This window comes from Natator depressus, chromosome 1 (genome assembly GCF_965152275.1).
Source record: "Natator depressus isolate rNatDep1 chromosome 1, rNatDep2.hap1, whole genome shotgun sequence".
NCBI lineage: Eukaryota > Metazoa > Chordata > Testudines > Cheloniidae > Natator > Natator depressus.
In genome coordinates, this window is record NC_134234.1 from 138,697,920 (window position 1) to 138,986,277 (window position 288,358).

The 288,358-nt window shown below is 41.9% G+C and overlaps 1 protein-coding gene across 3 annotated transcripts; it reads right to left on the reverse strand.

Moving 5' to 3' along the window:
• Window positions 1-3,562: 3,562 nt before the first annotated feature.
• On the reverse strand, window positions 3,563-132,595 carry RPS6KA3 (ribosomal protein S6 kinase A3). 3 transcript variants are annotated; one of them, XM_074968007.1, is made up of 22 exons: window positions 132,415-132,595; window positions 122,399-122,455; window positions 94,328-94,444; window positions 89,011-89,092; window positions 84,618-84,698; window positions 83,456-83,535; window positions 69,217-69,323; window positions 61,457-61,494; window positions 60,993-61,135; window positions 56,415-56,485; window positions 43,822-43,910; window positions 43,671-43,735; window positions 43,472-43,574; window positions 42,950-43,074; window positions 39,652-39,774; window positions 31,151-31,240; window positions 22,117-22,275; window positions 20,242-20,403; window positions 19,938-20,014; window positions 16,287-16,404; window positions 10,270-10,410; window positions 3,563-8,900 (listed from the first exon to the last, which is right to left on the reverse strand). In XM_074968007.1, the coding sequence occupies exons 1-22, from the start codon at window positions 132,484-132,486 to the stop codon at window positions 8,778-8,780; spliced, it is 2,223 nt and encodes a 740-aa protein (XP_074824108.1). In that variant the 5' UTR covers window positions 132,487-132,595; the 3' UTR covers window positions 3,563-8,777. The 3 variants fall into 3 exon arrangements, with proteins under 3 accessions (XP_074824108.1, XP_074824101.1, XP_074824116.1); XM_074968000.1 differs by having other exon boundaries at window positions 39,652-39,777; XM_074968015.1 differs by lacking the exons at window positions 122,399-122,455; window positions 132,415-132,595 and adding an exon at window positions 117,380-117,518 and having other exon boundaries at window positions 39,652-39,777.
• Between the last annotated feature and the right edge of the window lie 155,763 nt (window positions 132,596-288,358).

The window sequence follows — 288,358 nt, forward strand, 5'->3', positions numbered from 1 at the left end:
AGAAAAGGGTCGATCCCTTCTGGTTGGGCTGGAAAATGCGAGGCCAGCAATGTACCTAAAAGGCTCAAAACCCACAAGGCAAACGCAAGCCATCTACCATTGATTAGTTTGTTGCCATCTCATGATTTTTAGCTAATCTTATTTTTGGGAGGGTCCTGACATTGAGTAACCACATTTCAGGTTCCCAAAAAGAGAACACTGTTAGGGGAGCAGGATGGGGAAGGAGGAAGCTGGAGGGGTATGTGGCAGGGAGGATACAACTCCAGCTCTCAACCCCTGCATGGAGCAGCTGCGGCTCCAGCTGTAAGCCCCCCACAGAAGAAAGATCCCAGACAGCTGCTAATATTTTAAAAATTTCCCAGGTGGAGATTGGTGGACCAAAAATGAGGTTATGTCTGGGAAAACCTGGACATATGGTAACCCTAACCTGACATACTTTTTAAATGCCTGGGGTTAACCACATTGTGATCAGTAATCATGACTGCCCAGCACCAACCAACTTAAATTAATATTTCAAGTAAAATTATGTGAGCTGCAGTATCCAATGCTAAAATGGAAAGGACCCTGGGTGGCAAATGGAAAAAAGGGCAGCAGATCCATCCCATCCACCCCATGAAACACATATACTCCTAGCACTCAGCTCTAAACTGTGGCCTTCCTTTTCCCTTCTGCTTAAAATATAAATCCATGTTCCTACAAAGAATTATGTACAGGTTAACTTTTTTTCAAATGCATAATCCCCTTGATTTCTGTGAGTTAAGTTACATACAAGTTTAAGTCTTTGAAGGTTTGGGCCTAATTTATTACATTCCATTTAGGTAGTAGATTGATAGACTAGATAAATTGTAAGGGAAAGGCTCCTTTACACTGCTAATGTGGTATAAAGAGATCTTAATATAAGTGAGAATTCAGGTCATTCGGTGTAGTAAAAGGGTCATTTCATTTTCTTGGATATTGGTTTAAAAGCATCTGGTGAGAAACATTTATGGCATGTTAGAGATACCAAGACCTTATTTGTTCCTCCCTGATACAAATCATTGTGATAAATGCCCAGAAGATAAATATCTAATCAAGGACCAAGACAATTGCTTCCCCAAGATCAAATGCTTTCTGTACTATGAAGAACCTTTAAGAATTGTTTTGGATTCCCTTGCTTTTACTTTTTCTTTGACACAGCTTTGGTGTTAGAACCTTTATTAAACCCCAGGACACTTGCACAGAGAAATCTAACAACTGGGATTTAATCTGCATTTTCCCCCTGTCTTGCTTCCTCTATTTCTTGATATGTATTAGCTGTCCTAGGAATGTAATTTATCATCTTTGACAAACTGCTTCTAGGATTATCTTATCTTTGTTGGCAAAAACTATCACTAAAATCTAAAAAATCTAACTCTTTAAAGAATTACATTAAGAATATTAAAGCTGCGTGGTTACATTCAAGAATGATGTTGAATGGATACCCTTGACTCTGCCCTTTTTGCATGTGTTACTATTACATTACACTCTGTAATTAAGCAATCACTTTCTAGGTCGCAAAGAAATGTAATGTAATGGAGCTGAGTAATAAATGAATATATAAGAAGGATACAAATAAACTAAAGGCTGCTACACATGGGAATTTAAGATTGTAAACCACACTGCTTATATAATACACATGTACAATACCCTGTACTACTCTTTAATATCTGTGACCAGCTTTAGCACAGGAATCCAGGTATTTCCATTTCTTTTTATCGTTCCTACTGCATTTGTTCTACAATCTTTCTTCCCTTCCTCTTCTTGGGAATTTAAAAAAGTCAGGTGATTCACAGGTGGTCCTCATACCTGGGAAGAAAGGGCCCCATCCTCAGGGTCACAAGAGGCTGCAGGAGAACATTGACAGAGTATTTTAAAAGGCACATACAAAGAAAGTTATTAAAAGCTAAAGCAGTTTACATCACTGAAACCTTTCAGAATTACAGTTCCTTCCCTGGGCTACTCTTGGGACAGTGAAACTACACACCACTCCTTTCTCATGCTGAGAAAAGTCTCAATCTTGCCCTAAATGTAAGTCATTTTTTTGATTTATCCAGGACCTATCACAAACCTTATCTTTTTAGAAAATTACAGGATATATTAAGGTAGAATGGTAACAATGAAATAGTTAATAGTGTGACAAAGGGCATGTCAGAATTTTGTTTTTTGTCAGGAATGTTAAGCTTTTATGTTGTTTTAAAGAAATATAGAAATGGGAGAAAATTAAAGAGAATTAAAATTCAATTTATATTTTTCATGTTGGTTAGGTGCAGACTGGGTTCATATGCACACAAGATAACTTTAAGATTGCCACTTTAAAATTTTACATACAATATTCTCCTACACTCCCAAATCACTATTTTTCCCAGCTGTTGCAAAGGCAAACTGTCTTCCTGTTGATTCTGGTAGCTTGGTGAAATATCTTGATGCCCTATTCGGCTTCTCCTCTTGGTGAATTTAACAGGACTATTGAAGAATGCACTTTTGTTCGGAGATGTATCAGCCCTCATAATTGCTATTCCTGCTATTTTACATAAAATAATATATAAACTTTTCATATCTTTTGTGTTGACTAACAATTCTTGTTTTTTCTGTGTTGCAAGCCTGAAGAGGATTACGATACAATAATTTCAGAATCACAACTTGAGTTCACAATGCCTTTTCACTTGTAAAGAGTGAATTTGACTGGATCAGTGGAATGTTTCCTATTCATTTCTCATTAATTTGTACATTTTAATTTGCAAAACTTCTGTCTTGCTTTCCGAATTTCAAAAGGCTCATTGCAAATAAATAAGACTCAATATTTGTTTATCAAACGTGTATCTAATTTCAATGTGTGGCAAAATAGAGGTTTTTTTTTTTAAACTTATGCAGCAATCCTAATTATTCGTTTACATAAAGAGTCACACAGACGTATGACACTTTATGGCAGACAAAAAGACCAGGTCTCTGCCCTTTGGAGTCTACAATTTATGACTCCTATCCTTCAGCTGCTTGTGTACAGATGGATAACTTCATCTGCACAGAGCCCCATTGAGTTCAGTGGAGCTCTATACATTTGCAGCAGTTTGTCCACATGCAAGAAGTTGCAGGATTAGAGACTAAGTGACACCAAATTTTAGAATTATTAGCATCTTTTGGTCTGGTCACGTCACAAATACATAGAGTTTTTAATAGAGTTAAATGTGATTGAGACCTTCTACTAGGTCTAATTTTTTTCATCAGGTCTCTGTTGACTATACTAATAAAAGTCAAGATGATTAAACATGCAAAAAGTAATGGCATAAAGCTTTAATGTCTGAGTGAGAAAACAACACCTGCATATTAAGCTCAGAAAAAACAAACTCAGTTTAGAAATTAATTTAATAAGTCATTTCTGGCTGGGAATGCATGTTTTATATGGAGCAAAGTTAATTACACTTGAGGTAGAAACCACATTCCGGGGGGTGGGGTGGGGTGTGTGTGTGAGAAAAATCCAACCCAATAAAACAGACATTTGTTTTCATATGTTTGAAAATTTATTCACTGTATAAATTTCAATTTCCTTTAAAGACTACAAAACCTGCCACTTGACAGGGATGCAAGCAATGATACCTTTCCAGGACTGTTCATGGTTACATCTGGAACAGTTTAGATTACATTAATTAATAGTATGATTAGAAAATTTCCTAGATCATACTCTGAATAAAACAATCATTTAAGTATTCAGTACTATTTAACCTTTTTACTAGCATTTCAATTCTATGACAGCAGTGCCAAGCATCTGAAAGATGCTATTTTAATTGTCTGCCAAAAGGTACAATACAGTTGAATTCCTGCTACTGTACCTTAGACTCACTTACATGCCATGCAGAGGAAACTAGTATAAAGTATGATTGTATAGAATTGTAGAAAAATATTATCTGTGATTTCATCATTTTTAAAAATTGTTTTAAGTAGATTCCCCCCCACCCCCACTAGATTGCAAAATAATTACATCCCTTATGAGTACACCTTCCCTTTGATTAGGTCAAGAGTATCAAGATAAAGCTAATCATTTACATTATTTTCATGAGTGAAAACTCATCCATTAACCATTGATGCTTACCAAGAAATGACATACCTAGAAGCCTCTTTCCAATAATAGAAAAGCAGAGCTTTAGTTGGTATACTACATTTACAAAAACAAAGCAAACAAAAAACAAAACAAACAATTCTATTTCCTTATGCCTTTTTCTCTTCAAAAATCAGTTTTAAATACTTCATTTGAAAAATTCAGTATAAGTTTTGTTCAGTACTAATAGTGATTAGTACTTCACTGTTGCTATAGAGCTAATCCGAGTAGTGTAGCTACTTCCTCCCTCTGTTCTCACATACTCACACACAACTGGCAATTTTGCTTTGAAAAGTAGGCTATTCACCTGTATCTGCACTTCTCCATTTTTCCTCTTCCATGAATCTGTATTCTAGAGTCACTGGCTATGCTTTGCAGACAAAGGAGTGGTAGTGAAAATTTACACAGTGGGTCATACACCGTTCAAGCTTGTGTGGTAAGGAGTTGAGACTGCAACTATGCAGCAGTATGTTAATTTCCCATCCTTCGTTCCTAAGTAACTGCAGTTACAAAAACATGGCGAAGATGAACGCGGAGAAAAATGTGTGTGGACCCCAGAAAGAGACATGTATAAAACTAACTTAATTTTCCTGTAAAATTTATTTGCTCCACAGAAACAGTTGTCTAAACTAGGATTTAAAGCTATATTCGATCTAGACTTTAGATTTGAACAGGTTAGGATGTGTTAAAATACAATCACTTTGTCTTGACTAGTCTTTATGGTGTTAATTAGGTTGTTTTATACAACCTCATCTAACAACACACCTTCAAAACTTACTTTAGATCAAGCCTGAGAGATGGGCTATTTAAGAAATTAAAAGCTCAGTATAGTTTGCTTGCTTGTGCATATACACAATGTGGGAGCAGTATCTGTGTAAAGGAAACATACTGATCACATTCACATTTCCCAATAGTCTCTGCTTGGATATACTGATTACAAAGACCAGTAAGCACAGGGGAACAAAGGTGACTTAGTAGCGTTAAAAATATTTAAGCATCTGTTACCTGAAAGCAACCCAGTTTGTGCTTTCATTAATATGCCTTCACAGAGTCCCACTTTCAGACAGAACCAGGTAGAGGAGTATTTCTAGCTTAAACAGACTGCCATACAAAACGTAACCTCTGAAATTAGACAATTGTTAAAAATGTACATGCATTGACAAAAGACTAACACATTTCTGCCACAGTCATTTGTCTTGATATTGCCATAACTTTGGTGGATTAGGCACACAGATACTCTCACAAGACAGTGATACATCCCCTTGCAAGGCAAGGAGAGTACAGTGAAACTGATGGATTGAGGTTAGTTTCTGACACTGTCTGGGGTGATGATGAAGGTTGTGTGTTTGCAGCCCATTATGGAAATGTATATGATGCATGCCGAGTATGAGGTTTCTGATCTATAGGTTGAGTTTGGGAGGGAACAGAGACAGAATAAATGAAGCAACTGTAAAATTAAAGACTTCAGGAACACAGAAATTACCATATTTGAGTATCTACTGTCCTTCTGCTCTGTTATACTGACTATAACACCAGATGTTTCAGAGGAAGGCATAAAACCCCATAGCACTCCTATTTATTAAGTATATATGGGATATTCCTTCCTGAATTCAGTTGCTGATCATCTTATGACTTGAAGCAAAAGAACTGAAAGACCATGTAATTATTCCAGCAATACTGTTCTAAAACGATATCAGCTAGATTTGACTTAATGTTTAACCTTAATCTTCAAAAGAAATAAACAGTTTCCAGGAGACATGATTTCTTAATTTTTGTCAAGCTTGACTTAGAGAGACATGCTGAAGGGTGAGATTACCAAACAGTTGTTAGGCTAACACCATTGATGCTGCAGCCAATCTCAAAGGAAAGACTATACTGCAAATGGCTTTTCCCCACCTCAACATTAAGGATTTTTCTTGTATAAAAGGGAGAATCCTCAACAGAATGAAAGAGCCACCACTCAATTGCAGAACGTTAGGTAAGGAGCAAATGGCTAATTACTCTGAGGATAGTAGTGAAACAAATATGTTCAAGACACCTGTTCCACTTTTTGTGATCAATAAGAACCCTCCAGTTAAAAAGTTATTCTTTAATAATACAAAGCAACATTAAAAATCCTCTATTTCCTTTGGATTACCATGCCCCATCTGAGACCAAGGGTACATCTTGAGGGCCCTGCTAGAGTTATGGATCTTGCCTTGGCAAGTTCCTAACTCTTCATCATCCTTGCCAAATTTAGATCAGCACCATGGCAAGGTATTAAGAAATAAGACACATCAGGTTCCACAGAGGGCAGTAAGACAGATTGCAGGTTTAATAGAGGAACGCTTATTACTACTATTTATTTGTAAAGGGCCTTTCTTGTTCTCTAGACCCCTGGAGGGACATCAGCATAGACAGCACCAAACTACATACAAAGCCTCTAGCTTTTCAGCTCTCTCTCATTGTCCCCCCCCCCCTTTTTTTTTAAGGGAGCATGGAGTCTACATAATTCCCCCACACTCCTACTTTTCGATTAGGAGACTATTTGACAGCATGATTCTCTGTTTAGCATTTTAACACCAGTGATCAAGTTGATTCTGGAAGCTAAACAGTTTGTTCTCCAATTAAAATCCCTTCCCTTTTCCAATCCTCTATTTCTACTCCCCCTTCAGAGATCCCCACAAGATTATACAGAGACCAGAATGTCTTCCCTCCTTCAGTTTAGAGCATTAAACGGACAAGCTATGATGTTTATCCCTACTTTACAGTTAAGCAATTAGTCACTGTTTTAAGTGTGAAGTTCCAGGCAGCTTGTAAAAACCTAAGCTTTCCTGTTTCCCAAGGAATACCTAAAAGCTTCTAACAGAGTCTTCGTTCCATGTTCATATGGATCAATGAATCAGAGGGAGGAAATCTGTGGTGTCACATTAATGAAGGACTTCGCTCCCTCCACAAATTTCTTTGAAAACTTCTCACTGTAGAAAAACTAACAAATTAGTTACTGGAAAAATAACTGAACAGACTAATTAACCAAGAATCACATTACCATTTGTGATCTCTTGATTTTTAAACAGTATTGTTCATAGAAAATGTGCACTAAGCTCCATATTTAGTAGCTTTGGATATTTCTGTAAAGGGTATTTGATACAGGTAGTCAGTTGATGTACCATTTTCTTTGGCAGAATGGGGTATCAGCCAAACTTTAATGTGCTCCAGTGCACACTCAAGATCAGCCCTCTGCAGTGAATCTCACAGACTACATAAAAGCAAGCACATTTTATGATTTGTGTCCTCAGAACATAAACTAAGAGCCTTTTACACTCACATTAAAAGGAAAAGTGGGAAGAACACCGCCATCAAGGAACACGAAAAGGGTGGTTTTGTTTTACTTGACTTGGACAGTACAATTTTAAGGGTGCCTGGACTGGCGATGAATGGCCCAAGGAGACCAATTATGGTGCTAGAACCTCAGATGTCAGTTGGAAGTACTGGATGGTTCTTCTCTGACTTTGCTTTGGACTGTAAACTAAGAGCATCACAAGAATGAAAAAAATGAAATTAATCAGTCCAGTATATTCTAACCACAAGAAACAAAGTTTACATCCATTTTTGGTAAGCTTCTGTTTATCAATGGACATTGTCTTTTGCTTTAGAGTCAGCACTACATTTCTTCTCTAACTCTCTAATGCCCGCACTGGCTGAACAAAATATTTGTCAGCTCTTAACTAAAGTAATAAAATAAAAGTAAAAATATTAAATGAGTTATGAGAATAAGCAAGAAACAACTGTCTTGAAAGGGAAAACTATTTAGCAACGATTCCTGAGTCCTGTAATTGGTGGGGGAAAAACAGGGGAAAAGAGATGGGGGTGATGTGGAACAAGTTACTTTTTCTTATGGATGCATTACCTATTACATGTGTGAGAAACCCACTGTTTAAATTTTTAATACTACAACATCTCTCTGGTCTTCATAAAAGACATGCAACTTCAAAAACATGGAAATGTAGAAAAGACAGACAAGGAAAAATACACATTCATAATATTACATTCAATAGCTGTTTAACAGTCAAGGCTGTTTTAGAGCTGTCCAACAATACTGATTAATCCAGGTGAACTGTTTAACCAGAGTTAATTGTCAAAATGATTAATAAAATCTAAATAAACCAAGGCATGTATACATTAAAGAAAACAGTACAAAAAAGTACTGCTTATGAATTGTTTACAAAAACATACAAAATGTTGGATGGCACAAAGTATACAGTGCTAACATAAACAGATTGTTTAAGCTAAGTGCTTAACATAAACTGTCCATCCCAACATGTAACAAAGAATATTTTAGGGGACAAGAAATATTTCTTATAAAAATAATGCTATATGGTGCAGAGTGCTTTATTCAGTGTATTTTTATGATAGAGTTGGCATTCATAATTCTTCTAGTTTATTCAATCAGTGAACATGTTCATTTTCATTGTGTTTCCACTTTTCACTCCATCCAAAGCTCCAGAAAGGTCAGTAACTTGCCATCAACAGTTTAAAGGGAGAATAGATGAAAGCAGTAGCAACAATAGGAGCAGCAGCATTATGGGTACCAGCTGGGACAGAGTGTGCTTGCAGATATGTGCTACTTGTTGCCATGATTTGTGCTATCATCTTATACCATGGTACCAAGTATCTGGTTGAGGTCACTTCACAAAGCTGTTGAGGTAATTTTTTTTATACCTCTCCTCTGAGCAAGAGTAGAACGGCCTACTGGCTCCAAAACTGGTGACTGATTGCGGTTCAAAGCAGAATATGTGGCTGCCATGGCACCCTAAAGGGTTAGAAGGCAGAGATAAAACAAAAAAAAAAAAAAAAAACCAAACAAAAAAAAAAAACCCACACATTGTGACTTTACTACATTCTAGAGATCATAACAGTATTACATGATTTAGAGATCTTTAATAATCAAACTGTTTTCTGTAGGTTAAAAACAATGGGCTTGATTTACCAGTGTAGTATTCTAGCTATTTAAAGCACGACTACATGTTTCTTTTTTTGCAGCACAGGAAGAGCTCAACTATGTTAAAATTGTTTAAGGCAACTGACATGATTTTTAAAAATCAGCAGGTGCCATTTATATTGCAAACTTAAGTTGTGCTTTAACTACATCCCAAAAGTGCAGAGAGTAAAATCCCACCAGAGGATTGTCCTTGTTTACGGTCTAACCATTTATGTTATCACTAAAAATTGCTTTAAAAAATGTTTCATAACTAGTCTATATAAATTTGAAGCGTATACATCTAAATTAAATTTACAGATTGTTAGAAAATTCTAATCTATGGCTGGGATCTGAACTTGGTTCCTTCCTTCTAAGCCATTTACTGCTGGAAGCTCTGTCTCTTTCAGTTGACTTAGGGTCATTTGATTAACTCTTAAGATGTAAGATCCCTCTTCTGTAGGTTGGGAGGTTCACCATGACATAAGGCCTTTGAGGAACTTTGTATGTGTGGGGGGGAAATGAGTGGGAAATCTTCAATCTCACCCATCCAGGTTAAAATTAAAATAAAAAAATCAGTTGGTATCAAAAGTGGTTTGTGTTTCAGACTATCAAGTGTTGATTGTTTCATAATACACCATTCAATATAACCTTTACTATAAAGGTTTCCATTTCATTTCTTATTTTTAATGAAAATTTTGGAAAAAAATAAATTTCACCTCCAAAATATCAATTTTTACACTTATAATCCCTCCACTAAAAATCACACTAGCAGTCATAACTACAATTCCTCCATTGTAAACATCTAAATCACTTACAGTCTCAGATGAACTATTTTTTAAAATCAGAGTTCAAAATCTAGGAGACAGCAGTGTAAATCACCAGGGGAAACACTATTTATACTCATTTATCTTGTAATCTGTCTCAACACAAGAAGTAAAACAGCATGGAGACTGCAGTGTACTGCTCCTTGTGAACAGAGCAGATTTATTCTCCACAGATGGATTCACCTGAATTACTAAACATTAGGTAAATCACAAGTTCACATGGTTGAATGCACTGTGTTTACTGAACTCACAAACAATCATAAAAAGTTTGTGATTAGTACTGAGAGCAAATGCATGGTAACTGTTTTTGTTTACAATTGATACTAGCTAATCACCTAGCTGAACACACAAATTTTATTCACACAAATTTTATTTACCTTCACCAAATGTGGAGCATCCTGTCGGTTTAGCTGGTACTGAGGCAACTGGTCACAGTCAACTATCCAAGGGTGTCTAAGAACCTGGGCAGCAGTCAATCTTTGATGTGGGTCGACATGAAGCATCTTTGAAACCAGGTCCTGTCAACAATCCAGAAACAGTTAATTCAGAGGAACAGTAAAATTTAAGGCAGTAGGATTATTTTTAGAGCATTAACAATGTTAAACATGATTAAAATTCAAGATATGAAGAAATATTTTGTTGTGATCAGTAGTTTAAACAAATCTCCAGGCCATCCTCTGGAAGTGGTTGAAGTATTACTCCATACTGTGCCCACAAATGCCAAGATCTATTAGAGAGTTTGCAAAGTAACTAGTCAAGTGAAGAGCAGTATGCAAGTGAAATTATATAGATCAATTCTGAGGTATCTTAGCCCTGGTCTACACTACGAGTTTACGTCAAATTTAGCAGCGTTAGATTGATTTAACCCTGCACCTGTCCACACAACGAAGCCATTTTTGTCAACTTAATGGGCTCTTAAAATCAATGTCTGTACTTCTCCCTGACAAGGGGATTAGTGCTGAAATAGACATCGACGGGCTGAATTTGGGACATAATTGTGTTGATGCAATTCGACAGTATTGGCCTCCGCGAGCTATCCCACAGTGCTCCATTGTGACCGCTCTGGACAGCACTCTCAACTCAGATGCACTGGCCAGGTAGACAGGAAAAGCCCCGCGAACTTTTGAATTTCATTTACTGTTTGGCCAGCATGGCAAGCTGATCAGCACAGGTGACTGTGCAGATCTCATCAGCAGAGGTGACTGTGGAGTCCCAGAATTGCAAAAGAGCTCCAGCATGGACTGAACGGGAGGTACTGGATCTGATCGCTGTATGGGGAGACGAATCCGTGCTATCAGAACTCCGTTCCAAAAGACAAAATGCCAAAATATTTGAGAAAAATCTCCAAGGCCATGAAGCACAGAGGCTATAACAGGGACCCACAGCAGTGCTGCGCGAAACTTAAGGAGCTCAGGCAAGCCTACCAAAAAACCCAAGAGGCAAACACCCGTTCGGGGTCACAGCCCCAGACATGCCGCTTCTATGATGAGCTGCATGCAATTCTAAGGGGTGCCTTTACAACTACCCCACACCTGTACGTGGACTCCTGCAAGGGAGTCTCACGCAACAGGGATGAGGATTTTGGGGACGAGGAAGATGAGGAGTGGGAGGTTGAAGATAGCGCACACCAAGCAAGCGGAGAAACCGTTCTCCCCGACAGCCAGGAACGGTTTATCACCTTGGAGCCAATACCCTCCCAACCCGGGCTCCCGGATCTTGAAGGTGGAGAAGGCACCTCTGGTGAGTGTACCTTTGTAAATATAATACACAGTTTAAAAGCAAGCGTGTTTCATGATTAATTTGCCCTGAAGACTTGGGATGCATTTGTGGCCAGTACAGCTACTGGAAAAGTCTGTTAACGTGTCTGGGGATAGAGTGGAAATCCTCCATGGATCTCTCAATGAAGCTGTCCTAGAGGTACTCCCAAAGATTTTGCAAAAGGTTTCTGGGGAGGGCAGCCTTATTGTGTCTTCCATGGTAGGACACTTTACCACGGCAGGCCAGTAGCATGTAGTCTGGAATCACTGCATAAGAAAGCATGGCAGCGTATGGTCCTGGCATTTGCTGGCATTCAAGCAACATCCGTTCTTTATCTCTCTGTGTTATCCTCACGAGAGTGGTATGATTCATGGTCACCTGGTTGAAACAGGGGAATTTTATTCAGGGGAACATTCAGAGGTGGCCGTTCCTGCTGGGCTGTTTGACTGTGGCCAAAAAGAACTCATCCCTGCTGTTAGCCACACGTTGTGGGAGGGGTGAAGTGATCATCCCAGAGAATTGGGTGTGGGGTTTAGTTGGGTTTGTGCTGCACGTTAACCCGAAAACATCAGCTCCTCCTTTTAGACGGCCAATGTGTCTTTCAATTTTAATCTCCCTTTTTTTCCTCCCGCAGCTCCAAATGTTTCAACGCTGCGACTAGCATCTCCGTCCCAGAGGCTAGCGCAGATAAGAAGGCGAAAAAACCACACTCATGATGAAATGTTCTCTGAGCTCATGCAGTCCACCCAAACTGAAAAAGCCCAGCAGAATGTGTGGAGGCAGACAATGGCAGAGTCCAGGAAAGCACAGAATGAACGCGAGGACAGGAGGGATGCGTGAAAGGACAAGTGGCGGGAGCAACAGGAGAGGTGGCGGGATCAAGAGGAGAGGTGGCGGCAGCATTATGAAAGGAGGCAGGATGCAATGCTGGGGCTACTGGAGGATCAAACTGATATGCTCCAGCGTATGGTTGAGGTCCAGGAAAGATACAGACCACCACTGCAGCCCCTGTATAACCAACCATCCTCCTCCCCAAGTTCCATAGCCTCCTCACCCAGATGCCCAAGAACGCCGGGGGGGGGGGGGGGGGGGGCAAAGGGAGAGGTGCTGGTGCTTCGGGCACCCAACCGCTCCACCCCAAAGGACTGCCCAAGCAACAGAAGGCTGGCATTCAATAAGTTTTGAAGTGCAGTTTGTCCTTGTCCTTCCCTCCTCCCCCACCCCACCCGGTGCTTCCCTCCTCCACGAACCCTCCCGGGCTACCTTCGCAGTTATCCCCCTATTTGTGTGACGAATTAATAAAGCATTCATGAATTTGAAACAATGACTATTACCTCTGCAAGCGGTGATTGAAGGGGGGAGGGGAGGGCGGTTGGCTTACAGGGAAGTAGAGTGAACTAAGGGGGCGGGTTTTCATCAAGGAGAAACAAACAGAACTGTCACACCGTAGCCTGGTCAGCCATGAAACTGGTTTTCAAAGCTTCTCTGATGCGCAGCGCGCCCTACTGTGCTCTTCTAACCGCGTGTCTGGCTGTGCGTAATCAGCGGCGAGGCGATTTGCCTCAACTTCCCACCCCGCCATAAATGTCTCCTCCTTACTCACAGATACTGTGGAGCACACAACAAGCAGTAATAACAGTGGGAATATTGGTTTTGCTAAGGTCTAACCGAGTCAGTAAACCGCCAGCATGCTTTTAAACGTCCAAATGCACATTCTACCACCATTCTGTACTTGCTCAGCCTATAGTTGAACAGCTCCTGACTACTGTCCAGGCAGCCTGTGTATGGCTTCATGAGCCATGGCATTAAGGAGTAGGCTGGGTCCCCAAGGATAACTATAGGCATTTCAAGATCCCCAGTGGTTATTTTCTGGTCTGGAAAGTAAGTCGCTTGCTGCAGCTGTTCATACAGGCCAGAGTTCCTGAAGATGCGCGCGTCACGTACTTTTCCCGGCCATCCCACATTGATGTTGGTGAAATGTCCCTTGTGATCCACCAGTGCTTGCAGCACCACTGAAAAGTACCCCTTGCAGTTTATGTACTGGCTGCCTTGGTGATCCAGTCCCAAGGGGTATGCATTCTGTCTATTGCCCCACCACAGTTAGGGAATCCCATTACAGCAAAGCCATCCACTATGACCTGCACATTTCCCAGAGGCACTACCCTTGATAGCAGCAGTTCAGTGATTGCATTGGCTACTTGCATCACAGCAGCCCCCACAGTAGATTTGCCCACTCCAAATTGATTCCCGACTGACCCGTAGCTGTCTGGAGTTGCAAGCTTTCAGAGGGCGATCGCCACTCGCTTGTGAACTGTGAGGGCTGCTCTCATCTTGGTATTCTTGCACTTTAGGGCAGGGGAAAGCAAGTCACAAAGTTCCATGAAAGTGCCCTTACGCATGCAGAAGTTTTGCAGCCACTGGGAATCGTCCCAGACCTGCAACACTATGCTTTGAGAGAAGTCTGTGTCCATGTCCTCATCACTCATCACCGCGCTGCCATCGCCTCCTCGCCTGCTTTTGCAGGTTCTGGTTCTGCATATACTGCATGATAATGCACGAGGTGTTTACAATGCTCATAACTGCTGCAGTGATCCGAGCAGGCTCCATGCTTGCTGTGGTATGGCGCCTGCAGGAGAGTAGAGTGGCAGCGGAAGCGGTCGTTCAATGACAATGGTTTGCAGACCTACTGCACCGTCTGCTGCCAGGACACAATGGCTGAGCGGGCTGCACTCTAGCCATGGTATGGCGAGACAAGAGCAGCCGAGCAGAGTTGCAGCGGAAGCAGCCTTGCAAGACCACCAGGAGAGCAGAGTGGCAGTGGAAGTGGTGGATAACGATGGTCATATAGAGGACCTGCGAGGTGGATTCATAGCATCAGGAGAGCAGAGTGGCAGTGGAAGCCGTCGTTCGATGCGACCGTTTGCAGACCTACTGCACTGTCTGCTGAAAGCAGTATGGCGCTCACACAAAAAAAAGGCACGAAACGATTGTCTGCCGTTGCTTTCACGGAGGGAGGGGTGACTGATGACATGTACCCAAAACCACCCGCAACAATGTTTTTGCCCCATCAGGCATTGGGAGCTTAACCCAATATTCCAATGGGCGGCGGAGACTGCGGGAACTGTGGGATAGCTACTCACAGTGCAATGCTCTGAAAGTCAACACTAGCCTCAGTACTGTGGATGCACTCCACCAACTTAATGCGATTAAGCATTAAGCACTAGCTGGAAGCAGGGAGCCGGGACCCCAACTCTCAGTGGGGAGCAGGGGGCCAGGCACAGGGAGCCTGGGCAGCTGCCAGGATGGGAGCTCCTCCGAGCAAGGAGCCTGGGCTGAAGCCCAGCTACGTACAGGGAGTCTGGACAGCAGCCCTGCTAGGAGCTGGGACTCTGGGGCAGCCCAGCTCTGAGTGGGGAGTCCAGGCAGCAGCCCAGCTGGAAACGGGGGCCAGCCGGGCTCTAGCTGGAGCCCCCCACCTTCCCCAGCATGACAGCACAAGCTGTGAGCAACTTTCTTGTCAATTTGGAGCCATGAAATTGACAAGAATGACAACCAACAGCTGACATAAGTAACCCACAGTGTCAACACGGACACTGCGTTGCCCTAACTACACAGGCATCACCTCCCTGAGAGGCGTAAGGCTTGAGTTATGTCGTCTGTGCAGTAGGGCACTCACATTGGCTGAAGTATACACTTATATAATTAGGTCAACATAAGCTGCTTTACGTCGACCTGACTCTATACTGTAGACCAGGCCCCATATAAAGGGTAAGGAGAATACAAAACTTCTAATTCTGGGACAACTGGTTATGAGAAAAAAATGTATTTAGTAATCTTAAACTGCCTAAAAACATTCTAAAGTACTTAACAGCATGCAAACATTTTCTTATAAAACAAACTCTCTGTTGTGGAGTTTAGAATAAAGACCCTAATCAAAAGACTTCTTAAAAGTTGAATGATTTTAGACACATTCGGGACTCCCAGTATAAGTGGTTGGGATGGCACTGAACAAAGAGATAAGTGATTCTATATCTTGTCCAGGACAACAGGTAGATGTGTCAGTCAGGCTGTTTAACATAAAATGTGGGAAAATACTTGTATTTAAAAATCAAGACATATGGAAGCACAAAGCAAATTAAAGACATTAGCCAAAGAAGGGGGGGAAATGCTTAAATAATCTGAGTTCTTTGAGCATATTAGGGCTTTATTATAACTAGATAGAGGGTCATGAAGGATATCGAATGCTTTTGGACATTATATATATAGTGCCAAGTTATGGCTGCCCTTCACAGACACTTCATGGACCCACAAAAGAGGTACCCAAGAGTAGGTGGCCATAACTACTGCATCCTGATTTGGTTTTCCAATGCCCCACTGAATTAACAGTGGTGGTATTAAATGTGGTTATTTTTCTTCCTACACATGACTGACTGTTTAAACATGAAGGATTCATAATTATCAAATAAATATCTACTCATACAAAGGACTGGCTCAGTAAATTTTTAAAAACCTGCAACCTTCATTAAAATCATGTTCTCTAATGCTATAAGCAATTTTTATTGTGACAAAAAATCCTTTACAAAATCTGTTAACATCCATCTCATGCACAAAAGGACAAAATATTAAATATACTTGCCTTAGCTGTAACTGAAACTGAATTCCAGTAACCACCAGTGAGAGAGAACTTTCCACTACCTATTCGTGCCAGTATCTCCTCTGGGGTATCATCAGGACCATTTGCAAAAGGAGTGTAGCTAATTAATCAAACAAGTTCAGAGTATTAATAGCTTTTCCGTGCTGGACTCCAATCCTTATTTCAAGTCTGACCACAGTTGCCAGTGGTTTTAAAATAAATCATAATTAACACCCCCCTCTCCAAAACCACAAATTATCGTAAAACTGATGGCAAAAGCACCCAAAATAATAAATAATAGATTAACTACATCGTAGAATGGGAGTAAGGGCCTGTTTCTCTTACTATATTCCTTCTGTAAGAGAGTGTGTCTAAGTTTAGGCTAATTCTGAGTCACAGATCTAGAGACTGTCCTTATTATGGCCAAAAGTCAGTACATCCTGGTGAAATGGAAGGACTATCTGTGTATAAGAACTCTGAAAATGGAGGACTTGAGCACTCTGACCTGCAAAGAACAAATACCCAGCCTGACGCTAGCTGAGAAAGAATAAGAAAGAAGTCACTAAACCCTAGAGGATTTACCTTGTTTAACAATTCACATCCTTGCTATTGAACTAACAAAGTACACTAAACATAACGGAGAATGAGAAGAATAACTAATTTTTATACATGTGGATTTCAATGCCTTATTTAAGAGGTTAAGATGAACAGGAATACTGTAAAATTGTGGCAGTAAATAAATGATAACCAAATAGTTTTATAAGCATCTTGAGGCTAACTTGTAAGTGAGGTGTAAGAGGTTAATTGGCTGTATAAGTGGTATTTTTCAAAGCTGAGATTTGGAATTATTGCTTGATGTACTTGTACTTAATGTATTCTTTTATGCAGATCACTTGTATTGCATATATCATTCTGACTGTATTGTGAGAAGTGATCTGATTCATTCTTGTGAGTAATCAAACTTCTACTCCTGACGACATTCTGCGCCAAAAATTAAAAATTCTGCACACAATATTTTAAAATTCTGAAAAATTCTGCAAATTTTGTCAAAATACATGTGGAGGCTTCAGCATGGCATTGGGGAGCACAGGCCACTGGCTGCACAGAGGTGGGAGATCACTGTGCTGGTCCCCGCTCAGGACTCAGCGGTGAGGCTGCACCCACCCCTGACACAGTGCAAGGACCGTGCCTGCCCTAGAAACACCCCAGGGCCCTGCCCCTCCATATCAGACGCACCAGGTGTAGGCAGACAGGCTCAACAAGACAGGATCCAAGTGTGGAGGGGTTCAATATGGGGTGTCCAGGTGCGAACTCAGAGTTGTATGTGAGGCAATCTGGGTGCAGGCAGCTCAGTGGGAGATCCAGATGCACATGGGCTTATTGGGGTTTTTTGGGTGCAACAGTAATGGACTCTGCAGGGGGGTCCAGGTGAAGGTGGCTGGGGCTCAGCAAGGGGGATCTGGGTATGTAGAGAATAGAGCTCGGCATGGGAGTCTGGGTGTGGGGGGTTAGTCAGGGTCCAGATACTGGGGTTGGGGGGCTCAGTGGGGTGGGGAACCAGGTGTAGCTGGTTGAGACTCAGTAGGGGGATCCGGGTGGCTCGTCAGGGTGGTCCAGATGAAGGGCGAGTGGGGCTCATCAGGGGGTTCTGAGTGTGTGGGGGTGAGGCGCGGTAAGCTATGATTGGGTCTGGATGCACAGGGGTTGGTTGGATTAGGGAGCAGCTCCCTGTACAGGGATCCTTGCCCCTGCATCTGAGGTGCGATGAGTGCAGGAAGCGAGTGTGTGGGGGAAGCGTTTGCAGAGCTTCCTGCAGCTGGAGGAGAAATCTGCGGGTTGGTCTGACCTGGCTCCGGATGCCATGTAGGGGAAGGGGAAGAGGAAGTCCTGTCCTCCCCAGCGAAGGTGGGACTAGCAGCTGATCCTGGCACATGGTAGGAGCCACCAGCCAGGGCTTTCCCAGTCCCAGCCCCTACTCCCCAGTGATTTACCGCTTTGCTGGCTGCCCGGGGCACCCGAAACATACTGCTGTAGCGGGTCGCATGACTGCTCTTGTGGCTTCCCTGTCAGAAAGTCATTTTTCTGCGGGGAAGAAAAGAAATCTGCGGGGGACATAAATTCTGTGCATGCTTAGTGGCGCAGAATTCCCCTAAGGAGTAAACTTCAAAGCATCACTGGTGTGACGCTGTAGGGAATATGGGAGACATTTTATGATATTGTTGATATCAATATCATAAAATTGCAATGAATCATGCCAGATATGCCGTGTGAGTTACCTGCAAAAATGTTATACTTTGCCAAGTATGATGGTATTGTTCACATGTTTGTATCACTTTTGTATTATGAGTTATAGATATGTAGGGTATATCTGTATTTCCAAACTTGTGCTGTGTTTCTGGGTGACATCCCCAGACAGACTGACATCAGTGCTAGGCCTGCATGATGGCTCATCAAGGGACATCAACTGTACAATGAACCCATTGAAAGGGCCAGGGACTATACCTTATTACTCAGCCAGGCATACAGGCCTTTCAATGCCATGTGCTATCTGCTATGAGTTTGTGTCTGAAACAAAGGAAGTACCAGCATGTGGCAAAAGGACTATAAAGGGCAGCTGCATCATCTCCATTTCATCTTCAGTTTGTAGCAAAGTTTTTTCCAGTGTAAGAAGCAGGACTGAAGCTCTGAACAAAAGGCCTGAAGGACCCATCCAAGCTTTGGATGTATTCCAAAGGGACTTTCAAGCCAGCAAACTCAGCAATACTGCTAAGGACCTAAAACATGAACTTTGAACAGTTGTATGTATGTGACTGCTTTACCATTTAACAGCTCTCTTCTTGTTCTTTTTTTCTTTATAATAAACCTTTCGTTTTAGACACTAAAGGATTGGCTGGCAGTGTGGTATTTTGGGTAAGATCCAAACCTATACTGACCTGGTAACATGGCTGACCCTTTGGGGTCAGAAGAACACTTTGTATATATGTGAGCAGAGTTTTTTAAATAACCTATCACTGTATTGGACCTATGTGCTGATTGGGAGACAGAGAACTGGAATGCAATAAAGGGGGGCTGCGTGATTTCTTTTTTTGCTTCTTAAAAACCAGTGTGGGAGATCAGAAGCACAGTTTGTGACTGGTGGGGAATTCAACTTGAGTGTTACCCACCAGTCTTGGGAGTATCTGCTCTCCCTTTTGGAAATGCCAAGGTCAGGGCAGGCTGCAGTGAGGGCTGCTCTAGGAACACCGGGTCACAACTGGTAAATCTTAACCACATATCTTCTCTTCAATATGCATAGTGCTTTCTAGCTTTTTTGGTAGGAACAAGTTTCCACTTCATGTAAAGTAACAGTGTATGAGAGTCTATTCCTATTCTTAAATAATCAAAAGGCTACAAAACATACATTTGATATAATCTTTGACTGGATTTAACAACAGTTAAGCAAACTCATAAAGGGAAGTTTATTTTAGATATCAGACTCTTAAGAACTTGATCCTACCACATGCAGAGCACCTTCAACTCCCACTGAAACCAGCATCCAGAACCTCCCAGGAATATTAGCAACTTGCAGGATTGAGCACATAATCAACACTTTGTTTGAGAATAGTAAACCTATATAAACAAACAAAAAAACCCACTAAATTTCTGCAAACTCACCCAGTGAGCATAGTATAAAGCAGGACACCAAGACTCCATATATCACAAGCAGCATCATAGCCTTGCCTTTTCAAAACCTGTGAAAAGCAAATATATTAATTTCTACAGAAAACAGTATACTTTACTATGATTTTGGTGCCAAAGTTATATTACTTCAAAGATCTCAACTGTTTATTGTTTCAAAAGCTAAATTCATTGATAATTTTACAACTATGCAATAATGGAGAAACAACGTTTAAATGATGGGGGGAAAAAAAACTATTAAGATAATCTGAAGGAATGTAAACCAGAACTTGATATTTACCTCTGGAGCAACAAAATTTGCTGTGTAACATGGAGTCATCAAAAGACCATTTTCTGCTCTTAGTTGTTTTGCAAAGCCAAAATCACAAATTCGAATTGATTCTGGGTTACCAGATTCATCAACGTAAAGAATGTTGCTAGGTTTCAGATCTCTATGAACAACCTAAATAAAAACACAAATACAAAAAACAAAATATAGGATAGCGTTCTCTATTATAAGCACTTACTTCACTGCTTTTTAATTTGCAGTTAGCAATGAACTTTAAAAGAAGGTGATGTTTCTAATATCAACTCCAATACACTATAATGCATTGTTTTTGGCTACCCAGAATGTCAGAATGGTGAAATACATGAGTTAATATTAAGAACAATACAATAGGTCCAGCTTTCAAATTTGGGCACTCCGAGCATGAAAGTGATGTTTGGCATGAGTTGATGATGATGAACACTGTGACGGAGTGGACTAGGCCCTGAGGACCCCTGCTGGAGGCCTTATGGCCCTGCCACACCCCGCCTCAGAAAAGGGAAGTAGAGGGGTCCTCCAAGTTGCCTAGAGCAGCTGTGTGAGAAACAGCCAATTAGAGCCCAGCAGGTCAGCATAAGAAGAGCTGTAGGGCCAAAGCGAGTTCAGTTCTTTGCTAGAGCTGAAGGAGAATGGATGGTCCTCCAGGCTGCCTGCTGAGGCTGCACAAGGACAAGGCCCTGAGGTAAGGGTGAAGAACGTGCAGGAGCCACAGGGAAGCGGCCCAGGGAATTATAGCAGCAATGCAGTTTATTTAAAGGGACACTGCGAACAGCTGCTATCTATAGGTTCCTTGGGCTGGGAACCAGAGTAGAGGGTGGGCCTGGGTCCCCCCCACTAGCTACCGGGAAAGTGGCCTGGACTTTGAGGCACCTCAGAAAGGGGACTGAACTGTAGTGGCCCAGCTGAAGAGCTGGGGACAGAAAGGCCCTGAGAGGGTGAAGACATTGCCTCCAGGGAAAGAGTCCTGGGGCACTGCTCTATTATGAGCAGGAACAAACAGAGAGACATTACAGAGGGCACTGAGAGAGACCCCTGTTGGACTTGTACCCCGAAAGGGGTTTGTGTTGCTTTTATCTCACAGACAGACTGTGTATGACTTGGCTGGAGTCAAAGAGCCATCAAACAGTTAGAGAGAGTGCAGGCACACGCGCTTGGCTGGGGGGCGCTCGCGAGAGGTGAGTGCAACTCCCTTACAAACATCAAGTAATTTCATCTCCAAATTTCCTAGAACTATAGTGTTTGGAGAAACAAAGATCACGTAGGCTGAATTATTGACAACTGCTTCTTGAAATATACATTTAGGAATATGGACTTCAACATTTGTCACAAAGACTGTTACCGTACATAATGGGATGCCATGGCAGACAAGCAAATGAATGTATTAATGAGTTGTTAATTATAAAGCTTATTTTCCCCTTCTTTTTCTTCTCATCACAGTTTTCCTCATCGAAGCCCTCCACTTGTTTCGGTGACATCACTACCTTCTGCCTTATGGTTTCCCTGGCTCCCAATGTCACTCTCCATCTTTGTCCTTACCCATTGGGTTCCCTTCTTTTACAATACAAATATTCTTCACTCGACTCCAACTATCACCACATCAACCTTACCCACCACTAAATTACTTGTCTGTCAAAATGAGCTTTCCACTACAGAAACTATGGGGAGTTTCAGAGTTTTGGAGAAAAGGTTTGGTGCAGCATAGTTATTTTCTAGGAAACATTTGTTAAATTTTTACACAATGGAAGAATGTATCAGATGTGGATTTGTCCTTGCAATTTGGCACAGGGAAGTGTGTTTCAATATATATTAGGTAATGCACTCCTAAATGTTTTCTTCAAGTAGAAGACTTACCCCTTGTGCATGGAGGTACTCAACAGTTCTTGTTATTGTGAGCAGGACAGCACTAGCTTCTCGTTCTGAGAAAAATTTTTGCCTAAGAATTTTGTCCAGGAGTTCTCCTCCTTTCATAAGTTCTGTTACCACATATACGTACTTTCCATCATCATACACCTACAAAAATGAAATAAATTAGCATGTAAACTTCTTTATAAAAAGTTTTCTTCTATTACCCTTCTCTAAGGATGTCAGGATAGTGCAGATAACCCAAAAGGATTCTTATTATTAGAAAACCTGTGGAATTACTGCTACTCCCCAACCAACCTATTTGAACAATATTTTAAATTGCAAAATGAGCACAAAACTTTATCCACTAAACAACGTACAGTAACTGAATAACATGTAATAAATTGCTAGGCAAAACTCTGAAAACAAAACAAGTCAGTAAAATTTAGGAGTGCTCAGATTACTACTTTGATATCTAAATGAATATCAGATCTGGATGCAGTAAAGTGGAGATAATAAGGTAACACTGCTATTGTCAAGGCTGAATTAGAGCTAATTTCATAATCAAGTAACTATTCCACAAAAAAGTGCAGCAATGGCTAGAAATCAGCCATATCAGCATCAGTTTTAGGGCATTATAAAATAACTTAAGATTCATCTTACATAATAAATTGGGGACACTGCAGTTAGTGCATGAAATAATCTGTTATATTTTATTGACACAATTAGCATTGTAGCATTTGGAAATCAAAGTCAATTTATAAATTCCTATCTCATTTCTTGGCAAATTTGATATTGTGCACACACGTACTATTCTAAAAAGCTTATTGAAGTCCATTAAGACTTCATCCCGTATTTTTCACTATGAAAAATTGTTTAAGTGCTTTTGCTTATGTCCATTTAGTCTGCTTCTATTTTGGTGAGATGAGGTGAGTGAGGTAATTATCTTTAACGTCACCAACAGAAGCTGGTCCAAGAGTCAAGCTCTTGAGCTCTGTGTGGCTTTTAGCTAGTCTCTTTCACCAACAGAAGTTGGTGCAATAAAAGATATTACCGCACCCACCTTGTCCCTCTAATATCCTGGGACGGCTTGGCTACAACTACGTTCTAGTCTGCTGAAACAACTAACCAGTTATCCATCTTACCAGCTGGGGGCACTGCAGCTTATAAACTGCGTAGAAGCACCTTGAAAGCATTAATATTTGAATACCACAGTTCATTTTTATTGCACTTCTTCAGGCTTTTAACTTTAATCTCCTTCAAAATTTGGCTTCTGTTTTAAAGAAACCTTCATTAAGTGATCCTCTTATTATGCAGAAATGTAATTTTAGAGAAATCATTCCCTCATTATTCCCTCAGTGAGGGGGGAAAAACAATAACAGAAAACGTGAAAATGGCAGAGGTGCTTAATGACTTCGTTTCAGTTTTCACCAAGAAGGTTGGTGGTGACTGGACGTCTAACATAGTGAATGCCAGTGAAAATGAGGTAGGATCAGAGGCTAAATTAGGGAAAGAACAAGTTAAAAATTACTTAGACAAGTTAGATGTCTTCAAGTCACCAGCGCCTGATGAAATGCATCCTAGAATACACAAGGAGTTGACTGAGGAGATATCTGAATCATTAGTGATTATCTTTGAAAAGTCATGGAAGACTGGAAAAGGGCAAATACAGTGCCCATCTATAAAAAGGGAAATAAGGACAACCCAGGGAATTATAGACCTGTCAGCTTAACTTCTGTACCCGGAAAGATAATGGAGCAAATAATTAAGCAATCAATTTGCAAACATCTAGAAGATAATAAAGTCATAAGGAACAGTCAGCATGGATTTGTCAAGAACAAATTGTGTCAAACCAACCTGATAGCTTTCTTTGACAGAGTAACAAGCCTTGTGGATAAGGGGGATGTGGTATATCTTGACTTTAGTAAAGCTTTTGATACTGTCTTGCATGACCTTGTCAAACAAAATAAGGAAATGCAAGCTAGATGGAGCTACTATAAGGTGAGTGAATAACTGTTTGGAAAACTGTTCCCAGGGCGTAGTTATCAGTGGTTCACAGTCATGCTGGAAGGGCATAAAGAGTGGGGTCCCACAGGGATCAGTTCTGGTTTGGGTCAATATCTTCATCAATGATTTAAATAATGACAGAGTACACTTATAAAGTTTGCGGACGATACCAATCTGGGAGGGGTTGCAAGTGCTTTGGAAGATAGGATTATAATTCAAAATGATCTGGAGAAATGGTCTGAAGTAAACAGGATGAAATTCAATAAGGACAAATGCAAAGTACTCCACTTAGGAAGGAACATTCAGTTGCACACATACAAAATGGGAAATGACTACCTATGAAGGAGTACTGCAGAAAGATCTTGGGGTCATAGTGGACCACAAGCTGAATATAAGTCAGTGTAACACTCCTGCAAAAAAAGCGAACATCATTCCGGGATTTATTAGCAGGAGTGTTGTAATCAAGACATGCAATGTAATTCTTCTGCTCTACTCCATGCTGATTAGGCCTCAACTGGAGTATTGTGTCCAGCTCCGAGCACCACATTTCAGGAAAGATGTGGACAAATGGGTGAAAGTCCAGAGAAGAGCAACCAAAATTATTAAAGGCCTAGAAAACAAGACCTAGGAGGGAAGATTGAAAAAATTGTTTTGTTTTTTTTAGTCTGGAAAAGAGAAGACTGGAGGTGGGGGAGGTCATGATAATAGTTTTCAAGTACATAAAAGGTTGTTACAAGGAGAAGGGAGAAAAATTGTTCTTGTTAACCTCTGAGGATAGGACAAGAAGCAATGGCCTTAATTGCAGCAAGGGAGGTTTAGGTTGGACATTAGGAAAAGTTTCCTGTCAAGGTCGTTAACCACTGGAATAAATTGCCTACGGAGGTTGTGGAATCTCCATCACTGGACGTTTTTAAGAGCAGGTTAAACAAACACCTGTCAGGGACGGTTTCAATCAGTGGGGGGCAACCTGTGGCCTGTGGCAACTGGGAGCTGCAGGCAGCATGCCTGCCAACGGTCAGTGTAAACAAACTGTCTTGCGGCCCGCCAGTGGATTACCACTGGTTTAGAGAATACTTAGTCCTGCCATGAGCGCAGGGGACTGGACTAGATGACCTCGAAGTACCTTCCAGTCCTATGATTCAATATAAAATTTCCAAAATGTTAGCATTATCTGCCCCTATACCAGGGGTGGGCAAACTACGGCCCAGGGGCCACATCTGGCCCTCCAGATGTTTTAATTTGGCCCTCAAGCTCCCGCCGGGGTGCTGGGTCAGGGGCTTGCCCTGCTTCGTGCGGCTCCCAGAAGCAGTGGCATCTCCCTCCTCTGGCTCCTATGCATAGGGGCAACCAGGGGACTCCTCAAGCTGCCCCCGCCCCAAGCGCCACCCCTGCAGCTCCCATTGGCCAGGAAACGCAGCCAATGGGAGCTGCAGGGGTGGCGCCTGTGGACAGGGCAGCATGCAGAGCTGTCTGGCCAAGCCTCCGTAAAGGAGCCAGAGGTGGGACAAGTCACTGTTTCTGGGAGCTGCTTGAAGTAAGCGCCCCCTAGAGCATGCACCCCTGACCCCCCCACACACATGCCCCAGCCCTGATCCCCCTCATGCCCTCCGAACCCCTCGGTCCCAGCCCGGAGCACCATCCTGACCCCCAACCCCTCATCCCCAGCCCCACCCCAGAGCCTGCACCCCCAGCCAGAGCCCTCACCCCCCCTGCACCCCAACCTCCAATTTCATGAGCATTCATGGCCCGCCATACAATTTCGATACCCAGATGTGGCCCTCAGGTCAAAAAGTTTGCCCATCCCTGCCCTATAGTATCTGCCAAAAACAGCAAAATTACTTTTGTTTCGCTTTTAAATTAAAAGAGGTATCCCTTGGTGCTAGTAAAATAAAACTGTGTATTTAGCTAATGAATGAATCAGGAGGAAATCTCGTCATTTTTATTTTTCTCCTCTCAATCTCTAAAGCAATTATAGTTTACACTTTATTATTGCATAGTATAGGCTAACAAAATTAGCAAATTTTGGTTTTCAAAGTGAAGGAAGTTTAGTTACTCAAGTATTTAAAAGTGACATTTCTGTATCTTTAAATACACTACAGTATAGTTAATATCAGTTAGGTAGGGGTTTTTGTTTTTCATTTATTTGCTTTATCAATAATAACTGAGATGAGAAAACAAAATTCATATTGTAGAAAATATGCTTTTCAATAAGACTGCTTCCAAATACAGAAGAAAAAGCTATAGGAGTTAACTTAGCCATCAGTTCCCTAGTTTTTACAGGCTCATGATTTTCTGAAAACACAAATTACAAAATTTGAGTTCCTCCCAGAAAGCAAGAATTATTTAATTTTTTTCAATGTAAATTCCTGAATGAATTAATTCAAGTAACTAAAAATAAGATTAATGTTATACAAAATGTAAAAAACAGAAAATAAATAATTCTGGACACTAAAATGGTAAAATTTTACAGATCTAAAACCGATGCTGATTTCTTCCAGGGTAAGTACATACTAGTTCAGGTAAAATGGAAAAGGGGACATTTTATCATAGCATCATTACAGATCTCAAATGGTAAGAGTAATCAGTATTTCAAATCTTAGCTTGGATGTCCTCCTTCAGCTACACTGATAGTGGCTTTCAACGTCTGAAAGGCTCTTGTTTGGTGAACAGTAGAGAAGGGTAAAAGTAACCAGTGTTTCAAATATTAGTTTGGATATTCACCTTCAACATTTGGCTGTACATTATTCACAATTCTGCTTTTCTTGACATCAGTGAAAATGAATTTCACGAACAAGTGTCTGAATTTCACGAACAAGTGTCTTTTTAGTTCGGTCCATTCCCAGGAAGTAGTTTGTACTGAAAACTGCTGGAAAGGTTTTTTCCACAGTTGGGCACATATTGTGATGTAAAATGAAGAAGTGCCCCCCAAAATCTGAGGATGCTGAATTGCAAGGAAAATAGTGTCCTTACTATCCATCAGTCCAATGCAGCCACCTTTAAGGTGAAACATAACCAGGGCTGCGTGAAAATTGGAATTTCCATCCTGTGGGAAATTCCAATATTTCTACATTTGTTTTCATCCTAAATCTGAATTAAAAGTAGAAATGTGAAAAAAAAGAATTGAAAATGTTGAAACGTTTTGTTTTGGCATTCCCAAACTGATATTTTTTGTTTTAATACATTGAAACATTTCTTTTTGAGTCAATTCAATGTTAAGCTGAATGTTTCTAAGGGTCCATGATGCCTCATGGGGAGAGGTATTACTCACATTGTGCAAGTAACCAGAGTTCTTTGATATCTGAAGTGGAGCACCTACAGGGACTCTACTTGAAGAGACGTTATTGACCTTGTGCAGTAACTGGAGTTATTCAAGATATGTGTTCCTCTCGGTGCTCCTCTACCTGCCCTCCTTCCCCCCCCTTCAGAATTCCCTTTGTGGGAGAAGGAACTGAGAGCAGTTTGCTTGTGCAGCCCTGTATATCCTCCAATCAGGGAACGAAGATGTGTAGCATGCATTTGTGGGCGAACAGACTGCTATTGAAAATCTCAGATCAAAGGCGCATGGCACATGCACATCTATACCCCTGTGGGTGCTCCACTTCAGGTGATTCCTGAGTAGTATCCTCATATTGCATTGCCAATTGCAGCATCTGATCTAGAGGCATGAACCAGAACATAATAGTTGGAGGAAGTACATACAGAGATCCAAGTTGCAGTGCTGCAAATTTCAGTAACTGAAATGTCTTTGATTAATGCCATTGATGTAAACTGTGACCTTGCAGAATGAACTATTTATTACTCCAGAATGTCAACAAAGTTATAACATGCAATAATAATTCCAGAGATCCATCTTGAGTCTCTTTGGGTGGAGAATGCACATCCTTTGTACCTGTCCTCAACTGAAGAGAGAGTCTAAAAGACTTTCAGAACAGTTTGGTTTTGTCGAGTTTGAAAGCTAATGCCCTTCTGACATACAGGGTACAAAAGGCAGCTTCTTGTCTAGTCTGATGTCGTTTTTGGGGGGGAAAATGGGAGATGAACAGTCTGCTTAATATGAAATTCAGACACCTGAGGGAGAAACTTGGGATGTGGTCGGAACAATACCTTTTCCTTGAAAAACACTGTAGAAGGAGGGTCTCCCATCAAAGTCCCCAGTTCTCCAACCCTGTGGGTGGAAGTGATGGCCACCAAGAAAGCTGTCTTCATGGACAAATGAAGCAACAAACATGTAACTAATGGCTCAAAGGGGTGTTTCGTAAGGCAATTAAGAGCCAAGTACAAATCCCTTATTGGAGTAGATTCTCTAGTCTGTGGAAAAAGATTAATCAGTCCTCTGAGAAACTGGAGGCTGTGGGTTGAGCAAACACTGAAAACCTTCTGTGGACAAATGAACCTTGACAGAACTCCTAGCGAGAGCTGATGTCTTTAATTCCAACAGGTAGTCAAGGATGGTGGAAAGAGAAGAGTGAACGGGAGAGACTTGCTGATGGGTACACAAGTGGTGTTCCATGCCTATAGTCTCAGAATTTCCAGATTGGGGTGAAGCATCTGACCGGCATGCTGAGACAACAGACAGCAATGGGTTGGAAGTCTCATTGGTAGATGAGAAGTAATTTGAATGAGGTAAGGATACCAAACTAGTCTTGGTGCAATTAAAATGACCCTGGGACTTGTCTTGCTTGATTTTGTTCAGTACTTTCAAAAGTAATGGTGTTGGTGCATATGCATAAAGAAGGCCTCTTGTCTACAAGAGGAGGAAGGCATGCCCAGTGACTGAGGGTCATGCTCGAGCAAAATTTCTGACACTTTTCTGGGGATGGATAGTTGCAAAAAGGTCTACCTCTGAAATCCCCAAGTTAAGAATATGTTGTTGAAAGTTTCTGAGTCTAGATCCCATTTGTAATTTTGGGAAAATTGCCTGAGCAGGTTATTGGCCATGGTGTTTTGAACAACTAGAAGGTAAGAAGCTGAGAGACTACCTGTCTGGCTATGCACCAATTCCAGAGTTTTATTATTTCGGCACAGAGTTAAAGAAAAACATGTTCCTCCCTGACAACGGATATAAAACATGCAGGCTATATTGTCTGTCAAGATCTTGACTGACCTGGATCTGCTCAGAGAAAGGAAGTGAAAGCAAGCATTGCTAGCTGTTCTCATTTCTAGAAGGTTGACGTTGAGAAACTGTTCTTGGGATGACCACTTGCCCTGAACTAAGAGGCCCCAGCTGAAGGGAGAAGCATCTGATGTTGTCGTGATGGTAAGGGACTTCTCAATAAACTGGACTCCTGCAGAGTCTTTGGAAGGGTCCTTTCACCAGCTGAGTGACTGCAGAACCCACTTGGATAGACACTTGTTTGTTCAGACTGTGCTTGTTTGATATATAGACTATCCTGAGTCATCACCGAAGGTATTGAAGATGTAACCTGGTGTTTTGAATTACAACACCACATGCTGACACATGCCCCAATAGCCGAAGACCATTCCTTACTGAGGTTTCAGGGCTGAGCTGAAATCCCTGAGATGAGTGTCTTTTGGGTGAGAAATCTGTTGGTAGACCGGTAAGCACTGCCTGTCACCGCATCCAGAGAAGCTGCTATGAAATCTATCCGCAGCACTGGTGTCAAAGCAGACTTCTCAAGATTTAGTTGGAGGGCTAGTCTGTGGAACAACAAGATTATTCTTTCTATTGCTGACCATAGTTCTGGATAAGACTGGCCCCTGAGCAACCAAATGTTGGGGTAATAGAAGACAATTTTCTCTAAATGATGAAGGTGGGCAGCTACAACCACCATGATCTCTGAGAATACCATTGGGGCAGAGGAGAAGCCCAAAGGGAGGATGCGATATCAGTAGTGGTCGTGGCTGACTACAAAAATAAAGAAACCTCTGTGAACTGCAACATGAAAATTGGCATCTCAGTCGACAGTCACAAACCAATCCGCAGAAATGAGAGAGGGGATTATAGCTGTGAGAGTCACCATCCTGAATTTCTGCTGTTTCACAGAGTGTTCAGACATCTGAGATCTAATAGCTGTCTACATCCCACATTCTTTCGTGGATCCAGAAAGTACTTGAATAAAACCACTTTCCTCTGTGCTCAACTGGAACAAAGGCCTTACTGAAATCCAGGCAGATTAGATCTACTACATTTCTTTCATCTAAAAAATCAGTTATCTTCTCAAAGAAGGAGATCAGGTTGGTCCGGCATGATCTACCTTTTGTAAAACCATGTTGCATTTTATCCCAATTACCATTCACCTGTATACATCTCCTTGTCACCACATGGCTCTCTTATTGTAGTTCCCTCTTAAACGGGCTTACAGCAAGGTTTCTTTATCACCTGCAGCTTGTTCAGACCACAACAGCAAATCTGTTGACTGGTTTAAGGAACTGTGAAGATATTACGCCCACTCTACATTCTTTACACTGAATACCAAATATCATCTAGGGATCCCACCATGTCTTAGGTTGGCAGACAGTCATGTCTCTGTTGGACTGGGCTATGGGTGTGCAGCTATGGAAATGAGCATGGTATAAGAACCTGGATGGAATAGAACATACCTCCCCATAAATCCATATTAATTCATCTCTTCCCACTTTGAAGAATACCTAATTACTTCTACACCCCTGAAGTGTTTTTGAATGACCACTGGACCTTTATTTATTAACTTTCCCTCCTACCCCTTCCCTTCATCTTGTCTTTTTTACATAATACAGTGACATTTTTCTTTTAATTAGTAATTTCAATCAGATTGTGATTCATATTTTATTGTATATTAATAAACTGTCTACTATGTTGAGTGTCTCAAATAAAAAGGACTATTTTTAACAATTACCTATTTTAGTTTAAAATTAAATATTGGCAAAAGCATATTAAGACATTTGAAATTGTACCATTTTACTCTTTATATTAGACAAAAGAACATTTTTAGATACATCTAAAACATGCATGTTGTTCTTTGACACAGATACAAAATGAAGAGTGAAAACACTTTTATAATACTATCAAAGAATGAATCTTTTGGGGTCTACTTACATCTTTAAGGGTAATAATATTTGGATGCTGTCCATAGCGCAGTAGGATTTCAATTTCCTCTGTTGGATCTCTTTTGCTCTTGTCAATAATCTAGAAAACCAAGCAAATTTGTAAGAATAAATATTTTCTAAACACTGAAGATAGATATTTTCATTTGTACAAACACACAAAACACTCCTCACCAATGTTTACAGGGATGCTGGCTACAATCAAGATTTGGTTCCTTGAGAGGAAGAAAAAATAATCTTTTGGAAGAATGTAGAAAATTCTTCAGGTGGATGGGATGCTGGTGGATAACAATACTGTTCTTCAGGTCACAATTATTAATGTGAAGATGGCAGTAAATAATACTTTAACCATCCACTTAATAAAGCATAAAGCCCCTGATTTTGGATGTGTTACTGAATCCTGGATGGATGACACTGCTGGACTCGTTTTAGTTTGGCCGTCTCCAACTAGGCACCTGGGGCTAGATCTAAAAAGGGACTTAACTTTTAGGCCACCCAGTGGGATCCACAGCCCCAAGTTAGGTACCTACACTCCCTATACAATGCACAAGGAGAGACAGACACTTAAGAATGGGATCCACATAAGCCAGGACGTTGAGTGTGGAGCCACCTAAGTTAGTCAATAAATATGCTGAGGAGAATGGTAGGTCCTAAGCTCACCCCTCAAAGTGAGTTAGGCTACCTCCAGGCTACAGGGAGGTGCCTATCTCGGCTTGCGGGATTCTGAGCCATGTACCTTCTCCTAGTTAGGTGTCCAAGTTGTTCCTTGCAAAAAACTCCGGAGGAGGTGGTAGTACTGCCCCACATATCCCCTGATAAGTTCTAGACCTGTGGTTAAAGCATTCACCTGGGATGTGGGAGACCCAGGTTAAAATTTCTCTGCCTGATGTAGAGAAGGGATCTGAACTTGGGTTTTCCCCCTCCTACCAGAGTACTCTATCCACTGGGCTCTAGGGAATTTTGGGGTGTGGTGGTGGGGGGTGCCTCTCAGTCTCTCTATTGAAGCTTTAAGTTTCCACTGTATAAAAATAACTGAATATGCACTGGGCCAGAGAGCGAGTGGTTGTGCTATAGCTCAGTGGTTAGAGCAATCTCATGGAAAGGGAGAGACCCATGTTCACATCCCTGCTTCACCTAAGGCGGAGGTAGGATTTGTATCCATGTCTCCCACATTCCAGAGTATCATCCTAACCACTGGGCTAGAAGTTATAAGGAGGGCACCACCACAACCGCCACCACCTGTTTTTTGTGCATTTAGACCTGATCTGAGCATGCCTACTGGATTTAGGAAGAAGGGCAGCACCTAGTTTGAGGATCATACTAGGGCTTAGGTGCATGCAACCTGGCAGAAACATAGGCTTGGTTTACAGTGGTGGCACCATGTAAGGTATGTGAAGCTACATGTGATATTGAAAAGCAGGCTGTGTCCACGTTGCATTGCGCAGCTACATGCAACAATGAAAGGTTCTGACAGGGGGAAGCAGCAGGCTCACTGCTGCCGGAGCCTTTTGCTGCAGCAAGAACAGGTTCTGGCAGCTTCCCACTGCTGGAACCTTTCACCGCAGCAAAGAGACTCTGGCAGAGGGGAGGTGGCAGAGAAAACTCTAGCAGCTCCCTGCTGCCAGAGCCTTTTGCTGCAGTGGGGAAAGGCTCCAGCAGCAGGGAGCTGCCAGAGCCTTTTCCTACTGCCTTCCCATCGCCAGAGACTTTTGCTGCAACAGGGAAAAGCTCTGCCAAAGGGAAGGCAGAGGGACACTATGCTGCTTAAAAAAAACCAGTACAGAGATAGGAAGCACTGCTGGGGCATGTAGGGAGCTGTGTAGGGTATATACCCTCACGTTCTGGTGTGCCTGTACTCTCTTCACCTAAGCAGCTCCTCACCATCTACACTGCTATTTAAATACCTAGGGGGCTTTAACAATGGAAATTTGGGTACCTAGGGGTCTACAGACTTAGGCAGCAGCTGAGTGGGAGTTTTGAGGATCTCAGTGATGCCTATATCTTGGACTTAGGCACCTAAACCCTTTTATAGATCTAGCCCCAGGTGCAGCAGGAGATATAAGAGACGTGAAACCAGAAAAGGGAAACCCCCTGGGGTTTTCAGGTAAGCACTAGATGCTTATTTGAATCTATCAAAAACTATGACGTTGCCCTACACCAACCATCCCTCCTTTAACAAGCACTGTTTTCCCTTACCTTTTGTCTTCTTGGGGGGAAGCCTTATGACTTGGTAACTCACATTTGGTATAATTGAAAATGTCTGGTGGGTTCAGTTTTGCCATTTGCCACTGAAGAAAATAAGCCTGCTCTTCCTCATGATGCACTACTTTCTTTCCTCCCTTCTACCTGAGTTGTGAGGTTTTCCCTGATGTCTCCTCCCTCTTTTTATCTCTTATCCCTTTCCTGCATGAGGTTTTGAATCCATTGCTTCTAGCTGAATCCTTCTTTCCCCCTGCACACTCCACTGCCTTCCTTCCTCATGCTTTCTCTCTGCTTCTTGAAGAAGAGGAGCTCCAGCAGAGGTAGCAGGTAGTAATAGCAACAGAGAAGGAAATGAGGCAGTCTGAACAACAGTCCGAAAGGGCTTAGAGAAGGAACAGTAGTGCAAACACCGCTCTGTCCCAGCTATTCAGGACAGAGGAAGCTACCTGGGTAACCCAAGCACAAAAAGTCAGATCTACTCCTGATAGAGCAGACCAAATTCCCAGATAAGTTGATATTAATGAAAGAAAAAAGCATTTCTGGGAAAAGTTGGTAAATGTTTTCTTTCATAATTTGAATGTGCTGAATCTGAAAATGTTTACCAAGCTGAATTTTGTACTTTAAGATAAGTAAATACAAAAAAGAACATGGCTACTGTCACTTACTTAAAAAAGTAAACAAAGTACAGGAGAGATATTTAATATCTTTCCTACTAATATCACAGAAGGCACAGCAGAACCAAAATTCAATGAAGATGTCCTGGGAGATGGTTTAATGATTGCCAGTCAGATTTGACAACACTAGCACAGGATATGGCACTTTCCCTCAAACATCAATTTGAAAATGCAAAATCTGACTGGCCAAGTTTTAATGAAAAGCACAGTAACAATAACTCACCATTAACCTATTGACTTATGCTCCAATACGTCTGTTAGTCTATAAGGTGCCACAGGACTCTTTGCCGCTGTCACCATTAACTGAATACAGTTACATGCCTATCATTTGGTCCCCCGCTCATGAAGCTGATGCACTGAATACTGTGGTAAAAAGATTTGCACAAGTCACATGTTATTTTCAGGGCTGTCAAGCGATTAAAAAATTAATCACGATTGATCGCACTGTTACACAATAATAGAATGCCATTTATTTAAATATTTTTGGACATTTTAAATATATTGATTTCAATTACAACACAGAATACGAAGTGTATAGTACTCACTTTATTTGATTACAAATATTTTCACTGGAAAAACAAAAATAAATAGTATTTTTCAATTCACCTAATAAAAATACTGTAGTGAAATCTCTATCATGAAAGCTGAACTTACAAATATAGAATTATGTACAAAAAAACCTGCATTCAAAAATAAAACATTGTAAAACTTGAGTGCCTACAAGTCTAGTCGGTCCTACTTCTTGTTCAGCCAATTGCTCAGACAAACAAGTTTGTTTACATTTGCAGAAGATAATGCTGCCTGCTTCTTGTTTACATCACCTGAAAGCAAGAATAGGCATTTGCATGGCACTGTTGTAGCTAGTGTCGCAAGATATTTACATGCCAGATGCACTAAAGAGTCATATGTCCCTTCAGGTTTCAACCACCATTCCAGGAGACATGCGTCCATGTTAATGACAGGTTCTACTTGATAACCATCCAGAACAGCGTAGACTGATGCATATTCATTTTCATCATCATGAGTCAGATGCCACCAGCAGAAGGCTGATTTTCTTTTTTGGTGGTTTGGGTTCCGAGTTTCTGCATCAGAGTGTAGCTCTTTTAAGACTTCTGAAAGCATGTGCCACACCTCGTCCCTCTCAGATTCTGGACGTTGGCACTTCAGATTCTTAAACCTTAGGTCGAGTGCTGTAGCTATCTTTAGAAATTTCACACTGGTATCTTCTTTGCATTTTGTCAAATCTGCAGTGAAAGTGTTCTTAAAACAAACAACATGTGCTGGGTCATCATCCGAGACTGCTATAACATGAAATATATGGCAGAATGCAGGTAAAACACAGAGCAGGAGACATACAATTTTCCCCCAAGGAGTTCAGTCACAAATTTAATTAACGCATTATTATTTTAACAAGCGTAATTGGCGTGGAAGCACGTCCTCTGGAACGATGGCCGAAGCATGAAGAGGCATATGAATCTTAAGCGCATCTGGCACATAAATATCTTGCAACGCCAGCTTCAACAGTGTCATGTGAATGCCTGTTCTCACTTTCAGGTGACACTGTAACTAAGAAGTGGGCAGCATTATCTCCCGTAAAGGTAAACAAACTTACTTCTTTTAGAGAATGGCTGAACAAGAGGTAGGAGTGAGTGGACTTGTATGCTCTAAAGTTTTACATTGTTTTGTTTTTGAGTGCAGTTATGCAATAAAAAAAACCTACATTTGTAAGTTGCACTTTCATGATAAAGAGATTGCACTACAGTACTTGTATGAAGTAAACTGAAAAATACTATTCCTTTTATCATTTTTACAGTGCAAATATTTGTAATAAAAAATATAAAGTGAGCACTGTACACTTTGTATTCTGTGTTGTAACTGAAATAGATATATTTAAAAATGTAGAAAAACATCCAAAATATTTAATAAATTTCAGTTGGTATTCTATTAACAGTGTGATTAATCACAATTAATTTGTTTAATTGTGATTAATTTTTTTTTAGTTAATCGCGTGAGTTAATTGTGATCAGTCAACAGCCCTAATTATCTTCAACAGAAACATGTTGATCAAGCACTCTTCCCTGTTCTGATGGACCTAGAATGGACTGTACCAGAATGTAAAGATATCCTGATTACATGCTTAGGAGGTCTACATACATCAGTGAACTTCCTAAAAATGTTCGGGCAGAATACACATGATTCTGGACTGTTGAGCATGTAGACTGAAAATGGCATTTCAGGTAGATAAAATGATAAGAGCATGTAATTTCTGGTAAAAATTATGCAAAAGCCACTCATGCTTGTAAGATCACTCTACACGGCAGTGTGGCAACTCTTATTACCACAACTTCTGACCTATCTATAGCAACACAACAAAAACTCAAAGAGAAACTCCTGGATGTTGCAAAATCTGAGGCGGAAGAAGATTACAATAACCTAGTGTCTATTCTGTCATCTGCAACTTTCTGTGACAAGATGCCATCATTTGTGCTGGGCAACATGGACAACCATCTCAATTTGCAGTACTGGTGGTAGTATGTGTGTATCCTCCTCCTCTTCCCCAGAGCTCAATGAGATGGAATTTGGGAGCTTCACCTGTATGCCTTCAAAAGAATACTTCTGTTCTTTCACCAGTATGAACACACAAATTATGCTTGATGGGGATCTGTGTACTTAGCAGAAATGAACCAGCCCCCTCTGGAAGTACTTAAAGAGTTCTACAGAGGCAACTGGGTTGTGAAAGGTTCCAACCACAGATTCAAATCAGGAAGACCCAGACCATTCCCAAGCGTGGCTCAATGCCACTTGAAAGAAAGGAGGAATTAGAGGAATCACAGGAATGGCCTCAGCACTCAGCAGATGGGCTCTCTCGTATAATCTACACGCCCGAAATGCAGCCCAAACCAGAAAACCGTTCAGTCTTGGGCTTGATGACCAAATGAGTTACAATGAATCCACACCAGTACAAAAGCAACATGATTATGATGATGAAAAGAAAGTATTAATGACACTTCAAAGATTAAAATTATTCACTACCAACACACTGCAAAACATTGCAACAAAAGATTTGGCCACAGAAGCGATACAGAGAATTTTGCTGAATGCGGAAACATTTGGCTAGGAGCAACTGAATAACTTTCTTCAGGAAAGGCTCATGAAACCAGGGAAACTAAGTCCCCATACCAAATTCCGTGACCCACTGAGAAAGACAAGGGCTCTGATGTTTTCCTCCCTCCATGCAGTTGGAAAAAGAAAAACAAAGACAAGGTAGTCACAATGCAAGTTGACAGTCTCATACTACAGTGCGTAATTAATGCCTATAATGGAGGAAGGATGGTGGATCTGCATAAAATATTATGTCATGAGCTAATGCCAATTCCTCTTGATCTTGCTGAGGTAAATGGGCATCTTAAAATTGGAAATAAGTCTGTTATGTTACTCATTTTAACCAGAGATAACCCTTGTCCTCCTGAGAACACTGGATAGTACATCCTCTCTGGTGATTGATGGCCAAGCATGTGTAATGGCACAGAGAAAATCTCTTCCATGTTCAACCTTTCTATTAAAGGAATGATATGACAGAAGTGCTCTAAAGCTTCTAGGTTAACTGGAAAAAAGTTAATTGGAGAACAGATCTGTTCTAATTCCCAACAGCTGGCCAGACTTTTTGGCCCATTCCCAAAATAAGGCTGATCTGGCTTGCTTGTTCTCTGAAGAACTCCTAGCCCATGCTCTGCAAATCAAAACAATTGTCACATCTGGAGAGTGCAGAGACAACAGTATAGTTAAGTCATCAAACCCAATTTTGAATACAAGTGTGTCGCACGTCAACACAAGACACTGATGTTCTTTTTCTGTTAGTGGCACACGATGACAAAATGCCTTGCAGCAAGCTGTGGATGAAGGCTGGAATATCAAAAAAATTCAAATACATTCCTGTGCATACTATTTAAGAGAAGCTTTTGCCTGTGTTTCCTCACGCAGATATAGAAACAATATTCTCCTTCCATGCTCTGACAGGCTGTGATACTCTTTCCCATATTGCTGGCCACAGCAAGAAAACTGCTTGGACAGTATCCATGGAGAAACACGGACTTCAAATAAACTGAGAGAAGGATTATCCCCAAAATGAATCAATCGTTTCAGCAGAAAAATTGATCTGCAACATGTACAATTTACCTGATCAGGAGAGCTGCAACAAGGCATAGTGATATTGTTCTCCAAGTGTTGATCACTAGAGGCATGGACCCTAACAAGCAATGCATTGTGCTGCAACATCCAAAGAGCGCACTTTCAAGTGGAGGCAGGCAAACTGCAACAATCTCACACTACTCTCACCAGAAAATATGGGTTGGACCAAACACAATGGAGAACTGGTACCCAAGCTAACGTCACTGGAGCCAATCCCTGACAGCTGTGCAGAAATTGCTACCTGTGGATGTGTCGAAGGGTGCACATCACAATGCTGTTGCAGCAGAAATGCTGCACTGGGGCCTTTACATGCAAGGAGTGCGTTGGCAAACGTACGAACTGTTAAATTATACTTTTTTAAACAATGTGCAGGATATATAGTAGCTGTTTTTACTGGAATAAAAACCACAGAAAAATAATTTTTTCTCCAAATTTTACTTAAATGTTGAACTCTAATTTAGAAAGTGAAACATTCAACTTGGTAATCATTTATTCCAGATTCAGTGCATTCAAATTATGAAAGATAATTTGTTTACCTACTTCCCCCCAAAATGCATCTTACATCTTATTTTACAGAAAATGTATCCAGTTTATGACGAAAACCAGACTGATGGCATGTAAACAAATACCTCTGTTGGAATTCAAGGGTTCCTTGTGAGTAGCCTGTATATCAGACTATACGAGTGTGAAACCAAACTGAACAATTCTGTCCATATGTCTGTATGGTTCTATAATTCTAAAAGGTAAATTGCTTCAAAATATAACTAAGATTTTAAAAGTTTGCCAAACTCTGTTCCTGCTTTGACAGTTACACAGATTTCCCCATTGGTAAGACAAATTTTATTGCCTTTTATTCAATATTGTAACGTTTTTGAAAGCTAGATTTGATTCACTTAGAATCGCTTATTGCTTTTTAACATATTAAAAACCTTGTTAAAATATTAATGATTTAAACCAACAAAAAAGCAAGGAAATGCAGAGTTGAGGTTCCCTCTGGAAAAAAAAATGCCAATGGTGCTAAACTACACAAACAGCACAGCTAGGAACAGGGATTTATGTGATCATCTATATATCTACTTCAGAACTAAAAGAAACAATTATATTTAAGTTAATCTAATCATTGTCATTTCTGTATATAATGCTTAGTAATGCAGTCTCTTTGGTGTATATTCTCTCCCGGAAGCATGCATGTAAGAGAGTTAGATAAGCGTTTCATGGGGAACATTTAAAAAAAAATAAAATAGCAACAAAACATGAAATTTAATGAATATGTGACACATTTGCAGTCACAATTTTTTCTATTCGTTTAAGAAGAAAACAATTCACTATTTTGTTTATGGTACATAAATTTAAGCTAACATTGACCTATATGACTGTAAATTCTGAAAATATGATTGTTACCAATTAAGAGTTTTTTAACAGTGGTTACCTTAACTGCATATTCCATATTGGTAGCTTTATGTATACATCTCTTGCAGATAGAATAAGAACCAACTCCAATGTCTTCTTTTACTTCATATCCATCAGTAAACTGAATGCTGTTCCTGTGCAACTGCTACCAAAATAATATTATTAATTGACGATTACTTTAAAAATATACATCATCATCTACATTACAAATCAATTGGAACTAGAAACATTTGTTCCCTATAGTTTTTTAAATTAATAATAATCTTCTTAGCTCAAAATCTTTTCAAAATCCTTCTGTTTGAATAAGATATATTATAAATCATATAAATCCCATCCATTTATACCATATCATAGAAATTCTATGACAAGTCTACGTTTGGGATTCCTGCTCTGTTAATTTAAACAAATAATATGAAACAGAAAACAGATCAGAAGACTTCCCATTAATCTTAAGTAATACCATTTTTTCTGGTCTCATCTGCCAAAATATGAACAGTAAAATAAGGTAATTTTTTTTTTTTTTTTTGCAAGTGCAGTTCTTAGTATGAGAAATTTATAGACATATCAAATTCACTGGGAATTGCAGGCATCAGTAGGAATGGAAGTAGAAGTGTCGTCTGAGTCTGGGGATAAAAGGCAGAATGAGTGACTGTCAGCCTTTTTTGCGTGGTAAGGAAATGGTATTTTGATACAGGGAAGCAGTAGGGGAGTTTGTACAAAGGATGCCTAACTTTAGCAGGAAGCCATCTGGGTATCCTGCAGACATGCAAAGGGGAAATAAGAATGAGGAAGTGGTTGAAGGGGTACAGAGGAAAGGGAGCAGAGAAGTTTTGAGAAATGTTTACAAGAGGAGGAAGCGGTACAGAGAACTCCATCTGCAAGTTTGTGCAAAGAAAACAGCACAGCAGAAGTTGCAGAAACACTGTTGGCAGAGATTCAGGACTGAAGGGCAATAAGCAGCAAAAACTACAAGAGAATACATGGCCCCAACTCTGTTATACTCCCCACCCCACCAAGAGAGCAAACTTGTTTTAAGGTGGACTTTCAAAATAAACTTTTCTGTGAAGCTGGCTTTGCCAGAAAACATAGCTGGGCAGAACTTTCTGAAAGCCAACAGACTAAAATGGATTTGGCAAGTGGTTCAACACATCTAAAGTCAATGGCAGTTGAGGATACACAGGAGCTAGCCAATGCCAATTTGTATAGTGCCTGCTCCTATTTGCTCAGCCCCCTCTGAATTTATCCCAATTAAAAGTGATTTTAAACTTTACAAATTACATTTGCAGCTACTGAAAATAATCAGTGTTTTCTTCTCTTTCCTCCCCTCAACTCTCTTTAGTTTCCCTCTGAAGACAATCTCTTCCAATCCATATCCCACTCTCTTCAGTTTAAGTTTCTTGATACTGTACACCCTTTATGTGGGCAAATTCCACAAGTTTTTTCTGAAGCAAATTGAGGAAATGATGGTTTATGAAAAACAAGTCATTGTACACACGAGCCAACCACAAATACCAAATGTAGCTATATTTTATGTGCTGATTTTCATACCTGTATCCAAATCGCTTGAGACAGATAAATTAAAGGGACACTGTCAGTTTAAAATTCATGTTATAAACAAACCATTGTCTAAAGTGGAACAATTTACCAAGTCAGGTGGATTCTCCATCACTGACAACTTTTAAATCAAGACTGGATGTTTTTCAAAAAGGTATGCACTAGGAATTATTTGGGGAAATTCTATAACCGTACAGGTCAGACTAGATGATCTGGCCCAGCAACTCTATGAATATGATTCGATGAGTACATAAATATCCACAAATCCTCACCACTGAACACCTGAAGCATATAGTGTGTGCAAATAAACTTATTATGAGCATTCTCGATGTAGTAAAAAGGATGTAATTAGAGAACACAAGAAGTGTTCGCATTTTGGTCAATCACTTTGAAGAATTAAACACACTCAGATGGTTGCAAATTGTCTATGCAACCAGCATACAGGGTATCATTTTTTATCAGAAGTATTTGTTAACTTTCTGTACAAACAAGTGAAAAGTTTTCAGCAATTAAATATGTTTTCCGAATGTATGTGAAGAAAAAATTAACAGAAGTAGGTGGTAGAAATAAAATTTTTACTTAAAAATCCTACTTGGGCCTGTCACTTTCTTTTATACCCACTTAGTCTTCTTTTCCTAAAAAGGCATCTGCTATTTCTCCCATGCTGTTGGCCCCATAACTATTGGCCACAGGACCCCATACTGCTTCATATCCCTCCTTTTTCCACACACTCTCCAACAATGAAATACATTCCCATGCTAACCTTATAAAATCTAAATTAAAAAAAAAGAGCATGATGCATACTTCTCCCCTAACTCCAGCTTGATGTCATCCTTCCCCAGATCATGGAATGATGTCTCTAACCAGAGTTTCATTGTTCAAAAATATGCCGTAGCAACAACAGAGCATATAGAAACAGTAAGCATTTTTCAGCTAACAGGCCAAGTGAACTACTTTCAGAAGTAATAATGTCACCATCATTAATATGAGAGAGTCTGTGTTTAATCGGTTCTCCCAATTCTACTAGGAAACCAAAAGTTCCAATGCACCCTGACACAGTGGGTTAGTTATCAGACAACATGTAAAGTGTTCAAGTAGTATTTTAGACTGGCATAATTCTTTGTAATTTTTTTTTTTGAAGTGTGTGTGTAGGGAGGAAGGGCAGGGATCATCTCTATACTCATAATTTACAGGATTTAAAATAAATGGCAATCCAAACCTTCTCTACATTCCAGTTTCAAGTAATATTTTAGAGGGGTTTTGCTGCATAGTATGAACCCAACGTTTATCTTATAACACAGGGGAAAATGATCCACGGGCAACTTTCTTTTTTTTCAATATTGACTTTATAAAGAAAATGTAAAATGTTTTCAAAATGTTAAGCCTGGATTATTCAGATATTTGAACAGTCATTATGGCTCAGATGCTAAAATGCTTGCTTTTTAGGGGGTCAAAACCCATGCCTGATCACACCCAGTGTACAGAAGCAGTAGGTTCTGCATTGTCAAAGGTGCTGTTCTTTGGATAAAATAATCTGAGGTGTATTTTTCTTGTCGTTAGTTGACGACGTTTTCATGACACTTCACGAAGAACAACAGAGGATAAACCCTAGTCTTAGAGTACTATTAATTATTTTAAGTGTTTTTAGGTATCTTGTTTATGAAAGATATGACAAAGCTACATCATATTTTATGCAAAGGACAACTCATTTTTAAATAATTTGTTTTCATTCGTTATGTTTATTCTTCAGTAATTGCACTCACCTGAACAATTGAATGAACCCCAACTGTCTGCATTGCCTGGCTTTCATCATCTGATGCAATAGCAACGAAACTGAATCCCCGAAAAAGCTGATGTGCATTAGCACTAGGTGGAATACCAGGTGAATCTGAAAAACAGAACAAATGTCTTCAGGAAGACTTCTTTCCACTTTATTTAAAAAAATCCAAAAGCAGTAAGTAATCAGTATTCCTAATATGCACTGAATAAAAATGAGCATAAAATCATAGTTTTAACACTGGAAAGGAATTTTACACTATAAACCGGTTTGGAGATTGTTATTTACATAAAGTATTTCTGCATCCTCATGATACAAATGCACAAGTAACAAACTACAGTTCATATCACCTACAGGCTTATATAAAATCTTTCATATAATGAAGTTTTAGGTTTTGTACATGTAGTCAGTCAAATCTAACCAGATAGAAAACAATTTCTGAAAATTGAAATGACTGAAAGTTTCTTCTACTTTTGAATACTTAAATTACAGTTAATTATTCTCTCACCTTTCGGTGTTTTTGCTGTAAATTCAGGATCAAAATAAAACGTATCCTCAGGCCTGCCAGTTGCAGGTTTAAAAGGTGGATGAATTTCTCTTCTGTATAATTTCTAAAGAGAAGACAGCGGTGAAACCAAATTAAAAATAATTATAACAACCGTCAACATTTCCTAAAAGACGTTCTTTTACTAAAGTAAAGTACTCACATTCCAGTCTATTGTGGAGAAAAATAAATGCCTCTTAATTTCTTCAACTCCATCTGGACCTGCCCCTATTATGAAAAAAGGCTGTGAATAGTAGTTTATTTACTGCGAAGAACTACTAGCTGAAATAATTATTTTTATATGAGTATTTTACCTAATCTGTTTGCAGGGTTTCGTTTGAAGAGCATTCGGAGAAGACTCTGTGCTTCAGGACTTAAAAATTGGGGCATTCCAAGTTTGGCTCTATACAACAAAAACACATTAATAGCATACATGTTTTTAGGCAAGAATCAACTATTTACTTTTTTCTAGTCCTTCACCCTAACCACATCAGGCAAGTTAACACCATTGAGAATTTGGCTTCAGACATCAGAAACAAAATAAAGTGCTGTCAATCATGTAGACATATAACCTCAAACTTCCCTATTCCAGCAGTGTAATGTTTCAAGTACTGGACCAGGAACATAAGAGGCCGAGGTAGTAGGAAGGTAAGTAGGTGTTGATGAAAAGGCTTACAGTTAGTTGTTTTTTGTAGTCAACTGCTACCAGTCTATGGCAAGTAAGCCAATCTCCTTGACAAAGAGATAAGCAGCCTTGGAAGGAAGTCTGATCTAAGAAAATGGCCAAAATTTCGGATGCAATTTAAATATCCATATAATACTGCTGAGTTAGAAGACACAAGTGGGACATATCCTGAGACCATTAGAAAAACATTGAATGCTCTCCTCACGGCAATGAGGCAAAGTAGGTGGTAAGAAAAAGCAACATCTGGCATAACAGTGGATGTCCTAATACCCACAATGATCACAGTTTGGAAAGAAACCATTTGTCATGTACATATCTAATTCTTTTCTCCTCATTTCACCAGTTTGTTAAGTCCTGCCTTATTTTCAAAATGAAAAACTGGAATACATGACAGTAAAGGAAAAGAAGTGAAGAAAAATATTTAGCCCTCTATTTTAGAGTCATCCCTCCTGCCCCCACAATCTCTTATGGTAATTTTCCTGACACAACACAGACCTGGGAATTTTTTTTGGGGGGGGGGGGGTGGATTTATTACCCCATTTCACATTCAACTTATTTCTTGCATTTATTCTTGTCCTCCTTCTGGGTTTTTGGTTTTGATTTTTCTGTACTTTTATTTTCTCACACTGTCCCGAGTTCCTCACACTACCTTTCTTCTCCCCATCTAATGGTGCGTACATATCTATCACATCTCAATCTCTATCCTCCTTTTTCATCAGATACTGTGGTAAAAGACTGGGATCAGTTACCTACTATAAGTATGGTTCTTCAAGATGCGATGCAGATGTGTATTCCAAATAGGTGAGCATGCGCCCTGCTCCCTGGAGACTTTTGCCTAGCAGTACCTGTAGAGGGGTGGTGCTTGCATCTCATGCCTTTAGCCCCTCCCCAGGTTATGAGGCAATGCTGCCAGACCCCCTCAGTTCCGTTGCACCAAATGTCCAGGGGAAGTTTGATGCAGAGGGGATGGAGGGTGGGTCATGGAATACATGTCTGCATCACATCTCAAAGAACCACAGATACAGTAAGCAGCAGTTTCTTTTTCTTTGAGTAGATGCAGATGTGCATTCCAAGTAGGTGACTAGCAAGCAGTACCTCCATCTGTAGGTGGATTTTGGAGGTTACCTGAGTAAGGACTGCTCTTCCGACATTAGCGTCTGCTCTGGAAGCAGCAGCGATCACGTAATGGTCCGTAAATGTATGTATGGATGACTATGTGGCCACCCTACAAATGTCCAATATGGAAATGTCATTGAGGAAGGTCACCAACGTTGCCTGCGCTCTCATTGAATATGCCCATATCTGCTGAGGCGGTGTAGCCGACACTATCTCATATGTAGTCTTGATACAAGATGTTATCCATCTAGTGATGGTCTGCACAGAGACTGCTTGACCCTTCATGAGGGTCTGCATATGAGAGGAACAGGTGACACGAAGCATAAAACTGTTCAGTCCTGTTCAAAAAAAGGCAAGACCAGTGGTTCTCAACCTGTGGCCCAGTCAGCACAGAGCTGCAGCCCATGTGACATCTTCAGGGCCCTACAGGTAGTATTGGATGTGTACCACAATGGTAAATAGAACCATTGGGACCATTGAGAACCATTGGTCTATCATCTAACGTATGGAGGCTTTGTTCCTCCACGGAGGAATATAGCTCAGGGAAAAATACAGGCAAGTACACAGCTTGATTCAAATTAAACTGAGAGACCACCTTGGATACAAGCTTCAGATGTGGCCAGAACGTAACCTTGTCCTTGGAGAACTGTAAGGAGGCCCAGCCATCAGGGCTTGTTACTCTCACCCCCTCCTGGCACAGGTAATAGCTATCAAGAATGCAGTTTTCTGAGACAGGAGGGGCATTGGTCAGGAAGCAAGGGGCTCGAATGGAGTCCCCATTAGAGCTGCTAAGACCATGTTCGGGTCCCACAAGGGGACTGGCTCTTGGACTGGAGGATGCAGGGAGAGAAGTCCTTTCAGAAATCTCATCACCATTGCACTGGAGAATGCCAATTTCCCTTGGATAGGTGGATGAAATGCCAATATTGCTGCCAAGTGTACTCAGAGAACTGAGTGCTAAGTCAAATTCCTGAAGGTGTAGCAGGTAATTCAAGATGTCCTGGATAGAAGTCTCCACTGGATGGGTCCCACGGGTCAAGGGCTATACTGAAAACTTCAACTTTGCCAAGTAGGCTGTACTAGTTGAAGGCTTCCTACTGTTAAATAGGACCTATTGGACAACCTCGAGCAGTGCTCTCCCTCCTCTTTCAGTCATGCAGCAGCCACTCCATAAGGTGCAAGGAGCTGATCGCCAGAAGCAGAGTGCAGCCACAGTCCTGTGTGAGGTCAGGAAGGAGAAGTGGCATGGGAGGCTGAACTGACAGGGCGAGGAAGTCCGAGAACCAGCACTGCTTTGGCCATATTGGGGCAATCGGGATGAGCCTAGTTCGATCTGCCTTGAGCTTAGCGATGACCTACGGACTGATCAGGATAGGAGGGAATACATACAGCAGAGCTGACTGCCAGCTGCAGAGGAAAGCATCACAGAGGGAGCCTGAGCTGAGACCTTCCCGACAGCAGACTAGACGACACTTCCTGTTTTCCCTCATCACAAAGAGGTTGATTGTGGCGCTGTCCTTTGGATGGTTTTCACAATGTGGGGTCTCTAACTTCAGGGACCATTTGTGGCTTGGGGAGAAAAGCCTGCTGACATGATTCTGGACTCCTGGTAAGTGGACAGCTGTCAGGGTGATGTCCTCTTTGATGCAGAACTGCACAGGTTGATTGCCTATAGGCAGAGTGATCTGGAGTGGGTTCTCCCTTGTTTGTCCACATAGTACTCTGTGGTGCTACTGCCGGTGAGTATGTGAACCACTGAATGCCTGCTGCAGTCCCGGAAGGCATAACGTGCCTTGTGGATGACCCTAAGCTCCAGCACGCTGATGTGGAGCAAGGTTTCCTGTTCCAACCATAGGCCCTGCACCCTCAAAGAGTTCAGATGCGCTCCCTAATCCAGAAGGGACATGTCAGTAACTACTGACTTGGTTAAAGAAAGCCTAGTGAAGGGGACTCCTTGGCACACATTGCATATGGACTCCCACCAGTGCAAGGATTCCAGGACTGATGGAGGAAGGAGAACCAACCTGCCCAAAGAATACAGGGCAGGAAGGTAAGCCATCCTGAGTTACATCTGAAGAAAGCAAAGATGCAACTTGGAGAGTTGTATGACCTACGTGCATATGGTCATACATGTGTACAAGCGAACATGTGGCCCAATAGGCTAAGACAAATGCAACTATTGTGGACGGTTGTGATTGCAAACAGAGGCACAGCTGTCAAATGGCCTGGAAGTGGTCAGTTAGAGGAACACCCTGGACTTCATGGAATCTAATAAGGCCCCAATTAATTCTATTTGCTGAATGGGAGCCAAGGTCGACTTCATGGTATTTAGAATGAGTCCCAAACAGTCGAGTAAATATAGCGTAGTATTGATGTGGGCGAGAACCTCCTCGCTGGAGCTGCTCTTCAGCAACCGGTTGTCAAGATAGGGGAAGATATAGATTCCCATCCTCCTGACGTACACCATGACCACCGCCAGGCATTTGGTGAAGACTCGGAGCAGAAGAGGCACCAAACAGTAGAATAGTGTTCTCAAAGCATGAAGTGTTCTTTCCCCTACTATGAAGCAAAGACACTTCCTGCGGTTCAGCAGAATGGCCACATGGAAGCAAGCATCTTGAATGTCCAGAGCAGCGAATCAGTCATTCTGAGACAAAGCAGGGAAGATAGCTGATAGGCATGACCACGTATTTAATGAATTTGTTGAGTCCTCAGAGGTAGAGGATCGGCCTCATCCCACCTTTGATTTTGGTACCAGGAAATACTGAGAGGAGAACCTGTGACCTAGGTGTTCTCGTGGAACCTCCTCCACTGCTCCGAACTCTAGCAGCAAGCAAGCTGACCTGCTCGAAGAGCAGTGTCTTGTGAAACGAGTCCCTGAAAAGGTATGGGGAAGGATGTGGGGAGGGGGCATGGAGAGAAACTGGATGGCATAGTCCAATCTGATAGTGTCTAGGACGCAGCTTCCGGAAGTAATTGAGACCCATTGTAAAAGCAGGCCAGCCTGTCTCCAAAGGAATGGGAGGATGAAGAGGAAGGAAGAACAACAACTGGAACACCACTCTGAGCCAACGAGTCAAAATGGATGCTTAACAGGTGCAGAGGGAGGGTGCGCAGACCAGCCAGGCCCCAAGCTCGAATGCTTCCTCTGGTCAGGCCTATCCCTCTTCCTGGGGTGATCTCGCTGTCTCAAGGGGAGGGCTGCACAAAATGATGCTGCATCCTGCAATGCTATTGTTGTTACACCCTGTAGTGGCATCTCTGCATGGGTGGCATGTACACCCCCAGAGACCTTACAGTAGCCCTTGAATCCTTAAAGGAATGCAGGGTTTCAGCGGTCTTGTTTGAAAACAAGATTTGGGAACCGAAAGGGACAAGTCCTCAATCATTTGCTGGACATCCAGCATGATCTCTGAGTTCTGGAGCTAGGCAGCCCTCCTCATAGTAATCTAAGGCCATTGCCCTGGCTGACATGTCTGCAACATCAAGGGCAGACTGCAAAGACATTTTAGCCACCAAGCAGCCCTCAGCGACAAATGCCTGAAATTCATCACGGGAAGCATCAGTCAACTGGTTCTCAAATATGGCCATAACTCACCAATTGAGGAAGTCACATTTGGCCAGCAAAGCTTGCTGGTTCGCGATCCTCATCCATAGTGAAAAGGAGGTGTATATCTTTCTGCTCAAAAGGTCCAGGCGCTTAGATTCTCTCTGGGGAGTGGACTTGAACCTGCCCTACTGGGCTTGTTATTCACCACTGTATCCACCAGGGAGCATGGGGCCAGATGGGAATAAAACCCTCATATTCCTGTACAAGCACAAAATAGCGCTTTTCCAAGCACTTGGCCATCAGTAGTACCGAGGCTGGCATATCCCAAAGGGTTCTCGCAGGATCTGGGAGCATTTCATGAATTGGGAGGGCCATGATCCCAGGGATGGAGGGCTAGAAAACGTCCAGGAGTTTGTGGGTATTCTCCTGGAGAAACTCTGCTTGAATACCAAAGGGATGAGGCCACATAACGTAAAAGGTCTGGGTATGCCTTAAAGTCCTCCAGGATGGAAAGGGAGGTCAAACCAGGCAGCACTGCATTGGACGGGGAGGGAGATGAGGCTGTTGTCTGGGTCAAAGGCAGGTCCTGCTCCTGAGGCTGCATCTCCAGACAAGGAAACTCCAGCGGCTCCACAGGAAGGGGAACTGTGGGCTCCTAAACTGCAGCCACCATTGCAATACGAGCAGGCGATCTGGCTTTTGACTTGGACAATGAGCAAGACCTCTGGGAGCAAGGAGCTTCCCGTTAAGCCCAAGGGGGCCACTGAGATGGGTAAGGCATTGGTGACCAGTAGGTGCCAGGCCAGGGGCCTCCAACTCAGCCATGGGTCACATGCCAACCTGGTAGCCATACTAGTCTACTGATGGCCTTTGAACTTCCTCCAACAAAGCGGAGCAAGAGGACCCCGATTCTGAGGGAGGTAGCCAACAGGCTATCCAACTCATCTGTGACACAAAGAATTGGCTCTCCCAATGTAATCAGCACCATCAGTGCTGCATGCAAGGTCGGTCCCAGTGCAAACACAGGTAACAGAGCACCCAAGTGCCTCGATCCCAGGGGACAGCAACAACCTTGACAGAACCATCTGCGACGTCAATTGCATTGATCCTGAGGAAGGGCCTGATACTGAAAAACCTTGTACTGGCTCCGGCACAGTGTTCATACCAACCCCCAGGAAGGGGGCTTCCTGGTGCAGTGACAAAGGGCCTGAGAGTTCAATGGCATGCTCCAACTGGGGTGGGGAGGGTCCATTGTGGGCACCAACCTTGCAAAATCTTAAAACAGCAGCAAAGACAGGACTGAAAGGTAGAGTCGGTCTGCTAACATCACAGACGCTGTTGGCACCGATATTATTCTCGCCAGTACTGGACTCGTTGGACACCTGGAGGCCGGAACTGGAGTCGATGGTATGAGATGTCTACCCTCCCTACCCTGTACCAAGGGAGGGTCAGAGGAACCTGTGCCATTCCACACACCAGAGCCAACCTTTGCCGGTCTGCACTCTTCTTAGGGCAGGCAGAAGAGTCTCCCTGGGACCTGGAGTGCTCACAATTGGTTCTGGAAACCTCTTCTTTGGTACCAATGACAGAGAACTACTCCTGTACCTCTTTGGAGGCCCCTGACCTGCAATGGAAGGCAGTAGCACTTTCCGAACTGGAGGGCGATCTGTGGCCCGAGAACTGACTCGGTACCGAGGCCTGCTTCAGGGCCTGTTCAACCAGGTGCTGCTTGAGGGGGAAGGTCTCATGCCATCCGAGTCATCTTTTTAAATGATCTACAGATTGAACAGCACACTTTAAGGTGGACTTTGCCAAGGCAGAGCAAGCACCTCCTGCAGGGGTCACTGTTAGGAATTGCCACTCCACGTGAAGGGCAATGCTTGAATGCTGGTGAGGGCGTCACTAGGGAGCACTACCACTATATTATAGTCTAAAACTTTTACTCTAACTTGACTATATACAATAAAACTAGCCTAAGAGGATGAATTGCAAAGTTATGAAATGACAGCCACACAGAGCTCTGACTCCAGGTGACGGGCGGTGAGAAGGAGCTGAGGGTGGGAGAGGTGGGGGCAGAGGTGTTTGAGGCAATGTTGTCTCATATAGCCAACGGAGGGGCTAAAGGAACGAGGGCTGCCCCTCTATGGATACTGCTAGGTAAAAGGCTCTGGCAAGCAGGGTGCACACACACCTATTTGAAATACACATCTGCATCTATTCGAAGAAGAAAGATGCAATTTCCTTTTTTCCCCTCCCTTAACCTGTCTCCCCATCACATCCCAAAGTTTCTTCCATTCCTCTACACTTCCACAAGGATCCACAACACAGACTACAAGAGGGTATCCAACTTCCCTCTATTCTGAGCAAGAGGTGCCATCAGCCAAGCTACTTGCAGGAGAGAGCCACCTCCGCGCTACCTCATCACACACCATTAATCAGGTCCTTAGTAAGTTACCAAATTTCCCATCTCTTCCTGCAGGGGGGAAGTTGGAGAAAATCTCTTCTTTCTCTACTGGCTCTTCAATATTGTAGTACACATCAAAAAGATCAGTTGACTGGTGGTGATGGTGCCTGATCATCAGCTCCTCCTCTGGTGATCATGAACCTCTAGTAGTTACATCCTCATATGTGCATTTTCTATGCAGTGCCTTTCATTGCACTCATTCTACAAGATGTTATTTCCATTCATGGCTAAACAGCAGTTGACAGACAGACAGTAAGGAGCAGGGTGCTGCTGCCTGATTGCTGCTGAAGGACAACCATGTGGGCTTGTAGCACAAGAGAGATATTGCAGGCCACAGACCAGGAGACCGGATGTGTTGGGATTATATTGAAAGATTAAAAATCCCTTCTTAAATAGATAATCATCCAAGACAGCTCCTCAAACTAGAACATGAGGCTTGGTCTACACTACAGAATTAGGTCAACATAAGGCAGCTTACATCAACATAATCATGTCAGCGTCTACACTAGAATGCTGCTTTCGCCAAAGTGGCCCGCTACACCAACATGACTCCATCTCCATGAGAGGCACATCACTTACATCAGTGTAGTCAGGGCAATGCAGTGTCTGTCCATTACTTACTTCAGCTGTTGGACATCATTCTTGTCAATTTCACAACTGTGTCTGGCTCAGAGCAGCAGCAAGGCTTGCAGCTGGAGATGTGAAACTGACAAGAATGTCAATTTCATGCTGGTAGGCTCCCTGCTGTGAAACTGATCCTGGTGCTGGGCTCCTAACTGGACCCCCAACCCCAGGGTGACAGCCCAAGCTATGAGCCTGGCATGGGGCTCAATTTTACAGCACAGAGCCTACAACAGCGAAACTGATATTTTTGTCAATTTCAGGGCTCCAGTTGTGAGCCTGGGCTGCTGCTCTGAGGTGCAGGCAGCTGTGAAATTGACAATTTCAATTTCACTGCTGGTAGGCTCCCTGAGCCCATGCCAGGCTCCTGCTGTGAGCCCTGTGTGGCTGTCAATGCCCCTCCTTCAGCCAGTGCAAGCACACCACCGACAGAAGGAGGGTAGTGTGGACAGCAATAGCCAATTGAAGTACTGTGGTGGCTGTCGGTTGACCTAAATTTAGTCAACCTAATTTTGTAGTGTAGACCAGCCCTAACTATGGCAAGTCAGGATGGGAGATTGACTGCTTTGAGAGAACGAAATCTATGCCTAAAAGTAGAAGTGCCACTGACCTTCTGGAGAAGTAGCTCAATGGACAAAGAGAGAGAATCCAGTTGAAACTCTAGAGTTTTTGCATCTACCAGAGGAAGTAGTGGATCCAACTGTACTAAGGGCCCTGTAGTTGCAGGATATAACTTCCTTTCCTTAAATTGCAGCAAGTAGGACTGTCATTGTTTTTTTTCTGTTATGGCAGAGGATCCGTCTAAAAATTCTCAACTGGCCACTGCACACAGCAGAAAGCAAAAATGACTACTGTCAATGGAGAGTTTCTAGGTTATACAGCTGCATGAGTGACAGCAATCTTGTCTTCTCCAGTTGCTAATGGGTGGAGACAAATCCTATACAAAAGCACTGGATAGAAAAAGAGTTGCATAAAAAATTAATCTCATTACTGCAAACTATGATTCCTTCAAATGATAAAACTTCTCAATTTTAAACAAAGAACTTTCTTGGTCCTGTCTTGAAAGCAAAGAACCCAAGCAAATGTAAGTGCACTGTAGGAAGAGTGCATTGTGTGTGAATTTAAGGGGTAGAGGCGTAGTAGTGAAGTAATGTACCTCAAAAAGTGCACAGTGGAACATGTGTTTAGTAGACAATTCCCACAACTGTAAATGGTTCTAAGAGTATTTTGGGAGGAGAGACATGAGATGGTTCAGTACTACAAAGAAAAGACTGGTACTGCTTTCAATAGCTCTTACAGTGTTAGATAATAAAAAGGAAATTTTAGTAGAAGGTATTTTTTTTTTAATATTTTTGAAGTTTTTCACCTCTGCACATTATTCAAGATATAATGTATTAATTAATGTATTAATAAATAGTTACAGAACATTTACAATTACTTGTAGAACTACTTGGATAATTAATTTCTTTATTTTATATCACATTTTTTGTGCAATAATCCTAATTAAACAACATAGTTTCAAAGTTGAAATTAAAATCTAGAAGATGAAAAAAATAACGGTATAAGCAAGGGAGAAAAGATGTGTGCTCAGATGAAATATGAAAATAGTTGGAGAGTCAATTAGCCAGAAAGACATAGGCAGGCTGTTTCACATAGCAGAGCACAGAGGAGGCTCGTGTACCAACTTTAGAAACACTGCACTGAAGGATAGAGAGAAGTCCTATGTGGATAAGCAGAGTAACGGATGTAAAGATGTGGTGTATAAGAGGTAGACAGAAACAAAGTCACAGTTTTAAAAAATGAGGTGGGAAATTTGAATTGGCTCCTGAAATTTATGGGGGAAGCAGCTGTCTCGGGCTGGCCAAGATGTATAGTTGTGTGCTTCTTGTACACATAATACTCCTGGGGGAATTTCCATAAAAAAATTAAAAACTCTGTGCACAATATTTTACAATTCTGCAAAATTCTGCATATTTTATTTGTCAAAATAATACTATACAATCACACCAGTTTCAATTATTTTGGTGATTTATTTCAAAATACCTATCAGCAACTATATATGGCCAGTCTAAACTACCAGCTAAATCGGCACCACTGCGATTGATGCAGCAGTGTCGATAAAGTGGATCTGGTGAAGACACGCTAAGTTGATAGGAGAGCACTTTCCTGTCCATGTCTGCACTCCACCTCCCCAAGAGATGGAAGCTATGTCGATGGGGGGGTGTCTCCCATCAACATAGCACGGGGTAGACACCGCTATAAGTTGACCCAAGTCATATATATAACTTATGTAACTGAACTAGCATGACTTAGATCGACCTACTAACCAGTACACACCAGCCTGATGTCTGGAACAATACAGACACAAAAAATTCCTCCAGGAACAGAGTTAAGGAAACCCCTAAGACAACTCAGTTCCTGTTTCTCTCTCCCCTCCCCCCAAAGCCCAGCAGGAGGGCCAGATATCCCCACCTCTCCTCCCAGAGCCCAGCTGTGGGGCAACTTGCATGCACCCCCTCCCCACCAGAGCCCAGCTACAGGCCCCCCATCCCAGATCCCCGCACCCCCTACCTCACAGAATCCAGCTGCGGTACCCCACAGCCCAGACACTCTCACTCCCTCCCGCACAGAGCCCAGGAATCCAGAGGGAGAAACAACCTGATGCTGTATCCCGGGCTTATATGGAGTTTCATGAACACTGCTTCCTTCCTTTAGGATGTGCAGGGAACTTCAGCTGCCCGGTAGCCTCCAGCTCCCTTCCCCTCTCCCTCCCCCAGCAGCATCATCTACTTGCAAGCTGGGCTCTGCCAGGTCCAGTGCTGCCTAGTGGTGGCCAGTAGGCTCTGTAGCCCATGCGGGGGGGGAGGGGGGGATTCAGCACAAAAAACATTAATTTCTGTGAAAATTCTGCACTGCACAATGGTGCAGAATTCCCCCACAAGCAACATGAGGTGGGAAGCAGCCTACAGCTGCTTGAGTTTGGAGAGTTAGAACTTAGCAATAATTAAGATTAACAGAAGATGATGACATAATGAGGATTTCAGCCATGAATGAGGATTTCAGCCAACGTGGCATAAACTGGAATAGATTTAGAGATGTAAGAGATGCAGAAGGAAAAGGAAACGTCAAGGCCAAGGATGGCATGTAGAAAAGAAGCAAATGGGAGAGCTGAGTCAGACAGTGAAAGAAAAGAGATGGATTATGTTTACTGATGCACCTCTTCGTCAGAGAGATATTTAGTTGAAAAATTTAATTTATGGTTTCCTCTGATTCCTTCAAGACAGGCTGTCAATGGACAGGGAGGAGTCATTAAAGCTGTCTAAAGATACAATTTGGAATCAATATAAAAGTCAGGTGTCAGCAATCTTCGGCACATGGCCCATCAGGGTAATCTGCTGGCAGGCCATGAGACATTTTGTTTATGTTGACTGTCCGCAGGCACGGCCTCCCACAGCTCCCAGTAGCCACGGTTTGCCATTCCTGGCCAATGGGAGCTGTGGGAAGCAGCGCGGGTCAGCAGATTACCCTGATGGGCCGTGTGCGGAAGGTTGCCAACCCCTGATATAAGTGGGAGCGAAAACGGAGGTTGGAGATAAAATGACAAAAGGGGGGAAACAGAGCGAGGGATCGAGAGCTGAGCCTTGTGAGACTCCACAGCGGAAGGGTCTTAGCACGGAACAGTTAAAGAGAAACAGAAATAGTGGCTTGATAGGTAGGAATGTAACCCTGATATGAAGAAACCAGAGATTCCTTCACAAGCAAAGACAAAGTCTGGAAGGGGAAGAGTTCCACCATATCAAAGATTGTACTGAGGTCAAGGAGAACGAGGAGAGACAGCAAGTCCTCGTCAGCAGAAATAAGATCATTAACTACACGAAAGTAAGCGATTTCTATGCTATAGCTAAAGCAAAACCAAAGCAATATTGAAAACAGTCAAGGATACTGTCAGCAAGATGACTCAGAAGATTAGAGACAGTGCAAGTTCATGAGAGTCAAAAGTGGATGTAGATTTTGGAAAGCTAGGGGAAGGTACCAGGGGAGAGCACTGTTGGCAATGGAGGTAGTGTAAGGAGGAGGGGGAGAAGGGAACAAACAGGAAAAGATGAAGGAGACTATTTTCTTAGAAGATGGGATTATGTCAGAAATGTGTAGAGTTGCAATAAAGAGGAAGGCAGAAGAGGATAATGAAATATCATGGGCACAAAATTGGGAAGAAGATGGGGCTGGAGAAGATAGTTATAAATTAGGGAAATATTAGATTAAAAGGATGATATGAAATTCTTTGCAACTGGTAAGGGAAAGGACTGGAGGAATGGGCAAACTAGATGGGTGGAAAAGGGAATTTATAAAGTGGAATAGGAATAGGGAGTGAGGATTTACCAATACCTTGGAAAATGAGGGAGGAGAAGAAATTAGATTTGCAGCCCAGAGGGCATCCCTGTAGAAGACATATAAGTAAGAGTGTACTCACTTGAGAATCATAGTCATGGTTTCTTTTCTGTCTTTCCCTTGGAAAGGTAGAGTACCCGTGAGCATTTCAAACTGTACAGAGTAAAACTTGCATCAATTACATTAAAAGACTTGGACAAAACCTAATTTTTGATAAAACTACTTAACAGAATAATATTTTAAAAGTCATGCATATCAAAAATTAAGACTTTGCAAAGCAACTGCTTATGCTACAAGTTTTAATTATTGCAAAGACCTGGAAGCACTTACTGAACTTACGGTTGCAAAACAATTTCCACCATTACTCTGTGTTCACATACTTTTAACTTTCTGAAAAATTCACCTTTTTTCAGCTGTAATTCTCTATGCTTGTTTTTTCCCCTAAATACAACTTTCTTTGGGAGCTTGAGCAAAATAACTTTAGTTATCTGAGTTTTTCAAGGGGACAAAAATACAGTTCTCAGGTAAAAAATATTGCCAGATGTCTAAATAATGGTGAAACAATATAAATAGTCTTTACTAGGAAAAAAAAAGTAGTTGGATAATGAAGTTATTCACAATTAAAAAGTGGTTATTGCATATGTATGGGGGAATGTGTGAGGACTTGCAAATAGAAGACCGGCATTGTACATGCATACATATTTTAGAATGCCTTTTAATGGGCAACCGCCACTTTTAAAATACTGTTCTATTCTGAAAGTGACTGTATAAAAGAGGTTTGCAGTATTGTAGCCTTGTTGGTCCCAGGACATTAGAGAGACCAGGTAGATGGGTGAGGTAATGTCTTATTGGACCACTTTCTGTTGGTGAAAGAGACAAGCTTTCGAAACACATAGAGTTGAAGAAGAGCTCTGTGGAGCTTGTCTCTTTCACCATCAGAAGTTGGTCCAACAACAGAAAATGCCTCACCTACCTTGTCTATAAATGAGGCACATTCTTAGTCTACAAACCTGGTGTGTCTGTATTCAGGCTCATATCTCCTTTGAAGAAAAAAAAAGGTAACTACCTTTTACTCCTGCAAGCACTATAGAACCAACTGTGTTCTGCTATTCAGGTTCATAAATTGTTTAAATAATTGTTTATTAATCTCCAATTGCAAGGCCCATTTCATCTCCTGTGCAGCCTCACTAGATGCAATAAAGTTGCAAGGTATAATTGAGTGCAGATGTTTTATTACTGTGGATAATGCATGAGATAACATCACAAGCTATATTCTTTTTAACAGTTAGAAAAAATAGCTTTTTATTTGTAATCTGAACAAATATGACCTGCAACACAATATGGTATCCCATAATGCCATTTTTACTGTCACCTTTAAGAGAAAAGTACACTTTAAGCAGTTGAAGAAGCTTAAGTTCCTCCGTAAATGCACACTTGTCAAATTATGTAATCATCTGTTTTAGCACTTATTCCACTATATGGCAGTTTAAGTCGTCCTATATATTCAAGGTAGTTTAAAAGGTTAAATCTTTCAGATGTTGTGAGGTGGTGTTAGGTGCTTACGGAGTTGTAAAACAGTATAAGTGCTTATGCCTTCAAGGTTTTTTGCTTCATAAAACCTAGAGAATTTAATTCAAAAATATGTTAATTAAGTTTTATGGTTGGTCATTTAAAATCACCAAGTCATGAAATGATAAAAGTTCAGGTTTGAACGCTTATGTTAATGTAGTCATATTGCATACACAGTATCTTTTATTCCTGATTTTTCATTATGGCCCAGAAGTTTGAAATTGTAATCAGTAATTCTGAGTGAACAATAACCCGACTACATATGCAAATGCAGTTGTCTCAGATACAAAATATGCAAGGACAATAGCACTCATGCAGTTCTTAAAACCCAGGCCTAAATAGCTAGCTTTTTATAAAAATTATTTCGTAAAACATACAGGGATATGAGATGCTGCCAACTTAACATAGCAGTTGGAGCCTGGAATTTTGCATTTCCTGACTTTGGAAACAAATTGTTCAACTAACCATTTTATTCTATTTAATATAATATTAATATAGAATAATTTCACTACTTCTCACTTTGCTGAACTACAAATCTGATAATCTTACCACACTTTCTGGCAAGGTGTGCTGGAGAAAGGGCTAATCTTATCACAACTTTATTTTTTAAAAATTACTCTGTACATTCAATTGTGTACTATGAAATACATAACAATTAAATGTAAACTACCTATATTTATCAAACTAAAAGAACAAAGTAAATTGTATTGCACAATATAATTATTTTCTGAGGTTTATTTACTTACTTCTAATCTGCAAAGTTTGTAAATACACAAGTCTCACACTTCATATGAGTCAGTGAGATTCTATATATGAGATATTTCATAAAATGTATAAGTTCCATCAACAAAAAACTAAACAAAACTAAGTTATCCTCTTGTAATTGGTGTTCATAGATGTCATTTCCACAGATTTTCATCTAAGATCTCTCTGCCCTCCTCCCCAAAAGACTACACAGGACCCAGAATACTTTAAGAATAGGATTTTCAAAAATGTTCAGGATTGGCCTTTTTCAGCTCTTACTGAAGTCAATCCTAAATACTTTGACTTCAATGGGAGCAGACTTCAGCCAATGCTGAGCACTTTTGAAAATCCCACCCTAAAACGTTAAATTTTGATAACTACAGTGTCTAACGCACACACACACACTATCCTTTGTAGGTGTGTACACGCAAGTGCATGCGCACACACACTTTTCCACCACGTGACTGCTTCTTGTAACTGATGCAAAGTGAAAATAAACAGGATGTGTGAATGGGAAAGCATACACTGGTGAAGGAAATTACATGATGTGAACAACTGCAGCTATTGGTGACAGAGTAGCAGCCGTGTTAGTCTGTATTCGCAAAAAGAAAAGGAGTACTTGTGGCACCCTAGAGACTAACCAATTTATTTGAGCATTATTATTATTATTTGAGCAGAGTTATTGGTCAGATCATCTGTCTCCTCTACAGTTTTAAGTAGAATTCCAATTATTGCACGCCTTGCCTACCATCTATATAAGGGACTGCAGGAACGAAGGAGCAATTTGGTTTATTAATCTGTTAGGAAGAACTGTTTTACCAAAAGAAGCTACTGAACAAACAGGTTTTAGCTACACTGGGTAGAGGCTGAAGTAATCATGAAGACATCTTGCACTGGGTTCCTCAAAATAAGCAAAATAAGATTAACTGAACATCCATTTAGATAGCTCATGTTCCGAGATAAATTAACTTAAGGAGTCAGATACAGGCTACAAAAAATAAATATTTTATGGAAAGATACTATGGAAGTTTGTCAAAGTGTATTTGAAATAGTTTTTTTAAGTGTTAGACTTCCCAATTCACCCTCCTGCAAATCAACAGCCCAAGTATTTTTAAGAAAAGTGCAACTGGACTCTAAAAATGACATTCAGCCATGTTTAATGACTCTTCCTGGTTTCCAATTTTAACATGTTCAGTTCAAACGTAAAGACTTTTTATTATTATTTTAGTTACCAGCTCTGCAAACTCAATCTGGGATCTAAACCCCAAATTATGTTCTTTCTAGCTCGTTTTCCATCCATATTAAAATTACAATCTGATTGCAGAATCTTAGTTTTTTTCTGATGATGCCCAAGCCAGAAAAGAATACAGAGCACCCTTACTGAGTATTGGCTGCACAGTGCTGGAAGAAGTAGTGAAAATGTATTCTTGTTAGTCAAGTATGCAGATATGACTGACAAAACACAAATGTAAGATCTCTTCAGTGATCAGATGCCTTTTTTACACAGTCATTTTCCATACCACAACAGCATTTTACATATTCAAAAGGTAATAGGGTATGTTTTCAGATCTAATAATAAAGAGTCTCCTTATCAGATCATAAGGCACACACAGAGACTGTGCTGTCATAATTATACAGGTATTGCAGAAGCATCAAAAGATAAAAAAATCTTTCATTTTTAAAAACATCATTTGATCTTAATGTTAAAAAAAATCATACAATGATTTTTAAAGTATAAAATTCTATTTGGCATTCCTAAACTTTCAAACAATCATTTTTCCTTTTCAAAAATACCTGCATTTGTTATAAATGTTAAAAAAAATTCTGTCTGGTAAAATTTTGTCAATTTAATGGAACTTATTTTTTGATGAAATGTCATATGCATGGCCCTTCCAAGCAACAGCTGAAAGTCTGTAATCAGCTCAGTGCAACTCTAAATTCTATCTCTGTGCAAATAAAGCAGCTTTCATTATTCCGTTAGTTTGAAACTGAGATGGCTAAGATGATCAGAAAATTTTACTTCTAAAAACTACTTTTTCTGTGATTGAATTCAATTTTAAAGTTTCAAAATTTGAATCTAGATGGAAAATATTTTTCACTTTTGAAAAGCAAGCTTTTCTGAACACTTTCATTTTTCTATCAGTCTCAGTTAAGAACAGTCATAGGCACACAATATTCCATTGAAGCAAAAGAAAAAAGGTGGAATGATATCAGTGATGTGATGAGATCTGAACCATGCTGTTAAGCCAAACTGAACAGTAGTACTAATTACCAATAAATTCATGTGACTGGGTTAAGCCAGTCATAACCCATCTTTTGCTATGATTTCTATTCACCAGAAACCTACCATTAAAACACCAAAAGACCACCAGTCTGCACTCTGTGTGTGGCCTCGTCGATTAACTACCTCTGGTGCCATATATTCTACTGTCCCACAGAAGGAATACGCTTTCTTTTCATGATCGATCGACTCTTTGCTTAAGCCAAAATCTGAAAAAAATATAATCTGAAATGAAATTTTCCTACTGGCTAAGAATTTCTAAGCATACAAATATAACTAACACAAAAGCTATAAAACTATGAAAAAAGTCACATTAGTGGTCATATCATTACTTTTTATTTTTTAAATCAGATCTCTTATTTAAATAATAATAACACTTCATTTAGTCCATGTTAAATATCACCGTCTGTTCTGCAAAATTACTTGCAATAAAAAAGAAAAAAAAATCAGATTTTACTATATTCCTTTAAAAAACATTCAGACAACTTATGAATTAAAAACTTCATAAACTGGAATTTATTTTTACTTACCTGTCAATTTGATATGTCCTTCTTCGTCAAGAAGTATACTAAAAGAAAAAAAAAAAAGAGGGCAGTTGAAAGTATCTTTTAACCTTGTTTTAGAAACTGTACTGACAATCAAAAGAACTTTAAGAATAGAACTTTAAAGAGTAACATCAACAAACAGAGACATGTAACAGTGAAAATCTAAGGAAAGAAGAATAATTTTGGAATTTACAGTTATAGAAAAGGGATATATTTAATGAAGTTACAAAAACATGCATTCAGTGTGTTGTTTTCTAAGGCCCCGTTCCTACAAGCTGCTCTTCTCAGATAGACTCTTGGGTCTGTGCTGGGCAGTTTGCAGGATCAGAACCTAATGAAAGCCAAAAAATTCAGAAGTTGCGTCTCAATCCTAGTTATATACTTTAACATGAAAAATATCTGTAAAGACAAAGTCACAATAATAAAAAGCTAAAGATTTCAGTGGACAACTTTTTTCTCCTTTGATTTTTTCTTAATAAAGAATGTGAATGAACACAGAATCTGTCTCAAGAATTCCATATAATTGAAAGGTATTTGCTAGTAGTCCACATGGCAGCAACAGCTCTTTAATCCTGAATTTTCTATCCACGATACTCTAAGTGAGCAGGGAAACTTACACACAACACTGAATATTTTAAGGACCAACACTGTTTCTTTGAAGCTTTTTTTTATATAACAACAAATAGCTCCTATATAGTGCTTTTCATGTGTATTATCTATCTTTGTAGTTTCAATGGAAGTGCTAACAACTTTAAATGGATACTGTCAAGTTCCTTTTAAACCTATACTTAAAGTTGTGCTGTGTTGCCATTTACTTTTATGCTTTCTTTGGACTTGATCTTGTAACATTCTGAGTGCCTCCCTTCAGATTCTAAGCATCATCAACTCCCACTGAAAGAACAGGAGTTTAGAGTGCTCAACATGCTATAGGATCAGGCTCTCTATGAGAATTAAGAGACCGTATACATTTAAAAGAACAACTCATATAGTGGGAATGAGGACCTCAACCAAAACTTCTAAATAATTTTGACCTTTGCTAGTCTCCTCTGAGACAGACACAAGGCTTAAACCCAAGAACAGGAAATCTACGAAGGATATATCATTTAGTCAATGTACAATTTCTAGAAAGTACAGTGTGCCTGACTTCATTTTTTCTATTTTAGCTATAATTATTAAAACATTTATTAAAAAAGGAAACGGTTACAAGATTGAACGGAGTAATTTTTAAAAACAGTTTTATTATCCTAAAAGCTCTAAAGCTCCCCTTCCTTGATATTTTTATCCTTTTACTTTTGGCAAAAAAGTTTTCCCCACTTCTGTATTTTAAAAGGATCATAAACTAACTTCATTCACTTTCTTGTTTGCACAGTAGTATTGATGAGGCCAGCAAAGATTTGAAAATCGTGTTTATTTATTAACCTGTGCTGCTTCTAGTGGTAGAATACCTGGCTATGCTCCAACTATGTAGGAACCATCATGGATCCTATAGCAAAGGTGGTTTTGAAAAGTGATTTACTTCTCAGACTGGGTGTGGTATTTTTTAAGTATATGGAAGACATTCCTCACCAGCTTAGAAAAATGTTCTTACCAGTAAATGGTATTTCTTTGATGAAACCAGCTCAGTTTACAATTTAACGAGTTTTCATCCACCTCACGGTTGTATAGACGTAAGCAACCAATGGAAAGTGCAGGATTTTAGAACATAATTCATGTGTCCCCAAGTTCCTCCTGAGCACGCTACTAGCCATTGCCATAGCACTCATTGGAGTAGTTACAAATAGGACAGAAGACAACTTATGCTTTCACCAAGGCACGTATCAGGTTAAAGAAGAGCTCCATTAGAATCAACAGGGAACATTTATGTAAAACCAAAAAAAGACAAAATGAGGCAACATTCTGCAAACACCACTGTCCTAAGCATAATACCTTTCAGAAAAGGAGAAGGTACTAGTTACAGAATGAACACAGAAACAGTTCCACTGTAAGTTTGGTCATTGTGAACTGAGCTGGTTTCATAAGAATACAACCATTTCTGGGTAAGAAAAAGTATCTATTCTTTGAGTAAACCAGCTTAGTCTATAGCAATCCCATTTCCACAACACGGAGGAATTACTTTTCAAGAACAAAGTCAAAGACAATGCTACCAAAAGGAGCACTAGGAGTAGATAGGTATCTAATTCTATCATGCACAGTAAGGGCATGCATGTGAAACCAAACTGCCAGTTTGCAGTCCTCTTCCAAAGCAACGCTCTCTCTTCATTAAGAGGCATAGGAATTACCATACTGGATCAGACCCGTGGGACATCTAAGCCAGTATACTGTCTCTGACAGTAGCCAGCACCAGATGCCTCACATGAAGTTGCAAGAAGCCCTGCAGCAGACATACATGAGATAAACTGGTGCTTATCAAAGTCTCATCTGAACCCCTAATAGTTAGAGATTGGCTTATGCTAGGAAGCATGAAATTTTAAATTACTTTAATTTTTTTCATTAACTGTAACTGGATATTCTTGTTATCCATATAAATATCCAATTCCTCTGAATCTTGCATCAACAACATCTTGAAGCAGTAAGTTCCACAGTCTAATTACGTGTGTGAAAAAGTATGTTTTGTTGCCCTTCTATTTTATTGTCCTGTCTTATGTAATAAGGGAGAACAGACACTCTCCGCATACCTTTGCTATACCATTAATTATTTTGTATACTTTTGTCCTGACCCTTATTACATGTCTCTTTTCTCAGGTAAACAATCCCACTCTTTTCATGAAAGGTTTTTCCATTTCCCTAACTCATTCTTGTTGCCCTTCTCTGAACCCCCTAATTCTGTAATAGTCTTTTTGAGATGGGGTGACCAGTACTAAACACAGTAATCCAGATGAGAATAATCACCGATTTATATATTAGCATTGTAATATTTTTTGTATTTCTCTCCATCCCATTCCTTATGCATCCTAATGTGATTTGCTTTTTTAAATGCAGTTGTTCATTGAGCATAGGTTTTCACTGAGCTGTCCACAAAGATGACCAGATACTTTTTCTTCAATTAATACTGTTAATTTAGAACCCAGTAAGGCATATAAGTAGTGCTAAGCTTTCCATGCTATGTGCATTACTTTGCATTTATTGACACTGAATTCAATTTGCCATCATGTTGACCATTCACATAACTTGGCTAGGTCCCCCTGAAGTTCTGCACTGTCTTCTTTGGATTTCTCTCAGTAACTGTGTGTCATATGCAAATTTTGCCCTCTCATTGCTTGAGTGTGTCTAAGGGACTGCATCCCATAAGGAATTCACTCTTCTTGAATGTGTCCTCAGGTGGGCTCTTGATTCTGATCCATCTAGACTAATCATTTTTATGAGTACTGTGACCCTTCTTAGAACCTACACAAAAAACAAAAGCATTCACTGACCCTCAAATCCTGGGTCCTACTGATATGGAAATTCAAGGCCCTCCTGACATCCAGGGAATGAAGACAATTCTTCATAACAATGGCAGAAAAAGGGGGGGAACCACCACTTGATTTTGATGGAAAGTGGTAGGACACCTATAAACAAAAAAGGGCAAAGAGTGAAGAGCCACCGTGTCTTTAGGAAACATAGTTTATAGAATTTGATATGCTGGAGTGGCCAAATACAGAGAGTTTGCCAGCCCTGATTAAACGGGCAGGTACAAATAAAGGGTCTAATGGGAGGTTTAATCCATAGCTGTACCTGAGAGAAGTTTTTTGTAAGGAGCTGCAAAACCCATAATAAATGGGTATTCTGTGAGGGCCAAGATTTGCTGCCTCATGAAATATATGGAAAGCCCAACCTGAAAGTCCAAACCAACCTGAAGAATGTGAACAAGGATGGGAGTCACCATGTAGCCTCTATGTCCTGGAACATATAAAGGAAGAGATTCCACACTCTTCAAAAGGACATCATACCTGGGTTAGGCCACTTGCAAACTGATTTAAATTTCCTGCAAAGCAATGGGTTTGGAGTGCCATCAGATTTCTTTCTGTGTCCAGTAAAATAGCAGAAGGGACTCCAGGAACACTTGGTTTGCTGATTCAAGTAAACTACAACAATGAAGTTGTCTGTCCAGACTAGGAGATCTTTCCTGGCAGAATTCCCCAGAGGGGAAACAAAGACTTCAATAAGCTCTAATCTTTTAAACATTTAATGGAGCTGGACTCTAAGTGAGACCACTTCCATTAGACCAACTTCTTCTTTTATTTTACTAGCATCTAAAGACCCCAAAATAAGACTACCATCCTCCATCCTGCCCTCCCCCCAGCCACATGTTCCTAACTGGAAAGATTCACATCTCTGGTCAAAACCACTCACCAGAATTTGCCTAGGCAAGTTCCCTTACGGAGACTGGAGCATTAAATTCTGACCTTAAGATGACTACTTATTAATTAGTTTGGGTCCAAGTATGATTGACTGCAGCTGTTCCTGATTTAATCTTGAGTGTCCAGAAGTGGAAGTGAGGCTGAAGTATCACTTCAAGACAGGGTCCAACTAGCTGCATCTATTCCCAGGAGAAGCAGACAGTATTGCAGATTTGAACCCAGGTAGTTTGTTTGACTTTCCTCTAACAGGATGATTCTATCAAGATGTGTCCAGATATTGCATCTGGAGGCAGGCTAACCTTTACAATAAAAGCAGGAAAATATTTATTCTTTACTGAAAAGTCCTGGTCTAGACAAAAATCTATGTAGATATGAACTGCTAGTCTATGCTTCCACAGGTGTGCTGTCATTACAACCAATGGCTTGTCAAAGACTTAAGGCACAGAGGACAGACTGATGTGGAGAGCAAAATATCATAGATTAACTCTTCTGAAGTAAAAATGAAAGTACCATTAGTTCCAAGAAGTAATGGGAATATACAGCTAGACATTCTGCATGTCAACAGAAGTCAGAGCATTTTTCAAGGCTATGGTTAGGATCACTGACTGGGTGGGATTCCATCTTGAACTATATATGAGGTTCAGAATATGCCACTCTTCCTTGGAGTCATTGCTCACAATGAAATAAACAGAACCACTCAGCATTGCTTATTTGAGTGCATGAGTCTTGGAACCTATAGCCAGAAGGTGCTGAACAATCTTTAGAACTACTGTCTCTCTTGCGAGCAGGAGTGAAAAAGTATAACAAAGTAACAGACGCTGAGAAGGGATACCCAGGTAATCCACAAAGAAGATGGCTCTCTTAACCACTTGTGACACTTGTCCATATGTGCTTTAAATAAAAAGAGTGACTCCTAATCTGTAGACTTTTCAGGTTCTCCATACAGTCACAGGTCTTGGAGAAATGGGAACTGGGTTTCCTGTCCCCTACCTCTTGGTGTCATGCCTCTTCTGCTACAGGATTAATAATTTTATCTTCTGATCTGTTTATAGAAAACAGTGCACAATCTGAAGTTATGTCAGAGATAGAACCTTGAGGATTTTATCAAGCAGAAAGCAGAGTTCTCACTCTTGTTTAGTCCTTAAGAACCCGATTAAAAAGCTCCCCAGAAAGTCTGTCCCTGAAGAAAGACAGAAAGAAAGAAAGACAGAAAGAAAGCCATAATACTATATTTAGCAGAGTTGTTCCCTCCTTCTCTAGGACTTTAGCTAGAAGGCTCAGGAAGCCAGTATGAGGACACCAACAGCTAAGATGGGAAAATTGATGGAATACTCTTAGGTATCAGAGTTATTTAGAAGATATCAAGACTTGCAGGACACGGTTCGAAGAACTCTGAAGGGAGGGTTCATCTGGAAGAGTATTAAGTTCAGTAAGATATACAAACCAGGACTCTAGCTAAGCAGAAGGAATGACTATAGAGCCAGATGTGGATAGGAAAAATAAAAAAAATACATCTCTTTGGTTTTGCAAGGAATCTTTCAGGATACGAAAAGAATTACTTCCTGAACAATAAACAAATGCTAAATCAACTCTGGGAACAATGGCCCAGAATTAAGCTTTGTCTGTTGAGAGCTTATACTGCTAGCAAGTATCAGCAAGATAAAGTGAATATTGGGACAGAACAGGTATAAATCAATGTTTTCACCACTGGATGAAGTGGGATAGTGTTATCCAGCTCACTTTCCTCAAAGTTAATAAGGAGGACATTCCTTTGGTAGGAGGAGAAGATGCAGCAATTCTGTACTATTCCTACAGAGAACAGATTAGTCTTCTAAAGTAAATTAGGAGGTCTGAACTGGGACCTCTTAATAAAGCAGTCACATTCCATCATGAGAAATCTGGGTCATTTATATCCAAACCCATTAGAATTAGAGGGATAAGATTTAGAGCACAGGGAGTGGGTACTCACAGCACCGTGTTTCTAGATATGGTCTGACGATATGGCTTTTAACAACTAAAGCCACATTATAGGTGGGAGCTGTAGGTTTATGACTGGAGAGAGGAAGTCTTAACCATGGCCTCTTTCCCCACCCCATACACATTTTAACTGCAACTGGCTTCTTGCACTTTACAGAAACAGGGGCAGGCACATTCTTCTGGGATCTGACAGCTACAAAATCATTTGCAAATCAGACAGAGAGCTCAAGGAATAAGGGTAAGATCACCCAAGTTAGTAACACTGTTAGCATAATTGCATGTTACCTGGCCTAAAGCCCTTGAGGAAGAATGAACTGTCTGCCAGATGAAGCACTGATGAGAATTTTATTCCCATTTAGACACCTCTCCACAGGATAGTTCAAAAATCCAGCATTGAGAGCAGAAAGACTCAGAATCCAGACTGCAGTTCCCAAGGGGAACAACTGTTTTCCTCTTTGCCGCCTCCATTTTATGTTGGTATTAACCCCCACCACACACACACACACTCCCCCACAAAGACCTAGATAACTGGGAAAACTGAACTAAGGAAGGATATGAAACCAAGAGAAGGAATTCAGTCACCTGTGCTCATCTCTGAGTGAGGCAAGGATGATTGGGTTATTGAGATGGACATCTGAATTGGCATCCCAAACCCTTACAATTTCAGTGGTCACTCATGCCGGTTCAGCATGACAAACAGAAACCCATTAAGTTGCGGACCGAGTCACTCACTCAATCAGTTTAAGATAGGTCAAAATTTCTATTTTAAAATTACTGGACTTGACAATATTGCTTTAAATCATGAACTCCATTTTCCGCCTCACTGCAATTTACATTGAAAGCTAGACATGGACAATTTTTTCTACCATTAGTTTTCAAATAGGTTTTGTAAGAGTGCATAGGCTCAAATGTAACCTTAAATCTTGTACTATGCATTTTTTTAAAACTTCAGCCCTTCTTTGAAAAAATCTGTTTCATACAATAAAGGCTGCAATATTGATCAAACATACATCTGATGGACACAACAACAACAAATCAAGGCCACTGTTCCTCTGCATATTGACTGTGTGATCAAGAGTATGCTGTGCTCCATTCCGCTTTTTAAAGTACCTGGAAATCATGGGCTATGTATATTTCAGTATTTCTTTTCTCACAGAAGTGCAGCTGTCAGGGAGTGCCCAACAGGGCAACATATGTCCAATATCTGGCATACCAACCTTGTGCCAGTTGCTTTTTTTCCTACTTGAAACACTATCACACTTTTTTTAAAGCAACTTTCACTGGTTAGCTTATAGAGTCACTAATTTTAAATGGCTAATAGTTATAAAGATAATAATGCTTAGGATTTATATAATGCTTTACACTGTTAAACTGCTATATAAAATATTAACTAATTCATACATTGCATTTACTAAAATGGATTCTTACTTCTCTGGTTTTAGGTCCCTGTATATTATTCCAAGACTATGTAGGTGGTCTAAAGCAAGTGCTAATTCAGCCAAGTAGAATTTGACATCTTCTTCTGTGAACATCACCTGAAAAAGCAAAATAAGAGATTTTTAAAAAATCCTCCATGCTAAGGGAAAACCACAAGAAGCATCAACTGAATGAGCCATTTGTATATATGCACTGTTCTTGTAGCCATGTTGGTCCCAGGATATGAGAGAGACAAAGTGGGCAAGATAATATCTTTCATTGGACCAACTTCTGTTGGTGAGAGAGAAGCTTTTGAGCTTACACACAGCTCTGTGACCTGAAGAAAAGCTCTGTGTAAGCTTGAAAGTTGGTCTCTCTTACCAACACAAGTTGGTCTAATTAAAGATATCATCTCACCTACCTTGTCTCTGTCTCCCATATAAACAATCACATCTCTTAAGGACTAGGGCTGTCTTTTCTACACTGCTTGCATGTGTATGTGGAGTGGATGTGAACTCTTGGATCTGTGTACTCTTATTTTTTCCACATTTCTAAAAGCTTGTGCTGTGGACTACAGCTGGTCAGCTAACAGAGAAACTGATCTGTCAAACAAATTATTCATTGAAAAATGGCAAACTTTTAGAATAGTTAATGCAATAAATAGTATGTGACTAACTCTGATATGTGCTCTCCAAATTACATGCCCACACATTATGTAATGGAGCAGAAGGCAGGTGCAATGTGTATTGCTTCCCTACACTATTGGCATCATAACTGTGCGCTCAGTCTCTACTGGCCCTAGGAGGAGGAGGAATTACAAAGTCCACTTTTGAGCTCTGCCTCCCAGCCATTAACCTAAAAGCAATAGGCCATGGGTTTACATGGATGACCGAGAGCAGTGTTCTGGAGAATTAAAGGACATGGTGTTTAAAAAAGTCTAATAATGGTCCAGTCCAACTCCCCCTGATGTCAATGGAGTCTTTCTTTTGACTTTAATGAGAGTTGAGCCACATCCCAAGGCCACGATTAAACACATGGCTAGCTTTAAGCATGCGACTAATCCAGTGACAACTGTGGAACTACTCTTGCTCAAAGTTAAGCACGTGCTTAAGTAACTTGCTGATTCAGGGCCTTCATAAATATCTTCTGTAGAGGGCACAATAAAAACTGGATTATATAAAATGCTGACTTCTCTCCTGTGTTAACCCAGAATGCTTTCAGCAGCAAACCGTTCTCAAAATGCGTAGGATAATCATGTCTAGTGCGAGGAGGGAGAGAGGACTGGAGTTTGGAGGTGTGCTGCTGACAATTGAAAGACCAGAGAACAGGAGAAAGGGAGACCCAGAGGCAGCCCCCAGCATGAGCAGAAGTACCCCCAGAGAAGGAGGGGAGATTGATCCAACAGAATCAGTCCAGACAGGCCCACACGCAAGTGTTTTGAGCAGGACCAAGCCTATGACCCGCTTTATGCAAACGTGAGCAAGGAGGTAGTAGAGGTAAATGGCGTGCCAGTAGAAGGGAAAACCAAAGGCCCAGGGCCATACTATATAATCAAACAGGGTCTGTTGTACGGGGTAATGCCAATACGGGGCAAGGTAGAAGAACAACTCTTGGTGCCATGGAAGCGCACAAGGGCCATATTAGAGTTACCTCTCAGTCATCTGTTTGGGGGCAGATTTAGGAGCAGATAAGACCCTGGACAGAGTCCTAAGGAGGTTCTACTGGTCAGGGGTACGGGCAGAAGTCCAGCGCTATTGCACCTCCTGCCCAGAGTGCAAGCTGCATAGCCCTCGACCTCAGTTAAGGGCCCCATTGGTACCCTTGCCTGTAATTTAAGTCCCTTTTGAAAGGATAGCCATGGATCTAGGGGGCCACTGAAGCATACTCGTCATCCTGGACTACGCTACACGGTACCCAGAAGCCATTCCTCTAAGAAACCCCACATCCAAGGCCATGGCAAAATAACTGGTCCAGGTTTTTGCTAGCGTAGGAATCCCTAAGGAGATCCTGACAGACCAAGGGACTCCTTTCATGTCGAGAGTGATGAAAGACTTATGTACCCTGCTCTGCATCCAAGCCTTGTGGACTTCGGTCTATCATCCCCAAACAGATCGTCTGGTCGAGCGATTTAATCACACTCTCAAAAGCATGATCCAAAAGGCGGTGGCCCACGATGGAAAAGACTGGGATACCCTCCTACAGTCCCTGATGTTTGCGATACGAGAAGTTCCCCAGGCATCCACTGGATTCTCTCCCTTTGAGCTACTGTACGGACACCACTCACGTGGCATATTAGACATCACAAAGGAGGAATGGGAGGAACAACCCAACCCAGGGAAGAATGTCATCGCACATGTGGTCCAGATGAGAGAACAAATAGCCCAAGTGACCCCCATAGTACGAAAGCATTTGGAGAAAGCACAAGAGGCCCAGCGAACCTACTACAACTGTTGGGCAAAATCACGGAAATTTCAACCAGGAGAACGGGTGCTGGTGCACACAACAGAAAGCAAGTTCCTGGCCAGCTGGCGTGGACCACATGAGATCATGGAAGCTGTTGGGGAGGTGAATTATAAAGGTGAAGTAGCCAGATTGCCGAAGGCCTGAGCAGATCTACCATGTCAATTTACTGAAACCCTGGCTCGATCGGGAGTCATGCCTGGCTGTCCTGCCGGCTCCACCCCAGGCAGATGGCCCACGAAAGGATATTCCCCAAATTAGCCCCAGAACGAAAGCAGGTCGTCGAGATGAACCAGCGGAATGTGTTCTCCACGCAACCAGGCCGTACAATGCTGATCCAACACCACATCAGCGCCTGTCCTGGAGCAAGGGTGATGATAAAACCATATCGCATACCAGAGGCAAAAAAAAAAAAATTAGGGCGGAAGTAAGGAAGATGCTGAACTTGGGGTTACTGAGGAATCCCACAGCCAGTGGTCCAGCCGAACTGTCTTGGTCCCCAAGCCTGACACCACCCTCAGGTTTTGTAATGACTTCTGGAAGTTAAACGAGGTATCCCAATTTGATGCCTACCCAATACCACGTATTGATGAGCTGGTGGATCAGTTAGGCAAGGCCCGATACTTGACCACCTTGGACTTAACAAAAGGCTATTGAGAACGCCAGGAAAAAACCCGCCTTCTCTTCACCTGACGGCCTCTTCCAATATACCGTCCTCCCTTTTGGGCTCCATAGGGCCCCCCACGACTTTACAACAATTGATGGACAGATTACTTTGACCCCATGCCAAGTATGCTGCTGCCTAATTGGACGATGTAGTAATCCATAGCCCTGACTGGGAGATGCACCTGGGGAAGTGGAAGCGGTACTAGATGCTCTTAGACAGGCTGGCCTCACTGCTAACCCATCCAAATGAGCAATAGGACTAGCCGAGGCCAGATACCTCAGGTAGTCAGAAGGGGCCTGGTGAAACCCCAATGGAACAAAGTGGAGGCAACACAGGAATTGCCCCCCTGATCCGCAAGAAACAAGTCAGAGCGTTTTTAGGGATAGTGGGGTACTATTGCTGGTTCATCCCTCATTTCACCACGAGGGCAGCGCCTCTGACAGACCTGATAAGAGCTTGGGGCCTGGAGATAGTTAAGTGGACCTGAGGTCGGCCCTTTGCAGTCATCCAGAGCTCAGCGCCCCAGATTTCAAGAAGGAATTCATCCTACAGACACCTCGGAGGTAGGACTTGGGGCCCTCCTTTCACAGATGGTAGGGGGATGAGGAGCACCCAATCCTTTACCTCAGCTGGAAGCTCCTGCCCAGGGAGCAACGGTATGCCGTAGTAGAAAAGGAATGCCTAGCAGTTAAATGGGCTATGGACATTTTACAAAACTACCTACTTGGGTGGCGGTTCACCCTTATGATGGACCACGCCCGACTCCAATGGATGCACACAACCAAAGAGGGGGTGGGGGGTTGAAGAAGGGAATATGTGATACAGCAGGGTGTGAGGCTTTGGAAAAAAAGTTTATAGGTTGATTGAAATGAAAATTGGATACCACCTTTGATAGAAATTTGGGGTGTAGAGGCAAGGAAACTTGGTCTTTAGGGAACATGGTAGAACAGGGGTCAGTCATTAGGGCCCCCAATTCTCCTACCCTTCTCACGGAAGTAATAGCTACCAAGAAGGTGACCTTCCTGGAAAGGACAGGGAACATAAAGCCAGAGATTCGAAGGACGATTTCATTAACGTCAAGAGGATGTGGTTGAGGTCCCCTTGGTGAGTGATAGGTTGAATGGGTGGATAAGTTCTGAAGAGGCCTTTCCAAAACCTGGTAGTCAATGGTAGAGTAAACACAGAACATCCTTCCACAGAGGGGTGAACCTTCACGGAATTGAACGCAAGGCCTGATGTCTTAAGGGACAGAAACTAGGCTAACAGAAGGGGAACGTATGTGCTCTGGGGCGAGACCCCTCTGCCTGGCCCAGAAGGTGAAACGCTTCCACTTGGCCTGATAGGAGCACCTCGTGGAATCTTTTCTGCTACTTGAGAGGATGTCTTGTACTACTGACAAACAATCCCAATCTAGTGAAAATGTCCATACAAAAACCAAACTCGGGAGGTGAAGTGTTTGCGTACGGGGATGCCTGATCCTGCTGCAATGTTGCATGAGTACTTCTGGGAAAGCTAGCAGAAGTGGGGGATTCACTGACATGCAGAGAAGTGGGGAAACCAGAACTGGCAAGGCCAGAATGGGGCTATCAGAATAACCATGACACTTTCCTGCTGGATCTTGTGGAGGACACGCGGCACCAGCGGTAGTGGGGGAAAGGTGTAACTGATCTGGTCTGATCAGCGGGTTACAAGGGACCCCTTCTGGAGCAGTATGTGATGCATTTGCTGTTGGTGTGGGTGGCAAAGAGATCCCTGGTTGGAGTCCTTTGTAGGTTGAAAAAGTCACTGGCTATGGTGTGGTGCTCCCATTTGTTGTTGGTCATGAATTTCCTGCTGAGAGAATCTGCAAACACATTTTGAGCCCCTGGAAGACAGGCTGCCAACAACAGGATCCTTGTGGGCACTGCACCAATCCCACACCTGGAGTACTTCTACATGAAGTGTCAGTGACTGCATACTCCCTGTTTGTTGATGTAATAAATTGTTTAGTGTTGTCTGACACAATGAGAACATGATGGGAGAAATGAGCGACACACCTGCCATACTGCGCAAAGCTTCAGAATGTTGATGTGCATTTTGGATTCCCGACTGGTCCAAGTCCCTGTGTCATATGCTCGCCCATGTGGGCGCCCATCTGGCAAGTGATGCATCTGTGATGATTGTCGTATCCGTGGACAATGGAAGGAAGGGTATCCAAGTGCAGACCTGACCCAGATCTGTCCACCATTAGAGGGAGGAGAGTACATAGAATATCAGGGTTGGAAGGGACCTCAGGAGGTCATCTAGTCCAACCCCCTGCTCAAGCAGGACCAATCCCCAACTAAATCATCCCAGCCAGGGTTTTGTCAAGCCTGATTTTAAAAACTTCTAAGGAAGGAGATTCCACCACCTCCCTTGGTAACACATTCCAGTGTTTCACCACTCTCCTAGTGAAAAAGTCTTTCCTAATATGCAACCTAAACCTCCCCCACTGCAACTTGAGACCATTACTCCTCGTTCTGTCATCTGCTACCACTGAGAACAGTCTAGATCCATCCTTTTTGAAACCCCCTTTCAAGTAGCTGAAAGCAGCTATCAAATCCCCCCTCATTCTTCTCTTCCGCAGACTAAACAATCCTAGTTCCCTCAGCCTCTCCTCATAAGTCATGTGTTCCAGTCCCACATCCTTCTTGTAGTGTGGGGCCCAAAACTGGACACAGTACTCCAGATGAGGCCTCACCAATGTTGAATAGAGGGCTACGATCATGTCCCTCGATCTGCTGGCAATGCCCCTACTTATATATTCCAAAATGCCATTGGCCTTCTTGGCAAAAGGGCACACTGTTGACTCATACCCAGCTTCTCGTCCACTGTAACCCCTAGGTCCTTTTCTGCAGAACTAGTCCCTAGTCTGTAGCGGTGCATGGGATTCTTCCGTCCTAAATGCAGGACTCTGCACTTGTCCTTGTTGAACCTCATCAGATTTCTTTTGGCCCAATCCTCTAATTTGTCTAGGGCCCTCTGTATCCAATCCCTACTCTCCAGTGTATCTACCTCTCCTCCCAGTTTAGTGTCATCTGCAAACTTGCTGAGGGTGCAATCCACACCATCCTCCAGATCATTTATGAAGATATTGAACAAAACCGGCCCCAGGACTGACCCTTGGGGCACTCCGCTTGATACCAGCTGCCAACTAGACATGGAGCCACTGATCACTATCCGTTGAGCCCGACAATCTAGCCAGCTTTCTATCCACCTTATAGTCCATTCATCCAGCCCATACTTCTTTAACTTGCAGGCAAGAAGACTATGGGAGACAGTCTCAAAAACTTTGCTGAAGTCAAGGAACAACACGTCCACTGCTTTTCCCTCATCCACAGAACCAGTTACCTCGTCATAGAAGGCAATTAGATTAGTCAGGCATGACTTGCCCTTGGTGAATTCATGCTGACTGTTCCTGATCACTTTCCTCTCCTCTAAGTGCTTCAGAATTGATTCCTTGAGGATCTGCTCCATGACTTTTCCAGGGACTGAGGTGAGGCTGACTGGCCTGTAGTTCCCAGGATCATCCTTCTTCCCTTTTTTAAAGATGGGCACTACATTAGCCTTTTTCCAGTCGTCCGGGACCTCCCCCAATCACCATGAGTTTTCAAAGGTAATGGCCAATGGCTCTGCAATCACATCCGCCAACTCCTTTAGCATTCTCGGATGCAGCGCATCCGGCCGCATGGACTTGTACTCGTCCAGCTTTTCTAAATAGTCCCGAACCACTTCTTTCTCCACAGAGGGCTGGTCACCTTCTCCCCATGCTGGGCTGCCCAGTCCAGCAGTCTGGGAGCTGACCTTGCTCCTGAAGACAGAGGCAAAAAAAGCATTGAGTACATTAGCTTTTTCCACATCCTCTGTCACTAGGTTGCCTCCCTCATTCAGTAAGGGGCCCACACTTTCCTTGACTTTCTTCTTGTTGCTAACATACCTGAAGAAACCCTTCTTGTTACTCTTAACATCTCTTGCTAGCTGCAACTCCAGGTGTGATTTGGCCTTCCTGATTTCACTCCTGCATGCCCAAGCAATATTTTTATACTCATCCCTGGTCATCTGTGCAATCTTCCACTTCTTGTAAGCTTCTTTTTTGTGTTTAAGATCAGCAAGGATTTCACTGTTATGCCAAGCTGGTCGCCTGCCATATTTACTATTTTTTCTACACATCGGGATGGTTTGTCCCTGTAACCTCAATAAGGATTCTTTAAAATACAGCCAGCTCTCCTGGACTCCCTTCCCCCTCATGTTATTCTCCCAGGGGATCTTGCCCATCAGTTCCCTGAGGTTGTCAAAGTCTGCTTTTCTGAAGTCCAGGGTCCGTATTCTGCTGCTTTCCTTTCTTCCTTGTGTCAGGATCCTGAACTTGACCATCTCATGGTCACTGCCTCCCAAGTTCCCATCCACTTTAGCTTCCCCTACTAATTCTTCCTGGTTTGTGAGCAGCAGGTCAAGAAGAGCTCTGCACCCAGTTGGTTCCTCTAGCACTTGCACCAGGAAATTGTCCCCTACCCTTTCCAGAAACTTCCTGGATTGTCTGTGCACCGCTGTATTGCTCTCCCAGCAGATATCAGGGTGACTGAAGTCTCCCATAAGAACCAGGGCCTGCGATCTAGTAACTTCCATTAGTTTCCGGAAGAAAGCCTCGTCCACCTCATCCTTCTGGTCCGGTGGTCTATAGCAGACTCCCACCACAACTTCACCCTTGTTGCTCACGCTTCTAAACCTAATCCCGAGACACTCAGATTTTTCTGCAGTTTCATACCGGAGCTCTGAGCAGGCATACTGCTCTCTTACATACAATGCAACTCCCCCACCTTTTCTGCCCTGCCTGTCCTTCCTGAACAGTTTATATCCATCCATGACAGTACTCCAGTCACGTGAGTCATCCCACCAAGTCTCTGTTATTCCAATCACATCATAATTCCTTGACTGTGCCAGGACTTCCAGTTCTCCCTGCTTGTTTCCCAGGCTTCTTGCATTTGTGTATAGGCACTTGAGATAACTTGCTGTTTGTCCTGCTTTCTTAGTATGAGGCAGGAGCCCTCCCCTCTCGTGCTCTCCTGCTCGTGCTTCCTCCCAGTATCCCAGTATTGGAGGGAACTGTCAGCTGGAGGTCTATGGTTTGTTGTGTGAGAGAACAGACCTTCCGGAGCCACCACTGGTGCTGATGACCAAAGGCGGTAATGTACATGCAGGTTGCCATGTGGCTCAAAAGGAAAAGGCAAATCCTGACTGGGACAGGAGGACTGGTGACCACTGTGGCAATCAGTCCCTTGGTAGACAGGCGCGTGCAGAAACTGCATAGATGAACGCCCAAACGAATTCTAGGAGTCTAAAGTAGATTTTTCGACGTTTACACTCACCCCCTGGGAGAAGAGGAGTATGAGCAGCATGGAGGTCAAGGATCAAGCCTTCCTCCTGGATCATGCTACTAAAAGCCAGTTGTTGAGATATGGGAATATAATGACCCCTAATGCCTCAGGTGGGCCGCTACTACAGAGAAAACCTTGGTAAAGACCCGTGGAGCAGTGGTTTATCCAAACAATAAAACCCTCTATTGGAAGAGCTGAAGGCCAACTGTAAACTTTAAGAACCTTCTGTGGGTTGGATGGATGTCTTTGTGAAAACAGGTGTCCTGCATATCGAGAGCTGTAAACTACATGCCTTTTTCTAGTGAAAGGATGATGGCTGCTAAGGTGACCATACGAAACTTCTGTTTGCGTATGAACCGACTCAGATAACGGAGGTCAAAGACTGGTCTCCATCATCCCTTCTTCTTGGGTATCAGGAAATAAATGGAGTAAAATCCTGCGCCCGATAGGTTGGAGGAATGGATTCTATCACTCCACTTGGCAGTAGGAAATCCACCTCTAGGATGAGGATCCTGTTTTGAGAGTGGTCCCTAAGGCGGGATTGGGGCAGGGATAAGGTAGTGTTGTGAACATGATTGTATAGCCATGTCTAATGACATCCAGGACCCACTTGACCATTGTTATGACGCTCCAAACTGGTAAAGAGAGTGCTAGACGCACCCCCCCCCAAAGGGGGTGGACTGGGTGTACAATGGGAGGCAAAGTGATTGGTGGCTCTCTAGATGCACAGAAATAATCGTTTGTGATGCATGTGATGCTGAAAACTGTGACAACGGACTTGAAGATGGGATCTTTGAGTCTTCTGCTGCTGGTGAGGAGGTTTGTAGGGCTGTTGATGGAAGAACTGAGGAGCTCTGAACCACTGTGCAGGTGGTGGACGGAAGAACTTCCACTTGGGTGCTGGCATGTAGATGCCTACGGATCAGAGTGACTTTGGAATCCTTGAGGGAGCGGAGGGAATCGTTGGTCTTCTGATTGAGGACATGAAACTCATCAAAAGGAAGTTCCTCAATAGCATTATGAACTTCCCTGGGAAAACCAGATGAATACACTGATGATTCCCTCCTCATGAGATCCCTATGGTCATTGTGTGTGAAGCTGCTCCAGTCCATCGTGGAAGCAGCAGATGCTAAGTCCTCATGACCAACTTCTCCAAGATAGCCTGGAAGTGGGTACAGTCCTGCTGAGAAAGCTTGTCTGCAAAGTCTGCCAACTTGCCATAGTTGAGAAAGTCATATTTAGCTAAAAGCGCCTGCTAATTGGAAATTCGAAATTGAAGGCTACCAGACAAGAAGACCTTGTGCCCCAGAAGATTTGGTTGTTTGCCCTCCTTGTCTGCTGGGGTGAAGTATGGGTGCTGCTACCTGACTCATGCCGTTGCTGTTTGTATCACTAGAGAATTAAGTGATTCACAATGTGTGTGAGAGAACAGAAACAGACTCCCTAGCTGGAATGCTATACCTCTTCTCTGCCCCCTTGGGAGTGGGTGCACAAGTGTCTGGGGTGTGCCAGACAGTTCAAACAAGTTGAAGAAGCAAGACTCAAGTGAGGTAGGTCTAGGGTAGAAGAGCATACTTCCTTAGGTGCCGACTGTAGAGGAAGCTGTGCAGACCTTGCTTCACCCAAAGCAAGACGTTCATGGGGTCCAGGTGTGACTTCAGCCTCCCTGGTGTCAGTGGCCCACGCTCTGCAGTCAGAAGTGGAGGCAGAATGGATGACTGCTTTGGGACCAATAGTCCCCTTGACTTAGGGGGTGCTGACTTGGAAGTCTAGCCAATTTATTTGAGCATAAGCTTTCGTGAGCTACAGCTCACTTCATCGGATGCATGCTGTGGAAAGTACAGAAGATGTTTTTATACACACAAGCCATGAAAAAAAAATGGGTGATCATCACTACAAAAGGTTTTCTCTCCCCCACACCCCACTTTCCTGCTGTTACTCTGAGACTTGGAAGTCGTGAATGACTTGTGGATGGAACCAGCAGATCCAAAGATTTGTGTGACTTCTTGTGCCTGAGAGTCTTGGAACGCACTGCTTCTCTGTGGCTGGAACTCATTGCATCATGCTTCTTGGGCCTGGGGGAAGACTTACTGCCATGCTTAGGCGCATGCTTCCTTGCCTCATGACTAGACCCCGGCATGGGGAGTACTGGTGGTACTGGTGGAACTGGACTCAATCTCTGAGGTCGGAGACATGCTCCTGGGTTTCTCAGGTCGATGTGAAGTGAGTGGTTTCCTGGCTGTATCCAACTGCGGCTTCATGGCAACCTCCATGAGGTGCTTCCTGAAGCAGAGAGCCCAGTCTTTCTGAGTTCAGCTTGAGAAGAAGAGGCACATACCGAACCTGGATGAAATGTGGGCTTCTTCCAAGCAGTACAGGCAGCATTGGTTCTCATCACTGACTGAGAATGAACATGGGCAGGAAGCACAGATCTTGAACACTGGTGTTTTCAGCATAATCCAGTACCTAAGTTTGGGTGCTGAGGTGTGGGAATCAGAGAAACAATCCCCAAAGTCTCTTAATTCCTAAAAACTGGCACTAAGACTAAAACTACTGAAAAAACTAAGTACAATTCTAAACACAGTTCACCCCACCCCAAGCGCGTCAGAGAAGGACGAGAGGACACTAGCAGTTCCGACTCAGACCATTTGGTGGTGAGAAGGAACTGAGGGTGCAGTCGGTCTGCCCTACATTTTATTATCCTGGATGAAACCATGAGATAGAACAAGGTGACATGTGTGGACCAAAAAAACCCACTAGTAGTTGCAAATTCTCCAACTCTGGCTGTACGGCACATGCATATAACCCTCAGTGGAATACAAAACAGACCATCACTTGAAGAACATGTAGTATGCTGGCATCACAGAGATTTGGAAACCCTGTAAAAGAAAGTGAGGCAGTGTGCGTGCCCCCTTGTGGATCTGAACATTTGGGCCCAAGACTATAACAGGGCTTTAGAGGTACAAATGCACTAAACTCGAGAGAAGGAGAGAGAGACACATTCTAAACAAGAGGGATGGCAAGCAAGAAGTGTAAATATGAAGAGGCAGTATACTCAAAGAACTGTTACTAGTGAGTGACTTTTGAGATAAACGTCCATTAATGCGAATAGCTAGAGAAAAAACATTCAATACAATCCCCAAGAAGGAGACTGAGATCTAATAAAACATAATTGCAGAACTACTCCCCAGTAGACGGCAAATCAAAAGAACAATGCTGTATGAAAGCATGAGTAAAATGTCATGCAGCAGTACTACAGATTAGATTAGGCAAATATACCAATAACTTACAGTAATGAGCCTTAAGTCTCTCTGGAACATCTCAATGAACAACTTGATCCACTTGACACACAACACATTTGTGGGAAACAGATTTAAATCCCCAATAGGGCCAGCTCCCATACTAGTGAAAACATTAACCAAGACCCTTAGAATTTCTGTATATGTGGAGTGGCTGAAGTTGGAAAAGCCACTAGCAGGAAGGTGATATACTGAGATGCCAGCAAGGAGCATGTAAATTGAGGACAGATGCTCAAAGTTTTCAATTATAGCCAAGGGCCCAAGTAAGTGGAACAAGCTGAACCTAAAGTAGCTTGCAGGAACTGTATTGTAGACCAGGGCTCTCGACCTTTTTTTCTGAGGCCCCCCAAACATGCTATGAAAACTCCATGGCCCACCTGTGCCAAGGTAACTGGTTTTCTGCATATAAAAGCCAGGGCCGGCGTTAGGGGGTAGCAAGCAGGACAATTGCCCAGGGCCACATTAGTGGCATAACGAGGTGGAAAAAACAGAGGGAGTGGAGATAAAAAAAGGTGCCACCCCCTGGTACTCACCCGGCGGCACTCCGGGTCTTCAGCAGCACTTCGGTGTCAGGTACTACACTCGCTCCTGTCTTCAGCGGCATTGCGGTGGCGGTCCTTCAGTGCCCAAGACCAAAGCGAGTGCTGGACCTGACGCCGAAGTGCTGCTGAAGACCCAGAGTGCCGCCGGATGAGTACCAGGGGGTGGCACCTTTTTATATCCCCACTCCCCCAACCCACCGCCGAAGACCTGGAGCGCTGCTGGGTGAGTAAAAATTTAAAGAGGTGCCAAAATGAAAAAGGCGCCACTTCTGCTCGGTGGGGGAGAGGCTGCTGCCCCGCTCCCTCCCTAGCTACACTACTGGTCCCCATGCCAAAGGGGACACCGCGAAGCTAAGTTGCTCAAGCTTCTGCTTCAGCCCCAAGTGGCAGGGCTCAGGGCCCCAGGCAGTGGGACTTCAGCTTTCTGCCCTGGGCCCCAGCAAGTTTAACACTAGTCCTGCTTGGCGCACCTCCTGAAACCTGCTCACGGCCCCCCAGGGGGCCCTGGACCTCTGGTTGAGAATCACAGTTTTAGACTCTTTCGGAAAAGATGAAGTGTTTGGCAGATGGTAGGTAAAACTGGGACTGTTGGCCACCAGAAAGACATGAAACATGATTTGGGATTGTGGTATAAATATAACAACAATGTTTCTGCACACGATTGGCAACAGCTGTGTAGCTGTGGCAGCATGGGTAGCAGCAAGGGCTAGCCTCCTGAGTATATATCCAGGATACTGGGCATGGTTGTTGACAGACTGTTGATCTACATTTACATCAGCCATATGAAGAAGAAGAATCTACCTTTGATCTAGCTAGATCAAGCTACATTCTTCTTCTTCATATGGCTGATGTAAATGTAGATCAATAATTATAATTTTACATTCAGATGGTTAAGCCAGATAATTGAGTCTGGAGTAGTAGAGTGTACTGCTGTGATGCCTCCTTCGTATTTGTGAATTGGGCATCAAGTTGTTATATATTCCATGGTGTTCTGGGTGACCACAGCTGCACACTGGAGATCTTTAATTTTCCATTTGTGCAGCAAGTATCCGCATCTACCATGGTTTGCGCAGATATGATTTAGGGTTGCCCATGAGCTTCATGGGAGACCAAAGCCAGTGATCTTCTGTGGTGGATCTTTCACAAGGTGTTTATTTGTGACTTCCTGTGAACTCCATTTGGCTTTCCAAGCTTCATCAGGGTTGAAGTTGCATTGTTGAAGGTTACCTATACAAGCTGCAATCCCACCTCTTGATCGCAGTATAGTCAGACAGACATCACTGCATCAGTTACATTTGGCTCATGTTTGGAAAGTTATCTTCATGCCCATAACGGCTAAAAATGTGTGTGTGGGGGGGGTTTTTTTGTTTGTTTTAAAGCTTAGGATAAGGATTACGAATCTTGCTCACCTCAAGTTTATAAAATGCACAGCATTTTTGGGAGGGAGGCTAATAATAATACAGATCCATTTAGCATAAATATAGATGTCAATAAATACACTCAAACTACTGCAACTAATAGATATTCTCCCTGTATAATCATACCTCTATAGCTCTGTATACTTTGTGAGGCAAGTTATTTAAACAGGTTGGTGGGGGTATACGAGAAAGCACAAGAGCAATATGGGAAATCTAATTGCCGAAGTGTACCTCGGGAGTAACAAATTAACAACATTCTTATGACAGCACTCTTTCAAAGCTAAAAAACAAAAACAAAAACCTCCTGAAGAGCATGGATAGAAATATATGTTTATGTCTAAGATCTGTTTAAAGAAAACCACATTTTTAATAATTAAGAACATGAAGGTAAACTCTCCTGATATACCTCCCTGACACAGATCAGTGAAAGATCACAATTAACCATATGTTTAATGTGAAAAAAATTGTTTACCTCTTTGGATAAGCGTGTAAACAAGTCTCCTCCCCTGAGAAAATCCAAAATAAGGTATAGCTTTCCTTCTGTTTGAAAAGCTGAAAAGACCCATTAAAAACAATTTCAATAAGCAGCTAATTCATACTTTTACCTATGACCAGAAGAATATGTTTACCAGAATTTACCATTGTTCCCATTACCAAAACAACCTGACTTTCTCTCTCCTAGTCACTTGAATTAAATAAATTCTACCTTTAAACAAATCAGTGTCATGTCAGAAGAAAAAAAATAAAGGCAGATCACCAATAAACTTTATGCCACTGAAAACGTAGCTTGGCTAGTCAGCATTCCTTTTCCAAATCTTAATAAAAGTCAGATTTAAGTGAGCATGCTAATACATTTAACGTACATCATGTAAGTAAGTGTTATGAGATATTCAACCTAATACGGAGATGTATTACATTGTACTGTAATCACATGGAAACAGGACTGGACAAAACACTGAAGAAAACACTGTAGGGAATGATATTAAAGGGGCACTATCAACTTAAGAACCAAAAAAAATCACTTCTGTCTGAACATTTTGTAGCAACTATTGTTACAAATAAAACTTTGCATTGCTATAACTGAAAGATCAGAAAATATATTTTTCTCTATTTTTGCAGTTTGTTTACTATGTATAGCTAAGAGAATATTGAATAGAGTCATTTTCACTCCTTCCTCTAAATAACTGAGTTGCCACTGAAATCAGTAAGAGTATTTCTACTGACTTTGATGGGAATGGGACTAGGCACTTTTGTACACGTTAGTCTTTATAGAACAATCAGGGATGAAAAATATTTTAAAAACAGAAAAGTGTGATAGACAGGTGTACAAACTGAAATCTTTTTTTTAAAAATACCAGCTAGATTTAAATTGACATACGTTCATCTTATAAAGGGATGGACTAAAGTCCCAGTTTCTGCAAAGACTTACTCATGTGCTTAACTTTATGCACTCAGAATTGTAAAATTGATTTTAGGGCGACTATTCAAAGTGTGTAAAGCTAAGTATGTGCAATAAACTTTTGCAGGATTGGGGTGTAGATGACCAACTCTAATTTCTATGATTCTTTGCACAGGTATTTGAATTGTTGTCACCACAGTGACAGGCAAATAAGATTTCATCTTTTATAACTCACCATAGTGTAACTTGACAATAAAAGGATGATTAACTTCCACTAAGATGTCACGTTCCATTTTTGTCCGAACCCGATCTCGAACTACAACATGAACACAAACTATAATTCATATTGAGAACAGACTATTCCTCTTACATTTCCCTAATTTATTTCTCCTTGTATATTTTTGGTTTAATTATTACAACGCTATGCCATTCAATAACATCCATGCAGAGACAAATTTGTGAGACTGTGTGGAGAACCTACTTCACTATACATTGTTTCCTGAAAACCTCACTAAAAACTGGGACTTGCTCAAGTCTCAAGTTGTTGCTACTTGAAACCTGGGGAAAAATATTAAAAATCTGTAACCAAGAACTCCAACAGCACTATACTCTGATCTACACACATTTCTGTACTGTAACTATATCAGTTTAGAAACAGAGTTAAAGTGGTACAACCCGCTGGTGTGAATGCAGGTTTACCGTACAAAGTGTACCCTTATAAGCAGCTTAATAATAAACTATATTGATAAAAGTAGCTTTAAACCGATATAAGCTGAACAAAAATCATCTTTTTATTTGTATTTTTACAAACTACAATCAAAGGATATCCATCCAAGCTATGGCACCATTGAGACTCTTAAAAACACATATGTCAATCAATCTAGGCTATCAGTTTACTCCTGAATATACTGCAAACACTAAAAGGTTGGAATGTATTATAACAATGCATTCTGGCTGCTGTAGCTGCATTTCCCTGAAGGTTCTCTCCTATAGATAGGAGGTATGTAAAGCATGTAAACTGCCTACAGTTAGCAAGCAGTCCTTAAAGGGTACTATTGCCTCTGACTCTGGATTAAGAAAATAGTTTACTGAAAGAAACCAAGATGGAAACTATCTAAAATGTCTTAGGCAAACCAACCATTTGTTTAAATGCAGGGGACATTAAATCTCAAAACACAAATTATTACTGAGTTGTCATCAGTATTCAAAATGGATTAATTTCACAGAAGGGAATAATTTATTTACATGCAACTCTGCTTGTCCTAAGACCTAAGTTGGAACAGAATCAGATTCTTGAGTCTTAAGGTTCAAGCACAATGTTTTGAGTATTGTGGCATCCTCTATAGAAGTCCTTGCCCTTTAGGTCGTGGAATCCCCAGGCCTCAGATGCTGGCAGAGGCAAAAACAAGGCAACATCTTTGGTCAGAAGACACTATTGTATTGGTACTTTAAATCATAAGGTTAAAGGTGCATCAAAGGTCTCGATTATATACAAATATTGCACTGGATTAACTAAATCAGTCTAAGAAGGCAGTTTAATTACATCAATGCAACCCATTCGTGTAGTATCTTGGTTTTCCTGTCAGTTCTGGGCAATGTCTGAAGGCCAAGGACCCATCTGTGTCAATGCTTCATGCTAGTGAGGCACTGCAATTACAAGATGTATGAAGGCCCGAGTCTTAACTCCTAAAGAGATCTAGAAGACCTCTCCCAATGTGCGGTCCCCCACCTCCCAGAGGACAATGCAGTGTCTTTAGCCGATGCCTATTACTCACAGGCAGTGCTTTCTAGTGTCTTAAAACACACTCTAGAATCTACTGGATCCTTTTCCTGATGATTTTTGCAGTGCTGCTGCTGCATCAAAATTCCTGCTTTTGACATAACCTCTGTTCTACTGATGGAGAGAAGGCTATTACTCATTACTCACGTTCCAAAAGACCCAGTGATGTAGCATCTGAATATAACTTGCTACCCCACTCAGGGCCACAACCAGGCAGGAGTCTCAAAATCATTGAAGTGATTTTTAATGGGAGGAAACCAATGTCTAAAAAAGGATGTAAAGAATAGGACAAAGCTGCTGGAGGCAAAGCATCTTGTATACCACAAAAGAACTGCCAATCCCCTCCAAAAATAAACAAACAAAAATATATATAATCATTTAAAAACACTGAAATACAACAATTTTAATGGCCAAACTCTTGAAGGAGGATCAGTCAGTTGAGAACTCCTCTGTCAGCCGTAGCTGAAAATGCAATATCAGTTGAGGCACAAGCAGGGGAGAAATGCACTGGACAGGGTGTTAGCATTCTCAAAAATTCTTCATCTTTGGTTTGCCTAAGACATCTGAAAGTCTTGCACTTGAAGCTTAAGACCCAAGAGCGCAAATCTGTAACAACTTATATCTCAATCACAGACTGTCTTTAAAAGGTAGTTATATGCCATTCTAAATTTTTTCTGGAAACAAATTGTTTCAGATGCTTTGGGTCTGGGATAAAGGTAACCTGCTCCTCCTAGTAACACAAAGAAACAAAGACAAAAAGGAGAACAAATTCTTTCTTGCATTTTCTCTTCTTTGGGACCAGATAAATACTACCACCAAATCTGGGCCATTGGTGATATAACTATTCAATATGGAGTCTTCTTGATGAAAACCAAAAATCTACTGTTTTAACCAGATTTTTGTTAATGCTCCCACAGAAAACAGTTTACCCCCAGGATAGCTGAGGAGAGACTGTACTTGCAGTTAGAAAAGATACTCTGATTTTTAGGAATATTAGATTTTTTTTTGTTTTTCTTCCTCATGGTGTCCACAGGATAGAGTTAAGATTTTCAGGTGCCTTAGCGTGTCATTTCATTACAGATATTTAAGACAAAAAAAATGCACTGATACAGGCGCCTAAATTTTTTTTTTTTTTTAAAAAGGAACCATTTAAAAAATAATTTTAAAGCAAGCTAATTAGAGAATTTACTTCTAAATTCTTAGAAAATTCATCCTATTTTGGAGCAAGTCCTACATTTTTGGAGAGGATTTGCTGTATTTGGAGAGGATTTGCTGTAAAAAAAAAGTAGTTAAATTCCTACTTTAAGCTCAAACTTTAACTATGGAACCAAATGGACCAAATGTGGGAATTTTGGTAATATATTTATGATTCCAATATGTGCCTCAGTTTCACTCTGTGCTTGGTATTGCTATGTGTGAGTGTAAAGAGCAGGAGACAAGGAGGCATTTTGTCACGTAACTCTCTTGGGTGATATGAACGGATCATTTATTACTGGCTGAGACCAACCCATATCAATGGAAGGCCCTACAAAGACAAGGGAAACCCCAAGGACTGAACAACTGACATATCAATGAGAGGCTCCCAGCTTGGGTGGGTGGAGCACACATGAACTCAGGAGGAAGGCAATGGAGGGAGGTGACAGGAGGCGATAAGAACTGGGCTGAGGGATACACACAGAGTGCTCTCCTGGAATGAAGATAAAGAGAGAGAGACAGGAAACCAAGATAGTTCCTACAGCAGCCTGGTTCAAGGGAGCCCTGGAATTGGCCAGTATGAACTATATCTTGATGTTTAACTTAAGGATTTCCTGATGCTATATTCCAGTTCACTATGGAACCCTATTCTCTTTTGAAAAGGTTGCTTGGTGTCACAGCAAATACTTGCTGAGGTGCACTGACTCCTGAAGAAGGGAAAGGTCTCCGAATAGGAGTCTTCTATCCTGTGGATCTGTGACAAGTAGAGATTCAATCATACAAAATATGGTATCTGGAAGACTATAAAATGTTAAGACTCCTATCCTTTTCCAGGGGGTCACTCTGCATGTGTGTATGGGGAGTGATTAGGAAAGAGGAAATACAATTAGCTTCCTCTTTTCTCCAAAACATATAAGCACAATCTTATTATATATTTATATTCCTGAATTTTTCTTTTTATAAAGTTGGTGGGTTTTGTTGTACAAATACTCAGTTTTTGTGACTATCATAATAAAAGAGGTATTAATGGATTTTTCAGCATCACAAACTGAACGTAATTTGATCTCATAACCTTCTCACCAAAAGGCAAGAAACTTTATCCACAAAGTTACACAGCATTTTGGAGAACAGAAATATGCCATTTAATAAGTATCTATTAACATGTCCAGGATCAAGTCAACTAACCAGAAGTAATGATGTAGCACCGCTATCTTCATGAAACACTTATTATGCCTATACAGTACTTCAGTAAGGGACATGGATTTTAACACTAATTATTTCAAGAAGGATTACCGAACTACATTATAATTAAGTTTGTAGTAAAAGATTTAGAAATTTCATATCTAGTGAACATGGGTTTCTGACAGGATGACAACAAACAAGTTGATCAGAACCTATCACGGAAAGAAAACTGTTTTCATGAAAAATTCTACAAACGTGATGCTTTCATTTATTAATCCTTTTGTGTTTATAATACAAAGACGGTACTTTTTGTCCTATTTGATGGTTTAGAATTTAAGTTAAGCATGTACATAAAAGATCTTTGTTGAACTAACTCTTTCAACAGTATCTATATTTATATTTTTGTTTGCAAAGATTAAGGTTTGGTTCATATGTACGTCACTTTCCATAAATGGTTACTTTAATTACTTACCTTTAAGTGTGGCTTTTTTTAATACCTTCATTGCATAAAGCTGTCTAGCATCTGATCCTGAGATTTTTTTGACAAGAAATACCTGTATTCAATATATTAAAAATGTTCTTAAAGGAGATAAATATAAATCAGATCAGTAAACTTTGGTATCTAATTCTATTAATAGGGATTCACAGTTGTTTTTTCAACAAAATTCTTATTTGTAGCAAATGGCACCCCCAACTCTAGTACTGACCACTTAAAGTTATCTATGTTTGTTCATGATTATACAACTTGTGTCCCTAATTACAAATGTCCCTGTTTACCTACCACATTTCACCTCCCCCTAATTTTACTTGCATTTAAAAAAAAAATATATTAGGCCAAATTTATCCTGGTTTAACATAATTGATTTCAGCAGTTACTCTAGAGATGAATTTGGTTGTGTCTGAAAAGTTGAGCTAATAAGCATTTAAAAAACAATTAAATGAAACAGCAAATTAAACATTCTGACCATTCTCTTCAGTTAAAAAAAGTTTTAAATATTTCTCTTCAAGCAGTTTCACATTTTACAGGAATTAACGGGGACATAACAAAAATGGTTATAAACAAGCTGCAGATATTACATATAATTGGGATGAGTGGAAGAGTTAATTCAGAGAGGAAAAATACATAATAATTGCAAGTCAAACAACTGTTCATAAGTAATTAAAGACAATATATTAACCATAGTAAAAGGCTTTTAAAAATATACCAGAAAATTGTGAGAAGACAATTGTGCCCATCTACTTTGTTATGTAGTTTACTGTGATTGAATGTCACATGTATTAGTAAAGCACTTCCAGACCCAACCACAGTGTGTTTCCTTTCCTTTTGTAGGAAAATAGGATTTCTTGAGAGGGATTATGTTTTTAATATCCTTAAACCAGTCAGATATGGAAGGGGATATATTGATTTCCACTGTAGACAAATTCTATGTTTAGTAAGAAGGAAAGCCAAATACACAAACCGTTTTATATTTGTGTTTTGGTTCACTTATGAAAAGGACAGACAGATCATGGGGTAAAGGGGATTTTCCGAGTGATAATTTAGTATTTGCTATGTAACACTTAGGGTAAATCTGGAAACACAGGGTGCTCCCACGTGTTTGTGCAAGTGACCTGATAGAGGTACAAGACACTATACAGTTAGAGGTGGCACAACCGTTATGTGAATCAAGTTTTATTGTTTAGTACAGTAAATTATATGTAATAATTTTGGGCCCATCTCTCATGTACACTAAGACCTCTTTTGATGCCAGTGGATGCCAGAGAAATACAAACAGGGCTTAGTGTTAACGAGAATCAGGTCCTTGTAGTTATTATTGCCCCAAAATTATGAGTTATTACTATTTAAGAATTGCCCAGGAATTAAGGCCTTTTAAAAATGATAAATATCATGTCCTCCATGAGTTCTCAAAGGTAACTGTTAATGGCTCCGAGATTGTTTTCTTTATCCTGGATTACTCATCTGTACCCGAATTTAGAGATTTTCATATGACGACTTGGGTAGCATTCCTTGACAAAGGAACAGGCTACGGACAAAGCATCTTTGGGGTTTGTTCCTGGTTAAGCCAAGGAATTATATATTCAGATGAACGGCAATGCTACTGCCAAAATTTTTATTATTATTATTTATTCAAATAAATTAACTTTTATTGGTGGTTTCTTAAATAATTAGAGGACAGATGGGAAAAAATACTTAGAAAGAACAAGACTGCACCTTACTTGACAGTTAGGCATAGATAGGATAACCTCATCTCTCTCCAATGAGGAATTTTATCCAGGACTGGTATAGAATTGAAGTGTAATAAGTTGTTAAAAAAATCTTGGTTTATGTTTATGATCAGTACATAATCTGGATTCTAATACTAAGGAGGAACTGGAAAGTACTGTTGGCTCATATGATATATTTCAATCTTCCTTCACTTGATTGTGAGCCTTGTATATCTCCCAAATGCAGTTTAGGTTTTAAATATTTCAGTGAGTGGGAAAGTGAATAAGTAAATTAAAAGGTTATCTGCAAGCAGGGCAATCTTGCTTGTGATGGCACCTGTTTTAATGCCCCAAACATTAAGATTATTATTGAATAAGATTGCAAGTGGTTCTATCAAAATTTCAAGGTGGATTGAAGATAAGGAACAGTTCTGTCTTGTCCAAATTTTGATGGCGGTTGTTTGGTAGAAACAACCCTGCGTGGTTACTGAATATCATTAGGGCTGTTGATTAATCACAGTTAACTCACGTGATTAACAAAAAAAATTAACCGTGAGTAAAAAAAATTAATTGCAATTAACCGCAGTTTTAATTGCACTGTTAAACAACAGAATACCAATTGAAACATTAAATATTTTGGATTTTTTCTGCATTTTCATATATATTGTATTCTGTGTTGTAATTTAAATCAAAGTGTATATTATTTATGATTAAAAATATTTGCACTGTAAAAATGAAACAAAAGAACTAGTATTTTTCAATTCACCTCTTACAAGTACTGTAGTGCAATCTCTGTTGTGAAAGTGCAACTTATAAATGTAGATTTTTTTTGTTACATAACTGCACTCAAAAACAAAACAATGTAAAACTTCAGTGCCTACAAGTCCATTCAGTCCTACTTCTTGTTCAGCCAATTGCTAAGACAAACAGGTTTGTTTACATTTACAGGAGAAAATGCTGTCCTCTTCTTATTTACAATGTCACCAGAAAGTGAGAACAGGCATTTGCATGGCACTTCTGTAGCCGGCATTGCAAGGTATTTGTGTGCCAGATGTGCTAAATATTTGTATGCCCCTTCATGCTTTGGCCACCATTCCAAAGGACATGCTTTCATGCTGATGACGCTTGTTCAAAAAAAAAAAAAAAAAAAGTGTTAATTACATTTGAGACTAAACTCTTTGCGGGAGAACAGCATGTCCCCTGCTCTGTTTTACCCGCATTATGCTGTATATTTCATGTTATAGTAGTCTCAGACGATGATTCAGCACATGTTCATTTTAAGAACACTTTTGCTGCAGATTTGACAAAACGTAAAGAAGGTACCAATATGAGATTTCTAAAGATAGCTACAGCACTTGACCCAAAGTTTAAGAATCTGAAGTGCCAAGTTCCAAAATCTGAGAGGGACGAGCTATGGTGCATGCTTTCAGAAGTCTTAAAAGAGCAACACTCCGATGAGGAAACTACAGAACCCCAACCACCAAAAAAGAAAAACAACCTTCTACTAGTGGCATCTGACTCAGATAATGAAAATGAACATGCATCGTCTGCACTGTTTTGGATTGTTATTGAGCAGAACCTGTCATCAGCATGGACGCATGTCCCCTGGAACGGTGGTTAAAGCATGAAGGGACATATGAATCTTTAGTGCATCTGGCACGTAAATATATTGCGACACCGGTTACAACAGTGCCATGAGAAGACCTGTTCTCACTTTCAGATAGGGTTGCCAACTTTCTAATCACACAAAACTGAACACCCTAGCCCCACCCCTTCCCTGACACCCCGCCCCCACCTCACTGCATTCCCCCTCCCTTGGTGGCTCGCTGTCCCCCACCCACTCACTTTCACTGGGCTGGAGAAGGGGGTTAGCGCTCTAACTGGGGCCAGAAATTAGGGATTCGGAGTGTGGGAAAGGGCTGCAGGTTGAGGTAGGGGGATGGGGTGTGGGCTCTTGGGTGGGGGTGCAGGCTCTTCGGTGGGGGTGAGGATGAAGGGTTTGGGGTGCAGGCTAGAAGGTGCGGCCAAAGGATTTGGAGTGCAGGAGGGGGCTGTGGGTGAGGCAGGGTATGCGGGGGGGGGAAGGCGGGCTCTGGGCTGGGGCTGAGGGGTTTGGGGTGCAGGAGGGGGCTCCAGGTTTGAAGGAGGGTTTCAGGGTTGGGGCGCGGGCTTACCTCAGGAGGCTCCCAGTCAACAGCACAGCAGGGCTAAGGTAGGCTCCCTGCCTGTCCTGGCACCATGCTGTGCCCCGGAAGCAGCCAGCAGCAGGTCCGGCTCCTAGGCGGGGGGGGGCCAGGAGGCTCGACACACTGCTCTCACCTGCAGGCACCACCACCCCAGCTCCCATTCACTGCGGTTCCCAGCCAACGGGAGTGCAAAGCCGGTGCTCAGGGCAGGAGCAGAGCACAGAGCCCCGTGGCCCCCCCCCCCCCCCCGGCCTAGGAGCCGGACCTGCTGGCCACTTCTGGGGCGCAGCATGGTACCAAGATAGGTTGGGGACTAGCCTGCCTTAGACCCGCAGTACCGCCAACTGAACTTTTAATGGTCCAGTCGGCGGTGCCGACCGGAGTTGCCAGGGTCCCTTTTCGACCAGGCATTTTGGTCAAAAAACGGACACCTGGCAACCCTACTTTCAGGTGATACTGCCAACAAGAAGCAGGCAGCATTATCTCCTGCAAATGGAAACAAACTTGTTTGTCTGAGTGATTGGCTGATCAAGAAGTAGGACTGAGTGGACTTGCAGGATCTACAATTTTACATTGTTATTTTTGAATGCAGGTTTTTGGGTACATAATTCTACATTTAAGTTCAACTTTCATGATAAAGATTGCATTACAGTACTTGTATTAGGTGAATTGAAAAATACTATTACTTCTGTTTTTTTACAGTGCAAATACTTGTAATCAAAAATAAAGATTAAGTGAGCACTGTACACTTTGTATTCTGTGTGGTAATTGAAATTAATATATTTAAAAATGTAGAAAACACCCAAAAATATTTAAATAAATGGTATTCTATTATTGTTTAACAGTGTGATTAACTGTGCGATTAATTTTTTTAATCGCTTGACAGCTCTAAATATCATTGTTATTAATTCAATGACTATAGGACCAAAGCCCATTTTCTGTAACACATGAACAAAACTAGAGCCATTCTACATTGTGAAATACTTTTTCCTTACTGATGGCCATTCTGCCTACCACCTGTTCTTTCTTTCAGGTCTGACAGTACGTTAAAGATACATGGAATGGATCTATTCAGGATGAATATACTCTTCCATCTTAATACTGAATATCTTAACTTCAGAAAACTTTTATACCAGAGTTGCACAAGGAAAGAATTCAGGAATCTTTTTGAGGTTTACAGAATAGCTAAATTTGGAACAGATTTACTGGTTTCAAAAGGATCTGCCTGAACCCGAGCACTTTGTTAGTAAAGACCAATTTAGAAAATAATCTTGACCTGGACTAAGGCTTGAATATAAAAATCTGACTGCTCTAAATATTTCACCCTTATTACTGTCCAATCCAAGAGCTTCTGACTTCCCTTTTGATAACCCACCCACAAAAATATGTACAACATACCTTTCCAAAAGAACCCTGTCCTAGAACCTTAAGAAGTTCAAACTGTGATGGGTCTGCTTTCTCATGTCCTTCCTTTACATGATGTGTTATTGCAATCTCTTTGATATTGCCTTCTTCCTGGTAAGGAAAACATAAGAAATAACTCTAGGTTAATGTCATGCCTTCCAAAATATTTTGTAAACATCACAAATCAATTCACAAATATCAGAGATACTGAAACTGACCAGGTAAAACAATTAATCTAGAATTAAATCTAATCCTGGTGGATTTTGGAAGAAAGTGATGTTACATAATTCTATAGCCAATTCTAAGTTTGTATATGAAGAGTACAGATATAACAGAAATCAGGACAATGAACAGAATGTGTCATCTCGAAAAGCAAAGGATGTGCAAATTTTCTCCCAAAGTTAAGAGACTTATGAAAAGTAAGCAGCCATCCAGTTTCTGAATTGCAGGATGGTACACTGAGGAATTATTACATGAACACAAAGTTAGGTTATTACTGGAGGTCACTTTTCAATAAACAGATACTTTATAAATGCATTTTTTCTCAAAATATGCAGCTTTAGTTGCTGCTTGCTGGCACATCTCTATTTTAGCTATACATTTGTAACCTCCTCCATCAATCACCACTGCAGGAGAAGCAGCAGAAGAAACCTTGAATAAGTTTTTAATCCACACAATGTTTGTATAACAGTTTATATTCCTCACACAGGATGTCCGTATTTCCTCATCTTGCACAAACGTTTTGGGGATTTAACAACTGTGTGTTGCTGCTTTCTCCCATTCCAAGTTTTTCAACAGGGCCCAATCCTATGACCTGTTTCAGTCAAAATGGCTGACACTGCAGGTTTCGGTCCCACATGTTTAAAAAAATTAAATGCCAAAAATGGACTTGGAGTTAGAGAGAACAGAGAGGAGAAAAGGGTCCTCCTTTCAAGGTACTTACACTTGAAATTTTAAGTCATTTGGTAGAAGGCTTTGTTACTTTTTATTTCTTACTGTCCTCCCTTTCCTGTCTAAATGTTACCATACTTATTGTTCCTTTCCTGTTTGCCTATATATTCTCTCCTCCTCCTCTTGAAATTTTTTTGGTGCTTTTAAATTCTCTCCCATTTCTATTTCTCATTCTTTTATAGCTTCCAGTGCTTTTTCTGCTCCAAACATCCCTATGGTGTGATCAGCCCAAAAATTCACTGACAGGACCAGGAGACACCCACAGATGCTCTTGTCAGGAACACAAAGATTTAAAGACAACCCCCAATCTTCTTGTTGCTCAGAAGCTGCTGCTCATTTTCATGTTTAAGATACTGTAAAATATGGTTTAACATATCACCACACTGACAATGGCCTTTTAAACACTGGGTTAAAAAGTAAATTTTGCTGGAACCATGTTAAAACATTTTTTTTTACAATCTTCATTTCTGTCATGGTAAAAGTCACGCAAGCATGTTATAAAATAGCAGTATTAGCTTGGTAGATGTCTAGTATTACACTTTTAATTGTTCAAATAAACAAACATGTTTTGGCTCAACTACCAAACAAAAATACACTTTTCATTAGGACACTAAGAAAAAAAGTACTAAAATCTTAAATTTAAATAAAAGTTTTAGCTATTTATTTAAATCACAATTAAGTGCAGAGATTTAAAAATCATCTTGATTTCAAAGTCTATCCACCTTGCCTACTAGCCATGGAATAAATCCAATAGCCAGAGGAGAATCCAAAGAGCTTAGTTAAAGACTTAACTGCTATAAATATGCACACAAACTTGTGCAAATAAGGTTTAGAAGTGCGCCCAGTTGGAATGTTTCTAGAGATTAAGAAATGTGATCAAGCTGAACTCATCTTTCCAAATAAATAAGTATGCCCCTGCACATCAGGCATATCAAAAAATTAAGTCAATATTTCAGTGTAATATACTCTTACAAAAATGTTGTATACTGGATACCTGAAATACACAGATAGTATAGTACTCTTTCCAGAACAGCACTACTCTTGCATACATGTTTATTTTAAAATAATTAATCTGAAAGGAATTTTATACATAATCACACTATTAGAGATAGAAATCTGAAGTCTTGTTAAAGCTTCTCTCAGAAGTACATTATAATGACCTAAATAAGGAAGCTCATCAGTTATAACAATTACTTATTGATTACTTGCAACAAATTAAAATAAAAACCCTATCAACCTTTTTTTTTGAAAAAAATCACATTTCACATTTCTGATAAGACTTCTGTTAATTCACAATGCTATCTTACATTTGCCAAATTAGAATTTGATCTTCATTATAGGCAAATCTTCTCTTCTGCATCTACCTCAAGAAAACAGTTTGGGCACTGGGGAACTCTGAGGGAAGACTGAACCAATCCTTACTTGGATCCATTCTTTGAAGGGTGCTGCAGATTTTTTAGCATTTTCTTCTAATCGGAGAGAGTGGTCAGCAGCAGGCTTCACATAGCAGTGAAATCTACCAGCCTTCTCTGGTCTTCAGTTAACTCTACTTTGCACACATTCAGGTAGAAAGCACCTGAGAATCAGGGCTCCTTGCTGCGAAAGAGCATTTTAAAACTGACAAGCTATCGTGAAAAGACTACACAAATTGCACATCTTTTGGCACTGCTATTTCTTTGCCATCATCATCAGAACTTCTAAAACAGAATCATCTTCCACATTCTCATCCATTACTGGCAGCCTAAACAGCACTGACTGCAAGCTATCCAACTAATTAAGACAAAAGACAACAAACGTGCCAAAACTACATTTAAGTGCTTGTGCAACTTTCTCTACATTCTTACTTTTTTCCATGGACTGTTGTGGATAACATCAAAGTTGCCTTTACAACTATTTTCTAATTTGAAAACATTCCCCCCCCCCTTTGTTTTACCCCTCCCTCTAGTCTCTTCACTTCTTCTGAACCTGCTCCTCTTTCCCTCTTCTCCTCTGCCGTCTCCTTCAACCCCCTCTTCCTTTTTCTTTCCATTTTGCTTATCCCCTTCCAAGTAAATCTCCCTCCCCCTAAAAAACTGTATAACACATTTGCTATCACCACATTGTTCGCTCTGTGCGCTATATTCCTGCCCCTCAGTCTTGTGTCAGTCTTGTCTATTGAGACTAAGTTCTTAGAGGCAGGGATGGTCTACTGCTCCCTTTGTACAGTGCCTAGCACATGAGGGCCCCGTTCTTGGTTGGCTCTTAAGCACTATGGTAATAAACATGATTACATTATTATTAATCAAGGCCAGCAAAATCTAGTTGTATGTTTGTTCTCCAAATTTTGCACTTGTTCCATCTTTATGGTCTATCATCATAGATCTGCTATTTGACTAGATCTGGCTTTTTCAGCACTATTTCTGACAGTTCTATACATTTAAGTGCATGAACTACAGCTGAACATGTACATTTTACATGTGACCGCTTGAGCACAACAGATTTAGAAATGTACTGAAACTCCCATTCCCCCCCCGTGTGTTCACAGACAGCCTTTTTTCTTTGAAAAACTCTTCTCATTAAAAAGATCCAGAGTCATTAGTGAGTAAAATTAATCCTATTTACAGTTTACTTCTAGTCCTGCATGTTTACCCTTGTAGGCTTTGTGTGCCAGGATCTGGGCCAGCGGTCAAGCCGGGTAGCCCAACACTCATCTGAGTCAGCCAGAAGAAATCCCTTTCAGAAGCCTCAGGTAAGCAAGTTCAGCAACCCAGGACTTTGTGTTGCAGCTCTGAGGAGAATACCAGGACAGCAGCTTTAATCAGTTTTGCCCAAAGGTGAAAGAGCCTGCAAGTGAATGTAGTGAGGCCCCTGGAATCCTAGCACAATTGTAGAAGAGGAGTCTCATGGGATGCGACTGTACTGTGTGTCCCAGCCAGCTTCATTGTGGGTGACTAGCTTCAAGAATCCCACAGCTTTTTGAGCATTTGTGAGACCTTATCTGACGCAGAAAGAGCTTTCATATTTGAAATTAGAGCCTTATTTCTCCTTTGCCCCTGGTTTCTCTCATCTCCTATCCCTTTGGACTGACCTCATATGGCTCCTGGTGAATGTCCAGTGTCCCTTCTGCTGTTAAAATGCTGGAGCTCTGAAAGTCTGCTTTTTCCCCTCATCTCTCTCTGTCAGCCAGATGGATCCCACAAATGTTAATGGAGTGGGGAGCTCCCAGCCCATTTGTTTTTTCAGAGGCATTTCTCACTTCACAAGCACTGCACAGAATTTTAAATCAGAGGGTTTTAATTTCATTGAGAGTTTGTGAGCTGCCTGCAGTTGGCCACTGTGCTGCTGCAATTGACCTTTCCTGTGGCATAGTCTGTGACTGGAGCCCAGGTAGATGGAAATCTTTCTCTGTTCAGATTTCCATCTACCTGGAAACAGATTCAGAACATGGAAAACTCTATATGAATTGTGGTAAAGTACATCTCACAAAACTCAGTTCAGCCAAAATCTGGACCTGGAATTATCTTGTGGGGTGAGAATAACTGGTGAGGTGAGATTCCATTGGACATAAGGACACCGGGCTGAGGCTCCAGTTCCCATATCCAATTCAACAAGTGGGAATCAATATAGATCTCCATGACTTTCTAGACCACATTTTGAGGCAGAGGGAAGGAGTGCTGTACCGTGCCTTCTCCTCCTTGACCTAGACTTTCTTGGACCACCCTGTGGGAGCCACTCTCTACAAGTGGCGATTTATTCAGGAAACAAGTTAAATGTTAAGTAACCTTTTTTGCTAGGGCAGACCCCACTGGTCATTGAACTCCTGCTTGAATGCACACGCATAGCTCAGGGTGAAGAGATTAGGAAAGCGGAGATGTATTTGAAGCATTGGATTTTTAGGTGTTATGAATTTACAGAATGGATTTCTTATAAAAGCTGTAAATGGTGAGTAAATTCTGGGACAGCTGAAAAGTACAGAGATTCACAGTGCTGAGTGCGGCCATGAAGTGGATTGTCCTCTCTTTGCAATGGTACCTCAGCCTTCACTTCTCTTACCAGGAAAACCCTTGTAGGATAATGAGTAAGGATATGCAACAGGGGTTCCTGGGCTCTACAGAGGATCCCTTGAGCAGAGGTGGGCACAGGCCTGTCTCCAATACCCAAGAATTTTGGGGGGGCTGCTCTTTTCTCGATGCCTTTTGACCTGGTTCCTGTTTCATCATCTGTTCCTCTTCCATTCCTGGTCTCAACTGCAAAGGGAATTTTGGGTCATTCTCAGCTCCTCCATTATCTCAGAAATTTGGACAGTTTGTGACCTTAATCAAGGGAAGTTTCATTTGTAGGAAATAAATAATGAAGTTAGGATTGGTGATTTTAAGATGATAACATGGGTCTCGCCATAATGCACTGCCAGTCCCTTATGTGATTTCTTTGTGTTGACTCCCTGAGCACTGGTACCCTCCAGAGAAATGGAGCAATTACCTGCTCTCTTTGTAACGGACCATTGGTTTGGGCTACAGCTTTTTCAACGAATCTTAAGCAGTAAAGGGGGAGCTGTAGCTTCTTATGCTTAGACCAATCTATTCCTTTAATGGTTAGTAGGTGTTAATGCAGATGAAAAATATTTATCTAGTACAAAAAAGATAGGTTGGTTGCTTCTGTCACATGGAGATGTCTTTTCTGTTGCGGATTGTGCATGTACTCCGAAGGTCTAAACATTTGAGCATTTGCCTGAAGGTGATTATTATGGTTGCTGGGGGTTGAGGTGATGCAGAATGCATTTGTGCAGGACATAGGCAAAATCGGAAAAGGAGGTGGTGGGACCACCTTACCATTCACTGGGACTTTTTAGCTCCCACCTTGTCAGAGGTGATGGTGTCTTGGCAGAACATGAGATTTTTATTCCAGTTATCTGTCTCTTGTAGTGCCCTGTCTCTGTGCAGTCTCGACTAACAAACACAAAGTTGGCTTCATTCAACTTAATTTACTGATGTGAAAGATAAAATTTAAAATTTTATCTTTTATAATACCTTTGATACAAATTATCCCAGAATGTATTGCAGAACTAAATAGCCCAGGTAAAGAGATTCAGAGGTAAAGGAGAAAAGATGTTTCATCTGAGATTTGAATGGAGATGGAGAGATATAGGAAGATTATTCCAGATGGCAGGAACTGCAGGGAGAAGATTCTCAGTAGTGGCAAGATTGTTTTAAAAAGTCAAGCTAGTGTGATCATCCATCCACAAAGGTGCAAGATAGTGGTACCAGCATTTGCATGCTGGAGCCTGGAGAGCTGGGATTCGGGGAGGCCATAGAGAAGGAAACTGCAGTAGTCAGAGTGGCGATGATGAAGGCAGTAGCAAATGGGAGCAATATCACAGTTGTGGGTGGAGAAGAGTATAGGATTTTGTCTAGGTCATGGAGGCCGCAGACAAAAGAGGTCTGAGTAAAGGAGGCTAGAGGAGATAGATTTGTATTGGAAAAGGGCTTCTCTTGCCCAAGAGAAGAAATAATTATTGTCCTTGAGACAGCCATCTGAAACGAGTTGAAGTCACAAATGCACTGGAGCAAGATGAGCTGAGAGGGTGACAAGAAAGGATATGTTAAAGGTGTTAAAAGATATTTTGAGTTGTATGTCCTCAGCATAAGTCAAAGCTAAGGTTAACGGTAAAGGTAAGATTGAAAGAAAAGAGTGGTACTGAATCGTAAAGTTCCATAGTGGGAGTGATCTTGTAGTAGCTGCCATGGATGGTTAGGTCAGGGTAGGACCATGGTGTGGGATTCAGAGGCATGTGCCCGTCTTTGGAAGTAGGTCTAGGAGGTGGTCTTGTCCACAGTTTTTTCTAAAGATGCACTGTGGTCAAGGAGGGAGCAAGAACCTTCTGAAATCATTATCTACACAGAGGAGAGAGGTTTCTGTACTATGATCAGAATGAACCTTACACCGAAATATTAGAGGATATTGTTGGGCAAGAGGTAAAGAAGATTAGAGAGAGCTTTTTTCTCCAGCACTTAGACAACAGTACTGTCTCTGTAGAATTGAGCACGTGGGTGAGAGCCAGAAATGACTGAGTTCTAGTTTCAGCTTTGACACTGAATAACTGACTTTCCCTTTCTGCTTGTTTTTTCCCATCTGCAGTGAAGAGACTGACTTACCTCCAGGGATAGATATGAGTTGATATGAGTCAGCAGTGTGCCCTTGTTGCCAAGAAGGCCAGTGGCATTTTGGGATGTATAAGTAGGGGCATTGCCAGCAGATCGAGGGACATGATCGTTCCTCTCTATTCAACGTTGGTGAGGCCTCATCTGGAGTACTGCGTCCAGTTTTGGGCCCCACACTACAAGAAGGATGTGGAAAAATTGGAAAACGTCCAGCGGAGGGCAACAAAAATGATTAGGGGACTGGAACACATGACTTATGAGGAGAGGATGAGGGAACTGGGATTGTTTAGTCTGCGGAAGAGAAGAATGAGGGTGGATTTGATAGCTGCTTTGAACTGCCTGAAAGGGGGTTCCAAAGAGGAGGGATCTAGACTGTTCTCAGTGGTAGCAGATGACAGAACAAGGAGTAATGGTCTCAAGTTGCAGTGGGGGAGGTTTAGGTTGGATATTAGGAAAAACTTTTTCACTAGGAGGGTGGTGAAGCACTGGAATGCGTTACCTAGGGAGGTGGTGGAATTGCCTTCCTTTGAGGTTTTTAAGGTCAGGCTTGACACAGCCCTGGCTGGGATGATTTAGTTGGGGATTGGTCCTGCTTTGAGCAGGGGGTTGGACTAGATGACCTTCTGAGGTCCCTTCCAACTCTGATATTCTATGCTTCTATAAGCATGTGGATGAACATACACTGTGTCTATGGATCCTTTTCAAATTTACATATAGTATGGATTATTGAATAGAGAACCTGCATCCTTAATGTACAATACAAGCTTCTCCCCCACCCCCCCCTTTTTTTTTTAAATAGGAAAACAGAAATAAGAGCAGATGTCGATTTCTGGTGCAAAATGGCTAAGAATGCTTACCGGTCATTCCCCTAGTATCAGAAACTATCCATAAGAAGGTGTTTTTGGAGGGAGAAATTTGTTTTAATGCGGTCGCCTTCTACTCTGTCTGTTGTTGTAGAGAGCATGACAGAAACACTCTGATAGAGTTATTCACAGGTGAACCTATACATTTTTACCCTTTAAAGTAAGGGTGTGATTAGGGGATTAGGTACTTTTTAATCTTTCCACTGTAGTTTTAAAAAATTCCAGGTGAGGGGATAGCACAGTACAGAAGAACTGTCTGAGTATATACTGACTGCAGATATTTTCTGTTCCTGCATCAACCAGCTCTATGGAGACCTGGATCTCCACAGACTACATTATCTGCTCAGCTCAACAGAGGTGGTTGGCTAGACAACTGGCTTTACCAGTACCACTCTAGAAAACACAAATAAGGTGCACGAAACACAAGAAAGCAAAGGAATATTACTATCAAAGAAGAAACTTGATTTTAAACTAATACAACAACTGTGATTTAACTAGCTTTCATACCCATGGTTGCCCTGGGTACCCTGTTCCTCTCAGAAGATACCATTTACCCAAATATTTTCTTAAGGCCTTCATACAACAGTGCATAAACTAATTCTGTCTCTGCGCGCCCATCCTGTGTGCTGAAGGAGGCATGAATACCATGGGAAAAAATGGTGTGTGTATTTAAGAGACTATCATCATGCAGATACCCACAGAGGCAGAATTTAGGTTGGCCAGTGAACCTCAAATTTTCTAATTCCTAACATTAGAATGCTTGACTTTGCTACCTAAATAATATTCTTTAAACGTAGTTTTTTAAAGTAAGAGCTCCTTACTTGGGGGTGTGAATGCGTGCGCGCATGTTTTTAAAGGAATAAACTCCACCTACCCCACCATCAGTGAACCTGAGGTCTTCAATACTACAGCACAGATAGTTCTGTCATTCAAATAGTAGTAAACTACATTAATTAGCAGCTGTTATCCTGGAAGGGACAGGAAGTGGGAAGGAAAATGAGCCACTGAGGCCAGGTGCTGGGTATGACCGGGCTTTCTCTCTCCCTTCCTTCCCTGGGACTAGAGGAGCTCCTGCCTCACACAATAGCCCTGGAGAATAGAAAGGAAAAAAATGGACTAGGTACTAGGTCTTGAGGAAGCCTAGCCTGTAACTCTCCCCCAACTTTTTCCACTCCTACTATGGCTGCTCTGGCAGCTCCCAGTGTTCCTAGCGTGTTCTGCTGCAATAGCGGCATCAGCCCACGCTTAGAATATTCATATTCAGTCATTTTGGCACAATTTTTCTGGAGTCTTGCAAATGACAAAAGGAAACAGATTTTCAACAGTTTATATTCCAGCAAAGCCTTAATGCAATGTCACAAGACAAAGAACAGGCACTGCCCTAGCTCCAGCGGTTTCTCCATGTTGAACTCAAATGCCTGCTGCAAACAATGGATGTGTTAAAGCTCTCATAAACAAGGTAATTTTTTTTTTTTGTAATGGCATTAGGCAACTTAAACATAGTGGTTGCTACCAGCTCTCCCTACAGTGAGATTCACAGTTACTAAATAAAGTTTACAAGGAAACAAAATATAATATGACAATGAATTAATATTCATTTCTTTAACAGTATCACAGTGTGATGGTTAGGGCTTGTCTACATTGGGAACTTATTCCAGAATTAGGTAAGGTGTGAATTTAAAGCACTAAAGCTTTTCTGGAACAACTCCCTCTGTGAACATTCTTATCCTGGATTAAGAATACTCCCCCCACTCCCACACTGTATCTTAACCTGCTTCCAAATATAAATTTCCCTTGCTATACAACTCTAAAAAAAAAAAAGTATTGAATTCCCCTAAAGGTGTGCTATCACAATTACCCTACATTTTGGAGGAGTTTGTATACTAATAAAGCAAAGGTGTGATGGAAACACACTAATGAGTTTATTGTAACATATGAGTCACATCTGAGAGACAGCAGAAAAGCAAGAACATGCTTAAGTCTTTGCAGGATCAGAACTTAAGATTGTAAGCTCCTCAAGGCAGCAACAACATCTGTATTCATATTTCACAGTATCAAATACAACACTGGTGCTTAAACAAGAACAGTGACACAAACAAAAAGCTAACAAAGAATGAAACACCTGGTGTACTGGAAGTTAATTTGTTCAAGAGGAGGAACATTTTCATTTTACTGTTTATTGATTCACAAGGGTGAAATTGACCAGAGAAATATTTTTTTAAACATGATTAACCATGCAAAATTCACCAATAGAAGACTGATTAAATTTTTCTTTTGAGCAACTGGTCACTAACTGGGCCAAAAACATACGGGAAAGAGTTAAGGGAATACTAGCTCACAGCTTTTAGGCTGTAAGATAAATACCTTATTCAGTTGCAGTGCTGGAAATATTCTAAATTGTGTGCATCTAGCAGTATTTCTATTCTAGTATTAAACTATATGCATTCTTACATATATTTTGTACCTATTTTACATTCGAGGCCAAATAAACATTGCTTTAATTTAAGATATCTGGAGTCAGATGTGTATAGTGTTATTTTGGGAATACCTCTTGGGTAACCCATTAAGGGGGAGAACTGACCTCAGACCTTTAGGAGATGGAAACAGAAGAGCAAACTGTCTGAGCACTTTTCATATTGCTGAAAAAATCCCAGAGAAGCAGGAGCCTTGAGGTTTGGTATTACATTATACATTATTCATATGCATTATCTGAATTTACACTGAAAGGTCAGAGAAGGTATTTGTTTTGAGTATCTTGTGCAGACTCACAGGTTCTTCCTAATTCTCATTTTTAATTCTCAACTTTCTTCAAAATAGCAGTTTTCATGTACTTTTTTATTGAAGTTGTCCATAATTAGATCACGTTTCAATTCATTTACAAATATCTTGTTCACGAAAACTTTTTGTACATTATTTCGACCAATCCATCTAAAATACCCTATAACCAGCTGTAACTATAATAGTTATGCAGTTGTATCATGTGGACATTTGAATTTACAAACCATCACCTATGAACTCCCCCTAGGAAATTTTCAGTCATGGCACCTATGATGTAGTTTACAGTAAAGACTGACATAAAGGTTGTAAATTCTTACTATGTATTCATGGTCTCCTTACAGTTAATATACAATATTTCTGTAGCTATATTATTAATTTGCACTGATAAAAAATTAGAAAATTCATTTCTCAAATTTAACTAGTTTTCCATCATCAGAATGGTAGTTCCAACTAGATTTTAAGATACCTAAGATTTTCTGCTTGTTTATGATCTAACTAATCAAATTAAAGCCACCAATTCAAATCAGGAACAGTTTCCTCTGGCACACTGAAGCCAAGCCTGGTGTACAAAACTTATTTCCCCAGGCTGAGATTTTAAGGAATCTTTGCGACAAAGATATACATCCACAACCTATGGATTCCTTATAAAAAGGATCTATGAAAAACAATTTTACTGAGATAACTACTGGCTCTTAATGCAACAGATTAATAAGGAAGCAGTTTAAAAATAATTTGGTTTTGTGAACATTGTTACTGAAAATGCTTTAATATGCCTGAATTCATAGTTAGTCTTCCTAGAGGAACTCTGAGACACACATTACTGTCTAAACTATTAAATTTCATAGGCAATCACCTTGTCAGAAGATCAGTACATACATTTTAGATATTAGTTTTCTTGGAGAGAACAAATAAAACTATAGGAAATGCACTGGAGTCCATCATGCTTTATTATAACATTAGACAACAGCAGCTTTACTGGGCTGATATTTTGAACAGAACAGTCTAATACCAGCTGTAAGCAAGATATAGAGTTGCTCTTGAGTGGTAACAAATTTAATATAATCCCTCCTCTTTCCACAATGCTAGACATTCCATCTGATGTCATTTTAACAATCACTTGTGCACACAAACACGTGGTGACAATATTCCTCAGACTCTACCAAAATAAGCATTTTAAAAAAAATATTTTGATGACAAGTTTACAAAAAAAAGTCGTCATGAAAATTTTACATAAACTCTAGGTCAGGGAGAAAAGGAAGGAAAAAGAGCTCAAAAGAAGTATACCGATGGTCAACATTTCACATTAACAAGAATAACCATTAACCACATCCTAGTCCTGCCTCCAGCCTAATTTGTGGATTTTAAGAAATATTCTTTTATATTTTGATTTATTTACATATTTTTAATTCCGGGTTTGGGTCACATAGCGTGACAATGAAGTTAGAAGTTCTGTTCATTTAATATCTTAAATGAATATGGAAAGTAGCTGGTGGCTTTACATTAATTACTGTTTGATGCTTGCTTGTATACTTTCCACCTGAACTGTGAACTACTGTAGCAATATGTACTACAGGTTGAGCTTCTCTAGTCCAGCACCCTTGGGACCTGACCAGTGCCGAACAAGAGGATTTGCCGAACCACGGGAGGTCGATATTGTAGCGAGTGAGTCTCTTTATTTTAATCTCGCCGAGGCGAATAAACGAGACAACGCTTGCAAAGCCGCCTAGCTAAGGCTTACTGGCTCTCTTCATAACAAAGTGTTAGTGTTGTTACACAATTTTACTGTATTGGCACAAGGAAATAAGTTGATAAAGTATAAAAAACATGAAATAAAATCACACCGGACCATGAATGTTGCTAGACCAGCGAGTGCCAGACTCGAGAGGTTCAACCTGTACAACACAATAGTAATGTTACTCACAATTTCTCTTCTTTGTTAGGCAAAGCATTAAAGGTTTGCAGAAAATGCAATAAGTTTACCGGTCAATAAAATTATAATTTTGTTTATGTTGATGAGAAAACATTAATATAATCTGGTATTAATATTTGAGTGTACGTGTAAAAACATTTTGAATACTCTTTTTTTCCCTCCATATTCTAGAGATTAAACAAAACACTTCAACTGCCCATTTGCCCTAATTAAAAAAAGAAAAGAAAAAAGGCTCCTGAAGATTTTCTGAGGAGCCTTTCAACAGCCCTTCTGCTGACATTTTGTGCTGCTGTTTTGAAGTGACATTCAATGAAAAAAAAATCAGACTGAACAATGTATATTCATAACACAAGACATTTAGTATCATAGTGGGGTGCAGGCATCATTAATCAGAGACTGGCATATTACTTTTACTGTACTGCATGTTTTATTACAGGATTGCAAATGGGTGAAATGAAAATAGACCTAGATGGGCTTTTTGGAACTCTTCCATCTTACATGTCCTATGTAAAAGCTTGCCATTTTATCTTAAGCTGCCTTTCAAGAGTTCTGTAAAGCTTTAAGTTTCTACATTAACTGCTACATGCATTTCTAATGTTTATATAACTGTCTTGTAAGTGTAAGCATCTCTATTGGTTAAAGTAACTTGCTTGATTTGGTGACAGATTCTTAATAAGACCAAAGCAAAAGAGTACACTGATTTTTTTTTTTATATTCCATATGTAATTAGAACGATGACGGCACAAGAAAATATTTAATAGAACATGAGTAAATTAGTAAACAATAACTACATTAATCTGTAATTTAACCATCACACAATTTCTGGCAAGTCAAAACACAGAAAATGTACCTTTATGAAAAAAAAGTAAAAATCCTCTTTTTCCAGTGCATTCACGATCAATTCACAACGATTAAGCAAGTTATTTTTTTCCTAAGAAACAAGATGTCAAATAAAACAAGCTTGTAATTCATTTAGTGAAAAAGTGGTTACTAACTTTTCGTAACTATTGTTCTTTGAGACGGGTTGCACGTGTCCATTCCGCTGTTGGTGTGCATGCGCCCCCTGCACAGCTGTTGAAAGTTTTTCCCTCGGTGGTTCCTGTCCGGGCAGCTTGAGCATCCTCTGCTGCTGCACTCTGCTGGCATCAGTATAAAGGGCCCAGCTGACCCCAAGCCTCCTCAATTCCTTCTTTCCAGAAACTCCGATGTAGAGGGGTAGGGTGGATGGATCGTGGAATGGACATGTGCAACATATCTCGAACAGTTATGAAAGGTTAGTAACCATTTTTTCTTCGAGTGACTACACATGTGTATTCCACTCTTGGCAACTCCCAAGCAGTAATATAGGTGGAGGAATCAGAGTTCATGTACACACGGACTTTAGAACAGCTCAACCAAATTTGGCATCATCTCTAGAGTACTGGGTGATGGTGTAATGGCAGGAGAAAGTGTGCACTGATGACTAGGTTGCTGCTTTACAAACGTCCTGGATAGGGATCTGAACTACTAATACTGTTGAGGATGACTGCGATCTTGTGGAATCAGCAGTCAGTTTGACTTGTGGTGAAATGCCTGCCAGATCATAACAAGCGCAGATCAAGAAATAATCCAAGACAAAATTCTTTGAAAGGAGCCTGGAAGACCTTTCTTTGTTTGCTAGAGCCACAATCAGTCTGACAGACCAACAAAATTTGCATGTGGTTTTAGGTAAAAAACAGGTAAGTAAATTGACTGACTTATGAAAATTTGAAAACTACTTAGAGATACACCCTCATCTGGGTTTTAAGTAAATCTTATCTTTAAAGAAGACTGTATATGGTGGTTCAGATGTGAGGGCACGCAGTTTAGAGACCCTTCTGGCAGAAGTGATAGCAATTAGGAAAACCACCTTCCAAGAAAGACATAGTAAGGAGCACATTATTAAAGGCTCAAATGTTGGTCCTATTAAAGCCTGGACAAGACCAAGTTCAGGTCTCAAGGGCAAATGGGTTCCCTTAATTGAGAGTACCACCTTTCTTTAAGGAATCTGATGGTCATGTCATCAGAAAAAAAAAAAGAGTTATCCATGTGAGGGTGGAAAGCTGGTATTGCTGCCAAGTGAAGCCTGAGAGAGGAAATTGCTAAGCCCTGTTGTTTCAGGTGCAGCAGACAGACTCCAGTTTGACAATCTCAGAGAGAACAGCTTCCATTTTGACAGGTAGGCAGCCCTGATGGAGAGTTTTTTTACTACTTCCTCCAAGTAAGCCTGTTTTCTGAGATTTAGCCAGGCCATTAGATGAAGGGACTGCAGGTTCGGGTGGAGAAGCTGACTGTGGTTTTGGGAGATTAGATTCAGCTGCAGCAGGAATGAGACTGGAGATACCACTGAGAGGTCCAGTACAGTGGAGAACCAGTGTTGGCAGGGCCACGCTGGGGCTATTAATATAGCCTAAGCATGGTTGGCACTTGACTTTTAGTAGCACTCTGGGTAGGAGTGGGAAAAGAAGGCATCTGTGATTGAGCCCAGACCCTGGACTTGAAGGGGGCAGAACTGGTGACATTTTCTGTTTCACTTATTTGCAAATAGGTCTATTTGGGGAGTCTTCCACTGCTGGAAAATGCATCTGGCTACCTCTGGGGGAAGAGACTACTCATGATGACTCAAAAATGATCTGCTCAGGCAGTCTGCTGACTTGTTCTGCATCCCTGGAAGATGAGAGGCCTCAAGGTTGATTGAATGGGCTACGCAAAATTCCCCACAGGTGAACTGCTTCCTAACAAAGGAGGGATGAGTGAGCTCCTCCCTGTCTACTGAAGTAAAACATAGCTGCAGTGTTGCCTGTAAGAACAAAACAGGTTCCTCCCTCTCATATGAGGAAGGAAAGCCTGACAGGCAAGATGAATCGCCCAGAGTTCTCTGATGTTGATAAAGAGAGTTCCTTCAAAGGACCAAAGACCCAGAGTTCAGAGGCATGAGGTCCCCACCCTACAGCCGAGAGTCACTGAGGGTTGAGGGCAGATGAAGGGGACACTACACAAACATTGAGAGGGTCCAACCACCAATTCAGGGAAATTAGAATTCATGTAGGAACCATGTGTACAGCATCCAGCAGAAGATGGCTTAGCAAGTACACTGAGGTCAGCCATATTTGGAGGTGTCTGAGGTGCAGTCTCATATTGTACTACATATGTGCATGAAGGCATGTGCCCTAGGAGCGTCACGCAGTTTGGGACTGTTTTGACTGGAGGAAGCTTCAGGTGTGTCACTAGAGATTGGAATCTTGACTGGGAAGGATGCTCTGGCCTGAGCAGAGTCCAACACCATCCATATAAACTCTATACTGTGTATTGGGCACAGGGTAGACTTGCCTGCATTGATCTGTAGGTCTAGGGCCTTGAATGCTGACTGAATGAGTCGAACGCTGGATATAACCTGGGCTCTGGACTGACCCCTGACTAGCCAGTCATCCAGATAAGGGTAGACTTGCACTCCTAGTTTCCTCAGGAACTCTGCTTAGCTATGCATTTTGCAAACACTCAAGGAGCTGCAGGGAAGCTGAAAGGAAGCACCACTAACTGGTAATGTGAGTGCTTCACTACAAACCTAAAGAACTTTGTGTGCCCATGGTATACTGACACATGACAGTAAGCGTCTCTTAAATCAAGGGCAGTATACCAGTCTCCAGACAGGGAATGCTGGATGCCAGGTTGACCATACAGAACTTTCTCTTTGAGATAGCTGTTAAGCTGATACAGGTCTAGAATAGGTCTGAGACTTCCCTTTGCTTCTGGGGTTAGGAAACAACAGGAACAGAAACCCTTCCCTCTTAAATTCTGTGGAACCTCCTCTTTCTCACCCATCTGAAGGAGAGATGGAACCTTCTGCACCAGAAGTTCTTCATGAGAGGGGTCCCTGAAAAGGGAAGGGGAGGTAGAAATAATCTGAAGGGTGTATCTCACTTCTCCAGTGCTCAACACCCTGCAGTCTGTGCTAATATAGGCCCAAGCCCTGAGGAAAAAAGGGAAAAATGAGAACAGCTCCGAGGATGGGAAACGTTGGACCCGACCTCCAATTAGAAGATGACTCTCCTTCCTCTCACCACAGAGGTGCAGTTCCAGACAGTTCTAGTGATCAGTGCCGAGCTGGAGAGGTCCACAGAAAAGCAAGCACCAGGGGTTTTCCTTTTGACAGTACTGAAGGGCCACCCATCAGGTGTACAGGAGGCTGGCACGGTACTGAGCGCTGTAGTGTTTTTGTTGGGTTGATGCACCAATAGCATCAACTCTCGTACTGCCAGAGATACCAGCACCAACAGGGTCAAGAGTTCCCTGGCAGCCGCAAGTACCTCTGGTGTGGTCAGTATCAAGACAATGTTGGTACAGTGCAGTGATGTGCACATGGGAGGAGCTCCTTTTGGCTCTGGACTCAGCAAAGCCTGCCTACATGTGGAGTCAATGATGCCATTTTCTACAGTACCAAAGCAGAGGAGTGCTTAGACTTAGACCACACACTATTCTTAATCATATGCCTACCAGGCTTCAGTGCCAAGGATCTTGCCCTTTCGGCAGTCTGCTTCTTATACCTCTTCTTAGGCACAGGGGATTGTGAATGGTACTGGGACTCCGGCACGGTAGGAAACACACTCCTTACTGACGCTCAGGCACTTGGTGCCAAGTCTGACCAAACTGGCTCAAATGGAAGTCTGAAGGCCAGGAGTAGAAAATCTTTAGCCTTACGCAAGCCTTAAAGTCCCTGCAAATTTTGCAATGGTCTCTGATATGAGCTTCCCTAAGGCACTTTAAACAACTTGAGTGCAGGTCGCTCATGGACATAACCTTATTGCAGGAAACAAAGGGCTAGAATCCCGGTGATCAAGGCATTCCTTGGAACTGAAATTGAAAGAAACTCTCAGACAAGGTAAAACCTAACTCATCTCTAATAACGTGATAACCACTAACTTATTTACAATAAAATACAAGAGAACACTCCACTCAAAATCCAGAAGAGAGACCCTGGGTCTTTCACCTGCACAAATATGGAAGTGAAGAACTCTCAAGAATTCCAGGAATAGGCAGTTCTAGTGGAGTTTAGTGGATTTCTTTCATTTCCTTTGTCTTTGCAGTCTGAGATCTCTCTTCAAGCTTCATGGAATAGTGTTTAGATTAGGTGAAGAGGTGCCTACCTCCATGATTAAGTAACAGAAGTAACAGTTTCCATCCCTCTCATGTTTGACCCCCAAAACATTCAGGACTTTAAAGATGAAGACCAACACCATTCCTTGTCTTGGGAAGGGAACAGTTCAGACACTTGAGACCAAGTGTTGTGCGCACAAGAAAAAGGCACTGGGTCCATAATGGAGCAGCTCTAAAGCAAGCTGTAAGTACTGTGCCAACAGTTGGGTATTCTTTAGATATTGTAGCACATCACTGGAAAATCTGTTAGGTCTGAACTGGGAGACTGAAAGAGATCTGAGAATTTTTGCTCTCAGAATACTTACTAACAACTGTTAGCTTGCTAAACCTATTTCCTCCAAAACAACATATGGGACCATAACAAAAGATCTAGGGTCTGTCAATTTATATTTTATGGTGAGAGAAATGAGATATGGATGGCCATAACAGGCACATCTGAACCTGCATGCTGACCCAGTTCTGGACACAGGATTACACCCCTGAGTTTCTATGTGAACAGCAAGCATTGCTGACAGGCTGACCAAAGAATGGTCAGAGGAGAGAACTCTTTTAATGAGATGTTATTCACTATTCTTTTTCTCTCTGCAACTCAGAAGAAATTCCTTTGTTGAGATTACAGGTGATTACTATTGTAATTTCACACAGCTCTCTCATACATAATTTCCATACCCAGATGTGGCCCTCAGGCCAAAATGTTTGCCCACCCCTGCACTAAAGGAAGGTGTTGAATGTTAAAGAGTTTTTGGAACATATTCCCCTCCAATCCACTTTTGGTCAAGGTGGACAGACAGAAGTGGCCAATCCCAGTGAGTTATGTTGCTATCAGACCTCAATAGGCAAACGCAAAAGACAAGCTGAAAGATCAAGCTGGAGATGAGAGCTGTTGTTGGTAACAGACATTTAAAAAACTATTAGATTAATATTGTAATGCCAGAAAGGGCATTTGTGATCAATTAGTCTGATCTCTGGCAACAGTCCATAGATTTTCACCAAGTGATACCTAAATCAAGCCCATTACTTCTGGTTGAGCTAGAACATGTATTTTAGAAAGACACCCAATCTTGATATAAACATTTAAAGTGATGACAAATCCACCACGCCCCTTGGTAAGTTTTTCCAAATGTTATTTATCCTCACTTAAAAACTGGCACTTTAATTCTAGTCTGAATTTGTCCCGCTTCTGCTTCCCTCAACTGATCTTGTTATGCCCCTTTCTGCTACATTAAAGTGCCATCTACTATCTGAAATGTTTTCCATGTGCAGGTACTTATAAACTTTGATCCAATCACCGCTTAATCATTTCTTTGATAAGCTAAACAGACTTTGCTGATTAGTCTCTCATTGTAAAGCAGGTTTTCCAGATCGTAAATTATTCTTCTCTCTTTTCTGAATCCTTTCCAATTTTCAGCATCCTTTTTTGAAGTGTTGACAGTAGAACTAGACACAGTATTCCAGCAACGGCTCACTAATACTGTATACAGTAGCAATACCACCAACCTACTTCTAATATTTTCCTGTTTATACACACAAGAACCACATTTGCTCTCTTAACCACTGCACCATGTGCTCATGTTTAGAGGGTTTATTCACCATGACCTAAAGGTCCTTTTCTGAGTCACTGCTTTCCAAAACACAGCCTCCCATCTTGTCAGTGTGACCTACATTCTTTGTTTCTTGATGTACAACCTTGTACTTAACTATTAAAATCCAGGTTTAAGTAAGACTAGCATATAGTGTGAATCAGATGGCTCTCTAAAACTGAGAAGACAGTTACACTCCATTCATTTGGGTCATCTGCAAACGTTACCAACAATATTGTTTTCTTCCAGATCATTAATATATTGAATATCAATGAGGCAAGTCCAGATCCCCATGGGTTTACTATATGGGTGATGTTGGTGGCCTGTGAAACGCAGGAGATCAGACTAGAAGATCTAGCGGTCCCTTCTGGCCTTAAATTCTTACTAGAATCTCTTCCATTGGATGATTCCCCATTTAAAATTATATTGAATTCTGAAATCTGTTAGTTGAGACAGCTTTTAAAATCCAATTGGTACAGGCCACATTTATTTTGTAGAGCGCTAGTTTTTAAATTAGAATGTCTGGATCACAATTAGGGAATCCTTATCTTATTTTTGTAGATCCAATATCTATTTCTATGTAAACAGGATATTTTAATTCATATTTAGTTATGAGTCATAATTCATATTTAGTTATGAGTTAAACTATTTCCACAGAGTTGAAAAACCTACCTATTCCCCCATAGCACTTATTAATAGTTCCTGCCACGGAGAGCAACAGTTTGTTATTGTAATGTACACTGTACTTATTGGTCAATGTTTTTTATTAAAAGTAACATTACTAGAGTTAGTCAGGCATGAAGGGTTAGTCTGTGTTTGGAAGTGTTATCTGGGCAGCCATAAAGGATAGAAACTGTTTTTGTACAGGAAAGCTTAGATGCTATGAAAGGTAATAGCAGAAAAAAGTTTTACTCACTCTGGGCAAATGGATTTTTTCAAGTCTTATGAGCATTCATCAACAGAAAAGATATAAATGAAACTATATAATTAACTATATGAAAAGAGAAGCATCGTGGGAAGTTACCTGGGTCTGTTGCAAGCACGGCTGGAAGTTTCCTCTGCCTATTTATTTTAAACCCTGAATGCATTTACCAATTACAGTTCAGTTGGACATTACCACATCTGGCAAAGTTCTGTGATTTATATTGAAAATATACTATATGAAATTTCTAATAGAAAAATAATATAGGGAATAATTTCAACATCATTTAGTACATTTAAAGTGTCTGTTAATGAAGTTACATAATAATAATGTTCTGGTAACCCCACTGTTAAGGGCACTAGTCCTATAGAATGATATCAAGCGATTTTAAAACGATGACTCAATGTTGGCACAGCTCCCTGACTCATACATAATTTCCTTTTCCTCCCCTCCCTTAAGTCAGGAAGTCTCCTAGATGCATTTACTTTCTGTAGCTTGCTATGAATGTCAGGACAAATCACTTCAGTACTATCTAGAAAACTAAAATACCCCCCTAAACAAAACTTTGTAAAAGCAAACAAGCTGTACAAAATGCAAACCAGTCATCTTTTATCTGATATGCCAGGGTTTAAGAAATGTTTTTCGCATTAAAAACAAAATTAAAGCGCATACAGTGTGGTAACACCGTTGCATGTGTTTTTAAAATAGCAATCACACTCCATATAATCCTCTAAACTTCCCTCTAAGTTACACAGCTTCAACTATGTGAACAACATAGCTGAAGTCGACATACTGAGATTGACTTACTGTGGTGTCTTCACCACGGTGAGTCAACTGCTGCCTCTCCCCCATCGACTCCACCTGCGCCTCTCGCAGCGGTGGAGTACAGGAGTCGATGGGAGAGCGCTCAGGGATCGATTTATCGCGTCTAGATTAGACGTGATGAATCGACCCCCACTGGATCAATCGCTGACCGCCGACCCGTTGGGTAGTTAGACATACCCACAGATAAGGCCCTCTGGTCAACATATCTGGTTCCAGCAGTGCTGGGAGAGATGAACTCTAAAGATGCTTCTTCCCTCAAAGTTCCTTTGGTCTCCAGACTTTCTGACTGAAGTGCAGAGACAGGGAGAAGGAGGAGGTAACTAAGTTCCCCAGGTACAGTAGCAGGGTGAAATCCCACTGCTAAGGGTGAAGTAGAATTTCAGGATCAGTTGTAAAACTGTACAATTCCTATGATCTAGTTAATTAGGTATTATTCATAAAAAAACATTTTAAAACTACATATTTTTCTTTTGACCAAACAATACAAAATTATCGCATGAACTAGACTGTGGATGTCAGCATAGGAAAAAAAAAAAAAAAAAAACTCGGGTATAACTTGCATTTCCTAGTGATTTCAATGCAAAGTTCACAAATTTTGATCCTATTCTTTGTGAGCACTTTCAGTGAAAGCAGTTAAACGTTTTTTCTATTAAAAAGAGAAATTCAGCTCCCAGTGAAGTTAGAAAAATTTCCCGAACATGTGCAGTACCCACAAATTTAGAGAAAAATGGAGGGAGTATCAACCCGATGACAGAACAACAATATTTTATTTAAAGTCTACTGCTGCTGACACCACAAACAATTTCTATTTTTATTAATTTGACAAAAAAACTATTTTAGAGGTATACTAAAATTTATCCTGCCTGAGCAACAGTATATACACAGTGGTTTGGTCAAATGAATCATATTACAAATTCCTCTATGGAACATTTCAAAGCCCGCAGAACTTCAAATATATAGCAGTGCTGCTAAAAAAAGTAGCAAGTCAATCCTGGCCAATTTTCTGTTTATCAATTCCATACAAATTTGCATTTTAATTTTTAAAAACATTTTAAAAAGTAATACCAGCATCCTAAGACACATGAGCAATTCTTCAAACTGAAAAATGCTTAGACTCATTGGAGGAACAGTTAGGCAATATGAAAATTCATTTTTGAGCTTCCGAGACAATAAAATTATAAATATGTTACTGTATGTATTTACATAGGAATATTGCATATATCTTTCTGACTAAAAAATTTTGTGTAGGAGAAAACAATTGTGTGCCTAGAAGGTTCCGTTAAACTATGTAAAAAAAATATAAAAAATGCACAATTTGTTAAAATTAAAAATTGCTGTCTTTGGTACCATTTAAATGGAGCTAGGCATATAATCTCTTAAAATCTTAGCTATAATGCAAGCGAAAAAGTGTCACTTTTCCTTATAAGCAGTCGGCTACTAGCTTCTTAATATTTAAAAGGAAGATATTTAATGTCATTTATAAACAAATTCTTTGAGTTATATTCCAAGATATCTTAAACTGCCTTTGTATAGTACTCTGCAAAAATATCAAAAGCTAACTACTAAGTATTAAGTTTAAAACAAACCTGGAATTTGACCAGAAAATTGTAAAATATGCTGTTAACAGTCAAAAATATTCCTGAAGAAATGCTACTCTGAACTTAAGTTTAACAGAAGGTAAAGGTTTCCACTATGTTTTAAAAAATATATGAACTGAATACATAAATAATAAATTTAGAGAGATCAGAAGTTTATAAGTTAGTTCAAACATAGATGTAGTTCACAGAGCAGTAAATATCACAATCCACCTTAAAAATTATCAGTTTAACTACAGTTTGCACAATGCAAAACTTTTGTTTAATTATTTTAAATTAGAAACCAAACTTACCCGAATAGAGCGAATACGTAGAGCCAGAAACTTAAACATGGCTAAGAAACCATAATGTTTAAATTTTCTGACTGAGTGATCCTAAGTTTAACAGGGAAGACCAAACCCTAATGTTCTTGCTGCTACTAGCTGTTCCAGCAATTAGAAAATTTCCTGTCAGGCGAGTCAGATACTGTTAGAAAAACGAGGCCTGATTTCCCCTTCCCTCCCCTTCCCCCGCCCCCTGTGGTAAAGAAAGAAAAAAATGGAAGGCAGTAGTATTCATGTAGTTAATAGTGTGGAGATCAGCACAGGAAGCCTACTAAGTAGACTGATAGCAAAATGCTGTTGCAGATGTTAAGATGTTATTTATTCCTGGTTCCCCCCCTCACAAAAAAAACCCAAAAACCAAAAAACAACTATCTCAGAAAATAAAGTTGCTAAACAACATACTAACTGTTAAGCCAAACAGGAATACTAATTTAAGTTTATCATGGGATATTCATATTTTATATGAGTTTTTGTCTGAACATTCAACTAAGAAGTATTTTAAAGGTATAGTAAATCAATATTTTTTAGCTTCCTTTCCAAGGGAATGCAGTTTGCTTATACAGTTCATTTATAATCATTTACTCATGCATGCAGAGAGTTGGAGAAGGAAATTCACCTAGGCGAGGAGGGCCATGTGCAAGGCCCTCTGCACCACGTAAGTGCTGTGTAGGGGCTGCACAGCCATGCACTGGACCTGTCCACTCTCTATATGTTGCAGAAAAGGTCTTTGTACCACCACGATACGGAAGACAACACTGGGGTCAAGCCAGGAGTAGGGCTGCATGTACTCATTTATTTGAATCTAATGACCGAATGCAATTGGTTGGCTTCTCCACAAACATTATCCTTTAAAGAGAATATCATGCAGTTTTTACCTATTTAACCAGTTTAAAAAAAATTTTTTTTTTTTAAATTGCTTCCCCGACATCTGGCCTAGCAGCTATGTCTAAGTCATTGTGCTTGATAAAAGTAAGTTACTCCACATTGTTGCCTTGCAGGTCTCCGATATTGGCACATCTGAGCCAGACAAAAATCGCCTGAGTTCTGGTGCAGCAGGCATTGATGTTCAGTACCAGCCAACTAGTAACACAAAGATGCACTGCGTGATCCTGTCACAGTCAGTCTCGGACAGGCAGGACTCTAGTGTGTGTAGTGTCTCCCCACCCCGAGGGCACACTATCACCAGGGCAAAAAGCCTCCTCGGCTTCAGCGCTTCCTGTATCTGACCTCAGATCATTCAGCAGCACCCAGTTCACACCATGAGCTTCCCACAGTGAGTCCACCTGGAAGGGACACCTGGGGAAGACTTACACGAACCAAAGAGGCCATCCATCTCAACTTTGCAGTCAGCAGTGACTCTCAGCCAGAGTTGTAAAACAGAAGGGTTTATTAGTCGATGGGATCACAGTGTAGAAGAGAGCTTTTCAGCACAGAAATCAGGAACATTCAGCAAAGTCCACCTTGGAGGGATCCAGACCCTAGAGACCAGGGCTCTCCCTGAGTCCCAAACCAGGACACTGCCTAGCTTCCTGCAGCCAGCCTCAGTCAGGACCTGCTGCCCCGCCTCCTTCGTCTCTTTCCTGGGCAAACAAGTCACCTAGCCTGCACCTCTAATTTTGTTCTCCAACACTTCCGGCTGATTCTTGCAGAGGAGGGGGCCCCAACCATCAGTTGCCAGGATACAGTGTCGGCCATTCTCTGTGCCCAGGCAATCGTCAGTCACGCCTGCCCTCTAGGGGTCTCTGCAACGATCACACACTCTTATCCCACCACCAACATAGGGGAAACTGAGGTACACACAGTATTCAGACAGAACATTAAGAACATTCCCACTTCGTCATAGATCCATTTTGAGATTCTTTGTGAGGAGATAATTTGGCCTTCTGAATGCCCTAGTTTAACCAGAAAGAGACAATGCAACAGCTTTGTCCTTACAATGAAGTATGGTTAATACAGCCAAAGCAGCAAGATACAATTAAGCAGAGGTGTAAGGACTTCCATCCAAAGGCTTTTTAATACAAGAAGTATTTGACTTTTCATGCTGGTCTCAAAGTCTAAATTTATTACTAGGATCTGAGGAGCTGTTTGCACCCCTTAAAAAGATGATAAAAGCACAAAAAGAACCAGTGATGCCGACTTTCATAGGAGTATTATATTAGGATGCATCAGTGAGATGAAATTTGCTGCAATACTTCTTTACTTTCATATACGTCATTAATATGTCTGACACACATGTACACCTAGAGAGCTATTACAGATTTCATCTATTCTAGAAATACAATATTCTGATATTAAATACTAAATATAGTCTCCCCCCAAAAGAAGGATTACTTACCTGTACAGTAACTGGAGTTTTTACATGTTTTAACACTATGGCCACTCCACTATAGGACGTGCTAGTGCCCATGCCCAGGCACTCCTGATTGGAGATTTTAGCCAGTAGTCTCCACAGATCCGTGGCTGCACCCTACACCCTCTTGTTCTCTGGTGGAAGGGTATATTGGAAGAGGAGGACCAGCCATTTCTCAAGTTCCTTCTCAACTACGAAGTCCAAAGAGACTCCGCAGCAGAAGGGAAGGAGAGTAGGTGCTGGAGCACCCACACAGACAAAAGATCTCTAAGAACATCTCAAAGAACTTCATTTACTATACAGGTAAGTAACCTCTCTTTCTTCTTTGAGTTATGGTTCCTCTGGGTGCCCTACCATAGGAAACCCCAAGCAGTACCTTCATTTGGATGCAAGTACTGAGGAGGCAGATCCAGCACAGACCTGAGAACAGTGTCACCAAAGGCCATATGCCTCCTGGAAGCAGGTACAACAGTGCAGTGACTGAAGAATATGTGAATAGAGTACCAGGTCACATCCCTGCAAATGTCCATTACGTATACATCTTTAAGGACTATCAAGATGGATTGGTCCCTGGTGTAATGTGCAGTCACTCTAGGAAGGGGATGCACCTCAAAATCTTTGTAATAAGCTTGAATACACAGTGAAACACACTTAGAAAGTCTGAGTAGAAATCAGTTGTCTTGTCATTCTCTCAGTGAAGGAGATGAAGAGTCTGGGGGAAGCCCTGAAAGGCCCAGTTCTCTTGAAATAGAAGGCAAGGGTCCTTCTTAAGTCCAGGGAACGGAGCCTAGGCTCATCCCTCAAGGGATGAGGCTTTGGGTAAAATACTGGTCATCAAACGTCCTGATTGATATGGATTTCTGAGGAGACCTTAGGTAGGAAGCAAGAATGGGGGCAGAAGGGCACCCACAGTAGAAAGTCATATGAGGGAAGTCAGCCATGAGTCTCCCATGGGAGAGGAGCCTGGGTTGTACCAGCGGGCCTAAACAGAGGTCCATGGGAACCTGGAACGCACCAAGGATGATGGGAAAGTATGGTCTGTGCGCTCCATGTGTATTCAAGCTGAGGATGGTACGAGACAGTGCAGAAGTATGGTCAAGAGCATTTTGTGGCTGCGACCCAAAATAGCAATTCTGGAGCATGGGCTGAATAAGGCTTCTTAGAGAAGTCCCTGCTCCTAGAGTCCTTATGTCTAGAGGTCTTCGATTCTGGTACCCATGATGGTGCTGATCAGGTTGATTTGCTAAAAGACTTCTGATAGCGGGATATGCTAGAAGTCTTCCTGATGGGAGGGGAGGGGGCGGAGGAAGGGTGTGTCAGCTCACCAGGTCACAGACAGAGCAACTAACTTGCCTGTTGAGGCTCTCCAAAGATCTCCATTACTTTACAGCTTGCATTGACTTCTCCAGGAGGAAAAGTTTCAGCCTCATTGCCCTTGTTCTCTGGGTGGGCTTGGAAAAAAACCACCACACAGATCATCATCCAAGAACGTGTCCTTCCGCACAACATATCAGGCATTAAGAGTGACCATTTTTGATGGGTAAGGAAATGTCATTTGAAACCTCTTAAATCCTGGTTTGTTGGCTTCTGCCATGATCCCAGTGCCCCTAAACGAAAGAGGGAGAGGGTGGCTAGGCTAACTGATTGTCTAAATATGCTAAATAAATAAATAATTAAGTATTACAGGCCAATGGGCAAAAGGAAATTTAGTTATGTTAACTAATACCAATACAGCTAATAACCAAGATAACCTAATTGCACAGGGCACAAGGTAAGGGGACACCGCCAATGGTTTGATCTCACAGCCAAGGCAGTAAGAAGGAACTGAGGGGTGGCTGGGCCTGCTCTATCTTTTATGCCCCTGGGTGAGGCTGCAAGGGCACTTAGAATGCAGACAAGGCCTGATAGTCACTTCTAGCCAAAAAGAATCTGATCTCACACGCACATGTACATCGACAATGGAATTTGTTGTTCACATTCTTGATATTAGCTGATTAGTAACCTGCAGAGCACCTACTAGCTCAATGTCAATCTCTGCAATCAACTGACACCATCAACATTCTTAACTACTGCACTGAATCATTTTAGCAGAAAACAGCTGTTGTGGTTTCTTCACTGACACTGGGTATAATGGGAGCTGTAAGGTAGATAGTTTTCAGAATTTCTAGGGTGACAGGTGAATTCCTGGATTCTATCTCCCTTTCTAAAGTCAGTCACCTTTGCCTCTGTCCAAAAGGGGGAAAAAAGAAAGATACATCCCTTCCCTACTAGCAAAAGCCACCTAGTACCAAGTGCCACATCTGTGCCCTTTCCAGTTGTCAGAGCAACTGGTTTTCCCTTGACTTCTACAAGATATAGCTTTGTGCCTTCCATAGAGAAACCTGCATCACACTAAAAATATTGGGAGCACTGTACAAGCAACTGAATTTAGTACTGAAATTAACACAAGGGACACTGTACTGAACCAGTGGGTGAGCGAGGAAGAGAGCTTTTCCTCAAAAATATAGATCCATGACAAACAATTTAGGTCTAAGGAACACAGGGCTTACACTATGAGAGTTACAGCCAGCCCTTAGTATTTGAGTGACCTATAACAATGTACCACAAAATAAAGCTTACATTTGCAATCTTTTACTTACAGTTTGCTGATTAATCTCTTCTTCTCCCATAGGTTCATCCATAATTTGCTGTCCATTCTACAATAAACATAACAAATAAACAGCAAGTTACTAAAACGGTTGAATTCAGTTAAAAACCAGAAAAACATTTCTTTGTGTGCTTACATGACCCCCATCACTATAGCATTATGAGCATTTTAGTCTCTAAAACCCAGAGAAGTTCAACTGTGTGATACAAGGTGATTCCCTTCCAAAAGGGGAGTATATTGTGGATAGCACAGAGCAACACCCAAACTTCAATCCCCATACAGTACCACACTAGTCCAAATGAGTCCCACAATGGGAGTTATTCAGCACAAACAAAACTCCTTTTCCCCAAGACCAACCACATGTATCAAGCCACTATCATCACCCTCAAAGATTCCACAAAATAACAATTATTGTTGCAGTTTGGACTGTGGTAATAAAAAGCCACAAGCAGGAATGGATAAATTCATGGGTTTTTTTTAATGGGACAATGATGATCAGGCTTGAAGGTCATGGCCCTGCTTATTAACACTTCATGCTTTCAAGAGCATATGCAACCAATTTATCTCTCTTTATATTAAGTGCAACACAGTTCTCATTATACTGCTGCTCATCTTGGTCACTGGGCACAGTCAGAAAGGGGTTAATTCATTATTTTCAGTTCTCTTGTAGACAGACAGTTCTGGTGTCTCTGTTACTTATGAAGCAGCAATAGATTGAAACTAAAAATGATTCTGTTGTTCAGAACTCTTTGACCAGCTGCAAAACTATCAAAAAGAATGTTATTTTATGCTGCTGGAGAAAGCCCAAAGCAGAAGCAGGTATTGGAGTTAAAGTATAACAACTCCTCTTCCCGCTAACTAACATACCCCCTGCAAAAAAAAATACAGGTGAAGAATGAGGTGGCAGAGATCTCTTTCCTTTCCCCAATGCCACACAGCTGCCAGGATGCTTTGGAGGGGATTAAGGAATTGAGGAGACCTTTCCTTTCACTGCTGCCAGGAGGTTCTGAAAAGGAGAAATGGTAGCTGGGCTAGAGAAATGCTTCAAACTTTGAAAGACATCTATGCCACTCAAAGCTGAAGTTATCAAGCAGGATCCATCGACTGACATCTACTAGAAATCCCAGTTCTCACTGTTCTCTTTTTCAGGGCTGTTTACCATTAGGATTGTCATGTCGAACCTTAATGATGGATTCTTTGCCTTATTTGTCTAGAATTTTTTCTTGCTATTAGATATAGCCCTTTATTCATAACACAAGAACTAGAGAGTCACCAAACAAAAATTAATAGCAGCAGGTTTAAAAAAAAACAGAAGGAAGTATCTCTTCACACAATGCAGTCAATCTGTGGAACTCCTTGCCAAAGGATGTGGTGAAGGCCAACGCTGTAACAGAAGGCCAAGAACATAATGGAGTTCAAAAAAGAACTAGATAAATTCATGGAGAATAGGTCCATCAATGGCTATTAGCCAGGATGGGCAAGAATGGCGTCCCTAGCCTCTGTTTGCCAGAAGCTAGGAATGGGTGACAGCGGATGGATCACTTGAGGATTACCTGTTTTGTTCATTCCCTCTGAACCACATGGCATGGGCCACTGTCAGAAGATAGGATACTGGGCTTGATGGACCTTGGGTTTGACCCTGCATGGGTGTTCTTATGTTCCTTCAACTAGCAAAGTGGTAGTTCTTTCAAGCATTATCCTGGATGGAATGTGGGTTGTGAGGACAATCTGCCTCTTATGAAGTTTCCCTTCTGGATTCCAATATTTGATTATACCAAACATAATGGGTCTTTGGGTCTCAGATGACCCTCAATTCTCTTAAGTTTCCCACTACATGACTTTGGCTCAAAGACAGACACAATAGGTTGGATTTATGCCGTTCTCAGCAAGGATGTGGCATGTGAGAACATGAAGCTGTGTGGACTCTATGAAATGGGCGCACCAGACCTGATAGATACCCATAGATTTCATCAATGTATTCAGAGAACATCAGTGTTTTCATTGTTTCCTAGAAGCTCTTCTCCAGTTATGTTAAGCAATTATCTGATCAAGATGATATGGGTAATTATCTGAGATATGGTGCTGTTAATTAATATTCATTTAATCACACTGCTTGATAATTGTTCACAATTCACGTCAATGATCTATTAGAAAACAGAAACTTAAAGGTAGTTTGAATAATTGTGGGGGTTTCTGTTGTTGTCTCTATGGACCATATTAGTGCAGAGTACTACACGCACACACTTGTAAAGATGTTAAAAACATTAACAGCAGTAAGTAAACTGACAAAGCACCGGGCGTACAATGGTGGGTATCCAACATAGGAAATGAGCATCTTCACAATTATTTGATTAACCTCTGTGGACAAACTGCTGAGACTGTCTATCTGCTTCCCATATGCTGCAAAAATTGACATGTTTAAATAGCAGATTAAAACTCAATGACATTAATTGTTGAGGTTTTTACTGTTTGTATGAAGAGGTAAAGGATTAAGTGTTAGGAGGCAAGCATGATTTTTAAAGTTTTTGGTGATGCTCTCTTCTCCAGGAAATCAAAATAACGTGTCTCAGAGGAGCTGAAGAAGGGGGAGGAGTAAAAGGACACCCCTGAGAAGTTCAGCCCATTGCATGGATTTTCAAAAGCTGATCATTTACAGTTCCTGAGAGGGAGAGCTCCTAAAAATCAAGGTGAGTGGGGGGCTCTTTTAGTCATGTCCTCATTATAATTAAAAGTAATTTGCTAATTCATTCCTTTAAACTATGTTCTCCCCCCTTCCATTCCCTGGCCAGAGCATGAGCAAGCCACGGCATATGGTACCAGCCTAGATTAAGATGCCAAGAGACAGGTTTGGCCTAGAGAGAAAAATGTTCAGGTACAGGAGCAGGGATTACCATATTGCCTTTTTGTTAATAAGAACTTCTAGGGAAGGCTCATCCCTCACACCAGGCTTGATGGGAAATATTATAACTTTGTTTGCAGTTTCCACAAAGCTATCTGGTGCAAGCGTCTAGAGGAAGAGCACATAGGACAAAGAAGAAGTTCGTCACCTTGCTGACCTGCTAGGATAGAGAATGACTGAAATGCCTGGGCTTATTACCTTATTTTGATTTAAAAAACTAGAATATAAAAATAACATAGCACACATTAAAGGGACTAAAAGCTGGCTAGCTGATAGGTCTAAAAATGTAACTATAACCAGGGAGTCATCACTGAGTGGATGCGTTTCTAGTGGGCTCCTGCAGAGGTTGGTTCTTGGCCCTATACTATTTAACATTTTTATCAATTACCTGTGAGAAAATATAACATCACTGATAAAGGTTGCAGATGACACAAAAATTGGGGGAGAGGTAAATAATGAAGAGGACAGGTCACTGAGTCAGAGTGATTTGGATCACCCGGTAAGCTGGACGTAAGCAAGCAATATGTGATTTAATACAACCAGAAACAAAGAACATAGCCATACTTATGTGATGAGGGACACAACCCTGGGAAGCAGTGACTCTGAAAAAGAATTGGGGGGGGGGGGGGAAGAGGAGAGTGAATAATTAACTAACATGAGCTCTCAGTGCAACACTATGGCCAAAAGAGCTAATGTGATCCTGGGATGCACAAATAGGGAAATCTTGAGTAGGCGCAGAGAGGTTATTTCATCTCTGTATTTGGCACTGGTGTGACTGCTGCTGGAATACCGTGTCCAGTTCTGTAGCCATAATTTGAGAAGAATGCTGAAAAACTGGATAGTGTTCACAGAAGAACCATGAGAATGATTAAAAGATTAGAAAACATGCTTTATTAGTGATTGACTCTAAGGAGCTTAATCTATTGAGTTTAAAGAAAAGATTAAGCACATACACATGAGGAATAAATATCTAATAATGAGCTCTTCAGTCCAACAGAGAAAGGTTTAACAATCCAATGGCTAGAAGCTGAAGCTAGACAACTTCAGACAGGAAACAAGGGATAGATTTTTAACAGTGAGGGTAACTAAGCACTGGAACTTCCCCGTCACTGATAATTTTAAAATCAAAATTGGATGCTTTTCTTAAAGATATGCCCTAGGAATTATTCTGGGGAAGTTCTAAGGCTTGTGTTATGCAGGAAGACAGACTATGTTATCACATTGGTCCTCTCTGGTCTTGGACTATTGAGATGTTGAAAGCCTTATGAAAGGAGAATTCACGTTGCTGTGCTAACCATCAATACTGGTGTCTATATTTTTATTTCAATGGCTTAGGCTTTTCATCCTCTGCTTGAAGGATATGAAGAATTATCCTCCATAAAAGCGCTATTCAAGAGACATTTAAGGTGCCTGTAGCGTATTTAGACTTTTCACGTTTAAAAGCTGCTGAGTAAGATTCTTGGCAGAGGAGGATTGCATCTCTACTGCTGTCCCTGTACATTGTACTGCAGCTGGAACAGCAAAACGGAACAACCCTTTTTATTATATCAGTAACTGATATTTGTTGCTAGAGCTACAGCTAGGAAAGTTATGTATTCATTCTAGCCCATATGAGATAATAATCGCAATAACCTAGCTTTATAGTCTATTAAGAACAAAAAATAATGCTGCACACTATTGGAAAGCAGATTCTCAGACTTCAGTGGTATACTGATCGTAGTTTTACATAGTATGCAAGTATGTTAACTAACTCCTTGGTTGAACATTGTAATTTTGTCACTAACCCAGGGATACAGCAAATCTCAGGACTATAATTTTTAATCTCTGAAAGGGACACTGAAACAAGAACAAAAATGCAATCCAGTGTGGTAGGAGTGGTGGCAGGGAAGCCAGTGGCCTTCACACAATTGCTGACAGTAGAGGGAATGGTGAGACTCAGGAGTCTTGGGTTCCATTCCAGGCTCTGGAGAGAAGTGTTCTATAGTGGGGTAGAGATTCTTCTGCCTGTTTTCCCCCAACCCCTTCCAACTAGTTTCTGTCCCACTCCTGTCTCTTCACCACCCCAAGCTCCTCATAGAATCATAGAATAGAATATCAGGGTTGGAAGGGACCTCAGGAGGTCTTCTATTCCCCGTCTCCTTTTCCAGCCAGTCCCAGTTCCCCATTCAATCTGTCTTCCACTCCTGCATGGACTGCCAGTTCTAGTCTCCTAGATATGTAGTTGTGGTGAGAAATGTTACTTGCGCCCTAGGGCAGCAAAACATTCACAAGCGTAGAACTACCAATATGAAATCACTGGCAGTAAGTATTAAAAGGATGGCAGGTTTCATATGCATCGTATTCACATGGTTATGACATCTGTTTTACTAATGGAATCATGAAAATCCATGAGCCTCTTTTTACAATACTTTTTTTACATATGTACTTATTATGGATAAGCATCAGATGAGAATGCTTTATTATAATAAAATTATATGGAAAAGTTTTATGTGTCATAAACTTACAAAAGTAAGCACACTCCAAGAACTATTACATTCAAATAGATAAATACTTTAGAAGAAGTGATAAGGAACAATTTAGAGGACATTTTGTGATGAAATTCTTCACTACAATGGAGTAGTGGTAAAGAGTTGAGTAACTTTCAATATCCATTGATACATTCTGTTTAGACAACCCTGCTTATGTTTTCAGTACTTCTTCCCTGTTTTTATTATGTAAAGGATTGTTGCAAATTTGATCTTTATTCTTGTGGCTTATTCCCCAGAAGTATGTCCTATTCCAAAGACTGATATACAAAATAAGTACCGAAGTAATCACAACTGGAAATTACGACTGCAAATGGCAAAGAACAAATGCAATCTTGCCAACACTTATGCATTCACTTAACTTCGACTTTGGGTCGACTACTCATGTACTTAAAAGTTATGCATGTGTGTAAGCATTAGCAAGAATGGGGTAATAAACATCAATGCCGCACCATATTCGATATGCTTTTATGCATCAACATCACTCACTGACATGCCTATTCATCCCAGTCATTTAAGTAGTAGTAATGTCCCGCTGACTGCCACAAGAACAACATAATCCTGGATTCAGCAGGTAAGTGAAAGAATGAGTATAAAATATCTTCCTTTTAAACAATCTCTATTTGTGATGGGCAAGACTTTCAAACCTAAGTGCTGAAAGTTAGGCTCCCAAACCCATATTTAGACACAGCCTATTGACTGATGTTTATGGGAGTTCATAGGAGTGCAACACTTTTGAAAAAACAGGCTGCTTGTTCAGGTGCTTAAATATGAATTTAGGAGCCTAACATTAAGACTCCAGTATTTGAAACTCTTGGCCAACATGTCTTGTGCATGATTACATAACATACAGTATATACTCAGCATGAGACATAGATGCCGGTTAAGGATGTAGGGCAAGAACCCAAGCTGATGTAAATCAATATAGTTCCACTGGCTTTAACAGAGCTTGATTTACACTTTGGATATTTCCTCAAGTATTATATACAATATAACTTTCTTTTATGTACCATCATTAACACAAACTACCCCAAAATGCTTTACATTACAATAATGCCCAGAGAGCTCATTCAGGATTTCTCTGGGTTTTTTTGGGTACTGTAGAAACATATAGTGAATCAAATGCCCTCTTGTTCACCTTTAATAATTATATGATTTATGTTTTTACCCCAAAGCTCTTTAACAGTTTGCATGGCACTTCATTTCCCCCACAGAAAAAATACCTATCAACCCCAACACTGGTATAACTTGAGGTAACACCAAGGTTTGCTATAACAACTTATGATTTCCTTAGGGCTGCATTAAGGAGTAAGGCTATGTCTATACTGCCTCACAGCGCGAAGTACAGATGTGCGAACCACAGAACAGTGTTGCGATCTAACTGTTTGAAAGAGGACTGTGTTAATTCAAACTATGTACCTTTTAGTTCGCACCAGCTGCGTCCACATGGGGCTGTTACATAGTAACGCTTTGGTGCGCTCTGCAGTTCATACCTTCATTGTCTGCACTGCAGCATCACAGTGTGGACAAGTCCTTAGTGAATATCTATGGCAAACATAGATAATGTACATGATTTACAAAAGCTGCAGATGACAGCCAACATATAGCTATGGAGAATAAGTCATAAAAGGACTCCATGAAGCCACAGACCTCTCACAGGGATCTGACTGTAGTCAAGAGATTGCAGTGCTGCTAATAAGGCTAACTCGTGTAAATTAAATATATGGTTAAGTATTTAAGCCATTTGTTTACATACTTGATCCAAAAATTGACTATTTTTAAAGACACAGCTTTCAGGCAAACAACCTTTATATTCAAATCTATTTTCTTCTTCAATGGACACCCAACTTCCATTGAACTTTGACAGGTTTTGGACACCTACATCACTTAGGTTCTTTTTTAAATTCCATGTATAAATTCATTATTCTAATCAAATATTCATAATTTTTCTTCATTCAGTAGAAGCTCACATTTACAGACACCAGATATATGAACTGACCAGTCAACCACACACTTCATTTGGAACCGGATGTATGCAATCAGGCAGCAGCAGAGACAAAAAAAGAAAAAACAAATACAGTACTGTACTGTGTTAAACAAAAAAGGAAAAGTTTAAAAAAAGATTTGACAAGATACAAACACTGTTTGTGCTTTGTTACATTTAAATTAAGATGGTTAAAAGCAGCATTTTTCTTCTGCATAGTAAAGTTTCAAAGCTGTATTAAGTCAATGTTCACTTGTAAACTGTTGAAAGAACCATAATGTTTTGTTCAGAGTTACAAACAACCTCCGTTCCCAAAGCGTTTGTAACTCTGAGGTTCTACTGCAGTAACTCAGAATACTAAGTCTGTTCCAAAACACATATTTACAAAAATAAACCAAAAACCACAGAGGTACCTGTATAGTATGAACATTCACTAACAAAGCAGCAATGATTATCTGTGTCCTATCTAAGAAGTAATCCTGAAATAATTTGGGATTATATCCATATCTGAAGCACAGCATGGGCATAAGTATTTGTTAGGATTGGGCTTTATACCATAAACCCTTCAGATAGGTGTATTTATATATTTTTGTAGTGTTTCTACATAACTTAAGTGTCTCATGATAATGTAAGTACAGAACAGCCTTGTTTATGTGCATAACTTTTCTTTATGAACTGACCGAATACATTTTGAAATATTTGTTTTTTAAAAAAAGTCTCCAAACACAGTATTTTGAAGAATGAAAAAATCAAGTGAATAATGGAAACTTAAAATATTTAGAAACACACATGCATCAATGCAACACCTTTTAAATTTAGCATTGGGGCTTCCTTATAGTCACAGAATTTAGCTGATATGTTTCCTAATTACAAAAAAATACATAGCGTGAAGAGGTAATTAAAGTCACACTGTTCCCATGTTAAAAATTCAGTCATGCCAGATAAGTCTCAGGAAGGAAAAATATTTGTCCTCCTAGAACAAGTGTTAAATTGCTCTTCTTAGTAATTATACTCCTTTCCAAAATTATTTCATCTAGAACTACCACTTTGAAGATTAGTGAGAATACTACTGTAGGAATGATAGGTATTTTTAAATGATTGTGTTATCAGAACTGCTTCACTGGAGGTCAAATTAATCTGCAGTCTCCTTTTAAGTGCCAGGCAGTCAGGAAGCAGTGGGGCAAGTTTCTCAGCATTATTACAACTTTGCAAGCCTTTATTACCTGGTGTCCAAACCACATTAGCACACAATTCTTTATTTAAGGAAAAGTGGAAGTGACTAGAAGAGACAACTCTAATCATCCCCCACAAAGGGATCTGAATCTCCTCACCAGCACTTGGAACAACTCAGTCTAGTAACTAAAAATGCATAGGGAACTGTGACACTGATGTCATACCACACCAACATCCTACTGTCCCCTCACTACAAACAGCAGGAAACCACATTGAACAGCATTACACGGATGTTCCCCCAAACTGGCCAAACAGCAAGCGTTACCAACATGAGGCAGCCGGGGTAGCCGAAATGATTGTGAAACAGCAAGAACTGCAGGCACAACCTAGCTCTGCCTAGATAAAGACGTTTTGGGATCAGAGGGATGAGTGTCCTTTTCCAACAGCAGAGAAGTGAAAAAGGGGGTGGAGAGGAGAGACATTAAGGAAGGTGAAGCCAGGCTTCTTATATGCCTGCCTGGCCTGCCACAGGGTCAGGCGGCTATACAGAGTTGCCCTATTAGGAGCTAGTTTCCCTCAACTCTGCGTCCGCTGCCTGGGAAGGGCGTGTGGAGGAGGCTGGGCCACTCCGGGAAGAGGGAACTCGCGGTGACAGTAACCAGATACCGGAACGGAACAAAACCAGCCAAGTCGTTCAGCGGCGCAGAAGCAGGTTATTCTCCTCCCAGAAGGTGCAGGCTAGCCCCCCCCACCCCCACTCCTCCGGAAGTGGTGGGGTCCCGGCCGATCCCCCTGCGTGGGGGTCGGTCACTACAGGCAAGGGAGCGGCACGCAGCCGAGACTCAGACGGGCTAGGGAGGGAGCGAGACACCAGAGCAGAGCTCCGAGCAGCAGCTGCTGGGAGAGAGAAAAGTCCCGTGCGGCTCCCTCACCCTCCGGCCTTCGCCTGACCTTTTGTCACCGGCCAGCGTCGCGGCTCCCCACGCCGCAGCCCCGCGCACACGGCAGGGGAAAGTTTCCCATAAACTTGGGGGTTGCGTGACACCTAGCCCTGCCCAGCCCCGGGACCAGCGCGCTCCCCATCGTTACACCGCCACCGGGGGAGGGAGGAAGCGGGGGCAGCCACGCGGGGCTCACGGGACAACCCGTCCCAGCCCTGGGGGGGGGGGGGGTATTTACAGCCCCTTCCCCACGGGGCCAGGAGTGCGGGGCAGGGGGGCTCGCGAACACCCCTCGACTCGCCTGGGGAGCCGGGCGCTCGCTATCCACCAGGGGCCCCTCTCAAGGGCAGGGCGCCCCCGGAGGGAACGTGAGCTCGGGCTAGAGAGTTGGGGCCCCCTCCCCAGGCTGCCGGGGCGCGGTGCGAGGCAGAGGCAGCGGCGTCTCCCCCGGCGGGGTCTCCCTACCCCCCCGGCGGGACCCCGTACCTCTGTGCTGCTGTCGGCCGCGCTCTCCACAGCCATCTTCTGCCAGGGGTCCGCCAGCTGCGCTAGCGGCATCGTCCCCGCTCGGCGCCGCCGCCGCCTTCGCGCTCCGCTTTCAAGCGCCCCCGCGGGGCGAGGTAGGACGGGGGCAGCCCCCGGCGCGGGCAGGGCGAGGAGCCCGGGTGCGGTGCGGCGCGGCGCGGCGCGGCGCCCCGGCCGGCGGAGGGCCCTACCCGGCTCTGGCTTCTGCTGCCGCTGCAGCCTCCCGCCCGGCGGAGCTACCCTGCCTCAGCGCCGCTCGCTCCCCGCTTCCGCTCGCAACATGGCGCCCGGGCCATACCTGCCCGTCAAACCGAGGCTGCGCACGTCAGCAGCTGGGGGCGGGGCCGACCCAGCCAATCCGCGGCAGCCGCAGGTAGCTGTGGGCGGGGGAGTCGGGTCCGCGCGTGCAGGGGGCTGTGGCGGGGAGGGGCGCTAGCCCGGGAGGGGAGTCGCGGCCAGCGCATGCTCAGGGTCTATTCCTGGCCCTATGCAATGCGCGGTGCCCTTCTTAGGCAGCTTGGAGGTTCAGACAGTACAAACTAAGGCCTGGTATACACGACAAAGTTAGGGCGACATCTGCCATGTTAGGTGGCGTTAATAATGTATGTGTCTACACTACCGAGTCCCTTCCGCCGACCTAAAGGGCTTGTAAAGTCAACTTCTGCACTCCACCTCCACGAGAGGCGTAGTGCTTCAGTCGACATCCAGGCATCAACACTGGGATACTATAGACACTGCACTGTGTAAGTTGAATGAATTGACCTCCGGAAGGTGTCCTACAATGCTCCACTGTGACTGCTCTGGAGAGCACTTTCAGCTCCACCATAGGCGCCGACTCTGGGTGCTCTGGGGCTGGAGCACCCATGGAGAAAAATTAGTGGGTGCTCTGCACCCACCGGCAGCCAAGCTCCCCGCCCCCCCGCCTCACCTCTGCCTCCCCCTGAGCGCACCGCATCCCTGCTTCTCCGACTACCTCCCAGCACTTGCCTACCTCTGCAACTGTACCAAGCTCCAGGAGGGAGGAGTGGGAACGTGGCATGCTCAGGGGAGGAGGCAGGGTGAGGCGGGGCCAGTGCAGGGATTTGGGGAAGGAGTAGGAATAGGGGCAGGGAGGGGGCAGAGTTGGGGCGGGGACTTTGGGGAAGGGGTTGGAATGGGGGCAGGAGCGGGCTGGGGACGGGGGGGGGGGGTCGAGCACCCACCTGTGCCATTAGAACTTGGTACCTGTAAATTCCACTTCACTTCAGCCAGGTACACAGGAAACAGCTGTCCACCTGTTAAAGCCCCAGGAACTTTTGAATGTTCATTTCCTGTTTGATCAGCGTGGAGAGCTCGTCAGCACAGTTGACCATGGATGCTGAAGGCCTCAAATGCACTGAAGCATGGAGCACACAGGCAGTGGTGGATCTGATTGCTGTGTGGGGAGAAGAGTGCAGGCAGAGCTCCAAACCAGCAGAAGAAACGCTGACATCTATGCCAAAATCACACAGGGCATGGGGGAGAAGGGCTAGCCCAGGGACATACAGCAGTGCCAGTTGAAAATAAAGGCGCTTTGGCAAGCATACCAGAAGACAAAGGAGGCAAACAGTCACTCTGGTTCTGAGCCGCAGACATGCCGCTTCTATGGAGGAGCTGCATGCGGTTCTAGGTGGCGACCCCACCACTGTCCCAAAATGCTCTGTGGATACCTCCCAGGAGCTCTGGGTGACCTTGGGCAACAACAAGGAAGACACTGTTGACAAGGAAGAGGAGGAGGAGAATGCGTGGCAGGCAAGCGGAGAATACATTCTCCCCCACAGCCAAGAACTTTTTTTGACTCTGGAGCCCATTCCCGCACAGGACCAGTTGGCAGCAGAGCATGATGCTGGGGAAGGCACCTCTGGTGAGTACACACTTTCAGTCAAACTGTAGGGGTTACATGCTATTATTTTTAATGTTGAATCTGAATAAGAAAATTGGGATAGTGGTTATCAGTGGCCATTCCAGCTATGCAGAGGGTGCGCTCCGAAAAAGATTGTTTATGTGCCTGGCATGGCCCGGGAATCTTCCATGGAGCTCTCTAGGAAGCTTTCATGGAGGTACTCTGCAATCCTTTGCAGAAGGTTTCTGGGAAGGGCTGCCTTATTTCATCCACCACAGTGGGACACTTTCCCAAGCCCCTCCAGTATTAACTCTTCTGGCATCATTGTGGCACACAGCATTGCAGCATAAGGACCAGGAGGTCTGTACCCAGACACTTGCAGCATCTGTTCCCTTTCCGACTCTGTTACCCTCAGGAAAGTGATATTGCATATGGTTACCTAGGGGAAATGGGGAAAGTTAAATGCTAGCCATTAAACTGCAAGCAATGCAATAAGAAATCCACCCCATTTGATGAATTCTGGATCACAAAACCACGCTTTCCTGAGTGTGCCCTGGTTGTGGTTGGAAGGGATAACCCCGTATTGCAACCAGCATTTAAAGAAGGAGTGGGGCAAGGCTTCCTGTTCATCTCCCTTCCACCCCAACACGGTGCCACTTTTGTAACAATCAAACTATTTGCGGGGCTTTACGCTGGTGCCTGCCCACAAGCACCATCCAAGTTGCTATGGGAAAGGGGGCTGTGCTGAGGTTGGAACCATTGATCCCAAGGATGTTTTAACAAAAGCTGCAGCACAAGGCCTCTTGCCCATGCCTTGTAGCCTTACTCACTGTGGCTGTAACAGCAAACCCACTCTTGCAATAGCCAGCGTTTCTGCTTACGTTGTGGTTTACAGGGAAGTGCATTGAGGGGTGTTTCTTTTATGAAAAGATTTAACCTTGCGCCAGACTGTCAATGCTACCCTTGTGCTTTGTATTCTTTGCAGCTGAAACCTTGTCCATAGGTGCATCCTCCACACTGAGACAGAGAGTTTCCTAGATCAGAAGGCGGAAAAAGAAGTCTTGGGAGGATATGTTCAATGAGTTAATGCGTGCCTCCGAGAGTGACAAGATGGAGCTCAGCGCATGGAGGATTACACTGTCCGACAGCCTGCACAATGACTGCGAGGACAGAAGAGCATGCAGGGAACATGAGTGTGACACGCAGGATGAGAGGGTGGGAATTATGAGGGAGCAAACAGACATGTTGAGGCGTCTGGCTGAGGTTCAAGAAAGGCAACTGGATGTTAGAGTCCCACTGCAGTCTGCACTGAACCTGCTGCCATTGTCGCCAAGTTCCACATCCTCCTCTCCCAGATGTCCTAGGATGGGGGAGGAGGGGATTGGGGGAGTCCGGTATCCCTTGCACTCAACTCCAGGGGAGAGTGCAAAGACCAGAAAGCGCCCATTCCCACACCTTTGATTGTTACTGCGGTGCAACTGTAAGCAAGCTGTCCTTGTTTCTCCCCCACCTTCCCCCAAGTTTTATCTTACTTTTCTTTGCTGTATCTCAGTGTTTGTGAGCATAATAAAAATAAGTGGATTGAGGAGAAAAGGCTCTTTATTCATTCAGCACACTGTGGTTAGCGGTGGTGTAGTGTATAGGGGAGTACATGCAATGAAGGGGATAGCTAGTCACATTACTGTGGGTCATTGAAAACTAGTTTTCAAAGCCTCACAGAGATGCAGTGCACCTCAATGTGCTCGTCTTATTGCCCTGATGTCTGGGTGCTCAAAATTTGCTGCCACGCGATCTGCTTCTGCCCCCCACCCCACTGGAAACTTTTCTTCCTTTGTTTCATAGATATTATGGAGCACACAGCAGGCAGCAACAACAATAGGGATATTGCTTTCACTGAGGTCTAACCTAGTAAGCAAACTATGCCAGCGAGCTTTTAAATGTCCAAAGGCACATTCCACCACCATTCTGCATTTGCTCAGCCTATGGTTTAACAGCTCCTTACTGCTGTCCAGGCTGCCTGTGTACAGCTTCATGAGCCATGGGAGCAAGGGGTAGGCTGGGTCTCCCAGGATCATAATTGGCATTTCAACATCACCAACCATTATTTTGCAGTTTGGAAAGAACATCCCTGCTTGCAGCTTTCTGAACAGTCATGCACCTTTCCCGACCATCCCACATTGATGTCGGTGAAACGGTCCCTGTGATCCACCAGCACTTGCCACACCATTGAGAAGTACGCTTTTCGGTTTATGTACTCTTTGGCAAGGTGGTCTGGTGCCAAGATAGGAATATGCATCCCATCTATCGCCCCACCACAGTTAGGGAACCCCATCGCAGCAAAGCCATCCACTATGTTCTGCATGTTGCCCAGAGTCACTACACTTCTTAGCAGAAGTCTATTGACTGCCCTAGCAACTTGGATCACAGCAGATCCCACGGTAGATTTACCCACTCTGAATTGATTCCCCACTGACCGGTAGCAGTCTGGCATTGCAAGCTTCCACAGGGCTATCTCCCCTCACTTCTCAACTGTCACCGCAGTTGTCATTTTAGTATCGCTGTGCTTCAGGGCTGGGAAAAGCTCTTCGCACAGTTCCATGAAAGTGGCCTTGCACATTTGAAAGTTCTGCAGCCACTGCTCATCATCCCATAGCTCAGGGTTAGGAAAACTACGGCCTGCAGGCTGCGCACCACCGACACAATGAGCATAGTGGGGACATGCAAAATCGACTTGCTTAAATTGGAGGCTCAATGATGACTTAAATAAAATCGACCTAATGTTTTTGTGTAGACATACCCTAAGCCCTGGTCTACACTAGGACTTTAGGTCGAATTTAGCAGCGTTAAATCGATGTAAACCTGCACCCGTCCACACGATGAAGCCCTTTTTTTCGACTTAAGGGGCTCTTAAAATCGATTTCCTTACTCCACCCCGACAAGTGGATTAGCGCTTAAATCGGCCTTGCCGGGTCGAATTTGGGGTACTGTGGACACAATTCGACGGTATTGGCCTCCGGGAGCTATCCTAGAGTGCTCCATTGTGACCGCTCTGGACAGCACTCTCAACTCAGATGCACTGGCGAGGTAGACAGGAAAAGAACCGCGAACTTTTGAATCTCATTTCCTGTTTGGCAAGCGTGGCAAGCTGCAGGTGACCATGCAGAGCTCATCAGCAGAGGTGACCATGATGGAGTCCCAGAATCGCAAAAGAGCTCCAGCATGGACTGAACGGGAGGTACGGGATCTGATCGCTGTATCGGGAGAGGAATCCGTGCTATCAGAACTCTGTTCCAGTTTTCGAAATGCCAAAACCTTTGTCAAAATCTCCCAGGCCATGAAGGACGGAGGCCATAACAGGGATCTGAAGCAGTGCCACATGAAACTTAAGGAGCTGAGGCAAGCCTACCAGAAAACCAGAGAGGCGAACGGCCGCTCTGGGTCAGAGCCCCAAACATGCCGCTTCTATGATGAGCTGCATGCCATTTTAGGGGGTTCAGCCACCACTACCCCAGCCGTGTTGTTTGACTCCTTCAATGGAGATGGAGGCAACATGGAAGCAGGTTTTGGGGACGAAGAAGATGATGATGATGAGGAGGAGGTTGTAGATAACTCACAGCAAGCAAGCGGAGAAACCGGTTTTCCCGACAGCCAGGAACTGTTTCTCACCCTGGACCTGGAGCCAGTACCCCCCGAACCCACCCAAGGTTGCCTCCTGGACCCAGCAGGCGGAGAAGGGACCTCCGGTGAATGTACCTTTTAAAATACCATACATGGTTTAAAAGCAAACATGTGAAAGGATTAATTTGCCCTGGCATTCGCGGCTCTCCTGGATGTACTCCCAAAGCCTTTGCAAAAGGTTTCTGGGGAGGACAGCCTTATTGCGACCTCCATGGTAGGACACTTTACCACTCCAGGCCAGTAACACGTACTCGGGAATCATTGTACAACAAAGCATTGCAATGTATGTTTGCTGGCGTTCAAACAACATCTGTTCTTTATCTCTCTCTGTTATCCTCAGGAGAGTGAGATATCATTCATGATCACCTGGTTGAAATAGGGTGCTTTTCTTAAGGGGACACTCAGAGGAGCCCGTTCCTGCTGGGCTGTTTGCCTGTGGCTGAACAGAAATGTTCCCCGCTGTTAGCCACGGGGAGGGGGGAGGGTTGAGGGGGTAGCCACGCGGTGGGGGGAGGCAAAATGCGACCTTGTAACGAAAGTACATGTGCTATGTATGTAATGTTAACAGCAAGGTTTACCCTGAAAGAGTGTAGCCACTGTTTTATAAAATGTGTCTTTTTAAATACCGCTGTCCCTTTTTTTTTCTCCAGCAGCTGCATGTGTTTCAATGATCACAGGATCTTCTCCTTCCCAGAGGCTAGTGAAGATTAGAAAAAAAAAAAAACGCACTCATGATGAAATGTTCTCTGAGCTCATGCTGTCCTCCCACACTGACAGAGCACAGACGAATGCGTGGAGGCAAATAACGTCAGAGTGCAAGAAAGCACAAAATGACCGGGAGGAGAGGTGGCGGGCTGAAGAGAGTAAGTGGTGGGCTGAAGACAGGACTGAAGCTCAAATGTGGCGGCAGCGTGATGAGAGGAGGCAGGATTCAATGCTGAGGCTGCTGGAGGATCAAACCAGTATGCTCCAGTGTATGGTTGAGCTGCAGCAAAGGCAGCTGGAGCACAGACTGCCACTACAGTCCCTGTGTAACCAACCGCCCTCCTCCCCAAGTTCCATAGCCTCCACGCCCACACGCCCAAGAACGTGGTGGGGGGGCCTCCGGCCAACCAGCCACTCCACCACAGAGGATTGCCCAAAAAACAGAAGGCTGGCATTTAATAAAATTTAAAGTTGCAAATTTTTAAAGTGCTGTGTGGCATTTTCCTTCCCTCCTCCACCACCCCTCCTGGACTACCTTGGTAGTCATCCCCCTATTTGTGTGATGAATGAATAAAGAATGCATGAATGTGAAGCAACAATGACTTTATTGCCTCTTCAAGCGGTGATCGAAGGGAGGAGGGGAGGGTGGTTATCTTACAGGGAAGTAGAGTGAACCAAGGGGCGGGGGGTTTCATCAAGGAGAAACAAACAGAACTTTCACACCGTAGCCTGGCCAGTCGTGAAACTGGTTTTCAAAGCTTCTCTGATGCGTACCGCGCCCTCCTGTGCTCTTCTAACCGCCCTTGTGTCTGGCTGCGCGTAACCAGCAGCCAGGCGATTTGCCTCAACCTCCCACCCCACCATAAACGTCTCCCCCTTACTCTCACAGATATTGTGGAGCGCACAGCAAGCAGTAATAACAGTGGGAATATTGGTTTCGCTGAGGTCTAAGCGAGTCAGTAAACTGCGCCAGCGCGCCTTTAAACGTCCAAATGCACATTCTACCACCATTCTGCACTTGCTCAGCCTGTAGTTGAACAGCTCCTGACTACTGTCCAGGCTGCCTGTGTACGGCTTCATGAGCCATGGCATTAAGGGGTAGGCTGGGTCCCCAAGGATAACTATAGGCATTTCAACATCCCCAACAGTTATTTTCTGGTCTGGGAATAAAGTCCCTTCTTGCAGCTTTTGAAACAGACCAGAGTTCCTGAAGATGCGAGCGTCATGTACCTTTCCCGGCCATCCCACGTTGATGTTGGTGAAACGTCCCTTGTGATCCACCAGAGCTTGCAGCACTATTGAAAAGTACCCCTTGCGGTTTATGTACTCGCCGGCTTGGTGGCTCCGGTGCCAAGATAGGGATATGGGTTCCGTCTATGGCCCCACCACAGTTAGGGAATCCCATTGCAGCAAAGCCATCCACTATGACCTGCACATTTCCCAGAGTCACTACCCTTGATATCAGCAGATCTTTGATTGTGTTGGCTACTTGCATCACAGCAGCCCCCACAGTAGATTTGCCCACTCCAAATTCCCGACTGACTGGTAGCTGTCTGGCGTTGCAAGCTTCCACAGGGCTATTGCCACTCGCTTCTCAGCTGTGAGGGCTGCTCTCATCTTGGTATTCATGCGCTTCAGGGCAGGGGAAAGCAAGTCACAAAGTTCCGTGAAAGTGCCCTTACGCATGCGAAAGTTTCGCAGCCACTGGGAATCGTCCCAGACCTGCAACACTATGTGGTCCCATCAGTCTGTGCTTGTTTCCCGAGCCCAGAATCGGCGTTCCACAGCATGAACCTGCCCCATTAGCACCATGATGCATGCATTGGCAGGGCCCATGCTTTCAGAGAAATCTGTGTCCATGTCCTGATCACTCACGTGACCGCGCTGACGTTGCCTCCTCGCCCGGTATCGCTCTGCCAGGTTCTGGTGCTGCATATACTGCTGGATAATGCGTGTGGTGTTTAATGTGCTCCTAATTGCCAAAGTGAGCTGAGCGGCCTCCATGCTTGCCTTGGTATGTCGTCCGCACAGAAAAAAGGTGCGGAATGATTGTCTGCCGTTGCTCTGACGGAGGGAGGGGCGACTGACGACATGGCTTACAGGGTTGGCTTACAGGGAATTAAAATCAACAAAGGGGGTGGCTTTACATCAATGAGTATTTCAGGCAGGACTTCACGGAGGGTTCCAATAAGAAATGGTGCACCTAAGTAATTGTTCTTATTGGAACAAGCAGGTTAGTCTGGGCTCTGATTGATACATGGCTAGATTTACCTCGCTGCACCTTCTCTGTGAGTGACTGCAGCATGACCTAGAGGAATGAGTCCCCTAGACGGGGGATGGGGGGGAAGCAAATGAGTACAAAACAAATCTGGTCTATTTCTTGTTTTGATCCACTCCATCTATCTTTTACATCTTTGGCTGGCAGCAGACGGTGCAGAAGGACTGCAAGCCATCCACATCTCATGGCTGCTCGGCAGAAGATGGTACAGTATGACTGCTAGCAATCCATATCACCTGCCTGCTCACCATAAGATGGTTCAATAGGACTGACTGCAGGACTAAAAAGAATGACCTGGTCAAGTCACTCCAAATTTAGTCACTGCGCCCATGTCTGCCCAGGCACTCCTGATCGACCTCACAGAGGCAACCAGGAGCACCTCGGACATGACGATGACGGCTACCAGTCCTATTGTACCGTCTGCTGCTGTGTAGCAACGCAGTACCGCGTCTGCCAGCACCCAGGAGACATACGGTGACGGTTACCTGAGCGGGCTCCATGCTTGCCGTGGTATGGCGTCTGCACAGGTAACTCAAGAAAAAAGGCGCGAAACGATTGTTTGCTGCTGCTTTCACGGAGGGAGGAAGGGAACGGGGGCCTGACAATATGTACCCAGAACTACCCGCGACAGTATTTTAGCCCCATCAGGCAATGGGATCTCAACCCAGAATTCCAATGGGCAGCGGAGACTGCGGGAACTGTGGGATAGCTACCCACAGTACAACACTCCGGAAGTCGATGCTAGCCTCGGTACTGTGGAAGCACTCCACCGAGTTAATGCACTTAGAGCATTTTCTGTGGGGATACACACACTCGAATATATAAAAACGATTTCTAAAAAAACCGACTTCTATAAATTTGACCTAATTTCGTAGTGTAAAACAGGCAAATAGGAGAGGAGTGTAGAGAAAAGTTAGAGGAAAGCAAGGACAATGAAGAAAATATATAGAAGAAAATAGGAGAGTAGGCAAAGAAATGAGATGCAATAAGTTTTATTTTTAAATAAAAAGTTTGTTTTAAACAACCTTTTGCATGTATATTATAATTTAACTAGTGGTTTGATTGTTTCTAGCAAGTAAAAGTTAACTGAAGTGTTCCCAGCTTTTAGTAGGAAGAAGAGAGGGGATGTCACACGCTGCCTCAATTCCTACCACCCCCATCCCACTTTGGATGCTATAGATAATCTTTGTTTTTTTCCACAGATTATGGGGCCATTTACACCTAGGAAGAGTGAGTGTAAAATGCTTTCATTCATATTTGATAGGATTTTTCACCCATATTGTATTGTAACCCTTCTGCCCGTCAGAGTTGGCAGCAACAAGGGTCGGGTTCAGTATCTAGGTGTTCCATTCCAAAACACAATGCAAAACCGGCTTGAGCCCCCACCCAGTGACCTGGGACAAATATATACCACCCCTGCTGGGCACCTCTCAGAGGCAATACTTCCCCTCTCACAAGCACAGAGCCTGAGTGTAGCAAAAGCCTTTTAATAACAGAGAGAAACAATGTGGCATTATGTTGGGGAAACACCACCAACAGGATTCATAACACAACCCATGAGCAAAAAAAACCCCACCCCAAGCAATTTGGGGCATGTCCTTTCCCTTTGGTTCTTGAGTCCAGCAATCCAAAGTCACCCAAAGTCCCAAAAGTCCAACAACCCAAAAGTCTCTGTCCCTGGTCAGTGCAGCACCAGAGCTCGAAAATTTATCTGCAGAGTTTTACCTCCCACCCTGGGTGGAGATGGGGTGGGGGGTTAAGGGGCACCTTACGTGGTCCAAAGCCAATTGCCCCACCTCTCCATGGGGCTCTGCTTCACCAGCCATCCCACGAATCACTCCTCTCTGCCAGCTGCGCCCCATGAGCTGCTCCAGCCATCCCACAAACTGCTCCACTCCACCAGCCGCTCTGCTCTGCCAGCCGTCCCACAAGCCGCTCTACTCTGCTCCAAGAGCTGCTCTGCTCCGCCAGCTGTCCTACAAACTGCTCCACACTATATCTTCAGGCTCCCCCACTACTTAACACAACACTGAGTGATTTCAGCTCTTAGTAAGTTTAGCTCTTTTGTGATTTCAGCCTGTAGTAGGGGAGCCTCAATGCTGATACACCATTGGCCCAAAGTGAATTCAGCTCAGCAGTCTGTAACTAGACTCCTAATAGAATCAAAATTAGCTCTTTCATTCCACAGTAGAAAGAGAAGGAAGTGCAATTATCCCACATCTGCCCAGAGCCCCCTACCCCCAGGTATTAATACCTCCCCCAGCCTCTCTCAATTCACAGCGTTTTGGAACCCATGTCCCTTGCCTAGCGAGTGCTACTTAGTTGATGGCGAGTCCTTGATTCACATAATCAGGATAATTGCAATTTATTCTTCCTCCCCCAATAACAGAGACACTGGGGATCCCACAGCAGCCAAAGTGACCATTTGGGCAGCTATGGGTTCATGCTAGGCGGGGTGCCTATGCAAATGAGATCAGCCCCTGAAGTTCTTTTACACAACTCACCACCAGATGTCAGGGTGGAGCTCATCCTGACTCTGCTTACATCATTACATTTTGCACAAATACAAGTGACTACACAAGGTGTAGAATCAGGTTATTTTTTTGGTTAATGAATCAGAATTTGACACAAATCTCTACAACCGAATCCCTACCAGAGGCTGAATAGAGCCCTAGATTTACATTATGAAGAGATTTACTCTGGACAGCTATTGCTGTCAAGCTCAGGCTAAGGTAATGGAAAAAGAGAAATAATTCAGTAGCTCTTGACAGCCATGAAGCTTAGGTTTGTAATCAGGAATGTTTCCTAGTAAACTGACCAGAACCAGATCACTTTACAGTCTCAAGATTTTGCAGGCTGGCTGCTGGGATACTGTGAATAAGTAGAGAGTTCACATACACATTGACTTTAAATGTCTGAAACACACAGCAGAATCCCTCCCCATCTCCAAGGCATATAGCACACATAACCCACAAAAGAAAAAATGTTCCCTCCCCCAGTCCCTTCAAATATATACCTGTTAGGGCTAGATTCTATTTTCACTTACTTCAGGGTAATTCATTTTTCTTTATGTGAACTACTTTATTTATACTTGTGTAAATGACAGATAAGCTGAGAATTCCCATTGGGTGAGGGTGAAATTGGGCAGGAATAGGAATAGGATTGTCAGCCACCTTTCAGCTTGGCAAAACCTTACCTTAACTCATATCCACTGGAACCTCAAATAATCCCTCTTTCTGGTTGATCAGATGAACAGAGACCTTCTCCTGCTACATAGAAACTGCACTCTCTCCTCCCTTCCCTACATATCTGGGCATTCCACTTTTCCATTGGACTTAGCCCACAATGACTAGCCTAACCTGGTTTTAGCCCACAAGGACTTTGTTCAGAATTTGTGAAGCAAAGGAAGAGATAGTAGCATTTCCAGCTAGTTGTGTCCTGGAAAACTGGATGATCACCTTGTTCATCTCTGTCTATTACCTGTGAATCCAGAGAGAAAAGGCAAGAGTAAGAATTTAATGGGCAAAACATGTACAAGAGCAATAAACAGTTGAAAACTACCCACCACCACTCTCAGAACAAGTACAGTACTTATACTTTAGACTCTGTCACCTTACATCATGTGGTCAAGCTGGTTCTCTGGTTCCATAACCCACAATAGCATTGTATGTTTCATCTGCACACCTCTCCCCATCTATTTCTTACAACTGTAAAAGATTTCTAAGTTACCAGAAACAACAACAATCATCACCAATTATTTAGGATGAAGTGGCTATCAACCTTGTTTCTTCCTCTCCCATACACTTTATTTTGACACTGAAGCATTCACAAGTGTTCAACAGAAAATAGTATGCAGCACTGATTCAGCAATACTCTGGAGGGGTTAACTACAAGCAAGAGAGACATTAATTGCAATACTATGCAGGTTGCCCATTCGGCACCATAGCTATAATAAAGCTGACTTACCACTTTGTCTGTACAATGCCATCCTATCAAAAAGACAGGGATTCTGAACATCTACTAGATGCCTCACCTGTCTTTTCCCACAAAATCCTGCAGATGAATAAGAAAAAAAAATCTTGAGGTCAGTGGTATCAAATATAGAAGATCGATCTAAGTCAGCATTGACACTTTGGTGGTGTCCAATGCTAGAAGATCACCCATAGGTAACACAGTTTAACATCTAAAAGCATACCTGTAGGCATAAAAAGGACGCGTGCAAGATTGAGACCTGGCTAGGGTTGTTCCAACATCACCTCTTTGGAAGTGCAGCAGAGACTGGTGTGAAATCCTAGCCCCATTAAAGTCAATGGCAAAACTCCTGTTGGCTTCACCAAGTAGGAAATCCTGGCCTCACTGATCATACTACTTCATTTGTAAACCCCTGCTGACTTCTCTCTGAAACCTAGTACAATAGGTACATTTTTGGGTTATTGGGATGGTATTCAAAAAATATTACATGTTTAAATACAAATAAAGAAAAAATACAATAAGCTTCTCCAATGTTTATTGTGGGAACTCACACTAGTTGCATAGAAGGCATACAATACTGCGCTCAGTGTGAATTATTGCACCGTAATTCAGTCCGTCAAGTCTTATTGCTTAAAACGTGAAAGTAAAATAAATTATAACAATGCTAAATGGATTTTTCAGTTACTCAAATATTGCAACCGCAATGCTCTGTGGTGAATTCAAATTAGATACCTCTTGATGATTTTCATTATCTCAGTCAAAAAACTCTTAATAGAATTTAAGTGTACAGAAATTATTTTTCAACAGTGCATGGATGAAAGCCAGACATAAATTTGGTTCTGTGAGAAAATGCCAAGAGAACTGAAGTGAAAACAGACAATAGAATCTACTAGATTTATTGTTTGGGGGCAGAGACTGTACCCCTCTGTGGAAATCAGGACACCAAGGTTCAATTCCTGACTCTGCATAATTTTTCTCTGATCTTGGACAAGTCACTTATTCTCTCTTGGCCTGATTTTCATTTACACTAAAGCCCCTTTACACTGCTCTAACAGTGTACAGAGCCCTTAAAGTGAGAGTAAAATAGAGGGGCCTTAGGTCTGGTCTACACTGGGGGAAGAGGGGTGAGCTAAGTTGGTCTAAGTTACGCAACTTCAGCTAAGAAAGCAGCATAGCTGAAGTCAACGTACTTAGAGCTACTTACCGCGGTGTCTTTACTGCAGTAGGTTGACTGCTGACGCTCCCCTGTCGACTCCACCTACACTTCTCGCTCCGGTGGAGTACCGGAGTCGACGGGAGAACGCTTGGCGGTCGATTTATCGCGTCTTCACTAGATGCAATAAATTGACCCCCGCTGGATTGATCGCTCCAGAGGTAAGTGTAGACATGCTCTTCAAGTGGTCATAAATTTATGCTGCTAGAGCAGAGAAAAGGGACCTTAGTGTAAATGAGAATGAGGCTCTCTGTGCATCAGTTTTGCATGTATGAAATGGGAATAATAGTTCCTGACCTCATTGCGATGATGCAAGGATAAATTAATGAATGTTTGGAAAGCTGTCAGATGCTGTTGAAATGAAGGACATAAATAGAAACTGGAATTGAGGGGCAGATTCTCAGCAGGTGTAAACAATCATAGTTACATTGAAATCAATAGAGCTATGACAATTTTATACCTCCTGATGATCTGCTCCTGTAAGTTTTGCATCAGCGTTGAAAAGTAGGGTTATAATTTGTATAACTACACTAAAAGTGAAATAACTGGAATTTACAAAATAAGATTAAAGTCTCTATATACATTTGCTGAAGAGTTTGTCTACAGTTATAAATACATGGATGACAGAACTGCACTGGTATGTGGACAGACCTAGCTAGAATAGGCTGTACAAACATTTCTCTTGCTATAATTTCTTATGGTAGGCTTTTCTTTGCAGTTCTGACCCTATTAATGTATGAAGAATGCAATAATAGTCATAAGAATACTCCTAAAGCATCATACCATAATAAAAAAATATGGTGCCAGACTCAACAGAGAATTACTTTGTTTTATATTAGTGTAAATCTATTCATTTAAATGGAATTACACAAGCCCAGAATTGGAATAATGCCATGATGGATCAAGCCATATGGTATTTATTGATTTGAAATTTCATCTGCTGTTAAACAACTAGCAAGAAATATCCTGCCTGTGGTTTCTTTATCCTGAACGGAAATATGGAGCTCAATAAAATGTAGGTCCATTAGAGCATACCTGTCTCCAACAGATACCCCCATTTTATTCTTTTTGTACATGTGAATAGTTGAAATTTGCTTCCTTGGGATGGAGCTTGACCATATTTTCTCTTTTCCGTAAAGAATTTAAGAAGCTTTTTGGTAATTTTGTTATGGGGAAGCCTGCTGAAAGACATTGAGCACAAGTTATCACACAAATTTGGTGAAAGAAGAAACACTGAGAAGTGTATTAACATTCTGCACCACAGTATTGTAAGATTTCATATTGTTTCTTTTCCTGTTTTTAAAAAGTATTATAATAACACTCAAAGGTCCCATTCAGAATTGGGACCCCATTATGTTAGGTACTGTACAAACATTCTTTGCACTACACAGCTTGTGGTATAAAAGACAAAGACAGACAACAGGTTGGGGATATAATATACAAGCAAATTAGTATGGTAATGAACTGGCCAGTTTAATTAATTACTGTTGCAAGTGCAGTCCTAGAGCATGCCATTCCATGCTATGGCACTAAAATCACTCCCCTGAGCTCCTCTTCTTGGTTCTCCAGTCCATTTATACATGCCCAGATGTTTTAAACATTCTTGCCCTACCCCCATGGTTTCATTTTTTAAGTCTTCACAAAATCAACAACTCTTCTATCCCTTCCAGGCTCAAATCCATCTTTACTCAATGTAGGGGTTCAGGCTCCAGTTCTCTCTTGGTTTTCTCAGCACCCTTCAAACAGATAATCTCTACCAATCTTGCTTCATCCCCTGGGCCTCTCTAAGTGCAGCCTCTCTCCAGTTCTCCTGCCAGTCTTGGTCCTGGGCAAACTCCTGCCCTTGGGGCAGGATTTCCACGGTCCTCCATAGTGCACCCTTCTTTAGTCCAGTGATTCGTTTACTCACCCAGAAGGCAGGAGACCACAGTTCAAGTGTTCCTCAGCCAGGTGAAGAGAAGGAATTTAGACAGGGACCTGCCATCTCTCAGGCAAATGAGTGTAGATGTTGCATTAGCATGGCCCTCTCCTGCAGGTGCTGAATAGGTCTTTTGCAATGGTTCTTTAATTACGACAGCTCAATTTTTTAATAGCTTTTCAGGACAAAGCGGTGCTCCATGGCCCCTCTCATAGGGGGGAGGAATCGCTCAGTGGTTTGAGAATTGGCCTGCTAAACCCAGGGTTATGAGTGCAATCCCTGAGGGGGCCATTTAGGGATGTGAGCCAAAAATTGGGGATTGGTCCTGCTTTGAGCAGGGGGTTGGGACTAGATGATCTCCTGAGGTCCCTTCCAACTCTGAGATTCTATGATAACACTGATTTATGTCTACATTGTAAAGGCTTGCTGATTTAGGGTACTTCTCCCCTTTTTAAAATATGCCAAAGACCAAGAGGGTATCTTGTACTTCCAGGTATTTAAATAAAGGGTTGACTTCTGCAATGAGCTATTCTGCACTGGAGATGAGCAGGAGAGAAACCAATCATTAATGATCTCTTTCAAGCCAAGGCTATCAGCCTCATTAAGCATGATGTATTTGCTGTCTTTGACACACATGATCACTACTTTCTCCATATTTGTTCCTCTGTGGGCATTTTGATGGCTTTGTACAGGCCTGAATCTCTTTTTATCTCATTGATCACTCCAACATTCCTTTCCAGGGTTTCTCTGTCCTTTGTCAGAGTCTCCCAGGGTTCTCTCCTTAGCAGTGTTTTCTTCCATGTTCTCCCTTTACATGCTCTCCTTGCATGATCTCATTTGACCCCATGGGTTCACCTATCTCATCTTTGCAGATGATGCCTATGTCAGATAGGGAAATTTCCTGCAATATCCTGGACAAACCTTATTGAATTAAGTTAAAATGTATTAAATTAAGTTAATGTAACATTGTGGGCCAGGGATTGTATCTAATTCCATGGGGCAGGAGGACCTTAGCCCTCCAGGAACGAAGGGGCTGATTCGGCAAATTCACTCAGGACATAACACCTCCATAGAGCTACCACCCCCTGGAGAAAGGCTCACATATACAGATTCAAGCTGGATTGTCCAGGAACCAAAAGATAAAAAAAGGACTTTTGGTTAAATAGTCTGAGTTAAACCTGCCTCAGTGCCTTCTTTCTGATCCAACACATGGACAGGACCTTCTGTCCAAGAGGGCCACAAACCTTCCTGGGAAGGTTTGGAAGGACTTGATCTAGTTTATGTGCTTGTTCTGAGCTAACAGCTGTTATGAATTAGTGACCACTGTAAACCCCCTTAGTGGCGTTTGAAGGATTGCTCACTGGCCAAAGCCCTTGTTGGAGCTGCGGTGATCTCTGGTAAGCTTATTAGCATGTATATAGGTTCTTCCATTGCTTTAATATTTTTTCTCTGTAATGCTTTCACCTTAAGAATAAATGTGCTTGTGTAGAAAGTGCTGTTTGCTAACTCAACTGAGGCAATTACACTGTTTGCCATATCTGAGAAGAAAAGTAAAGGGGCTTGTTTAGGCAGGCTGACTTTGTTGGGGAATTCACAGTTTAGGCAGGGAACTGTGCAGCCTGGAAATACCTGGTCAGGAGAGAGAGAGACGTGTTGCCTCCCAAGAGAAGTGATGACCAGGGAGCTGGCAACCTACAGGGCATGCCCTTGCTGGACCACAGAGAGAGAACATAGGTGCAGTTGCCCTGAACTATGACAGTGTCCCCATCTCCTTTATTTCCATGTTTTCCATTATCGCCTCATGTTTGTCTCACATTTCAAACACATATCCAAAACTCACCTCTTTCTCCTTCTACCGAAACTCTCTTCTTTCCCTCCTTCTCTATTCCTGCTGAAGAAACCACCTTAGTCTCTTAAGTCATATACCATCCTAGGTTTCATCTCTAGAATTCCAGCAATTACTTGTGCTAAAGCTGTAGTCTGCGCTCTACTCATTCTTTGCTGTGACTACAGCAGTATCTTCTCTCTCATCACACCTTTAGCATTTCTAAAATGAAGCTGCTAAGCTCTCCCCCTTCTCTCTGCTGACTATGTCTCCTTCATTCCTTTCTGCTTTTTATTCAAGTTCATCTTCACGGCTCAGCAGAATTGCGCCTATGTCTACTTTATTGTTCCCATTTCATCCTTCACCTTTTCTTGTTCTCCAAATCCTGGTGCAGCTTGTTCCTGAACTATTCCCTTAGTCTCCTTCTCTTTCTCCTAGTTTCATGTCTTCTTTCATGCTGCCTCAATGCTTGACATAGCCTTCCACTTTCCAAGCACATTTGCTCCTCCTTCGTCCCTCTAGGGATTTCATGTACACGTCTTGTATCGGCATTAAGAACGTCTCTGCACATTAACTGTTGCCCAGGTATTATATTTTTCTGGAGTCAGACAGTAAACTCTTCAAGACATGGATTTTAGTATTATGTGTTTTGTTACGTTCCATTTCCCCCCGCCACCACCACCACACCCAAGAGTGTGGGAGGTTCTTTACAGACATAAAGACATAAAATGAAATTCTGCACTGCATCCTGGGTCTCTAAAATGGGGTACTCAAAGACTGAAAGCCCCCTAAACAGAGGCGACTTTTGTAAATTTTAGTGATATTCTTCCCTGTTGCAAGCAGGTGCAACTCCATTGACTTTAATGGATTTGCTCCCATTTATGCCAAAGGTGAAATTTGTCCAATTTTTACATCTCAGTGTTTTGTTGTCTTTTAAAATCAGAAGGTACTTTCTTCAGCTAGCCAGCTTTTAAAGAGTTACATTTATGCATAACATTACAATGAAATATAAAGATATAATGCAGTAGTATGACATAGTAATGCATCAACGGATAAAGATCAGAAACAGTTGAGTTTTCTCTTTCATGCTGGTTGCATACCAATAGGATCTCACCAGGGTGGAGACTGAAAATAATTCCATTTTCAGTGATGTCATTAGCATTAGAGGGGTACTGTCCGCTTAATTCGTTTTCTCTCTTCAGCAGAGGAAACAGAATCTGACTGCAGACTCACTTGTTAGGTCTGAAATAAAGTAATATGTTTATCTTATATGTTTAACCAGAATATTGGCGTTGTTTTAAATATCTAACTTATCCATACTATTAATTGGTGCCAGTATTCACAATGGAAAAAACAAGTAAGTGATCTTTGAATTAACCCTATACTTGGAGACATATCCTCTCCCTTATACAAAGACTGAATATATGGGCTTCTTGCAGGATTGCTCTGTGGTAACAGCATTTCCCCCTCCTACACTAGACAAATAATAAGCACCCATGCAGGAGCTGTAGCTGGCATGCCATACCAGCCAGCGTGTTAGGTAGATCATATTACTGTGGATCCACTGTCCATGTCCTGATTCTGCCTCTCCTTTTCCCTGGCCTTTCCTCTTATGCCCCTCCATGCTGCAGTGGATGGCGCTTGCAGAGCACAGCTGTATTGGTGAGGGTGTGCTGACCCCCAGTATGTAGGCCCTTTTCATCCTGCCCTTCCCTATGCCATAGAACTACATTGATTTTACCACCTTTTGGGTGCTGTGTGCCCATGAAGGTGGGGCAGGATTTCCCCTGGAAACATAACTTTATTTAGTATTTACATTACAGATTTTATACTATTCTTAAAAATAAATATCCCAGTTTACACTGGATTAATAAAAAGCAGTTCTTAAACATGCCTTATTACGCCTAATCTTTTTCACTATCATTCCTTATATAAATACTTGGGGCTGGATCCTCAGCTGGTGGTAAATCAGCATGGGTCCACTGTTTTATGTCAATATACATCCAGTAAGGATCTGGCCATGTATTTGCCACCAGTTCTCATGAGCAAAGCGGCTTTGCACATAAGGTCCAAACGTAAAGGGGATGAAAACGTGAAGGAGGTGAATAATTCTAAATACACTTCTACCCCGATATAATGCAACCCGACATAGCACGAATTCGAATATAACACGGTAAAGCAGTACTCCAGGGGGGCGGGGCTGCACGCTCCAGTGGATCAAAGCAAGTTCAATATAACGCAGTTTCACCTATAACACTGTAAGATTTTTTGGCTCCCGAGGACAGCGTTATATCAGGGTAGAGGTGTATTTATAGCCAAGAAAAAATATATACAATAAATAAATAAGTTAAATAAAAGATGGTACAAATTGTTTCAGCTGTGTTGTCTTCCTGAGGATGTTTAAGTATCAGCAAATGCTGTAGTTTCGGTTTATTTTTCCACAACTCTTGGAAGTTATTAAGTAACAGATCTAATCTTATTTTCTGCTTTTAGCTTGTTTGTTTTTTTTAATATAAGCTCTCCCCCCCAGCATTTATATTGGGAGCCATCCCTTGCTGTTTTTTCACCTTTTTTGTTTGGATGCAGGACAATGCAGAAAAAAATCTTATTGACATGTTTCTAGCTTCTCATTGACCTCAGTGAATTACTGTTTTCTTTCTCAACCTTTCTAGACAGACTTTGGCACTTTTTCTAATGATAGGATTATGTATTTATGTTGGAAAAACAACAAAAAATTCTGGAAATTGATGAAACAACAATATTAACTAGCTCATTTATTGCCCCTTCCTCCTTGTGAGATCAGTTTTGATTGTAGAATAACTTACTACAAACAAACTGCTAATATTAACGGGAACATTTCATTTTAAAAAAAGGTATATGGGAAGATTCTGCATGAATTATTTTAAACAATGGGCCCAATATTATTTCCATTGAAGCCACTGGCAAAACTCCAGTAAATATCAATGGGAACAGGACTGAATCCAAAGTTTTAATTTCCTATTCACATAGGGTGATGTTCATCCAAATGTGGAGGGTCAGTGCACAGGCCCCTGCAATTCTTAAGCTCTTCTTCTTCTTCATATGGCTGATGTAAATGTAGAGCAACAATTATAATTTTACATTCCGATGATAAAGCCAGATAATTGCATCTGGAGTAGCAGAGTGTATTGCTGCGATGCCTCCTTTGTATTTGTGAATCGGCCATTGAGTTGTTATATGTTTCATGGTCTGTACTGGGTGACTACAGCTGCACACTGGAGAGTCTTTAATTTTCCATTTGTGCAGCAAGTATCCACATCTGCCATGATTTGTGCGCATGTGGCTCAGGGTTGCCCATGAGCTTCGTGGGAGATCGAAGCCAGGGATTTTCTGCGTTGGGTCTTTCATAAGGTGTTTATTTGTGACTTTCTGTGACCTCAGTTTGGCATTCCAAGCTTCATCAGGGTTGAAGTTGCATTGATGAAGGTTAAATGCAGGAATACAACGGTCAGGGACAGTGGGTTAAAATGGTAAAGAAACACATAACTCATCTAATCTCTCAGCTTCCCCTTGAGTGGGTTAGGAGGGTCTCTCTTTGCAATGGCCTGGTAGAGAGACTGTACACCCATAATCAGCCTCCCTGGCTCTGCCGCCCAGTAGTCCCAGATTGGGATTCCCTCTGCTATGGGGAGAGCAAATTTCTTGCACAAGCCCCTTAACATTTGTGTACTTTGTTTCAAGTCCCAGCCATGCTGTTTTCACATATACTGCACCCCCACCCCTACTCCCTTGGTTCAGATAGCGGAGGGCTTGGGTCAGACAGGTAATTGTCCATTCAAATGATCCCTGATCATTAGTATCCATTGTATCTCCAAGGTAGCTGTAACCACATGTTGATGATGCTTGTCTGGGCTGGTATGATGAACAACATGTCTACCTGACCCACAGCCAGTCCATTTAATGCTTATTCCCCCATTCCCAGCATGTGACTCTGGAAAGTAGGTAGCAATATAAGAGTAAGTGGGTAAACCGAGTCAGACAATTTTCATAAAATTACAGATTAAATTAAAATTTCCCATTTCTCCACAGGAATCCTGTCTGTAAAATGCTCTGTATAAATCATCTTTCTTCAAGAAATACACTATTTTGTAGAGATAACAGTGTTTGGAACAGACTTACTATTTATTTGTATTTCCAGTAATTGAGGACAGATTGAGCCTAACAAAAGAAAAAAAAATAATGTATGAAATTTAAATGTTTCTTTTCCAGGTTGACAAGGTGGTTGAGGTAATATCTTTTATTGGACCAACTTCTGTTGGTGAAAGAGATGAGCTTTTGAGATATACAGAGCTCTTCTTCAGGTCTGGCCTGTGTAGAAGAGCTCTGTATAGCTCGAAAGCTTGTTTCTTTCACCAACAGAAATTGGTGCAATAAAATATATTACCTTACTTACCTTGTCTCTCTCATATTTTGGGACCAACATGGCTACAACCATTCTTTTCCAGTTTGTAAATATTTGGAATTAAATACTTGCTTTTGTGTGTGAATTAATATAAACTTTACTTCAGAGTTTGCCAAATCTGATGGATAGAAAAGACAAGCATAACATCCACAGTCCAAAGGCTGAAAGGCCAGGTCTGATGAATAAAGCTAGGAGAGAACTCAGTCATTTCAATGATTCACTATGAAGTTTCCTAGTAACTTCACAAAGCTCTTTGGTGTAACTTTTGTATACAATTTTGTACTGTATGCCAACAAAGGGCCCAATCTGAGGGCTTTACATAGGCAAAATTCCTATTGAAGCCCATGGGAATTTCGCCTGAGTGAGAACTGAACAAATGTTTACTAATAACTTCATGATTTGGCCCAAAGAAAAAAATAAAAAGGAATAAATAAACCACTCTTCACTCCTACTGCCGGAAGATATTAAAGTCAGTAAACAAACTGAAGAATATTTCACCTAAAAAGGGAGTGGATCCAAAAGAAACCAGAATGACACAGAAAAAGTAACTGTGCAAGAAATATCTTTTCAGCCACCTACACAGATGGATATGTTTTAAATACATCAAAACCAGATTTTGATTTAATACATTGTCTACAATTATATTACAAACTACTGTTCAGACAATTAGATTGTCAACTGGAGTAAGTATATCATATCTTTATACAGGTATATTATTCACACTCATTGGACTCGCCACATATAAAGTTTGGAGGTGCAGATGGAATAGCTAAATAATAATGTCCACTTTTAATATTGTGTACTGGACAAATATGCATACTGTCAAAATACTTTACAATAATATTATAATTTTTCTGCAAGTATGTATGATTACGTGAGAAGTATCCATAGGAGATGCAGTGCCTGCATTGCTAACCAAATAGTATCTGTAATAAAAGACACTAGGCAAAGTTTTCGTATACGGATACCTCAGGTCAGGCCATTAGATGAGTGATGTGATTTGTCCAGAAATGCTGAGTTCCCACAATGCACAATGACTGTGATCAGAGTTCCAGTGCTCCACATCTCTGTGTCTGACCATTCGTGAGGCCACCAGTTTGGAAGTTTTGTGGGCAGCTTGTAGATCAAGGGCTTTCTACCTGTTGACAGTACAGAAGAAGTGAGAGACAGCAAAAGGGAGCTGGACTCAAGACAATGTATCAATACTGGTACTAATTGCAGTCCTCTAAAAATGTGAGACTGCATTACAGCTATTGTTTCTAACTCAGAATCAGTTAATTTTAGTGTCTTTCACAATGCGTAGCCCCAATTCTCAGCAGAGACTGCATTCATGCCAAAGGACGTAATCCAAAATTAAATATGATGCAAGTATCATAATCCTCATTACAGCATGCAGAATGTAATTGCTCCAGATGGATACATGGGCCATGAACGAATAAAAATTACAGAGCTGTTTTGATTTTATGAGCTGATGCTGTTTGCAAAAAAGGTATCTAATATCCTCTTCTCAAAAGGCGTGAGACAACATAATATTTAAAGAGACTTTTTATTTAAAATGGAAAGTGATGGTTTAATCCAGGTTGAAAGAAAGACAGCAAGTTTTTACTGCATTTCCAGCAGTAGCTAAAGGTTACCATCAAACTGTAAAGTTAGAAAAATGCAGCAGTCATCACCATTGGCAAAGCTACCGTTCTGAGATTCCTAGTGTATTTTTTATAGTCCTTTAAATATGCAGACAAGAATAGCTAGCAGAGAGTGGTATATGCACATGTTGGGTCTCTGCCTGAAGGTGAATTTTTTTGATAGTTTGAGCAAAAGTTGTTCAGTATTTGAGACCAAGGAGAGTGGAAAATAGTATATTTTGCCACTCCAGTTTTTCCTATGACTTTTTTAAAAACAGGTTTCCTGCTGAAACCGTTGAGGTTTAAAATTTTGCATTTCATTTGGAAATAGGCTTCACTAAGAAGCAGTAAAAAGACTTGTTCCAAAAGAACTTGGTGGATTTGATCAAGTTATGAATGTTTGGAAATTAGGGCTGTCAATTAATTGCACTTAACTGAAGTGATTAATGCAAAATAAATCAACTAGATTAAAAAAATTAGTCACAATTAATCAAAGTTTTAATTGCACTGTTAAACAATAATAGAATACCAATTTATTATAAATATTTTTGGATGTTTTTGTACATTTTCAAATATACTGATTTCAATTACAACACAGAATACAAAGTGTACAGTAGTCATTTTATCTTATTTTTATTACCAATATTTGCACTGTAAAAAAGATAAACAAAAGAAATAGTAATTTTCAATTCACATACAAGTACTGTAGTGTAATCTCTTTATTGTGAAAGAGATTCACTTTCAAACTCTACAAATGTAGAATTTTTTTTGCATAACTGCACTCAAAAATAAAATAATGTAAAACTTTAGCGCTTACAAGTCCATTCATTTCTACACCTTGTTCAGCCAATCACTAAGATAAACAAGCTTGTTAACATTTACGGGAGTTAATGCTGCCCGCTTCTTATTTACAATGTCACCTGAAAGTGAGAACAGGCATTCACATGGCACTGTTGTAGCCAGTGTTGCAAGGTATTTGCCTGCCAGATACGTAAAACATTTGTATGCCCCTTCATGCTTTGACTTATCTTTTTTACAGTGCAAATATTTGTAACCAAAAATAATAATTAGGGCTATCAATTAATTGCAGTTAACGCACATGATTAACTCAAAACAAATGAACACCTTATATTTTTTAATGAGTGTTAATCACACACCAGGGCGCTGTGCTCAGGGGTGTGCTACCGCATGCCTCTGGAACAGGGTGCCCCTCCTGCCACCGCCCTGCTCCTCCGCTGCTCCTGTCTCCTCCTTTCCTGACCCATGGAGCCTCCCCTGGCCAACCTGCTCTGGACTGGGAGCCTGCCTCCTGTCAGCTGCACAGAATGGGGGCATAATTTTTCTACTATTTCAGATAAATGCACAGCATCATGTAATTTTTCTTCATCATTGTACACATACAATAATTTCATTATTATAATATATTACATCATTCACTTAGTGGCAAATCTGGACAAATGCTGAGCACCTGCAACTCTCATTGACCTCATTAGACAAGACTGAGGTGATGCTCGTAGGAAGTGAAAAACACTGAAGTTCTTTAAAGAACTTGGCTCCCCTGTCACTTTCCCCATTCTTGACTCAGATTGCTCAATTAATCCTATGCCTTTGCTGCTGGGCAAGGATATCTAGAGTTTCACTGACTGGTGTAAGTGTGGCTTTTAAATTTTATAGGCTGGATCTGGAGTGAGTGGGTCAATCTATTTAGAAGATAATATGCCACAGTAGATACCAGAACCATGTTCCTTCTGGCTGTGCTCAGAAACAAGGCATGGGTTTCAATGTAAGAACATGGCTAGATAGAACCACCAGTTCTGAAAGGATAGAAATACTAAGTAGTACCTAGCATTTATTAGCAAACAAAAATTACGTTTAGTGAGTATAAAAGTTACATCAGGACAAACCCCATCCACCCCAAATCTTAAAAGTGGGGAAATAAGAAATGAAGGGGACTTGTGCATCTCTTTCCACCTTCATACTGTCTATAGCACTGTTGATAGCATTCTCCAGCACATCATAAGGCTTTCACTTCCATTTCCAACAGATACCCAAAAACTTTACAGACCCCAACTTCATCATACTTGTAATCTAACACAAAACCTTAACAGTGACGTCATGTGCTTTTATATCAACAGAACAGCAAATCTGATGTCACACATTCCATGCATTTGGAAACTTATTTTGACTTAAACTGCGGAGGTCACCGTTAAAGGTTTGTATTAGAGCACAAAATTCAAGTAGCATTTAACATTTTCGTTTTATGTTTTGGCTTTTGCCATTTCAAGGAGATTTTTACAAAATAAAGCTCAAGTTAAAACTGAACACTGGAACATGACTTTAACTATTGTTACACTTCAAAAACCCTCCACAGTTCTTCAGTACAGGAAATATGCTCTTAACTTGTCACAGGAACCCATAACTCCTCCCAGCCTTTGTTTTGTTTATATGACGATTCAAAAAGGAACTGGACATAGCTATGGATACCAAAAATATCCAGTTATCACTTGGCACAGCAACATGATTGACCTGCAGCTAAAGAACAGGTAATGTTTTGGAGAAGAGGGACCTCAGACAAATTTGAAAAGATTTGGTCAACTTTTTAGAAATCTTTGATTAATTCTTAGTGGATGGAAACCAAGATATCAGAGGGGTAGCCGTATTAGTCTATATCCACAAAAACAATGAGGAGTCCGGTGGCACCTTAAAGACTAACAGATTTATTTGGGCATAAGCTTTTGTGGGTAAAAAACCCACTTCTTCAGATGCAACCAAGATGTTGTTCTCCTTTCCCCTCCCAGCTTCCTTTCTTTCCTTCACTTCCCATCCTATTACTTTTTTGTTTTTTAGGGTTTTTTTGTTCACACCTTATTTTTTGAAAAAACAACAACAACAACAACAAAAACCCCAAACAAAATATAAATTAAATAAATCCAGAATTAAATGGTAACATTTTGGAAGGATATTAAGCCTCATGCTTCAGAAGTGAAATCAATCTCTTATTATTGGAGATCAGGATGAGACCTTTACGGGAGACAGATTATCCCATATCTGACAACACTTCCCTCTAAAGTATCTGGTGCTGGCCACTGTCAGAGACAGGATACCAGACTAGATGGACCCCAGGTCTGATCCAGTGTGGTAATTTCTATGTTTTCATGATGATTGTTTCTGATAATCTTTTGACAATTCTATAGCATGCTTACCTCAGAAATATTCTTGACCCTTAATATGTGATTCTGTCATGATAGCTTCATGAATGCCTCAGCTAGGAGATTAGAGATAGTCTGATGGTCCTAATGGTGCAGTTTTGCAGGGTTTGGGCCATGGACCCGCAAGGAACAAGAAGAATAATGTAGGAAGGGAGGCATAAAATGGCAGTACTGAGGCCTTGCCTACAGGGCAGAGTTTTGTTGCCAAGAGGCAGCTTTTGCAATGAAACAGTGGAGGTGTACACACTGCAATGACACTTTTGGTGACAAAATTCTTCAGTTTCAGCGACAAAATAAAACCACCTCGACAAGAGGCATAAAGCTTTTTGCAGCAAACTTAAAGCAACAAAGTGTCAGTTTAGACATTGCAGTTCATTATATCGCCATAAGTAGCCTCCCCCAGTATCCCACAATGCCTGCCATGACCATGTAACATGCTCACGGTTTTGAACTCAGCTGCCCTGCAGGCAAGCGCCCCTCCCCTTTCAAAACCCTGGGAAGTTTTGACAGCTGAACTTGCTACTCTGCTCTGACAGCAAAGAGCAAATCGTTAATGTGGAATGCTTCTCCCTTCCACGCTAGAACACAGAGGCAGGCAGGGATGGATGTGTGTGTGACTGCTGTGCTGTGCAGAGCCAGGTAAGGAGGTGGGGGCTGATGTTGGGGGTGTACCTCCCCCTGCCTTAGGGCTGATTGCTTCCGGGGGCTGTCTGAACGTAGAGGCAGCATGCTGACACACTCACTCTCCCCCAACACACACACTTCCCGAACATATACTCTGTCACATACACACTCCCGCCCCCCCACTCTCTCACACATTCCTCCAACACACGCTGTCTCTCTGTCTCCCCACCACTCACTCCCTGTCACACACTCTCCCCCTCCCCATACGCTTCAGTTGAAAAACAGTTGGCCATCTAGTAGGATGCCTGTGGAAGGGTGGGATTCAGAAACCTGCTGTACCTGCCCCATGAGGCATTGTAAAGTCTTCCCAAAGCACCCTGCAGCCAGTTGCACATTGGGATTGCTACCACAGTGCACTGCTCTCTGTGTCTATGCAAGACTTCCTACAGCAACCCCTGGGGTTAAGTAGGGGCATTTAGCCAATCAGAGGGCTGCAGAGTACTGTTACTCTGGGTATTGCGGGCGGTACTTCCTGCGGTGCCCATTCTCCACAGTGCTTCCCAGCTGTGTCTCTGCAGGGGCACTGTGGGAACATGAGACTCCCCAGGCTCTGCAGACCCAGATTCTAGTTTCCAAGTCCTTACACTCAGCATCCCTAAACTTCTATAAGGAAAAGTGGCTTTAAAGTGAAGAGAACTTTCTTGGTTCTGTGCTATAGATTCTGATCCAGACTTCTGTACATCAGATTCCAGATGCTGTAAAAATAACTAGCGCACAGCCATGTCTCAGTGATGGAAAATGGCACTACTTTAGCCACCCAGCATGATGAACTGTTGCAAATGCCAAGCCGATATATTTGTTTTTTCATAATTATACCATTTTTATACATGAGTGAGTTGTCTCAGACAATAATAGAGTTAGAGGCATAAGACTCTCTTACAGGCATGCTGTAATCTCTTCACTCTGCCCACAGTATGATTAAACCAATCTTAGCTTGCAATAAACATAGGTTTCACAGTCACACACTGTACAAAGTGTAGTTTAGATTACTAGAAATGCCAGTGTTCAGACAGAGTCCTTGTTGTCTGATTTTCTTTAGATTTGACTGTAAACATACCTTTCACTTTTTCTTTGAATTACAAACATTTCTTCCCAGTATCCAAATACTGCACCAAAGTTAAAGTACAGGTAGATCTGGGTAACATATGTGGTAGTTTGGCTTGAAATGTTGCTGTTATTTTCAGTAATAATTTTAAGAAAAGAATTTTTTAAATATAATTTTTGATGGTGTTATTAAGGGTCAGATTCACAACCCATTTAAGTTGATGGAAAGATGCTCATTCATCAGGATCAGACCTGAAAAAGAACTTGACATCCTCAATGGCAAAACCATTATGAAACAGTTTTATATAGTATAATAGAGGTAAAAGGTCCAACTTCAGCAGTGCCGAGCACCCACAACCCAACTTGAACTTAATATGAGCTGCAGATGCTTGGCACTTCTGAAAGTCAGGGTATAGGATTTTTTTTAAAAAAACTATCCTATAGAATTCTACAACAGGGATTCTTCATGGTGGTTTAAAAAGTCTCTAGAAATGGCATCACATTTTTATTAAACTCTATAAGACATTTTTGTGTGGGAAAAAGCACTTCAAAACACACAAAACCGCTGTGGCAAAATTGAATTTTTATTTGAAAAGCTTTATCTATAGCTTAGCTACACAGGTTAAATTCTATTTTATACTGGAGTGAAGTGAAGTGTTCCCAGCTATCTAGAGCATGGGGTAAGATTTTCATATTTCCTACCATGTAATTCTATACTTCTATCTAAAACATTTATTCTATACTTCTATTCTAAAACATTTATCATTCCTTACAGACAGCAGGTTTGATCTTTAAGAATATTTATCTGAGCACTGTGTATCTGAAACTAGACTGAAAAATTCTGGCACGGCCCAGCACTAAAGGAAAAGGCAGATATAGTACTGGGTGCAGTGCTGCTTTTTTGGCAGGTGGACTGAAGCTGACTTTTACAGCTGTCTTGATATAGATAAGCCGGTAGTCTGGTGAAACTGTCTTGACATCTGTGGAGGAAATGCTGTCAGGAAATGAGCTCTTTCCACCAGTGGGCTGAATCCTGAAGTCTTTCCTCATTTTTAACTCCAGGAAGACTCCTATTTAAGTCACTAGCATTTGCCCTTTTAGCATTTGGCCCAGTGTACAGATCCTGAGTCATGCTCTTTCTGAAGATAGTCATAGGGCATTTATGGTTCAGTCAGTTAAAAATATAGAGAATCAGAGAAAGAGAGAGAGAGAACAAAAAGAAGGATGGGACTGGTTGAGAGAGAGAGAGAGAGAGAGAGAAAGAGAGAGAACTTTAGGTCCTGTTCTTGCACCCATTGAACTCAGTGGAAATTCTGCTCTTGATTTCAGTGGGAGCAGGATCAGACCCTTAGTCTACAAAATATCTTTCTTACAAACTGTTTTAAATACCTTGAAGACTAAAATATGATTATAATTCAGCTAGTAGGGGGAGTGAGACATGAAGAGGCATAGGCAAGGCCTTGTGTTATAATGTGGAAAGTTGGATCTAAATTCTGTAGCAAGATTCCCGGGTTCCTGTGACAAACTGAATGTTCTGCAGCAGTTTTAGCTAAATTAAGAAAGGGAAGATTTTATGGAGTTACACTTGAAAACGAATAATACAGTCAGTTATTGTATTTATTGGGTGACTTACTTGGCATTACATTCCATCTTTTATTCTGCCCTCAGATTTTCAATATTCTGCAGATTTTTGCACAAAGTACCAATAATTGTATTGAAGAAATAGTTCAGGAGAAAACTGGTAGTAAGAAAACCGGTGAAGACTGAGTAGGGAATAAGATAGGTCTTTTGGTACCTTGGAAGGATTGGGAAACTGAGAAATAATATGTAACTCAGACTGTATTGTAATGCAAGGGGCAGAGTTCAGAGTGTATGTGCCACCTTAATAGTGACATGTTCTTTCTTAAAGGCTTAGCCATGCAGCCTAAATGTTCTCTAAACAGTTTTTAAAATGGATATACAGTAGATTGCCTATATATTGCTATCAATTCACTTTCATCTGCATTACTGGGGTTGTACCTTATAAGTGCATATAGCAAAAGTTGGTTATTATGGTAGATTTACTCTCCCAATTTTTCTTTAGAGGAAAAATAATAACATCATTTCTAGCATGATCATTCTTTCAGTATTAGCAAAGTTTCAAAATACTTCCTTAAAAGTCAGTACAGTATGACCATTGGTTTTATGTTAGTTTGGCCACACACAGTTTCCAAATCACTAAATTGAAGCGTTTTCAGTACTCACAGCTTTCATTCTGGCAGGGTATTTTCTAAATAGTAATTAAGGCTTGATTCAGGAAAGCACTTAAACATATGTTTAACTTTAAATATACAGTATGTGTAAATCCCACTGACCTTGTCTACAGGACAAGTATATTCTTATGTGATTTTCTGAACTGAGGCCTAAGAATGCAGTGATTCACTACTCTTATTCGGGCAGAGGGGAGCCAAAGCAAAGAGAGATGTGGCAAAAATTGAAGGCCACAGTCATAGGAAAAGGGAAGGTGTAGAATCAGAAATGTAGGCTGGAAGGGACCTTGAGAGGTCATCTTCTAGTCCATCCCCCAGTGCTGAGGCAGGACCAAGTAAACCTAGACAATCCCTGACAGGTGTTTGTCCAACCTGTTCTTAAAACCCTCCAATAAGGAGATTCTGTAACTTCCCTTATTAACTTATTCCAGTACATAACTATCCTTACAGTAAGAATGGTTTTTTTTCTTAATACCTAAGCTAAATCTTCCTTGCTGCAGATTAAGCCAATTACTTCTTGTGCTACCTTCAGTGGACATGGAGAACAACTGATCACCGTCCTCCTTGTAACAGCCTTAACATGTCTGAAGACTGTTATTAGGTCTCCCTTGAGTCTTCTTCTAAACATACCCAGTTTTTTTAACCTGTAAATATATAAGGGACTTTTTTTTTTACACGTAATATATAATTTGAATCTATTCTTATCCATATTCATACCCCACAGGATATTTAGTGAGCATGTACTATAGCATTTCTCAGTTGCTAAAGACTGCATCTTCAATTTATTATTGTATATTTTGTACTGGTACAATACCATGCCTTGATATTTGATTAATCATTGAAGGGTAATTTCCTATGAACTTAAGCCTATGTACTAAAAAACTCAGAACTTTGGTTAGAATAATGCATGTGCATTTTCTAAATAGAATAACACAGAGGGCTAAATTCAGACCTGATTTTCTCCAAATTATACATGAGGCACCAATCTGCGGAATTTTAGTTAAAGCATGAATTGAAGCATTTGAAATACTGTTGTATATTATTTTCCTGTAACTCAAACGTCCGTCAAACTGCCTTTTTCTTTAAAGAAAAAGGTTGAGAAGTTTTCTTTGGGCTTAGAACAGGTGGGCCAACTTCCAACCACAAGAGCTGCATTATTAACTTCATAGAAATACAATAGGGTTTATAATGAAAGTGCAGACACAGTTTTAACTATGCAGACACTAAAGGTATGTCTACTCTGCAGCTGGGAGTGAGCCTCCCAGCCAGCCCGACTTCTGTAAGTGGGGCTCACATGAGCATGCTAAAAATAGCTGTGTGGGCATCGTGGCACCGGCAGAGGACCGGGCTAGCCGCTCAACCTCAGTCCCAGGGGGGAGGGTCGGTTTGATTTTGGGTAGCTCGCCTGAGCCTCCGCCAGTGCTGCAATGTCCACAGTTATTTGTAACACACTAGCGCAAGTCTGTCTACCCTGGCTGGGAGGTTTGCAGTAAACTGCAGTGTAGACTTAGCCTAAAGGCCCAAGTCTGAAACAGAACTGATGGAACTTTGTTTTCTAACTTGGTTTACAAACATCAGCTTTACAACTACAGTTAATCTTTTGAAAGGAGTTAGTCCTCGCTCATACTCAAAGATTAGTAGCATCACCCTCTTTTTAGCTAGCAAGCGCAGAGCTCCTCTAGGATTAGTCTACAAACATTTCCTACCCAATGGGCCCACCTAATTTCAGCTCTTTTGCATCCTCTCCACCTCTTGTAGCCTCTCATCTTTATTTAAGGCATTACTTGGAACTTAAACATAAAAAAGCAAATCTCTCCTTTCAATGTATGTTAGTTCTTCTGTTGCCTATATTTCTCTTTGTTCTGCACTTCACAGTCTGCTACCTGGGAGGCCTAGGTACAGAATGAGCCTGTCCTTCGGCCCAGAATGGCTCTCAGGTTTTAAACTTGGAGACGCTGATGGGCAGCATTAAAATATAATTATGGCTAGTCACTAGCTCCCATTTCCCACACATTACACCAGAGTCTTATCTAAAGGAGGAAGCAGAAACCTACCTTTTTTTGAAAGTCTGTCACATTTATTGTTTAAATTTAAACCATTTAAAAAGACATGTCAAAATCATGAACCCTTACTCTGCTGTGCATTCGCTAAGCAACTAATAAAAATTAAACAGAACAAACACATCTGTGGATTAACTTCTGAGCTGCCTAATTTGGTACACACCCATATTCCTGGTGAGAACTTAAGTGTGTCTCTGCTCCGAAACCCACTCCCCATTTTGAGAGAAAACTTGCCCTGTCTTTATAAGTGTCCCACAGTCTTGCCCCTGTCTTTATAAGTACTATAGCAGCTGTAGTAATTGACTCAGGCCTCAGTAGGTATAGCTGTTCTCTTTTAGCTTTCCTAGACTAAGGAGAGATCTGCACATTGGGTTTAAACTTCCTTTACAGCAAGTGGTCATCTCAGTTCCCTGAAGGCCTTTATCTCTATAGCTGGATTTGGTGACTGTCTCTTCATCCTGAAACTAAGGCTATGTCTGCACTCACACTTTTGTTTGTCAGGGGTGTGAAAAAAATGCACCCCTCTGACAGACATAAGTTACACGACAGACAGCGTTATGTCGGCAGGAGACGCTCTCCCACTGACATAACTACCACTGCTTGTTGGGGGTGGTTTAATTATGCTGACGGGAGAGCTCTCTCCTGCCAGCATGGGTGGCTACGTGGGAGACCTTACAGCGGTGCAGCTGCCGTGGTACAGCTGTGCTGCTGTAAGGCCTGTTATGTAGACATAGCCTTAACACAGAGAGACCCATGTCTATTGGGGTTTCCTTTTGGGGCCCAGGAGACTTTGTACAACCTGTCACAGTTATCTACATTTATTCAATAATGCAAGGGAATAAAGCTCTTGAAAAATGTATAGTACATTTCTCTAGCCAAATATGGAACTTATGATTTAGCTCCGTAGGTATAGTGGGAAATCTAGATTCACATAAATTATGGAAGAGTAATTTTTAATAAAATAAAGTACTGAGGTCTCTCTAATGTGCATATCTTTAACGCTAGTTATAAGTGTGTAGTCTTCCATTGACTGTGTTACTGATTTCACATTTTAATTCCTTGTGTCATATTTGGCATTGTATATGGTCAGCCAGAGAAGCCTTTTTGTAGATTTCTAAAAGCTTTTCTTATTTGACAATTATCATTCATCAGGAGTTAGAAATTTCCAGCTTACAATTTGTAGTGTTATTTTGTTTCAGTTTGGTAAGTAACACTTTGCTGGTGTTTCTAATAATATTACAGCCAAACAGACTGTAAATATGACAGTATTGAAAATATAAATATGCTGGGGAAATGGTAACATTTAATAAATCTCAAGTATATATTCCTGAGAATTTAGTCTGTTCCATCATTTTGAAGCCTAGAGGTTTCTTTGGTTTCAGCTGCATTTAAATGAAAAGTGAGAATTTTAAAGTAGAGATGGGACAAACCTGGAAATGATTATCTGAACCTTCCAAGTACTGTGGGTCCTGGTAAACTGGATCCCAGATCCCAAACACCCATTGTTTTGGTTTTTGTCTTTGTTTTGGAAGCAAGATTTTACAAAACCCAAGGACAGGCCAAAAGTAGACCTGCTTATCCAAATTTTGGGGTCTGAATCTCTAGGCTTGGTTTAGTTTAATTTAATTTCACAAAACAAAAGTCTTACTGACAAGGTCTTGCAAAACCAAAGTCATGTGTGGTTCTAATTTAAAATTAATGTTATTATTTTATTGGTAGTATGTAATGTTATACACACCTCTGTAAGAGAGTTTTGTGCTTACTGTTTTAGGTTTGAAAGGAAAGAAAGAATTGTGCACCTTGAAAAGCCAGTGAATAGAAGAAAAACTAAAAACTCCAGGGGAAGTATAATAGCAAGCAGAAGCAATAATACATACTTTGCACCTATAAGGTATCTTCTATCTGAGTACTTTTCAAACATCAATTATTGTAACCTCATTGCACCCTATGAAGTAGTTTTCAGAAAGGCCTTAGTCCTGTTAAGAGGGAGCAGGTCCCAGTGCACCTGTCACTCATCAGCTGCCTCCCAGTTAGGTTTAAGAGAAGGCACATGGGCCTGAAAGGGAAGGGGGGGGGAAGTAAAATGCTACTTATATCTGTGTCTAAATGATGTACAGTTTTGTCCTTTTCTCCTTTATCCCTGGACCTGAATTTTTGATCTCTACCTTTAATTGTAACTATTTAAATCCATTGTTCCTGCTCAGAACCAGCCCTTGAAACTGCATAAAAGAAATCTGTCTCATTTTCTGCCTCAGTATTGGGCATGATGCTTTGATTTTAAATTGCTGATGTTAATAATTTAAATGAACAAGCAGGAAACCTTTATTTCAGTAATTGACTTTAATCTTCTTTTGCATTGGTAGCTTTTAGCTATTTTTCTAAAGTCAGGTTGATTCTCATTGGTAAGTAATCATTAAAACATGTTAAGGTGTAACTAAATATAGCCTTTACACTAAATTTGGTGCTTTTTTGCTAACCAGCAGGATACACTATATCTATACACATAAAAGCAATGATGTAGCTTATTATACATTTATTCATACTCTACTTTTACATGTTAGAAAATGTTGAATTATGTTCTTAATAGATTAACTTTTTATGTGAGAGTTGTGTCAAGCTCTTTGGATAGAAAATCAAATCCATTAAAAATGCACAAACAGCATTTTATTTTTTTTAGTAAATAAACTTTTTACATGTCCAGCAGATTTAAGGTAGCTTTATCAAAAATGTCTTGTTTCATATTTTAAAACTAAATGATTTATTAAAGGAAATGTTATCTATATTGAACTGATTGTTTTCAGTCACTAGGTCCTTCAAGATTTTAGAACTAGTAGATCTCATCCTCTCACACCTAGTTTTTATTTTATAGATTGGAAAAAGAAAACAAGCTTTCCTGATTTTTCAACTTCCAGTTAGTTTCTTAATTCTGAATGAACTAGTCAGTGAATTGAACTAGTTGAATAAACTGAAATTTCAGAAAATATTCTCTGTACCTGCAGAAGAAGTTACTGCTGTCGAGCTGGACTTAACAGACTCTGATTCCATTAAACAGACTCTGATTCCAGGTGCTTAGCCAGTGAATTCCAACAGTTCAGTGGACTGACTTTTTTAAAATTTTCAGCAAACATGTACTGCTTAATATTTGTGTTCAATCTAAATCATTTTAATAGACTAAGCTTAGGCTTTAATGTAGTTATCAGTTTGAAATTAAATTCTAAATAAACCTGTATTGAATTTAAATTAAAAAATTGGATTTTTATTGAAAGGTGAGAGACCCAACATTCCTGATAAGCGGAGATCCTATATTAACTCTAGAGTGAGCATTGAACTGCACTCAGTGAAATCCAAACATATTTTTCCCATTAAATGTGCTCAGACTTACCTGACAGAGCAATACTGACAGTGACCAAAATGGAGTGTCTCTGCCCTGACATGGGCTTGGATGTATAAGCCCAGACTTTTAAAAGCATGCATGCAAGGTACATGAATATTTGCCTGCATAATTACTGCTGTGCCATCAGTTGCTGTAATGGATAACTGTGTGTTGGGATTCCCTCCAAGACCTTTTCCACCCAGTTTATCAGGAATACATTGTCCAGTTCTGGAAGAACACATAATGCAGTTCTTTGGGATCCAAAACACTCAGTTCAACTCCAGATTTTGTCAGTCAAGTTCCTTTATTTGGCATACAGCAAAGCTACACTGAGTTGATCAGACTCAAACATATGGGGTGAGTATAGGGCGTACCACACATCCAAAGTTACACAGAAAACCTCTTCTTTATATGCAGTATTGTAGCTGTTTCAGTCCCAGAATATTAGAGAGACAGGGTAGGTGAGGCAATATCTTTTATTGGGCCAATTTCTGGTGGTGAGAGAGGCAAGCTTTTGAGCTACACAGAGTTCTTCTTCAGGTATGCATAGCTCCAAAGCTTGTGTCTCTCACCACCAGAAGTTGGCTCAATAAAAGATATTACCTCACCCACCTTGTCTTTCTTTATATACATTTACACATTACATTGCATCACACTTTTTGGGATTGGCTTGATTACTTTGCAGAAACCAATCCCTGTGAAGTGTGCTCTGTCCATGCATTGTCCATGCTCGACCTGCTCTTTACCTTGTCTCTATGTTCCTAACTTATCTTGTCCATTGTTAGTAAATCGTTCCCTAGGTGTTCTCCCTCTTATCTTAGCTGACTCAGACATTCTGTCTTTTTAGCCAAATGATTGGTTTACCTCCCTAATTCTATCCACCAAGAAATGAGGCCTCCCTCTTTAATTACTCATGTCAGGCCATCCCTCAGCTATCCTGGGTCCATAAATGCCCAGATACATTAATAACTAGTCATTACTAGATCACAATGAGCAATTTTTTTAAATAGGCCCCAGAATATTAAAAAGCCTTTATTACAGATATCTTTTTCCATGAAGTCTCATCCTATTTAAACCCCTGTCTACATATCATCATCATTCATCTCTCTTGATTAAGGGATGGTAGACAGAGAGGACTGATAAAAAACTGAAAGGAGTACTTACTTTTGTTTTCTCATCCTCCCATTCCAAGGAATTGTAGAAAAGGTTATTTGAAGAGATTTCAAATGAATACCCTTGGAGAGTGGCATTTTAATGGGCATTTTCAGGTCTATATTGTCCTGTTCTTTTCTCTCCTTGCTGATTCACAGCTTTGTCTTCTTGTCTGCATGTGGGATAAAGAATGAATATCAGACTAGTGGCGTACCTAAAACAGTCTTGGGGTAAACAAAACCAGGAGAACAGAAGTAGCAAATCCATGAGATAGCAGGTGAACTTGAGCAGCTACAATATGGAGAGAATTGGGATATGACTCCATGTAGTGTATCTACAAGTTATAATCTAAAGCAGCGGTTCTCAACCCACAGCCCACATGGCCACTTGTGACCCAATCAGCACACAGTTGCAGCCCATGTGACATCCTCAGGGACATACAGGTAGCGTATATACTGTGTGGATGCAGCCCACATAACGTATAGAGAACTGCATATGCAGCCCACAGTGGAAAATAGGTTGAGAACCACTGATCTAAAGCAATTTATTTTTATTATTGCAAAATAATCTCCCAATAAAGTTTGTTACATTTGTTTTATATTCTGTATTCAATATACAATATAACTTCTCAGGAACAGGGATTTTCTTTCAAATTGACAATACTCATCTTACCAGATACTTGGTGCAGTAACTAACAATTGTTCTGCAAAGATCTGTTTTTTTTTTTCATTTTCACTAGTAAAGACTCACAAAGAATCCAGACAAATGACTGACTTGTGCAATTTCAAGAATGACTGATTTCATGTTATAAACTGTGTACAGTTGTCTTGATCTTATGAGTTAGTATCTGTATAGCAAATAACATATACTGCATGAAATCATTATCTGAGAGGTCTGTCTTATCTCTTACAATACAATTGTTAGAAATAAAAAATATCCTTAGGAGGAAAATGGAAATGGTTTTGCATCTTAGATTTTTGGAGCCAGTTTAAAATATTTTCAGGAGCTTTCCAACAGATGACTCAGAATGGGGGCTGGTGCCTGTAGACATCAAGCCCAACAATTGGAGCTTTAATCACAGAATTTTTGGGTATTGTCAGAGTACTGCTGTCAGGGCCACAGTTTTTAATCTAACAGGGGCTATGAGTCAGCAATGTGCCCTTGTTGCCAAGAAGACTAACGGCATATTGGGCTGCATTAGTAGGAACATTGCCAGCAGATCGAGGGAAGTGATTATTCCCCTCTATTCGGCACTGGTGAGGCCACATTTGGAGTACTGTGTCCAGTTTTGGGCCCCCCACTACAGAAAGGATGTGGACAAATTGGAGAGAGTCCGGTGGAGGGCAACAAAAATTATCAGGGGGTTGGGGAGCATGACTTATGAGGAGAGGCTGAGGGAAGTGGGCTTGTTTAGTCTGCAGAAGAGAAGAGTGAGGGGGGATTTGATAGCAGCCTTCAACTACCTGAATGGGGATTCCAATGAGGATGGAACTCGGCTAAGGCCCGGCTTGACAAAGCCCTGGCTGGGATGATTTAATTGGTGTTGGTCCTGCTTTGAGCAGGGGGTTCGACTAGTTGACCTCCAGAGGTCCCTTCCAACCCTAATCTTCTATGATTCTATTGTCTTCATATCTTTTCTGTTATAAATTCTAGATTATCTGTCTCTTACTCAACATTTTTATTGATCAGGGCTTGTAAAATCCTTTGCTTCCTGCATGTACTACAAGCAGTTAAGACAGACTGCAAGCTCCCTATTTTGCTGGAACACTAACCTAGCACTCCTACCTTTTGAGAGCCCTCAAAGCCCATACATCGCATTCATACAGATGTGTCAGACCCAATGGCCTAGAGGGTTCAGTTTCCCTTCAGATAACCACATCAGTGACTCAGCCAGTTTCTGTGAAGTGATCAAATGGCACATATTTGGAAGCAGAGTGTATAATCTCTATGAAATCTCAAAGACTGTACAGGTTTTTTTAATATTATTTGTTCTAAAAACTGGGTTTTGATTTTTTGCAGAGGATGAGACCAGATTAGTACCCTGTGTTTACGCTGTGTACTTATAGCTGTGTTGGTCCCAGAATATTAGAGACACAAGGTGGGTGAGGTAATATCTTTATTGGACCAACTTCTGTTGCTGAGAGAGACAAGCTTTCAAGCTTACACAGAGCTCTTCTTCTGAAAGAAAGTTGGTCCAATAAAAGATATTACCTCACTCACCTTGTCTCTCTGTACATGATGTTTAGTTATTGAAAACCGGAGATTGACTACAACTTAATTATAGGTTAATAAGAAAATTATATTTACCCCCTTTAGACAGCTGGGAGGTTTTTTGCAGTATGAAACTAGTTACCTGTGGTTATTCTATCTATGATATTGCAACTTTGGAGAATAATTTGTCATCATGCAAGCACCCAGACCTCCTTGCTTATCAGTTGGCTCCTCCATATATATGTGTGTATGTTTGTAACTGTAAATAAGTGAGAGAGAGAGAGAGAGAGAGAGGAGGTCGGAGGGGAGAATTCTTCCAGCAGTACCTTGGTGTTGGAGTCTGGCCATAGATTCACTTCCTTTCTCCCAATACACTCTTCATGAGTTGACTTTCTCCCTGTTACACAGTCAGTGCCTAAATACAGGTACCAGATCAATTCCTGGTTACGTATGTGTTCTAAAGGATACACCAACAAAGCCCCTTTCCAAGGACTACTGACAGCTAGTGACTCCCTGACATAGTAATAACAGCTCCCTGAGTGCGTAGAGCCACAGTCAATGTACATAGGTGGACACAGTGAGTGTGTAAACATTACATTACTTATGTTGATCCTAACTGTCCTCCAGCAGCTGTCGCACAATGCCACACACTGATCGCTGTGGTCACTGCTGTGAACTCCACTGCCCAGGGGTCACGGAGCCCTGAAGCCCTCCCTGCTGTCCCTTTTAAAGCACTGTGAATTTTTGAAATTCCTTTTCCTGATTGCCTGGCTTGGTGAGCACACCTAGCAGTTCTCCATTGTTTAGTGCAACTGCCCAGCTGACCAGGCTGGGTACACACTCCAGACGTGCTTCTGCCTGGAGTAGACAGGAGAGATTGGATCTCCTGGGCCTGTGAGAAAAAGAGGCTGTGCAGGCACAGTTCCAATCCAGCTGTAGAAATGTCAACATCTATGAGCAGATTGCTCGCTGGATGCAGGAGAAGGGGTCGGAAAGGGTCAAGCAGATGTTCCATGCGAAAATCAACGAGCTACGACAGGCATACCAGAATGACAGGGAGGCCAACAATCGATCCAGTGCCAAGCTGCAGACCTGCTGATTTTACAAAGAGCTGCACGCCATACTTGGCAGAGACCCCACCACGACACACCACATGACTGTGGATACCTCTGAGGAGCCCAGGTCACAGGCCCCCTGCCATGAGCAGCAAAGAAAAGGAGATGGTGGATGAGGCGGCGAACGAGGAGGAATCTGGGGGGTGATCCAGCTGCGCAGTGAGCCAGGACCTATTTCTGACTCCATCACAGTCCAGGCAGTCCCACCAGTAGAGCAAGGGCAAGCCCAGTGCAGGGGAAGGAACCTCGGGTAAGCGTGTAGATAAATTTTCAATTACAGGGACGGCCCCCCCACAGTATCAGGACACATCTTTTGACTTTTCATTAATTTACTCGTGCTAGAAGAGGCAGTGGCACAACCAAGAGAGGCAGAGTTCTTCTCTGCTTTTCATTCCCCTTGGGGGTTAGGCAGGGGAGCCTATGCGGAGCAGTTTGTTTATGGACACACAGGGATGTCCCTTGAATCCTCCTGAGAGATCTTGATGAAACTTCCATGGAGGCACTCTGCAGTCCTCTGTCCTTATTTCTTCTCCACAGTAGGACACTTTCCCACACCACGCAGCCATAACTTCAGCAGACATCATTGCAGTATGCAGGCTAGCAGCATACAGGCCTGAACACTGGATGAACACTGCAGGCAGCCTGGAGAAGGAAAGTGTGAAGAGGAGAGAGGCCTAGGAGTCCCAGCAGGAAAAGGAGAGGGATGCGTCAGGACATAATGGGGCTTCTCAGGCAGCAAACAGAGATGCTGTAGACTTGGGTGGACCTACAGGTTCAACAATCCCAGGCTTGCCTCCCTCTGCAGCCCATTGAGAACTCCATATTGGGACCACCCTAAACCCCTCCTCAATATTCCACTTGGCATCAGGGGTCGCTGCACTACCCTGACCACTCCACCCCAGGGACATTAAAGGCAATCACAACTTCACATACGCTGACCTATGAAAGCCATGGCTGGTGTACGTGTAGCTGAAATGGACATGAATGTTCTTTCCCCTTCAAATATTCTGTTCTCTTAACTTAAGTTTTATGTTGTTTAATGTATTTATTTTAAAATTGCCCCAATTTTTTTTGACACTGATTTTGTTACAGAATAATATTCTATTATTTGGAACATAATTCATCTTTACTAGTAGTCATGGGCTCCACTCACCATGAGCGGTGCCTCCTGCTGGCCATCCTGGGGATTAGCTCTGCCAGCTTGTGCTCTCCCTTTCCGGATTTTCTCCTGTCTAGTCTTGCTCTGGTGCGCTACTCACTCCCAGGTCTGCAGCTTCCTCTCTGTGGCTTGGCCCTCTGGCCAGGTCACTAAACCCCTCCTCTTCCAGGGAATTCAGTCTTTCCAGACCCGCTGCCTGGTGCCTCCAGCACCCTGCTACTCCCCAGTGGCTGGTAGGGGAACCCAGGCCCACCCTCTACTCTGGGTTCCAGTCCAGGGACCCTCAGCTCAGCAGTTCTAGGCTTTCCTCTCTTAGCCCTAATTGCTCCTTCCCTGGGCTGCTTCCTACCACACCTGGTTCCCCTTCTTTCTCTGGATGTAGCAGTTCCAAAACCCTCTTCCCAGGGAATGACTGCTGCTGCCTGCCTTCCTGCAGCCTTTACTAGCAGACCCCTATTTCAGCTAGCTACCTGGCTTTATACAGGCCCTGCCTGTTCCTGCACAGGTGAAGCTGTTTCCAATTTGCTGCCTAAAACTCCCCTGTTTGCAGCCTAATTAGCTATCTGGGCCCACCTGGCCTAATCCAGCTCTTGCTGCACTAGTGTTGGGAGCACACCCCATCACATTAGTACACAACGTATGCTGCTGAGTGTCCGGCAGTTCTGAAAGCATCCAGTTACCTGTTACTAAACAGTGTCACATAACTCATAAGATCATTCACAAACAAAATTAACAGGTGCATGGACAGTGTTATATTCCTACTGTACAGCAATTGCCACATGATTGCTATCAGGCCACAAAAGAGGAGGGCCAGGTAAAGCCACTACAACACCACACATTTCTCTGTCTCACTTTAAAATGGTCTTTAAAGCCTCTCTGAGCCATATAGCTCCATGCTGAGCTCTTCTAATAGCTCCTTGTATCTGGCTGTTCAAATTCAGCAGACAGCTGCTTCACCTCCGCCCTCCACCTCAGTGGAAACTTCCCCCCTTTGCTTCACAGATATTATGCAGGACACAGTAGGCAGCTATAAACCATCGGAATATTTTTCTCACTGAGATCCAATCTTGTAAGTAAACAACATCAGCAACCCTTCAAATGACCAAAAGCACATTCAACTGTCATTCTGCACCTGCTGCGCCTGTAGTTGAATTGTTCCTTGGTGCTGTGAGTTGGCCAGTGTACAGCTTCATGAGCCAGGGGTAGGCTGGGTCCCCCTAAATCACTCTTGACATTTCAGCATTCCCAGTGGTAATCTGCTGGCTTTTAAATAAAGTCCCAGATTGTAACTTTCTGAACAGTCCTGTGTTCTTAAGATATGAGGGTCATGCACCTTCCCAGACCAGCCCTCACTGATGTCGGTGCAGCATCCCTGGTGATCCAGCAATGCTTGCATAACTATAGAAAGGCAGCTCTTTCTGGTGATGTATTCAGTACAAAATAGTCTGGTACCAAAATAGGGATATGTATGCTGTCTATCACTCCACTACATTTTGAGAACCTCATTGTTGCAAATCCATCCACTATGTCTTGCACGTTGCCAGGAGTCACAGTTCTGTGTAGCAGCAGGCAATTCACGGGCCTCTACACTTGCATTACAACAGCCCCTATGGTGGATTTCCTGACTCTGAATTGATTTCTGACTGACTGGTAGCAATCTGGTGTCGCAAGATTCCACAGTGCAATTGCCACTCACTTCTCCACTCTCAGTGCAGCTCCCATCCTGGTGTCCCTGAGCTGGAGGGCTGCGGCAAGTTTAGCACACAGATTCAGAAATGGAGCCTTGTGAATCTCAAAATTCTGCAGCTGCTGCTTGTCATCCCAAACCTGTATTATTATGCAATCCCATCAGTCAGTGCTTGTTTCTCTGGCCCAGAAGTGAAGCAAAGCTGTCTGCAGCTGCTCCATGACTGCTGCCAACAGCCTTAAACTGGTTCTCGCTATGTCCCCCAGCAATCTGTCCTCCAAGAAATCATTGTGTTCCCTGCTCTTTTGACTCTTCTTGCAGCACTACAGATACTCCAGGATCATGCATCCTATACTTGCAGCACTCATGGCAACAGTGCAGAGCTGTGCAGGTTCCATGCTTCTGTCAGAGATAGGCTTGCACAGGTTTGTGGGATTTTGAAAAAAAGGTGCAAAAATTATGGGATACAGATAACATTATGGGATGGAGACAGTTGCAAACTGGGATGCTGACCCCATGTTCCCAGTCACCATTATGCGATTCATTTCAGCACCACCATGAATTGCCAAAATTTCCCAGAAGAGAGTGCACTGGACAGTGGTGAGTTGCACAGTGGGATACCTACCCAGGGTGCTCTGTGTCAATATAAGCACTCCTAGTGAGTGTTAGCACTGCTAACACAAGGAGCCAAGCATGCATGTGCACAAGTGATGTACTAACTGTGGTGGCTGTATGCCAACATAACTTGAGTTGACATAAATTTGTAGCATAGATATGGCCTAACTCTGCTCTGGGTAGGAAGGAATGGGAGTGGCTTTCAAAGGAGAGGAAGCTAATACAGAGGCGGTCCTGGAAGGAAACTCTAATGATGGAAGCTAGGCTTTTGTGTTTATAGAAGTACCAATAAAGCCTAAGAAGGTGAGTTTGGACACTAATTCAAAATCTGTGCACTCTGGTAAAGGATGGGGAGGGTGTCAACCCATTCTTGGTCAATTACTGGTAGTCTGCAGGGCTCTAAAGAGGATCATTATAGAGTGAGTTAGAATCCTCACCATGCTCTTCCTTCTATCAAGCCACAGTGCACTAATATTCCTCAGAATTCCCCATCATTGTGTGATGCCCTGAGGGAAAGAGCAGATTTTATAGGGAGAAGGGAAGGTACTGAAACAGGCATTGGTGAGAGATTGAAAGTACTTCATTTTTATTCTATTCCTGGACAAAGTAAAGTTGGGAGTCTGGGGTCTAACTACTGTGAAAATCTTGACCCTGCACTTTTCCAGGTGCAGTGTGGTGCAATAGCCACTAAACCCTCAGACTGACCGTTACCTTATCTTAAAAAAGCAGCTAGCTTTTCTTGTTTAACTGCGTGCTCATCTCAGGTCAATAGTTTTACTTTTAAGCGTGTGAAAAGACATATTTGTGAAAATTGCAGACCCAAGTATGAAGCAGTAAAGAAGTATTTCCAGTCCCATTTAGTTTGTCATTTCTCTTCCCTTGCACACTAGCCTTAGTTGATACAGATAATGATAATTTGATAGCATTTTTTAAGACACACACGTAAACATAATTGTAGCATGAAAGCATGATTAGCTGTTGCAAACATTGCTCTCAACGTTTTGTGAAGTTATTCGTTATTATAAAAGTGATATGGTTTTTGTATGAGCAGGTCTCCCTATGGTAATATGAATGGAAATATCCAAGATGGCCTGAAATTCTAGCTTTCTTCCCTCTTAGCATTATTTCCCATGATGGAGATATGGGGTTTATGACTGTTTGGCAGTATCCTAGAACAATCCAGGGTGCATTTATGTATCAAAGTGTACATTAGTTTTACTGAAAATCCTCACTTGTAGTTGTTTAATGATAATCAAGTTCCCCCTTGTTACCAAATCAGAAACCTCTTGCTGTAGAATAATATCTGCAGTTAAGATATAACTTCTGAGTAATCTTTTGAGTCAGAAGATAGAACTTAAAACAGGAAGAACAAAATTCATTTTTCATAAACCTATGATACCTAAACACTGGAAATACAAAAATATTTGAAATAGTCTCCAAGATACTGATTTACTTGGTCAGAAAAATGGAATAGTTCTGAACAATTTCTATTAGGGCCTATTATAAAAGCTAAAATTTATAGATTGCTTTTAAAAGTAATTACAAAACAAGGTGTACTGTGAATTTCTATACTCTGAGCTTGCTAATATTTTAAATATGAAAAATGTTTGCAGCTACAGCTGTCAGTTCTCTGAACTTATTTAAAAATGGATGCAGTGAATCGCACAGTGCCCAACAATATATGTATCAGTATCTTTGGGATAATTGGACAGCACGTGCTGGAGCAGTATATTTTGGAATCAGATCTAGGAAGTGTGACTGAAGGATGAAGACTGTTTTGCATTTCACAATGTTGGAGACACAGCTTTGACTGAACCACAACTACATCAGTGGACCCAGACCTTGATTTCTGATTAACCCATTTTGTAATCTATTTCCAGCAGAATCAAATGCTACTCTGTCTTATTTGCAGATTAAGACCTGAATTGCTTTCTGTCTGGAGTTCAGTCTGGTAGTGTTACCAGAGCAGAACTTTAAGCAGGGTCTGAATGAACTCTCCCCTGACATCTAGTGATGAACTGGGAAAAAATACTTCTGGAGCAGCCCATATTTGACACACCTACCCTGCCTACGTGACAGACCTGCTTTTCCCAAGTGATAAATTTTGGCTGGTGACATTGAGCATTTTTTGGATCGGATTCTCAGGGTTTTCTGCGATCAAGACCAGATCGTCTGCATAGGCCAAGATATTCACCCTGCATGGGTAGGTTTAAAACAATGGGGCTGAGGGGACAGTACGTAAGCCTCAGTGACATGGACACCCATGTGATATGCACAACTATTTCCTTTTTCAGTCTGCATCATTTTATACCCATGACAGGGGCTTGGTGTGCAGTAAGTTTGAGGCATTATTGGTGAGTATCCCATGGTGCTTTGCTTAGCTGCTGAGCTGTGTACACGCTGGAATGCTTCTAGATGTGTATTGTGGGATATGTAGAAGCAGCCAGTGGAATTCTGGGACTTGAGGTCAAATGCCAAAAGTCCTGTGATTCTGCTCCCTCAGTCCCATGGTTCCTGTCATCATGCGTGGGGTAGCACCTGTAACAGATGGCATTATCCTGGACAAACCTTACAGAATTAAGCTTATGTATCATTGTGGGCCAGGGATAGTATGTAATTCCATGAGGCAAGGGGACCTCAACCCTCCAGGAAAGAAGAACAGTGGGCTGTGGTTAGGTAAATTCATTCAGGCTGCAATACCTTCAGATAGATTCCACCACCTGGAGAGAGGTTCTCATATACTGGTTCAAACTGGATTCTCCAGGGACCAACAGACAAAGAAAAGACTTTTGCTTAAATAGCCTGAGTTAAACTGACTGAGGGCCTTCTTTCTGATCCAACAAATGGACAGGACCTCCTGTCATAATCCCTCTCGGGAAGGACTTGGCCCAGTCTATGTTCTGAACAAAAGGGGTTATGAACTTTTAACCACAGAAGGCCCTCTTGCTGGGGTTTGAAGGATTGTTCACTGGCCAGAGCTCTTAGTGGAGTTAGAGTGATCACTGGTAAGTTTATTAGCATGCAGGTAGGTTCTTTTATTGTTTTAATGTTTCCTCTGTAATGCTTTTACCATAAGTTTGCTTGCTTAGAAAGAGTGGTGTGGTAACTTAAATGTGGCAATTACGCTGTTTATCATATCTAAGGAGAAAAGTAAATCAGGCCTGCTGAGGCAGTCTGTGTTGCTGGGGAATTCACAGCGTAGGCAGGAAGCTCTGCAGCCTTGAAAAACCCTGGTCAGGAGGGAGAGACATGTATCTCTGACCACAAGAGGTGATGGCTGGGAACTCGGAAACCGGAGAGTGGGTGCCTTTGCTGGACCATAGAGGGGGAATACAGATAGGGTTGCCAACCCTCCAGGATTGTCCTGGAGTCTCCAGGAATTAAATATTAATTTTTAATTAAAGATTATGTCATCTGATGAAACCTCCAAGAATATGTCCAACCAAAGTTGGCAACTCTAAATACAGATGCAGTTGCTCTGATGGCATCATTTTCAAACTGCTGTCAGCAAGCATAGATGCAACAATGCTTCAGATCACCATGCTGGCAACTTCTAATTCACAGGGGATGTTGGCGGTTTATTTGAGAACTCAGTGCTGGGTGTCTTCAGCTTCAGATTTCAGTTACTGAGCAGCTGATGAAGCAACAGCAGTGGTTCCTCCAGCAGCGGAAGAAGGAAGAGGACAAGGACTTGGAGGAAGAGGCTCTCTAGCAACTGCTTCTACACAAACTGTTTTTTGAGCAGCTTCACACAGTGCAGCACCAATTCAGAGTGCCCATGGCTGAAAGTTATCAGATGCATTGGAGGGTTGCAATGTGCTTGGGTCCCATGCAATGCTGTTCTCACTGCCCTGGGGTTCTGGGGGTGGGAATGACCTGTGAGAGCTTGGTTATGGGACAATAGCTGAGAACATGTCAGGTTTCCCAGGAACCTGTATTATCCAGGGACCGCAGAACTTGGCTGGGTCCCGATGGGGTTCTCATTGCCTGTTGTCCTAGCAGCAGCATACTTTCAAGCACAGTGTTCTGGTCATGGCAATGCTCTCTTAGGCCAGGGCCATGCTGTCTTTCTCCTTGTCAGCCAGCAAAACTGTCTCCACAGCTTGAGGTTAGTTTGGTTCTTTCAGGACGACCCCAAACATTTCTTCCCCCTCAGGTTGGCCAGTTGCTCAGCCATTGATAGAGGTTTTGTCTTGGGGGTCTTGCCAATGCAAGCTGCATTGTGCAAGCTGGACAGTAGTTCCCTATAGACTGTCTAAACTCTTGATGATGATGCACTGAGCCGGGTGACTAAGAGGTAGAGAAGGGGCTTATTCAAACAGGCAAAGTGCAGACGGAGAAAGAAGCTGTGATGTTATTCACCGAGATTATTTGCCCCTAGAAGTGCTGCATGAGTGGCAGGGAGTCATAAGCCCAGTGGAGAGTGGGGGGCAATAATTGTGCTGCTGTACTGCTGCATGTCCGTACTAAAAATCGAGCAATTTCTTAGCCTTAGATTCTGCTTGATCTCTGCTGCAGACGTGTAGAAAGTGCAGAGAAAAATAGATTGGATTTTGTAACTTTACCGGTTCCCAGTCTTTTTCTTTCAAAAAGTCATATACCTCAGCCATGTGCCTAAAGAGCTGTACAGCAATGTAATTCTTCTATCTGCATATCCCTAGTGTGAGTTGGGGTAAACTAACCTAAACTTATTTTCCTGCATGAAACCATGTATGCAATGCTAATAAGGGTTTATATAGAAGAGCAAAGTGCACTAGCCTTATCGATATGGATATGCAATGCCTGTTTCTACATATACCTCATGCAAACTGAAAACTAGCCAGACCTTTGTTTTTGGTAACCACTGTTCCAGTGAACTTTTGAATGTTGCACAAGTACAAGGTTTCATTAGTTGAACCTGCTGCTTGAGGTGAGAGGGAGATTGTGGGTGTGCCACGCGGGAGCTGTTTTCAGCATGCAGCTAGGGCTTGGGGGGTGGCATTCTTTGGGGAGGAGATATGCAGGCAGGGAGAAAGAAATAAGTAAATGGGTATGTACCCTCCATGACATGGGCTTCTAAACCATTGATGACTGGTGGCAGCGGCACAAGTTAGAAATTGAACTGAACCCATCTGCCACTTGGAAAATTGTGTGTGTGAGGAGGGTGGGGGGAAAGAAGGAAGGGGAGGACAGTGTGGGATGAGGGAGGTGGGGCTAGAGACTCAAAGGCTCCTAGCTCACATCCACCCAAAGTGGCAGTGGCCATTGGGCAGCTGAAACAGAATTGACCACAGCAGCAGTAAAGCATAATGACAATAAACTGTAAAGGTACGTATGTGCTGGGCTCCCCTTGAGATGATCTTCATTCTGTGTCTCAGGCTGGGAATTGGGCCACTTTCCTACACAGCCACCCTCAGGGTTTTAAGTCCCAAAGAGATCCTGGCTGTTTAGGGAGCTATCTTCATTGGGGTTACTGTTGTCCTCCCTCAATGAATCCTAGTTATTTTGGGAGGGGGCAGCACAGTCTCCTCAGTGGTGACAGTGGGACCACTATACACAAGGGTGTTGGGCTCTGTAGTAGTGTGCCTGGACAAAATTCTGTCCAGCTCCTCATGAAATAGACAGGTCAAGGGGCACTGCCAGAGGTGTTTTTCCTCTCCTTGGCCTCCCTCTATATTTCATGAGCTCTTTGCTCTTGATGCAGTATGAGCAGCTTCCTGGCTGTGCCCCTTTGTGGCCATCTGCTTAGTGACGTCCTCAGTTATTTATTGTGGTGGCTGGCTGTGAGAGCTTGCTGTACTGTCACTTGTCCCCAGCGGGTGAGGAGATGAAGGGTCTCTGCACAGGCTCAAGTGGCTGCATGAGGCCTGGTGTACTGCTGTGGAATAATAGCGCTGTAATGCTCATCTATTCAAATCCAGGAGTAAAGGGATTGATCCTGCCCCTCACCACTGTATAAACAGGGGAGGGGACATCTGGTCAACTTGACCCCAGAACAGATGAGGGCCCATAGGTAAACAGACAAACTGGTCAAAGCTGGCTGCGAGGCAGTGAGGGATAGCTGCTGGATGACTGCCAAAGTAGAGCCGGGCAGCACTGCATGCACACTACTGACGTACGAACTCAATTCCCAGCAAACTTACTATGTGAAACACAGACTGCACAACAAATGGGCAGTTAGAACACTTGAAGGTTTGTGGTTGGTGCTGGGTGTACACAGGCTAGTTTTCAATGCACAGTAACCCAAGTGAGAGCAAAGTATACTTCCCTCCCCCCGACCTCCTGTGTAGCCGAGTCCTTAGCAAGTTTAAAAATAATTGAGCCTCCCTTTGCTCACCCTGGGTTTTTTCTCCTGCCCCACTTCCAAGTTCACTCAGATCCAAATATACAGCTGGTGACAATTAGCGCAAAACCCTGGCAACAGCCTTAAAAAAATTAATAAAATTAAACTGGTTCAATAATTCATAGCCTAAAGTATTGCGGCACGTTGTCAGGCTAAAGATCAGAGTTAGGAGCAGACTCTACAGCTCATACCGGAAGAACTGGGTGTCAAAACATCCTCTGCTGGCTGCTTTATACACTAACATTAAATGGCTACAAAGAAAGCTGTTTATTCCTCCATTGGACAGAGGTTTTATGTAGTATGATCATAATTGCAAGGGATAAAAGAGGGAAAAAAGTAAAGATTGCATAAATAAATCCTTTAAATTCCAGTGCAGCGTGCATAAGTGCAATCCTCTACTCCCCATTCCCTCCGCACAGGTGAAATCTTTGAACATTTTCGAAGTGTTTCTCTCTGATTTTACATGACAACTAGGTTTTGTAACAAAGGAGAAACAGCAAATTTAGTTCTCGTTGTTGATGATCCTCCCATAGAAACCAGTAGAGGCCATATGAAGGATTCTAATTGTCTATTAGATTTTCCATTACAGCCTCCAGCCTTTTCCAGAGCACCACCAGAAGATAATATGGTTTCACCTACCACAAAATAAGCCTAATTCCCACTGGTGAAACCCAGTCAGTCTGGTGGTGGATGGTCTTCTCAGAATGGGAATAAAGTGTAGAAGCCACCTGCAACTCCGGCTGCAGCTTGGACCTTGGAACTAGCTGAGGTAGCCTAAAAAGAATGCAGGGCTAAATGGGCAGGAGACAGTGCCAGGATACTCTAGAGCTGTGGCAAGAATCTGTTTAAAGCTGCTTTCCTCAAACCAAACCGGAAGAGGGGAGGTATTACTGCCATCTTATCTGCTGCCACAGCTACTTCTGTGGGAGCAAGAGGATGCATAGGTATGAATTAAGCCAACTGTACCTACTTCCTTGGTTTGGCTAAAGCTAGAAAATCTGATGGAACTACAATAGCATTACAGAATTACTTATTAGGTCTCTGCTTACATTGGTTAATACTGTAGTGGCAACACAGGCTGAAAAGTTTTGTTTTTCCAAGGAACGCTCTTCTATATGTTCTTAACTTATGAGGCTAATATTTCAACAATGGTCCCCATGATACGTGGACTGATGCCCCAAACTCACCGCTTTCTAACCCAAATAGATTTCTGACTCTGTACTCTAAAACTGCAAAATGTAGCTAAGAGGTGCCATTAAACTGTGTTCACCATGCAAATTATAGAGCCCGAAGCAATATGTTAAGTGAAGGTGGTAAAATATTTTCTTCAAGATACCTTGAAAGTGTTTTTTTTCCCTCATTCTCATCTTTCAACTTGTTTTTTGATTTTTTTAAAAATCCAAATGATTCGAAACTCAAGTGAGGGGAATACACAGGAAAATATTTTGATATTTGCTTCAAGGCAGCAACTGAGTCCATCCAATGCTGAAGGAAACATGATGACGTTTTACTGCAGCTTTGTGTGAAGAACCCTAATGCAGTGTTAGATGCATTCCTTATCCTTGGGGCCATGCTACTTTTCAAATTATAAAAGAAATCATGGGAGGCAGAGTGCAGTTTGCAATACTAAATCACTGTTCTCTAATGTCACTATATAAACAAATGTCTGAACTGGCCCTGGCACCTTGGTAACAAATGATTTTGCAGACATAATTTATTAAATGATTTTCAGACAAAAAATGTAATCTCTAAAGCAATGTGCTTTAGCTTCCCCGTAACAGGAAAGCCCTTTATTATTAGTGCATTGATGAATGTGACTCTTTTTTGCTTCCAGCGATTAAAGTGCTTCTGTGTGTGTGTGTGTGTGCGCGCACGCGCGCAGATGTTAGCATTGCATTCCTATCTTGAAAAATGCTATTGCTATTTTGCTAAAATACCTTTTGCAAACTCCCATTGCTGGGATTATAGGTCTCATGCACAAAACTGCAGATGACTCACTCTAGTACTACATAAGAAGGTAATTAGAATCCCTTGGAATAGGCACTCTGTACTCATTGGGTTCTGGTATCTTATCCCTTCACATGTCCGGAGGATCTGTGTTAGTTCCACTGCCTCCAGGGCCCACAGTGCTTATGGAGATGGGAGTAAAATATGCCTGTATATGCATATTACTACACATTACTCAAATGGAAAGTTTGGGGTCCATAGCCAGGTTCGCTATAAGGTGAGCCAATAGACAAGTTACTCTTGGCTAAGCCCTCAGAGGCTGTGCTAAACTCATTTCCGCTGGAAGATGCTCTTTACTGCTGCTGACTTCTTTAGATAGATTTGGTTTACAGCAAACATGTCAGAGAAGTGTGGTCAAACACACTATTTTAAGATTTCAGCTCTCTCTCCTTCCTCTTCCTGTAGCATTTGTCTTAGCATATTATGTGGTACATTATTTTTTAAATATGACCTTTTATTGTTCTACTTAACTTTCCTCTCCACTCTATTCCCATAATGGAAAATACTTGGGCATAATGGGCCAAAGTCATGGCTGTTTTACATACTCTGATGTCAGTGAAGTTACAACATGGATGAATTTGGCCATTTAAAAACAAATCTCCTGTCATGGTTGGGTTTTGGGCAGCCAGACCTAGTAGTAAGAGCCACAGTCTCAAGACAGGAGTCAGTTGGGTTAGGATACCAGGAAGTCAGAAGCAGAAGACAATTTGGAGGTCAGGAGCCACAAGTCAGATACCAGGAGTCACACTGGATCAGCATGCCAGGAAATCAAGCCAGAGAAGCACAAGGCACACAGTCCAGAATAAGGTGGAGCCCAGTTGTTAGTTCCTATTCCTACTGGCTTAAGTAGGGTCAATGGGACAATCACTTGTTCCAGGACTCCAATAGGACTGCAGGGGTGGCACCTCAAACTGGGGCTGAGCTTTGTGGGTCCTAGGGAAGCAAGCATCAGCAAGCTGCCAGATGGAGGACTGGAGTGTGGATATTCCTATAAATCCTGCCCCCCCAGGTTCAAGACCCGTGGTTCACGAGGTCACTCTCCCCTAGAAGTGTCCTCTAGCCAATGTGGGTCCAGGGTGGCTACTATGGAAGGCTCAAACCAGGGCAGAAGCATGAACATTATCTACTAGCTCCCAAGTGCATTCCTCTGGGCTATATTCTTCCCAATCAATCACGTACCATGATTTGCCTGGTTTGATCTTAGAGTCAAGGACTTCATGAACAATGTTTTCCCCTGACCTCCTCCTTCCTGCTGGTAGGGATGGTGATTGGGGAAATGTGTTCTCAGTACATGGTTTTAGAAGTGAGATGTGGAATACTGTGGACTCCCAGGGATTGAGGGAGCTGGAACGTGAAGGTGATTTGTTGCCGAATGTGGTCTGGGCCAAGGAACAGACAGTCTACTTTCTGGGAGGGTCTGTTTGCATGGAGGTGTTCTGTTGAAAGCCATATCTTTTGTCCTACTGAGTAGGCAGGGCCCTGTTGTCTATGTTTGTCCACATGCCTTTTGTAGTCCTCCTTTGCCTTTTCAAGGTGTCCCTTCACTGCCTCCTAGATGTGATGTACTAGTTCAAAGTCAGAGGTTAGGGGAGGTTGTGGGTAGATGTAGGTGAAATCAGGGCTGGTAAAGAAGGGGCTGTGGTCTATGGATGTATGGTCCTCATTATTATACGAGAACTGTGCATACGGTAACAATGAAGACCAATGATCCTGGTGATGGTTGATGTAGTATCATAAGTATTGTTCAAGGATCTGGTTGATTCTTCCCATTTGGCCGTTTGACTAAGGATGGTAGGCAGAGGAGAGGTGCACATGGACTTCTAATAAATGTAGGGCCTTGTGCCAGAAGTGCGTAGTAAACTGTGGTCCCCAGTCAGAGGTGATATCATCCATGAGGTCATGAAGACAGACTACTTTGTTTATCCAGAACTGGGCAATTTCCTCTGCAGAGGATAAACTTGTGCAGGTAATAAAGTGAGCCATCGTAGAAAAGCGATCTATCACTGTCAGGATGGTTGTGAAACTACTGGATTTCGGTTAGTTCCATTACAAAGTTCAAGGAAATGACCTCCCAGGGCCGAGATGGGGTGTTCAGAAGTTGGAGGAGACCACAGGATTTCTGGTGAGAGATCTTGGTTTGGGCACACACCTGGCAGGAAGCTACAAAGGTCTTTATCATGGGGTGCATTTAGGGCCACCAGAGGAAACCAGACATTAATCATGGGGTTTCATTTTGACTTAAGTGTCCTGCCAAGGTGGAGTCATGGCACAGTTGAAGAACTTCCACCTTTGCAGGCCCTGGAGGAACATAGATTCACTCCCTCACAAACATGATCCCCCCAGGGGTGTTGTATGGTTCTCAGGTTGGCCACTGTCAACTGTAGGGTGGAATTCCGGATGCAGAGTCAGAGCGCATGAGTGTGAGCAGGTCTGGGGGCAAGTTGCATTAAGAAAATTACGGGACTTGAGAATGTTGGCTGGTTCCAGACTGAGGTGTCATGAGTCAGAGCCATATCTTTGGGAGAAGGCATCAGCCTGGCTGTTCCTGGTTCTCAATGAGGACTAGAGTATGGGGAAATTCTTTTCTCTCAAGGTTCAGGCTTGTTCCCCCCACGGGCCTCAGTTAGCTTGATTCCCTGAGCTCTTCAGCTTTAGTACTGGGCAGGTCGAGATGGCATGGCCAGGTTCACCGCAGTAGAAGCACAAGTAGCACTAATATCATTGTTCCTTTTCTTCAGGTGTCAGTCACTGATGAGCCAGATTGACTTGCAGGGGTAGAGCAGGTAATACAGGAGCTGGGATCATGGTTCGTGGTAAGGGAAGCTTCAGGCAACTTCATTTCTCTTCCCTTTGTTCTTCCAGCTGATTATCTTTGTAGATGGTGAGGTCCATAAGATTGTCTAGGCCCGTTGGCGTCTCTATGTGGGCCAGTTTGTCTTTGATTTCCCATAAGCCCCATCGGAACTGGTACAGCTGTGCTGCTTCGTTCCACTCCATATCTGCTGTGAGGTGGCAGAAGTGCACTGCATAGGAGGCCACTGTGCCTTGCCCCAGTTGGAGTCCCTCCAGGGTGGTCTCGGCCATTCATGCTCAGTGCAAGTCATCGAAGATGGTTGACATCAATTGGAGAAATATATCCCAGCCCCGGATATGACCTTCTAGCAACAGGGAGACTCAGTCTAATGAATCTCCTGTCAGCAGGTTGATTACCAGGGCCACTTTGGCCTGGTCAGAGGCATAGATTTGGGAATACATGAGAAACAGAAGGTTCATGAAACCCCAGAACCTGCGGTGGTTCCTGTCAAATGGTTGGGGCCAGGGTATTGCAGGTCCTGGTTATTGCTCTGTTCAGGCCAAGGCACTGCATGCTGTATTCACAGTGTAGTTTTCTCAGTGCTGACCAGCCTCACTTGGTCCTGCAGTTGCTGGTTGTTCGAGGTAAACTGAGCAACTTGGGTCTGCAGTACTTCATTATCTGCTTGGAGGCAGAGGGCCTCTTTGGGTGAGTCCAATGCTTCTAGTGGCTGCAGTGATGCATCTGGGTTAATTCATCTTCCACCAGCCTCAGCCCCTCAGGGTAATTTTGGTCAGAACGAGTTATTAGGGCTGGGTGGCAGGTGGACAGACCTAGTAGTCAGAGCCAGAGTCCACGGTTGCAAGACAGGAGTCAACTGGGTCAGAAGCAAGGGGCAAACTGGAGAGCAGAACCTCAAATCAGATGCGAGGAATCATGCCAGGTCAGGATACTAGGAAATCAAGCCAGGGGAGCAGGAGCATGAGGTACGAGGCACACAATCCAGAACAGGATAGAGACCAGTTGTTCATATAGCTTTTTAATCCTGCTGCTGGCTTAAGTAGGGCATTGGGCCAATCAGCTGCTCTAGGACTCCAGCAATAGGACTTCAAGGGCGGAGCCTCAAATTGTGGCTGGGCTTTGTGTGGCTGCTTCTATAGACCCTGCAGCCCCGGGTTTGAGACCCAAGGTTCATGATGCCTTCATTTAGCTGTGCATTCTTCATTCATGGATGCTATTATAAAACTTAAAGAACAATGACTTGTTGACTCAGTCACCAGCAATACCTGGACATATCTAATTAACACACTTACATAGGGAATTGAACTGCGAATGTATAACAGCTGCCAAAGTTGCACTTGCAAATGCCAGAAAATCTCTCCTGCCTGGTTACATATGTGGTGTCTGCATTCTAACATAAAGCCAGCCGCAGTCTCCCAAAATATGAAAAACTTTCTAATCCTTGATATATAATTGCATGTCAGTGTTGAAGGCTGCAAGTATAGCATAGCATTGCTTACAGCAGGGGTCAGCAACTTTTGGCATGTGGCCCATCAGGATAATCTGCTGGCGGGCTGTGAGACATTTTGTTTACACTGAAAGTCTGCAGGCACGGCCCCCCGCAGCTCCCAGTGGCCATGGTTTGCCATTCCTGGTCAATGGGAGCTGCGGGAAACTGTGGCCAGCATGTCCCTGTGGCCTCAAACAAATCCAAACTATTGGCTAAGTGGCAAGGCCCCTTTGAAGTCACATAGCAGATCAGGCTGGTTGATTATTAGATTAGGCTACCAGGCCAGCGCCGTGAGACATGCACGTACCACGTCAATTTGCTAAAAGCCTGGAGGAGCAGGGAGATGTTACGGATCACTCCCTACCCTCCCGAACCAGTATTAGGACCCCTGGCTGATGAACCCTTTGAGGATGGGCCTGTAGCGACAGGAATAGGAGTCAACCTGAGCCAGAGAGAGCAACTCCAAGGACTCCTGCACTCTTACCCAGAGGTCTTGTCAGCCCGGCCAGGACGGACGACCATCATGAATCATCGTATTGCCGCTGTACCAGGACAGAAGGTATGCAACCCCCACCGGCCCCTGCCCAAGAAGATGTGGGAGGCCATTCGGAAGGAACTGGAGGTCATGTTAGACATGGGTGTGATAGAAGAATCCCATAGTGAGTGGCAAAGCCCGATAGTCCTAGTTCCGAAATCGAACAGCTCCATCTGGTTTTGTATTGACTTTAGAAAAGTGAGTGATATATCTCGATTCAACGCCTACCCAATGCCACGGGTTGATGAACTCCTTGAGAGGTCGAAGGGGCGGGGCAAGTTCCTGTTGACTCTGGATCTCACCAAGGGGTATTGGCAGATCCCTCTGACCCCGACCTTATGCCCAAAGACGGCCTTCCCAACCCCCTTTGGCCTATACCAATTTGTGACCGTGCCATTTGGGTTACACGAAGCAGTGGCCACCTTCCAGCAAGTTATGGATCGGATATTGCAACCCCATGGATGGTACACTGCTGCTACATTGATGACATTGTCATGTACAGCACCAGCTGGGAAGACCACCTTCAACATCTCTCCTAGGTCCTCCATGCATTGAAGGAGGTGGGACTCACAGCCAATCCAACAAAATGTCATTTTGGGCAGAAGGAAATAACCTACCCTGGTTATACTGTCAGGGGCAGAGAGCTACAACTCTTAGTTGGTAAGGTACAGGCACTACAGGACAGGCCCGCACCATAAACAAAGGGACAGGTATAGCAATTCCTCGGCCTAGCTGGATATTACCAGTGTTTTGTACCGGATTTTGTGACTTTGGCAGCCCCCTTGACTGACTTAACGAGGAAGTCACAACCTCAGAAAGTCTAGGTCTAGACACTAGGGAATGTGAGGTAGCCTTCCAGACCTTAAAAGAACGGATGACCTGAGAGCCGGTCTTGGTCCATCCCAACTTCCAGAAACCCTTCATTCTGCAGACCGATGCATCCGAGGTAGGGATCAGGGTGGTACTGTCTCAGGGAGATGCCAGAAAGGAACATCGTATATTGTCCTTGAGTCAGACTATTCCCTAGAGAAACCTGGTACTCGACCATACAGAAAGAGGCCTTAGCTGTCAAGTGGACCATAGACTCTCTAAGGTATTACCTGTTAGGGAACACGTTCCGGCTGGTTATTGACCATGCATACCTGCGCTGGTTGCACCACATGAAAGAAACCAACCCCCGAATAATGCGATGGTACTTATCTCTACAGCCTTATGATTCCCAAGTGATGCACTGCCCAGGAAAGGAGCACGCTAATGCTGATTTCTTTTCTCGGCCGGAGGGTAAGGAAAGAGACACCAAGCCCCTGCCCGTTTCACTGTTAAAGGGGAGGGTGTGTAACGGGGAGCACTCGCCCCACACTGGACGGGAATGGGTTAATCCTATATTGTGGGCTGAGGAAGCCACATCCCCTTCACCTTACTGGGCATGCTCCAGGTGTACCAGTATAAAAGGGAGCAGCTTGGCTCAGTTGGGGCTGACTGCCATAGAGGAAGAATGTACGTTGCCTGCTTCAGCCAAACCTCAGCGGAAGCCCACGACCTTAGGAGCTGCAGCTCAGGCGGACGTCAAGGCAACCCCAGAGGCCTCGCAGGGTTCGGAGGAAGGGCAGACCAGAGAACCTAGAGGTAACAGGGAGGCCCAGACCACAGCAGCAGGGACAACAGCAGGAAGCAGCCCAGGGGAATCTGATGGCGGACTGGTGAGTGAGCCGAAGCCTTGAGCCAGCGTGTTTTGGTAGGAGCCTTTCCCCGCTGACTCAGTGGCCCGCGCTATGGCCACTACCAGGGCCCTGGACTGAGGTCCGGTGGAAAGGGAGAGCCCAGACCCCCCTGCTGGGGGGTGCAACCCCTCCCCCTGTGTCTGACATTGACCGCCAGACCTTACTGCCCTGTGAGCAGGGGCTAAATTATTTACTTGGGCCACTAGGCCTTACTTCCCTGTGAGAAGGGGCAGATTTCCTGACTCTGGCCATTAGGCCTGACTGCTCTGCAAGAAGGGGCAAAGTTACTGACTTGGGCCACTGGGCCTTACTTCTCTGCGAAAAGGGGTGGATAGATGAACACTGGCCCCTAGGCCTTACTGTCCAGTGACAAGGATGAATTTATGGACTCCAGCCACTAGGCCATACCATCCTGCTGAAAAGGGGGAGCATATGGATTCAGGCTGGGAGGGAGGTAGACGTAAGATACGTATGGCTCCCCCACCATTCCCTAAGAGAGGCGGGCACACTTGCCCTACACAGGATGGGGTTTCCCCCAACCCTGTCACAACTGAACATTAATTTTCTCTCAGATACTCTCATATGAAGCCCAAATATTTCAGTTGAACTAAAGCATTTCAGTCCTCAGACAGGAGTATTACAGGGAGAGAACAGGGGTGCTGGAACAATTTTTATAGTGGGGGTGCTGAGAGACATTGAACTAAACTGTAAACCCTGTATATGATGGAAACCACTTCAAGCCAGGGGGGTGCAGCAGCACCCCTAGTTCCAGCACCTATGGCCACTAATTCCCTGCAATGGTAGGGAATTGATTCGGTGAGAGATGCCCAGCTATGCCAAGCCATACCCCATACTGCAGAGGAAGGTGAAAAACTCCCAGCGTCTCTGCCAATCTGAGCTGGAGGAAACTTCCTTCCCAACCCCATATCTGATGATCATAGAATCATAGAAACATAGAATATCAGGGTTGGAAGGGACCTCAGGAGGTCATCTAGTCCAACCCCCTGTTCAGGATCAGTTAGATCCTGAACAATTGTGGTTCTTAGATGTTCTAGTGTGTGGTGCTCTACCAATAGCAAAGATAGATGAGATTGTCAGCTTTAACTTAATGCACTGCTTATATAATAAAAAAGTTTTAATAAAAAAAACTACTGGAAATGGAAGCTTTTTCTCAAAGAAAGATCTCAGAGTCAGAAGATGTCACTCGATCTCCTGTGAAATACGATCAAGTTAAGGAGTTGTATTAGGGTTACTTCTTTCAGACATAGACATTAAGGGAAAAGGGAAAACGAGAAAAATGCAATGCCACTTCTATTACATATTGATAGTTTGTATGGGAATAAGTAGTCCATCTTAAAAGTTATAGGATGACAGTAGCCATTTCAGGTCTGTTTTCTCTGCAGTGAAACATAATAAAGAAGAGTTGTTGTTGGTTTAAAGCTCATGTATTTTTCAATAGTTAAGACTGAACCGTTATACAGTGGTAATGAGGACAGCCATTCCACTGTGACACTGCCATAAGGGAGAAAAGAACCAAAGAAAGATTGTGCCACTTAGAAAGAGAGAGAGAATAAACTGCAGTGTAATGATCCAATTTTCTAGTTGCAGGAGGAACTGATCAGTGAAACCAATCTATTTTGCTGGAGTCTGTGTATTTCCAAAGTCTCCCAGGCCCTGGAATAAGAGAGAGAAGTTCCCTCGAGTGAAAAGAAATGTATCTGCATAGAGCAAAGGTGGGGGTGGGGGCCACAAAGTGTCAGGGAAGTGTGGCAGGAGTTTAAAAATGCAAAACAAAACTGCACACTATAAAAGGGAAAGTTGTCACTAACAGGGTACAAGAAAACTTCATTTGAGAACAGCAGGAAGATCAGAGGGGTTGTTGGCACTCTGCAAGTGCAACTACAGTGGAGTTGCATCTTATGCTGGGGTTAGGTTCTAAAGTCAGCATGTAAGGCGAAAATCGTGTATAGTCAAAATTACCCTTGAAAATCCCTTAAATCGCCCATAAAGTACAGTATACTGTACATGGTTTTGTGTATACAACCCTGTACAGTAATATGTATCAATGTATAATGTATACAGTAATGTACAGTATATAATAAAAAGTACATATGCAAAATATAATTTTACAGTACTGTATTTTTAATTACAGGAGGTAATTACAGAGGGGTAATTACAGGGGGTCGTCAGGGCTTGATGTCGATCCAGGAGACGGAGGTGACTGAGAGCTTGGGTGACGGAGAGCGAGTTGTTGACGAAGTGGTTGGCTCTGGTTCAGCTCGAGAAGTTGATTGTGTAGGCTCATCTGCTGCTGGTTGTTTTTCCTTGAAAAACATGGTGATCAGAAACTGTCACTGTTGTTTCTTGAGCTGCTCAAACATTTCTTGATACGGTCTCAAATCGTCCATAATACTACGTGTGATTTTGAGGCTTTGTTCCATAGAGGGTTCGTATTCAGAAATTAAATCATTCAAGTGTTTCGTTGCTTGGAACACTTCAGCAAATTTATGAAGATTCCAACTTGCTGGCTCTTCCTGTTGGTCTACAGAAGACGAAGTTGATGACGACAATTTTATCAGTTCCTCTAACTCTTCGTTAGTCAATGTTTCTCTATGGCTCTCAATTAATTCTTCAGTTTCTTCCTCAAGGATGTTGACGAAGCCTTCACCACCCACTTGCCTGGCCACCTGAACAATGTGTTTCACTTCTTTGTCAATGGTCGGGAAACCCTTAAAATCATTCACATATTCTTTCCATAGGTTTCGCCAACATGCATTGACTGTTTCAGGCTTGATTGCATTCATTGCCTGTTTAATATAAGTGACGCAATCGGCAATGTTGAAGGACTTCCAACACTCCATCACATTAAGATTGGGGTCAGCATCCACTGCGCTACGTATCTGTGAGAACATAAGCCTCGTGTACGTGGCCTTGAAACAGCGAATCACACCTTGGTCAAGAGGTTGGAGGATGAAGGTGGTATTGTGGCGGGGGAGGGGGGAGAGAAAGACGACTTCAATGTTGTTATGCACAAACTGGAGTGCCGCAGGGTGGCCAGGAGCATTGTCTATGATCAGCAACACTTTAAAGTCAAGTCCTTTCTCTTTGAGGTACCGCTTGACCTTCGGAATGAAACACTTGTGGAACCAATCCAGAAATAATGCTGCCGTCACCCAAACCTTTTTATTTGATTGCCAGAACACAGGCAGGAGATTTTTGTTCTTGCCTTTTAGGGCACGGGGATTTGCAGCCCTGTAGAGCAAGCCCGGCTTTATTAAATGCCCAGCCACTTTGCCACAAAACAACACAGTTACACGGTCTTTAGCTGCGTTGAAGCCAGGGGCTTGTCTTTCTGATTTCGAAATGTAGGTGCGGTTGGGCATTTTTTTCCAGAAGAGCCCAGTCTCCTCAACATTAAAAACTTGTTCCAGAAGATAGCCCTTTTCTTCTATGATTTTCTTTAATTGTTCAGGGTAGGCTTTTGCTGCATCTTCATTGGCAGATGCAGCCTCACCAGTAGTCTGCAAGTTTTTGAGGTTGAAGCGGTTCCTAAAACTGTTAAGCCAACCTTGGCTGGCTTTGAATTCCTTCTCATCAGAAGGCTGTCCCTCTTCGGCAGGAGGTTTGAACAGCACATAGAGGCTAAGAGCCTTTTCTTGCAACGTGTTACCATCAAGAGGCACACGTTTACAGTTCATGTCTTCCAGCCATAAGTTGAATGCATTTTCAGTCTTCACTAAAGTCTTATCATGCACCTGGCTCATCACCTTAGCAGTTATTGGAGCACTTGATGCCATGGCTTGACGAATTTCTCTCTCTCGAATCTTGATGGCACAGATGCTAGATTCCTTGCAGCCATATTTATGCGCCACGTTGGAGACCGACATACCGTCTCTCAATAAGTCCAACACAGCCAGTTTTTCCTCCAGCATTGGAACAGATTGCTGTTTCTTTGGTTGAGCACCAGATGAAGTAGTTGGCTTGCGTTTAGGGGCCATGTTGTATGAAAAATTCACACTATAAGAGGCACGTGGGAACTGAGACCGACTGAGGGAACAGCAGATTCACATCTTCCATCTCACACTCACTCCGGGGCATATGCTCACTGAGTGGAATGGTGGGCGGAATCGCCCACACTATTTACAGATATCTTGTTATTTTTCTTTATTTTTTGCCTAGCGCATATAGTTGAATTCGTATAAGTTAAATGCGCGTATGATGCGACTCACCTGTACAGCATTGTTGAAGTTATGGGTTATAAAAAAAATCTGTTACACCAGGAGTTTTGGGTCATTTTGATCAGAATGCGGAGCAGCTGAGCTCTGAAACAGAAGGTTGTCAGCTGCAAATGCTATACTGGAAGATAATGGGAGGTGATGAAATAAGTTTTCACCCTATGAAACAGTGTGATGCAGCCTGCGAGAAAATATATCCAGTACAGAGATTGTGCAAGTTATTTGGACATACTCTGCTCCAAGACGAGTAATGTAGCAGAAACATGATGTTCAGCTTTTAGCCAGAGCCATGGCATCTTCTTTAGAGGAATCAGCTGGATGTTCAAGAGTCTCAGCTCTGGAACATGATTAATGAAGCACCCTTTTCACTATGGAGTCCCCTGTTATTTATGTCAATAAATTACCATGTGGCAGCTTCTTTTCCCACTAAATGATTCTGTACTGACGTCTGTTTCACATTCTCTAGGTCATCATGAACTTTCTATTACACCGCAACACAGATCTCATTCCATGAGAGTCAGGAGATTACCTAATCAACTGAATTTTGCAGTAGTTATTACTGGTAATGGCCATGTCTTGGGACAGAGTAATTGCTAGGCTGTGCCAGAGTTCAGGGTCATTTTATCCTATTTTTCTAACCATCAAGTTAACAGGAAATTCCTTGTGGAAGGAGAAATGTTATCTACCAGTATTTTCTGTGGCTTTGCATAGAAGTCAATATGCTACGCATGCTTAAAGTTACACACGTACTTAAGTGCTCTGTTAGATTGGAAGTATTTTTCATTGGAATTGCAGAGAGCTAGCTGGAATTTAAACAGAATCAATAAGAGCACACCAATTGCAGATAAACAGTTTATTTATTTAGTATTTGCATATTCGCCGTGCCAAGCAATAGCATAGTCTTAGTAGCCAAGTGGAGCTCTCGGAGCCCACCGCTGAATTTGGTAAGCAGGCACTCCTTGACAATGTGTATCATTGTTTGATCTGCACCGCAGCTTCAGTTTGGTTGACTCAAAGACCCCAACGATGATATTTGGCTGCACAGAGGCCTTGCCCAGTCCGGAATTGGTTAAGAAGGGCCCACTGATGACATGGCAGATCGAAGCTGGGCAGGCGAGCAGTAGAGTCTGCGATGAGGAACTGATTGGTGGTTGATGTTAAGCACCAGTTTACCTGCCACAGAGACTCTGCGGTCACATCCTGGTGTGCCAGCCTCGACCACAGTGGGCTAAAAAGATTGTTGAACAAGGTCAAACTTGGGTTGGCATGTACCTTCTCAAGCTGCAATCTCCCTCGTGCTATAAGGGGAAGCAATGTGGCTCAGAACTGGAAGCCATGGAAGATGTCAGCCAGAGAGTTCCTGTGATGTGCTTTATTGAGTTGAGCTGCATGTCAACAAGTTTGGTGTGTGCCAATCGACTCCATACTGGTGCACAGTAGTCTGCTACTGAGTATGAGATGGTAAGGGCTGGGGCACTTAGGGTTGGAGCATCCACTCCCCATGAAGAACCTGACAGTCTGTCGAGAAGGTAGTTGCATGTCTTGACCTTCGCTGCTATCTTGCTCAGGGGGCTTTTGTATATCAGTGCTCGGTTGAGGGTTAAGCCTAAATGAGCTGGCTATGCTTCATGCTTCAGTCTCTGGCCATCCATTAGGATGTTTAATTCCCTCTTAGCATTGACATGGTGGAGGTGGATTGTGCTAGAGACTGTCTTGCTGGTGCTAGGCTGAAGGCACCATGTCTTGCAGTAGTCGGCCAGCTTTGCAACGTTATCACTCGGAGTCTTCTCCAGTTCAGAGAATGTCAGAGCGTGTAGCCTGCAGCATGAATATGAGTCAACTGGTGACCTGGACGTGGCCAACCACTTAATCAAAGCTTTGAGCTGTGCTTGCTGAGCCAGATGGGAGGAAAAGACCAAGAACCTGGACTTTACTCATTCCAGCTGGAAATGCTGGAGTTTACTTTGTCACCGTGGAGAAGCACAGCAACCACCAACACCAAGCCAATCATCTGTGAGGGCTAACCAAGTAGCCAGTCACCTGCTTCGCATGGGAAAGATACTTCTGGAGAAAGAAGTGAAGAGTTGAGTCCAGAGCAAGTGGAGGGTCTTCCACAGACAGCAAAAATCCAGAGCTTGCCCTGAGCCTTTCACAATTCCAGAGCTGGACAGAGTGCTATATAACATCAAATCTGGCACCACTGCAGGCTATGACAACATCCTTCCAGAGTTCCTGAAACATCTCGGCCAACGCTCTCCTTCTTGGCTGGCTCAATTCTTCACAAGGGTCACCAATGAAAAGACTGCCGAAAATCTGGCGCATCTCAAAAGCCATTGGTCTCCCAAAACCTGGTAAAGATAAGTCCTATCCAAAAATGTTATTGCTTAAACTGGCTAACCACATCCCATTCTTTTTCTGATAGATTGTGTATAGTCAAAGGGACTACTAAAACATTTAAAGTTATCCATGGGCTGAAGTGCTTCACTGGATCAGGGCGTTAGTGACTAAATCATGTAGCTATTATTCAATTATCATACTTCCATAGATTTAAGAAGAGCATATGAATAACTTTCTCAAAGAAACAATTTCATTCATTCATGCTTTTGAAAACCAGTTCTGAGGAGCTGGTGGTAAAGGATTCTGCCATTTTCCAATCGAATGTGCTTATTAAACACTCTTCGGCAACGGCAGTCTATTCCTTTTGAGCCTTATCCACCCCATAACTTGTGTAATAAAACACATCTTGGAGAAGGAGGTACTATAAACCCAAAAGCATTTATCGTATCACCAGTTAGCCTCTACAAAGCCAGAGTCCTCAGATATGACTAAGATATTTTCACTGTTACAATTGATTACTACACCTATTTGTCTACCTGTTTAGGATCTTTTATGGACCTCATCTCAGAAGTATCTGAGAACTTCAGTCCATTCTTTTTTTAATAACTTGGCTATAAATAAAAACGGGGGGGAGGGGGCGGGGGTGAAAGCCTGGTTCTATTGAAGTCAATGGGAGCTTTGCCATTGCTGTCAACATAGCCAGGGTTTCACCCATAGTGTTGAAAACTGTACTAATCTGAGTTTTAGTTACCTGAAGGATTCACAAGGGAATATCGGTCGTCTTTTCCGTGGTTTAACAGAAAATATTGGCCACTTCCCATTTACTTGTTAAGTGGTTTAAACTAGATTTGGAAAAATACTATACTACAAGTTTTAGGTGTCTCGTATGAGGCAATGGTGATTTTAGAAAGCAGTGAAGTCACTGAGGAAAGACAAAGATAACTTCATTTTATTGTACTTCCCTGCTGATAATCCTGAAGGTTTTGTGCATATCACATAATTACCCTGAAAAGGTTCCCAGACTAATCAGTTTGTTATAAACCCTCTCTGTATTTAGGCTTTTGATTGCCAGCTTGCCTAGTTTAATAATCTGAACAGTTCATAAACGTGGACTGTTCAAAAGGGACTGGTGAGCAAGTCATGGATTGGGTTTATTTAACTGATGGTTTTCTTATTTCAACATCTCCCCTGGGTGATTGTCTGGTGGATGTTTCATACTACCAAAGGCAAAGCAGGATGCCTCTGAGCCAGTTATTCCAGGTTTCAGGCATTGTTTTATAGGCTCTTCCACTACAATAAGGCAGACATCTGTTACTGCGTGATGTGATAAAATTCTGAGTGCAATCATTGCTCTTAGGAGCCTGAGTCACATAAGAAGTTAGATGCACTGCCTGAGTAGCAGTCACTGAAGGAGGGATTGTGATGCTAGCAGGCCAGATGACTGCTCTTGCCCACACTACAGGCATTAGCTAAGAACTGACAAACTTATAGGTAGGGACCAGACCAGTTCACCTGTATGTTAGTTTTGCTCAAAATAGGCATTAGTCTTATAAGAATATATTTAGTATTTAGAGTCTATGAAATGCTTGTAAGTTGCTACATGCATTAATCTCACTTGTTATGTCTGTATTCTGTGCTATAAGAAAATTTATAAGTTTTACTTTATAACTTTGAAAATGTTTGCTCTGAACTTGTGAACTCAGACCTGGGAATTATCCCCTCCCATTGCCCATCCAGAAGGACCATCAAAATCAGATGGGCCATCAAGGAACACAGCAATACAAAGGATTGGTTAATGGCCTTATTGCATCCAGGAAATGCTACATGCACAGAAGCTCCTCCTGTGGACTTGTAAACTGAATGAAGGAAAGAAAACAAAGACACAGGAAAATTTTCCATCTTTTTGGCTGTTTGAACTCTGAAGGGCCAGAGACTCAAAAGTGAAGCCAGAGATTCCCCAGGGGCTGCCTCCGAGGTCTGCCCTGAAAGACTCTTTGAATTGACAGATCACAACTCTGTCACTCTTTAGGATTTAGATGGTAACTCATTTGCGTGTATAGGTTTGCTTGCTTTAACCTATAAATAACTCTCTTATTCCTTTTTTCTAGTAATAAACCTTTAGCTAGTTTATTACAGGATTGACTACAGGTGTAAGATCTAGGGTACCAGTTGTTCTGGGGTAAGCGACTGGTCTTTTGGGACCTGCATGTCATGTGATTTTTGTGGAAGTGACCATTTATCACTAAATCCAGTTTGAGTGGGTGGCAAGATAGGCTGGAGAGTCTAAGGCAGTGGTGGGCAAGGCCTGTGGGCTGCATGAGGCCTGTCAGGGTAATCCGCTGGCGGACCGCGAGACAGTTTGTTTACATTGACTGTCCACATGCACAGTTGCCCGCAGCTCCCAGTGGCTGCGGTTCACTGTTCCCGGCCAGTGGGAGCTGTGGGAAGTGGCGGCCAGCATGTCCCCATGGCCTGCGCTGCTTTCCCACAGCTTCCATTGGCTGGGAACGGCGAACCGCAGCCACTGGGAGCTGCGGGCGGCCGTGCCTGCGGCTGGTCAATGAACAAACTGGACGCGTCCCACCAGCGGATTACCCTGATGGGCTGCAGGTTGCCCACCACTGGTCTAAGAGAACTATCTGTGACTCCCTGGTAAGACTCCTTTAGTGATCCAGGAGTTTGCATTTGTTACTGGCATAATGAAATTTAATTACAGAACACACCACCAGTTTGGGGTGTTTTCCCTGCTTTTGACAGTGTGCCTGGAGGTACACACTCACGGTCGTGAGCCACTCTAGACAGTGTGACAATTATACTTTTGAAATTGAGGTATTCTGTTGACTAAATAATAGACTGGAAAACTTAGCGCAATGTAATATGGCGTCACTTGCAAGCATGTGCTATTTGACCATTTTTTATAATTTTACCTCAGCTTTGCTTAGAGTAGCTCCGCTGCTAGGGGCAATTTAAAAAGGAATGGCAAAAGTGAACAGCCTGGTCATATTCCACGAGATAAAGTAAAAGACAAAGGTTTCCATTAGGTTCAGCATGAGGCAACGAGGTTCCCTGTTCCTGCTCCGGCGGTGACTTTTTTATAGCCAAGCTCAAATGCAGATCTTCCACCCTGCTTGCGTACCTCACATGAGAGTCCCATTATAAAGATAGGTTTCAGAGTAGCAGTCGTGTTAGTCTGTATCCGCAAAAAGAACAGGAGTCCTTGTGGCACTTTAAAGACTAACAAATTTATTAGAGCATAAGCTTTCGTGGGCTGCAGCCCACTTCATCGGATGCATAGAAAGATAAGCTCTGTTAGGTTGATGGTACCTCGAGCAGCCTACACTGACACAAATGATAGCCTTTTGCACTCCTTTTGCACAGTGCTAAATTGCTTCAAGATGCAAGGTTGTGGAGAATTAGGCTCCCAGATGGCAAAAGAATCACAGACAATAGTGGTGTTTTTTTCTTTTTTAAATATTAGGGATGAAAGGAACATGGTAAACTTAATGGGCTGAGCTCTGATTTTAACAGGAGCTCATAGCTTTGGAAAATTAGATAATTTATTCAAGAATCTAAATATGGATTTAGGAGGCTAAAGTTAGGCTGTTTTTTAAAATCTTGGCCCTAGAAAGCACTGAGAATGAAAAAAACCTCAAGGTCTACATAAGCATAATAGACATGAGTTTCAAATGTGAGACAGCAGTAGTCTGGGCCAATCAGTTTTGTGCTGCATCCAATGAGGCATTCAGGGCCAAGGTGGAATTCACCGTCTATACAGCTCTGGGGAAACTGCATCTGGAGTACTGAATTCAATTTTGGGCACTTCATTGCTAGAAAGATATATAAATTAGAGGGATTTCAGGGAAGAACAACTTAAATGACCAGGGAGATGGACAGATTTAATTATGAAGAGGTTAAAAAGGCTAAATATCTATTCAATAAAAGAAAAGTAAGGTATGTATTTGCTGGGTGGTGGGGGTAGGGCATAGTGGAAGAGAAGCATTGTGATGGTGTGCAAATACCTGAAAGGTATAAACACCAAAGAGGGAAAGTCATTATTTTGGATAGTACATAGAGGTATAGCTAGGAGTGACAATATTATATTAAGAAAAGGAAAATTTAAACTAAATATCAGGAAAAACTTTTAACAAAGAGATCTATTTGTTTAGGCAATAATTTTCCAAAAGCCTGACATTTAAGATATATTGAACTAGACTGGACAGTAATCTAAAATAAATAATGTATGGAGCAATCTTTCACTGATAGGGAGGTGAACAGGATGAGGTAATAGGTCTTGCTCATCGCTAATTTCTCAGGTTCTATTAAATGTCTCTAGAGTACTGTATTTTTTTATAGCACACTATGGTATGGTCTTCATATTTTGTAAGAGTCTGACATCAAGCAACAAATAATATTTCAAAGACAAATGACTAGACCAATTAGTTGATTGGTGCACAGCCCACTATTGTCTGTGCGCTTTTTTGCTCTGGCCTTTTATACTCATATGAAAGCCATAAACGTGACAAACTACATTTTGCAGAAATTTATGTGTGCGCTCTGCCATTGAAAAAGAAATGCTCCCTACCAGCTGGGTTACATGGTTTTCATCTGACAGTAATTGCCATCTAAGCTCTTCGGTATTCATGCTAATATCGAATAGACAGCATGCATAATCGACACAAGCAGTGATCAATGATTTGAAATCAATGGATAAAAATGATCTACTTCCAGTGCCTCTGCACCATTTGCATGATGTGTTAAAACACTAGATCCTGGCAACTGTAGAACCCTGTGGTCCCTTTCTTGACTTTATGAGTTAAGAACTGAGTGTTAACTTTAACATTTAATTGTGTGGCTTTTGATTAATCCATCAGATTTCCCAATTCAAACATTAATGTCTTTGTCTGTGAATATTATCCAATTTTTCAGCCAGACTCTGGTTACTTTAACTGTATACAGGGAATTGGGAAGAATAGCTGAAGTGAATGCAAAATGAATGTGGAATTAATGAAAAAAGAAGATTCAAAAACACAGCAATATCTGTCTCCTTCTTCCCTCCCCTGTGCTGTCAGCTAGTTAGTACTATGTATCAGTGCCATTTAGACAGGTGGCACATCCTGACCTGGCCTTTATAATAGCAAATTACTATTTTGTACTTTAATTGCAACAATAGATGTTTTAAAGCCTGGCAGGTGGAGGATTTTAAAAACCAGATGGATGTTTTATATCCCCACTTTACCTTCATTACAGATGCTGCTTCTCAAATTGATGGCGTTATCAAAATGATCATTGTGACGTGTTCAAAAATGCAAAGATAGGGTCTCACAGTAGCCAGAAACAACAAAAGTACTCTAGACGCAGCACTGAGAAGTACTGAACATGTGACAATTCAATGGCAGTAGCAGAAGCAATCATGATACCAATAATTGTATTATTGCCCCAATAGTTTTTGCACAGTGAACATCAGAAAGGTTGCTGCTGTCCTTTTCCAAAGAGAACTTTCCTTATTCAATTTTCTTCCTTCAGGCCCGCGTTTATTTTGCCCCCATTCTCCTTCCTGCTTATCCTTTTCAATCCACAGTTGCAGAAGTCTAGTCTAGGGGCAGGATGGTCCAGTAGTTACAGCAAGGACAGAGCACTCCTTGCTTTGCCATGGAATGTATGCAACCTTGGCATGTCACTTGAGTTGGAAAATTTTGGCCTGAGTGCCTAAAGCTAGGCTCTTTATTAAGGAACCTTAAATATTAAATAACCTAATTCTCAGAAATGCTGATTATAGTCAATGGAAGCTGTGCATGCTCACTCAACACCACTGAAAAATCAGGACAGTTAGATTTGGACACCTAACTTTAGGCACCTACATTTGCAAGTTTTGACCGCATTTTTACTATATCTCGGTTTCCTCATCTGTAAAATGAGGGCAATTGCCTACCTCACAGTGGTGAATTGTAAGGACAAATGTTTGTAAATCACCTCGAGATCCTCTGATGGAAGCTACTATAGATGTGTAAAATAGTGCAGACGTAATTCCTCTCCACCCTGCCCATGAAGGGCTTGATCAAAGGCCTGTTTTAAATCAACGGGAGTCTTTCCATTGACTTCAATGGTGTGACAGATTAGTAGATGTCTGCAAGCCTCTGTATCAATCTGCAGACACTACGTTGTTTTGTGAAGGCCATTTTGATAGTAAAATGATCCTGTACCTTCACGTTGGCTCTGTGGCCTCCATATTGAGCTCATGTTGTGTCAGGAAAAACTCTTGCACCAAGCCAAGACCTAATAATGGAGGGTCATTAAACCTTGATGACTTTCTATTCAAGCGGAAGCACTCTTGGACAAACAGCTGGCTACTGCCTGGGGAAACCCGTTCTCCCAGCTAGGCTGGTAACGAAGGAACAAATCACCTGGTGGGAATGCCGATCACCTGACCGGGGTTTGAGGATGGCCTGGGAGGTCACCTGACAGCGCGGAGGGAAAGTTAAAGAGGACAAGGTTTTTGCTGAGTAGCTCTCTCACCAGCCAGGCAAGAAGGCAAGAATGAGCAGGAGTAAGAAAAGAGGAGATGGGATGAAGCAAAATTCTTGACTCTGTGAGTCTGAAATCTAAAAGGGCTCTTAGAGCTGTAAACAAACTGAAGCAGGGAGTTACCTACAGGTTGTGTTGTTGTCCCCTAGACAGCACAAGAGATATGTAAGTTCCTGTGAAATTAGCTTTATTATAAATTTGCCTTGAGAGGAGGCAAAAGACTTTATTGTGCTGTTGTCTATGACAGAGCAGGATATAATTTGACAAATGCATCCATTTTTAAAACTATGCTTATAATAGTTACCCAAAGAATTTCAGAAACCTCTTACATATATTTGTGAATTAATGAAGTGATGCTCTTAATCCGTTTAAACATCTGAATTGCTTTACATAATTTGAAAAGTCTAGAAGGACGTGTAAATAAGCAGGTGCTAAAAGGATGTAGTTTGAACGAGCAGAAGCTGTTTCACTTAAACTGATGAGCTAGTCAGGAATGAAGATCATTAAACTTTAGGGCTGGGAGAGGCAGGGGAAGTTCACTTTCAGTTTGGGCAAACTCAGCCATGAACTTGAGCCAGAATCCTCTGGGAAACAATAGATATGAATGTTTAAGTCAAGTGGAGCCGTGTAAATGATTGAAAGTGTAGAAAATATGCCATTTCTCAAGTATCTGATATATATATACATATATAGAAATTTGTGTATATGAGAGAGAGAGAGAGAGAGAAGATTGTGTGTGAAAAGTGGATTTCTCACCATCTTTTGCATAAAGTCCTCCTCTGTTACTGCATTACTCTGCCAAATATGCCAGCCTCAATATCTCGTTCATTCAGTTCTCTCTCAACTCTCTGTTGCCACAATTAGACTGATGGACCTGGCTTCTCCAAAGGAAAGAAGCTGGATGAAGTTAAGGACCTGTAGAATAAAGAATGACAAGGCCTAAAGTCATGCTAAAGAGGACTTGATGCAAAAGAGAACTTAGTTTGGAAAATTGGACTCTTGTTGGCATATCCTGAGGCTGCATTGTGACTGTGGCATTCTTAAGCTCAGAGTTTGCTTTGAGTAACATAACTGCAGGAGAACATGGGAATGTACTGTTGTAACAGATTGCTTAGCTTTCCATAGACTGGAAAGGTATAAAACTTAAAGTAAACCAGAAGGTAGGGCTTGGTATTTGCTTTTGGTTGTGGGATTGGGATTTTCTTTTTTCGTGCTCTGTTTTTGCTATTTTTGTCCTTTTTTTTTTTTTAAAGCCACCTTTTAAAACTGAAGAAAAGCCACCATAAAGCCATCTTTGCTCCCTCCATCACCACTCTAGTCTTGCTCTGAGTGCAGAGATGGAATAAGAAACAATCAGGCCCACAGACTGCAGTCTCCAAGTAGATGTAATTCTCTTTGGTATCCATGTCTCAACTGCTATGTTATACATTTCAGGTTATTTTGATCCTCTTCCCCAAAGGTATTATCACACATATGACCTCTGAGGGCTATAACAGCCCGTCTCTTACGTAATGATTATAGTCTGTTTCCTAAATCGATTCACTATTACATTGCTATGGATAAATATTTGGGTTCCTCTTTACCCTGTATTCCTTGTGCAATTTATTTCTTTAAGTTCTTTTGAAAGTGTATCCATATAATTGTTGTTCCTTTACCCCCTTCCTTCCAACTCCCCCACCTGCAAGGTGATTGCCTGTGTTTTGAAGATATCTTTTCAGGTTACTATTATCCCCCTTTTACATGTTTAGTGTAAGGATTTAAGGAGTTACTCTAACACCAATTGTTTTAAAGAGGCATGGCTTGTATTTTTCAGAAGTTTAATTTTATCATTATTATTCGTATTCTTGACCAAATATGATCTATTGACAGATTAAAGTCACAACCCAATTGAGATGAGATTCCACAATGCCATATTACAAAGTGCTTTCTTGGAGTGAACTGTGGTTTTAGACTTCTAGCCACAAAGTGCAAACTAAAAATAACTCTAGTTTGCTCTGACACTGCATGGATTGATCTGGTTTTCTCCTGAGCTGATTTAGGAAGTTAAAGATTAGGACAAGGTCAAGAAGCTGAAATGTGATTAGATCGGATGGATTTATCTTTATTGAATAGGCTTCCAGGTAGCATGTTTAAAATTTTCTTTTAAGGATTATTAGTTTTATCTCTTGCATATTTAAGCAGGACTTGACTTTTGGAAGTGAACAAATGCTGAAATTTTAATGAGGGGTGGAAATGAAGGACAGATTGGATGCCAGGTAACTCTGCTTAATCTTATTCTCCAAAATGAAGCTGTAAGAATTTAATGCCTCTGTTCAATTGTCTTATCATTGAAAATTAAACAACACAGCTAGATTTGCTACAGTTTACAGACAAGAAATTCTGATTCAGAAAATAGCTTTAGATGTCCAAGATTATCCATGTTTCCTTCAAGATGTGGGAATTAATGAGGAAACAAATAGAGACTGCATCTAACGCCTGTTGAGCTCCCTATGCTTCTATGTCCTAGTGTGATTGGCCTCAGTTAAATTCTGGAGAGGAAGAGGCATGCATTCTCTGTGACTCTGTTCTCTGCTCCAGCCTTCTTCCTAGAGATGCATCCTTCTTGACACTTATTGCCAGACTTGGTCCCATCTCTCCACAGCACATCTCTCTTACAATGTGCTGGGCAGGATTTAATTCCTCACAGCTGACCCAGTTGTGCTCCCTATAAATCCCTGTGCTCAGGCTAGCTAAATGTGGTCCAACAGCTTCAGATATATTTAAGAAATGGAAGTTTTTATTAAATCAAATATGAAACAATATGTACAACCTGTACAGTGGACCCTGCATTTCTTATTTTAGTATTAAATAATTTAAAAAATCTTGATTCAATTTATTCTCTGCTGTTCCTACATTTTCATTTTTCAATATGCCTTAGATGTTTGCATTGACAGGGCCTAACTGAATCATTTAAGTTGCGAGGAGGAAGCTGTAGGTTTTGGCAGCTGGGTATGAGTCATTTGAGATTTTTGGCACCTCAGGAGGCATAGGAGGCAGTTTGGGATTGTACAATATACACACTTGCAGGAAGTTTCTGCTAAAATGAATAGTTATGAAATATTTAAAAGTGTCGTCATCTAAATGGTTGCTTTGAGGTTTCAGAATTCTCAGCCCACTGAGATGAATGGGGCCGTTCACACATTTCAGAGCTATTGTTCCAGGCTGTCTGCAGACTCAGGCAGACTGTATTGGATCATTTATACAGGTTCCAATTTTTTGTGTGACGTTCACCAAAGGGGCTAGAAACATTGTCTTCAAAAATTCTGTGACAAGGGACGAGTTCCATGGACACAGAATCATGGAATACATGTGGCCTTGCTTCCATACCACCAACAGAGAATTATTTATGTTTGTGATGGTCTCAAAAGTGGAATGGAGTGAGGGAGGAAGGAAACAAGAAAATCCTTGGCATAAATATAGCCAATGCTCTGAGTGACAATAACCTCTGGTGTAGGATATGCTTTGAGTGTGGCATTATTTCAACAGGCACTGAGCAACTCACTGAAATCAATGGGAGTTGCAGACTATCTAATCATCTGAAAATAAGGCCATGTAATTCTTAGGGGTTTTCTTTTGCATATAGTGTCTGTAGTAGGAAGAGGGCCTGAAACATAAGCTCTTGTATCTGAGGCCTGGGCTAAAGTAGCGGTCAAAACTTTGCTAATATAAAACAAAATCAGGCTGTGAGCTAAAGGCAGGCCCTGCTCACAGAATCTGGCAAGAACAGGGCTGATACCGCAGAAACACACATTCCTAAGTAGTGCTAAGCACAAAAATATATATGCGAACACATTCCAGAAAGGTGGTACTAGAACCTCGATACTAACACACTCCCCAAAGAACAGGAACACACTGAACACACTGATGAGGTCAGGATGAGAGCATGATAGATAGAAATGTTTTGATCGAACCAACAGGTACAAGGTAATGGGGTGGAGGTTAGCTATGTCAGAGGGGGCACGTAACTTGTTTGTATTGGGGTATAAAGTTGTATCTCAGAGGGAGTGTCTTTGTCTGGCCGAGGGGAGAATTCTGCCATTCACTGAGCCGGTCCATTGCCACAGGCACACATGCATTGAGTGTACTTGTAGCAAGTATAGAGCATCAGTACTGTGATTTGTTGGCAATAAACCTGACCAAGTTCCTTCGCTGAAAACCGAGTCTGTGGATTTATTGGGCAGTTCAATCAAAGTCTGCTATCTCCGCTATCTGAGCGGAGCTGGGACAGCACGCTGAAAGAACACACATGCAGCCAACCATCTGGCCACAGTGTCCATCGTTGCATTTAAGTGTTGACTTATGTCTTACGGACTTAACTAATCATACAGTGTCTTATGTATTGCTCTGACTAAAAGAAAATGAAGAAAGATCAGCAAGAGAAATGTTTTCTTTGCTTGAGCCCTTTACTGATCTGGTATGATGTACAAAGGTGGCTTCAAAGTTTAATTTCCAAACATGGGTTTCTTCACCCACCCCTGTCCCCACTCCACTTAGAAAATATCAGGAATGTAAAGTCTGGACATTCCTGGAATTGCTATAGTACCTTTGGAGAACTTGGTAACTTAGATGGAGAGCACCATCATAATAGGTTGAAACTTCAACTGAAGCTTTGACCCTTTCTTAAAGGGGAGTGTATGTAGATAATTCACAATGAAAATCAGAGTTTAAAGCCAGAAGGACCACCAGATCATCTGGTTTGACCTCCGGTACATCACAGGCAACCAGCACCACTCAGCCACCTGCACACCTAACCCAACAACCGAAACTAGACCAAAGTATTACAGCCCTCGAGAGATAAGACTATTGTGTGCTACAGGCAGATAATAGGAAGAACCGATGAACACCAATGCCTGAGGCCGCTGGTGTGGCAGAGAATTAGGTGAGATATACCTAGTTGATCCCAGCAAGTGAACCACACTCCATGTGCAGAGGAAACCCCAACCAAAGTCACTGCCAGTCTGATCTGTGGGAAAATTCTTTCCTGGCCACCAATTATGGCAATCAGTTAAACTCTGAGCATGTGAGCAAGAACCAGCCACCCACTCACCTGAGAGAGAGAATGTTCGTATTACCTCAGAACACTGGCCCATTCTGTCCCACCCTTTGATGTGTCAGAGACTGGAGACACCCCTTCCCCCAAAATTCATGGGGGGGAAATCCTTTTCTGATGCCTGTAGGTGACAAGCTGAAGCCCTGAAGTATGAATATAAGACATGAACTGGAAGAGACCCCCTCAGGCTGTTCAGTCCTGCCCACTGCCAGCACATCCACAACACACAATCCCTCTCATAAATTTGTTGAGCGCTTTCTTAAAACTAATTAAGTTGTTTGCCTCTATAAGTCCTGTTGAGAGTCTGTTCCAGAACCTCACGCTCTGATGGTTAGAAACCTTCTAATTTCCAGCCTGAATTTATTCATGGCAAGTTTATATCCATTTGAGCTTGTACCAACATTGGCCTTGGGCTTAAATAGATCTTCTCCACCCCTGGCATTTACCCCTTTAATGTATGTATAGAGCACAATCATATCACCTCCAAGCCTTCATTTTGGTAGGCAAAACAAGTCAAGCTCTTCCATCTCCTCTCATAAGATAGACTCTCCATTTCTCTGATCATCCTAGTAGCTCTTCTCTGCACCTGTTCCAATTTGAATTAATCTTTCTTGAACATGGTGACCAGAATTGTACATAGTACGCCAAATTAGGTCTTACCAGTGCCTTCTACAATAGCATTAATAATTCTCTATCTCTACTGGAAATGCCTCTCCTCATACATCTTAAGATTACATTTGCCTTTTTCAAAACCATGCGACATTGATGGCTTATAGTCATCCCCTGATTGACCAAAACATCCAGGTCTCCCTCCTCCTCTGGCACTTTTAACTGATGAGCCCCCAACTTATAGAAGAAATTCTTATTATTAGACCATAAGTGCATGACCTTGCACTTTGTATTATTGAATTTCATCCCATTTATGTAACTGCAGTCCTCCAAGTCATCCAGTTATTCCCGTATTATACTCTGATGTCCTTGATATTGGCAATGCTTCCCAGCTGTATTATATCAACTGCTTCAGCAGGGGTTTGAGTTAAATAGGTCATAAGAAATAAGAATATTATTTTAAAGTTTGACTAAACATTCCTTCCCTTCTCAGTTGAGAGGGATGGGATCATTTTACCAAGAAATGTTGATAAAACACAGTGAATGTTGGCACAAAGGTGAATGTTGGCATATTGAGGATTTTGTGGGGTTTCTACCTCTTTGTATAGTGAAAGAAACCACAGTGGAAAAAGAGACGGAGAGAAGAAGAGATTTTGGGCTTTTCTGCCTGATGAGAGGGCTGAAAGGATGTTTTTTTTTGGTCTAGTATACTGAGACTACAAGAGCTAAATTTCAGAAGTGCCTAATGAAATTGCTTGTGCAAATCCCACATTTGAATATGCATTAGTACATATTGACCTATTTTGTACCCTTAAATGCCAGTTTGGGCCTTAAATAGTTTTTTCAGTTTTATCAGTTTTTTCTTGCATATTAAGTTACCTATTCGTATTGTGTCTAAAGTCAATACCGTGGAGACAGTTTTTGTTTGCATATTTTCTTTTACTCCACACCACCTGTATTGACTTCCTGACCTGCCTTATCTTCTAAACTGCTCCTTATGGTTCTGAACCAGGTCTGTGCATCCCCTCCAACAACACTCTCTCTCTCTCTCCATGATGTCACTAAATCAGCTTCAGGTTCAGCTAGGAAATATAAGACAAATGTATGCAAAATACAGAACCAAACTTATTTGCAAGGACACTACGCCACAACACTTTATTCCTAGTACAAATCATAGGCTTTCATGATTATTTATACATTGTTGCTTGACAACACCCTTTTTGATCCATTGCTTCTTAGCAAGTCTTTATCTCAGGATATTAGACACCAAATAAGGGACAGTCTACAAAATACAAGACAGGTCACCCTAAGTTCAGCTCCTACCTCATCAATACCAGGGACAAAAATCCCGGCCTGGAGAAAAGCACGAAAAGTGATCTCATGCTGAATGTGAAGGGCCAAAATACTGTCCTCTGTTACACCTGTGCAATCCCAATGCAGTTGCACGGCAAAGGCAGAACTTGGCCCAAAGGCCTATTTTTAGTATCTCTACTGCATTCACCCTTGCATTTACATTCATCATCAAGCTCAGAGGCTCAAATTCGGATGTATTCTTTGGACTAATTTTTCCTGATAAATGCACTTAAATTTGCTATGAGAGGGGAGTTTGCCAGGAAAATGACAACATTGGAAGGATCTGTTTACCTCAATTTACTGGCAGAGAAAAGAATCCAGTGTGGCACCAGAGATTTATTTATTTAATAATTTTATCTTAACTACACTCAGAGCAGCAAAGGAACACAATGATGTAACAATATTAAATGAAGTGGTAACTGCAGATTCATGCATTATTTTATCATTCAATATTTACTCTCCTGGTATGTTATAAACAAACAATGGAGCCCTAATTACCCATAGAGATTCTACAGTTATCCCATGGTAATTACCCTAATTGGAATTGGCTCATTATTGAGACCAGAATTTGTTTTCTGAATGCTACAGGAAAATGAAGTTGGCAACTGCCTAAAAACAGCAGCCATTTCAGCTGAGCTTACAAAAATTAAATTACCCTTTTAGAGCCCATCAATGTTCCCACAATCCAAGCAGTTTCACGTACAAAAACAATAATCTAATACAATTTCCAAAGCATGTTTTACTTTTATAGTCTTGTCTCCACTTCAGCATTAACAATGAATTGGTTAAGTAATAACTGTGATGCAAAAAGCTCTAGAATAAACTGAAAGGCCATCTGAAACACTCTTCTGAGATACATGAATCATTTACCTTGTGAAGCCATTAAATGAGAGGGGCGGAAAGAGAACACACTTTCTTGTGGGATTGGAATTATTTTACACCACAGAGACACAGAGGTACTAGGGCTTGTTAAAACTGTGCCTGCAATATTTCTCATCAGATCTAAAACCAACAAACAAAAAAACCCACCAACCCCCTCAAAAATTTCATGAATATAAATAAGCAGGTATCATGTTAGTAGGGGAGTGGCTATGGTAATGAGATGATGCAAGCTAGTGTGGATGTGGCTATGGTGATATCTCTGTTAAGACTCTGAACATGACCAGCCTAAACCTGGGCTGATATCCTAGCTCCATTGAAGGAAGAGTGTTGCCATTGACTTCAGTGAGGGCCAAGATTTCATCACAGATGTTTCCAGAAATCTGAGACAGTCTGGCTCAGATGTGTTCTCATCAAGTTAATAAAACTGTTGTGTCTTCTCCGCAACCATCCTGACTCTTGAGTACTTTGTGCAACACTCCAGGTTGTCAGACATTATACTGAATGGGAAAGGAAGCTACTACTTATCAGTATGATTATTAGGCGAAATTGATCCCTGGTGTAACTGGTATTATACCAGAGATGCGTATGCCACATAATTCTTAGCAACACTCCTGGCTGGCATAGCTATGCCGACAAAACCCCCAGTGTAGATGCAGCGGTGTTGATAGAAGAGTATTTCTGTTGAGGCAGCTAACATCGTATGGGGAGGTGGTGTTTCTGCACCAACAGAAAAATGTTGGCTTATGCTATGTCTGTGCTAGGGGGCTATGATGGCATAGGGATATCAGTATAGCTAGGCCAGCACAGGTTCTGTCTATAAGACACAAAAGAGAGATTTCCTTATGCCATTCCCTTCTTTTGGTGGAGACAATGCTAATTTGTAATTCTTTTACAATTGCTATGGGTGAAAAATAGCTCCTCTGAAATCGCATCTCTGGAGATGGAAAGGTACAACAACAACAAAAAAACATACAAGCACTTTGTAACAGCCTGAACACTGGAAAGGGAACTATGACTTGACATGCAGGATAATCACAACTGGCATATGATTTATTGATTGCATCCTGTAATGTGACAGGTCCTCAGCTGGTAACTGTATAGTTGGGACATTTTCTACAGCTCATCAGAGGCCTTCACTGTGTTTGATTACTCTCCTACGAGCAGGACAAGCACATCTTTCTGTCACTGCTGCTGCTGCTCCTAATATTCATGAGTGTGGTTCATCAGCCTGCTTTTTAAAATATAGACACATTTTTGTCTTTCTCCCAGAAACTTGTTAAGAATTTGACCTGAAAGACTGGAGGTGGGAAGGGCGAAGAGGAGGGAGCTGGGAATATGACCGACCACTATTTATACATAGGCTAGGAAATTTTGAAGGGATATACACCTTGAAGCATAAGAGTTTATTGGATATGTTGGATGTTGGTCAGATCCAATGCATCAAGTGCTATGTGTGTAAGCGTGATCGCAGGAATCAAATAATCTTGCTACAATGTTTTCTTGGTCTTTCAAATAATTTGGAAGAGGATGTTGGCAGAGGATAACAGTTGCTGGAACTTGGTTGTCTTTATTTGCTCCTTGCTTTTGCCTGGCAATGGAAGGCTGGAAGCTGAGCAGTAGTTGGAGAGGTGTTGGCTTTCAGGGGACTGAGGGGAGGCCTCAGCCCTAGACGGCTGTGAAGGACTTTGTCCTGGACTGGGTATTCTGCAGAGGTGCACAGAGGCCCATTGGGATTCTTGCCAATATAAAAAGTTCTCTCTTATGAATCAGGCATTATTTGGTTGTTTGTTGTTTACTTAATTGAATTCCTCTATATTATCCCACCTAAATGGGGAGTAAAGCTCTTTGTTTATTTTGTGATCCTTGTGTGTGTGTGTCCTTCTTTGGTGAGCCTACCAGGTGTTAGACATGTATGGGATTCTAATAGTTGGAGCACCTACATCACTTGCCTCCTCATTTGTGGTGAGGTGGTCACAGCTACTGACTTTAACCAGTTTCCAGGCACCACTGCTCAGAATGTTGTTTTACCAACTCATTGACATCTAGGCCCTGCAGCTGTGTGGTGGCTTGCTCTCCTGGAACAAACTAAAAAAAAGAATTAGGAAGTCTTTGTGGGAAAGCAGCTTGGCTGCTTCATTAGGTGGGAGAGAAGCAAAGCTGGGATCTTCAACTGCATGAGGTGGTGGTCAGATCAGAAAAATGCAACGTTTGTAATGTCTTTTGTCACTGGGCTGTTCGAGGCAGGTTATTGGCTTAGCCTGTTCCTGTTCCTGGTCCACCCCAGAACAAACCTATTCTGGAAATTTTAGTTCTCAGGGCTGAAAGGAACAATAGGTCTGATAGTGAGGCATGCTGGGAGAGAAGTAGGAGTATACTGGCAAGACCTGATGTGGTGCTCCCAGCTGAGAGGGAGCTGGTAAAAGAGCATGGGAAGGGCTGTGGACAGAAGCTTGTGAAAGGGCCAGGGATAGAGTGCGTAAAAGTTACAATTGTTTTGTACTGAAAAGTTTGAAAAATTATATTATGTAAAAGTGAACAGAGGTATACCCATTTACCCTTTTTATACCATCCTTACTTCATATACCTCTGTTATGTCCCCTCGTCTTTATCTCTTGTCCAAAGTAAGCAGTCCCAATCTTTTCAATATCTCCTAATGTGGAACTTTTTCTTTGCCTCTAATCATCTTTCTAATCTCTGGGCCCTTCCTCGCTCTGCTATACCTCTGAGTTAGGGTGATCAAATCTGAATACAGAACAAAAGGTGAGAGTATGCCATTGATGTGAAAATATTATAATGCCATTATACATATTTATTTTCCATTCCTTATATATCCATACATTGAATTTGCTGTATTGACCAATGCTACAGATTTAACAGAAGTTTAATTGAGCTGTCCACATTAATACCCAGGGTTTTTTTTCTGAGTGGTTACAATTAATTTAGAACCCAGTAAGGTGGCTGAGTGGCTCAAATTATTCCTTGCAACATATGCTTCTTTGCATCCATCAACAGTGAATTGCATCTGCCATAGTTTTGTCCATTTAACTAGCTTTGTTAAGTCTCACTGGAACCCTCAGTCTTTTCTAGTCTTGAGAAACACAAATAACTTTAGCTCTCCTTCAAATTTAGCCATTTCATTGTTCATTGAACAACACTGGTCTTGGTGTGACACTCCACTATTAGCCTTTTGCCATGTTGTAAATTGCTAGGTGGAAAAATCTCACCACTTTCAAGTGCAAGGTGCATTTCTTTGCCCTTACTTTCTCTAACAGAAATACACAGCAACAGATATATTTATTTTTTAAACCCCCTGGCTGTTACTCTCCAAGACCAAACCAAAACCAAGACACTCCGCTGCACATGCTTCTCCCTCTGGGGAAAGGATGAGAGAATAACTATTGGAAGATGCTCAGATACTGTGGCTATGAGCATGGTATAAGAACATCTATAGAATAGAACAGAATAGAATAAACTGACCTTTTATTCTTACTGTTTTCTGTCTTTTAACCAGTTTCTAATCCATGACAGAACTTTATTTCTCATCCTATGACTCGCTAGGAATAATAAATATTGAATAATAAAACTGGTTACAAATTTTCTAATAAGTCCATTTTTAATCTAAAAACCTTTTTATCTCAAAAATGAAAACTTTTGTGAAAAAACTGCTGACTTTTTTTTTTTGCAGTTGTTTAGTTCATAGATTCCAAGGCGAAGAGGGATCATTGTGATTATCTAATCTGACCACCAGTATAACACACGCCATAGAACTTCCCCGAAATAATTCATAGAGTGTATCTTTTAGAAAAACATTCAATCTTGATTTTAAAAATGTCAGTGATGGAGAATACACAACGACTCTTGGTAAATTGTTCCAATGGTTAATCATTCTCACTATTAAAAATTTTCGCCTTATTTCCAGTTTGAATTTATCTAGCTTCAACTTCCAGCCATTGGATCATATTAAACCTTTCTCTGCTAGACTGAATAGACCATTATTTAATATTTGTTCTTCAGATAGATTCTTATAGACTGTAATCAAGTCACCCCTTCACATTCTCTTTCTTAAGATAAGCAGATTAAGCTCCTTGAATCTATCACTATAAAACATGTTCTCTAATCTTTTAATCATTCTCATCGCTCTTCTCTGAACCCTTTCAACATTCTTCTAGAACTGTGAGCACCAGAACTGGACACAGTATTCCAGCAACCGTCACACCAATGCCAAATACAGAGCTAAAATAACCTCTCTACTCCTATTCGAGATTCCCGTTTATGCATCCCAGCATTAGCTGTTTAAGGACATAAGAACAGCCATACGGAGGCAGACCAGTTGTCCATCTAGTCCAGTATCCTGTCTTACAACAGTGACCAATGCCAGGTGCCACACTGTCACATTGGGAGCTCATGTTTAGCTGATTGTCCACCATGACCCCCAAATAATTTTTCAGTGTCAGTGCTTCCCAGGAGAGAGTGCCCCATTCTGTAAGTATAGCCAATGTTGTGATTTCTTAGATAAAGACTTTTACATTTAGATGCATTAAAATGCATATTGTCTGCTTGCTCCCAGTTTACCAAGCAATCCAGATCACTCTGAATCAGTGACCTATCCTATTCATTATTTACCACTCCCCCAATTTTTGTGTTATCTTCAAACTTTATCAGTGATGATGTTATGTTTTCTTCCAGGTCATTGATAAAAATGTTAAATAATATAGGGCCCAAAAACCAGCCCTACGGACCACACTGTAAACACACTCACTCAATGATGATTCATTGTTTACAGTTACATTGTTTACAGTTACATATCAGTTAGCCAATTTTTAATCCATTTAATGTCTACCATATTAATTTTAAATCATGCTAGGTTTTTTCATCAAAATGTTGTGCTGTACCAAGTTAAATGACTTAAAGAAGTCTAAGTACGTTAAGTCAACACTATTACCTTTATAAACCAAACTTGCAATCTCATAAAAAAAATTAAGTTAATTTGACAGACTCTATTTTCCATGAAGACATGTTGATTTGCATTAGTTACATTACCTCCCTTTGTTTCTTTATTTATTGAATCCTGTATCAGCTACTCCATTATCTTGCCTGGAATTAATATCAGGCTGACATCCCATTTACCCTTTTTAGAAACTGGCACAACATTAGCTTTGTTCCAGTTTTCTGGAGCTTCCACATTGCTCTAAGACTTATTGAAAATTAACATTAATGGTCCAGCGAGCTCCACAGCCAGCTCTTTAAAAACTCCTGGATGCAAGTTATCTGGACCTGCTGATTTAAAAATGTCTGACTTTCATAGCTTTTGTTTAACATCTTCCAGACATGCTAATGGATTGGAAAGTGTGTTATTATCAACATATGATAAAGCTATATCTTTTGGTTTTTATTTCCAAATACAGAACAGAAATATTTATTGAACACTTCTGCCTTTTCTGTATTATTATTGATAATTCTACCACTGTCAGGATTCATTTTTTGTTCTTAAAGTATTAAAAAACCTTCTTCTTATTGTCATTAACTCTGCTGATTATAAATTTCACCTTCTGTCCCTTTGCTTCCCCTATCAATCTTCTACAACTCCTAACTTCTGATTTATATTCATTACTATTCACTTCCTCTTTCTTCCATTTGTTATATATATATATCTCAATTTTTTATATATATAAAACAAATGGATATATACCATTTATGTACATAAAACAAATGGATATATACACACACACACCCCCCTTCACTTTGCCTCTAAACCAGGTCAGTTTTTTAACCAGCACAGCCTTCTTCCTCAGTTCTGGGATTGTGGCTTTTTGGGAATCTAGTAAGGTGTTCTTAAATGATTCCTAATTATCATTCACATTTTTCTGATTCAATTCTTCCTCTCCACTCATGTGGCTAATAATTGTTTTCAGCTTTGTGAAATTGGCCCTATTAAAGCACCAAGTACATATATTTCTGGTCTGGACTTTCTTCTGGTAGCATATTATAAATGTGGTCAAGTCATGATCACTTGTACCTAAGCTACCATTGTTTTTTAGATCTGTGGTCAATTCTTCTTTTATCTTTTAGGACATGGTCTAATAAACAACTCCCCTGTTTTGGGTGCACACTTCTTGAGTTAGGAAATTGTCATCTATAATTCTAAGGATGTTTTAGTACAGGCAGCATGAGACCTCCAGAATATGTCACTCAAATTGAAGTCTCCCATGATCACACAGGTGTTTTTCCTACATGTTACATAGGTGCAAAAAGAGGGGGTTGTCCTGTTCCCTAGTGTGATTTGGTGGTCTGTAGCAGATACCAACTAGTACCCATCTTGTGCTTTATTTGTTAGGACATTGGTCCATAAACATTTAAGATAATTTTCTTTTGAATTATAAGCGACTTGGAAATAGGAAATTCCATTTTTGACATACAGTGCCACTCCCCCTCCCTTTTTGCCTGCTCTATCCTTCCTAAATAGGTTATAATCATTGATTTTAGTACTCCACTTGTATGAATCATCCCACCAGGTTTCAGTAATACCAGCTAGATAGAATTTATGCTCAGAAATGAACCAATTCCATTTCCTTTTGATTGTTGCCCAGGCTCCTAGCACTGGTTTATAGGCAACTCAGGAAATGCTTCTCTTCATGTCCTTTGTTTCCTTGATTAAATTTTGTTCTCAACATCTCAATTTTCTGCTGAGTGCTCATATCTTCCCTCTTTTTACCCTCCTCTTTTGTTATTAGTTTAACCCCCTCCTAACTATTCTAGCCAGCCTGTCCCCAAGGAAATTGATCCCCCTTCTACTGAGGTGGAGGGCATCCAAACTGTACAGCCCGCTCTCCCCATAGAAGGTGGACCAATGTTCCACAAAACCAAAACCCTACACCATTGGTGACATTTTGCATTAACATTTTTATCGAAGATGCTATCAAAACTTATCACAATAGTTACTGAAATTTTCATTGAGCCAAAGCTCAGTTTTCCGTAATTGAAACTTTTCAACAGTATTTTTGATTTAAAAAAGTTGGGAAAAATATTTGAAAATCCAAAAAATGGGTCTGTTTCAAACCCTATGAAACAGCTTAGAAATATTAAACTTTTTTCATACAATTTTAATTTTTTTGGACCAGCCTTAATTAATAGCCTCTTATGAGGGACTCTGCTAAAGGCTTTGGAAAGTCCAAATATATTATATCGTGATTATTCTATATACATTATTTTGTTGATATGCTCAGAGAGTTAGATCAGAGAAGCATTATTTGCATTTACAGAAATTGTGCTGATTTGTCTATACCATACTATGATCATCTACATGTTTTATGTAACCTGTTTTTGATTATCCATTTTTCTAGTTTTCCTGGTACTGAAGTAGGTCTCACCGGTTTGTAATTTGCAGGATCATACCTAGAGCTTTTTGTAAAGGTAAGTACCATATTGCTATACTCCAGTCCTCTGGTATAACAGAGAATTTTAATGAAAAATTCCATATTTTCAAAAGGTCGCATGGGAGTTAGGGAGTTAGTGCTTTTGAAAATCCCACTAAGCACCTATTGTCACCTAAATATCTTTATCATGTCCCTATGTGAATTACTGAAGGAGTGAGCCAGTGTGAATGCGCGCTCCCAAACAAATAGGGTTTACCTTTTCAATGTTGTGTCAAAGAAAGCCTCAGCTCATCTTCTGTTGCACATATAATGATGAGAAGAGATATTTTTACAAGGATCCTCTTCTATCTTCGGTTTTATCTGAAGCTTTTCACCAAATAAATAAGATTTTTATATAAAAGCATAACTAGCACCAGCTCTTCAGTAGTTACTTCTCTGGTTCACCCAGTTAGCTGATTTGTTTGGGTTTAAATTCCAGGTTAAGATATATTTTAATTTAGAATTTCCTTTCTTTCATCAGTTTTTTTTGTCATAAATGTAATGTTAGAGAGACTCTCTGTAGTTAATGCTATGGCACATAGTTTATATATGATTCAGAAATATTTTTATAAAACTAATTGCTTTCTGGAGAGAATTGATTTCTTTGGCAGATTGAATGACTGGAAATTTACATAATTTAAAATGAGTTGTGTACAGAGTATCGGACACACCACCGCTACCTCTAGCAAATGTTGCCACCCTTCCAATTCGAGGAGCAGTGGGCGCTGTCTGGGGTTCTCTGCTTGGTGTCCCTTTCTGCTTCCCTACTTTAGACCCTTTGACCTTCACACCTGTTATTATTTTTTCTGTTGTCCCCTGTAATTATTTGAGTCCAGGGCTCAGTGGATCCTTCCCATAGGCTGGGGGAGGGTCCTTCAGCTGTGGGTGGGCTTTCGCTCGCCCACCTCCCTGAAGCCCAATAGGACCACCCTTCCAGAGCTTTCAGGTCTGACTTTGTCACAGATGCTTTAGATAATATTTAGATTTATGAACATTCTTTTCCTTTACAGATCTCTTTACACGTGTTTTTTAAATCTCTCTTCTCTTTTGACATTTTAGCTTTTTTCATGTTTTTATCTGTACAGTATTTCTTTACCATTTCTAGGTTCTGATTTAGAGGTTCTGGATCAAACATCAAATCCTGTTGACTTTCCTCTATAGGTAAGGTGGGCCTTCCAGTTGGGGGTCAGAGGCAGAAGAGGTTAGGCCGATTCTTCAGTGGGCAAGTGTTTATGTCATAATGTCAAATCTGGTACATCATCATTTTCTATGACGTTACTGCTGCTGCTGTCATCCTCCTTATCTTATCTCTCCATCAATCTCTTTTTGACATGATACTACTCTGAACTACTCTTCCGTTCAGTCAGTTGAAACAAACTGAACAGGGCTATAAATTTGAAGCATTCTCCATGACCGAACTCTTAGTTTTGTTTTGTATGTGCTATGCACTTTCTTCAGTGAAGACCAGGTCAAAGAAGTGTGCTCTTCACTTACAATGCAAAGCAGTGAGGTTTCAGGTAGTTCTTAGTATGTAAAGGAGTTTGTTCCAGAATCTTAGATCTGCCCCTGAGGATGCTCAGCACCATGCACACCCAAGCATCACCCTTGCAGGGAATCTTTTAATTGTGCCACAGAAATGGAGTTAATGACCACAATCTTTATCCAAATGTATGAGGTTTGTTTGAGATCCTGGATTAAAACTATTAAGGGCCTTGAAGATAAGGACTGAAATTTTTGACAGGATGGGTTTATTGTAGGGCTGTCAAGTGATTAAAAAAATAATTGCAATTAATCACGGGATTAAAAAAATTAAGCGTGATTAATCCCGCTGTTAATCAATAATAGAATACTATTTATATAAATATTTTTGGATGTTTTCCACATTTTCAGATATCTTGATTTCAATTACGATGCAGAATACAAAGTGTACAGTGCTCACTTTATATTTATTTTTTATTATAAATATTTGCACTGTAAAAATAAAATAGTATTTTTCAATTCACTTAATACAAGTACTGTAGTGAAATCTCTTTATCATGAAAGTCGAACGTACAAATGTAGAATTATGTACGAAAAACAACTGCATTCAAAAATAAAACAATGTAGAGCCTACAAGTCCACTCAGTCCTACTTCTTGTTCAGCCAATCGCTCAGACAAACGAGTTTGTTTACATTTGCAGGAGATAATGCTGCCCGCTTCCTGTTTACAATGTCACCTGAAAGTGAGAACAGGCATTTGCATGGCACTGTTGCAGCCAGCATCACGAGATATTTACATGCCAAATGCACTACAGATTCATATGTCCCTTCATACTTCAACCATTCCAGGGGACAGGTTCTGCTTGATAAAGCTCCAAAGCAGTGCAGACCAATACATGTTCTTTTTCATTGTCTGAGTCAGATGCCACCAGTAGAAGGTTGATTTTCTTTTTTGGTGGTTCGGGTTCTATATTTACCGCATTGGAGTGTTGCTCTTTTAAGACTTCTGAAAGAATGCTCCACACCTAGTCCCTCTCAGATTTTGGAATTTGGCACTTCAGATTCTTAAACCTTGGGTCGAGTGCTGTAGCTCTCTTTAGAAAACTCACATTCTTTGCGTTTTGTCAAATCCGCAGTGAAAGTGTTCTTAAAATGAACAACATATTGGGTCATCATCCAAGACTGCTATAACATGAAATATATGGCAGAATGCGGGTAAAACGGAGCGGGGGACATACAATTCTCCCCCAAGGAGTTCAATCACAAATTTAATTAATGCATTTTTTTTTAAATGAGCATCATCAGCATGGAAGGATGTCCTCTGGAATGGTGGCCAAAGCATGAAGGGGCATATGAATGTTTAGCATATCTGGCATGTAAATACCTTGCAATGCCAGCTACAAAAGTGCCATGCAAATGCCTGTTATCACTTTCTGGTGACGTAAGTAAGAAGAGGGCAGCATTATCTCCTGTAAATGTAAACAAACTTGTTTGTCTTAGCGATTGGCTGAACAAGAAGTAGGACTGAGTGGACTTGTAGGCGCTGAAGTTTTACATTGTTTTGTTTTTGAGTGCAGTTATGTAACAAAAAAAATCTACATTTGTAAGTTGTACTTTCACGACAAAGAGATTGCACTACAGTGAAATTGAGCTGAATTGAAAAACACTATTTCTTTTGTTTATCGTTTTTACGGTGCAAATATTTGTAATTAAAAATAATATACACTTCGATTTCAATTACAATTCAGAATACAATATATATGAAAATGTAGAAAAACATCCAAAATACTTAATACATTTCAATTGGTATTCTATTGTTTAATAGTGCAATTAAAACTGTGATTAATTGTGATAAATTGTTTTATCTTTGATTAATTTTTTTGAGTTAATCGCGTGAGTTAACTGCGATTAATCGACAGCCCTATTTAAAACCTTAATAAAAAGCACTGGCTTTATGGCCTTGTGGTGGGGCGGCTGCCTCTCACTGGCAGAAAAGGGGTTAAAAGCAGCAGTAGGCTGTCAATTAGAAAGGGGCTGAGAGAAGCAGCCAATCATGGCCCGGCAGGCCCATATAAGAAGGGCTGCAAGGCAGAGCAGAGTTCAGTAGTTCACTGGAGCTTGAGGGGAGAAGACCCTAGCACTTGGCACAATTCAGTGCTGCAAGCAGGGACCAGGGGGCTAGAGAGATCTCCTGACTGGCTGCTAGGGCCTGCAGGCTGAGGCCCTGAGGTAAGGGCAGAAGAAGGTGCTGGAGCCACATGGTAAGTGGCCCCAGGACAATGGACTGCAGTTGCCATGTGGCACAGCTGGAGGGTAGTGTAATGAAGAGGATGCCACAGTCCTGGGAGTGACATGAGTCCAGGAACAGAGGTGATGGTGGGTGAGACACCACCAGAAGAGGGCGCAGAGCTAATTTCCCAGACAGCCAGTAGGAGGAGCCGCAGTGGTGAGTCCAACTCCATCACACTCAATTTCAGTAAAGCCCTTAAGCATATGCTTAAGGGTTTTGCTGAACTGGGCTTTAATGGGGAGAGGGAAGGAGAGAAAGTGAAGCCATAAAAGAAACTTTATATACCTTTGTTTTATTAACATTGTAAAACACTCCTTTAAAATGATAACGAGTGGAGTATAAAGAAAGTGCTCTCTAATACTGAGGTGCAAAAAAGGTTCACATCTTTCTGTTTACAAATATTGCATTTTGATATCAGAGTCTGGTGTGAGTTAGCAGTTCATGAAGGTGAAAAATAAAGTTTCCTTTAACAGGTCTATTGAAGCCATAGTGCATTTCAGTTAATTTAAAATTACTCCTTTCCTGAGGGGATGTTCTCTCTACACTTTTTCTGCTAGTGGCAGTGTCAGCACAAAGGGGAAAAATGAACCTTTAAAAAAAAGTTACCCTGGCAAGTACTTATCACTGAATTTAATAGACGGGTATTAATATAGTAGTATAACTTATGCAGTAGCTTTTAATAGGCAACTGCATCTAATTTCTTCCTCTTAATACATATGAGAGAGAAAACAGAGTTCTGAATTTCTTTATCTCCTCCAGCCTTACCATATCAGGAAAGATCTATTTCCACTAAATACATCTCATCAACTTGTGCACTGAGAATGACCGTTGGACAGAGGGGAATGCCTTAATTTCTTTCACCAACAGAGTTGGCATAGTTATTGCAGTCACAGCTTTTTAATGATTCATTTCTCCTGACATTAACCTAAATGATGCTGATGAGGCATTTTTCTCACAGCTTCAGAGTGAAAATGTTGGTCTTGATCAAGGGTAAAAAGGCCATTTAGTTTGCTCATTCAGCTTTTCACCATTCAGCAGAAGACCATTTTCCCTGTTGTATAAAAATGTTCACTTTACAAACTTGAAAAATGCTTTTGGCCAAGGGCTTCTGTCTATCTTTGTTGTTTATCAAGGAGATCAGCTGCCACCCAGAGATCCAGTAACAGATAGCACTGTTGTATTTTTAAACTATAACTTAGTGGGTCTATGCATTGTAGATCTCTCCATCAGGATGCCCGTGTGCTCTGTTTTATATTTGAGTCACATCTTTCCACTGTGTGATGGGGTACACCTGCCCCGCACTGGACAGAAAGGGCTTAACCCCATACTGTGAGCTGAGGAAGGCACGCCCCCCTAACCCCTGCTGGGCATGCTGCAGCTGGAATTTCAGTATAAAAGGGAGCAGCCCAGTTCAGTCTGCTCTGGCTGTGGAGGAGAGAGGACCTGTATTGCAGGCTCCCAGCCAGGAGCTATTGGAGCCGCAGACCATGGAGGCCAGCCATACCGAGACCCAGGAAAAACAGGCAAAATCCAGGCTGTGGAAGCCTGTGAGCAGAAGGAGACATCGGGAGCTTCACCTGCTGACTACCCTGGAGACCCAGAGGGCCTGGGGCCTACAGTGCGGGAAGACAGGATGGGAAGTACCCCCGGGGAACCAAACATTGATCTGGTTGCGGAACCGGGAACTGAGTCAGCATGTTTCAGATGGATCCCCACTGAAGGGTGGTCTCATGGACTCTGGCAATTAGGCCATATTGCCCTGAGGCTAAGCGCAGTCCCACTGACACTGGCCATACTGCCCTGCATCAAAGGGTGTTCCTATTGACTCTGACCATTAGGTCATACTGCCCTGAGGAAAAGGGCAGTTATTTGGACTCTGCTGCAGGGCTATAATGCTACCCCACCCTCAAGAGGTGACAGGGTATACCTGTCCTACGACATACTGGCTGAAGGTGCTTTTGTAAACATTTAATATACAAACTAAGAGAAAAATCCTTAGCACATACACATTTACTTTATAAAATCAACCCTCCCCCAAACAAAACTGCCAACAATCTACCCTCCTCTGACTGCCCTATTCATCAAGACACAGCTGTTCCTTGGCAACAATTAACCACAGGCTTCTTAAGGGCCAGATTATGGCTTTGTGGCTTAGCCTGTACAGACCATGGGCAGGGTGGGGGGCACATAAGGAATGTTTTACTAACAAGTAAAATTTTATTAAACCCTGTGGACTGCTCTGTCTTTATGGCTAGTTGCTTCCAACATAACTCTGCATATTACTTGTTTTCCTGGTGTCCTCTCAATAACAGTCCCTCCAGGAAACATGGGTCATCTGACTCTAGTTCCACTTATCATGATACAGCTTCCCTATTTTAAAAACATGTTAACATTTACATTATAAAAATTGATGTCCTGTGTCTGTTCAGCCAGAGGTTGCTAGCACATAGGTGAATTACAGACTGAGATAGTTTGGTCTCCTCACAGATGCCCACACTGGGAGAGACCTCTGTCTCACTGTGACCTATTTTTAACTCTAGCAAACTTTCTCTTCATGGAGAAAGAGATTGTGGATGATCTCTGTAGGTTCTCTAGAGTAGTGTTTGCTGGCTTGTAAGTGCCTTCTCTTCCTTTTGCATCACCTCATATGACTTGATTACCACTGCATTCCTCACGATTCCTTTAGGCCACTCATAATGGTGTCTCTCTAATGGCTGGATCACCACAAGAGTGCCTGTATCCAAGATTGGTAGGTCCTTAGCTGACCAGTTGTTCTCTAGTACCTGCTTTCTCTGATTGTTGGTCATCTTTCAGCGTCATCTCCTTCCTTTTGGCTGCACAGATCTACTCTCATTGGAGCAGGATTTTGGACCTTTGTCCCATCAGTGCCTGAACTGGAGTGTTTTGGCATCCCTGTAATGACACATTCCTGTGTGCCAAAGATGCTAAAAAGGGGTCAGAACTAGAAGAAACTACCTTGTGTAACAGTCACTTAGCTGTTTTTGCAGCTAATTTTATTTTACCATTACTCTGTGGGTATGCTGGGGAGGAGGCATGGTGGTCAAACTCCCATTTGTGTGCAAATTCCTTTAATTCTTCTGAGGTAAATTAGGGTATGTTGTCAGTGGATACAGTGACCGGCCTGTCATATCTTGCAAAGTGGGCCATCAGTTTGCCAATGACTGAATTTCTTCTTGTATTAGGCAGGGCATTGACTTCCCAGAAATTTGAATAGTAGTCCACTGTAATCAAGTACTGCTGTGACAACTGAACGCATTCGAAAAATTCTCCTATTGTATATAATTACCATTCAAGTAGGGTCTGTCTCATGTGATCTTCTAAAACAGTTATGTAGAATGAATAATATTTCAAATTGCTAGTAGTAACTAGTATTGAAATAAACTTGGCATACTTACTAAGGGTAAGGTGTATAGCTGGGAAACTACCTTCAGGGATGGGTGTAACCCATTCATTGGTTTATGAACTGAGATCACTCCAGAGAATATAAAATCATGACAATGCTTATGGGAGCTGGATATCAGGAGGGGTGCAGAGAAGGAGGATGATTCAGGGTCTAGGATGCTAGATGGGGACCTGGGTTCAATTCCCTGCTCTGTCACAGACTTGTGTGACCTTAGACAAGTCATTTAGTCTTTCTGTGCCTCAGTTCCCCTTCTGAAAAATGGGGATAACAGCACTTTACCTCCTCACAGGTGTGCTGCAGATACATTAAAGCTTGTGAAACTTTGAGATACTATGTGGTAACCCAGGGTACGGGGGAGGGGGATGGATAAAACAGCTCAATAGCCTAGTTTCAAAGAGGCAGTCAATGCAATTGTGTAAGTCAGGTGATCCAGTTGAGTGGGGATCATGGTTAGTTTGGGTGTGCTGCTATACAGATTCACCATCAAGGGTGGGGGTGCAAAGAGCATGGAGGCTACTCTGGCTATGAAGACAGCAGCTGAGAATCAGATCTGCTGTCAGTGCATGACCTGTTCTTGCCTCTGCCTCCACAGAGATTATCAACCCAGATACTTGATACTGAGCAGATTTGTCTCTGAATGATAAATCCTGTCTATTACTCAGTCCCCACATCCCTATTGAAGTCATTGAGGGCAGTTATATAAAAGCTCCCCCTGTTTTTCTGAAAAAGAAGAAATGATTTCATCTTATCATTAAATTTTTCAGATGGAAGACTGTTAAAAGCAGTCATTTTGTACGCCTCCTTTAATATGTAATATCCGGATTATAGTGGATATGGCCCTTAAAAATTAACATGTACTCAAATCAACCTCTGATGGAAAAGGATCTGAGTTCACCATTACCCAGTCCTTGTGACTCATCAAAGCAAAGGGAGACAAAATACAGCAGAGCTGCATTAGTCACTGGTCCTACTACTGGAAGAAAACTGTCATGCTTTTTTTTACAGCATACCATATGCAGCATTTAGCTCATAGTTTTGTAGTAACTCCAGGGACAGTGATGACAAAGAAACACCCTGAAGTTAAGTAATCTTTTATTTTTGTTCTAGACTTTGCAGTCAGCTTGATAATTGCATGTAATACCCAAAATCTTATTAGATTATTCATGGATCTCAAAGCAAATCAATGCAGAGTTTGGTAAAGAAAACATGATTGCATGTTTAATATGGATCCCTTTTTCCAAGCTAAATTGGAATATGAAAAACCTCTATCTCACTGGGGTGTTGGGAAGATATACATTCACTAATATCTGTGAAGCACTCGGATATGAGAGTGACCACCATAGAAATGAGGAAATGGATATTTCCAAATTCAGAGCAGAGTTTGAATGGTGTGTGTGTGTGGTAAACAAGGGATGGGGCCACACAGACAAATTGTGAATTCCTGATTTGTGAATGTTTAATTTCTCCCTGGATTAACACTAGCAAATGTTCTTTAAAGTGAAACTTGTGCTTGTAAAGTTTCCAAAAGAATGCTGAAAAGTGAATTTCTTTCTGCATTCTCAGGGGAAAAGAAACCTCACACACAGCATAGGCAGCAGCAGGGCACATTCCTCATACAACCTAGCCAATGTGCCTGAGCCCTAACATACAGGGATCCATTTTAAGAATGAGAAGCAGGTTCATGTTCATGCAATCCATAGTGCCTCTTCTGAGGTTGTGATGTGGAAAGATAATTTTTCATTAGATTCATACAGAGTGTCCTTTTAGCCTCTAGCATACTTTTTAAACAAAATTAACTCCTTTTTTAGGAGGTTTGTTATTGCAAGAAACAATTCAGATTTGTCCAAAGGCTGCATTCCTGCAAACACTTACGTGCTTATCTTTAAGGGCGTGAGTAGTGTCAGTGATGTCAATGTTAAGCAAGCATGTGTTTGCAAGGGCTGGGACCTTTTCATATCTTAGCATAGCTAGGGAACAACTCATTGGTGGATTGAGGAACTGACTTGACCAATTAAGTTAAAAGGCCCTTTGCATGGAATAGTGCTCTGTGTCACTTTGTGCAGTTAGCCCTTTAAGAGGTATTGGTCCAGTCCACCAGCACTTCATTAACAGCCTCTTGATGGGTCCTGTTAGCGTATGTCTACACAGCCCAGGGCAGTGAGCCTCCTAGTCTGGGTCGAGTGACTTGGTCTAGCAGGGGTTATGGACTGTGCTAAAAAAGTTGTGTAGATGTTGTGGCTCAGGCTCTGAAGCCTGGGCAGAAGGGTTGGCCTCAGGCCTGTACCACAAGTTCAAAGTGCTGTCTATAGAGCTATTTTTAGAGTGCCCCTCACTCAGTTGACTGAGGCTCGCTACCATGGGCAGTGTAGATATACCCATAGAGGGTTTCTGGTCTCTAAAAAGAGTCAGAGATGGACAGGTAATAAGAAGAGGAAGCTGTAGAAGAGTGAAGCTAAAGAGAGCAGAAGGCTATAGGCAAGTTTGAGGCTTCAGGCACTACAAGACTCCAGTCAGAGAGCAAAGCTGGAAGGCTTGGATCCTCTCCTGGGAAAAGGGCAGAAGCCCCAGAATTGAGTTTGTTTTGAATTCTTTACAACTAAATGAGGCCCAGAAGGGAAAAGTGTCAAGTACTCCGGACTGGTGGGATTTATTTAAGGAGTCCTGAAGAGGGGAAACTGCAGCAGGATGCTGCAGAGTCACCCTGGCTATTAGGATATGTGTGGGAAGTGGTTGACTCTGGTCTAAAAGTTTTATGTAATGATTGGTAAACCTTAAAAGGGTCAGGAGGTCAGTCCAGAGAAGCAATCAACACTTCAGATCATGAACGCTTTTGGATGAGTAAAACTGGGCTGAACTTCATGACGACAGGTTCTTGGCTCCAGATTGCTGGTAGTTACTACTTTTGGTAACCAGAGAAGTACCAGAAAAAGACTGCCTCTCTCACTAGAGATGGGCCTGAACCAAAATTTATGACTCAAGCAGCTCTGAACTTTACAGTATTCCAAATTTACTGACACATGATACATGTTGGCTCATAACATTTCTTCTCTAAAAGCAGGTTAACAAAAAAATCCCACTTTGAAGTGAGAAGACCTTGCGCTACTTGGACAAATGTTTGGGTGATTTTTTTCCACCATGTAAAACTAATAGTGCTCAGAGACAATACAGGTAACAAACTGTCTTCAGCACATATCTAGCTCTTCTTTCATTTTAAGGATCCTAGATTTTCTTTATTTGATTTTATACACCAGTATCTTAGGCTAAGATTGAGAGACAAACTTGATAAAACAAGTACGGACCCAAATTTTTCTTCAAAGCATGAACTGAAGAGATGAAAGTTCACTTTTTTAGCATTTCCTTATACCCCTGCATTACCTTGTTCAGGATCAGAAATGAAAACACTGCATAAAAGTCTATTCAGATGGTAATTATTCAGCCAAAGCCACAAGAACCTGAAAGTTTTTCAAGAAAGCAACTTGAGGTTTTTTTTTTTTTCAGCCTAGACTTCTAGCATGCAGGTTCCAATTTCTGGATGCTTCTCTGAACCTCTTGAGTTAGGGTTGCCAACTTTCTACTCGCACAAAACAGAACACCCCTGTCCCACCCTCTGCGTGCCCCTCCTATGAGACTGAGGCCCTGTCCCTAGCCCTCCTTCTCTGAGGCCACCCCTGCTCACTCCCTCCCCCTGTCACTCATTCTCCCAACCCTCACTTGCTCATTTTCATGGGGCTGGGGCAGGGGGTTGGCCTGCAGGAGGGGGTGAAGGTTCCAGCTGGGGGTGCAGGCTCTGGGGCAGGGCCAGGGATGAGGGGCTTGGGGTGCAGGAGGGGGCACCAGGCTTAGGCATGGGGTTAGGGTGTGGGAGGCGGTATGGGCTCTGGGTGTGGGTTGTGGGGTGGGGCTAAAAATGTGGAGTTCAGGGTGCAGGAGGGGGCTTCAGACTGGGGGTTGGAGTACAGGGGGGGGTGAGGGATCCAGCTGGGATTGTGGGCTCTGGGGTAGGGCTAGGGATGAAGGGTTTGGGGTGCAGGAAGGGATTCTGGGCTGGGACCAAGGTGTTTGGAGTGCAGGGGGGGATCATGGCTGGGGCAGGGGTGCAGGCTCCCAACAGCGCTGATCTCAAGCAGCTCCTGGAAGCAATGGTGTGTTCCTGCTCCAGCTCCTATGTGGAGCAGCGGCCAGGTGGCTCTGCACGCTGCCCCATCCGCAGGTGCTGTCCCCACAGCTCCCATTGGCCACGCTTCCTGGCCAATGGGAGCGGCAGAGACAGTGCTTGGGGTGGAGGCAGCGTGCAGAGCCTCCTAGCTGCCCTACACATAGGAGCCGGAGAGTGGGGGACACACTGCTGCTTCCAGGAGCCATTTGGCATGCGGAGCCACAGCAGGCAGGGAGCCTGCCTTACCGCGCTGCGCCACCGAGCAGGCTTCTAACAGCCTGGTCAGTGGTGCTGACCAGAGCTGCCAGGGTCCCTTTTTGACAGGGCATTCTAGTCGAAAACCAGACATCTAGTGACCCTGTTGAGAGTTTGTCCTGCTAGTATTATGACTTCTGTGTTTTAATTCAAACTCTTTTATCCCTGACTTCCACTTATAAAATCTATAAGACCGGTACTACCAGTTTCATACACAGTCAAGGGGGAACATTTGCATTTTACCTTGTTAAGTCAAGGTGCAGATCTCATACATAATGCACACAGGTTTCTTACATAATAGTATCAGACAGTGCTCACCAGATTTAAATAAACTCTCACATGAGCTTCTGTGAAGACCAGATGTAGCTGCTAAAGATAATACAAAAAAACCTTTGTTTTGTCAGCAGGTCTTCACAATTTTACCCTGTTGCCCCTTAGGGGTCTCATCTGCTTCTGTTGCTCACCCTGCCCTGTCTTACCACCTTCCATGATGTGAATTCATGACTAATTATTTCTATTTAGTTCATATTCACTTTGACTCAAGCTTTTCCCTGACTCACTGTTTCTATCTTCAAAATCATGAGTGCAATGTTTTGGGCTAATGTGAAATGACAGACATCAAAATGTGTTATTCAGACCTCCATGAGTAATGCCCACTCATAGTTTAGTACTTTCACATTGTTTTGTTAGCACCTTTATGTTAGCGGGCAAATGGTCCCACTATTGTGGGGAACTTTCCTGGCTCATAAATTACCCCGGTGAAATGGGCTAGCGAAAGGATCTGAGTCCTCGCTCCCACTCCCTTTACTCAGAGACCTGCCTGACCTCAAGGGCTCCCCTTCCACTCTCCTGTCTGGTAGAGTCCTCATAACCCCAACAAGGCTGGGCCCAGGATTACCTGGTGGGGGGCTCAACCGCCAGCCTTGTTGTGATCACTTAGGACAGGGGCTAGGGTGTCCCCACTCCAGGGTGCTCTCTCTGCACTGGATGCTTCCCTGACTTACTGATTACATACAGTTCAAAACAAATACAATTTATTAAACAGCAGTCAATTAAAAAAATAAGGAAATAATGGGAAAGGTTAAAGGAAAGCACATAACCCTGCTCTGTGGCACAGGGACGTCACAACCAGCATCTCTGGAATGTAAGGGAAGTTCAGTCTGTTCCTCACAAGTCCCAGGCCCCTTCTCAGGCCCTGGCTGTGCTATGGGGATGCTGTGCGTTGGACACTTGCTCTGGCGGTGGCCACATGCTCTCAGGCTCTAGGTGGCAGGACCCTTCTTCCCAGTGTTGCCCCCCCCCCCCGTCAGAGTTACGATCCCCCTCCAAGTCTGGCCTGCAAGGCCTCTTGGCCAGGGGCGTCTCCCTGGGCTGGGCCCACTGCCCAGGGCCCCCCCTCACTTTCCCCAGCTGCTCACCCCACTCGGCTCCAGACTGCTCCAGCTCCACTCTGCCTCAGCTCCAGCTCCACCACTCTGCCTGAGCACTGCTGCTGCTCTGCCTCTAGCTCCCTGGGCTGCTTCTCTGGCCCATCTGGCTCTGGTTGCTACAGCTCTGCTCCCAGGACAGGTCTGCTCTGTGGGCTGCTTCTGTGACTCTGCTCCCAGCACTGACATGTGGGCTGCTTTTCAGGCCCCTCTGGATCTGGCACAGCTCTTCTCTGCAGCTCACTGTGGGCCCCTGCTTTCTCCTTAGCTCAGACCCACTCTGTCTGACCCAGGCAATTCCGGCATAATGATGGCAAAATGGCATAAGAGACCAGCCTTTTTAGCCAAGATTTGATAAAGTTAGCTCGGAGGAGCTGGGCATTCTGGTGCCTAACTAAATGCTACAGTGAACTGAGTTGTTAAATTGCCATTCACTGTGCTGAAAACATTTTCAGTCATCCTCTCCCTGTAATATGTCCCTGTCTGAATATAACTCTCTAGTACAGAGTCCCCAAATTCTTAGGTTTCAGAGTAGCAGTCTGTATCCGCAAAAAGAAAAGGAGTACTTGTGGCACCTTAGAGACTAAAATTTATTTGAGCATAAGCTTTCATGAGCTACAGCTCACTTCATCGGATGCATGCAGTGGATGTAACTCACGAAAGCTTATGCTCAGATAAATTTGTTAGTCTAAGGTGCCACAAGTACTCCTTTTCTTTTTGCTAATTCTTAGTGAGCAAAATTTAATCAAGATTCTCCAGAAAACATGCATAATTTAGAAACTAGAAACAAATTCTGTTTTTGGCTTTTCACCACTGACTTACCAATCTTTTCCACAAGTTGTGTATCAAAATCATCACAGCAAAGTGCTACCATAACTAATGAGTAGGACCCTACCAAATTCACCGCCGTGAAAAACACATCACAGAACGTGAAAGCTGGTCTCCCCTGTGAAATCTGCTGGCTGAGGGGCAGGGCTGGGGGTGCCCCGGCCAGGGGTTCCTACCATGTGCTACGCTCCAACCGCTAGTCCTGGCGGGACTGGGGAGGGACAGGACTTCCTCTTCTCTTGCAGGGGCTGCTCCTGGGACTGGGTCAGACCCACCTCTGGGAATGTCCACTGGCTTCAGGAAGTTCTGGACATCCACCTTGCTTCCTGCCCCCATTGCTACCCAGCTGCAGGAGGAGAAATCACTATACAGGGAGCAGATGTGCCTGCCTGAAGCTTGCAGTTTGGGGGGGGGGGGAGGACAATGCTGCCCCCTGTCGCTCACACTATGCCCATGCTAAAAAGTGGGGGGCATGGCCCCTGCCCCCCTGGTTCTGGTGCTGCCCCCATTTCTACAATGGTTCTGGCGCCCTTGCCCGCAGCCCAGCCGCTCCCCAGCTCCAGGCCCAGCGCTCGGGAGTTAAAGGGGCCTTGGACTGGCTGTGTGTGTGGCGGGGGGACTACAGCACTCCCCTGACCATGGGGTCCTGGGCTATCACCCACTCATAAGGCCAGTCCTGCTCCCCACAAAAGTGAGGACCCCCACACACACCATGCAACCCTTACTTCTGCACTGCCCGCTGCTCTCTGGCTGCCCAGCTCTGAAGGCAGCACCTCTATCTGCAGTAGCACAGAATTAAGGGGGGCAATATGGTGACTCCCCCTTACAATAACCTGGTGATCCCCCCACAGCCCTCTTTTGGGTCACAGCCCCCCATGGTTATAACACCCTGAAATTTCAGATATGCATATGAAATTGATCATTTAAAAAATCCTACAACCATGAAATTGATCAAAATGGACCGTGAATTTGGTGGGGCCTTACTAATGAGTTTGCTTAGGCTGTACCTGCATCTAGTACTGTAGGTCACAGAGCATGCACATATTTTTAGCAGTTACTGTACATAGTCCTCCTGTAGAATACAGACCAGTAATACTCAATCTGCATCTCTGAATCACAGGAAACATTTGTGGCCTGCATGCAGATCTTGTGAAGGCCACTGGGTCTGGTACAAGCCCTTCTTTCTCTTCCTGGCCTTTATGGTGTAAAACTGCAGGGGGACTACTAAAGCAAACAGCCTGGAGTTACCAGATACCTCCACAACATCCCTGCAAGCAGCCATAAAGGTTTGGGGAGAGGGAAGCACTTTTCTCTCCCAGCAGCGAGGAGGCAGAGAGAGGAGATTGCCATGATTATTTTGTGGCTCAGCCTATTACTCCTCAAATGACCATATGCACTGACATTGCATTATAATAGCTTCAGTGTAATATTATCACTATGTAATGAATAGCTATGAGGAATATGGTAGAGCTCTGTATTAATTTTATTATTGTTTATATGCTTATGTGGATGTGGTGTGGGTGGCTGTATGAAACCTTAAGGGTTAATTCCATCTGGAGGTCTCTCCAGGAGTCCAGCAATGATTTTAATTCAGTGGATTTGAGCAATGTTGGGAGACTGTCTCTGACCCCCCACTCTGGAGAAATGTGTAAACAAGTTTGACTAAGTTCAGGAGCCCTGCTTGCAACTTCAGGAGATCTTTGGGCAGGAACTGTTGAACAAAGGAACTTCGATATGGGTAAGCGACAGCAGTTGCCCTGAGGACTGCAATGTCATACTGATCACAAGCTGCTGGAGACAAGTCTATATCAGGGGCCATACCCCATTGGGCCTGCTGGAGATAACCTGGGCAAGCAGGGGGTGCTGTAAAGGATCCACTCTAAAGTGGAATGAATTGTAGGATTTCACTCTGAAAGAAGTGCAGGTTTGGATAATAAAGCAGAATCCCCCGCAGGACTGCGAAGAGGAGTCACTTGGAAAGGGTGTCCAGGGAGAATGGAGACAACATAAGAACAGCCATACTGGATCAGACCAAAGGTCCATCTAGCCCAGTATCCTGTCTTCTGACAGTGGCCAATGTCAGGTGCCCCAGAGAGAATGAACAGAACAGGTAATCATCAAGTGATCCATCCCCTGTTGCCCATTCCCAGCTTCTGGCAAACAGAGGTTAGGGACACCATCCCTGCCCATCCTGGCTAATAGCCATTGATAGATTATCCTCCATGAACTTATCTAATTCTTTTTGGAACCCAGCTATAGTCTTGGCCTTCACATCATCCTCTGGCAAGGAATTCCACAGGTTGACTGTGCATTGTGTGAAAAAATATTTCCTTGTGTTTGTTTTAAATCTGCTGATTATTAATTTCATTCGGTGACCCCTTGTTCTTGTGTTATGAGAGAGTAAATAACACTTCCCTATTTACTTTCTCCACACCAGTCATGATTTTATAGACCTCTATCATACCCCCTGTAACAGGGTGCACTCACCTCCTGTGAGCGCCCCCTTGGCTGAGTGCATGCTTCCATACTCCGTCTCCAGAGGAGGGACAATCAGGAGAGAATGTCTTCACCCTCTTGGGGCTTCCTGGCTATAGCTCTCCAGCTGGGCCACTAAAGTTCAGTTCCCCCCTCTGGGGTGCCTCACTGTGCTCATGGGGGTTGTGGGGGGACTGGACCCAGGCCTGCCCACTTCTCTGGGTCCCAGACCAGGGACCCTGTAGTCATGCGACTGGTGTAATTCCCTGGGCCACTTCCCCACAGCCCTATGCCGTCTTCACCTTTACTTCAGGGCCTTGTCCTGATGGAGTCCCCGCAACCAGCTCAGGGCTCATTCTCTCTCTCTCCCTAGTTTCTGGCAGCACTACCTTAGAGGTCCTGTAGCTTTGTCAGCCAGCCACACTCCATCAGCCCCAGCAAGGAACTGAACTCCCTATGGTCCTGCAGCTCTTCTTATACTAGGCTACTGGGCCCTGATTGGCTGTGTCCTACACAGCCACTCGAGGCATCCTGGGGGGACCCTCTCCAGTGCCCTTTTTTGGGGCAGAGTGTGGCAGGGCCCCAAGGCCTCCAGTAGGGGGCCTCAGAGTCTGGTATCTGAAAAGTCCCAGTCTTATTAATCTCTCCTCATATGGCAGCCGTTCCATAGCCCTAATCATTTTTGTTTCCCTTTTCTGAACCTTTTCCAATATATCTTTTTTGAGATGGGAAGACCACAGATACACACATTATGAAAGATGTGGGCATACCATGGATTTATCCAGAGGCAATGATATTTTCTGTCTTATCTATTCCTTTCTTAATGGTTCCCAACATTTTGTTAACTTTTTTGACTGTTGCTGCACATTGAGTGGATGTTTTCAGAGAACTATCCACAATGACAAGATCTTTCTGAGTAGTAACAGCTAATTGAGACCCTATCATTTTATATGTATAGTTGGGATTATATTTTCCAATGTGAATTATTTTGCATTTATCAACATTGAATTTCATCTGCCATTTTGTTGCCCAGTCACCCAGTTCTGAGAGATCCTTTTGTAGCTCTTTGCAGTCTGCCTGGGACTTTTGTATCCTCTGCAAATTTTGCTACTTCACTTTTTACCCCTTTTTCCAGATCCTTTATGAATATGTTGAATAGGACTGGTCCCAGTACAGACCCCCTGGGGGGAAACCACTATTTACCTCTCTCCATTTTGAGAGCTGACCATTTATTCCTACCCTTTGTTTCCTATCTTTTAAACCAGTTACCAATCCATGAGAGGACTTTTCTTATCCCATGACTGACTTTGCTTAAGAGGCCAAAAGGTACCCCTCATCCTGACTTGTAATACTGATAAAGAACATCACACTGCAAACATGAATATCAGGATGTTGTGGTGTTTTTTACCCACTCTGTTCACTGCAAAGTGGTGCTCTATTTTCTGGAAGTTTAATACCAGTCATAGGCATTACTAATATCTGCCATTCAACCTGGGATGGTATTTTGTCTTCTCCAAACTGAATACTGGCATGAAAGATTAGATATGTCTTTCTAGAACATGAGTAGATTTTCTTTTGCTTTGGCACTAGGGCTGCGCACAATTTGCCAAAAAATGCAGTTTTGGGGCAACCAAAACTATTTATGAATAGTGCAGAGAGAATGAGTGTGAATAGTACAGTGAAAGAGTGATCAGTTTTTCTTTTTAGGACTGTTACTCTGAGATACACATTTAGTAATGGCTGTTAGCAGCTTGCTGTTTGAAAATTTTTGGGGGGGAAGTGGGAAGCACTGGATAGAGATACACATTGGTTAGTACATAGGTATAGTGGATGCTCTGATGACTACCACAGTCCTGAGTAATTTTTAGATTAGCTGAATAGTCTAGAGATCAAAGTTTAAAATGTGCCATTTTCTGTATGTTGGATATTTACACTTTGTGTGACAGTCTGAAGTATGAAATGTTTATATGATTACAGCTAGTGAAGACCCACTAAATCGACCACCAGTCGCTCTCCCGTCGACTCCTGTACTTCACCTGATCGAGAAAAGTAAGAGGAGTCAATGGGAGAGTGTCTCCTGTCAATGTCGTGTAGTGTAGACCCCCGCAGTAAGCAGATCTAAGCTACATCGATTTGAGTTTAGATCAACTTTTTCCTTTAGTCGAGACAGCGCCTTAGTAAAAAAGAATAGAAGTTACTGGTCTCTTGGGCAACTGAGCAGAACTTAAATACTTGACTTTGTTTTGTGTCAGCTTTTCTGCAATTCTCACTCTGGAATTTCAGTGTCTAAATTGCTGTTACCAATGTTATGAACTGACCAGTCAGCCACACAACTCATTTGGACCTGGAAATACACAATCAGGCAGCAGGAGACAACAAAAAACCCAAATACAGTACTGTAAACTACTAAAAAAATGAATGGAAAAGCATTTTTCTTCTGCATAGTAAAGTTTCAAAGCTGTATTAAACCAATGTTCAGCTGTAAATTTTTGAAAGAACCACCATAATGTTTTGTTCAGAGCTACAAACATTTCAGAGTTATGAACAACCTCCATTCCCGAGGTGTTCATAACTCTGAGGTTATACTGTATTTTGGGGTTTCTAGGAATAGAAAGGTACATTTGGCACTGCAACTAATGTTCTACCCTGAACCTTCATGTAAAAATCAGTCTCTGGAGTCAGACAGGCAATTGCAGAACTCTTAAGAAGGGAGCTGACTTCTTATTAGATATGAAGGGAACTTTATCTTCAGCTTTTTGAATTTTTGTTTTAATGGTTAATAAAAGTTAAGCAATGTGTTTGTAGGTACTGCAGTGGTGCCTTGAGATCAGTTAGTGCCCAACAGACTTGGGGCTATTCCCACAGACCTAATTAATGATTTTTGCTCAACAGCAATGATAGAGTTTGAGTGACTGCACAGGCCAGAAGTGTAAGCGCCAGACTCCTGTTATATTAGCCCCAATGTCCTGATACTCTTTGGTTTGAAGGAAAAACTTTATATGGAGCAGGTCACTGACAAATTCAGTGTTTTTAAGAGGGTCAGGGTAACATTGTGAACAACCCTCCAACATTTAATAGACCAATTTTCAATAGCTGATATAAACAGTTACACTATTACATTAATAGGAACTAAATTTTTTTTAAATGGAACATATGTGAAATTATAGCAGTCAGTAGTTCACAGCTCAGAAAATGATCAGAAAGTTCTCTTTTCGGTTAAATCCATGTCAATTTATGATTTACAAAAGCTGACCCTTGCAGCCATTGCATTGTGAGGCAGGGAAATGTTTCCATGGCAATATACTTTAATAATAAACTGTGGTGTATATTTGTCTTAGAGGAAGCTGTAGATAATTGAAAAATAGGCCTGCGTAGAGTTAAATGGTACATTACCACTTAATACCATCAACTGTTAAACCAAAACAAATACACGCAGAGTCATTTTTCCGCCTCTTTGTCTGTTTAACATAAAGGGTTAAATAAAAGTAGGTCTTTAGGCTTTACGTGTTGAAAGGAGGGAGCAGGGGTGCTGGCACAATTTGTATAGTGGGGTGTGTTAAAAGCTATTGAACCAAACTAAACCCTGAACTTGATGAAAAGCACTTAAAGCCAGGGGGTGTGGCAGCACCCCCAGCACTGCTGGTTCCAGCACCTATGGGAGGGAGAAAATTTTTTTTTTAGTTGGGATAATCTCATTTGAAGCTCTGCAATTATTCTCTTTGGTACCATAAGCAGAGTACCTTTTGGGTATTTTCTAGCAGATTAACCTATATATTCAAGCAATATAGTTTTTTTTGGGGGGGGGTCCATCACATGATTCAAATGTTCTACCCAAAATGCATTCACAGATTCTTGTTGCCCCAGTGCTCAATTAACAGGCCATGTTGTAAGATTATGGATTCAATACATGTAATCTGGGATGTCACAATGCCACTGAAATTCAAATGCTCCTTCTCATGAGGACATTCTTAATTAAAAGTAGAGTTTGTGCCATGGCTGAAGAAGTCCAATAAGTATGATTAATTTAATGCATCCCTAGTATTCAGACTCTTTGGAAGGCAGGGATCACCTGTATCCATCTAATCTTTTATTTAAAAAAACTAACACTTGGCAATATTTCACCTTTGTACACTATTAACCCATAGATTTCAAAGCACTTTACAAAGAGAAGTATGTACCATTATCCCTGTTCTACAGATGAGGACACTGGGACCTGAAGAGGTAAGTGACATGCATAAGCTCAGACAGTAGCTCGGTGGCAGAGTCTGGGATAGACCTGAATTCTCCTGACTCTTGTTCGAGGACCTTATCCACTGGATCATGCTGCTGCCTATCAAAACCAAAAGGCTTTTTTGATGGGCTTGTGGAGGAGATCAATGCTGCTCTGTAAACATGCAGCGGCTCTGACCAGAACAGGGAGACTGACATTCTGGCTGTAAATATAATCTCAGAGGAGCAGTTGCAGCACATGAGACCTCTTCTCCCCATAGGTTGCCAGGCCATGCAGGTAACCCTCCCCTTACTCAATTAGGGTCAAAACTGCATGCGGGAGACCACAACATTCCTGCTGAAATGCGCAGACTTGAAAGGTGTGTCACAGCAATCCCTGGACAACAGTGCTGTTCAACACATCAAGCAACAGGCGTAGAAAGGTGCTTTCGGTTGCCCAGACCTCTCCAACTGCAGCTGTGGAAGTGGCTGCATCATCAGGGTAGAATAGGTGCACTCATTCAGTGCTAGCAAATATTTAAGTGTTTCACTATCTTACAATGCTATGAATAATCGTCCCATTGTATGATGTCTGTGCCTGGCTGAAACTCAGGAAACAGCTCAGCAGAAAAAAAGACAGGTTGTTCTGGATCAAAGCAGCATAATTTTATCAAAGCTCACTTTTCAGTGGGAAACAAATCAAAGTTACTGTTCCTGCACAGATAAGAGCACAGTCTCCTCTCTCTCCAAGGCTGTTACACTTCACTGAAAGCAGCTGTGAGCCAGTATGCAAAACCAGAGATCACGTCCTCACCTTGCTGCTGCGGAACTGGTAGAAAATAAATGAGCGAGTGTGGAGACGTAGAAGAATTCAGCAGTAATGCAACGTTTCTCAGCTAACGCTGGCTGAGAGAGCAGACGAGCTGCCTCTGTAAGATTACATACTTTACAGAAAAAGGAAAAATGCAAGTGGGTAGTTGTAAATAGGGAAGGTAGTGGCAAGCAAACATGCCTGAGCTCAAATAAATAAGCTGATTTGAATTTATATGGGCAGAAATGTATACCTACCTCAAACACTGTACAGGTGTGACAGGGTTGGGATTCACCACCACAGTGCCTCCTGCTGTTGACTCTGGGAATTAGCTCAGTTCATGCAGAGCACCCTCTGCCGCTGGTGTCCCATCCATCTCTTGCCCTAGATTGGCATCTTGACCCACATTGCTCCCAGCAGCCTCTTCAGGACACTGCCCTCTGGCAGTGCCCACTGCTCCAGTCTCACCCCCTTCTGGGGGTTTGGTGTTATCAGTAGTCCTTCTCTTTGCCCCAGCCACAATGGCCAACCACATCCCAAAGTCTAACCCCCTATTGGCAGGGGTCTGGTGCAGTCCATGGTGGCCACTCCTAATGGCCAGGTGGAAGTGCAAGGGGGGGGACCCAGGCCCACCCACCCTCTACTCTGGGTTCTGACCCAGGGACCCTTTGTCAGCAGCCTTCCTGTGGGCCCTCCTTCTTTCCCTTTGTCCATCTCTCTCCCTGGGCCATTTCTCCTTCGGCCCCTTTGCATCGGCTAGGCCCTTTTTCTCAGGTACCAGGCGGGAGTTCCCTTCTGCTCCGCCTGCGCTGCCCCTGGTGCTAGTCTCTTCACACAGGAGACAGACCTTCACCCTCTGAAAGCCTGGGAGAGACTGTATGCATCCTTCCTGAGCAGCCTTTATATAGGGCCTAGCCTAGCCCTGATTGGCTGGCTGTAATACTAGGCCTGATTGGCTCTCTAACAGGCCCTCCCTGATTGGCTGCCACCTTGCGCAGCTGCTCTGGCCTGTTGTAGCCCAATCTGGCATGGGGGCGGGACACCGCCCCACCACAACAGGCAATAGAAGAAAAACACTGTAATGGTGGAAGACTGGCTAGCTAGGCTAAAGACATCCAAGTCAAGAATTTCACCTGTGGTGAATGTGTTTTTTGTGAGTGCCTACTCTCCATTTACTTACTCACTCATATTCACCTTTGGCATGCACCATTGAAGTTCACAGAGCTACAGCAGGGACAAATTTAGCTCTGGCTCTCAAATTACAAGAGTCTTGCTAAATATACTGGGATATACGGTGTTGTGTTACCTGATTTTTTCCTTTGTTCCCTGGAAAAAAGTCCTTGATCTAAATATCTGACGAAACGTGGTGTACTTTAAATGCTCCCTGTCAGAATTATCTCACAGAGTATAGCAGAATTGAAAATACAATATTGTATATTTTTGCTGCTATTACAAAGAGCAGAAAAAAGGGATGTTGCCCTACAAACAGTGATTCACCCCACCTACACATACTTTCAAAGAAACACTTGAGAAAAGAGATGGGCCATGCACAGTGGCTGAAAGGTCATCAGACTTTGTACAGTGCTTTGTTGTACCAAGCAGGGAACTGAATTCCAGAGTTGGGGGAAGGCTTCAACTGAGAGTGCTTTGGCATCAGCTGTCAACACACAAAATAAATTCTGTTAGCTGGAGTGCATCACTGGGCCTAATATGCAGTGACAGTAAATATAGAAGTGGTCTCCCAAGCAGCCAGGCAGTAAGTGAGATCTTTGTAGATCAGTAACTTCTTGAAATGTACCCCAAAGCCAAAAGAAGCCCGTTGAATTCCCAGAGAACTAGCATAGTATGTTTCCTGCTGCTAATGCTATGTAATGGGCAGGCATCTGCAATCTGCAGCCATAACTTCCAAGTGCTCTCTAAGGGTTGTGCCAAGTACATTGCAATAATCCAACCTAGTTGTGCATATCAATATAGTAAATATTTATTTATACATATTTGCTAACAGGACCTTGTTATTAAAAAAGGAAACTTAAGGGGAAAAAATCTTGAATCCAGAAGAGTAACTGTTTTTTGCACCAAAAGAGGAAACACAATGAAAAACAGAGGTAAAAAGAAGGATGCATTTTAAGTGATTGTAAAGGTGTAAGAATAGATGAGAGTATAAATATTCAGTAGCTCTCTTCAAAGGAATGAAGGTGGAAGCATATGTAAAAAATATCAAACCAGCCAATATTTCCCAGCCAAAGTATCTGAGTTACATTTTTTTCCCCCAAATGTATTTAAATTGCAAAGCAGTAACTGATTGCTTCCTTGTCTGGATGACAAGGCATTTTCCAGATGCGTGACTTGTATAACACAGTAGAAGACACAAAGTCAGGGTTCCAAATTTTCAGAGGAAATGCAAGAATCACTTGGGACACAGAGAGGAGAGGGAAATGCAGCACCAGCCTCTCTCCTGTGCAGCTCCCACACCATCACCAATTCCCACTGCTATGTTAGGGTCCCCAGCTGGAGGGGTAGATTACAGGAAAACAAGGCCCAGATCCATCAAAACCAGGAAGCTACAAACACACATGTGAATTTCTAACCACATAAGGGAAGTTCTCTCTTCCCTTGTGTGTAAAGACACTTAATCTAGCTGCTATGCCCCATCTTCTCAACAGCCAGGCTGCTTCCTAATCTCTCATATTTACATTTTTGATTGAACCTGTCTCCTTACCTAGCCTTTTCCTCCCCTTCTGATTTCTTACTGAATTCTGTCCTGTCCATTCCTTCCTACTTTTCAGTCTCCCTCAAGTATATCCTCTGGTTGTCAAGCTAACCTGGCACAATGCAAAACTCTCCTCTTCTTCTAACTCAAGCACATCCTTTGTGTCTCTTACTATCTCTCTGGTTGTATCATCCATGCCCCCACCTCATCCAGGCTCATCCTTCTGGCTATACCAACCACCACCTCTTCTGTAGAAGGCAGGCTCTGAAGTTTGTTCAGTGTAAGGAAGAGAGGGCATTCTGGATCCATTACTAGCACTTTTATCTCTTTGTTCTTCTTCTGTGGATGTAATGGTGTTTTCACTGCAACCCATTCAAAAATGGTGGCTTTTTGATTCCTGTTCACTCAGGAAGGTAGCAATGTATGAAGCATGCAGAGCTACTAGACAGCTGAACCTTTGCCCTAAAAGCTTCATGGCCAGAGAAGACATCCCTGGGTGGTCTTCCTTCTTCACTTCGCTGCTGAGTCTCTCCCTTCAACAGCAAGCACAAAAACATTTAATCAGCTATGCTGGTGATGGAAAGTCAGGAAATCAGATAAAAGATGAGGCATAGAGAGTGACCATTGCCTGCAGTCTCCACTTACTGAGATTCTTCTTGCTTGTTTCTGCTGATGTCAGGTAAAAGAAGAAGCATGGACATTTTCATCCCCACTAGTGCTTGGTCAACAGCCACTGTTATATTAAGTGAAACACATGACTTATGAAAAAGGGACAGGCTATGGCACTGCATGGGTCGCACAGCTTGAGGATTATCTCTGAGTGGGAAATGGAAGTGTATTTGGGGAAGTACATTACCAAAAGTAAAAGTTAAAATAACCATAAGAACACATCTAGGTTTACTGGATGCCACAGGGTTGGTCATGCTACACAGAGCCTTTCCCCTCTAGATCACAAGTTCAAATCTGGCCTGTGTCAGTAATGAATGAAATTCATAGACTCTAATGGCTGTGCAGCAGCATGTGTGAAGGAAATATCAGTTCCGTTTCTAGTTAACAAATACTTATACACCAACTAGTTCTGGTTGGTATCTCTGAAGAATCGTGAATTAAATGGTGGGGTGGCTGAAATGCAATCTGACTCCTAAAAGGAGTTCAGATAAGGATTAAGTAACATTAATGGGGCACTACAAGGAATATTGCACTTGTGCTGCCCACACTGTGCCACGTCTGTGGATAAATAGACGACTTTAGTGACCAGGACTGTCCATGTGATTAATAGATTTTGTTAAGGCCAAAGGACCATTATGATAATCTATTCTGACCTCCTGCATAACACTGGCAGTAGATCCTCAGACAGTAATCTGTGCATCAAGCCCTTAACTTCTATTTGAAGTAAAATGTCTCTTTTAGAAAGATATCCAGTCTTGATTTAGATTTGGTATTTTCCACTGAATGCATCTGATGAAGTGAGCTGTAGCTCACAAAAGCTTATGCTCAAATAAATTGGTTAGTCTCTAAGGTGCCACAAGTATTCCTTTTCTTTTAGTCTTGATTTAAAGACTTCAAGTGATGGAAAATCCACCACATCCCTAGGTAAATTGTTCCAGTTGGTAATTACTCTCACTGTTAAAACTTTGTACTTTATTTCTAGTCTGAATTTGTCTGGCTTCAGTGTCCAAGAGCTGTAAGTGCTCATCACTGCTCCAGGATTTGGCCTTTTATATTTATTTACTTAAATAGATAGGCTGGATACTGAGCAAACTTGGAAAAGATGAGGCAGAGGTGGCATTGCATCACCTTTCCACCTGTCCTTGCCCTGGGGACCACCAGAAGCTGGTTCAGCTCCCATTACAAATTAGAACATTCACAGAGCTACTCTAATTCATGCTGACTGGAATGGACCTGGAATGTCAGAGCGTGGTGTTCTCCACCCACAGCCCTCCTGTCCTTGACTGTTCACCTACATGTAAGGCAGGGGAAGTAGATGGCATGGAAATGGCTATGTCAGCTTTATGCCACAGGGTGATTCCGCTATGACAGGAAAATGCCATCGGCCCCTTTAGAGCAGCTTTAAATCCTCTCTTTGCACCATCCTTAGCCTGGGATGTGGGACTGGCCCATAATTTTTAGCTTGCAGGCTAAATCAGAATCCATTCAAACTTGAATCTAATTCAAGACCCAAAAAGCATTGCATGAGTCTGTGGCATCCCTCCACGTAACCTCTCTTTTGAGGTAGTACTTCCTTAAATGGTCAGAGATAGGTTATAGAATAGTCAAAATATTCAATCTCTTTGGAGCCTCCCACCTCTAGTCTATAATCAGAGGTCCCCAAATTTTATTTTAATTTTGTTTACAATGTCCAACAGTTTGTAGTTAAGCTCACAGAAATCTCACAATCTAATTTCAGGCATGATGCAATGAAGAGAGGATAAATAACAGAACAGGATAGGGGAATGAGGTCCAGGAAGGAAGCATGGGGCAACTTTGATAACATTGCACATTTACTCAGCAAAGACTAGCATACAGGTTGGTGCTAGTTTAGAAAAAAGGAACAGAAGGTTAAATAGATTGTTTAGTTGTTTATAGGCCTCAGAGGAAGTGAATCTTGAGGAAAGATTTGAATGAGGAGAGAATGGTAGACCATCCCAAGAAGAATATTCTATGCATGGTGTGTGGCAGAAAAAAGTGCAGAGTGAGTTGTGGAATATGCAAAGAAACAACCCAACTGGGGTTGGCATCACTTGTGTAGCAGAGGGGCCAGGGAGCAATGCCATAAGAGACAAAACTGAATAAGTAGGGAGGAACAGAGTTATGGAAAGGACAAGAAACTTGAATTTGATACCACAGAAAAGGGGGATTCAATGGAGGGATTCAAAGAGGGAGGTGACATGGTCAGATTGACAAGGTAAAGAAGGTGATCTCAGCAGCTGCATTCTGTATGGACTTGAGCAGGGTGATTTGGGAATCAGAGGTTACCATAATCAAGATGGGTGATGATGAGGTTGGACAGATGGACAAGGTCAAATCTTAGAAATCTGGTGGAGCAAGAAGCAGGAAGATGTGGACACAGGATAGGCATGTGGGACCAGGGTGGAGTTGAAGATTACCCCAGGTTACAGAACTGAGTGCCAGAAGAGATTGTGTGTGACAGTGTTCTGGAGAGTGTGTTCAACAGTGAGAAAGAATGGCATGAAAAGGCTCTCAGAGGAAAATCAACAGCTCTTTGTTGAATACATGAAGTGCAAGTAGAATTTAGAATAGGTCCTCATCTACTTTTCCTAATTTCCTCCACTCATCTAGTATCCATCTCCATTCTCACCCGCCTATGATCTTTCCAGTTTTGGTGCAAAAACCTTTTGTGTGTATCCTGCCAAAGAGAATCTACCAAATCCCTCTCTGCCTGACTAATACGTTGTCTACAAATCTCCTCTGAAAACATAGCTTTTTCTCTCTCCCCTGTGACACTTAATGTCTTCTTCACTCTGTTCTTTGTAATTTAACTCTGTAACTATATTTCCAACTCTAAAGCATCCAGAGATAAATTTTTCACAAGACAATACAGAAAATGAGTTGTATTGTTCCTTCTAATATTTATTTCATTCATTCCTTCCAAATTCTGTTTGCTGGGAAATAACCTACTCAGATGACTGCCCCTTGGGAAATAGTCAAGAGGCATAAAAATAAGGACATTTATTATTCAGAAGTAAGGAAAACAAACAAAAAAAGCATCAAACTAACAATAAATATCTATTCCGTTGTTAGTTATCAGAAAACCTTAATTTTAGTGTCTGTTCAAATTTCAAGTTATCTAGCTCTAATAAGCAAATCCATTATTGTGCTGCACTGCTTCCACTCTTGCAATATTTTTTTTCTGAGTTTGTAATCTTACCTTTTGCTCTTCTTGGCCCTTCAAGTGAATGTATTTTCAAACACAAATTATCCCTACCTATGCCCTGTAAAGAAAACCAGCCACTGTGAATAATAAATTCCATGCAAATAAACAGATTCCTTTGGTGATTGCTTAAATATAACCTGTACTCCTAAACATCTTTACTGTCATTTACCCTGGTTGCCATAAAAAATGAACAGACTCTGCTCACCCCTTGCCTAAGACCTATTATAACACTGGATTAGTCAGGGCATACATTCTCTGGGATGGCAAAGTTGGAAAAATGTCAAAGCTCATTATATTTGTTGGTAAACTAAAGTGAGCTATCAGAGCAGATAGACTCCCCTCTTCCCCTGTCTTGTCCAAACAACTTTATTGATCCCTGTCACATCCCCTTCTCTCCCTCCAGTGGTCTGAGGAGGATAAAGCTGTATCCAGCAATGCAGCACTGAATAGCACAGTTGTGTTACAGTGATGAGACTGGTTTCAGAGTAGCAGCCGTGTTAGTCTGTATTCGCAAAAAGAAAAGGAGTACTTGTGGCACCTTAGAGACTAACCAATCTATCTGAGCATAAGCTTTCATGAGCTACAGCTCACTTCATCGGATGCTGTAGCTCACAAAAGCTTATGCTCAAATAAATTTGTTAGTCTCTAAGGTGCCACAAGTACTCCTTTTCTTTTTAGTGATGAGACTGAAACTTCTGGCTTTTTTCACCCCTAAATTTGGGTGCCTCAGATTTTGGGCGCCCAACTTGGGACACCTACAGAAGGATCCTGATTTTCAGATATGCTGAACACATAGGGTCCCATTGATTTCATTTGATGAAATCATTGATTTCAATTGTACCCAGCCTGCAAATCAATGTTATAAGATTCAAGAACCGGTTGGAGAGCACTTCGGTCTCTTTGGTCACTCAGTTGCAGACCTAGAGGTTGCAGTACTTCAACGAAAAAACTTCGAGGGCAGGCTCTGACGAGAGACTGCTGAATTGGAGTTGATTTGTAGGCTGGGTACAATTGGCTTAGGCTTGAATAGAGACTGGGAGTGGATGTGTCATTACACAAAGTAAAACTATTTCCCCATTTTTATTCCCCCCCTTCACTCCCCCCACTGTTCCTCAGAGGTTCTTGTCAACTGCTGGAAATGTCCCACCTTGATTATCACTACAAAAGGCATCCCCCAGTCCCCCCCGCTCTCCTGCTGGTAATAGCTCACCTTAAATGATCACTCTCGTTACAGTGTGTATGGTAATATGCATTGTTTCATGTTCTCTATGTATATAAATCTCCCCACTGTATTTTCCACTGAATGCATCCGATGAAGTGAGCTGTAGCTCACGAAAGCTTATGCTCAAATAAATTTGTTAGTCTCTAAGGTGCCACAAGTACTCCTTTTGTTTTTGCGAATACAGACTAACATGGCTGCTACTCTGATTCTTGTCACTAGCGCTAGATAGAGAGATCATGATGATGATCTCTATATTGTCATTCATTCTAGATTTACTGGTATAAAAGAATTCTACAGCTTGTTTCAATTGAGAGATTCCTTTAGTAATATCAATTTACAATTTACATATGAAGAATTTTTTCAGGGCTCTGATTCAGGATCAGAATTGAATGGGAAACCTAGAAGTTGAAAAATTTGCTCTCTCACCAAGTTTTCCAGTAACTTTGTCATTTGAGAATGATTTTTAATTTAGAATATTGTAAGTTTAGATGTTTATCCTGCTCTTTCCTTTGTATTTTTAATCTCCTGGTCTGTGTGGTTTGGGTGCTGTTCAGCATCAACCACTTGAGCTGAGAACTGACAATTTTCCTGACACACTCAACACTTTCCTCCACTGAGGATACAGATTTTAATGGAAGATCTAACTTCACATGTAAAGTGGAGATCCCTTCTTTTAAGGGGTCTTGAAGACCCTCCTTTTTTACAACTGTACCTACCATGGGATAAAATAATGTGGGTACATTCCACCTCAGCCTGGTGTCTGAAAATCGGCTCTGTCAGGCATAGGGGAGATGGCTAATTACCTCAGGATGGGAAAACTGAAACTGACTGGATTGGGGGAGATTTCAGCCTTCTAGAGTCAGAGCTGTTCTGCCACATGTCAGGTCCAATCAACACCCACATATCCTTTAATATATTTAAATGTTTACAGCTAATGAAAAACAATCCCCCAGGGCTTTATTTACAAAGAAATGCATTAATATATTTCAGATTAGTATACAATGTCCAGTTAACTCTTTGTCCAGACATCAGTAACTTCTTTTTGAGACATATGCATCAAATAAAACATCCTTAAACTAACTGCCCTCCAAGCCCTCACTTTCCTTTGAGCACAGAAATAAATAATTCTTTCATTAAAATAAAAAGCAATAAGTTATACATATCCCAGATCCCTAATATTGCAGCCTGAACATCATCCAGCTTGGGGCAAGGAGTGTGGGGAGGTGTAAGCAGTGGTGCAAGTAGAATTTATTTCTTACCGGTACACTATGCATAGGCAACTCATGGGAGGGACACAAAGGGAGGGAACCAGCTAAAGGGGGGGGCACATGACCCCCCCCACATGATTCCTCCCCACCCACCTCTCCCTGCCCCCAGCCCAGAGCCCCTGCGGTCTCCCCATCCCCTCCCCATCCTATGTTACCTGGTTCAGAGGGGGTCTGTCCTCCTGCTGCGCTGGATACAGACTTCTGAACCACAGGGCTCTCTGGAACTGCAACGGCAAAAGGAGCAAAATGTGGGGCCACCTGGTGGCCCCACATTGGCAGCTCCTCCAGCACAGCTGTACTGCCCCAACCCTGCCCCCACCCTTCCACACAACTGCATCTCCTGTCTGGGGTCTGTACAGCCCGGCTGGGGGGGGGGGCAGTACAGCTGTGCTGGAGGAGCTGCCGGCATGGGGCAATAAATATCTTAATGGTATGGCGTACTGGACCAGACCGCCCTACTTGCACCACTGGTGTAAGTCTCCCCCACCTGCAGTTATGCAGGGAAGAATGTTTGCACCAGAAGTAAAAGTGATGCAATGGAATGCTAAACTGTATTATACTGTTCAGCCACTAGGTGATGCTGTGTGTAACATACTATATTTAAGCTAACCTCAGCCATAGGGGCAGAGCATTAAAGGATTTTAGGCTGACTACTTCAAGTGCGTATCTAGCTCAGAAGGAAGCTCTGTACCCAGTCCATATCTGGTATAGGAGCATGAAATGTTAGTTAAACAGAAATTAAACAATACAGTGCCAAAAGTGAAATTCCTGTAAGCTGCATGGAAACTTTTTAAAGACACCATAATAGAGGCTCAACCTAAATGTATACCCCAAATTAAAAAACACAGTAAGAGGACCAAAACAGTGCCACTGTGGCTAAACAACAAAGTAAAAGAAGCAGTTAGAGGCAAAAAGCCATCCTTTAAAAAGTGGAAGTTAAATCCTAGTGAGGAAAATAGAAAGGAGCATAAACTCTGGCAAGTGAAGTGTAAAAATATAATTAGGAAAGCCAAAAAAGAATTTGAAGAACAGCTAGCCAAATACTCAAAAAGTAACAGAAAATTGTTTTTTAACCCTGCTAAACAAGCAGGAAGCCTGCTAAACAACCAGTGGGGCCACTGGACGATTGAGATGCTAAAGGAGCACTCAAGGACGATAAGGCCATTGCGGAGAAACTAAATGAATTATTTGCATTGGTCTTCATGGCTGAGGATGGGAGGGAGATTCCCAGACCTGAGCCACTCTTTTTACATGACAAATCTGAGGAACTGTCCCAGATTGAGGTGCCATTAGAGGAGGTTTTGGAACAAACGGATAAACTAAAGAGTAATAAGTCACCAACACCAGATGGGATTCACCCAAAAGTTCTGAAGTAACTCAAATGTGAAATTGCAGAATTACTAACTGTAATATGTAACCTATCATTTAAATCACCTTCTGTACCAGATGACTGGACGATAGCTAATGTGACACCAATTTTTAAAAAAGGCTCCAGAGGCAATCCTGGCAATTACAAGTTGGTAAGCCTAACTTCAGTATCAGGCAAATTAGTTGAAACTATAGAAAAGAACAGAATTTTCAGACACATAGATGAACATAATTTGTTGGGGAGAAGAGTCAACATGGTTTTTGTAAAGTGAAATCATGCCTCACCTATCTACTAGAATTCGTTGAGGGGGTCAACAAGTAGGTGGGCAAGAGTGATCCGGTGGATAAAGTGTACTTAGATTTCCAGAAAGCCTTTGACAAGGTCCCTCATCAAAGGCTCTTAAGGAAAGTAAGCTATCATGGGATAAGAGGGAAGGTCCTCTCATGGATCAGTAACTGGTTAAAAGATAGGAAACAAAGGGTAGGAATAAATGGTCAGTTTTCAGAATGGAGAGAGGTAAATAGTGGTGCCCCCCAAGGGTCTATATTGGGACCAGTACTGTTCAACATATTCATAAATGATCAGGAAAAAAGGGTAATCAGTGAGGTGACACAATTTGCAGATGATTCAAAACTACTGAAGATAGTGAAGTCCAATGCTGACTGCAAAGAGTTACAAAGAGTTCTCAGAAATCTAGGTAACCGAACAACAAAATGGCAGATGAAATTCAATGTTGATAAATGCAAAGTAATGCACATTGGAAAACATAATCCCAAATCATTGTGGATAGTTCTCTGAAAACATCCACTCAATGTGCAGTGGCACTCAAAAAAGCTAAGAGAATGTTAGGAATCATTAGGAAAGGGATAGATAATACAGAAAATATCATATTGCCTCTATATAAATTCATGGTGTGCCCATATCTTAAATACTGCATGCAGAGCTGTCACCCCATTAAAAAAAGATATATTGGAATTCGAAAAGGTACAGAAAAGGGGAACAAAAATTATTAGGGGTATGGAACAGCTTCTATATGAGGAGAGATTAATAAGACTGGGACTTTTCAGCTTGGAAAAGAGATGACATGAGGGGATATGATAGAAGTCAATAAAATAATGACTGGTGTGGAGAAAGTGAACAAGGAAGTGTTATTTACTCCTTCTCAAAACATGAGAACTAGGGGTCACCAAATGAAATTAATAGATAGCAGGGTTAAAACAAACAAAAGGAAGTATTTCTTCACACAATGCACGGTCAACCTGTGGAACTCCTTGTCAGAGGATGTTGTGAAGGCCAAAACTATAACAGGGTTCAAAAAAGAACTAGATAAATTCATGGAGAATAGGTCCATCAATGGCTATTAGCCAGGATGGGCAGGGATGGTGTCCCTAGCCTCTGTTTGCCAGAAGCTGGGAATGGGCAACAGGGGATGGATCACTTGATGATTACCTGTTCTGTTCATTCCCTCTGGGGCACCTGGCATTGGCCACTGTCAGAAGACAGGATACGGGGCTAGATGGACCTTTGGTCTGACCCAGTATGGTCATTCTTATGTTCTTACGTTCATCAAAGTATTTTAAAGGTAGAGTGTTTTAGGATGTACTCTAACCATTATGGATTTTAAATAAAACACAGGAAAATGGATAAATCACAATAAATGCCACATTTCATCCATGTACACTTATTCAGGTATAGGTGTAAATGGAGTAAGGTTTAGCTAACTAAACTGCTTAATTTATTTTCATAGCTCTAGAAAAGCCTATTAGCCAAAATGTCAGTTCCAATCTTATATTCTATTTCTAGCCCAGTTCAGTATGCCATTTTGCATGATGCACTGTGCTTACCAGCACTGTACAACTACTCTCTTCAGATTATTACTTTTTAAAATATTGAACATTCAGATTAAAAATTAAAGGCAATATAAAATGGAGAAAGAAAGGCTTTCAAAGCAAAATGTTTCCCTTGGGGAGATTATATGATACTTAGGGTCTGATTCGTCTCCTACAGTCATTTATTTCCCACCAATTTAACTTCATTTACGTCAATTGAGTTACTCTCGATTTAGTTATTCCCAATTTACACCAGTATGAGGGAGATGAAAATCAGGCCCTTAAAGTACTTATGAAATCACCAAAAGCCACTTTGTGATTTATTCTTCCTGATGTCACCATAGTAAAAATTTATTATCATTGAGGCAGTTCCCGTTATAGGCACTAACCCAGGAAGGAACTTAAGTGCTTTCTTAAGGCTATCCGTGTTCAGGAAAACATGTATTCAAGTGCTTTCCTGAATAGGAATGCTTCCCTGAATCAGGGCCATGTATAGTAGATTTAGCTGCACATACTAGTGTAACCCTTGTGCCAGGTGGTGTCGCAAGAACAAGGGCTGAGTTCAATATGTAGAGGTTCCTCTTAACAATACAAAACTGAACCGGCTTAAGCCCTCACCTGATAATATAGGAAAACTGAACAACACCCCTAAGTGCCTCTAACAGGCAACACTTCCCCTCTTGCAAGCATTGAGGCTTTGTATAACAAAAGAAAACTTTTAATACAAGGGGAAGGGAACCCAGCATTAATTTGGGACTACCCCACAACCCTGATTTGAAAGCATGTAACCATCAGCAAATATCGATCCTGCACTACCTCTACTTGGCCTCAGTTTCCCACCTTGCAGTGTGAATGAATGCATGTCCCCTTAACATGCCATTCCCCTTTCCCTCTGCTGCACCCCACCCACAACTGGTTGTCCTTGGTCAGTGAGAACCCAGAGTTCAGAGCTGTGTTCACCCGGGAAACGGGGAGGGCCATGTGGAACAACCTCTCTGCTGCTGGCACCGCCTCTGTAACTGGCTCACTACAGCTGCTTTTATCTCTGCTGCTGCTTGCCACTGCCACCACTGCCTGCTTGCTGCCACTTCTGTTGCTGTTATCAGTGCTGCTGCTTGCGGCTCACTGCTGTAATGCCACATTCTGAGAGACCACCACTTAGCCCAGCTCTTTGTGACTTTAGCTCTGACTGATTTCACTGGGTAGCAGGAAATCTCTCAGCTGCTCCCTCTTCATTGTTTTTAACTGCAACATTGTCCCAACACTACACCTAAGGCTTAGCCCTAGACCAGCTTGTCAGTGATTTCAGCTCTAGTAACCACTGAGCAGAAAGAACTCGCAGTTGAATCTGATGACCACTGTCTTTAAACACTGGGGAGGGGAAGATCAAATGGTGTCAAGGATTCTTGAAGCAGAATCCACACCATCAGGTGGAAACACCTATTCCCACCCCCTCTCATATTCTCTGGGATTTAGCAGTGCTTAGCAAAGAAAGTTCAGGTTAGGGTGACACCCTCAGTCAGGCCATGCTAAGTACAGTTCTGCTGCCCTTTACTCACACAACATGGATAACAGAAAACAGGAGCATCTTCTTCACACTCTGTGGAGCAGCAGGAGGAGTTCAGGGGGAGCTGTGAAAGGAGCCTGGGCAGGCTTGCTAGGAAGAAGGGAGCTGAGCAACAGGGAGTCGTTGTTGCATCTGCTTGTGAAAAGGAACCTACAATTCTGTGCGGGGAGAACTAATTTGATGGTGGGTGGGAGAAACTGGCTACAGATATTCAGATATGGGATAGAAAGAACGGGAGAGGTGATGGGTGACCCTTAGAGGTGGGAGAAATGTATTATATGATTTTCTGTGGTTCACGTGAGATGATAATAGAAACAAAATGGACTGAAACTAAAAGTGAAAGAGAATGAGGAACAAATTCTAGAGAAAAACTGACATTTGTTTGTCAATTAATATACAAGTTAGGGTTAAGGGAAACCAGTTTGCGTGAGTGGAGGAAAAGATGGATTGATTGAAATAGTGCTATTTCAGAGCGAGGGTGTGGGGATGGATCAAGAAAATAGCACCCCTGGTAGATGACTCTTGCATTTCCCTTAAATGTTTCTGGTTTAAAACAAAACAAAACAAAAAACACTACATGTATATCACACACATTTTCAGTACAATAATTAACAGCAGCCACTAGATGGCAGTATACCAAGCTGTAAAAGAAACACTGGTAAAACACTCCACATTTTCGACATTAACTTTCTATGTTGCCGAACTCTACAGCCACTTCAGCCTGAGGAAATGCAGTGGGGAAGGGTGAAAATCAGTCTTTCTAAAGAAAGCTCCGACCAGGTCCATAATTGCACCTACTACTAGTTACTGCACTTGGGTTAGATTCTATTTTACTTTCTGTCTGACTACCTCTACTTGGCTGTCAGCTGCGTCTTTTTCTCTGGGGGAGTGCCGAGGCTAGGTGGCACAGGGGGTTACTTCACTAGCCATTTGTTCTTGAACGCTTGGGTTGAAAATCTTGTTTCTTAGGCACTAAATGAATTCAGTACTGTATCAATTTATTTCCGGATTTAAACTGGTAGCCTACAGGTGAAAAGTTTTATTCCATTTCCATCCTTCTGAGTCATCCTGTCCCCTCTTCTATTGGTTTTGAATTGATATCTTGTTCCTACATACTTATTCCAACTTGTCATCCCTATTATTAAAATGCACGATGTAGTCAATTGGTAACCATTGCCATCACCACCGTTACACATCAATCCCCCCTCTGCATAGTACCAGTGTTGCTGCAGATGGGGGCAGAAACTCTTCCTGCCACTTGCAGACAATCAGGCTATGCCTTGAAACATGAGGTTTGATTGCACTTGCAGCGCACAAACTATAAATGTTATAGCCAACCATAAAACTGCACATTTCTTGCCTTCTCTCAATATCTTTAAACTTTATTTGGCAACAAGGTCCAGTAGGCCTCTCAAATGATGAATCTGTTACTAGACAGTCTGCCATATTCTCTTTTTATTAATTCCACAGATAAGTTGACATTTTCATAATCAAATATCAGAGCTACCCTTGAATTATTTCAATAAACTGCATTTAATGATTCCTAATTTTCCATCCCCTCTGATATTCTCAGATGAAGATAAATAAGCATTTCCCATTACAGGAATCATATTATTGCCCTTCAGGGTGGACTGAGGGATGGTTAACAAGCAGTACAATTTTTTTCTTCTAAATTTTTTTTTTTGGATGCAATGGAACAAAAGGAGCAAAGTGTTTATGGAACTTGTTTTCAAAACTATCATTCATGCATGGAATGCACTGTAGCTGTAGGATAGTACTAGAGAGTCATAGTTCACATGATAACAGCAAGGATGCAAAAATTACAATTTGTAGTTAGAGGATCTTTGTTTCTCAAGCACTTTGTTTCTCAACAGGGCCAGTTGATCTTTTCCACTCTGGTTACAGCCTTTCGTATTTTTGTCATCTCTAGCCCACAGCAAAGTGAGTGGCAGATGTTTCTAGTGTCATCACAATTACAACTCCCTTTATTGTGGCTCCTTCCATCTATATCAGCTTTGGAAGGGAATAAAGGTGAGTTTAACCTCTTCTTGTCTCTCTTTTTCACTTGTTTGCATGCCTATTTTATGTCAAATTCTCCTTCTGCCTACGTAGGTGATGGTTATGCTAGGAGAAATAGGAACAGAATGAAAGTCTATGCAGTCAGATTGCCTTCAAGTTTGGAAATGGCCCTTTTGACATGGAATGTGGGGAATGAAAGAAGCTGCTAGATTACTAGAGCTGGTTGGGAATTTTTTGATAAAACGTTTTTTTCATTGGAAACCAAAACCTTTTGTGGGAAAGGGTGAGTTTAGATGAATTTGGTGACTTGAAAAAAAGAATTGTAAAAGTTTTGATATTGTAAAAATATTGTTTTGACGTTTTTGAAACCAGAGTTTTCTGGTTCTGTTTTTTGAAATTTAAGCTAACTATAGTAAGTTTGTTTTACAAAATGAGCAAAATTAAAAAAAAATGTTTTGATTGACCAAAACCTAATTATTTTTTTGGATATTCAGTTCACAAAATTTTTCTAAATTTCAACTTTTTGTCATGCTTTGGGACAGGACATTTTTTCAAAATATTGAACATTTTCATGGAAATCAGGGAAATCATTTCTGCCCAGTCAGCAGTGTTGCCAACTCTCATGATTTTGAGTCTCATAATAGTTATTGTTTTCCTTAAAGCCCCAGCTCCTGGAGTCAAGTGGATATGTGATGATTTCAGCCTTCATTCTTAAAGAAAATGTACCGTTCTAGCCCTTGTGGCCGTGGAGAAAGCTTCAAAATGTGACCCCAATGCACACCAAAGGCTCAAAAAGCAGAAGACAAATCAAAAGAACACCAAATCTATTATTTGTACATAATCTCATGATTTTAAAGCCGATCTCATTATTTCTGGTGAGCCTGATTCATAATTTTTGAACATTTGGGGTTGGCAATACTGCCAGTGCTATAGGAGCTATCTACCACACTTGCAAATTCACTATCTTTGATTCTTCTCTATCATTTCCATATGTCCCTACCTCCTGTCAAGTCTTATAATTTCTTTCTCTGTAATATTTCTAAAATCCACCAATTTCTCTCCCTTCCTATTACTGAAATTCAGGTCCATGCTTTTGGATCTGTCCTACCTCCTTTACTGTATCATCTTCCTCTCTTGACTCTTGTGTACACAACTGAGGTCATTCTACTGACTTCTGTGGTCTGATTTGGTACAGCCTTGCACCTAGACTAGTCATTTCAACCTGTGCATAGAGAGTGCAAAACACATCTACCTGTGCAAGTGAATGGAGAATTCTGGCTAGGTAGTGTTTTACACACAGTTTGTACTTGTTTTGTACAAGTACAAACTACTATAAAAGGTGTAAGAAGTGGAGAATCAGGTCACATATCTGTGTTAGTGCACCTTTAAATCTGATGGCAATTACACTAGTGTAAATAGAAAACTCCAAGGACTTCAGTGGAGTGCTGATTTATAGCAACACAGCTGAGATGAGAAGAGACTGAGAATGAAAAAACAGGACAGTTGGTAACATATTTAAGTGTAGACCAAATGTAGCTGTGTTAGATTAATAGATTTCAAGCTACATGAAGACCCTCACATTGGTTTACATTAGTGCAAAGTGGATGTAAAATGCTACCAAGTCATAATGTTAACCTTTTTAACAGGTGTTAATGACAAAATACTGGGCAATGGAAAAACAGACTCTCAGACTCAGTGGTGAGATACATGACTACAAACTTTACAGATCACACCTGCACTGAATGGATATCATTACAGCACTGGCTTGAAGTCCTGTCCTAGCATGTCCTGGACTCCATCTAAATCTGTGGGCAGTCTCTTCACTTCCCTGGTTATTTCACAGTACTGCTGGGTATTTGGGGGGCAGTCCTCAGGACATTACACTAAACATGGGCCCTGAATCTTAATTGGTATTGCTAACTCTCAAAACTTTATTGCAAGTCTTGTGATACTTGGAGCTTTTCTGGAAGTGCTAGCTTATGCAGGTATGTTATGTGAAAAACTTAACTTTAATTTAAAAAAAAGTTTTCAGTCTTCCTGGTTGGGGAGAAAACCCCAAAAATGTGGTCCCTGAGGGCTCAAAAATCAGAAGGCAAATAAAAAGAACCCCAAATATATTCTCTTTAAAAAATCTCCATTGTTAACCAATCTTATGACTTTTTGAATGGCTGAGGTTAGCAATTTGTTTAATTCAGGTTTGTAAGGAACTTTGAAATCATAGAATCATAGAATATCAGGGTTGGAAGGGACCTCAGGAGGTCATCTAGTCCAACCCCCTGCTCAAAGCAGGACCAATCCCCAATTAAATCATCCCAGCCAGGGCTTTGTCAAGCCTGACCTTAAAAACTTCTAAGGAAGGAGATTCTACCACCTCTCTAGGTAACGCATTCCAGTGTTTCACCACCCTCCTAGTGAAAAAGTTTTTCCTAATATCCAACCTAAACCTCCCCCACTGCAACTTGAGACCATTACTCCTTGTCCTGTCATCTTCTACCACTGAGAATAGTCTAGAACCATCCTCTTTGGAACCACCTCTCAGGTAGTTGAAAGCAGCTATCAAATCCCCCCTCATTCTTCTCTTCTGCAGACTAAACAATCCCAGTTCCCTCAGCCTCTCCTCATAAGTCATGTGTTCCAGACCCCTAATCATTTTTGTTGCCCTTCGCTGGACTCTCTCCAATTTATCCACATCCTTCTTGTAGTGCGGGGCCCAAAACTGGACACAGTACTCCAGATGAGGCCTCACCAATGTTGAATAGAGGGGAACGATCACGTCCCTCGATCTGCTCGCTATGCCCCTACTTATACATCCCAAAATGCCATTGGCCTTCTTGGCAACAAGGGCACACTGCTGACTCATATCCAGCTTCTCGTCCACTGTAACCCCTAGGTCCTTTTCCGCAGAACTGCTGCCTAGCCATTGGGTCCCTAGTCTGTAGCTGTGCATTGGGTTCTTCCGTCCTAAGTGCAGGACCCTGCACTTATCCTTATTGAACCTCATCAGGTTTCTTTTGGCCCAATCCTCCAATTTGTCTAGGTCCCTCTGTATCCTATCTCTGCCCTCCAACGTATCTACCACTCCTCCCAGTTTAGTATCATCCGCAAATTTGCTGAGAGTGCAATCCACACCATCCTCCAGATCATTTATGAAGATATTGAACAAAACCGGCCCCAGGACCGACCCCTGGGGCACTCCACTTGACACCGGCTGCCAACTAGACATGGAGCCATTGATCACTACCCGTTGAGCCCGACAATCTAGCCAACTTTCTACCCACCTTATAGTACATTCATCCAGCCCATACTTCTTTAACTTGCTGACAAGAATACTGTGGGAGACCGTGTCAAAAGCTTTGCTAAAGTCAAGAAACAATACATCCACTGCTTTCCCTTCATCCACAGAATCAGTAATCTCATCATAGAAGGCGATTAGATTAGTCAGGCATGACCTTCCCTTGAATGGCTTGCAAGTTCTTTTATTAGGAACATACCTTTACAGCTTAAGCACCAAAACAAGTCACTATGTGCTTGAAGAGACAAATTATAAACTCCTCTTTAGACTAGGTTCAATCCAGTCCTCTCAGTCTTTGTGAGGAGCTCTCCCTTTCCACAGATATTTTTTCAGTGACCTACCAGATATTAGATAGCCTCTCTTCTCAACACCTGAGCAAGGAGAAAGAAAGGGGAGCCATATTTAACTACTTGGTTCCTGGGTGGCTTTCTGTGGCTGCTATTACAGATCCATTTGTCCAGAGCAGTGCAAAGAGACGCTTAAAGAGAATTCCTTTCTTATGCTGTTCCTCTGCTGCAACCGCCATGCAGCCTCTAAAATACATTTGGTATGTACATACATAGGGTTCAGATTGCAATTTAAATGGTACAGAATGGTGCAGGGCCTGGCAATTCAAAAACATGTCTGCTATCTAAGTCTCTGTTAAAAATATGATGAATTATAGGTGCTTCAGATTCAATTTCAGCCTTCGTTTGTTTATTTTTCTTCACGCTGTGTAATCAAACTGCCACTCTGAAATCATTGTTCCCAGCTTGTTGTCACTTAACATCGCTTGCATTTCCACCCTACAAACCCTTTGTTACATAACTGAGCTTCAAATGTAAGTAACAGCAGATCCTAGAATCTAAGGTTCTGAATCTCCACAGCTGTGCTCTTATGTAGCCAATTACACAAGTGTGAAGTGGGCGTAAAATGGCAGTGCTTTGGGTTTTTTAAAGGATTTTACACCCACATTATGCAGGTGTGAAGGAGTACAAAAAAGGCACAAAGTATTGGAGAATTGGCCCCAGTAAAGGCATTTCATAGGCCAGAGCTAAGAGGGTACAGCCAAAGGGGTCTGCCCGTGCAGATGCAGTTGCAGGATTGGGTCTAGGGTTGCTTGGGGGGTCAGGGGGCGGCATCTATCCCGGCACAACTTGTTTGCTGTTGAGTGCTTGTCTGACTGGCTGAAGGGTGCATGAACATGCTGAAAGCCATACTCTGCACATGAGAGAGATGAAGTGGGTGAGGTAATATCTTTTATAGGACCAACTTGGAGCTTACACAGAGCTTGTCTCTCTCACCAACAGAAGTTGGTTCAATAAAAGATATTATCTCATCCACCTAGTCTCCCTAATATCCTGGGACCAACATAGTCACAACTGCACTACATACACCACACATGTAATTAGTCAGCGGAGTTCTGTGCTGAACTGAAGTTGAACTTCTGTTACTGCTCTCAGCCCCTGTGACTTTCTTTATTTGAATATGCTAAACATTATTAATGAAATTCAAATGAGTCCTTTGTGATTCTTCGGTACACATCAGAAACTAAGTTATAGAAAAATTCAGCCTGTGCTGACGTTGTCTGAGGTGTGGCTAGTGGAGAGAATGTGGGATAAACGTATACTTTAGCTATTCAGTAACTTAGGAAATCAATAGGCACCTAATGTGACTGAATGGCATATGTCTGTATCAAATTATGAACTCCATTTTGGTTTGTGACTTCCCGTTGTGTACCCTGTCTTCCATTTTGTGTGCTAACTGCCATTTTGTTTTTAGTGTTTGAAAGCCAGCCTGACCATGACAAGGCCTGTCTGAGACACTGCCAGGATGGGGTGTGTGACACCTCAGAGAGGACAATCAATAGAAGGGCCATCAACTTTGAATGACTCTCAATGACTGGGCCACCTCAGGAAACAATTGGTTTCCTCATGTGGGACTTGTGTGGCTGGAGGTTGGATTTTCCCAGTCTGGTCACATGGCAAAACAGGATCAGAGGCTGTATTTAAAGAGGGGACTAGTTTGAGAAGTGGGAAGAGGAGGTTGTCAATCACCACATGTGAGAAGACTGGGCAGGAGAGGGAGACGATCTGCCTAGCCTGATATGCTGACCAGGCTTCAGACTCACAGGAGTGGTGAGATCAGTCTAGGGGAGGGTGCGTCTCAGGACTTCGGTTATTTTGTAAAGATCTGTAACTTTGTAGTGCTTTCTTAAAAGTGACAGTGATTAAAAATATCTTTAAGTCTGGTTTCAGAATAGCAGCCGTGTTAGTCTGTATTCGCAAAAAGAAAAGGAGTACTTGTGGCACCTTAGAGACTAACAAATTTATTTGAGGATAAGCTTTCGTGAGCTATGTGTTGCATCCGATGAAGTGAGCTGTAGCTCATGAAAGCTAATGCTCAAATAAATTTGTTAGTCTCTGAGGTGCCACAAGTACTCCTTTTCTTTTTATCTTTAAGTCTATATCCCTTGTTTGCCCTGCCATGTTGTCCCTGAAGAGGTCAAATGAGAAGGTCCCACAGAGAAATGAATGCTGTGTATAAGCAACTGGGAACGTGGGGAGGGCTAAGGTACTGGTTCTAGGGTCTAGGGTGGTCAGATTGTGGAGCTCCATATCTCAAAGACAGACCTAGATCCGCACCTGAGAGCGTGCCTCATAGACCCAGTCTAGGAATGATGACACAGCTCTTCCCAGAGTTGGTTGGCAGAAGAGCATGTGGATTCCTGTATATTGGGAACACTCACAACAGACCGGCTTCTGACCAGAGAGGGAGACTGGGCCAGGCTATGACAACTATATTCTACATTACAATTTATATTTTATTCCACTACAGATTCTGTGAGTATTAAATTTTGAATTTTTGTTCGCTATTTAGTCTAAAAAAATTTCTGAATAATTTCAGAGCACAGAGTTGGGTGCACTGACTGTTGTTGAACTAATTCATTTATGAATGTGTCCTTCTGGAAATCAGACAGTGTTCTTTCTTTGCCCTCCTGGTCTAATCAGTTCAACCAATTATTCTGCTATTTATTCTGTGAATAGTAGGCGGTGATCATGCTTTCTCCCCTGAAAGATGTTAGCTGTCTCACACATGTGCTGTCAGCTCAACTATGTGTTGGTTGCTAAGACAACCAGTTATATATGTCAGGGAGCAACCATGATTGTCCATCTTTTCACACTCAGGCTGCTGACAGACTTGTCTAAGGGCATAGCTAAAATTATACATTTAGTCACAAAAAGCCTATATACTTTTTATTGAGAGGTGGGAGGGGGAAATAAACAACGCCTTTTCACTCTTTAGAGCAAGAAACCCAGCAGCGGCTGACCTATCATGCCATTCTCATATGGGTGGGTATTTCCTATTTTTAGAGATGGTCAATAGTTTTTTTTTTTTTAATGGCAGGGTTTTTTACGAGACCTGAAAACAACCCTTTCCCCCCTTCTCATTCCTTTTTTCATTTCACTGCAGGGAAAAAGGGAGAGAAAGGAGGGAAACCCATTTATTTATTTTTGGTAAAAATTTTGAATAAATAAAAAATGATTCCTTGTGAAATAAAAAGTATTTCAGCATGTTTGAGATTTTTGTTTAAAACAAATTCTCTACTAGTTTCTATCAGCTGTAGCTATCTTTTATTCATGAGTCCAACACCGTTTTCATTCTTGGCTATGTATTGTTGAGGCCAGGGCGACTGAAACTAGGTCTTTTTCTGAGCTGGTCTGCACACCATTTTTGTACTGATTTAACTACGTCTGTTTAGAAACTAATATAATTAAATTGGCACAACTCCCTATAGTATGCAGTTATGCCAGTATGAAGGGGCACATAGCAATATGACTTATTTTTGAAAAATATATGGAGCTAAATTGTGTGTGTGTGTGTATGACCTGAGTTACATTACAAGGACCTGATATTGTGGAGATACTCTGGAGAGGCCGTCGGTCTTGACTGCTGCTGCCCCAAGACTATCAGCCACAGATTTTTATACTCTGTAAATATAGTTTACTGTAACGTCCTTTGCAGTGCTGTAAATTATTCTTCTACCCCGTGCTTGGTGCATCCCTATTATAGAACTTACTATATATTTTGTATTTGTCATCTATTTAGAGACCTTGGATGAAATCCTGGCTCCATAGAAGACTATGACAAATCTGGCTTGGATGCACTTCTAAAGGAATAGAGTGCCACTGTAATAGTGACACTTTAAAAGCCAGCTGAGATCGGGTTGGTTGAAAAGGGGGAAACTAAATTGTTTTCAATTATTTTTATTTATTTCTTCTTTTTGGAAATTTTTACATTAAAAAAAGGGAAAACTTTGATCTGTTTAATAATTAATAATAAATAAATATAATGCCAATAAATAAATAATGGAACATTTCCCCTTCCCTTCAAATTTTTTTTGGAAATTGTTTTGAATAGCCACCTGTGCACATAATAGTGCATAAAAGTGGAACAACAGTGTAATAATGGATGACAGTCTTTTAGAGCAGGTTAAAATATAACAGGCACTTATATATATTTACTAGTTTTTACTGTTTCTTTTTGCTTTACAAAACAGTTCAGGAAATAGAACAGCTAAAAAGTTTTGTGTGCCCAATGTTTTTGTTGTACGTGCTGTTTTAAGTACCTAAAATATAAATGTAAAAAAACCACCATGATCTGAGGCAGAAGAAAAACAACTGCAGGGTTTTACAGCTGTATAATTCTTTATCTGCTTCAGCAAAGCAAAATAAATTAAACACACTCTCAGAAGTGGTGAATTAAAAAAAACCAACCAACTTATGAGCTATTTGCTTTTATTTCTAAGATTCCCTCTCATACAGCTTCCCTCTCAAATCTCTGATGGATATTTTTCAATTATTTTATGTTGAAGTTTGTTGTAAAAAGAGCACAAAATCACTAATAAGGCTACTTAAAACACTAACATCACAATCCTTTTAGATTTATGAACCAGTATTGTTTGCTCTATGTATAATACTGATCGCAAAGGGCAGGTGTTGCCTAGCTCGCTGTGGGGGCAGGTGTTGGGGGGAGAGAGGGGCATAGGGGAAGATGCAAGGAGCAGTCTCCTGAATAGGGTCCAGGCACAATCTCAGGCCGTAACCTCCCTGGGAGCCCATCACAAGCACTGCATTAATGAATGGTGTGATTTTCAGACTGGTGGCCTTAGACTTCACAAAGGGCATGCATTGACTGCTAGGAAATGCTTTCCCCAGCCCACCCCCACCATACCAGAGCTGGGTCAGAGGAAGGAGAAGCCCATGCTTTATCCTGTAGAAGTGTATAAAATGGATTACTTAGACCCGCATGGCACTTTTCCATCACAATGACTCCAGGTGCAGCTACCAAGAATACTCCTCCTTACCCACCCCCACATCCTGGACACAACCGTGCTCAAAGTAACTTGACAGTAATGAGAGAATTGAAAAATCCAGCTAGCCAGAAAAATCCTTGTTGATACATTGTTCTCCTGGTTAACTTTTTTGATAATTTTGATTTGGATACTTTTCTTCTCTCTGGTTGGCTTTTCCTCGTCGTCTTCTTCTTCTCCAGTAGAGGGAACTCTTAAACAGAAAATAGCACAGCTCTCAGATTATTTTCTTGTTTTGAAAATCAAAACACCCCCTGTTCTCAACTGCAAAAAGATCTCAGACAATTTCAGCTTTGAGCAAGTATTTTTAACTTGCTGTTTTTTATTTTAAAGCCTGCCCTGCTACTTTCCTGCACTCAGTCTTTTCTCCTGGGGAAAATGCTAGAATCATATCCATCAACCACTGCAGATGTACCACATTGCCCTGTACAATTACTGCATAGTTCATTAGTCCAGAAATGACCATGGTGCCAAATGATATTGGGAGGGGCTGAACAACTGGTCAAGGGGATTTTCTCTGCATAAATGACAGGTGGTTCTCTAATTACTATCTGTGGACATTACATAAGCACTCGTGCATTATTTTATACACATCACCTCCTGGAGCCATGGTATGCACATTAAGCCATACCTCAGTGAATTCTGCTTGAAAGCCTTTCAGAAGCAGCACATGAACGAACATGGAGTATTGTGGTATGAACAAGTGACTGATACCCTCTTGTTTGTAAACAGTTATTGAATGAATGTCTGGGGGCAAATAGTCATGAACCTGAGAGAAACCAGAGCAGCCAGAAATCAACAGCAACCTCCCCATCCTGCTCAAATTATTTTGGAATCTGGATTGGTTTATTATTGAAACATTTTTTTTGTGATGGGCTACATTTATCTACTCATAGACCACAGCAAAAATTCAATATACCTAAATCTCTTATAATTTTCTCCGTATATAAGCTCTTTTACTGAGATATGGAGGGCCTAAGGTTTGTGCCACTGTTGAAGACAAAATGGAAAGACTTGATAGCACTGGAAAAAAAATCAATCTGGTGTCTTTTATAACTAAATTAATTTATATATAAATAAATAAATAAAAGAGCAGGAGCAAAAGAAGCTGCTGCAGCTTCAGAAAATATGTGAATGAAATGGCTTTATCACAGTTTTGTTCTGAACACAATGGGAGTGCATGTGTCGTTGGGAGCCAAAACTCAGCTGTATCAGAGAAGCAAGACCAGAAGAAAGGTATATGGATTGAGAATCAAAAGGGAAGGACATTAGTGCCATCAACAGATTGAGATGGAAGAAGAACTGAAGGAGAGGACCATGGAGTGCAGCACAAAGAACACTTAAAATGATTTCTAATGTAAGTTTTAAACATGAAATATTACAGTAGTACCTCAGAGTTACAAACACCTCAGGAATGGAGGTTGTTTGTAACTCTGAACAAGTTATGGTTGTTCTTTCAAAAGTTTACAACTGAACATAGACTTAATACATCCTTGAAACTTTACTATACAGAAGAAAAAATGCTGCTTCTAACCATCTTAATTTATATGAAACAAGCACAGAAATAGTTTCTTTACCTTGTCATTTAAAAAAACCTTTCCCTTTAAATTTTTTTAGTAGTTTACATTTAACACAGTACTGTACTGTACCGTAGTTGGGTTATTTTGTCTCTGCTGCCTGATTTGCGTACTTCTGGTTCCAAATGAGGTGTGTGGGGCTGACCAGTCAGTTTGTAACTCTGAGGTTTTACGCTATTTTTGACCAGTCTTCAGTATAGCACAAAAATGAAACAAAGCACTTTGCATATATTATACTGTTTTTTTTAAATAACATTTTAAACATATTTGGGGAAAAGAATATTTTGCGCACAAGCAGTAATTTTTTGAAACAAACTAATATACTTAATTAGTTATTAGCTCAATAAGCTTTCTTCCTATGGTGTGAGTATACAACTGTGATGCCTTTAGTGTGCTGTTAAAAAGTTAAGAACTCTTAATGTGTGGCAGGAGCCGTTTTATTCTCAGAATAGCTTCAGCCTGTTACAGTGAAGATATGTGCACTGTTTTCTTATGGAGACTTTACTTTTGTTCTTTCTTCTTATTGTTTTCCTTAATTTAAAAGTAAAAATAATTGAGTGGAAGTACATAGTTGCTCTTTGTGAATGGAAAAACATGTCTGTAAATGTCCTGGCAGAGTAAGTAGATGCCTCTGCTAGTGTGGTATTGAATGATGTATTTGTTGTCATGAAAAAGCGAGGAGCATAGGTTCCAAATAGAAAATAATCTGAGAAACTGAAGTGTCAAAAGTGGAGAAACTGCATGAGTTCTTATGGAAGTGGTGAGCCTGGTATATCGCTCCTTCTAGTGGCAGCCATCACAGTGAGAGAAGCAGCCCAGATCTTGAATTGTGACATCATGTCCCAGATTCTGAATCCAAACAATTCAAATCTAGGACTGAAGATTTGGAGGAGAAGCTGGAAAAGACCTTTCAAAGGAGCGTGAAAAAATGAAACGAAGCAGAATCAGGAGAAGTGTCTGTGAGCAGTGGTAGCAAACCAACGGCAGAAAAAGAAATGCTCCTGCTGCTGCTGGTAGCACACCACTTGAAATAGCTGGTTTGAGAGTGGGGAGGGGGGGTGGGAGGAAGAACCATCCTCCTGTTTGCTGAGGGGTAATAAAAACCACTTTGTGGTTGCTACTTCAGTCTGGAATAGCCTCAGTGCCCCTCCTCGGGGGAATGGCCAGTGGAACTGTGCAGTGGCAAATCCAGTCACCCTGCCTCCAATTCTGCAGTGCTCGGGGAGATCCTGCCATGAGAATGGGCCTCTGCAAACACTGGGAGTGGGGAGGCAGGAATGCCTATGACTTGCTCATTAGAAGTGGTTACGTTGTAAATGTAGATGGATGCTGAGCTGGAAATGCAGGTTTCCTACATTGTGTTGAGGTGCACGCAGTATTAGCGTATAAGAGCTAAACTAGAGCCCAAGGCTGAGACTTTGTCAGAGGTGCCTAGGGGAAATTTCTTATATTTCATGGGAGTTGGGAGTCCAAATCTCATCTTTAAACCTCCTCATTCTTTAAACCTCCGGTTGCGTTCTACTTAATGTTCTCTGTGACTGACAGTGAATATGATATCAGAAGGGTAACTTGAAAAGTAACTACATGAGCTAGAAAAGGACAAGATTAAAGGATTGCATGGTCCATAGAAAGATTCCTTGCACTGGGTAGCCAAAGTGCAAAAGTATCATCAGCATACAGTGTGGTGCATGCCATGACATCTGTCTCCATGATACACAACACTAGTTGAAAGATAAAGCAGAGTAAGCCATATAGAGCTAGATAGAATTAGTGTAGATATAAGAGTTCTCACAGATGAGCTATGCCTTCGCTGCAATCTGCTTGGTCTTGGAGTGTATAGAGATAGGGTTGAATCCCTTAAGGTTGCTTGTGATTCCTCTAGTGGTGGGCTATGAAGTACAAGCTGCTGGAAACCAGTTGGATCAGCAGTATATATGAAGTAGGCCAGGCATTTTTGTGTACACTTAGTAAACATGGTTATTTGGGATTCAGTCATGTCAATGTTGTTTCTCTTGTTGTTTTGCTGTGTAAAAAGCAAAAGTCACACGTCATCTAAGAAAGTCCGTGATGGACATCCTTCTCCACCTCCTTCATCATCATCATTAATGCAAATCCCAAAGGAACATGACCTTCTAGTAAACTGAGCACCACCCAGCTTTATTTCCGGCTAGGTCTTAAGGTGATCTGTCTGTATATTTATTTTATGTCCGCCACTGGCAATCTTACTGTGCTACTTAAGCTTTTGACTCCCACATGCTAACCAGCTGCCTTCCTCAGTACATATGCTGGTGAATTCATTGGTCTGCCATTCCAATATGTCTATACCAAGAAAGCCATTGAAACCGAACGAGTGCTGATGGATGGAGGTGGTTGCGTGGTTTTGCTTACAACATCCTCATTTCTGATTTTTTCCTCTCACTGGATGTGGAGCAGTTGACGAAGATGATGAGAATCAAAAAGGTCAATCTAGTGTTCTTCAGCCATCCGCAGTGCCCATATTTTACTTCCATACAACAGAGTTGGTATAACTGTGGTTCTCTAGATCTGTGCTTCATGGACAGCTTGATATCACAACATCACTAGAGAGGCTGCTGAAGACCCAAAACATGGCAACAGCTACTGCTCTACTAGTGTCCGCATCTTCTGAGCATCCTCCAGCACTGTGTATGCAAAATATTTGACAGTTTGCCACATGTATGATGTCCCGTCCAGACAGGTTAACTTTGAGCTAATTGTAATCTGGAGCTGGAGGCTGCTTTTATGGCCAGGGACTTACTTTATCCAAATTAATAGCCAGACCAATGTGTGCTACTTTTTGCCCAACCAGACTGGCTATCAGCTGCAGCAGTTCACCAAACTGAGCCAACAAGGCAATGTCCCCAGCGTGTGACGGGTTGGATCACAGAGACCCCCTTGGGGCTGCCACTGATGTGCCGAGACTACCTCTGAGCCCATTTTCCCTGGCAGTTTGGGACTTCAGATCCTTGCCTTGTTTGAGCCAGACACGCTAGCCTGCTATAAACACAGACCCAGGTTTGAACTACGTCCCACAAACTGCAGGCTTAACTGAAAACAGTTTAAGAAGTGCTCCTGTCTCCAGCACTCAGGTAGCCAGCTCCTAATGGGGTCCAAACCCCAAATAAATCTGTTTTTACCCTGTATAAAGCTTATACAAGGTAAACTCATAAATTGTTCACCCTCTATAACACTGATAGAGAGATATGTACAGCTGTTTGCTCACCCAGGTATTAATACATACTCTGGGTAAATTAATAAGTAAAAAGTGATTTTATTAAATACAAAAAGTAGGATTTAAGTGGTTCCAAGTAATAACAGACAGAACAAAGTGAATTACCAAGCAAAATAAAATAAAACACCCAAGTCTAAACCTAATACAGTCAGAAAACTGAATACAGATAAAATCTCACCCTCAGAGATGTTTCAATAAGCTTCTATCACAGACTGGACGCCTTCCTAGTCTGGGCACAATTCTTTCCCCTGGTACAACCCTTGTTCCAGCTCAGGTGGTAGCTAGGGGATTTCTCATGACTGCAGCCCCCTTTGTTCCCTTCCACCCCCTTATATATCTTTTGCACAAGGCGGGAATCCTTTGTCCCTCTCTGGTTTCCCATCCCTCCTTCTAAATGGAAAAGCACCTGGTTAAAGATGGATTCCAGTTCAGGTGACATGATCACATGTCACTGTAAGACTTCATTACCCACTTGCCAGGACACAGGTACACAGGAAGACTTACAAGTAAAAAGAGCCATCTACAGTCAATTGTCCTGGTTAATGGAAGCCATCAAGATTCCAAACCACCATTAATGGCCCACACTTTGCATAATTACAATAGGCCCTCAGAGTTATATTTCATATTTCTAGTTTCAGATATAAGAATGATACATACACACAAATAGGATGACCACACTCAGTAGATTATAAGCTTTATAATGATACCTTACAAGAGACCTTTTGCGTGAAGCATATTCCAGTCACGTTATATTCACACTCATTAGCATGTTTTCATAAAATCATGTAGAGTGTAACGTCACACAGCGCATTTGACATCTCGAAGCAGAATGGTGGTCAGCTTAACACCATGCATCAATGAATCAAAATGGATATTGAACAACAGTAGTAACAAACGCAGCCTTGCCGAACTCCCATGGAGATAGAAAATCATTCTGTGTACAGTATATGCCACTTATTTGAACACAACTTTACGTACCATTATAGTGTCACTGATAGAAGAGCTCTGTCTTCCCAGGGGTACCATGTCACCTCGTCAGATCCCACAAACTTGCTTGATGCACTGAATCAAAGGCCTGATGGAAGTCTATAAAAAGTGCTGAATACAGCTTATTAAATTCAGCCACCTTCTTAAAAAGCTGTCTCAAGATAAAGATCTGGTTGGCAGTGGAACAATTAGGTCTAAAGCCACAGTGAGAATCTCAGCCTTTGCCATGAAATTCATCATTGATTTGAAACATTAACACTGAAGCAGAGACTGTCCCTGGGACTGACAGCTGTGTGACTTCTGTAGCTGCTACATTCAGCCTTATCACCCTTTTTTGAACAGAGGCAGAACAATTTCCTTCTTCCAGTCATTCAGGATGATACTAGTTAGCCAGATGGTCTGAAAGAGCCTATGCAGCATAGTACAACAATACTATCAACTATCTTCACAACCGAGGCGTGATGTTACAAACACCTGGTGCCTTCACAGATTTCAGTTTATGGACTGCAATTAGGATCTCTTCTTGGTTGAAGAGGATGTCTCTACCAGAACTTCTTGCCTTTCTTCAGATGCAAGAGGGACTGCAGACAATGGGCAATTTAGTAGTGTTTTTAAATGATCTTTCCATCAACGCAACTGATTCTGCAGGCTCTGGCTGACACTGGACAAGCTGGTGCAAACCTCCCCTGAAGACACTGTAAAAGTTGAATAGAGGGTGTGGAGATTGTGCCTGGTGCAGCCTGTTATTGACTAACTGCCTGCGTCAACCACCAGATTCCTTGAAGCCTCATCTCCCTTAATTAAACAGCTAAAGAGATGTACAGAGCAAAAATTGTTGTTGAAACAATAACTCAGGAACCTGCAGAAGGTACTGTATACCATATTGAGGAGCTAAGAATTCTGCTGCACCATATGCCATTTTAGTTCTGGACAAAACAAAGTTCTACTGTTATGGACAAAGGTAAAATAATGTAGTACACGCCCATGGCAGGAAGACTACATGTAATGGCTCAGTCTCAAGCACCAAGCCAGCTAAGGGAAACTAGAGCTAATGAACTTTTCTTTCTCTCATTGTACACCCATTTCCTCAAGCTATAGCTATTTTAGAGCTCAGTACCTAACTTTCAGGTTTGGTTTTGGGTACATCAGTAAATATCGTGGATTCCCTAGGTCAGTGGTCTCCAAACTTTTTTGATCGCACACCCCTATCAGTAAAATTTTTTTGAGCATGCACCCCCAATATATATTTATTTATGTATAAATTATATACATGTACTACTGTACTAATATATTGTAAATTATAAAACATACACAAAAATAGAAATTAAAAAACGATGAGATAAAAATGAAAAACAATATTTTTAAAATTTTTTTATTTCATTTTAGTTATTAATGGTACAAAAACATTTTTGCTCTCACTAAAAATAATTATTAATAATCATTTTAGTGAGAGCAATGTGACTGAATAGACTTTATTATTTTTGAAAATCTGGGTTTAACACTTTGTGATGCAGCGGGCACTCAGGGTGGGGTGCGGGGTCTTGGAGGGAGACAGGGTGTGGGAGGGCGCTCAGGGTGGGGGTGCGGAAGGAGGCTCAGGGCTGGGGCAGGCAAGAGGTGCAGAGCACTTACCTGGGCCAGCTCCTGTTTGCTGCGGGGGTTTGCAGGTGGCGCTCCACAGCGCAGCCCCACCCCCATGGCCACGATTCTGGGAGCTGCCCCCCCCCGGCAGGCAGGCAGGGCACCCGGAACGCAGGGGCTTTAGGGCCCTGGGCTAAGGGGGCCCGGCCTGCAGCTCTAGAGCCCCGCTCGGCACGCGGCCCTGCGAGCACGGGCCGGGGGACTCAGGAGGAGCAGGGGCAGCCGCGCAGCCAGCGGCTGGAGAGAAGCGGCGCCTTCCCGTTCAAAGCGCCGCTTCTCTCCGGCCGGCTTTGAAGGGGAAAGCGCCGCTTCTCTCCGGCAGCTGGCTGCGCGGCTGCCCCTCCTCCTCCACGGGCCGGAGGACTCAGGGCCGCCCCCTCTCCCCCCCCCCCCCCGGCGGCGCTCCTACTGCTGTGCCCCCCAATCGGTCGTCTGGCGCACCCCACTTTGGAGACCACTGCCCTACAGTTATTGTTTGATTTCTAAATTTAAATACGTGCTTTGTAGAGAGAAAATTGCATATGAAGGGCCGTTACTGCTGTTCTTCACCCGTGCAAAGCCACCAATTTCAGTGGGGTTGCAGGGGAGTTAAGTGAAGGCAGAATGTGATCATAGGTTAATAATTAAACATTTTCAGGAGGCATGCTCTCCTGAGCCCTCTGAGGGGTGGTATGTCTGCTGACTCACTTGAACATGAAGTGAACCCATTCTTCACTTGTAATTGTATGTGGAGAGAAAGAGAGATTGAGATTCCACCCACTGTTAAAAAATCTGTCTGCAGGGTAAAAAGCAAAGAACAACAATAACAAAAAATCAAATGCCTATATGCCAGATAGGCACAACTGGCTGTGTGCCACTGCTGATGCATCTGCAGTACAGGCCACGCACCAGATCCTTAACATGGGCTGGGAAGGTGATTGATTTAAACAAAATTAACCAGTGTACAAGTCAATAATGGTTGTAGCTATATTAGAACAAAACAAAGTATGCTGTCACCATTGAAAGCATGTGCAATTGAATACATGATTTAAAAACAACAAAATAAGCACTTTCTAGGAGGAGAAAAGGTGACAGTAAAACTGTCTTTAAAGAAGGTGTTATGGGTTTTAATTGTGTTTATAATTAAATATTAACTGCATTATTTAATCTTGATATTCTAAGCACAATACCTAAGTATGCCTGATTGGGAATGTGAGTTCACCACTGTATCTTGCTCTATGGATTCATAATTTGCATATGCGAATACTGTTACAGAATTTTTCCAAATTAAAATGTCTGTTGTGGAATGTGTGTAGTGGGATGCTGGCTTTGAGTGACAGGAAAACTAAGTCGAGTAAAAATGTGCCACAAATAAGAAAGTGCCTGATTGTTCTTGCAGATGAATTCTTTATTCATCACTTCAGCAGTTCTCTGTTGCATAGATGAAATCCCTTCTGATGTTTCTGTTCCTTTTGAAGAAGGGACGGGTGACCTGACTGGAAAACATCCCCTGGAAGTGATGTACAGTTGGTAATACTGCAGGCTCTGTGCGCAGTAGTAGCCCACACTCAACTGAGTCACCATGTCAGCACTAAGATTTAAGAAGAATCTCTACAAGAAGCAACTATAATCTGAGTAGGAATTTAAATAAAATCCCAAGTGAACACCCTTATTAAAAAAAAGTAGGACTTGATGTGTGCTTCTGTATGAAATACATACTAAATATTAAGTTTAATTTAAAAAACAAAAATGAGCCACATTTTCTTCCCATTTCTTAAGGCACTTTCATTTTAAAAGCAAACTTGAAGTTTCATTTCCTGAAGGACAAATATGATGATGATGATGAGTTTTCCGGCAGTTTTACATCACTGAACAATAGAAAGGATCATATTTTAAAGACAAACTTAAAACCACCAAACTTCTGTTAGCCATGTCCCCTTGTCATTGTATTTGTAAATAACAATCAGCATCCTTAATTTGACACTGGCAAGTTTGCTCCTTTTGGAAATTTATCTTCTTGCAGTCTTCACCAATGAAAATCACTGTCTCCCTTTCGTCCGCCTCTAGCTCTGGATGCGTGAAGAATATTCAGTATACTGAATCAAAAAGAGAAATGAAATGGAGGGAGGAGGGGTGACTGTTAGGGGTGGGCTCCATGTTTATTTCAATACCTATTTTTCATCTTCACTTGTTTCCTGGCTGTACCAAAGTATAAAAGGTAGAGGCCAACATTTAAAAACGCAGGTTAAAGCCCTACCCTAAAGTAATGAGCATTAGGTTCCTAAATACAGATTCAGCAGCCCAAATAAAAGTGATTGGACTTTAAAAGGCAGTGAGTCCCTGCTAGTCCCACTGACTTTGTTTGCCATATGACACATGGCCCCAGGACAGAGAAAACAAAGGTGGAGGCTGGAGTAGCAGCTGTGAATGACTTTGCTACTGTTCCATAAACTGGGCAAAGGGTGAGCATTTTGCCCCTTCAGCATTCACCAGCACCCAGCTGGGTTACTCATTCTGGGTACAGGGGAAGTGATTTTCAGCCTTAAGATCTGTGCACACATCTCCCATTGGAGTCAACTGGAGGACAGCCTTCAGAATGAAAATCATATGAGATGTAAAATCATTATTCTGCTACAAGCAATTTATCTTTGGAATGGGGCCCAACAAAAATCCTGGATCCAGGTTCACAGCTCTAACTTATCTTTACAGTGGGCTGAATCAAAACATATATTCCTAATATCCCCAAAATGGGGATATTTGGATTCAGATCGAAATCTTGAAGTTGAAGAGTTTGGGATCTGGGAATTCTGTGCCACCTATGATAGAGATATGGGGATTGATTCTTTTTTCACGTACACTGGGTAACTAACTCCACTGATGTCACCAGAGATACACCCATGCAAGTGAAAGGAGAGCTGGGACCATGATGTTTAAATCCTGATCTGATATTTGCATATGGGGTCATGGATTGAGTCTCTGTCTCTTTAATTTGAAAAAAAAAAACCCATCAGCCTATCTCATTCTGTCCCTTGGTACATATGCATGCACATATACATGTACTGAATAAAAACTTTAATTATCTGTCTTTACTGATTATTTTGGGGGTGATGATGCTGGAGTCATAAGCATTCGTTTCTGTAATGTTATCCCACTCCACCTACTCACCATGTGTTAAATTGCTATGGTATTTTTGTTCTTCTCTTGTCTAGTGCTCTCCAGCCTTCTCTTTTCTCACCAGTGACTTATGAGAACTGATTCGTTGTTATTTCTCTCTGTCTCTTTCTTCCTATTTGAAACTGTGTGTGAGTGAAATGAGGGAAGAACACTGGGTTGTTCTCCCCCCTTTGCGTTGGTGTTTACTCTGAGTCATACCAACAGCTTGATGCTCCTGAAAACTTTTCTGGTGGGAAAATCAACAGCATGGAGACAGCAGAAGGTTCTGCAGTTGCTGTCCACTGTTGACTCAAGAATATAAATACGGATGAAGAAGGTACATTCTGGTGGCGATTTGCACCCACTCGTCTTGTGTATACAGCATTTCTCTCAGGAAGCAAACCTTGAGGTTCAAAGTTTACTTGCTGCTTGTCAATTTAAGATGGGCTTATTGGGAAGGGATTTTGACTGGCAGCTACCTCACCCTGCCAGGGATCTACTGAACTGTAGTCAATGTGATAAGAGGGAACTGTTAGTTATGTCATGGTACCACCTTGAGGCTCCAACTGAGATCGGGCCCTATTGTATTAAGCACTACATGTTCGCTCAGCAAGACAAAGTCCCTGCCCCAAAGATATGGGAGAAAGGCAGTATTGTTATCCCCATTTTACAGATGGGGAACTAAGGCATCGAGAGGTTAGATGACTTGTCCAAGATCACCGAGCAAATTGATACCGGAGGTGGGAACTGAACTCATGCTGCCCCAACTGAATGAATTTGCTGTAAGCCCATCTTTCCCCTCTGCAAAAGTGAGAGAGTAAAGGCTAAGAAACAATAATAAGTAAGTAAAGGCTAAGAAACAATAATAGAATCATCAGATGGAAATAGTGAGGGTGAGTAACAAAGGAGCCCACTTTACCAGCAATCCACTTTGCCAGGGAGAAGGTGCTATAACCTGACCATGCTATAAAATGACGTTGGCTTGCTTGAATAGGTGGGACCAAAAGGTATTGTTATAAATCAGGTTTCCAAAATGTGTTACAGTTCTGATCTTTGCTGGGCTGAACCCAGGCAGACCAAATAATGCCATGCTAGGTTCTTGGGACTATCACTGTTATAACACCCTCTTCCAACACAGTAGTTTGGCTAGTGCAGATGAGCCCTCAGGGAGAGAGCGCACCAGGATGGAAGAAAAAACACACTTGAGAAGTTCCAGTTACTGATTACAGGCCACAGGTTTCAGGGCAGAATGCCAGGAATTTGTTAAGAACTTCCAATGGGGAGGAAGAAAGAGCAGGTCAGGAAATGGAAAAATTCACTAAGTTAAACATGACAATAAGATTCAGTTTCTAGCCTTGCCAAATCTTAGAAATATACCAGCCACTGGATTGACTTCCTCAAGCTGTGTTGTTTGTCAGGCACTAATTTCGCAGGTGAACAAGAATTTCTCTGTGACTTCAGTTATTCAAACCTAAGTAAGTACCAGACTTGCCAATACATGAAGAAGAAACACATTTTATTGCAACAAACACTGGTCAGATTGACTACTGAGAGTCCGCCTGAGTATAGATAATAAGAACTCAAAACCAGAAAGAGTTGTTAGTCCGACAGCAAGAATCATGATCACTTATTGGGGAAAATGGGAAGTTGGAGATGCCTGAGGTAGCCAAGATACCAGTTGAGGCAGCAGGAAAATAGCATAAATTTGATTCCTCCAGAGGTAGATACAATAACATGACACTATGTATCAGGGCCAGCAGAATCATTATAGGCACCAGTGTTACTTATGTTGCCAGCTCCAAATAGTACCCTGGCTGAAGCTGCACCATAACCAGCCTGGAATGAGTCATGTTAATGGCTGTGTCCTGAATAATACAGCCAGAGTCATACTGGACTGGAAAAGTATAACTGACTATTTAAAAATCTATCGACCATTTATATTGTTTCAAAGTTAAACGGAGCCTTTAGAAGATATTAAAATAGGTGAAGGAGGTGTGAAGTGTGGAGGAGAAATGAAAAAATAGGTACAGTGTCAAGTTATTAGTATAATATTGATTATATTAATGCTTGTATTACATCTCTGAGAATGCCCCATCTGAACTGTTTTACAGAAGAAAGGCAGAGTCAGAGTACTTATGAAGTTAATGAAAGTGCTGTTCCTGCTCTCACAAATCTGATTTGAGTGTTTACTAACTAACACAAACACAAACAAGACAGCATGATCTCTATCAATCGGAGTTCTGCGTGATGCTAGAGGAAAGTGTATGGCTCTGAGAGTCAGGAGAAGGATTGACTTGTGGATAGGTCATTGGACTGGAGAACTGAGTTCAGTCCCTGGCTCTGCCACAGGCTTCACATGTGACTTCAGATTAACAGATTCAAAGACCAGAAGGTTCCATTGTGAGCATCTGTTCTGACTTCCTGTATACTATGTGCCACAGAACCTTGTTCAGTAAATCCTACATCAAGCCTGTAACTGCTCTCTGAGCCGTAGCATATTTATAGGAGTATATTCAGTCTTGACTTAAAGTGAGGGAGAAGCCACCACATTTGTAGGTAAATTATTCCAAAGTTAATTATCCTTCCTTCCTGTAAAAAACATGCACCTTACTTCTAGTCTGAATTTGTCTATCTGCTTCCAAACATTTTATCTCATTTATCGACAGCTCAAGTAAAGAGCTGTCTACTGTCAGAAATCTCCTCCCCACATAGGTACTTGTAGATTCTGATCAAGTCTCTTCTTAAACCTTCTTCTGGATAAACTAAATAGATTGAGCTGCTTAAGTCTCTCCCTGCGAAGTATATTTTCTGGGCTTTCAAACATTCTTGCAGTTGTCTTCTGAACCTGTTCCAATCTTTCAACATTCTGTTTCACAGTGTGGCCACCCAGAACTAGACACAGTATTCCAGTAATAGTCTCACTAATGTCATATACAGACTTAATATCACCTTACTTCATTTCCCCCTGGTTATGCCTTGCTACAGAATTACATTTGGAGTTCATGTTCACTTGGTTATCTATCATTACCACAAAGTCTTTTTCAGGATACAGTAAGTAACCTGCAGTAAGGGTGACCTAGGTTCTTTGTTCCTAGATGTATGACCTTGCATGTGGCTGTATTAAAATGCATGTTATTCAAAGGAGCTCATCTTACCAAGTGATACAGATCAGTCTGACCTCTCACCATCATTTTTCCCACTCCACCAACTTTTGTGTTGCATGCAAATTTTACCAGCAATGATTTTATATTTTCTTCCAGATCATTGATATAGATATTAAATCACATTGGGCCAAGGAGAGATCCCTGTGGGATTTTTTCAAATCAGAATGTAATGCCGTACTAAGTTGGATGCCATATCATAATGCCTTTAAATATATTAGGTCAACACAGTTACCATTATCAACCAAATTTGTAATCTCGTAAAACATATCAAGTTTGTTTTACAAGACCTATTTTCCATTAAACCGTGTTGATTGGCGTTAATTCTGCTACCTTTCTTTAATGCTTGACTGACTGAGTTCCATATCATCTTTACCATGTTTTTGCCTGGGATTGATATTGGATCACCTAGCCTGCAGTTACCTGGGTCATCCCATTTACCCTTTTTAAATAGTGGCATAACCTTAACTTTTTGGCAGTTCTCTGAAACTTTTCCTGTTCTTCTTCTTGTTGTTAATCATGTTTATTTCATGGATCAAACAAGAATGGGGCTCCATTGTGCTAGGCACCATATGAATAGAGAGAAGCAGAGAATTTACAATCTAAATAGATTTCAGAGTAACAGCCGTGTTAGTCCGTATTTGCAAAAAGAAAAGGAGTACTTGTGGCACCTTAGAGACTAACCAATTTATTTGAGCATGAGCTTTTGTGAGCTACAGCTCCGATGTATCCAATGAAGTGAGCTGTCGCTCACGAAAGCTCATGGTCAAATAAATTGGTTAGTCTCTAAGGTGCCACAAGTAATCTAAATAGACTGAACAGACACAGGGTGGAAAAGGACAGGACACAGAGAGTGAATGATGATGGTGGCAAGCAAATGTCATGTTAATTCCATGAGTTTTTTTGTTCCAAGACTTGTTAAAAATCAACACTAATATTTCAGAGAGTTCCTTGGCCAATTCTTTTATGACACTTGGGTGCAAGTTATCTGGTGCTGTTTAACTTTAATAATTGCTGTTTAATATTCTTCCTGGTTATTTATGGATTAGACTGTATTTCCTTCTGATTGTATGAATAAATGATTCTGCCTCTTTCCAAATACAGAACAGAGATACTTATACGTATACTTCTGTTTTTTCTGCTTAGGACCTAACTGGCTTACCTGATTCAGGAAATCACTTAAGCTTGATCTTAAATGCCTTGCTGATTTGGGGCCCCAAATCTCTGGGCTTTATTCCCCAATTGTAAAATTTGTTAGTGTGTGTGTGTATTTGTGTATGTGTGTGTGTCAGTTCCCCATGTGTAAAATGGGAATAATGTAAGAATGTTGATACATTTGTTGGTGTTTGTAGATGCTTAGATACCATGGAAATGGGGAACATAAGAATAGATTGAAAGATATAGAACAAAGTGAATTTATTGTACCAGGTAGCCCCTTCCTTAATCATCAGTTTTTTAATTCCTGCCTTGCTGTTTTTCACTTCTCACATCTGAAAATCAGTTGCTTAGTTTGGTAGAATTCAGAATCCTGGTTGCCAGAATTAGATTTATGGATAAAATGTACCCATTGACTAACATTACACGAGTTACACCTGGCTACTCCACATCTGTAACAACAAAGTGCATGGCTTCCATGTGATAACAATGCATCCAAACCAGTTTGTTCAGTGTATTAGAGTGAAGCTCAAATTAAGTGGATTCATAAAGGTTAAACATTTAGAGTGCCTTAGGTGTCAGTAACCACAGGTGCTTCTATTTACAGCAGCTTGATTAATGTACAGTGTGTGGCTTCCCGCCTAGATTCTTAGCTATTGCTGCATTTAAAAGAGGTGTAAAGAAAAAATACAGGTGCTTTCACATTCATGGACATCAAATGGAGTTGAAGACACTGAACATGGCGTTTCATTATATCCACCAGCTTGCAGCCTAAAAATCTAAATGTAAAAATGATTAAGGGCCTGCTCCTGAATCCACTGCCAAGACTCCCATAGTTTCTAATGGGAATAAGATCAGGCCTTCAGTTTCCTGTGTCACGCCCTCAAGTAATATAGAAAGGCATTAATTAGCAACAAAGATTTTAAGCCTATATGGTTTTCAGCTTTGGTGAGACATTAGGAATATTATGTGTAGTGTGTGTCTTGAGTTCTTGATATGAGTTGTTATATTACTGTGGCATCTGGTCATGTGACATGTCACCAAGAGACAGTGGGTCAGGTTGATCAAGGAAAATGAAACCCAAACACCCACATTGGTCATGTGCACAAGTGTAAACTCAAATTGTGACTTTTCTTTTTTCTGTGCATAACATGTGAGCTGTATGTCCTGGGGTCAGGGCCAGGGCCAGGCATACAGGCAGGACCATTGTAGTTGACAGACTGGGGACTCATTTTACAGAAGCCAATAAGAAAGCTGCTTATTGATCTAGCATACATGACAGGTAGGCAGGCAAATCCAGAGGAATGAGGGAAGGCTAAGGAAAAAACAGTCCAAATCACCACACAAAGGAACCATAGAGAGGTCCATCTCCTATACCCAAGACCACCAACAATGCCCCATCTCCCACTATAGAAGAAACATTAATTTTTAAATATCTCAGATAATACTGTATATGAAAAATATATTAGAAAATATTTTAGTTATGAGACTGCAGCCTTTTAAAAATTGTAAATTATATTCAGTATATTGCAAAACATGAAACATTTATTAAACATTTTTGTAAAATGTATATACCATACTATGTTTGACACATCTTATTTTATACTTCTCTCTTACACTCCTTCTCTCTCTTAAAGGGTCAGTGGTAATTTTGTCATTTAAAAATAATAATCTATTTTTCCTTTATTCATTTAAATCAAACCCAGACCATCACACAATTCAGATTGGTTAAAAATTTAATAATATTTGTCCCAGTCACTGATACAACTTTTTTGTGTGGACATCAAATGAAAGTCCCTACTACGCTTATGTGAGAAATTCTTGAAGTTCCATTAAGGGCCATTCCTCATAAGGGATTATAGGAGTGGGCCGTAACAGATTATTTTGCTTTATTCTTATAAACACAATTAATCTGTTTATATAAGGGAGAAAAAAGGGTAATCAAACTAGCTTGAACTTTTATGTTATTTTTAAGAACTGCAAAAAGGAACCTGTCAAAAGTGAAGACTTAAGTCCTCATGGTTTTCTCCATTGAAGGGACAAGGACATGTACACTGTGGGTGTGAGAACGAGTACTGATGAGTTTAGCAAGACAAAACAGCCCTATCACCACGGATGAAGCAAACTAAGGAATTAAAAAAAGAGAGTAGTTGAATGGTGCTCAGAGGATGAGGTGTAATTTGCTATGCAGTAAGCATAGCCAGCATACTGCATTCATCTCAGGCTCATCATTCTAAAGCAGGATTGAATTAAAGGATTTAACCTACCAAAAGCCATTTATATGCAGCCAACACTGCATCTTGAGTATCTTTCAGGAATAAAATATAATCTCTTTTTATACCTGGTCATTTTTTCCCTTCACGCTTCTATTTTTATGATCTTGTGGGTTTTTTTAATGCATGGCATTTCTTCAGTGCTGCTCTCTTTCCCTCTCATTCCCTTGAAAAATCCCCTTAAAAAAAGTTTCATTATGAATCATAGTGCCATCTGCTCCTGTTTCTCCAACCAACATAATCTTAATTTAGTACCATGCTAGTGTCAAAATACCTAGTCGTCAGAAGTACTCACTGGTAGGTGCTCAACTAACCAAGCCCACTAACTGTGTAAACCTTGGTGTTCAGTATCCAGATCAGATACCAAAAACAACAACAACAAAACCCAAACCAGTAGGGACTGGATTGAATATTGGCTCTGAGTCTATGCTGCACCTCTGGGAGGGAGAGAGAAGGTGGCTGTATGCTACCTTTGCACCATCCATGTTCTGGGCTGGCTGGGAGCCAATGTACGTTAGAGTAGTCCCGGGGCTGCTTGAATTATGGCAGCCTCCCGATGATTGTCTATGGGCTATATCACAGCTCAAAATCTCTGTAGAACAATGCACCATGCAGATATGTCCTTGCTTTCCCTTTGTATTCAATAGAACATAGATACTTGAGTAGTAATTTGACTTGACATCTCTTCTTCTACAAAACAATGACTGTAAGTAGTAAGGACCTCGACTTGAGGTATTTATTTAGTACTGATGTAGTGAAGTATGTCACCTTCTGAATTGCCAACCTTTTCCTGCAGCCCTTAGGTGTTCCTTAGAGGCCTCCCCATTTAGGTACCCACTCAGATTTATCCTGGATCGGAATGGCGTTGCTTTAGGCCAGTTCTAATACTTACAGGTGTCTGTACATGAGAAAATTCTCTCTCACAGTAGTTTCATTTATGTTTGACTGCTTGTGACTCATGTCTTAGATAGCAAAAACGCCCACACATTTGTAAAGGCCCCCTAAGCCCTCACCTTTTCTGAAAAGACAATTTAGGTGTTGTTTCCAAAGTAGATGAAGCAGGAATTATTTTGGGAGCTTCAGTTTTGCCAGGCAAATTTAAATTAAAGGATCTGCTAAATCTTGCTTACAAAACAGTAGGAAAAAACATGAAGACTCTATTGATATATAGTGTCCCACTTTATTTCTCCTGGGATTATTTAAAATGATAGGCAGGTTACAAATATTTTTCATGAAAATTATCATTTAGAAGTCTCCAGGAAGCAATTAGTGGAGATGGGATGTACCATCTTTGCCAAAAGGAAAATGAGAAACCGCAAACACTACAAGATACTCCTCTGGCAATCTTAATTCATTGCTATTCCTGTCAAGCAGGAAGACTGCCTGCAACTGTGTTGGTAGTGTGCCCATAAATTTCACCCAGTGACAGAAACAACATCACAGTATCAGTGGCTTGAGAAAATAGCTGGACTTCAAAAGAATAGAAGTGGTTAGACTCATTGAGGAAGTAGCCTGCGCAAGCTTCAGTCCAAAGAAAACAACCCAGCTGTTCCCAAAGCCTGCAGGGCATACCTATGTTTCCTATAGTCTGCATATACATTTACACATGAATGATATATATTGGAAGGTTCTGTCTGTATTAATGTGCTTCTACAGTTAGTAGCCTGGTGGTACATATGGTTGAATATTTTATTATTATTTTTTAAGGGGGCGGGGGGAAGCCTAATGTAGGTATAGTCATAGAGTTCAACTGCTTACTTTTAGAAAACTTGATTAAGTTTCTGCCTACTGGGCCCTGAGTTATGCTTTAAAGTTAATATGCAAAACATCTCTTTGAAATTCAGTAGCTAAGTATTTACTCATAACCCTGGGTTTAGTAACAATTTCCAGAGGAGGAAAGCTTTCTGCTGCCTGGTTAACTGGAGGAGCTTTGAGGAAACAACTTTCCCATCCTTTTTGAAGCAGGGATGGCTTAGACAGACTTTTCTGGCTCTGAGCACTCTTGTTCCTTCCTGTTTGCCCAACATATATTCAATGATGTGTCATAGGGACCAAATTATTTAATGGTGATATCAAAATATACAAATAACCTTTTGTATAGAATCCTGTAACCACATACTCTCCATATATAACTATGCAAGCAGTGCTCCTATGCAGTTGTAAGACCAGACCAAATTGCCATGCAAAGGTTAAAAGAGAAAAATCAATGGAGGAAAAAATGACACAATGCTAGCTTTGAACCTGAATATTTCCTACCCTGCAACTAACTTCATTGTGCACAAGCCACAAGTGAACTTTACACGCCCATAGGAGCAAGTGAAAACATGATTCTTAACAGCGTTATATATATTCACGCTATGCTGAACTTTTTTATAGTTTTTTTAAGTCATATTTTTATTAGTAGACCAATATTTTGAAAAAACAAAATCAATTACTAAAATATAAGACAGAGGCATGTGTCAGTCCCTCCTGGAAATCATATGCAAGAGAAAGAAAACCTCTAGAATTTTAGCTAACTACCAAAAAATCTAGTACACCCTGCTAGTTTTAGAACTGTGAATATTTACATTTGATTCTGTTTTCATTATAAATGCAAGCCTTGTCATTTGTTGGAATGGAAAGGAAGAAGGTGTTAAGAAACAAGAATATACAGATCAGGTAAACATATTTTCCTCTTAATTACTTAAAATAGGGTTATAGTCATACTTTCTTTTGTATCTCAAAGGGAAACCAGCAAGTACACAAGAAGTGACACTGCAGTGAGAAATAATTATTAGTTGATTAACAGAAAGAGCTCTTGGAAATGTTTAACAAAATAATATAAGGATCATGCTAATGGAACTCACATCAAGCTGGTACATAAGTCCCTGGGGAGAATAAAGTAAAGAAGGCCAAAGAACAAGCGAGAGAGATACAGAAAGATGCACTGTCCCCCTTTGAATCCAAAATATTGCTACAACAGCACTCACATTGGTTTAGTAAATTATTTCCTTGCCATATGCTGCTTACCTGTTATAAATGTAAATACTCTATTGCTAGGAGTATGGTATGTTTGGCTATTTATCTATAGACCAAACTTTTCAGACTTGATTACCAAACATTCTCCCCCATAACACATATTTAGTGACCTAAGTAGAAATGGCCTAGTTTTTAGAAGCATCCAAGACTACCGTAGAAGTCAACTGGAGCTGCAGGTGCTCAACATTTCTGAATTTCAAACCACTTGTCCAGGTGCCTAAATATAAGTTTACATGTGTAAATTTAGGCACCCAAGCATTTTTTTTGGTGGGGGGGTAACTGTTGGCTCTAAAGTTTAGTCTGTTTAAACTGAAGACTAATTATTATTCTCATCAGAATAATCTCAGTGGTGCCTTGTATTCCCTTCCTGCCTGGCTATGGTATTCACCCGTTGTCTCTTTCTCTCATCACATACTGTCTCCCACCAGCAGCTGGGGGTGTAATTCCCGGCTTGGGTAGATGTACACGCACTAGCTTGATCTATTGCCTTAAAATAGCAGTGTGGCAGCGGCAGCATATGTGACAGCTTGGGTTAGCTGCCCAGTGGGTTGTGTGGGATTGTACTTGAACGGCAGGGCCGGCTCTACCGTTTTTGGCGCCCCAAGCAGTGAAAAAAACTGTCGCCGCCGAATTGCCACCGCGGATGGCAGAAGAGAGAAGCTGCCGCCAAATTGCCGCGGCGGCGGAAGTACTGCTGCCCCTTTCTAACTGCCGCCCCAAGGACCTGCTTGGAACGCTGGTGCCCGGAGCCGGCCCTATTGAGCGGGTAGCCCATGCCGCCTCAGCCACACTGCTATTTTGAGGCACTAGCTTGAGCAGAGCTAGCATGCATACATCTGCCTGAGCTGGGAATTATACTTCCCAGCTGCTGTGTAGACATACCCTCAGACTGTAAGCTCTTTAAGGCAGGAACTGTAATTTTATTGTATGTGTGTGTGTGGTGTCTAGTGCTAGGCAGATCTGATTGAGGTCCCCAGGCACTATCACAATACACATCATAATAAACTGTTCAGTTACAGTGTTGCTACTAAACAGCAGTACTGCTTAGTTCATTTTCTTCTTCTGCATGTCATTTGCATGTCTCTGTCCGAAGCATTTCCTCCATGAGAGTAAATCACTTTGCTGACAGCCAAATAAATGCAGTGCTGGTGCATCCCTTTCTGCAAAGAAACCTGTGGAAGGTGACATGTACTCAGATGAGGAATTCTGTATTTGCATGCCTTCAGGACCTGATCCAAATTCCATTAAAGTCAATGAAAAGACCCCCAAGCAGGTCAAAAAAAACCTGGCTGTCTTTGACGCAGGAAGATGTACTGAGCTCCGACCATTTCTGCCAGAGATTTTGATTCAGATTCAGCTTGTTGGAAGACATATTAGCATTGAGACAAATGAGACAGGCCAGTCCTTGCCTACAGACAGCCCCCCAACCTGAAGCAAATACTCACCAGCAACCACATACCACACAACAGAACCACTAACCCAGGAACCTATCCTTGCAACAAAGCCCGTTGCCAACTGTGCCCACATATCTATTCAGGGAACACCATCACAGGGCCTAATAACATCAGCCACACTATCAGAGGCTCGTTCACCTGCACATCCACCAATGTGATATATGCCATCATGTGCCAGCAATGCCCCTCTGCCATGTACATTGGTCAAACTGGACAGTCTCTATGTAAAAGAATAAATGGACACAAATCAGATGTCCAGAATTATAACATTCATAAACCAGTTGGAGAACACTTCAATCTCTCTGGTCACACGATTACAGACATGAAAGTTGCGATATTACAACAAAAAAAACTTCAAATCCAGACTCCAGCGAGAAACTGTTGAATTGGAATTCATTTGCAATTTGGATACAATTAACTTAGGCTTGAATAGAGACTGGGAGTGGCTAAGTCATTATGCAAGGTAACCTATTTCCCCTTGTTTTTTCCTACCCCCCCCCCCAGATGTTCTTGTTAAACCCTGGATTTGTGCTGGAAATGGCCCACCTTGATTATCATACACATTGTAAGGAGAGTGGTCACTTTAGATAAGCTATTACCAGCAGGAGAGTGGGTTTGTGTGTGTGTGGGGGGGGGTGGGGTGAGAAAACCTGGATTTGTGCTGGAAATGGCCCAACTTGATTATCATACACATTGTAAGGAGAGTGATCACTTTAGATAAGCTATTACCAGCAGGAGAGTGGGGTGGGGGGAGGTATTTTTTCATGCTTCGTGTGTATAAAAAGATCTTCTACACTTTCCACAGTATGCATCCGATGAAGTGAGCTGTAGCTCACAAAAGCTTATGCTCAAATAAATTGGTTAGTCTCTAAGGTGCCACAAGTCCTCCTTTTCATATTAGCATTCAAAATCTCAGCCTAAAAAGCATAATCATGATAAACGACTCATGGAATAATTTACTGTAGGCGGGGGGGGGGGGG

What these genes read in the sequence shown, in the direction of transcription:
- RPS6KA3 (XM_074968000.1), bottom strand. Translation starts at nt 132,486, where the DNA reads ATGCCGCTAGCGCAGCTGGCGGACCCCTGGCAGAAGATGGCTGTGGAG. An exon ending in TCTCCACAATAGACTGGAAT is followed by an intron (nt 43,575 to 43,670) that starts GTGAGTACTTTA and finishes TCTTCTCTTTAG; the next exon opens with AAATTATACAGAAGAGAAAT. An exon ending in ATATGGAATATGCAGTTAAG is followed by an intron (nt 31,241 to 39,651) that starts GTAACCACTGTT and finishes TTGGTTTTCTAG; the next exon opens with ATTATTGACAAGAGCAAAAG.